This window comes from Vanellus vanellus, assembly GCF_965231255.1.
Source record: "Vanellus vanellus genome assembly, chromosome: 1".
In the NCBI taxonomy this organism is placed as follows: Eukaryota; Metazoa; Chordata; class Aves; order Charadriiformes; family Charadriidae; genus Vanellus; species Vanellus vanellus.
In genome coordinates this window covers 135,623,936-135,899,983 of record NC_138905.1, presented here as the reverse complement: position 1 = coordinate 135,899,983, position 276,048 = coordinate 135,623,936, and the positions used below count along the sequence as shown (strand labels likewise).

At 42.8% G+C, this 276,048-nt stretch overlaps 2 protein-coding genes across 2 annotated transcripts; one reads left to right on the top strand and one right to left on the bottom strand.

Moving 5' to 3' along the window:
* Positions 1 to 65,231: 65,231 nt before the first annotated feature.
* On the top strand, positions 65,232 to 111,674 carry RAI2 (retinoic acid induced 2). Its single transcript, XM_082480883.1, has 2 exons — positions 65,232 to 65,326; positions 109,448 to 111,674. The coding sequence occupies exon 2, from the start codon at positions 109,553 to 109,555 to the stop codon at positions 111,209 to 111,211; it is 1,659 nt and encodes a 552-aa protein (XP_082337009.1). The 5' UTR covers positions 65,232 to 65,326; positions 109,448 to 109,552; the 3' UTR covers positions 111,212 to 111,674.
* Positions 111,675 to 124,735: 13,061 nt separating this feature from the next.
* SCML2 (Scm polycomb group protein like 2) lies at positions 124,736 to 183,338 on the bottom strand. Its single transcript, XM_082498183.1, has 13 exons — positions 183,297 to 183,338; positions 170,530 to 170,600; positions 165,918 to 166,152; positions 161,769 to 161,857; positions 160,088 to 160,331; positions 147,559 to 147,809; positions 142,626 to 142,761; positions 140,508 to 140,711; positions 135,901 to 136,083; positions 134,680 to 134,793; positions 129,392 to 129,670; positions 128,516 to 128,679; positions 124,736 to 126,999 (listed from the first exon to the last, which is right to left on the bottom strand). The coding sequence occupies exons 1-13, from the start codon at positions 183,316 to 183,318 to the stop codon at positions 126,874 to 126,876; spliced, it is 2,118 nt and encodes a 705-aa protein (XP_082354309.1). The 5' UTR covers positions 183,319 to 183,338; the 3' UTR covers positions 124,736 to 126,873.
* Positions 183,339 to 276,048: the final 92,710 nt, after the last annotated feature.

Below are 276,048 nucleotides of genomic sequence, written 5' to 3'. Positions count from 1 at the left end.
GATCTCCCTTAGTGTGATATTTCTGGACTTAAGGCACTCTTTCCAAGGGAGGCTGTTATGGTATTAAAAAAACCCTTTGATTTTAGTAGTAAAGTTGTTACCCCCATCTCTCAATTCATTCTGAAGAGAGAATCTGCATTACTAACATTGATGTAACCAGACAGAAACAAACCTAGCAAAGGTAATAAGCATTCATTGGCAAGTAAGAGAAAATCCTACAAAAACGTTTTTTCCTTACATTAGTTTGCCATTTTTCAAAGGAAAAAATTGTAATACAGAAACATCCAGTAATACCCCCAAAGTGTTCTGTACGTGTCTCAGCTGTGCCCTCACTGTTCAAGTCTCCTTTGCCTGGCAGTTCACTCTCCCCTGACTCTCCCTCCCTTTTCTTCACACGGATGGAGGAGCCAGCAACATTTCCACATCCTTGACTATTCCACTTTTAGCAGCCATTTCCTCGTTTTTCTTCATAAGGCAGCACTTTTCTTGCTCTATACTTCCATTAAGAAAATGTACAAGCCTAATAGTTACTAAAAAGAAAGTCACTAAAGCTATCCTAATGTTTTTATGGACTCATTAAAGGTCTTATTAATTTTTCTCCATATTGGAAAAAATCTAATTTTTTACTTGTGACATCATCAGGAGCGGTACCCAGGTTTTCAGGGGTGAAGCGTTCACACGTTAACCTCCCCTTTGGCTTCGAGCAATCATTCCTGTGAACTTGCTGAACTACAAATCAAACCAGGGCTTTTAAAGCAGGCCCTTCTCCTCCCGATATCTCTTGTACTCTCCCTTTGCGCTTTGAAGCGTTTCTCTGTATAGCCGAGCTGGGACTAAGGTGACTTGTGAAGAAGCTCCAGGCTACTGGTGCTTTAGTCCCTCCATCCCTGGGCTCCCCATGTCCTGGGGCTCCCCTGTGCCATGATGGGGCTTTGCTATTGGGGCCATGTCTCCACTCGCTGGGGGTCTTAGGGGCCGTTTTCCAGCTGCTGCTTCTTTTTTGCTTGCTGCACTTTGCTTCCTGCTTGCTCTTGGTGGCAGGAGGTAGAAAGAGGCTCCGGGCTTTATTTGGGGCTGGGGGTAGCCCCAAGGACCCCACGTGCTAGCCTGGCACCTTGGTGGGAGAGCCACGGGAGAGGATGCTGTCGGCCCCACTGCTGGGATGGGGCCAGGAGATGGTCCCCACAGCTGGTCCCCATGGCCAGCCCCACCTTGCACCACTGGGGATGGAGAGGAGTGCCCACATGTTCCCTGCCTGGGGGTGATACGTGATAAGTAAACTTTTAATTGATTCGGTTAAAACAGCTAGTGGCTACAGTAAAGCAATAAAACTACAACAGCATAAAAGCGAGGACACAGCAAGTGATTTACAGCACACTGTATCTGCTCGCCACTTACTGGGGCTCCGGCGTGAGCGGGCGATATTGAGTGACGCGGCACTGGCGGTGCGAATGTTAAGCATGGTGTCTCACAACCCTCCCGACAGCCAGGCGTGAGTTATTTCAGAAACGTGTAGTGTGTCTGTCTGATCCCGACACATCTCTTAACAACGATACTTCATAAATCCCTGATTTATAAATTCACTGCCAACAGAGGAAAAAAGTGTCAGTCTATAATCTGTTGTCATGGAAATAGTTGGGAAGTTCGATGTGCAAAGGTACATAACTGGGACGGGAAAATACAAGTGGGCTCCTCTTGATTTTGCCTCTTGGAATTTTCTAATCTGGAAATAAAGGTTGAGGCTACAGCAAAGCCTAAGGGAAATGCATTTACTTTCTGGACAGATGCATCTCACTAACTGAGAAACCTACATCCAACCTAATCCCAGGCATCCCCGTGAACCTGCTGTAGCGCAGCACTGCATTTTCTTTTGGATATCATCTCTCACCTGCTGATCATTAAAGCCTTGTGCTTTCTGTCCTGGGAACAAAATACCTCTTATAAAAAAATCCCACACAAGATGAAAAGTGAGACAAGGACAACCAAAGATAAAATGAAGAATAAACATTAGAGGAGGTGAGTGCAGAGAAGCATATTCCACTTACACTATTATGGAGGTTTTAATTTCCTGAAAACATCTTATATGCCAGGCAGGAACATGACTGGATGGCAACCGTGTTATCAAGCCTCTTATCAACCTTGATTTTGCTCAGCCTTACCGGAATGGATTATTTTTTCAATAGTTCAGTAGCTAAATTAAAAAAAGAAAAAAAAAATCACACTTCGGTTCAGGATAATATATGATGTGCTGTTTCAGTATTTCTCAACTCAGGTGAATTTTAGAATAAAAACATCCTCTCAAAATAATGCATTGAAACAATTTATTCTGAAACTGTCAAAACAAAATATCAAGGAAATATCAAAAACTTCTCACTCCTCCATTTTTCTCCATTTATCCATTTAATCTAACTCCAGTCAGTGCGTAGTTCTCACTGGAAACTGAATTTTTCATTTGTTCTACTTACTATTCATCAAAACAAATCCTGTCTACTTCTATTGTAGTTATTTAATACTCACTGAGCTGCCGTTCTGCCGCTGCAGTGATAAATCTTTCATCCCCTTTTATGGTGGCTCCTTAGGGGCTAGAGAGATGCAAAAACATTTTTTTTTTTTTTTTTGAGGAGCAGTATGACGTGAATTTCTTGAGGGATGCCAAGACATGGAGGCTGAGGTCACTTAGGTGATGTTCACCTGGGAGCGCTGGTCAATAGCAATGACCTTGGCACGGTGTCACCGGGGGGACCAGCAGCATTGGCTGCCTGCCTCTCCTGGCACCCTGTAACGGTGGGGCTGGGGGACAGGATTTATAGGGCTGGGGATGGTTTTGCTGTGTGGGACATGTGGAGATGATGTCCCAAGCACTCTTCTGGCTGATGTATTGTCCCTAGGCCTGCTGGTGACAGCAGGGAGTTGGGAGGAACAGCCAGAGGGGACCTTGAGTCACAGCCATGGGAGCAGGGTTATGGGTGATCCTGGTTTGAGTGACTGCAAATCTGATGTGTAGATACAACCAGGCTTGATTTTCAGCAATGCTCAGGTCCAGTATCCTGCTTGCTATGGCACAGGGGGTACAGTCTGGCACTGAAAGGTTTCCCCTCAAAAATGGGGCTTTCAGCAGCTGTCAGGAGCGTTGAACTGCGGGGAAATGAGAGGCAGGCAGAGAGTTTGTGATGAAGAGTTCATTCTTGGAGGGCTTTGCACTGTCAGAGTGAGACTTTGTGGGACTGTTTTAGTGACCGTATCTAAAAACCAGAACCACTTCTGATAATGTTTTAGTCCTGCTGGAAGACGCCACTTTGTTTTTATTTTCAAGGAAATGGCTGGATCTGGACCATTGTCTCTGGGAAAGATTTCAGAGGCCCTGTATGATCCAACAGTGGGGCTGTGCAAGAACCTGGATTTCAGGTAAAGGGATAAAGATGCCGGGCCAAGGGTCACAGAGCTTCTGCTGGGCTGGGGACCAGTATGCAGCTGGATGCCCCTGCTACTGAAATGAAGAGGAATTTTTTGTTAGGTTCTTTTGGTTGCAGAATATTTTAAGAAATAAGGTCTGTGCTGGAACACTGACATTTCCTGCAATAGAGAAATCTCCGTTTTGGTAAGCATTGCAGCTGATCACTTAAATATCTGCATCCCTGGTAAAAGCAGCTGGAGACCCAAACCACAGCTTCAGGAGGCTTTGCCTTTTGGTTACTCTCTTCACTGGTGGGCTTTGGGCACAAGTCAGGGGGAGGAAAATGACATTTGGGCTCTTCCTTGAAAGGGGGAGAAAAAAATTCCTGCTGATTTCAAGTCAGCCTGGACTTCTGGACAGAGGAGCTCTCAGTTAGTCACACCAGCCGGGCTGGTTTTCATCCCTGCTGGGGCGATGCACGGGTGGCAGGTACCACCGGTCCCAAACACGGCACCGAAGCTACGTGGCCCTGCTAGATCAGACCACCTGGGAGGGGGGCAGCGAGACCCACACACCTTTGGCTCCCCTGGTCAGCCATCTCCCTGGGGAGGTTCGGCACTGATGCAGACCTGGGAGCACAGCTTCCTCTCCCAGGTTTCTGCTAAACACTTCAGCTTTCCCACGGAAAGCTTTTAAATCGTACTGAAATCCACCGGGTTTCTTTGCGGTCAGTACCTTTGTACAAGGCTTAAGTAATCAATATATAGTTTTCACCCACACTTCTTTTTCACACCCTTTTTTTTTTCCCTTGTCCAGTCATTGCTGTGCCATCATCAGCTAACAGCCTAACTGATTGCGTTCCCTCCCACCGTGATTTATGTCTAGGAGCAAACAAGGAAAGAGAACCGCACTTGAAAAGCTGTCCTTGAAGTCCTGGTCTACAATAGTTTTCCTTCTTTTTTTTTTTTTTTTTAAGTGAGGATCAGAAAAACATAAATTGCAGTATATCTTCAAAGTGTTCTGGGGGTTGTTTGCCACATGACTCATATTGACTTTAATGGGAGTCACATGCTAAACTCCCATGCAACACTTGGGAAGTTTTAAAGTGCCACCGCTTTGCGCAAGAGCCCCGAATGAAAAGCTACTTTTGTTTCCCTGCTCCACAGCACCCGCATTGTCCAAATCCCTGCCCTCCAGCGAGAACGTGCTAGGATCAGGGAAAAAAAGCCAGCTGAGGAGCTGGCGCTGCTGCCAGGCACCCCTGTGCCCTGTCTCCTGCTCTGCCCACCTGCAAGCACAGCAGGCAGGTGAAATCACTGCGGCATCAGTGCCGAGGAGGCCCCGCCAGAGCCCCCTGAAAAACAGGGGCAGGTTGAAGATAGGTCTGGCTCTGAGATATTTACACTGCCTCTCCTGTTACTAGTGCCTGCCAGTTACCTTCCCTCTGCTTTGCAGTTACATGTGTGTTCAGCGGCGTCTGTCTCTCCCCTGATAGTTCTCACTAAAGCTTGTTACGGAGCCTTAAAGTCATTGCCATTATCTTGGCATCTTAAAATATAGTTGCCATTGGGAAAGAACAGAGCAAATACAAAGCAAATTTCCCTGAAAAAAAAAAAAAAAACAAAAAAAAAACCAGCTCGCCAGTCAAGATGCAGACAGGGTTTTTCTGTTTTGAACAAGAAAAGAGCAAAATCTCCTGCCCTTCCCCACCCTCCGCCCCCGAAACAGGTCGTGTATTAGCCTGCTGTCAGGTCAAATGGCTGAGTGTGATTTAGAGGGATAAAAACCATGTTAAAGCAAACTAAGAGCAGATTGTTCCAAGCATGCACGTGGCTAATCCTTGCCTAGGACTAGGCAGCCTGGGCACTGCCGATATAAGAATCTCTCCGGGTTGCTTTGAAGTATGGGCAAGTATATTAAAGCAGGAGGAAAGCACCGACTCCTTCAGGTGGTGATTTGTGTTTATTGGCTGTGATTTTTATGAGTTGGGGAAAGAGGTAGAAACGCCGGCGTATGGTAATTGAAATGTACGGGGCTGGTGTAAGAGACCGTTTCACGATCAAGGGAAGGTGACAAAGCCCTTTCAGAGGAGTGTTTTTCAGCCTTTGCTAATGTTGCTGCATAAAGGGTCCCGGTGCTAATGCTACCTTTAATGGTGTGAGTGCGAAGCCGTGAATCATCCGCCCGATGATTATAAATAGCAATGAATCCTCGGCCACTCAGAGCCGGGACCCCGCAGCATTTTAAAATGCTTGCTTTAAAAAGCCTTTCAGGGCTGCTGGTGGGATAAGGGATCTGCCTGTTACAGCTTCCCCGGTTTGCTTTGTTACCTTGGGGTGTTGCTTCATCCTAATTAGGGAGGGATGCAGAAGCCCGGCCGAATAACAGCTGGCCGATAGCTGTTTTTTCTCTCTGCCCTTGTCAAGCCACATTCGCTAGTGACTTATGCATGCCTTGAGCCGGGAAAGAAAAAACACATGGGATGTAAATCCAGCAGTCGGGGACTCCAGTGAGGTTCCTCAATGGTTTTGACAAGCCATCTATGCAAGCAGGAGCTGCCGGAGTGAGTCCCGGCAATATCCCCTCAGCATGAAGGTGACAGCAGTACTGCAATGGCTTTCTGTGCATCTGGCTATTTTTCTGCTTGTAAACGTTGCATAGATAGGATTGAGGATTTGGGATATTTTTTTCGGCGGCCCAACTGGCATTATATCTCTGCCGGACATCCAGAAATGCTGGACAAAGGGCCACTGCCTGCAAATAAATCATCTCTGCGGTGCACGTGCAGTGAGCCCAGCGTGGCCGGGATGTTTATCACACAGGCACTCTCCTACCCTACAGATGGTCTGTACAGATGCCGTAAATCAGCCTCATCCTGACGTGCCCGATGCAGGCACATCTGGGCAGCGCATGCTGGGAAACCCAGCCCAGAAGCGCTCCCTCCCCTGGGGCTGCACACAGGCAGCCCCCCACGCGCTGCTGCCCTGGCTGGCCCCGTGTTTAGAGTCTCACCCCACAGGGAAGCCGAGAGGAGAATGGAAATATCTTCCTCAGTCTTATTTTCCAGCAAATGTTTCTTCATCCGCTTCCTCTCTCTTAACAAAGCGGGGAAGGCACCGAGGTGCTGCCGAAGGCTGGGAGCATCCCTGCGCTCAGCCCGGCCCCTGTGCCACATCCCCCCGGCAAGCGCTGCAGGACCACCCTTCCCCTTCCCTCCCCTGCTTTCCCATTCCTCACCCCCCTAAAGTTCAGAGAGAATCTCTTAAAATTAGGATTTTATTTCTGTGCCGGAAAGGGGAACCACTCACCGCCCCGTGTGGAAGGAGGGCTGGCACAAAAGCAGTCCCATCTCAAGGTGTAGGTCTCAAATTCAAGACTGGGGGGGGGGGGGGGGGCTTGCACCGCACCCGCTCTTTTATGCACTGTGCACTATGGCAAATGTCGGGGCATGAGCGATGCACCGGGGGACAAAGGCTGGAGGTGACATGGGTGCGTTGTTCCCCCGGGAGCTCCTCTGCACAGCGACCCTACATAAAATGGCACTAATTAGAGTAACCCCCTCAATTTTTTTCAGCGTATACCAGCAGGCCAGCAAGCCCTTTGCTGCACCAGAAGCCCAGTTGGGGTATAAGGATGTCTCTTCAGTCCTACGGCCAAACCTTATGAAGGTGCAGCTCAGCATGGGCAGCATTTGTTTGTACGCTTGGTTTTTTTTTTATTTCTTCCTTCGCAGACTTTGCTGGGAAAGTCTGCCTGACCTTGACAGCTGGCTGAAAAATTTGGTTGCATGGTTTCTTGGCATGACACGCAGATTTTGTCTCAAGCAGACTGTTTCATAGGAAACATTGACTATCGCCACCATGTTTTTTGACAGGGAAATGTTGAGATGTAGTATTTTGAAAAACTGTGACAGTTTGTGGTCAATTGTCTGTCCTTTTGCCATGCTAAAGCCTCCTCCTACATAATGATGATTTTTAATACTAAAATATGCAAAACATGTAGATAGTCAAAACAAAATCATCAGTGGTCCCTATGGAAAATGGTTTGAATATTTAAAAAAATTCTATAGGCTATTTACAATATTCATCTGTTTATTAGTTTTTAAAATTAAAAAGTTATGTCGAAATTGTGCTCGAATGAAAAACGTCAGCGCAACAGCACAGTGAGATCAAACAAGATCAGATGGGGACACAGGACTTCTCTTTGCCTATTTATGTTCTTCCCTGTAGTTTTATAGCACTTGGTTTCAAGGTATCCAGCGTATTACTGCATATGTGTGAGAAGAGCATGGGCATAGCTGTGTCTGTATGTTATCTCATCAGATATGTCACCAAATTTAGGAAATGAGAGTTTATGAAAGTGACCTCAGCTCACACAAGGGAAACACAGGCCCGCTGTATTGCTCATTTTGTTGAATAATTGGAAGAAATAAATGTATTGAGTAAGACAGTGAAAGTCAGTAACAGTCCCATCAGTAAACAGATCATCATGAATGGAGGACCTGCTTCGTGGCCAACCTGCTAAGGTCTTCTCCTTCTCAGAGGCGCCTAACCAATGAGTTAGGAAGTTCTTCATTTTCTGACTATTTATGTCACCAATGAAAAACAACTTTAGCAGAAAAGACTGAGCTTGTCCTGGAGCACTCCTGGGCCCTGTGATTGCATCGTGGTCCTAAGACCTGGGTTGAATCCTTTCAGACAGAAGGTGGATGTGAGGCTGAGTTTCTAATATGCATTGGCTGCTCCCTGAGCTGAGCTGGACTGGGCACAAGGAAAATTTGCAGTTAGTTTTGTGAATCTAGCCTTCATTCCCTTGGCTTTTATGATGTGAATAAATATGACCATGTTATATTTCAGGTTGTTTGACTGAAATTGAAAATTACCTTTTCTTGGTTTTACTTTGGTGAAGGAAAACAAGTAAACATTATTTTAGGTTGATCTGACCCTATGTTTAGATTTTTCTTCAGGTCCTCCGATGAACCAGAAGGCAGTTATTCATATAGTGCTACCCTAAGCCCAAAGTGGTTGGCAACATCCTTCGCTTTAAAGATGCTAACTGGTTTCTTCTCCCACTGGAAAGTCTGTATTTCTGTCCAGATACAAACAGGGAATCTATCACATCCAAGCCTACATTTTGATGACCAGTTATTTCATCAACCCTGAATAACTGGGGAAAAAAGTCATCACTCTTCTGTTGGTCGTGCCTAGTATCCTCCAAGGAGGTATTTACATGTGAGAGAAGAAGTTCATTGGCTTAGCTAGGATGTTTATTACTGTCCCTTGCATAATAAAGCCATCAGTCAGGGTGGAAAGGGGCGAGGGAGAAGGGAGAGCCAAATCACTGCAAGAGAATTTATGTGTAGATAGTTGTATATAGGTTTTCTTTTATTTTTAAATGTTGATTGGAGTATGAGGTCCAATAAGATATACAGCCCCGTAGCCGTACACATGTGCTGTTATAATGCAGCCATTCATTCAAAAAGGCTGGCAATGGTTAGGGTGGCAGATTTATTGTGTGTACCGCAGGTTAAGGATCATAGGTCATTTTGCAAATATCCTTTTCAGGTGTCTGTAAATTCCTCTAAAAACACACACAAAGTGCAAGAACACTCAGAAGAGTTATTTTTTTATTACCTTCCTGACTTAGAGCCCAAATGAAAACAAGATAAACGTGTCCTTACTGGGAACACTGGGAGTGAGCTAACCTCTCAAGGTGGGAGTCCTCTGCTAGCCTAGACGGCTGAGACACCTGAAGTTATCTCTTCCCTCCACTTAGGCCTCTATTTCATTTCACAAAATGCTGCAGCACACCATAAGCTTCCTCGCTGTTGAGCAAAGACTGCTTTTAACTCCTGCTCAGAATACGTACCTTCACTGAGGGGTGGCACAACCAGCCCAACCGCCTTTTAAAAGGCCGCCCTGACCCCGCTTCTCACATGTACAGTGCTTAATGGGAGGCTTAACTGTACCCAGCCTGAATTTTACATGATTTATTATCACTTACGCAGATGATCAGACAGTAGCAAAAGTGGGGTCGTGCATGCAGGACTGGCCGTGAGCATCATCCCACCAAGGGCTGCCAGCCCCTGTGCTGGAGGTTGTCCCCGCCTCCCCGGGGTGGCCTGGCTGTGGGGCAGCACCACCTGCCCTCTGGCTCCTGCAGGGTCCCCTCTCAGGGCTTCCCTGATGCTGTATGAAGCCACCCCACTGCCTTGCCAGCCCTGGCAATGTTGGGTGCTCATCACGGTGCCTGCCTACCCTCTGATTTCACCAACTCAGTACCAAAGGTGCTGCGATTAATCATATGCTACCCCCTTCCCTGAGGAGGCAAAGGCTCAGAGCCATGCTAACAAATTTTATAGGCTCCCCAGAGGTTCCTGAAGAAGGATTAAATCACGCAAGACCCTCAGCTTGCCATCCAGCCAACATGTCCCCCTGAGGGCCTCTCTCTCTCTACCTAATGGCCCTGGCTCACTGCAGGTGTGCTAGAGGAGACAGCACCGCACCGGCACAGCGAGAAGGAGAGAGGCACAGAAGGTGGGAGCACGCCAGCAAGAGGCAGCGAGGGGGGGTCCAGGAGGGATACAGTGGTGCACCCTTGTTGGCACGATGGACCAGCAGCTACAGCTGCTGTTCTGGCAGGGCCCCTGCAGTCCCACCGCAGCTGGGCAATTCCCACTGCAATTCACATAGCAATTCCCAGTGCAGTTCTCGCTGCAATTCCCCGTGCAATTCCCACTTTGATTCCCAATGCCATTTCCTTTGCAAATCCTGTTGCAATTCCTTTTGAAATTGCCAGTGCGAATTTCCACCGCGATTCCCTTTGCAATTCCCAGTGCTGTTCCCAATGCAATTCCCATTGCGATTCACTTTGCAGTTCCCAGTATAGCTCCCACTGTGATTCCCTTTGCAATTCCCACTGTGATCCCCAGCAGGACCTCAGGGCTGGCCCTGCCGGGCCCATCACCAAGCACAGGGTTTCTCCTAGCGCTGGCAGGGCCTGCGGCAGCAGCCAGTCCCGAGAGACGAAAGGGACCCAAATGACTTTTTTTTTTTTTTTTAAATGTAAGATTTGGCAGACAAGCTAGCCAGGGGCATTAGTGGCATAACATGAATAATAGTTTCTGACAGAAGGAGGTCACACAGCCCATTTCAGCCTGTCCACCTACGTGGAGGAAAGAAGCATGACGAGGCAGGAACACTAAGTTCTTGTCTGAGTTTTCTGACTGTTCACTGTGCTACTGTAGCTGCTTTGGCAGCCTTTTGAGCTTCATTGCATGTTAATCAGTGTAGCTGGTAAGATTATTTTTATTTTTTAACAAAAAAAAAAAAAGGAGAATTTTGCTGACAAGGTGCCTCAGCTCCCTTCCAATATAGATTTTGGCTGTAATTGTGGAAAGTCTCCTTTTTCTGTGAAAACAATGTCGTCTTAACAGTTTAGTTTACCTCAGTGGCATGTCTCTGCCTTCACCGGAAGCAATAGCTTTGGTCAATGAATTGCATTAACCATCAGCTTGATGAAATAATTCACGCACTGAAAAAAGTCAGGTCTTTTGAGCACTTCAGCACCAGGTGATGCATTCTGAAAATGACTGGGTTTTTGTTTCTTAGACACTCCTTGTAATTAGTCTATATGTTGGGTTTTTTTTCCCTGGATGTTCATATCTTAACTAGAGGTCCTCAAACTCCATGAAGAAACCTCACCTGGTCTGAGAAGGTCTCTCTTTTGTCCTGATGAAGACAATCCCAAGGTGCTGTCAGGTGGTCTTTGCACGCCATGGGCTGTGGACTTCTATGGGCTCACACTGGAGATTTGGAGAAGAACATTTTGCTTCGCAGAATCGATATTTTGGACAGGTCCCCAGACGTGTCCCTCCATCCTTGGTCCAGGACCCCGGTAGACACAGTGCAGCCAGGGCCAGCTCTGCCCCTCAGGAGGACTGTCCTGTCCCTGGGGTGGCTCTTGACCCGCTGCTGCAGCGCAGCCATTCTGCCCCCTCCCTGCTATGCCACACCTGGGGAAGAGACGCCTTTTCATGAAGGTCCGTGGGGGGCTTTCATCACTGCATTTATTGTTCGTGTTCGTTCATGCAACGTCCCCTTTTGTGAGCTTGTTTTGCTTTTGCTTCGATGTTATTTGGCTGCGTTAAATAACTCTACACCCTCCGGTTACATTATATTGGCTTGTCACTCTAATGGGGTTTTATCACAATCAGTAACACCACACAATACCCTATATTTTGTATGTGACTTATTTACATGCTTCCATTCTAAGGTGAAGAGCTGCAGGCACGACCTAGGGCTCATTATGCAGAGCATATATCAAGAAAGATGGTGATTTTTTGTGGGTATTTGTTTATAATTTCCACATAGTATTTTTTAAATAAGTTGCACCCCACCCCACATTCCCTCCCGCCTAGTTTGAAGAGGGTGGTGCAGGCATTTTTCATAAGACTTCATCTACCTTTAAAGGGTTAAAATCCAAGATAAAAGCCCTCCCTAACCTCTCAGGTCCTGTTGTTTGGGATGCAGGAAAGACTGTGCACATCTTTTAACCTCCTTCAGCCTTTTTCCCTGAGCACCCTGTGCCTGGGCAACCGAGGGCAGGGATGGGGGGGGGGGGGGGACGGCAGCAAAAGGCAGTTTTGTAGCATGCACGTGAGCAAGGGCACCCTTCCCTGTTGCCCTAAAACACAATCTTTTTCAAGTGCTGCAAAGTAAGTTTGGGGCTTTCTTGGTAGTATTGGGTCTTAATATTAATGGCAGCACAATATTCAGAAGGGTGGAAAAACATGTCGGTGGAGAGACCCACTTCAATATTCATCATGTAATACTTTATATTTCAGACTAGCCCTAAGTGTACTGGTAACGCTAATATTAGAGTTATTGCACTCCATTCAAAATGAATCTTTATTTTTAATGGAAAATCCGTGCTGAAGCCAAGATTTGAGTTGTCAAATTTTGTGGCTGTTCCCACTTCTACCCCAGTTGGAGGAACATATTACAACGAAGTTTTTGAAACGACCTGCAATGAGGTTAGGTTCCCGGAGCCTCTCTGCAATTCAAAATCTCCAGGCTCTTTTAGAAATCACCCTTTATTTGCTGCCCCACTTTCTTCACTCTAGCAAAAAATGTGTTTCATTCATCTCTTTGCAACTGCTCTTTATTTAATTTGGCAAAGAGGAAAGCGCGAGTTGGTTCCCCTCGTTCAAAAGTGATGCAGCAGTTTTTCAGCATTCGCGTTGAGCCGTGTCCTTGAATTCACTTTGTCTGATCAGCAGCCATTTTTCAGCCCAACTGTACTTTTGGCGCAGCCAAGTCAGGCTGGGAATGAGCAAAGCCAACGGAAGATCATGTCTCTATCGAGCAAAATGCCCGGTTCCCTAGCTACAAACAAGGATGTGCCAGAAACCCCGGCTTAAGTGAGAATTTTGTGCTAAGTGCTGAGGTCACCGTGACCTTCACAAAGATTACTTCATGCATTTTTATTTCAGTAGGTGTCAACAACCGTGCTGAGATGGCTCGGATTGTGCTGCAGCCCAAAAAGGGTAGGGGAAATCAGACACTTTCCGTTGGCTGGGATTTTAGATGGAGAAGTCCTGCTCTCTTTTTGTTTGCTCAGCCTAATACAAACCTGCTTTTGCTTTTATCTTATCATGACGTTCAAATTCAGGAGCAGAGCACAGGAGCTCAGGAGGGCACCGCTGATCGAGAGACCTCCATCTGCAACCTTTCGAGACTGCCCTTTCACTGCTACCTCTTGGTTTTTGTCTAATGCACACTGACCCCACCAAGGCAGGTGCACCAGCCTAATCAGACCACGGCTTCATCCCCGCGCTGGGTACCCCAGCCCAGCCTGGCTGGCCAAGCATCCTCCTCCCCACCACCCCTCCCGGCCATAGGAACCTGTACGTGGGCTCCCCAGCGCTGATCTGCATCCTTCACAGGGACAAAGTGGGCACGAAAATAAAATCCTGAATAGGAAGAATAAGATTTTATCAAAAGGGGGGGTTGGCAGAAGGCTCGGCTTCCCAAATCGCTCTGGACCACTGCTCACATCACCGAGACGCACTGCAAATACCTGCCTTTACCTGGCCCGCAGGTGCAACAACCCAAACAGGTACAAGGGCACCGTGACGGTTATGGGAGGCAAGCAAGCAGTATTTCTATCAAGCACAATAGCAATAAATGAACTTTAAGTAAAAGCATTAACTCTTTCCAGGGTATTTGTCTTTCCCTTATTGTCCTGCTTTCCAGAATTACCTGTCCTCAGTGCCTAAGCGTTACTGCACGGCAGTCACGCAGCATAACAGGGTGCAAACATAATCAAAATGTTTTAATGTGAAATGTTGTACATGCTGTGAAATGAATTTCTGGGAATAACACCATGAATGCTTCAGACCGAATCACAGAAATCATGGTTTCTTTTGTGTTTGCACTGTTGTCTATTCATACAGCAGGGTTTTTTTTGGCATGAACATTTGTGGAAACTGAATTTTAAAGGTGTGCCTGAGGAACAGTGAAAAATTAATCTTACATTCGGAGGAAGGATAATTCCCGCTGAAATATCAATGTGGCAGGAATCAGGGGATCAGAAACTGTGTCCTATGATCTCTGCCTAACCACGACCAGCTTGCAGCTTTCAAATATCGAACACCTGCAGAACAGTGTTTGGAATCAATCGAGCCTCTGAATTTAAGAGTTGCAATGTCATTCAGATAATCAAGTATATTTGAAGGAACTGCAGCCCACTCTCCCACTATCCACAGGTAGTAACGGGAGACTCAATCCATCAGACAAATTATTCATTGCCTGCCACCCACTCTTCTCAGCTCCGAAGGGTCTGTTTCGGCTGGAAGCGGCTCTCGCTGATTGCATTCTCTCCCAACGTGCAGCTGGATTTACCCTCTGCAGAATAATTTTCTTTGGCACTAAACACACCATCATTCCACCGTATCTCTTGACCAGCTTTTGGGACTAGAATTTCAATTAGGGGCATCATGCACAGACACTCCCAAAGCAAATTTGTACCCTCAGGTTTTAAAAAGAGAACGACAACCTAAATTGAAATCACATAATGTGCAGCAGAGAGATGGATCTGGACATCGAAGCTGTAATGTGGCATTTTCCAGCTCTGCCGTCCCTACCACAAATTCAACTTGCAGTTAGCGAAAACCATCTGCTCTATGAAACAGCTCCCTCCTATCAGCCCAATTTTTCATAGGTTATTGAGCTCAGTCCAAGCTTTAGTAAGGTGCAATCTGACTCCTTTCGAGGCAAGATTGTCTGGGCAATCAGTTCTGGGGGAGTTCAAAGGATCCATGTTTCTGGCCAGGGCTGGCAGAAAAATGTAAAGAATTTGGTATTTCCACTCATCTGGTAAGAAACCAGAAGGACTTTGGTCTACATAATCTATCTCGCAGTAATATTTTTTGAGACAAAATATACATAATCTTTTTCTCTCCTTCCTGTCTCCTTGTCAGCCTTAAATGAGCAAAATAAAGCTGCTGCTTTGCAAACCCGCATGCAGAGTATTGCCTGCAAGTACAGCATTGGGCACGGTGACCACCAGTCAGGGTGGAGGTTAGGGGAGCTTTAGGACATGTGCTGTGACCTGAGGACATCGAAATACATTTCTCTTCAGTTTTTCATGCTTATCTCTTATCCCAGCGGCTGCCTGCTGTATTTCCGATGTGAAGACTGCCTGTAACTCAACTGGGTTAACGTTACCCCTTACAGTACAGGTAGCTTGGATGATGTTCTGCAGGGGTACCAGGCCCATTCAGAAAGAAGGAAAAGGTCTATTTTATATTGTTTTTCTATCCCTCTCACCCCAGCTCTATAGCAGTTGGTGCACAAGACTGATGTGTACTCGAAAAAATTGCACTTCTGTCCAAGTATACCCTATTTTCCTTTCCATCTGAAATAAAATTAGGCTCCTTTTCCTAAAATTAATCCCAGTGAATCTTCCTCTTCACATGGACTTCCTGGTTCTTCTTACCTTTCTCCCAGTCTCCCCATTCATTTGTCCCATAGCTATTTCATCTCTTGGGCTGAGCTTCTTCATGAGCTTCTCACTAAAGGCGCATGCCTGGGCAGAAGTTGAGGCTCTGACCCTCTGTGTATTACTATTATTATTACTATGTAATAATAAAATGTAATAATACGATGAGCGAAGGCCACCTCTGCCTCTTGATGATGGGTCCAGAGCGTATTGCCCTCTGCTGTCTTGCTTTGTCTGGTCTTAACTCAGAAAGCTTCTGGTTTTGTTGGTCCTCACAATTTCTTAAGCTTTTGGCCAGGCTTTGTCATTGGCACATCTGCTGATGGCTCCTGCACCATCCCCGTGCCCCAGGGGAGGAGGGCAGGGAGAGGGGCCCTGCAGAGTGGGGCTTGGATCTCACAGCTGAAAAGGTCCAGGCTGCCCCATGCACCATATGGTGTTACAGGAAAACAAACTCTCTTCTGCCTGGCTAGAAGGCCGCTATGCAGCCTGTGCTCTTCCAGTCTCACCTCTTCCTGAAATGTCCGGTTTTGACAACACCTGGCCTGTCACCGGGCGCTAGCCAAGGAAAGCAGAGGAAACATAGGAGCTCTCCCTTGTGGTCTCTCTGTAGCCGTCAATGGCTGCTGTGTTCGTAGGGTCAGTCACACCTGGAGGTGTTGGAGGAAAAACACCCCACCTGAAGGGTCATTGGGCCTCCTTAAGACTCCTGGCGTGCTCCTCAGCTGGAGAAGGGGATGCCGTGCCTCTGTGCTCTCCAGCTGTATATTTTACGACCCCCAGTTCCTGACTCTGTTCGTTTCCCACCCATGGCCTGCCCATCTGAAGCACTGCTGATATGCTTGTAAGCTAATAGCAAGGCTTCTTCAGGCACATGAAGCAATAAATAATCTTCCAACTGGCTGACAGAGGCAGAGAGGAGGAAGGGGTGGGAGGCTCGGTGCTCTGTCAGGGAGTGAGAACAACCCACGGGAGGTCAGGTGAAGGGGGTATGGTTGGGTTGTTGCACATGCTGCTGTTCTCCCTTTGCACGTCCATCTGCCGGGGATGTACCTGCAGTGCAAGGATAATTTTTCAGAGCTCTGGACCCTCCTCCTGGGTCGTTAAGGTCTGCAGGGCTTCCTTTGGTCCCCTTGGGCTTTAAGGAACAGCTGGAAGGAAGCTCCCTGTTAGTAGTCTCTCTGGATGCTCAGCAGCCCCGGGGCTGCAGCAGGGTCCAAAGCTGTGACTCTTTCTTCTAGGATGTCCCCTAATGTCACAATCCAGAGCTCTTTCTAACCTCTAGGAAGAGATGGCCTAGGACAAACTGTGTCTGACCCCCATCGTCTCCCCCAGGCAGCTATGGAGGTCATCCTGTGCCTTACCCTGGTGCTAACATTTCCCTCCTGATATCACCTCTACTCATTTCAGATTTGTTTCCAGAGTGGGATATTGTGCCAGTTCCCATCCCTGGAGGCACTGGCCCACCTCCTCCCACCCGTCTCTATCTTCACCTACCTGCAGTCCACGTACCAGAGAGGGGGAACCTGTGAGTTGCACTGGGAGAAGCAGCACAGAAACTGCACGCTTTAGAACTCCAGGAACAGTGAAATGAATGAACACACGCACACAAAACCTGCCAACAAAGCACGGGGTGGTCCTTGCCACCTCCATCACCCCAAATGTTCCCCCTTGAAATTACACCCTCACTCCCTTCACCCGTTCACCCGGCAGCAGTCTGATTTCTACGACACTAGCACTGTATTGCTTTACATTCAGGACATTGAGGTCACAGAAAGTGCTTTGTACCATGAAGAAGTTATCTCCACCTGACTGAAAGCTTTCTGCAACTGCCTATTGCATCCAGTGTTTGTGGCTGCTGATCCATTATTTGTCATGGGGACAAATCCCATCCTTTGCTTTTTGGCTGGCTGAAGATGTAACCTCCCTTCACCAAAAGAAAACATGACAGTATGAAAGATTTCCAACCACTTTTTTTTTTTGTTATTGTTATTACTATCTTTCTTGTTGTTGTTATCCATCTGCTCTAGCTGTGACACGCAAAGCTTGTGCAGCTAACACCACTCGGTGTGACCAAGTTATTTTCACAGTGATGCTGCAGGAGGGTCCCTCTACCCTATTTCATTAAAAGGCAGAGAATTTTATGACTTCTCTGCTCCGGCCGCAAGGATACGGTGCCAGGTGCTGTAGCTTATTCCCCTCCCCTTCCTTTGCCTGCAGAAGCAAACCAGCTCAGATCCGTAGAACTTGCAGGTAGGATATTAATCAAAACCACAGCGGGGATCCAAAAGTAGTTCCTGGAGCAGGAAACTGTTGGAAGATCATTATTTTACCTTTGTGCTCAGTAAACCCACCTACAGACGAGAACTCAGGAAAGAGGAAAAGAGCATTATGTAATCAATCCGTAATGTTAATAGCGGTTTTCCATAAAAACATATGCTCACTGGGGTTCAGTTGCTATCCCTTTCATTGCAAAGGCTAGGTGCTAAATGAATGAAAAATAATCAGTTAATATTATATGCTAATGCATACATATGTGTACGTATGTGCATTTAAATGTGCTGTGTGTATGCCTGTACACAAAAGCAGAGATCTTTTACAAACATATCTTTCCTGAGACTACTAAATACCCTGGTGTGAGACGAAATATTTTCTTTAAATGATCATAAAAGGTGTCCCTAAAATGTCACCACTTATTTTATTTTCCCAGCTCGCCCCACAGTTCACTTTAGACTGAAACTAATTTAAATTACTTTGTAGCTCCCAGCAATAAAAGGAATTTAGTAATTTGCAGTTCATTTGCCCTTGCTATTCTTGGAAACGGTATTTGAGGTTGTCCAATCCTTTGCATTAAGAAATGTGCGGAGCGCAAGTAGCAGTCATGTCATGCCTGGCAGATTTTGCCAAGGAAACTATTGGGTTTTTGCAGCTTTGAAATTCTGGGGGTAATTGACGTGTGCTCCATTCCCACAGAATAGCTGCGATCCTCGTCACTGCCTGGCAGTGGATGACTTTAGCGAACATTGTATTTCCCGAGTGGTGGTTAAACTAACTTAATTAGGGAAGTGCCTTTATCCCAGCCCGGACAAAGGCTGCCCTTGGCGGAGCGCTGTTGAGAAAGCAGCTCTGAGGCGAAGGGCCTCTGAACTAGACGCACAGAGGTGTCTCCTCCCTGGCCCCAAGCTTCAGGCAGGGATGAAATCTTGGGGGGAAAAAAGGAGAAAAAAATAATAATAAAAGAATGACATTTCTAACCTTCCCAGCTGCTAACAAAACACAACCCAAGCGTAAGCAACATCTCTTCATTCAGGGGCAGCCTGAGAGGGGAGCCCAGGGTGACCCCCTTGGACCCCCATCTCTCCCAGCCTGCAGTCTGACAGGAGGCAGGTGAGGAGTCCCAACAGCCCCACCAGCATCCCTGAGACATGCCGAGACGTCCCCGCTCTCCCCTGTTGCATGGGGGAGGTTGAGGCTGCCATGGGGCCTTCCCATGCCTACGTCCCGCGGTGGCCCAGGATGAGTGTCTACAAACCAGCACACCCACCCGAGCAGATTTAGGTCGCCTCTGAGGCAGAAGCCGTTTTGTCTGGGGCACCATCAGCTCTGCTCAGCTCTGCATGGGACCTGCACCACCGCTGCTGGAGCCTCGTGCCTCTGCCGCCACATAAATCATTATTATTATTGGGCTTTGCAAGAATAACGATAGGGGAGAGTGCTTTCGCTTACAAATCCAGCTTCAGTGCTCATAAACGGGAGGAGATAAAACAGTGTCATACAAATGAGATCTTAATGCTAATGGCTGCAAACAAACAGCTGACGTTGTACATAAAACAGCATTTGAGAGAAAGCATCACTCTGGATATATTAGCTGCCTCTGCCTGTGCCGTAGGGTTCTTCCTGTCACCTCTCTTGACAGTTCAGTGTGAAAACATAGGGGAAAAATGTGTGTGTGAGGCAACACTATGATATTGGGGTTTGCTTTAAAAGCGAAGGTCTCTTACCCGGCCTGGCAAGAGCTTTGTACCCTCTGGATTCTGTAAATTTATCAGAAAATAAAAGCCTAGGTCTCACAGTCTCCATAAAACAAATAAATGCGTTTTTTCTCCTTTTGCCTTAAACATATTTCGGTATATTAGTTGCTGTCAAGCCTTAACTCTCAGCAAAGGCCTGAGCATGCTTGTCCCTCCTGCCTGTGCCAAGCGCAGGATTGAGGGGTTGAGGCCGCTGATGGCAGCGCTGCAGGACACTCTGGTTGCCTTGTCCATGCTGTTAGACTGATGGAGACCCCACAGCTCTGTCCACTCTCTTGTTATGAAGAGAAACCATTTCTTCCATGGGAATTTTGGTCTGTGCTTTCAATTTGATCCCTAACCTGACAGCTCTCTGTGCCCTACAGAATGATAATCTGCGCATTAGGGTTTTTGAGGGTGAGGCTTAGTCTTGTAGACTGAACGTTCTCCTATCGTGATAACCACAGCTGCAGAGAAAGGTTAGGAGTGGGAAGGAAGGAGCAAAAAAACCTATGGAATGAAGTTAACTGCCAGCTTGAAGATGTTTTTCTGGAGAAAGAGAAGATCTATGGTAAGGTACTGCATTGCAATTTTTGCTTTTAGCTGAATTTGGAATTAAGTGAAAACACTGTTCTTCCTGAATTTTTCTTCCTTGCTTCCATTTCCCTCTCAAGAACTCTCCCAGGGCTGGGAGTCTTTGTGCTGCCCATCAGCAGCAGTTCCTGAGTGTCTGGCATGTCACTCAAGTACCTTCCCATGATGTGATGGCAATTGGGGACCAAGACTTTAAGCAAACAAGAAATGGCATTAGAACAACTGTTGTAGATTGTTTTAATTTCATTTTCCCCCAAACAGCCAGCAGCAACATATGGCTGTCGGTGAGATCCTGCTATTATACAGTTTGGTAGCTGGGCTGACCGAGACACGAGAAGGTCGGGCACCTTGCAAAGGGCACAGTGCATCAGTGCATTGGACTCGGGGGGGAAAGCCAAACTTTGGGCCCAGTTCCCTCCCTGTATTGTTCTTGGCTCCCAGGACTTTCCCCTTGGGATGGATCCCAGCTACAGAAACTACAAACGAGATCATGCCACAGATAGAAGACAGCTTCAGACGCCAAAGCGAGTACATTTTATCAGCACTGCCATTTCCATAATAAGCAATAAATGTACCAGCTCTCGACGACCCTGTGACAAAGTTTTTGTGGGATGTTTTCCAACCGTGTGAGGTGTAAGTCTTGAAGGAACTGTTAAATCATCTGGTCTGTCTTCCTGCAGGTTGTCAGCTACTGCACCCCCAAAATTTACATCAAACCCAAAGATCCCAGTGAGGCCACAGAGCTCAGGCCTGAGGAGCCAAACCTGTGTCACTGGCAAAGGGCACCCAACACCCACTTGCCTCAAGTGTCCTGGGGACGTGGGGCTGCCTGGGCTCTGCACACCCCCAGTGATGCTCTAAGATGAACCACCCTCAGGCTCCAAGGTATGGCTGAGGGATTGGGTTTCATTTGGTCTGCTCCTCTAGTCTTTGTTTTATTCCTTCCATGTCCCCCAAAAATTTCTTCCCCGGCCTGTCGTGTTCTCCCCACTTGTTTACAAGTTTGGGTGCAGCCACGGTTACCTGAGCAAAGTCGATGCTCCGTCAGAAACCCAAGAGGAAAACCATTTTGGTAACATGCTCTGAATGTCACAGGAATTGTATCCCAGCTGAGAGGAAACATTTCTTTTATTATCTGACCCTGGCACTTTCACACAAGTGGAGCTGGTTAAACAAGTACCGTGTGGGGTCATCTGCTTAGATTACATGCTCAGCTTATCCTGGTAATGTGCCTTGGCAGATAAATATCTGATCTTCTTTAGCTGGACGGTTTCTAGTTGCATGGCAAAGTACCTTACCAAGTGTGTTTTACATGATCCTGACACATACTCCGCCAGTAAATTTGCTTTTTATTAGCGTTCCTCTTTGCTGCCCTGAGCGCATCTGGCTCACCGATTCCCCCCAGGAGTAAAAGGCTGTGCACCTGTTGAACAAAACAAAATCCGTGGTTCACAGAGATGCGAGGGCGATGCTGCGCAGAGGAGGTTGCATGAGCGAGGGGTCAGGGGCTGGTGGTGCCGAGCCACCTGAGATGCCTTCCTCCCTCTGACCCACCATGTGCAACTGCCTGGAAAAATCACTTAAAAGATGATTTTCCCTCTTAGGTAGATGGGGAGAGATGCAAGTGCTTTGGCCTCCTAAGACAGGTGCTGGCTGGTGCCTTCTCTTTATTTATGGTGACTTGCACGACACCTCACCTTGCACATCTCTGAGCTCTGTTCAGGTCAGGACAACAGGCACATGTGCTCTCATGCCTCCCTGCATTGCGTCTTAAAAAAATAAACACCCCACAGGGAACAGCATAGCGTGTTCTTTGGTGCTGAAGTGGGAGCTGTGTCGGGAAGAGTATCTGTTGCGTTAATTCAGTGCCATTGTAACAAAGGTGCCAAGGAGAGGAGGGTAAGATGGGATTCGCTTTCCGACTTAGATGCCCAGAAGTTGCTCACAGTTTGGGTGGCTATGGGTGACCCTGGAGTTTAAGCTCCTGTGGCAGTCAGCATACATCTGGTGAATACCACCAGCGATGTACTCAGCAGATAAAATGTAGGTGTTTCTGCACAAGCCTCTGGGGTCAGTGGTGGTCTGTTGCCTGTCCGCAGACACCTGGAGTGGTCGGAGCTGCAGCGGGATGTCCCACCAAGTCCTTGGAGGCACCGCTCTTCTCAGACACTGTGGCATAGCTGCCAGCCCAGCAGAGCCCACTGAGCATCCCCAGTGGGGCAGCCGCTCCTCTGCACACCCTGCATCCCACCGCTGCTGCCTCACCTCAGCCCTGCAAACGTTGCCTCAGCTGCCGTGCTTCGGTTTTAAGGAAGGAGTTTTCAAAAGGCTGTCAAGGTCCTGCTCAGAGACTGCCACCTGACCTCTATAAACAGTATTCCTGTGTTGGTGTGTTATAAGCTACACAAGAAAATATTCATGAAGTGCCTTTCCTGGCAAATGGTTTCCTTACTCAGCAATCTGCCTCGTAACTTGGAGATCGAGTATTGCCAAGCTGAGGCTTGCACTCGCACGTCGTGACTTCTCCTACATCGCTGATTGCAACATGATTTTTCTGGTGAATTGATAATAAAGTGCCACCACAGTAAAAGCAAATCTATTTGTCGTCTGGGTAATTTCTGCACTCACCTCAGCCTGGGCAGTAAGGACCGGTAAGAGCTGCTTGTTTTTCCTGCTCCAATTAACTTTCAGGTTTTAATGAGCTAGTGCTTGAGCTCAGACAGCGCAAGGTTGTGAGGATTAAAAGACTTACAAGACATTTGCGGTCTCAATTGTTGGTGCTGTTATTTTAAAGCGTGCTTTAATATCGCCTCAGATAAATGCTTGGGCTCTTTTTTAGGCTGAGGAAGGCTGGGGAAATTGTGCTGCTTTCAGATGTAGAGGCTGTCAGCTAGGCCTCTGGTGACATCCCCTTCCACTCTCGCTTTCTTGTGGTTTCCCCCCGCACGGTGCTGAAATACAGCGTTTTGTTACCTATTAAAGTGTCACTCTCAGCGATATTGTGAAGCTATTAAATTCTGCCGGATCATCCTTTGTGAACAAGAGGATGTTGACAGAGCCGCAGCCCCATCCTTCAGCTATTATCTGGTATTCAATGTCCTCCAATTAGTATGCACAATAAATCTAGTCCAAGACCCCCCACTGCTTTATGTCATTTCTGTATTAACCTCACTGCTTCCCAATGTGTTCCTATTATTAAGCCATTTAAAGACTTCCCTTCGTTCCCTTACCAGAATTATGTCTCATTTTCCTTCTTTCATCTATTTGCATACATTTCCAAAGGTTCACTTGACATGACTTCAGTTGTTGTTGGTTATTTTTTTAATTAAAGATTATTTCCAATATACTTTCTTTACTCCCTCCTCCTTAAGTGTGTTATCTTCCTTATCTCTATGAGATTATGACTGGGTTGAGAACAGATTGATTGGCATTTCATGTATTCAAAAAGCCAACCATTTAAGGCTGCCTTTGTAATTTCCAGGCTAAAATTGAGTTTTGAGATACTTTTGCTCAATGAAAAAAATAAAATTGTTGCATTATATGATCCCCTATGCATTTCTTGCCCCGTGGGATGTGGCAGGCAATAGAGTCAGGACTGTGCCCCCTCAAAGGCAGATGCTTCTTAGCTGGGTGGGAAAATTGGAGGTAGGGGGTACAGATCCAAAGATGGAGCATTGGATTTCAGGTCAAGGAAGGCTGAAATTTATTTGTTTGACTATACCTGCAGTTGTGACAGTTTAGAAAAACACTGATGGAGATACCAGAGGGCAACCATTTAGTTTCTGTAGATAGGTTGGATTTTATTTTTGCTGGTATTTTGCATCCCCGCATTGTTTTAAGGGAAGGCTGAGGGATTTGGGCTTGTTCAGCCTGGAGACGGCTTTAGGAGGACCCAACAGCTCCCCAGTGCCTACAGGAAGGTCATCAGGATGGAGGTGAGCTCTCTGTGGTGGTGCATGGCAGGAAGGCAAGAGTTGGAACAGGAGGGTCAGGCTGGGTGTTGCCCTGTGAGGTTGTGCCAGCTCTGTCCTTGGAGGTTTTGAAGACCAAGAACTGAGTAGCCTGGTGTGGCCCCACAAGTGGTCTGGCTTTTGGATGGAGACCTCTTGAGGTCTCTGCCAGCCTGAATAATTATTCCCCAGCCCTGTGAGAAATTAAACACTTGGTTTAACTGAGATGCAGACACCAGGCTGGCCACTTGCTGCAGTTTCAAAATGATAAGGGCAGCGAGCAGCCGGGTGACTCTTGTCTCTCAGCATCGATCTGGTCCCTGCCTCCATGTACCCCAAGCCGGGGATGGGGAGGCAGCAGTGTGTTACCGTGCACCAAAAGATGTCTGGAGGCAGGCTTGGATGGGGTGAGGACCTGCCGTGGTGCAGTGGGTGGCTGAGCCCAACCGCCACCTTTGCTGTTACGCCACCAAAAAAGACCTTCCTCAAGGAGGGCTGTGGAGGAAAAACAGGAGATAATGCTACCCTGACTCTCGTCTCTGTAAAGGCACAGAGCAGAGAAAGGAAAGGTGTTTCACCCCATAGTGGTAGCTTGTGGGTAAGAGGGAACGTCCTCTTGTCCCTTCCTTTCTCAACCACTTTTCTGCAAGGCTATGCACCCTTTCAATGTATTGTACATTAAAAAAACTGAAGAACCACAAAATGGGAGAAAATAATTGGAAAATAAACTCTGTGGCAAATTCCCCCCACATTCTGAGCACATTAATGCAAAAATGTTCAAAAATATTAAACTAAGGGAAACCCCAAGGAAAGGTATATAAAGGACAAATTATGTATCTGCTTCCATTTTTTATCATTTCTGGCAGAGGAACAAGCTGCCAGGCATATTTAGAAAATTCTCCACCTATTTCCTTGCAGGGCAGGTTGGGTGCTACACCATTGCTATGTATCCAGCACGTCAAACCCCTGCATTTTGCTGTCTGGAGCTCAAGAAATACCTTTTGTCTCCCTTATCAGTCAAAAAGCTGATTTGAGTACCAAATAAACTATTCCTAGGTTAGGGACCAAATGAAACAGCAGAAGAAAGCCTTTTATGTGGATTTATGCATCCTAATCTAAACTCTCACATCAGAGGTGATTTTGAACTCCTGTATCAGAAGTACAAAGGTGGAGAGTAGTGGGTCCGGCTTTCTTTGTGGTCCCAGTTTTCAAGCGAGCTACTGGTTTGTTTTAGATTTGAGATGTCTGGGGGGAGGGTTTCCTAAGGTTTGAATAGGAAATGAACATCTTTCCTCCACCCCAGCGATGCCCGGGGACCCTGAAGGCACCCCAGAGCACAGGACTTGGGAAGTGGTCCTGCCACCGCTCCCCTTCGCCGCCCTGACCAAAACACACCTCAGTGTGGGCTCTGCTTTCACAGCCTAGGTTGGAAACAGCTGCAGTAATACCAAAATGTGCCATTTCTCTTCCACCCCCTCCTTGTGCACAGCTCCACGCTCACTGCCCAGAGGGATCAAAGCGGCAGCCCCAAAACCGCCGTGATAGCATCAGCTTTGTTAGACCAGCCATCCCTCCGACCCACAAAAGGGAAATCAAATCAACCTTGATTTTCTGGTCACTTTTCTGGCCTGGTAATTGGAAAGGCGATGCGGAAGGTCCCTCATGTGTGTCTGTATTGCCCACTGGAACAAAAGTGACCTCAGCTTGTGGAGCCCAAGGAGGTACTCGACATTAACCAGCTGCTGGTGGAAATCATCTGCTTCTCCGGGCTGGCGTTACCCCGTCTCCTTCCCCCTCTGCCCGCCCGCAGCACCAGCAGTGGTGCTCTCTGCAGCTGTGGAAGGGCAATCCAGATGAGCATCAGTGGGCAACGTCTGACATGGCAGAGGAGAAAAAAGGAGGAAATAGGTGATTGTAAGGGGTATAAATAACTCTCCATTTGGAAATCTTTCTGCTTCCAAGCGGCTCTGACCACCCCTGGCTGACAGGGCAGCTGGTGCTGCAGCCTCATCCCTGCAGAGCAGATCTTGCTCCTCTGGGAAAGGCTGGCTGCCTTTTCCCAATCATCGGCCCTTCCAGGCATTTCTGCGCTCCACGCAGAGGAGGGGAAGAGCAACTATCTTCCCTTCCCTGGCAGCTCATGTTCCTTTTTTATTCTAGACGATTAAAATAAAATAGCATTTTCACCAGCTGTGGTAATCTGCTTGAGAAACAGATGTTTCTTAAAGGAGATGGAAGCAGCTTAAACATCTATGATGGGCTGATTCCTAATTCCCTGACCGAGAGCCGAAATTACCTTCGTGTAACTTTGAAAAGGACATGGTATTTGTCTTCCTGGGCTGGCAGCACTCTGCAATAAGCCCCTGAGCAGGACTGAGCCTTTGAAAGAATTTATATCCCCTGAGGGACAATGCTTCTGGTTTATCCACTTTTTAAAAAAAGTCATTTCACAGAATTAATTGATTATGGAAATTATTTAAAGTATTGAAGATACTGGTTTGGTGACCGATGGGAGCTTAGGGCAAATATTACAGGTCAACTTTCACGACCCACTTTTCTCCATTTTGCTGCTGGCTTCTGGTAGTATATGACCAATGTTGGGGTGTAACTGCAAATAAAAGTGATATGTTGCAATCTCATAACAATAAAAATACATGTCAAGCTAACACTTTAAAAAAAAAATCCTATCTGTATATGGAAGCTATAGCTATCTCAGAAAAATGTCTTTGGGATTTACATGTTACGAATTTATTGTCCTTTTGCAGAAGTTGTGTGTGTTACCTCCATCAAACACTGCCAGATTGTTCTCAGCATCGCTTTCTGGCAGTATAAATCCCTCTCTATGCCGACTGAATCCCTTTTGATCCATCTCCATCAGACACATGAAGTGGAATGATCTCTAGTTATGAAGCCAAACTTAAAATGAAAGAGCATTTGTTGTTTTGTAACCAACTTAAATACGCACATGCATAATGCAGCAAAAAAGGATCCTGTGAAAGAGGATGTATAACAGCCAGATGCAGCTGGATAATTTCTTTTCTTCCCATCTGGATTTATCCCAGTACTGTCTGCATTATCCTAGTGAAGGTGATGGAGTTGCCCTCCTGTGCCTCACTGATGGGGTTTGGCTTCCTGCATTTCAGGACAAGCACAACCGTTATTCATCCCTTTAAAGTAATTAGGAGAGTGCTCTTCCCCCAGGGAGCTCCGGCTGGGTGGCTGGCTGCGCTGCGGACCAAGTCACCGCTATTCCACTATATCTGAAAGCGTCTCAGGTGTGCACTGCATGATTAATAGCACCTAGAGATGGCTGACAATTTTGTAATTTGAAATGGAAAAAAATCCACCTTTACTGCCACTTTTCCTTTGTTTTGTTGGTGGGACTGCTGCTTTTGGACTGGCTAGCTGCTCCAGCCCTGGGCTCACTCGATAGTACATCTCTCTCCCCAGGATGCGCACCACGTCCCCCTGGGAGCACCCTGCCACGCTGCTTGCCGCACCCGGCCCATGTGTGCCCGGCCACAACCACGAGAAGCTGTCGGATTGTACCAGTGTGGGCAGCTCCTGGGCTCAGGGCTGGTCAGGCAAGGATGAAACGCAGGCAGGGGAAATGCAGGCAGGAGGCCAGGCAGCACCACAGGCTCATGGGAGCTGCTCTCCGGGTCACCCTGCAAGCACAGAGCCGTAGCAGTGCCCTTGACTTGCCTACCATGACATGGGGACCTCATCCCTGGGGATCCTACAGCAACCCCCAGTGTCTGCCTCCAGAAGAGGTGGTGGAAAGTAATTTTATTTCACACTGGTTTACACTGGGTTGGGTTTTTTTCTTCTTTTTTTCTCTCTGAGGGCCTACACTGTACATGGACCTTCCAGCTGGACACGGCAATGGGTTGCAGGAAGCTCTCTAGACAGAGAGGGCTGCAGCTCAGCATCACCCCAGAAACCAGGCTGCTGCAAACACATCAGGGTCTCTCCTCTGGCCTCTGGCCTGGTGTCCCAAAGACAAAACAGTCTCAAGGTCTTTGTACTAATCTCTAGTGCCTTGGCCCAGCATACCCAAAACATGACTGCAGAGGTGTGGGAAGGGCACCCGGTGGTGCTGGTCCCCTGATCTCCCCAAGCAGAGGATCTACTGCAGTGTGGTGCAGGAACCAGGGCTCAGCCACCGTCGCCTGCACCCCCTCTGCCACAGTGGCCGTGTGGCTGGGAGGCACTCCTGCCACCCATCATCTCAACCCATGCACAAAGCACCAAGATAAGGATGGCTGTCAAACATGATGCACTCCACAGAGCTGAGCGAGCTGTCTCCTCTAAACTCATTTGGGCAAGAGAGAGACTTTCCTCCATTCTTTTGTGTCTGAGGCTGCAGTACCAAATCCCACAGGGGACTAAGAAATCTTCTTTTCTTCATGCACACAGTGTATTACTTTGGCCTGAACTTTCCTCATCTGAACGCAGCCTGGTGTGTACATTTAAAGGGGAAAAAGAAAAAAAAAAAGCAGCCCGGTGCAAAATACTCTCCTGCACAAGTAGTTCTTCCCCAGAGAGTAGATGAGAGAAAGAGCAAACCACATGTGACAGATGTTAGTCACGTCGCCAAATGCACCGCTGGCAGGAGCCATGGGGAAAGGGCAGTCGGAGAACCCCTACAATACTGCTGCCTTAATAGTTTCAGGTTCCAGGCAAAGATGCTATTCCATACTCTTGGTGTATACACAACTTGCAATTGTTTTTTCTTCTGCTGTTAATGTCAAGAGAAATTGATTTTACAGATTATTAAGATACTATTTATTTGCAGAAAATCTATTTTTAAACAGCAGTTAGTCATTTTATTGAGCAATCTATGGCCATTTATATTTTGGTTGTTTACGCTGTGTGCCATACAGGGCTAGCAATTTCCTAACTTGCATGATATTCCGTGCAAGGGTGTATTTTGGTTTCTGCTGCTGTGTCAGGCTAATGCCACTGTTGCTATGGTAATGGCGATGTTTGAGTCTGCTTTGTCACCTTTGTCCTGCTATTTTTTTTAAACACAAATTCATGCTGCAGAGGCCTGAAAAGCAGGCGGAGGGTTTGCTACGGGAGCTCAGCCTCTTCAGTTGTTTATTTATTTATAATATATTATAAAGCAGTGTGGCAATTTCATAGATGAATAAAGTTTAAAGCCAGCAGAGCTCATCAGATCAGCTGAAGCCAACCTCCCATATAAATATCACCGAGTTATCCCTGCACAGCAGTCCGGACGTCCTGGTTGGGAAATATCGCAAGACATCTCTTCTTAAGTAGAAGATACCTGTAACTATCAGTCCATCATCGTCCTGTGCAGTTTCACCCAAGATTTTAGAAATTCTCCATGGTTTAGAAAATGAAAAAGCCTACCAAATTTTTATCAGCTCCACTGTGAACTCCAGTGCTTTTTCAAAGTCGCCGCGTTCCCTTGTGCCCAGGTATCACTCCCAGGAGTGTGCTTTTCCTTCCCATTTGGCTGCAGTAAAACATATTTTGCTTGTCTGGGTGCAGCTGGCCGTGTGATTCAGACAGCCTTTCAGCTTTGTTTACCCTCCCGTCTTTCTTTGGGTATTTTATCAGCAGTGATTTCGTATTTTTTTCCACTTCATTAACGAAGAAGCTGGGGAGCGGCTGTGTGTGGATCTCTAAGAAGCTCCAGCAGCAGCTCCTGCACCTGAGGATACGTCTGTTTTCTTTCCCCACCTTGTCTCTCTATGTGAGCATTTTCCCAGTGTGGCAAAGCGGATCAAACATGAAGCAAGGCACCGGGGCCTCAGCCAGCTCTTTTAGGATTGCTGAGTTTAAGCTATTTTAAAATGTGAATCTCTGGTGGAGTTACTGCACACTGTCCTTGACCGCCGATGGATGGACGCCGCTTACTCCATCACTCCCAGCTTGGACTTACCATATGTGTGAAGCAAATCAGGCCTGACCTCTTGTTTGATTTCTAGAGAAAAACAAGGAGAAACAGTGAAGGTCAGGTGGACAGCTCAGCTGCCCCAAGAGCTTGGAACACACACCTCCCTCCTCCGGGGCTGGGGCAGCACATGGGGTGAGGGAAGCAAACCAGACCTTGGCCTTTAAAGAAGGAATAAGGCATATCCACCCCAGGTCTTCCCAAAACCACCTGAGCCTGCGCTCTGAAAAATGATGAACCAGTCCCGTTTTGAGGGAAGGACAGACCCCGGTTCCCCTTGCAGGCAGGAGGAGGGTGGCTTTCGGCCGGGTGGCCGTGCCAGCCTGCAGCCACGCAGCTCCGGAGTGGCCGTGGGCTGCAATTAGCCTCCAGCAGCAGGAGGGTGAACAGCTCTACGGGAGCAATCAGCATCGCCCATGCTCTCCCTGAGCTGGGGTTAGGAAGTCAGGAAACTCTAATTCACTTTAAGCTTTGTTTTGTGCGAGGAGCTGCCAGTGTTTTCTTCTGAGCCATGTAGGCTTCCCGACCATGGGACCTTCCCACCAGCATCATTTCTTGCTCCGGCTCGCCGTGTCACGCTATCGGGGCAGGTAACAGCGAGGGCACGGCGCTAACACAAGGTGCCCTTGGGGCTGCAGCCCGCGGATGTGTATGTGCCTGCCTGTAATAGAGCTTCCTTCCCCGCACCGCGATTCCCTACCTCTGCGAATATGGGGGAGGGGGGGTGACTTTTTGGCAGAGGGTCAGGATCCGGGGTATCCCACTCATGCTACCTACCAGCAGTACCCAGCTCATTATGAAAGAGCGTTCATCATTCCTGAGCTGTTCGTTTGGGGCAAATCGAACAACATGGCAATTACCCTCAAGGTGTCCAGGGACCATCCGCTGTCTCGCGTGTGCACATGATATGATGAAACTGTTTGGGAAAGCGAAAGCAAAAAAAAAAAAGTATTTATGTCCCTCGCTATCTCTATTCCTCCTCGCTATCTCCAGGCAGCGCGGCTACAGAGATCTTTGATGTTTGCCACGTATGCAACAGCAGCATCGGCGGTACTTGCTTTTATAGCACCAATACAATAATAACTGCAGTAATTTAAGATAGCCTGTAAAGAAATCTGGCGCAACTGTTTAAGTCTAGAGATACGGTTACTGTTGCTGCCTGACACTTCGTCCTAATGGGATCAAGGCCATGGTCTGCAATCCTCCCTGCCTCTTCCTAAAATGTAGTTGGCAGTTTTTAAGCAGTGCTTGTTCCTCAAGTACCCATAAAATCACCTTTTAAGAATGGGAAAGACACAAATCATCATGAAGTTCTGGTTTCCAGTAGTTTCTTTATTTTCAAAGCCTTCCAAAAATCCTAAGAATCAAAGGAAAAGTAGGGTTTCAACAGAAGCGGCCCCTGATTTTTCAAGAATGTAGAAACCAGACAACGCTGAAAAATAAAAACCATCGCTCTAAACCATTACTTATATCACCCCACAATGCCAAATATATCAACTACATTTTGTCTTCTCTGTCATTTCTGGATAAATGCCAGAATCATGAATATCAGAGCTATTAACGCCCCTACAGCTTTGTTAGATGCAGGCCTGCCTGCATCTGAAAATGAACATCACCTTTAGGGGAAAAGAGAAAAAAAAAACCTTTTAAAATCTGCCAAAGAGGTTTTTCCCTGCCGTGGTTGCAGCTGCGCCCTGGTACAGGAGAATTAGTGGAGAACCTGATTTCTCTAGATGGTTTGCTGAGCGTACAGAGCACCATCATCCAGCAGAGCTCTGCAGCCGGCCGGGTGCATGGGCACCGCGCGGGGTGGGACAGGAGAAGGTGGCAGGGATGGCCGCGCTGAAGGATATTTCCACAGCTGGCGTTGTGGCTGGCTCCCCACAGCAAAGCTGGGAGCGTGTGGGTGCTGGCTGAGCATCACCAGGCCACCCACCCCTGGCAAGGTCCTCCTGGGCTACCTTTGCTGGAGGAGCCAGCCACGCTGCCTGCAAACCACACAGCCGTGCACCAGCATCCTCTTCTTCAGGCTGCCTTTGTGCTTGTTTTTTATATTCAGGAAGGAGTAAGTCACATTTATTATTTATTTCAGTTGTTCCTCCCTTACAAATCAAACAAAAAAAAGGTCAACAATGTTACTTCACCCTATTTGCTTCCTCAAGGCTGAAGTTGTCCCCTCCGCGGCTTTCCTGGCCCGCAATGATTGGCGGCGCGCAGAACAGCTACCTGACAGGTAGCCAAGATCTTTCTCCTGGAGGTTAGATGTGGTGTTGTCTGCTTCCCTCTGCTTTTTGTTTGTGGTATTTTTTTTTCTTTCTTTTTTTTTTTTCTTTTCAGAAAGGTGGGGGACTGTTTTGTTCCTTTCTCCTCTTCTCCTCCTCCAACGATGGGCTGAAACTTGACCTCCTGATTGTTCATCCAAGACGCTCTCAGGAAAGCTCTGAGTGGTAAATGAGGTTCCAAATGCAGGAAGAGATTACTGTATTTTTCTTTTCCTTTTTAAAACCTTGAATAGATGAAAATAGATGGTAATCAACAAACCTGTGGCTAGAGGAAAAATCCCTTTAACTCACATTTTACTTCAATTACATTCAGGACAAAGAAACACATTGCACCATGTGCATGAATGGATGCTTTATTATTCAAAACAAGCTTCAAAGAGCATTACGTCCCCTATAGAAAATATGCAATCAGTGTTTAATTCAATGGTAGGATGCAAATTTAAATTCCCATAAGGGGAAGACTGTTAATGCCATTTAAATTGGTTGTAAATTACAGATAATACGCTTGAGACCCGAATACAGATTAGCAGAGTGTTGCTTTATGAATCCAGCCCTACTTTGAACTTATTGTGTATGTATTTATGGACAATAAGACAATGCAGGCTTGTTTACACCTAGATTTGGTTATCATCTGACATAGTACACATGCAGAAAAAACCCAGTTTGTTTTTAAAATACGGAAGCTGTTGGCTCCAGTTTGATGGGAATTGGTTGTGTGGAGGTGCTCTTTGGTTGCAACCATGTCTCTTCTCCTCTCTCTCCTCTCCAGCATTAGGTGTTTCTACACCTTTCGAATTACACAGAAATTAGCCTGGAGGAATTTCCATTTCTCTATTTTATTAGCAGCAGAGGGAAAATCCTGGCTGCTTAGCGTAACCCATCAGTTGGCACGTGCTTGGGACGCCAGCCCCTTGCAGGGTCCTGGGGGCTGCGGCTGTCTTTGCCAGGGTCAGTACCTCGGTTGTTTCGTTACGGCGAGTCCGGTGTGTCCATCCCCATGGCCATGGCTGCCAAGCGAGGAGCCCGAGCTCTCGGCAAGGGTTTTTAGGGGATTTTTTTGTTTCCAGAGACAAGAAAGTTCTGTGGCTTCACCCTTTATGCACCAAAATAATCATTAAAAACAACCGATGCACTTTAAGACCAGGGTGTTTAAAATGAGCTGCGTGTCTCATGTGGCACCACGTCTGTTTGCTGTTACTTTCTGCAGCATATTTCTTGCCCATTCTTCTATTGCATTTGTATAAGACAATAACTTGTAGAACCAAGAATTTTTATTTTGTAAAAAGCAACTAACTAGTCATTCGAGAAGCAGCTCCACAAACCACTGATGGTATGAACGAGCCCTTCTGGTATGGATCCCATTAAGGCCCTATTAGCAACGTTTTGCTGGTCTGTGTCGTGAGAAATTTTGGAGCATGTTTCTTCGGGTCCAGAGGACATGTTGTACGTCCCCAGGTGTATTGGGGCACATAATGTGCATCAGCACATTGCAAACTGAGTAAACACCTTTTGTGTAGCAAAAGCACCACGCTTTTGTGGCGAATTTCTTTCAAGGCAGTACAGCTTACCTACTCAGAGTGATGGAAATGTGGCCATTGTTCTCAAACACTATTTTACAGAGTGGTTTTTACTTGGAATGTGTATGTGTGGGTGGACAGGAGGGTGGAGGGGCAGAACTCACCTCTTTTGATTATTTCCGAGCCTTTCAGCTCCATCATGGGAAACACCCATTTCAGAGTTACCTGGATTTTACACAACCACTTGCATATTCATCTTAAGACGGCTGTGAAGCAAAAAAACACTTATCCGCTTTACTTTCCTCCCCCTGTTTTCAGATCCATCCAATTCTCTAATAGAGATGAAGCACCAGAGCTCTTTGTGCTTTTCTGTCATCTTAAGGAGCTCACTACCATCATAAAGCTCTTCTTAAACAGGACGTAAAGGCTCTTATCCAGCCTTACCTTAAACTGCTCATGTGTACACTAACCAGCTTGCGCTGCTGCAGCCTGCACTGGAAAAGCACGTGGCTCCTTCCTGGACCGCTCCACCTCCTCCTGACCCCTGCTGAGGGCTGGACACCAGAAGTGGATGAAGTGTTATGGTAATGCTCTCACAAGAAAGATAATTTCATTGTATGCAGGGATGATACTATTTCTCTATCTCTACTTGTTCAAGTGGTCTTGAAACCTGCTTGTTCGTCTGGCTATATCGTTATACTGGAGCCTACATATTCCGTAATTTACCTCAAATAACTTCCAGGCCTGCTTTAGGGTCACCGGTTTCCAGAATGCAACCCACCACCTTACACTCCTGATTTACTCCATTTATTTCTAAATTCATAACTGCACCTACGCCTACATGAAAATGCATGTGGTTTACATCAGCCGTTGTCACCAGAGATGAGGGTCTTTGTGTCCAGGTTATGGAACCTGTATTAAATAGCATTAGATCAAGAGTAGGCTCCCATAGGACTCCACTACAACCACTCTGTACAGGATTACCCTTCCCTACTTCCAGTTTTTTCAGTCTCTCAGTTCACTAGTTTATCATTCTTTGAATGGGAGCTGCATTGGTTTCGTTTAGGGCTCTTTTTTCCCCAAACACAAAAATGTAGGTACTTGATGGCAATACCATCTACAGACTTGTGACTTTATTAAAAACATGCTATCAAGTACATTTGACAAAACCTGTTTTCCATAAAGTGATGCTGATTGGCATTACTTATGCTCTCATCTTTACATTTTTTTTATGGATTGTGTCCCCTATCAGCCTTTCCCTTGGCTATGCCTGGGATTGAGGCCAAGATAACTGGTTCAGTGTCTCTTGCGTCATTCCCTTGGCTTTCTAAAATATTGGCCCAACACTTGCTTTTAGGGCCCTCCTGGTCTTCTTCTCATTTGGTTTTTATTCCTTTCTCCCAATCCCATCTTTGGGGGATTTTCCAGGACTTAAAGGTTTAGTTCAGAGGAATTCTCTGCTGGTTTTTATGTTACTCTTGGGTGCAAGCTACTTAGGCCTATAGATTTTAAATAGTTACAGATTATGAATAACCACAGGCTTGGATTTCAGATCCATATATGCTATGTAGAGGGAAGGCATCCCTGCTGAAGTTCAGACACGGATCTAGGTTTCATTCTGGGCTCTTCCAACGCTTTTTTGGTGTGAACGAGCACAAAACATTTACATCCCTTGGGCCAGCTCAGCCTTTGCTTTATACTTTTCCTGGAGATTTGCACCAGTTCAACACGGGCATACACACATTACTGAACCAGCCTGACATTTATCACTGCACTTTCGGTTCCGCCATCTCGGACCTGACTCTGCTCTGATTGAAGCAATTTGGTTTTGAAATGGGCATCATTAGCATTACAAGTGGGCTCTGGATTTTAGGATGCAAGTTCTGAAGTTTCCTGCTGTCGTTAAGTGCTGGATTTCCTCTGCTCTTCCGTGGTATGAATAAGTTAAAAACTGTTTCATTAACGAGAAAGGGTTATGCATATTTTCGTTTCCATCTCCACACCAGGGTGAAAGGTGAATGTCACTGAAAGGAGGAAGACAGCAGGGTCTCGTCCAACTTAGATTTGACCTTAGCACACAACAGGCTTGATCCTGAGCTGTGAGTCTCATTGATTTCCATTGCAGGAGATACGCAGCGCGTTATAGCTTCGAGGTCCCAGAATCACCTTCCCCCAAATTTGAAAACTTAAATACCATAATTACTTAACTGTCTTATTTAATTAAAGCCACACAGAAGCAAGGCTGATAGACAGGTGTGCTGCTACTGTGTCACGGTAGGATTGCTCCCAGACGTGACAGAAATGAGTCTCCCTCTGTCCCTCACCCTGAACCCCTACCCCTCTCACCTCCTTTAATCATGCTCTTCTCAGTGTAATTAAACAAATTTCCTCCTTTGCCTTGTCGGCTGGAAATACCAATTTGCAACCTCAGTTTGACTCATGATTAACACATCTTCAGAGTGAAGCTCAGAGTATACTTCCAGCCTCCTGTGAGTGCTGCCACCCCCATCCTTCCCAGGTCATGCAGAAGGTGTGCCCAGCTCAGCCCCATCTCCTCCCTCACTTACGTACATCCATCACTTCAGAGCGGAGCATCCCTCGGTAAGGGCAGGTGCCAACACGTGTACCACGGATGCAACAGACTGGAGCAGTGTGGGTGGGAGAGGGGTTAAAGAAGAGCTTAAAGCCTCCCTGGATGCACCACCCCGTAGCCTGCTTCCCCGTGCACGGGGCTGTCTACTGTTTATGACTTTGAACAGAAAGCCAAGTTTGCTCTTCGGGTTTCTGTATTAAACAGTGTGATAACATATCAAGCGGCTAATGTCAAGAGACTTTGGGCTATATTCGTAAATGCTTCAGTGAATCGGTAAAGACACAATAAATTATTGCTTCAGAAGTTTCTTCATTCACCTGCTCCAGGCAAATGGGAAAAGGACAATCAATATTTCTTTTTGAAATGCCAGAAATCCTAAACATCGAAATTTCCTGACAGTCCCTGCGTTTGCACTGGGATTTTATGAGGTTGCATTAGTCGACCTTACCCCTTTCAGAGTTCAAGCAAGCTGAAAAAAAGGAATTGTAACAAATACAGCCACAGACAGATTTAAGCAAAATGCCACAAACCAAAGGACATTCAGTAATCCAGAAAATGGGCCGTATTCTAAAGGCAGTTCATCTGGATTTTCAGGGAAGGAATTGATAACGTTTCCCATTGAAATGGAAATGAAATGGAGTTCAGTGGGACAAAGTTCTGCTAGGTAAAAGCCTCTGATTCTGGGCCAGCGTCTTAACAAAGCATCTTAACAAAGCTTTACAGATGAGAGAACAGGAGGCTTTTGTTTGTTTATTTGTTTTCTATCGAGAGCCCAGATTTAAGGAAGAAGGAAGAAGGTGGTGGTACTGCCCTGACCACCACCCATGCGCTGGCCATCGCTCCTTCTCGATGCCGCAGCCAGGTGCGGCTCAGAGCAGACTGTGTGGCCATCCCTCATATGAAAGTATGGACTTTTGTCTTCAACATCTTTTAGCTTTTGAAGCTTCTTCCTTCTGCCTTCAGTCTGCCTTTTTCTCCTGGCGTGCCTGTTTCCCCCTCAGCCGCTTCCACACATCCCCCCCATGCATGGGAAAATCCCTCAGATTTCACGAAGCGCCCATTTTTCCCTTTTCTTTAAATTTCTCTTGAAAACATTCCTCAGCCACAATACCTACAAATCTCTCCCATCTGGGGCTGGTTAGGCAAATACGAGCTGTGACTTCTGGTTTTCTGCAAACCCTCTTCCTTTTATTGCTTCTCCACTTTCCCAACCCACCTATAAGCCGACTTTGCCCACCCCTTGCATCCTGCTAACGTGCAGATCTCGTGGCGAGGGGGCTCTCCTTCCCGTGACCCACCTGCAAGATGCCCAGCACAGAGCCTTAGCTATCAGATCCTCTTGGCTGGAGTTACCAAGAGGCATCCGACTGGGAATTTGCACGGCATTTCCCTCTCTCGCTCCAGTTACGGAACCAGAGTGGGCGACCCTGCTGTCCACGCATTGCCAGTGCCAGCGTGCTGTGCACCTTCCCCTCTTGCAGGCAAGCTCTCAGCAATCAAACAGTTAAATATCCGGCTTTTCCCAAAGTTTAGTCGCTCTTACGCTGCTCACAAACACTGCTTTGTGCTTTGATCGTTATTTGCACAACACTAAGTGCTTCATGGGAAAGCCAAAACTCGAGCGCTGACGGAAGCCCGAGCAGGCTGCCACGGGGCAGCCCATTTCAGGTGTCGTCCTCTGGTAGGCACAACTCCTGCCGCCTACCCCTATTTCAATTAAAATATACACTTTTAGGTGTCTCTGACAGAAATACTGTGTGCCAGTAAATAAATTATAGTTTATAATATAAACTGGCTCATCGGTATGAGGACCAGGGAAGCCATTTTCCCACATCCCTCTCCTTAAATACACACCACACACCACCACATATGTGGAGGGGAGACCTACGTGATAAATTGCAGAGCAATGTGTTAAATGATTTTGTATTGCACCCCCAACGGCTTCCCCTGCCCTCTGACTTTTATCCCATCTCTCAGGATTTACTCTAACATTCCTCTGAACAGTCACCATTTAGAAACAGAAAACTAACCCAGAAAGCCCACCATCACCAAAAATAAACCAAAAAAAACAACAAAAAAAAACCAACCAAAAACCAACCACCCCAACCCAGCCACCTACTAGGAGTTTTTTTTTTTCCTTCTTCCAGACACAAGAATTTCCACACAGTGCAACCTGGCCAGGGGATGAGATGAGCAAGATGTAGTCCTGGACCAGGGTAGCAGTTTCTTTATACATAACATGGCTGCGACCCCAAGGCTTTTATCCCGCCGCCATATGGAGCGATGCAAACGGGAAGCAAAGTCCTGCTGTTCGGACGTGGCGGCCTTTCACCACAAGCGTGGCACAAGATGGGAAAGTGGAGAATCAGACCGTGCAATGTTCAAATTTAATCTTTCGGAGAGAGAAATGAAAGGGCCGTGGCACTGGGAAAGAGAGCTTTCCTGTTTCCTAGTGACACTCTATTTAGATCTGGAAGAGCTCCCAGAAAGGACTTTAAGTATGAGAGACCTTTGTTTTTGAAAACACAATTTTGGCTCGTTTCAGAGGGGTTTTATGGTTTTCTGTGGGCATGGATAACTGGATTTGTGACAAGTCCTTTTGTATCTTTTACCAGCAAAAGGACACAGAAGCTGTCACAGTATTTTTAAAACTTTCCAAACCCACATTTGCTTGTTTTTCTCTAATATGTTTGATCTATGCAGCATCGCTATCATCTGGTTTATCCACATTTTGTTTACATTAATGTAGTACGGCCCATGTAATTTACTTGGATGAAGTCAAATTGATTCAATTTTGTACTTTTGATTCTCTTGATAAGAGCTAATTCTCTTTTACCTCCCGCATTAGAGTCCACTGCTCTCAGGATCAGAAAGTCTCAGAGGCCGTGGTGTACCATTTAGCAGTGACCATGAAGAATTAGGTAGAAGTGAGTTTGTAGCAATATATATAAGTATCACAGCATTTAAGCATGTACCGCTCTTAATCCCAAGAACCAGCAGTGAGCTCTAATGCAAATCATGGCATCGCAATGAACCTGTCGCAGCTGATGTCACCCCTTACTAGTGACTGTGCTCATAAGTTCTTGTCAATTATTTCTATCCACGTTGCACAGAAACATAGTCCAAAAGGGCTTTTGACCATCACAGGCAAGGGATGGAGAGTAATTCAACAGAGATGTTGATGAACTGCTCAGAGTCTGCTGAGCAGGAGCCCGGAGGCCTGTGGCAGTGTGACAATGGCCGTGACCTGAAGTCACGGAGCTTGGACTGGCACTGGGATGGGTATTTGGAGACGTCCTCACTGGTATGGACTGAAGAGGACTGGAGCCATGCTATTTCCTTAGTGCTGGGGACTTCTGTGTCCTTGGGGAAGGGGTGAGATTTACTTCAAACATCTTTAATAAAAGAAAATGATGATAAGCCATTCTCCAGGCAAGAGTTGTAAATACCACTGTGTATATTGGCTTTTAAAATAGAGACATTAGCCAGAATATCTCAGACTGTGTAATTTAGAGTCTTTTATCATTTCATCTTCCAGTTACAGTACCAAAAGAAGTGATGTCTGGAAGATAAATTTCACATGCAGAAGAAAATCCCTCACTTAAAATATATTTAATACTTGAATGGCGTAATAGAAAGGCCAGTTTTATTATTTTTCCAAAAATGGACTTAAAAACTCAGTACCTCCTGCAAAATGGATGAGTTCTTGAAAACCACCTAAGCTTTTACGAGTTTCAGATCTTTCCCTTCTTCAACATCATAGGGAGCAAAGTTATTGTAGTCTGAGAATCCCAGTATATTTTTCATGACATATTGATGTGCAGCAATGGGTTAAGCAGCGGGTTATTAAACATAGACTACAGCAATGCCTATTTCCCAGTAGAATGGAGGATGCAGACTTTACAAGTTTCTGAGGTTAAATTATAACAATGACTTTGACTGGTCTTCAAGCTCTTGTACTGAAGCAGATGTTCATACTTTACCTCCACGTGTGATATAGCTATTGAACAAAATTAAATGGCAGAGCAGATGCAGTCGATATGCGATGCATGCGATTCGGTGACCTTATAGAAGCAGGGAGGAAATCAGACTTCACAACTGTTCGTGGTCTGTCTTTTGTTTGCGGAAGGTTAAGACCAACAGGTGAAAAAGATTGGGAGGTTATATTGAAAACAGGGCAGTCTGAATGAAAGAAACATGTAGTCCCTGCCATGCAATCTTTAGGTAATGTGCAATTATCGAAACGGAAACCTGCTTTTCACATGGCGTGTAGGCAACAGACCGTCACAGAAAACAAGGAGCACAGCAGCTCTGTATTTGTATTTCACCTGAAGAAAAAACAGGATTAAGCCAGCCTTAGTAGAAAAGTCCTTGGCAAATTAGTCCTCTCTTAAAGACAAGAAAAATTGCCCCAGGGACTGACGATCTCAGCCATGTCTGTGTGTTCTGGAGGAGAACCAGACGGGCAGAGGCACAGCAGGTGAAGGTAAAGCCAACCGGCAGCACCCGGGAGGTACCATGGGCATCCTGCGTTTGGGAAGATTCGTAAGGGACATTGCTAAGGCACCAAAAAACCTTTTACCTTATGAAATACACTTCATGATCTGTGCGTGTGTAAATCATCCAAGGAGAATTGTGTCCCTTCAATCTGCCATGCAAATCATGGTGAAGTGGCAGGAGTGCAGGGTTCGCTTGGCTGCAGAGCATGAAGGGGACTGAGTCCTCCACACCTCCTGACACGGCGGGCCAGACCCCGTTTCCTTCCCACCATCCCGTCTGGTTAGATGCCAGCGCTGCGGGCAGCCACGTGCCTTTGCTGCCAGAAGCCAGCCTCCCTGCTCGCAGCGGGGCTACCTGTGTCCTGACCTATCCTGTGCTGGCATCCGCCCTCGCTCTTGACCTGTTCCGGTTGGCCCAACATGCCCCAGCAGCCTGACCAGTTGGTATCGGGTACCTGAACACAGGGAAGAAGTTTGAAAATCCGCTTGAAGATGTCCCTTGTCCATACAGTGCAAGTGGGCTGCGGTGCTTCAGTCCGTAGTCCCTGTTTGCCGCCTAGAGATGCCTTGAAGAGCTCACACGTGTGTGTGTACAGTGTAGGAGGGAAGAGAAGAGATTTGTGTGCTGCATGTTCTTGTCTAAAACATGTGGATTTCATAGGAGAAATCATGCAGAGATCATAGCCCAGAGATAAAAAAAACTACTCTCCTTATAGGTAGGTGTAAGCAGAACTATGTGTCGTTTCTGACCCAGGAGCCTCCAGCTTATGTCAGCAATACTTGTTCCATCCCTGAGGGCACGACCTGACATTCAATGCTATTGAATTTCTATTTCTCTGGTTTGCAATGTCACCCAGTTTTTCCTGGGTGGTCAAGGGCTGCACCCTAACCAGGGGCGCTCGTTTCTGCCAATGGGAGGGTATTTTTTGGAGGCTACTGCAAATGTTTGATTAACAGCATGCGTCAGGAAACGACACCAGTTCCCAATGTGTCTCTCCAAACCCACAGCATCACTTCTAGCCCACAGAGGAACCAACTCAGATTGCACTTCTGGAGCACAGGTTTACCCAAAAGGCAGTTTTCTGCCCAAAAAGGGTTCTCCTGCAACAGCATCCATGTGGAGCCAGGGAGCAGGCAGCGGAGACAGCAAGGGAAAACATCACCCTACGTCCAGTTGAGGTGAAATGGACATTGTAGGCTTCGGGAGGGTTTGTTTTTCACCATTATTTCCAAAATAATGTTGATGGATGGCTGACAGAGCATCTCCCCCGTCCCTCTGTACCCACATGTGCTGTGCATGGAGGTTGGGGTCCTTGCCCATGGCACCATTTCGGGGTCCACATGTGGGAATAAAAGTGTTTTGGTCAGCCACCCTCAGCACAGGTGTAAAAAATCCTGATTTAAGACTGATTATGGCAAAGTAATTATTTCTGAGCCATGATGGCAGGCAGTCCCAATTAGCTCTAAATAGGATATAAGTACGGGGGGGGGGGGGGGGAGAAAACCTTCTGTCGGGAGAATCTAAGCTAGAAGAGGCCGAGAAGAACCCAGACACAAGCAAAATAAATAGGAGTCTTTTCAAGCTGAGGATTAGGTCGTGTTATTGCTTCTCAGTTTCCAATAACCCCGAGTCCTGGAAAGAAAGCAGGCAGAAGGTTGGGCTGTCTCTGCTCTGCCACAGACGGGGAACGGCCTCGCAGTAGCCCCTGCCAAATAGAAAAAAAAAAAAAAAAATTACCTTTATCAGGGTAATTATCTGAAAGGTGGCTCTACCGTTGTTGCCAGCACCCATGTCCTGGTAGCCACATCCACAGCCTTTCGTGTTCAGCACGTTTCATGTGCTCGACAGAAGCCCATCAGAGAGTATTTCCTTCGGCCGGCCAAAGGAAATCCTGCTTGATTCCTCCCTGGTTTATTCTGGGCGCAGCCTTATGGTGAGCGTCTCATGCCTTTGGGCTTCCTCCCGATTAATAGACCCGGGCTGCCGGGCAGCTGCATTTTCAAGACCGACATGTAAAGATGTTCAAGAGTATTTCAGACTCATTAATAATGTTTTACAGTGTTATCTCAAAAAAATATTTGCTGCTTTCCTTAAACATTACAACTAACTTTCTGATTTTAATATACATTTGTCCCATGGGTTTTTCACCCATTAAGATAGATTAAGTGACTATTCTAATGTACAATAGCAGATTTTGCCCTGTGGTTTAGTGGCTGGCTGTGGTTGACTGATACCCGGCCCTCTGAATCCCTGCTGAGTATCTAAGCTCTATGAGCTGCAGTGAATGCATTTAATCTACATAAAAAGAACACAAATTGCATGTTAGCCTTTTTGAGCCCAGTAATCAGTTTTACAGTTTACTTGGTACGCTTCTCCACAGTCCTAGTGGCTCCAAGGAGGTTCCAAGGATTCTTCCTCTTTTTTTTTTTTCCCTACCCGTCTCACGTAGAAGAAAAGTGTTTGCATTTTGATTGTGCTCATTCCCTGACCCCTGTAATTTAACCATTGTTCATATTTAGTGCCGACTGGAGTCCTGCGGGGCAGCTGATAACAATAATTTGTAATAAAGCGTACGTGGGCTCCATTTTTTTTGTCCTTGTTTTCCCTAATAACGCAAAATTAAATTTGTTAATTAAAACAGATGAAATCAAAAAGGATTCTGGGGCTGCAAAAATACATGGATTATCCTGGCCTCACATTTGGGATGATTATAATATTCGGCACGTATATAGCACGTGGAAGCAGCATCGCGGTTAATCCTTACCCTACCGCCGCTCTGAAGTGTGTTGTTATTCCTCAATTTGCAGATGAGGATGCCTGAGCAAAGAGATTAACTCCAGAATTAGCCAAAGCCTGCAGAGGCACAAGTGGCTTGCTGCAAACCCCCCCAGAACTGCGGGTTTGGATGATCGGGAGATGGCCGGGGAAGCCTGTAGTTCCCCCCCGAGCTTTTGTGGGGCAGTGGATTTGGAGGTGACGTCCCGAAACGGGGCGTAGAGGCTGCAGGTTCAGGCGGAGCGCTCCGAGCCAGAGGCATGTGGAGCATCCTGCCGGTGCTGCCACAGTGGCATCGTGTGTAGACCAGGAGGTGCAAACTGAGTTGCTCATCTGCCAGCTGTTGGCCAGCGTGGCATGCAGATGAGAAGCTTGTCCCAAAATTATTATAATCCCAAACACATACATGCTGCTCTTTGGGACTTGGAAAAAAGAAAAACTAAACTAACGACTAGGGGAAAAAACATACAAAATATGCTTTAGACCAAACAGTACTCCGCCAAAATGCAGTTTCAGCTAAATATTTTGTAGAGTAATGTTGATGTCAGTGTTGGCGGATGAGAAAATATTTTAACCTTCCATCTCAACTCAGTTCCAGCTCAGGTCATTTTGATGTTTTTAGTGTTGCTGTTTTCATACACAAATACACTTTGGTGTGCAAGCGAAAACAAAAAGGAAATTAAACACACCAAAACACGATGTCTTGGCAGCTCTGCAATTTATTTTGGAGGAGAGCTGGATTTGCTGGGGCACTGCAGGACGTGGCGCTCCTCGCTAGGGCTCCGTGATGCTCCCTCCCGCTACGCTGCAAATTCCTGAACGGCAAAATCCTGGTTCCTGAGCAGCTCTGGTGGAGATAACGAGTGAGATGATGGGAGGGTGAACAAACTGGGGCAGAGGTTGGCCATGGCTCGTTTTCTCATTATGTCTCAGGGGTTATAAAAGTCCTCTGCAGCGCTGGGGGAGTGGAGTGGCAGCCTTTGGCTTCTCCTGTGGCACCAGGGCTGGGGTGGGAGAAACCTGCTGGGGTGGGAGAAACCTGCTGGGGTGGGAGAAACCTGCTGGGGTGAGCAACTGATCCCACCTAAAAGGCTCGGTTTTACCTTGTTATGGGGGAATAAAGGGTAACCCTGAAACCATGGCCCTGCAACGAGTCTGCCCCACCGCTCGAAGGGCTGGGAAGGAGACGGACACACAAGCTGATGGCAGGTGACAGGAGTCTCCCAGAGGGATCAGCCTGGGCATTCCTCACGCACTGCAGGCTGCCCAAAGGGGCGGAGAGATGCGGGGTATCCTTGCTGAAGGGGACGGTCATAAATCAGCCCATGACACGAGCTAATGAGGAATATGATGAGGGGTGAGAAGCTCAGGGTGACTGATGGCAGACGAAGCTGATGCCGCTGGGAACATCCCGTACGGCCGGGATAGCGGCTGGTAGCCTCTGTCGGCTGTAACAGACAAGGTTAAAAGAATCATCTCCATATTGTCCCCAAAAAATATCTACCTTCAGCGGACAGTATATTCTGGCAGCTTGGAAGGGTGAACGTTGCAGAAAGCTGTGAGGACGTCAAAAACAGATTACATCTTTTTTCCTTAGAGGAAATCTTCAGGACATCTGGAGGACAGCTATAAAATGTTCCTATTTTATGTTTTAATTACATTTTGAGATTGTTAGGCCAAGCATCCTGTGCTTTAAAAAGAGCAAACTTCATGCTCAAAGTATACAGAAAATTAAAAGATCTACCGAGAACTGTAGCTATGTTTTGGTTAGTTGTCACTTGTAACTCAGTGTATTATAAATAATAGAAGAGGGAACATTAAAACATGAGCTCCAACAATTTTCACCAAGAGTCCAACAAAGAAACAGACTATAGGTGTTGACAAGAATTGTTTGGTGGAGAATGATATTGCATATTGCAGAGCCTGTGAACATCAGCTTTACATAAACTTCTTCCATATGAGACGTTAATCAGGACGGAGAACTGAAGGATCTGAAAACAATCAGCATTTCTCCTTTCAAACCCCTAATGCTCAGCGTGAGGAGTTCGTGGTACCCCTGGGCGGTGGGAATGCAGGAGGATCTAGGGTAGCCGTGAGCTGACCGGAGGTGGGCGCATCTCCTGCGGCGTGTCAGGCAGGACCTGAGCTGAGCGCCCCGCGCCGGCCAGGCTGGGACAGCTGAAGGAAGGGGCTTGCTTGGGGTAGGGGTGCGGGACGCGGTGGAATGAGCTTCTCAACCAGGGTAAACCAGACCCGAATGAGCCTGGGACGGGTGTTTCAGCGGTAAAAATGAGTAAAAGGAGGAGTAGAAAGTGCCTGGGAGGTTTAGAAGAATAAATGCAAGGGGGAAGCCAGCAGCAAAGGAGACAGAGCTGCGGATGTACACAGGCAGCTTAGATAAACAGATGGATTATGACAGTTCCTGCAAAATAACTTTGCTGGTAAATGAGAGTATTCACAAAGTTAATGTAATAGCTATATGCAAAATATGAGTATATCTTCAGGTATACTCATATGAATATATTTTGTATGTATATGAGTATATGTGAAAACATATAAGCATGGTTTGCATATGTTTTAAACCAGAATTTAGGATGAGGGAGTAATTTTCAGAAAAGTAAACAATTGTATTTGACAGTTTCTAAGCAAGATTTCAGTTTTGCATTTTCAAATGACATTTTCATAAATGCAAAATGCATTTGAAAAAAAAAAAGGGGGGGGGGCAGTTGCCCCTATTTACCTTTGTATAAAGATCTAGTGGTGGAATACGGTTTGATTGCAAAATATATGCTGTTCCCAAGGGAACTGCTGCTTGAAAGGACTCGGTAACTGTGATTAGACTGATCAGATGATCATTTGCTCTCAGCCTAAGCTAGTATAAAGCCAGAGAAAGTCAATTGGCTTGAAGGAGCTGTGTTACAGTCACCTGGCAAGCTTTGCTTCCTTGGGTAAAAAGGACCAAAACAAAGTTGTTATTATGACCAGAGTATTGCTCTGAGCTCAGAGCAGCACCCCGGCTGAATTCAAGGACCAGATCTGCACATGCGGTTGATATCTCCTTGTGATGTGCTTGCACCGTGCCCATTTAAACCACCAGTGATTTCATCAGTTCGTGTTAAGGGCAAAACCAGCTTTAAACCATGGGGCACACCACACACCAAGTTCCTAACTATAATGACTCTTTTTTTTTTTTTTTGGTGCTAAACTGATTACGACTGCACCGCCCTAGGAAGGCTCAGGGGGCCATGCCCAGATCCCCTGCGCCCGCCGTCAGTATGACGCATCCATCATCTCTAGCTCCTACTGCAGAAGGCCACTGGGCCGCACGTGCCCCTGCTGCTCCCAGCACCTGGCGTAGGGATGCTCCAGAGGGTGGTGGGACCTCTCTCCCTTGCTTCCCCCCAGCCCTCCCCACTGGGGCTGGACCCACCCCCTGCACACAGCCGTGTTACAGTGGGTCACATCTTCAGCACGCACAACCTGGGAACGCACCGGTAAGAGCAATGCTACAAAAAATGCTCTGCATTTTTCATGTTCTTTTTTTTTTTTTTTTTTTTTTTGTCCCTCTAAATGCTCTTGGGAGATATTTGTGGGGTTTTCAATTATTTTTTCTTTCTGCAAAAAGAATCTGAAAGATTAATGCAAAGTCAAGCAATCTTCCTTTACTTAAACAAAGTCATTCACACATTTACTTTCACTCCCCACCTCTTGGGGAGTGAATATTTATACATTGAATTCTGCAGAAATAATTTAACTCCAGTGTGCCCACCGCCCGCCAGAAATGGCAGTGCTACACTCACTCTTTCAAGTAACGCGGTGTATTTGGGGCTTTAAGAGAGTGAAGCTAGAACAACCCCAAAACTGGAGTATTTAATCCCACAAGTAACTACACTGAACCAGGCGGGAATACCTTCAGAGCATTGCAAGTGTCTGTGCTCTGCAGGATGAGGCTCAGGATCAGAAAGAGGAGAGAAAATCTCTTGGTTGCGTGCCCCGCTTCCCTCTCCCACTCTCAGGGCTGTCACCACGTAATTCCAACCCATGGTCCTTCTCATCTTGCATGGCCACAGAGATGTGCCTCGGCCTCTGGTCTTGGTAACTGTGCGACATACCAGGTACTTTCTACCCCCAAAACTCTAAGCTAAGTTTTCCTTTCCTTGACCTTTGGCCAACGCTCGCTGTCCTACCATAAACAATTCCCCACCTTTGTTTAAACTGTTAAACTGAAGGTATTTATTGCTTGTCATCGTATTCCCCAGGATTTTCCTCTCTCTGCTAAACATACTGGTGATCTGTAGTCCCTCTTTGTAAGTCTTACCCTCCTGTCCGTCCGCCCTTCCGTCCATCCCTCCTGACCCAAGCCCACAGACAAGCAACGTGTTTTCAGCCAACCTACAGGGAAGACAAACTTGTCTCTGGAGGGATGGAGAAGGAAGGGCATGGTGGTGGAGCAGAGGGCAGCTTACAGAGCCCACCAGATCGTCACCATTTTCACTGGATGAGTAGTGACTGATCCCATGCAACCCTGCTCCCAAACAAGGCTATTATACCCAAGCTGCAGGACAGTCAAATTTCATTATCCCTTCTGCAAAACATATGGAGGAAACAAAATATTGGAGGATACTCCAGTGACAGCTAATGACATTACCAAAATTACTATAAATATCATCTTTAATCTAATCAAAAACAGTATATCAAAGGCATTAAAGCTGCAGATGCTTACTGTGCCAGGGGGGAACCAAATGAAGCCTTACAGATGTGTCATACTGTGAAGTTATATTTGCATAATAGAAAATGAATGCTGGTTGTATCTCAGATTTCTGCTGCTTTTTAAACCAGGGGGATCTGGACGTTACATTTAGTGAAGACCTTTTTAGGTAGCCTAAGGTTTGGGCAGACAAACAAAAATACAAATCAGCTGCAGGCCTGGCAAAAAAAATCCCAATGAATGGTCACTTTATCCCTTGCTAATTATTACCTGGGCTACTCTGTCATGTATTTAATTAGCATCATTTCTCTTGAAAGCACATTTTGCTGAACTGATGCTGACTGTGGGGTGAGAACCAAGAAAGTAACATCAATCAGTTAATTAACTGGTTAACACATTTCCTTCCTTCTTAATTTCTTCTTTTGATTTTCATTTAGCTGCTTTCAGGATCTGAATTTTCAGGAGGTTTGTTTCTGGGCAACCGGAGGTAGTGATGGGTGAGAGTGGCCCTGCCAACATGGCCTTTGCGATGTTATTTTGCTCTCATAGGGAGAGGATGCTTTTGTGCCCTCGTGGGGTCTCTAGCACCGTGGTGAGCCCTTCTGGGAAATAAAATAACAGGTGTACGTTTATTAAACACAGGCACAATCCCGCTTACTGCTGGAGAAATGAACAGAGACAGCACACCTCCCACCGCTGGGCTCAGGTTTCCCCTCTGGTGCACACAGAAGCAGGAGATGCTCCCGAACTTCGGCACAGCGTTGCTTCCTGAGCTGGAATATTTCCAAAAGGGCAGAGCTACAACTTTGGGCCTCTACGAGCACAGACCAAGGCACACTGACCGATCTGGGTGATGCACTGCTTCCCTCACAGTGTGCTCTCCCATGTCAACCAAGAACACTGCATTGCTGGGACTATGGAAATCTCATTAAAACAGAGAGAGTCTAGCAACATTTTCATTTGACCTCATTCCAGCAGAAGGTAAAGAGCTAAGAAAAGAAGAACCTGGTGGTTGGTTGGGTTTTTTTTTGCTTTAGGTTGTTGTCTGATCCTCTATTTGGTCACCCCGCTCAGCAATGCTGCCCTCTAAAGACTACTTAAACCTCAACTGTGTCCTCACCTGAGCCGTTCTGGTCTCTCTGCAGCCCTACCTCCAGCCACCCTGGCCTTGGTCATGCTCCAACTTCCCTCTTTGGTGGGATGAGAATAACACTTGTTTCTGGTAGAGCAATCCAGTTCTGTGTTACATACGGGTGATGCTGGTGTAAAGGATCAGCCAAGTGTTTCCCAGTCACCTTGTGCAGTTGAGCTACATGGAAGGAGGTGCAGGTCCAGCATCATCATGTTTTGTCTCCCTCCAGTTGCACTCTTTGGAAGGAGATTTTGGGGTTGTCCTAAATGGACCATCGCGGGAGTATGCATTATCAGGGCAGAAAAGGTTGATATGGTCCTGGTAATTCAGCATGAACATTGTGGAGGTCCATGGTCACCCCTGTGCTTGTAAACCCCAGTAGGAACATTGCACTGAGCAGGACAGCAGAGTTCTGTGTTCAGGGGGTGGCGGAGGATGGATTTCATGAGACTGCACACTAGATTTTACCTGGCACGGGGCCCACATGTGGTCTCTACTGGAAAAATGGATTTTGCCCTAAAAGATTATGTGCCTGGATTTATTTATGCAGCAATTTGCATGAAGATATTAATTTTAAAATTAGTCCCCCAAAAGCACCAGGGAAAGAGAGAGGCTGACTGGAAAAAGGATTTCTGTTCAGCCTTAATTTAAAGTGGAAAATAATGTTTGTACTGCTGCATGCCAAATATATTAGAAGGATTTGAGATTATAATATAGAGTAGGTTAATGGCAGTTTCGTAATCTAATCTGCTGTTGAATTCCGATTTTAGCAACCATCTTTCCTCCTCTGGCTTAGAAGGTCTTTGTGTTTCCGTGAACTCCAGCAGATTCAGAGTTCAGAGTTGAAAGCTCAGTGATTTAATTTCGCCGTGCTGCTGAGTGCTGAGGCTTAAGAGCAGTGAGTAACTGCAGCGTGGAGTCTGTTGTACACCAGGACTGCTCCAGCTCCCTGAGCCAGAGACCGAATCCATCCAGGGGATCTGCTCCCCAGGCCCCGCAGGCTGCTGCCCATGGGATGCCGTACGTTCCTGCCCCTTTGGCAAAGGTGCTCACCAGGTGTACCTGCACGCCCGCGCTCAGATAACTCCCCAGAGGCAGGACCCACCAGCAATTTTGCTCGTTTTAGCTATAATAGCTCATTTTCCCCACCTTCAGTGGACAAGGCTGTCCAAAGGCAAGCCCTAGAAATGCAGGCCACGTTGGACGGTGCTCCTGGGCAACCCCTTCTCTGGGGGCACATGGGCCGTGGGCAGCCAAATTCCTCTCGCTGCCCGTTTTCTCAGAGAAGACAGCGAGCAGAGAAGGAGATCTGCTGGTGTGGACCTCAGCGGGACCCTCAGTTCGTGAATCCGACCCAGCAGCACGGCCCGTGGGCTGGTTCTTCTGTGTGCTTTAAAGGGATGCCGAGTGCGTCGTTCTCCATTAGGAGCAGATCTGAGGTGCAGAAGCAACGCATTGTGTTGGGTTTTTCCAGCTGCCTGAGAGGACGTGAGCTGACTGTGCCTCTTAAATGATGCTTTTAACTCAGCTCGACTGAAAATGTTGACAGACACAACATGGATTTAGTACTTTGATACTTATGGGGAAAGACTGGGGAAGGAGGAGGGGGATGTCCGACTGTTTAGAAGGGGAATATTTAAGGAACATACAGAAGAAGAAGCAGTCGGCAACTGGTACGCCTAACCTACAAATGTCAGCTTTACAGAGTGAGTCAGTCTAAAAATAACCTCCAATTGTCTCCCAGCTATTCCAGCAGCACAGCGAAAGCGCAAGTGGTTGAGAAAAATCACCAGAGGGGGGAAGAAGGATTCTCTGTCTGGCTTTTTTTTTTTTTAAAAAGCCTATGCTTTTAGAAATTTCTGATTAAAAAATGAAGCAAATACCAGGCTCTCAGAAGCCTAGATACAACTCAACCTTGTTTTATTGTGTTCATTCTATTTATTTTACCTATGAAAGGCAGCATAGGCTGAATTCCAGATATTTCCCAGAACGCTGTAAATGTAAAACATGGGTATCTTTGCAGAATTGCATGAGAACATACCCCTCTTTCAGACTTTCTAGACTCAATATTTTAAATGAGAGTATTGAATATCTTTCCCTATAATTTGCATGCTTTCTTTTTTAGCAGTCTCCCTGTTCGTTTACGCCCTATAAGCTATTTGTTTCTCTTTTCGGTGATCATTGAAACACAGTCTGTCTATGGCAGCATTAAATTAATCCATGATAATATTTCAGAACCATTTTTAATGCATGATCCAAAATCTGTACATGCTTTCTTTTGTCTTTTTTTTCCCACTGTCTGAAGCTATTGCTTTACAAGTGCATACTGGCTTCAGATGTAGTAAGAGCCAGAATAATGCCAGCACTGATCTATCCCTGTGCACTACCGTTTGGTATAGCAAACTGACCAACCTAACAGGAAAGACCTGAGACGTGTGACGTTGTAAACAAACAAGCAAAAACGCTTTTGAAAGACATGAAAACTAAGTACCTCTCCAATGATGTATAGGACTGCTGCTTACCTGCAAATGTTCCTGAGATGGAACATACTGCGGGAGATTAGAGGAGCTATTTCTCCTATTAATGCTACATAATTCTCTGATTTAAGGTCCCTCTCCCAGCTGGAAATGAAGATGCCATGAGGCATCTCCACTCTGGAACAGTGCATTTTCCAGAAGCTGAGGTTTTAAACAGGTAAGCCTGGAAAGTACCATTTTTGGACTTTAGCATTCCTCATCTGCTCTGTTATATTCCCCTTTTCTACTCTGAGTGGAAAAAAAAACCAGTCAGGTTCCTGACATAAATTCCCAATGTCTTGTGGACCTCAATGGTATATGCATTGCCGTAGCAAGAACAGACCTAAAAGGGTCAAGCTTGCTACCAGTGATGCTGCTGTGAGGATGGGGGGGAACATGTGATGAAGGACATGAGGTAACAGGAGGGGGCATGCTGCACTGAAAATACGCTGTGCCCAGGGTGGGACAATTGCAGAGGCTGGTATTCCTTTAGGACCAGTTCCTCAGCTGGTGTGGAGTCACAAGTGCTGCTCCGTGATCGGTTTGCGCCAGTGGTGAGACGGGTCCCTCTCCTCCCAACACCACCCACCTGGGCAGGTCAGGTAATGAGAACATGAATGATGTCACATGAGTGTCTCTTCCTCATGGGGAAGCAGTGTTAGGTACCTTCATACGTTATCCTTTACCTGGACTGTGCAAAGCTTTAATGCCCCATGGCAGTGTGCTGAACGCATCAAAGCCCGGGAACGCAAGGACAATGCAGAACTGGTGGCGGTAAATCACACATATGGGCACACTGGAAAGAAGCAGCACAAAGCACTATAAGGCTGTTAATCGATTATTTGAATTTCCCCTGGATTCACTGGAATCAGCCCTGGAGATGGACTCACACCATAGAAATACAGCTAGACTTGGGCAGACCACCAAGTCTAGGCTTCGATCGTTCAACATTTCAATGTTGCAGGAGCTCCATATGTGGCTCAAACATGCCAGATGGCCTAAAACACACACTGTCCTAAATACTCCAACACTTCTCCCGCCCTGTAGAGCCACTGAACACCAGGCACATAGTAAAACCAGAACTGAATCCCCTCGGATGTGAGCTAGCGACAGCAAAATTGAGTACTCGGTTCAAAAGATCAGTTCTCCAGTTTGTGTGGCAAATTGATTTGTTTTACTCACTGATGCCCACTTCCCTAGTTCATTTAAACAACACCTCTCTGGGAGGGCTGATGGCAGGAGGCTTTGGTGACTGAAAGCCAGAGCTATTTATATTTACATCATTGGTCTGAATCCAACAGAGACTGATAGTGAAAGAAAATATTAGCCATCTGCCCAATGCTTGACAGCCTTGCTAGCAATAAAACCAAGAACTGATTGGATATGGAGGTTGTCTGAATCTCCCTTCCTAGGGTTGGCCTTCCAGGTTGGAGACGGGCTTCCTTGACAAAGCGGAGTTGTCGATCCTCTTGCCACACTTACCACCTGCTGTCAGACCAGCAGGTAACCCCAGCAGTCATAGAATGGTTTAGGTTGGAAGGGACCTTGAAGATCATCTAGTTCCAATCCCCCTGCAGGGACACCTTCCACTAGACCAGGCTGCTCAAAGCCCCATCCAGCCTGGCCTTGAACACCTCCACCAGAGACTCAGCTTTTATGAACACCAGCTTGTTACAAATATTGAAGGATAAATATTGAAGAGGAGAAAAATGGCTCTGTACAAGACATTGCTCTTTCTGGTGATGCACCGCACTGTTTATGAACTAACAGATGCCCCACAATGTCCAGTATTTATGGCAGTGCTTGCAAAGGCGCAGTTGGAAGGTAGACCTTGCCCATTGCTACATTACTGCAATGTTCTTGCCAAAACAGAGTCCTGTATTTTAATATTTCCTACTTGAAATTGCATTTTACCACATACTAAAATGCCTCAGCAGGAAAGATAGTACTTTATAGCCTTAGACCTGAGGTGTAGTTAGTTCCCATACTCGACCCGTCAGCACCACCAGCGGATGCATGGGAGGTGGAAGGTGGCTGCCTATGGCTTTGCTTCCCCTTTGCTGCTGCAGCTACAGCAGAGGAACTGTCTTCCCACGCAGGTCACTCCTCTGCCTAAAAGACAGTCTTGGGAACTGCTGTCAGTAATGAGAGATGAGTGGGGCCACATTTCACTAGTTAAAACCTTCCTTCGTGGTTTGACTAAGTAGATAAAATTTCTTAAACCTGATGCAGAGGGTGGGTACACCTGAGCATAAATGGCACTCTGGAAGCTGTTGGGCTTGTAGCAGAACCCAGGAGCAGGGACGGATAAGGAGAAGATGGTGATCCCACACCAAAGTGGACAACATGTCCCATCTCCCCTGGCTTGGGTAGGTACCACGCCGCTCACCCGGGAAGCAAAGGGAAGGGCAGTATGCCACGCTATGGCCTGGGGCTTTGGTCCCCCTTGTCCTCTGCTGTCCAGGCAGAGACCCCCAGTCCATGTGTGTGCGTGTGCGTGTCGGGAGGGCACACGTGTGCGCTGGGGTCGTGGGCACGGCCCTTTGCAACCTGCTGAGCAGAGCAGGCAAGAGGAGCTGCAAAACTGATTGCTCCTGGTGGCCACTGGATTCCCGCCGACGCAGAGCGCAGTGGGCAGCACCGTGCTTACAAGCAAAGCGTTTCCGCTGCAAGTGGTTGTTGGGTGCCCACGTAGTTGTCTCTGCTCGACTGGGCCAGTGCATTTCGGTAAATAATATCCCTTGCTTCTCACACAGCGTTCCTGTGGCAAAATGCTTGCACTGTCTTGCTTTTCTTGTGTGTCTCGGCCAGAAAGGTCCCTACCACAAATGATGGACTTACATCATACCGGCGGCACTTTGTCATGTAAGGCAGTAATAAATGCATGGAGAAGTGCCATGCCTCAGGACAACCTGGGCACTGTGCAAAGGTCACTCTCTTCAGATCCTAATTGCTCAGCAAAAGTGACATTTAAAATGCATATCATTAAAATCGTAACAAATTTATTTACCTCCTCCCTTATTGGGATCGTTTTTGCATACGTTACACAGTTGATATATTGCATGCTATGGAGGTCAGAGTGCGTTTGCATCATAAAATAATGTCTCGTGGAATCACAATGACACGGGGTGCCAGGCTCTCAATATTACTCACGCACTGGCTGCTCCTGTAGGAGCTGTCACAAAATCCCAACAGCTGGAGAGGGCCAATGCTCTCTGAGCTTTGTAGGAAGACCATATGGTGGCTGATTTAAGAAGAGCAGGTAGTATTGCAAACATAGTAGGCAAATAATATGGTGAACTCTTCTGGACAGTGAAAAGAAAGTTGTGGCAAGGAGCACATGTGAAAACGTGTGCATGTGCACCTCTGACTCAGTTCTGAACCATTTCTTCAGTGCCAGCATTGACATACATATGTGTATATCTCTATATCTTTCTTTCTGTCACATCTATATATGTGTATATCTCTATATCTTTCTGTCTCAGAAGACAGCATTCAAGCCAATATTTTTTAGGAACTGGATACACTGCTCATCTAACATGCGTAATAGGTGTTTTCTCTCTCGCTTGCCATTAGACTTCAAACACTGCATTTTAGCTTCATCAGCCTGAAAACCACATTCACCATGAGAGCTGTTATCGTAGCACCTCTATGTTCCTATTTGCTATAATATGCTTAGTTGAAGGCAGACAAGCTAAAAGCAAGTTCAAATAAGACAGAATTATTTCAGGTGGCCTCAGTATTCTCTATTTCACTTACGTGCATTCATTTCTTTTGTTCATGGAGTTATTTACTTACCTTCTAATGTACCTTGGGACACTTGGAGTTGTATAACATATAAGAGAAAAAAGGGTTTGTAACTATAATCATGACAGCCTGACGTCAGTGCCAGGGGCTGAAGGAGATCTAGCTTGCCATCTTAACTGAAGATGAAATAAAACTAACTAGGTAAATAAAACTAACTCCATGTGTTTCACTCCCTTCTTCTACGCAGAGCCTGTGGAGGACTGAGGACTTGTATGCTCTCCCAAAGCATGCAGCAAATGTTTATTTGCTGCTTTACAAGGCCTAAACCAAAGCCTACTGGACTCTTTCCAATCCATTGAATTTTGGTTGGTTTGTTTTTTGTGTGTGTTTTTTTTTTTTTTTAATTAAAGCTGGGAGAATGTTTTTGGCAAATAATGAATTTGTCAAAAAATGCAGTTTTGAAGAAGCAACTTGCAGGATTGAGTCCAACTTGGTAAAAAAGATTTAGCTGGGAAAGAAATAGAAAACATTTGTAAGAACATAATGGAGACTTTCCATGTTTTTCTTTGGAAATGATATATTTGTTCCACGTGTGACACTATTTAGAGGCTACAGAAAGGGGTCTAGGCTAGTCAAATCTCTGTAGTCAAACCTCTTCCTTTGGTTTTTCAGGCTGGCCACTGAACCTATGTGTCCTATGTGAGTTTCTTACTCTTTTCTCTCCCATCTTCTCTGATTTTATCACTTTTGCTTGTTTCTTACTGCCTGGCTTCATAATTTCCAATGCTCCTGCCCAGAATGGATTCAGCTGAACAGATTCTGTGTTACTAATATCGAAATTTACTGCAAGCAAAAGATGCCGCCATTGTCTGGCAGCAACCTCTTGCATCATAGCTTATGCAAAATATCACAAGCACTGGTGGCTTGCTGTGCTTTCCCGTGTTGATCTGAAAATACACTGTCAAGTAGACCAGAGGTAAAACCTGTAACCTGAGAGAGATTTGCCTGTGGGCCAACGTATTATTTCCTCTTCACTATGTATAGGGAACAGTGAGGAGCCAAAATGGACTAGTCTCTCACCCATAAAAGACCCTTCAAAGCGTAACCCTTCAACGCTGCTGCTGGCTAAACCTACAGGACAGTATCCCACACCTCTGTCAGGCCGAATTCCCTGTGATCAAAGCAAGTCATGTCAGCAAGAGCTGCTTTTTTCGTCGCTGAGTTGGCCTGTTGCTGATCCCTGCAGATGTGTGAAGAATATTTCAGCCTGAGACCGGGATCAGACCCCAAGTTCTTGGTTTCCCTGGACACCCCCTTTCTGCGGTCCCCAGTCCAGCACCCAGATAAGCCTTGCGGAGGGCTGGATGTGTGTGTGTGTGTGTGTGTGTGTGTGTGTGTGTGTGTGCATGTGCTGGGGGGAGGCAGGCAGCTTTTGCAGGCTGAAAGCCTGGCGCGCACACTGGCATCCTTCTCCCAATCCAGCTGCCGCACTCCTGGCAAGATCGCTTGGCGATGCCCAGCTTGCCGCTCCGGTGCCGCATGGAAGATGGGAGCGCAAGAGCGGCTCCCCATGGGGTGGTTTGGCTCGCGCCGCAAACCGGGAGCCAAGCTCTGGAGCTGGCTGCCCTGCTGGTTTTGATTGACTGCAGCTGGTTGTTTGCTCTCAGCGAGGTTGCTTCTGGAAAGCCCGTCTGTTTGACCTGTCTGCCTCCTTCCCGACGCTGAGCTTCTTCTCAGCTGCCTCATTTCCTCCCTGCGAGCGTAACAGAGGCAGCCCGAAATCTCTCTACCCATTGGGCTTACAAGTGACTTTCCATCTATTTAATCTGTCATTAAAACTTAATGCAAGGACTTCATTTCAGAAAAAAAAATAAAAATAAAAATCGAGGAACAGAGCATTCCTTTCCTTTTATGATGTTGCCTGATTTTTAGCAACTACGCCCAGATATTTGTTTGACAGCTATAAATCAGGAACTCAATCAAACGCCCATACCAACCACGTACAGGAGTTTCCCTGGGACATTGCTCTCTCTTTCTTTCCCTTTTTTTTCTTCCGCACAGCAGGAGTGAATGGCATAATAGTGGATATTGGAAATAAACTCTTGAGCAGTGGAAGGGCCATCATTAGTGCTGACAAAAGCAGCTTTTGAGGCTGAGCCAAGATCAAATAAATGAGAACTGGTAGGAGAAGCTGTCGTGTTTATGAACAGCTTATGAATGTGAGGTTCAAGTTATCACCTTTTTGGAATCAATTAACTTTTGTGAAACTCTGTATAGATGGGTCTAGGCTGAGGGTTTCCCTTTGATTTAAGCAGAGATACCTTTGTCCAGAATGGTTAATTATTTCTCCTCGGGAGGAACAAGAGGCTTGCCCTAATTTACTTCCAAGCTGTTTAACTCTAGTCATCGCTATCCTTTTCCTCCCCTCTTTCACAGCTCTCCCCCACCCAGACTTCCCCGCTGAAAGCACCTGACAGGCCACCCCAGAAGGACAAGGACACACTTATCATTTGAAAACACAAGAGGAAAGAGGTGGACTGCTCTTTTCAAAAGGGGATTTGTCATGATATCCCTGCCTCCACAGCCAAAATGTGCGCTGACCACAAGGACCGTACTTTCACCTTCATCCATGGAAGAATTTAATTAATCTTTCCATATTGGCAGGCGAACAACATTTCCTGAAGAGAAAAATAAATGTTAATTTCCAGAGGTAATTAACAGTCACTGAATGAGACTAAAGAGCTTTCATCAAAATTACCAATCAGCTCAAATTTGAAGAGATTCTCTCCTCCTCATTGCTTCTTCATCTCATTCAGCCAGTCCTGCTGAATTAGTGCCTAATAGAGTCTCAGACATATTCATATCCTGTCAAATTCCCATCCTCCCAAGGAACTGTCCCTTTCAAATGGTAATACAGAGGGCGTATGATGTGCACTCGTTGCTATTTCGGATTTAACAGCTGGCTGCGTTGTACCAAGGGTAGCTGTGGAAACTTAAATAAGGGATGTGCGTGCGTGCGCGTGTGTGTACGCGTGTCTGTGTAAACGCCTACTCTTTTGCAAATGATACCCTTTATCTTAAATAATGCTCTCTTAATAACTCCCCGCAAGGTAATTCTCTTTTTAGACCACCACGGCTGCCGATGGAGAGAGAGGTACAGCTGTACGGCAACCAAGAGCGTGGTCTCAACCCAGGACTCAGCTGTGCAAGTCCTTTCTCAAACAAGTTCTCGCTCAGGAGATGACTAGGGCCATCATCAGGACTAGGCCACTGGTGGCCCTTGTCAAGACTTAAGAAAGTTTAAGAAAATGTCTCTTCAGGCTGTCCTCCCCTTGGCCAACTGCAGGACAGCTCCAGGGGGTTACTCGTTATTACACGGCCTCAGATTTCTCAACGCAGATCAACACGCACACACACACACACGGGTGCCTGGGCGAAGGGACGGATGGTCTCAGGGCTGATCTCCACAGAGCAGTATGAGGACAGAAAGTAGGAGTCCTCCCAGGTCAGTGTAATATAAAAGGTTCCCTCCTCCTGCTTTGTAAAATATTTTGGGCCTGAGCCAAAGACCCGTGGTGTTCGCAGGGACATTTCCACCGACTCCAGCTGGATCTGGCCCTGTAGTCTGCAAATCATGGGGGATCCCATGGTGACAACCAACAAGGAGAATTTCTAGCAAAACCTTTCTGTGTGCTGTACTGGGGCACTTCTGGAGACAGCACGAGATGGGCACAGAGCATGACCTCCGTTAACAATATACACTACACGAAAGCTAATAATTCTGGCTAAAGCATATTCAAAATAGGATGCTTGAAGCAAAACTAATGCATTATTCACTGCTTGTTGGGAATACAAGAACACAGAGATAGACATCTGAGCCTTGGGCCTTTCTGAGATGTACTGTACACGGGCTCAGTGGGCTTATGGCAGTACAGTGACTCTCGCTGCCATAGACCTTTTATTACTAATAGTATTTAAAATCTTGCCCTGTGATCAAATAAAACCAAAACCATATGTCTATTTGCTTTCTGGCCATACACAGCGACAGGAGATGTTTCTAATGCTGTATTCATTTCCTTGGTGTAAAATATGCCCTTCCTCCACCTCTAAATTAAATCAGACAAGTATTTGGCCAAAGTCGCAGGGGGCAAAAGTACAGAAATTGCCAATTTCTCAGCAGGTAGCTGAGAACAATTCTGAAAAGAGGACCAACGTGATCAACTCCAACACAACATGCAGGCCTTGCTAACGTAATGGTTTGCAAAAATAAAGAACGTTAATGAAAGAGAAAAGTATGTTATTTTACATACTCATAACACCCATATACATAAAATCTTTGTAAAGCGCTTCAACAGCCATTATGAGAGCAGCACTGGAGAAAAACAGATTGGGATTCACCTAACTGCGTGTAAACAGCCTGCGGTATAGATACCTGCCGCTGAAGTAGTCACCTTCCGGTCCATTTGTGATCAACAGAGAAACACAGACACTTCAGGGAGTGATTTATCTCTTCCTAAAGTAGATGTCTAAGAAAGGTCAAATGAATTGCATCCTAAAAGTGCCTATTTCTCCCCGCTGACCATAAAGGTTGAAGAGTGACTAGTTGAGATGTAAATTAATACACCGTAGACATGGAGGCCTGCGGGTTGGGGGGGAGGTGGAGGATGCTGAAGTGCACCCCTATACCCCCATCTGCCACAGTGGAAAAGTCTGCAGAATAAAGACAGAGAACTCCTCCTCTTCCTTTTCCCTGGAGATGGGTTTCCAGGATTTCATCAGATGAGATATTTTTGGTTCAAGGTGTTTTGCCGTACATCAACTGAAATGGCATTGTATGCCCAGACCTGCCCCACAATATCATGTCAGATATAGATAAACTTCTTTTGCAGGTGCTGCTACAAAGAAGAATTTCACGCAGTTTTGGATCCCAGCAGTCCCAGCAAGCAAGCCTGATTTACGGCACCGGTGAAGCCTTCTTGGAGCCAGAAGCAGCTTGACTGGATCCCGGTTACCGTTTTACAAGGCATGTCTTGTCAAAATGGTTTTGAGGCCAACTTCTGATCCTAGCTGATCTTGAAGTGCGACTGCAAATTGGCTTCAGTAGCACATCTTTTATGTGGCAAATTCTCTTTAAGATCCTGTGGGGGACTGGCATGGGACCCACTTTTCCCCTGCTGGAAAACAGATTGAAATGTAAAAAGCAACAGATTTACATACTTTTGTCTAAAATTATCACTTCTCATTGGCTTCCCTATGGCTTATCCTTTTAAAACCCCACGTACTAATGTAGCTGGCTTATCTGTGATACCTTTGCTCTTCTCAATAACTGCTTTCAGGATAATCAAATCATGGTATGATTTCTAATGAACGCTCATACATTTAATTGAAAAGAGAAACAATTGTGAGAACGGCAATACCTGAAGCCACTGTGCTTGACGGCAATATCCTTGAGTTCATATTTTTCGTGTTTGATCCCAGAATCATTGCCTAAAAAAGCAGCATTTCAAGTTCAGATGACCTCAGAAAAGGGCAATTTTTAAATGTAAAAGAAAAGCCCAAATACATTCATATCCGTTACTATGTGCTCTTATTATAAAGTAATTTCAAAAACACAACTAGATCAGGCTGACAATCACTGCATCAAAAATCAGTAGGTACTATGGTCACGTTACAAGCAACAAAGCTGAGCTTGGTGATTTATGGTAATGTCACTAAAACCTCTTGATATATTTAGCAAGTGGTAATGGTAAAGGTTATAATTCCTTTGAGGGACAATAGTGATGAAATAAACCACGAGGGTCAAGTGGATTATGACCTCGTGAAAACTCAAATAATGGAGATGGAGCTTTATAAACTTCCCTATAATAGATAATGCCTTAAACAATTTTAAAGCTGCTTAGTACTCAATTCAGACTTGCCACGGGCTTCCTACTGCCTATCTTTTATTAGAGGAAAAACCGAAAATGACTTCTGTCACTACGAATCTTGCATCTGCTCAGAATCCCTGGTTTAGGTGCGACGAGCACTCTTGCCATGTTCTGAAAGTTCGCAACAGAGAGCGTTTGTGCAGATGCCGGTCAGTTCTCCCCGCCCGGCATTTGTAGTGTGGGTGCTTATACAGAATTTGTGATTCCTATTTAAAGCTTGCGATGCGTCCTGGACTGTTACACTAATAATCACACCCGGCAGCATTAATTTTGCTACTGTATAGTGTTGTTACAGGATCAAAGCGTTTCTACGAGATTAAGTAATAGCGCGAGATGAGTGATACTGCCGACTGTTTTACATGCTTCGCAAAAGCAAAGAGTAACAGCCCATTGGTATGCTTATCAGCACAGGCAATACATAAAGTTCATGCAAATCCTCTCTATACAGTTACCTTAGCCACCCGACTTCAGAACAAAGCTCATACGGGAGTTCACAAATGCCACACGCCCGAATTTATATTGAGATCCAGGTGGAAGTGGAGGAGCCTGACAGGCAAATGGTGACTATCCTCATCTACCTGACCACGTTTTTCTGCATGAACACCGTGAAAACCGTAAATGGGATCAGTCCCATAAAGAATTACATCCATGAGTCACTAAGGTCACTCACATATATATAGCTTGGGCTCCTTTGTTTGCATTCTTGCTGTAGTTTGCCTTCTGCGTGTCAACCCACCCCACCAGAGCAAGGTCTTCTCCCGGCGCTGTATCAAGGTACAAACTATTGAACAGGCAAATTCAAGAGAAACCGCATGGACAAAGCGGCCCTGCTGAGGCACACCTGTACAGCTTTATAAACTAATGCATAGAAACAATTCTTCTGTCAGAAACCCAGAGAAGCGTTTGTGGCCGTGCTTCCTCAGCTTCAAAGACATGGAGGAAGAGGGGGAGACAAGAAGACGATGTGATGCCTACCCGTTTGTGTAACAGCACTGACGATGGCAGGCCTGGGAGAGCATCAGTCTGAGATATGAACGGGGCAATCAGCTGCCATTGACAGAGGGTTTTTTGATTGATTTTAAATTAAGGTCACTGTCCCCAGGCCACAGCTAGATTTGATTATTTCTGTCACATTTTAGAAGGCTGAGAGAAACTTGTTTGCAACCAGTGATTCTCTCTCTTCAGTGACTCAATGCATGATGGTTTTTCCAGTGGCCTTTGACGCTTCCAACTTCCACGACATGCCATGTCTTGGTAAAGCATTGCCACTCTCCCACTGAAACAAGCAGACGTCTTCTTCAAGAACTGAATTTTGAATAACAGGGTTACACCCTTAAGAGCTTATGACATCAGCACCAACATCATCCTGTCTACTCCTTCCCAAGAGCCTAAAATGACAGGCTCATGATTTCATACCTGTGCATATTCCATTCCACGCGCAGTGTCACACAGTCCACACATGCCTTCATGAATGCATTTGACATCTTTTCCAGTTCTTGATGGAAAGGTGGTAACGTAATCCAAGCACTCGTGTGACAGCTGGCAGTCCTGAAACACTAGCTGCTCCATTCTTCCAAACTAGAACCTTTGTCCACTCTTAAATAAAACTCTTTTAAAGACGGTTTTGCTTTGCGCATTTGAGTGACCACCTCCTCCTCACGTTCCCGACCACCAGCCCAAGCCGCCCGCTTGGTTGCCAGAGTTCCCAGCTGTCTCTTTGCTTGCTTACAAGACTCCTCCACCTTACTGTCCTGATACCTTCCAGAAAGCCACTCATCCCTTTTAGTCCTCAATTCTACACAATACAGGCGTTAGGAAAGCTGTGGGCGCCACAAAATTAACCCAGATGTGACATTGAATCAGAGAGATGTATTCACTGCTGGCAGGTAAACAGTGGCTATCAATGGACAGCTGGGGGAGAGCGTCAGCATAGAGCAAGCCCAGCCATGAACCATTCGTGGTGGAGGGACTTTTCTGTGCCAGCTGTGATTTGACTGCCCTCTGGAGATTTCTCTTTTGTAAGTCCACCCATTCTCCCCTCCAAATGACATCAACTGCTCACTGTCAGATACGCAAATGGCAAGGGGCTCTGCGGTTGTGTTTGTGTGAAGAATCACCTCTGTACAGTCCGGCGAAGCCCTCGCCTGCTACCTTCATCTAACGGCCTCTGCTTCTCGTACTGGAAGTCATGGCTGGCAGTCCCTCCTCGCTCCATCCATGCTGCTCGTGAGTTGAGGAACCTCTGCCACTTCTCTTGTCACGCGCCCCTTGCCAGGCTGCATGTACCTAACTGGAAAGCCATTTCAAACCATGGATCATCACTGCCAGCCTCCTCCGAACCTTTTCCAGCCCTACCATGCCCTTTTTGAGAGGTACAGCAGTATTCAGGATGCAGGTGCACTGCGGATTTACAGATCGGTGTAAAATCTATTTTCTTCTTCATTGCTCTCCTAACAAGTCCTGACATTTGACTCACTCTTTTTGGCCACACTCAGCATGGAGCTGACATTTTCCTTGGGTTCTCAACCCAGGGAAAGTGATGGCCAAAATCTTTCCGTGCTGATGAGCAAGAAAGAAATGACCAACTGCAAGTGCACAATGCAGGAAAAAAACCACCTTGGAATAACAGTAGTGGATGTTAGATCCCGAGAGGCTACAAAATTCACTCTCAGGCAGCTTGACCTAAATTCCTATGGGCGATGAGGAAGCCACATATTTGGAGCTTTTGAAAGAAAACTAGACAAATGCACATAAATTATCCTATGGGGGACATTCCTACTCTCTTTTTGGAAGATGGATTAGGCAGATGACCTACAAAGTATTTTTTTTTCTTTCACTAATTCCTACGATGTCATGAGTGTGCGTGCCTTATTCTTTCTTAAATCATAATCTGTTTGATCCGGCACCAGTCAAAGGTTTTGAAACGCCCATTAAACCGCAAGAGGAAATCTCGAGCGGTTTGCTAATATCAACAGAAATCCAGATGGAATTACAATCATCTTCCGTGTACATTCGAGGGCATATTATGTAATACTAGCCACGGATTTAGTTTAATGCACCGCACCTTCCAATAAGCTGCTGGCGGCACTAATAGCGATTTGGAAACCTATGAAAAACTCTTTTGCCCCCGACAAAACCATTTGAAAGCCCAGAGTCAGAGTCTGCCTGTGGTCAAGGGGCTTGGGGTCTTTGGAGTCGTACGGGAAGATGGGGACGAGGGAGATCAAGGGTGGAAAAGAGAGAGGAAAAAATAGATTCTTAAAAAAAAAAAAAAAAAAGAGGGGAAGGGGGGGAATTAAAAAAATATACTAGGAAATTAGAATTTCAGTTCGAAAAGGGGGGAGGCAAGGTCAAAAATCCACAAAATTTATTAACGAACAGCATCCTCGGCACCGGGGTGGTTCTCGAAAAAGCTGGGGGGGTCCCGCTGCACCCCCCCGCTCCGCCGGGCGCCCCCCCCGGAGTCCCCGGGGGGTGGGGGGGGGGAGCGCCGGGCCGGCGGGAGGGCGGGGCGAGCGGCGGTGGGCGGGTCCCAGGTCGCGTAAGCCCCGCCCACCTCCCCTCGCCCCGCCCCGCCCCGCCCGGAGCGGGGGGGAGCGGGACGCGGTACCGGGCAGGGCAGGGCGGCGCGTCCCCGGCGGCGGCGGTCGGGGTTGACAGAGGCGGGCGGCGGCTGCTGCTGCTGCACCACCCACCCCTCCTTCTTCTCCCCCATGGAGCCCAGCTAGGGGCTGCCGCACCCTCCACCGGAGGTAGGTGACAGGTTGGCCGCGGCGGCGGCGTTTTGCGGGATTTCTTCCCTCCCTCCCCCCCCCTTCCTCCCCCCCCCGCCGCCGCCGCCATCCCCTGCCTTCCCACCCGCGGCCGGGCTCTGCGGTGCCGTGGGGAGGGCGGCGGCGGTTCCGCGGTCCCCCGCTTCGGCCCGTGACTATTGTTTCTGGTGGCGCCGAGCGGGCGCAGCGAGACCCCGGCGGCGGCGGCGGCGGCTTTGTGCGGGTTGTCCCGGCGGTGGGGCTGCGGCGGCGGTCGGGGGGGGGGGGGGACGCGGAGGACCGAGGCGGGGAGAGGCACTCACCCCCCCCCTCCTCCTCTTCCTCCTCCCCTTTCCTTCTCCTCCTCCTCCTGCCTGCGCAACTTCTCCAAAATCACGCCCGTGGGTGCGTGCCGCGGCGAGGCATCGCGCCCCCCCCCCCCCCCCCGCCTCCTTCTCCCCCGGTTCGTGGGTGCCGCTCTGCCCCACGCCAAACAAATCACGGCGGGTCCCAGCGCCCGGGTCCGCGCTGTGGAAGAAGGAGGTTAAAAATGCGGGGTGGGTTTCAAGATGGGCGGTAACGGGGTGATTTGGGGTCCCTCTCGTAGCCGGTAACCAGCCAGGAGCAGGAGGAGGAGGAGGAGGAAGGTTCAGCCTTCCCCAAGTTGGGGCAGAAAGCCCTCCCTCGGCGGAGGCCGGCGGGAGGCTGAGCTGTCACCTGCTGTCACCTGCCGTCCCCCGCCGTGGCTTCCCTTGGCTGAGGCTGTGGCGGGGCGGTGGGGGTCGCGCTCCGCCGCGCCGCGGCCGTGCGTGGCGGTGGGCGCCGCCGCCGAGTGTGGGGCTCCGCAAGTTCTGCATCCCTCGGGGCGGCGGGGAGGAAGGGATGGGGGGGGGATGCTGCGGGTCCTGCGGGGGGGGTGCAGGCGCCCGGTGCAGGACTTGGAAGGCAGTCGTTCGCTTTGCCTCGGGTTTTTCCCTCTTCTTTTATTTTATTTTTTTTTTTTTTAAGAGATGGGTTTGGCTGTGGTTTAGTCGCCGGTGTTGATGTTAGTTCTCCATGGGAAGTCTTTTTCTTTTAAAAATAACGCTTAAAATACAGAATTCAAAAATATATATATATATTGTGTAATGGGGGTGCGTTGTTAAAGAGGAAAGAGTATGTGGCTCCCCATGAATTCTTCCAGTATTTTCCATTTAAACTTGATGAGGGGATACTCTTAGTTTTTCTAAGTAACCTTTCATGTCATTTATCACTGGCAAATTGGCTTAACGTTTAAAGTAAAGATTTCCTCACAAATATGCTGCTGATCGGAGCGTTTCGGGCATAACACTAGTATAGGATGGAAAATCAGTGCACTTCTCTATTTTTTTTTTTTAATATGTAAATTTGTAAGAGCCTTTCCTTCCTTGTCATGTCCCTGTGAGTGGCCGTGGTTAATCAGATGTAACTACAGTAACTAGTCCGGGAGGCTGCTGGTAGCCTGCACGTTTTCCTGCACAGCCCTGCTAGAGCAGCCAGTTCAATTAACGCATTCTCACTATTTTGTCCTTGGTGTCTCTGATGAATTTTGTAGCATTTCTGTGAGAAGCTCCAGTGGGACCCTCATGGAGGCACTGAAATCTCTTTCACCTTGAGAGGTGATTGAAGCCAAATTTGAAGACGGGATAAGGGAGGTTGGAACTCAATGATCTTCAAGATCACTTCCAACCTAAACCATTCCATGATTCTATAACCGCTCCAATTAACCCAAGAGTGATGCTGAGTTTCCGTGTGTACATTAAATTCTGGAGGTGCTCCAGCAGCCAGAGCTGTACAGGTCAGACCGGGAATCACCCCGGTGATGGGTTTTGCAGCGTCCTGATCGCTTCCTACCCTGAAATGCGCGTGCTAAGGTTTTGCAAGGCGCGCGGGCTGCGTTGCAAGCGTGGGCTGGAGGAGGGAGCCAGGACGCCATGTAGCAGGCGTGACGCTTGCGATGAGCAGGTCGCGCGGAACACGCTACAACTTTAGGAAGCTGCAGCATTCGATGTGCAGAGCCTGCAGCGGTGTGAATTCCGGGGGAAAAAAAATAAAAACGCCTTTGCATGTAACAAAGGCGGCTGGTTCATCTCTCTGTGCGAGGAACTCTCTCTTTTTTTTTTTTTTTTTTTTTTTTTTTAAATTTTAAAGAAAATCTGGCTCCCGTTTCTGCTTCTGCCACAAATTGCTAGTGCAGCTTTGGGCAAATCACTTGATGTTTCCCTGCCTCTTGCTCTCCTCTTCTTCTCCGCCACGGGCTTGCCTGTATCGAGCTGTGGGTTGAGACCCTCACTCAGACCCCTTTACCGCCTTGCGCCCGGCAGTCTGCAGCCCGCGGTAGGTGGCACCTCGCCGCTCCGAGGGGATGCGGTTTGACATTCAGACGCTGCTGCCGGAGCCAATGACACAGACGTCGCAGCCTCGCAACGATTCATCAGTCTCTTGTAATCCCGTCCCTCTTCTAATCCAGTCATTCCCTGCTGCTAATTGAATCGCCCGGCATGGCTGGAGCGGGGTTTGGCTGCGCGCTCGCCCTCGCGTCGGCCAGCCTACGTCAAAGCAGGGGAGCGGTGGCGGCGAGGATGGGCTGAGTGTCACCAGCTCTTCAGGACAGAGAGCGTCTGTCACTTGAGGTTTGTCAAACCCGTGGCGCGAGAAAGGCCCGGTGCGATTTAGAAACACAAATCGTAGCTAGAGGGTAAATTGCTACAGCATCACAGGAAAAAAAAAAAAAAAAAAAAAGGCCAGAAAATGGCACCTCGGGCGTTCCTGCGCAGCCAGCTGTGTGCGCGTCAGGAGGGAACGGAGGTGGAAGGGTGCAGCTCCCTCGGCGTAACAACGGCATTCTTATTTTAGCATGGAAGACAGCCAAAGATAAGGAGTGGTTGTCATCCGCCTGGTTGGAGGATTAAAAAAAGAAAAAAAAAGAAAAAAAAAAAAAAAGAAAAGCTGTGTGGAAATAGAAATATTTTGATGTAGGTACTACAGGAAAAAAAAAAAAGCAGGTAACCTTGCAAGTGATGGACCAGCCACATAAAGCTGGCAGTACAAGATTTCTCCCATAAAATCCAGAATGATCCTAATTAAGCCCAGACCCTGTTAAATGACACATGGCTTTATTTATTTCAGATGTTTCTAGGTCCTAGAGATGGGGCCAAATGTGAGGAGTTTGATGTGGCAGATAGTTTAACCCCAATTACTTTTACATAAATCACGTGATTGTTACAGGAGCGGAGTACGTCTGATGGGTGCCCCAGCGCTCCTGATAAATATATATATATATTAAAAAAAAAAAAAATCTCCTGAAAAGTCTCTGGCGTTATGGGCGAGGGTTTGGGGGAGAGGGGTGGCCGTCCTCTCCGCAGGCAGGAGGATGGGGATGCAGGAGGCGTCGCGGCACAGCGCGCCCGCCGGTCTGTGTGCACCGGCAGCTGAAATGGTGGCTTTGTAGAGCAGGCAGCCGGAGAAAGGGAAGCAAAATGGGAGCTGACAAATATTCTCGTTATGAAACTGGGATGGATGAATGATTTATGGGGGTACTGGCTTTTTTTTTTTAATATTATTATTATTTTATTTTGAGCAGAAGGAGTCGGTTGGCGATCTGTGGTGCTAGCCACGAACGGCTTTGTTTTGAGATGAGGCGGCGCTGGGTCACGCCTCCAGAATCGGCATCTACAGAATAACAATACAGTAAAACCCTTTTCAGCGTTGCTTGGGTTTCACAGACTGTCTTCAGGAAGAAAAAGTTTTCCATATTTTTTGTTCAAAGCCCTAGGCCTAAATTCTCCCAGCGGACTCCAGATTTCAGAAAGGCGATGGCTGTACGAGAGGTCCTAGGCTGTGACGGATCATTATTAACCTGTCTCGGTTCTCCTCGGGAATTTCCATTCCTGGGTTTGCAATATTGCCCGTCCTTCCCGGGGCACCGAGCAACTCCGTAAATAAGCCACTCTGTGGAGGAGCTGCTCTGCTGAATGATTTAATGTTGCTTGTTAGAGCTGGCTTTCTCTTTTGTTGTTTTTTGGTTTTTTTTTTTTTTTTTTTTGTTGTTGTTTTTTTTTTTTTTCCCCAAACAGGTCTATCCACGCTATCCTTTAACGTGCAGAGCAGTGCTGTAACGTGGGTGGGTGAGTCTGTGGGATTTTGCCAGTCCCGTGGGTGGCCGGGTGTCCTGGGGGACCTCTGTGGCAGCTGCTGCTCCACACTCAAGTCCTGTCTTTGGGTGCGAGTGACTGGACCCTCTTGAGCTGGACCTGTTTCCAGTACACTTTTATTTTTGCTAGTTAATAGGGTATGTAGTCGTTTGGAAATACTTCTTCATGGCATCAGATGCGGGGCTAAATGTTCTCAAGAATTAACCCAAGAGCCTGGGACAGGTCTCCTGTGCCTTTCACCTTCCTTAGAAAAAAAGTGTCCTTCAGCTTAGTGGCTTCCAGGTCCCTGTATTGCTTGCATTACCCTTAAAGTGGCTCGAGAGCAGCCACTATAGCAGAGGAAAGGCGGCTGCCGTTGGCTTGAAGAGCAAGGTGGGCTTGGGTTTGGCTTCCCCCTCCACCTCCCCTGTGGCAGGCGCAAAGATCTCAGAACAAGCCCCAGGACTGACCACATCCATAAATGTCTTATTATCTTCTTAACTTTGAGTCGGTGATTGGGGGTGAGCTCTGACGGGCAAGGGAGGCGAAGGAAGTTCACTGGGACACCTCACTGAGCTTTGGTGGGGCTGCTGAGGGCAGGCGCCCCCCTGAACATCCTAGCCTGTAGCTCCAAATTCAGTTGGTCAGGCTACTTTAGAAGAGCAGTCTCCCCTCCGGTGTCTGCATGTGCTTCAACCTTTTAATTATTTCTCTGCTTTTATTGTGGCATGGAAACAAAGAGGTGGGAGAAGTGCGGTGGCCACTGGGAGGACCAAGAGGACAACGGCTCCAGCAGACAGTGTGGTCCTCGTGGCAAATCCAGGTTATTTGGAGAAGTGCAGGTCTTGCATTCCAGCAAAAAATAATTCGTTAATGGCCAGAGAATAATCACTTTACTCCAAAAAGCCTCTCCAGCTGCATTGCACCAACTGTTCTTTTTCAGCCTCTGAATCCTTAATGACAGTAGCAGCTAATTTCTCCTTCTGTGTTTTTGTAGCTGCAATGTCCCATTTTCTCTGAGTTTATTGAGAAAATAATAGAAGTCATTACAGAGCTACTTGTCACCTTTCAGAGAAGAAAACTCCTCCCTGGTTGAAGGGCCAAGTTAGTTACTTGGTGACTGACTCAGACAATAGCAACTTTTTGTAGCTCATCAGTTATTCATCTGTGCTTAGTGAATCAACTAATTAGCTAGAGGACTGTTACTTTACTAGTAGTCCATGCATATCAGAAGATGGTGAATAACACAGTCACAAACAGTATGACAATGGCGCATGTGCATTCTGTTGCATGCAAGCAGAAAAGCCAAAATAGAGGATCAGGAATGGCAAAGTGAGAAATGCGTGTTTATTGTATTTATTTTTTAAAAAATTTGGTTGCCTTTGAAAGTTTACCTGACGGTACTGCACGAAATGGTCCTTGGCTTAAAAAACAATTAGGTGGTCCTTTGGTTAGAGAAAAGATATTGAAAAGCATTGAACTAGATGATGCAGAAGGGCAATGAGACTGGAAGACGTGGAAAACAAAGTGTGAAGTATTTTTGTGTGTGTGTGGTACATATCTTTCTGGTTGTTGGTGATGGATTGCTTGCTGTAGAGCTGGATCCACATAAGGCCACTGCAAAGCAAGCAGGAAGGGCAGCACGTTGGTTTTTAATCAGGATTTTCCTAACCAAGCAGTCAGGCATCAGAATAATAGCTGCCCTCATCTCCAGCCCTGGTGACGGGGCTGGGATCAGGAGGCAGCTCTCAGCCAGAGAGCTCTTTGCCCTGCAGAAAGGTGGAGGAAGAGGACTGCTGTGCTGTGCCGAGTCAGGCCTCCCGTGGCTGAACGCTTCTGAACGGCTGTGGGATGCCTGGCCCCTGGGGAGAGTTTTCCCCAAGCTCCATGCCAAAGCAGTTGGATCAGAGGTCTCCACCCAGAAGGTCAGTGGAAGCATGGGTCTGCAGCCCTGGAGGTCTCCTGATGTGACAGCAAAGGGTCCCTTTGGCACAGGATACTCTTTTCTGGAGAGAGCGTATAGTGTGTAGATGTAAATAAATCACAGAATGGTGGGGGTTGGAAGAGACCTTCGAGGTCATCTAGTCCAACCCCTCTGCCAAAGCAGGTTCACCTACAGCAGGTTGGACAGGAACGCGTCCAGACAAATTTTGAGTATCTGCAGAGAAGGAGACTCCGCAACCTCTCTGGGCAGCCTGTTCCAGTGCTCTGCCACCCTCAAAGTAAAGAAGTTTTTCCTCATGTTGAGATGGAACTTCCTGTGTTCCAGCTTGTGCCCGTTGCCCCTTGTCCTGTTGCTGGGCACCACTGAAAAGAGTCTGGCCCCATCCTCTTGACAGCCACCCTTTAGATATTTATAAACATTGATGAGATGTCCTCTCAGTCTTCTCATCTCCAGGCTAAACAGACCCAGGTCTCTCAGCCCTTCCTCATGAGAGATGCTCTGTTCCCCTGATAATCTTTGTAGCACTTGGTTGGATTCTCTCCAGTAGTTCCCTGTCTTTCTTGAACTGGGGAGCCCAGAACTAGACACAGTACTCCAGATGTGACCTCACCAGGCCAGAATAGAGGGGCAGGATGACTCCCCTTGAGCTGCTGGCCATGTTCATTGTAATGCAGCCCAGGAGACCATTGGCCTTAGCCACAAGGGCACATTGCTGCCTTGTGGTCAACTTGTTGTCCATCAGGACTCCCTGGTTCCTCTCTGCAGAGCTGCTTTCCAGCAGGTCAAGCCCTAACCTGTACTGGTGTATGGGGTTATTCCCCCCCAGGTGCTGGACCTTACACTTGCCCTGCACTTGTGTTTGTGTGTATATATACATAGGCGCTGTGTGTGTGTATATATATATATATATAGGCAGAGGCAGATGCACACAAGCATACTTGCACAAGTGTATCCTAGAAGAAGGAACGCACAGAAGAGCCTTGCTCGTTGTAGCCGTGACATGCTGTTAATTCAGCATGGTCTCTAGGGTGTGGACAGTTACCTGTTTCACTATAGGAGGACTTCTGTATGGTTAGGGTGGATTCACGAGGCTTCCACGATGGAAGAAACTGGGCTTTGTGTTACGGCTCTTCTGTATTGTGCGTGCAGGATACGTGAAAGGGTCTTGTTCTGTCTTGGGGCTTGTGGTGCCAAGCTCGGTATCTCACATCTCCCCCCACCGTTGTACCTACTCAGGTGCTCGTTTTGCAGAAGACTGCTTGGCCACGCTCCAGCTGTGCTGGCACCGAAGTAATGTTGGTAGGTGGAAGAAAGCAGTTGCAAGAAATTCTGTTTTCTGACTCGTTGAAGGAATGCATCTGCCTTTGGTTTGGGTTTTCCATTTAGGTCTTTGGGTGATTTTTTTTTTTTTTTTTTGGGGCCGGGGGGGGGGGGATGCTCAGGTAGAAGCTGTAGGTCCTCCCCATACGTGTGTAGCCATGAAGCCCTCACTTGTCTTTTAGGATGCATTCTAGCTGTCACCATAGCTTTCTGTTTTCTAAAGAAGGTTATTAAATTGTTGGGACTGGCCCTGGATGCCATCAGGTATTACAGAAAAAGAGGTGAAAGCAGCGTATGGCTGTGTGCCATGGATCCCCACATTCATAGCATGTAACTGCAGAGCTGTGCGGTGACCGTCCCGGAGAGACCTCGTACAGCCTCCCACTTGAAATGGTTAAGTCAAAAGAATAGATGGATGCCATTGATCACAAACGGTCTCCAGACGTCTTAGATTTGCTTTGGTTACTGAAGAGGTTGGTCTACGGTCTGACTTCCTACTTGCTTTCTAGTGGAACTGAAGAGCTCTTTGCTTTGAAGCATGAAGGCCCAAATATTTTGGGAACTGGTGCTTCTGAAACTGCTCTTGTAGAGAAAAGGTGCCACTGCATTTCCAAGGAGCTGAAGTTCTCAAGCTAGCAGCCTTTTATTTCTAAAAAGGAAGGAGGTGTTTTTATTAGAGTTTCCTGTTTTGAACCCTTTGGTTAAAGGGTTTGAAGTGGTCAGAGGTGGGAGGGTTATCATTTAGGTCAGTGTTGTCTCTTTATATTTTCATATCTGTATACATAGCGCACATATATATGATTTTTTTTCATATTTATATTACATATTTTGATTTGTGCATTTTTTTCCCGGTTTTATTTAAGGCTGCTACTTTGAGGAAGACTAAATAAGGTATCCTGTCAGGAATGGTTTAGATACAGCTGGTCCTGCCCGAGGCAGAGGGATGGGTTAGGCGGCTTCTCAAGGTCCTTTTCGGGACCTTTTCTGTGGTTCTAGGCAGTTACCCAACAAAACAAATTCATAGTAGGTTGTGCTGGTTATGCTGATACGGTTTTGCTATAACATTTAAGGTGGATATTTGTTTGAAAAGGAAATAATAGCTAATTGTGGCATATTTAGTGCTGCTGCATCAGACAAACATTTCTTAAAATTAAAAAGGAAAACAACCGATGTTACATTTTTAGACTAGCATCGTGATACGGGTATGATTAATTTTTCCAGGAGCTTTGTGGTTTTTATATCTGCTTAAGTGTATTAACATTTTAAAAGGTCAAAGGTAAGCTTTAAAATGGATGCCAAATTAAGATGGATGGGAGGAAAATGACATTTACTTCTTGTTACTGCACATTGTTTGAATTTGACCAAAGGCAAAAACAAAACAAAGAACAACCCTCCCACCACCACCCCCCCCCCCCACACACACACACGTGTGCATGCACAGACAGACAGACACCTTCCCACCACCTGCCTTCCCTGCACACCTGGTTGGGGAAAACCTTATTCATCTAGGCAAATCATCATCCTAACAAAATCAGTAGTCCGATGTCTTCATTTCCAGACAGCTTAAATGTCCCTTTGCACAGTATCTCATTTAACTAGTGTGAGTGAACTTTGTAAATAAAAGTAGCTAAAATATTTATATTAGAAAAATACGGCTAATGCGAACCACAACCACGTTATCATTTCCTGCCCTTGCTGGGTTTGAGATGGTGATTTCATCAGGGAATGGACTGTACCCTCATCCTTATTCATACAATTCCTGGCACACCAAGTCCTTATGAGAGCAGAAAATAAAATGCAATGGGGATGATGCCTTTGCATCCAGTGGGAACGGTGACCGGTCCCAGCTGAAAGCAAGGCTTTAGAGGAGGCACTTGGGGCACAACTTTGGGTTTTGGAGAAAGCAGTGTAGCTTGAGGGAAGGACCAAATCTGATTCATGTCTATCATTTGCACTCTTGCCTTGAGATGATGATGGGGAGCTAGGCCAGCGATGCGCCCCGTGCCTCAGGAATCACCGCTGCTCTCCTTCAAGGGACCCAGAGCCTGTCTTTGTGGATGCAGTTTCACAAGACAAATTCGTTCCTGTCACTTCATGACATTTAATAATCCAAAGTTGCTTGGTTTTGTTTTTTTTTTTCTTAAAAAAAGACACACACGCACATCCCCCAAAATGTCTTCAAGTCTTTTTTCCCGCTGGTGGTTGTGGTTCATCAGTGAGGATTCGGGCTGTCTCCTGTATCAGTCTCCAGCTGATCTCGGCCCTGTGCTGTACCACAAAGCACATCCCGAACTTGTGTGGACCTGGGAAGAGCCACGCCATGCCAGGGACCATTCTGACTTCAGGTCATCTTCGTTTTTTTAATAGACAATTGTAAATTGTTTTGGCTGTGGAAGATTCAAGGCGGTTGCTTCATCCAGACCTGTGTGCTCAGTTCAGGGGTACCCTGTTCCTCAGGTCCATGGGCAGTTTCAGCCTTCTCCTTGAGGTGTGCATGCACCTCCCTCCCACCTGAAACCCAGCTGACGTGTTCCCTGAAGCATTGAGAAGGGAAGACGTTTCAGTGCGGGCAGCTGAACCCTCTCTCAAGAGGAGCATGCATCTTGCGGTGCTCCAGGGTACCGGGGTCACATCTCCCCTGAGTCCCCTGAGTCTTCCCCAACCCTTTTTTTCTTCTGCAGTCTAATTGCTGTGGATTTAGCTTCGGCCCGTACCAGTGAGGTTACTTAGATGTTCCCGTAGCCATGCCTGCCCGGCACGCTTCGGCAGGCAGCGTGGCAGCCCCATGCTCCAGGGGAGACTGGGAAGGTGGCGAGTGAGACAGTGGCACAGGTTGCCCAGGGAAGCTGTGGATGGCCCATCCCTGGAAGAGTTCAAGGCCAGGCTGGATGGGGCTTTGAGCAACCTGGTCTAGTGGGAGGTGTCCCTGCCCATGGCAGGGGGGTTGGAACTCGATGATCTTCAAGGTCCCTTCCAACTCTAACCATTCCGTGATTGATTCCATGAAAAAGATCCCCCTTGGGCTGCCCAAGCTGGTGGGCACAACGGTGGGGAAGCCAAGGGCTGCCCGTGGTGACAGCTGCAGTGCCGCTGCCCCAAGGGCTGACGTGTGCCTGAGGTTTGGGTAAAGGCTAGTCAAACCCTTTCCTTCCTCCCTCCCCCAGCAAGCAGTAAGCTTTTGTCCCTTTCTGGGTGCTGAACATACTTGTCTGACAAAATGAGAAGGGAAAAATGTCAAATGCTTTGTTCCAGTGTGAAAATGTATTTTTCATTTCAAACTGAATGGATTCTTTCAAGGCTTCGCTGCCCTCTGAGTTGGAACAAACAAAACAGTTTGTTTTTTTTTTTTCATATTACCAAAAAAGAAAAAAAGATTCTTAAATTGCACAACCCAAACATTTCTTTTTATTGTTTTTTTTTCCAGCCTGGCCACCATAGCAAACAATTCCATTATTTGCATAGCTCTAATTGCAGTGATTAAACAAACACAGCAAACGCCGACCCTTCACAGAACCTCATTGCAACCCCACAACCAACTTGGTCTGTATTTTGTCAGCAGAAAGGGAGATCGGAGCGGCTTTGTGCTAGACTGAAAAGAAATTATCGACTTTTTTTCTCTCTCCCCCCCCCCCAAACTGATACACTGTCAGTTTAGAGCAAGAATAATTTTACTCATTCTCTTGCTAGCAGGCTGAGGGATATCACCATATTGTGAACGTGATACAGTTTAAAAAGCATTTGGATTTTGAATGTCTTGTTCATGTGTTACTCTTAAGTCACAACCTCTGTTGCTGTTATTAGAATAACGTGTAGGGTTGATATTCTGTTAGTGATACCCATATTAACATAAAGGAATGAGAAACAAACATCCACGTCTCTATTTTTTTGTTGTTGTTGTGAAGATGGCAGGTACCCCGAGACAGGGTTAAGGAAAATTCTATCTGGCTGCAGTTCCATCAAATAGGAGCAAACAATTTTTTGGACATTTTTTAATGACATTTATTTATAGCAGGTAGCGCACAGGCGGCTGCTATTTCTCAGCGTGCTGGAAGAATGTTCTCCAGATGGTGCTTACTGTTTATGCTTTTATTCACTTCACTTGAACACAGCAGCACTCTACACAAAACATGGAAAATTATAAAATAAAAACAATTATGTTTTTACAAAGTGCCATGTGATTTGCTGAAATGTTGTAGTTGACTGATGGGTGATGCTTGGGGGCAGCGTGGGGGATGGTGCCTGTCACAGAAACCCTGCGCCCGAGTCCCCACATGGGCCATGGGCATCGCCCTGGCTTGAGAGGGACTGGCCCTTCCCTCCCCTCCCCAAAAAGGGGGGTTTGAGCAGGGCTGCTCGTCCTGTCCTTGTGTCTGCACCTCTTCTGCCTCCTTTTTCCCCTAGAGGCAAATGCGTGAACGTAGAAAAGAGGTTATAACGGCAATATTTTCGTTGGGTTTCTTGTGGCTGTGCGTGGTGGGAGAGATGCTATTCATAAGCGTCGCCTGTGCCGTCGTGTTCTTTCAGCTTCTAATCTCAGTGAAAGATAAAGTATTATGGCCTTTGGCTGTTCCAGCTGAAAGCAATAGCAAAAGTCAAGACTGGTATCCAAAAGGACCAGCGTGGTCCATGATTTCTTATTATTACAGTGGTGGAAATATATATCCAAATGGTGGCCGCGCTCTTGCAGGCTTTTGTTAGGCAGCTTCTGCAGGGCTACTCACATGAAATATTTTCAGACCGGAAGCTTTATTAAAAGACTTTGGGATCTAAAGATTTTTTTTTCATCAGAAATCTGTGGGAAAATTTTGAAAACAATTTAGTTCCTTCAATTTCATTTAAACAAAAAAAGGAAAACAAAAAAAAAGGCAATCATCAAAATGGTTATCAACAAGCAGGAATAAAAAAGTCTCTCTTATTTTTTTAATATATTTTTTAACATGCATATTATATATATATATAAAAGAATAAATATTTATGGCTTCTATTAAACAATCAGAACACGAGAACAGCAAGCCCACAGCACTTGAGGACAGTTTTTCAAATAGCAAAAACCGTATCAAGTTTAAACTTTCGAACAGGACACAATTATGATTTCTTTGTAAACAGGAGCCTTCAGACTCCTTTGAAATCTAGTTTAAAGCCAACGATACTTTTAGTGAAATTAAATTTCAAGAAATTAATGTGTAAACAGTTGTTCAACCGGTTTGGGGGATTTCTTCGCTCAATGGGCAGCGCTGCACGGCGCTTCGATTTCCCTCCCTTGCCCGTTACCCAAGAGACAGCCCCTTTTCCAAGCAGGATTCTTGCTACATCAGCTCCGTGCTGTTTATCTTTCGTTGCTCCCTTGGCAGTTATTATTTCTTAATGTGTTAATTGTAGTTCCTGGACCCTCGTGTGTGAGCGTGTGTAATGTTCACGGTAATGATGCCGACACGTTCTCTGGTTCTCGGAATCGCAGAGAGAAAAACTTACATATGATCTGGGCACGGGGACATCCAGTAAGAGAAACCAATTACAAGAATTCAAATAGCATAAAAAGAGTAAAGCGGGTAGTTGGGGAGAGTGGGAATTGGGTTGGGGTGGGGTTTTTTTTTTGCTTATTCGGTTATGATTCCTTCTACGGCTCTTGCTTTGCGTGATATATATTTTTTTTAATTAAAACTTGAATTATGTCATTTGCTTTCCACCTTTTAGCAGTATTTCACAGTAAATTCCTTCCTAATAGCAAGTAGTCAGGGGTAAGGAATGGCTTTGCTGAGCGATGGGGACGGTTAATTATTAAAAAGAAACCTATGGATTTAAAACAAATTAGACCTCATTAAGCCTAGGTCTGTTTCCACACAGACCAGCTGACATGAAAAAGCCCGTCTTCGATTATGGAAAATGGCACTTTTTAGCTGACACATCCCTCACAGAGATGCGCCTGGGCTGGCACGGGGTGCGTTCACCCTTTGGGTTCGCGTCAAAGATCCCCTGTCTCTGATCTCAGTTCTAAACCTCTGGCTTTCTTGCATCTTTCCCATTTTTCTTCCATCTCTCCTGTCACGCTTGGCCATCCCTGGTGACACCACCCGAGCCCACGTGCACGTGGGAGTCCCACCTCACTCCTGGAGGTGGCTGCTGGCCATAAGCAGCTGAGTCCACCGGGCTGGCTTGGGTGGGTGACGTAGCTCCTGGATGATCTGGGTGCTGAGCCCAGGTGAAAAGATTGGATGCTCCAGGCTTAGCGAAAGGGGAAACACAGGAAAACTCCTCTTCTCTTCCTTTCTTATGGAGGGGAGGGAGATCTTGGACTTCTGCCACGGGGCTCTTGCCATGGCCAGGCTGACAAACTATGTAGGGTAGATCTACGTATACTCATTTACAGAGGCGGGGTTTTTTTGTTTGTTGGGCTTTATTTTGTTACCCAAACATGGCCGTGACTCTTAAGTTGTTTGTACTTAGAGGTTTTCCGTGGGATTTTACAGAAAATCCAAAGGGCTGAAGTGATTGTTGGACACCATACGCTCAAACCTATGTAACTGTGGCATGCTTTAACCTGCTTTTCTGAAATTTTTTTGGAGGCAATGGGTGAGCGTGTCCCCAGGAGAATCCTAATAAGGAGAGTGAAAGGTGGCCTATAACGAGCATTTTAATTGTACGTTCTCAGGCATGCCATGTATGGGCTTTGCTGTCTTGCTGAGACATCCCCCAGATCTTCTCTGGCGTTGCAGGCAGTGACACACTCTTATCGGGAGAAGAACCGCCCATTCTGCTGGCTAGAAATCAGCAATAACATTTTGACATCTGTGCAACAGTTTAAAATGAATTATTCAGCACATAGATCGTGCTGTTTGAGCAGCCAGCACATCTCTGCCCATTTACTACTGTCAGTCCGTGGTGGAGATATCATTGGTGCCAGTGGGAACTGAGCACATGGACTGGGGGTAGGTTTTGGCCCATAGCCTGGAACAGCATTTGACAGCACCCCTGCAGAATATGATAGGAATAATCTGCTTTGCCACCAGCAGAAGACTGAAAGACAATGCCAGTCTGTTTCTTCTCTTACGGCGTTTTAAACACGTGTGGAAAAAAAGACCGTAAGAATTAAAGAACTCGTTAGTTGTTTGACTGTTTAAGTTGTGCTTTAAAGAGTGAAACTTGCATGTAATTTTGATGAAATCAATGTATGGCTCCAGGAGCCCCGAGCATCTATTATCTACTGGGAGTAGACCGAGTGCGCATACTGGCAGCAGGTCCAGGCCAGTCTCCAGCTTCTGCCAAGTCAGAGGGTTAAAGTGAAGCAGTCGCTAATTCCTATCAGCAAAGAAAATTCATGCGATTCATGAAGTCAGCAGCAGCTGATTTGGAAAAACAAGCCAAACTGCTGTAAGAACATGCTTTGGGGAACTGGGAGGACGCACAGATCAGCCAGACGCCAGCAAGACCAGGTCTGCTTAAGACAGGCTTTCAGGAGAGGTGGATGTTTCTCTTGTATTTAGCTTCCCAATTCAGCAAGGTTGTCTGAATTAAAGCAGCGTGTGTGCGGCGAGAGTCTGACATCTGTTATTTCACAGGATGCCTGTTCCCCCATAGCTGCATTTTAAATATAAAAAGCAGAACACAGAATGAAAAGCTTCTGTGCTATGGGTTATTGTCCTTTCCTCACCTGCCTTTAAGGACTATGTTGTAGCTGTCCACTGATGCTTATTTAGCAGGCAGAAATTCGGGAGCACTCAGGTAACATTGCAGTGTGCAGCAACATCACCTGCCCATCGTTGTCCGTGTTTCTCAGGTGGCTAACTAAAAATCCAGCCTGCCCCAATTTCTACCTGCTCTTCCGTTGACGTGTAACAGATAATACCCTGCAGTGGAAGCAGCCCGGTGCTGTACTTGGAAAGGCGAGACATACTATCCAGGTAACTATGAAGCAAATGGCTAGTATGTGTGGAAGTTCTTGTGCAGGAAAGCCTATCTGCTGAGAAAAGGCACTTAAGCGCATAATGAAGGTTAAGCAAATCCGTACGTCCCACTGAAGTCGGCAGAATTTAAGCGTACAGTTAAACCTTACGCGCATTAAGGGTATATGCACTGATACTAACACTACAGCTGTAAGATTTTTGAACCCCTGCGTGTGTGCGTGTATGGCTTTATTTTCAGAGTCCCCAAGAGCTTTGCAATTAGCAGAAAGACATGAAATGGTGATAAATGCCGTGCAGCCCCGGATACTCGGGTGCGGTGCTTCAGCAGGAGGTGGGACCCGGACTTGGCTTCCTCAGCCGGTCCGTGACGAGAGCCGTCCTGCGGCTGATGCTGCCGCAGCTGGCTGCGAGCTGGGGTCTGCATCCACAGCGCAGTCAGCATCCCCCGGGTGCGGGTACCCGGGGTGGCGGGGGGGGCATTTTCCTCGTAACTAGAAGTCTGTTCTCGCTCTTGTAGGGCTGCCGTCACCGAGGCGTCCGATCCTTCCTGCCGTCCTTGCTCCGCTCACCGTCACTGCTGCTCCCCTGGGGCAGGAGGATATTATCCCCCTTGGGCAGGGAGTAAGAAGAGGCAGAGAGAGATGGCAAGCCCGATTTGCAAAGTTATTTTTGTGTGTGCGTACGCGGAGACAACCGGGGGGGGGGGAGGGTAAAAGGGGTGGGGTGGGGTTCAAAACCTCCTGCCTGCGTAGTTTGGACCCTGCCTGCTGTTACAAACCTGGCTCGGAGTGGCTCACTCCGCCTTACAGGGAAGCTGGAATATACCTTGCTGGTGGAGGCGTGGGGTGGCAAGGGGAGGGGGTTGTGTGCAGAAGACCGAAAAAAAACCAGGACGAGGGTAAACAGCTGAAGTAATATATGTGTGAGGGTGAAGAAGACTACCTGGGTTTATTGCCACTTGATTGGAAGGATGTGTGTAGCCTGTGAGCATCCATTAATTAGTGATGCAGTTGCTCCGTGCTGGTATCAATAAAACCTTAATAGTACATGATGCCAGCCTGTGATTGCTTCCTTTTTTCCACATCCCCTCATGAGGATGTGTGTATGTCGGTGCAGCTGTGCACCGTATATGCAGCGTATACGTGCTGCGGCTGCTTACATAAGAAAGGGCCAGTAAAACCCTTAGCGGCTAGTTACCTCCCATGTGATTTTTCTGGGTGTTTATAAAAGGATCTTTGGTACGCAGCGCTCCCTCACGTGCACAAAATAACCGGCGTTGTTTTTCTTCCTTTTGCTGAGACACGTTAATTCTTAAAATGGCTCCTGAGCAGGCATTGCGAGGTACGTGTAGCCGCTGCAGCCTCATGGGTTAGCAGCAACAACAACAACAACAACAACAAGAAAGGCTCTCCTTCATTTCCTTTATATGCAGATCGCGCAGCTTTTCAAACAGCGCATCGCACACCGCCGGCTGGAAATTTCCAGGCCCATTTCCTGCCTGGTGCACGCTCATAAAGCAAGATTGTCTGTACGGTCCGTAGCTGCAGTACTGCAGAAAGTCAATAAAGAGCTGACCACCTCACCTCTATCAAAAGCGGTGGAGAAGCCCTGCCTCATCTGCCTTATTAAAACCACACTTGACTCCCGCAGAGAAACCTAGCTGGGAACCTTGAAGAGGAGGGATAAAAAAGGAGGCTGAAATTGCAGTGAGTATTCTGCATCTAGGTCTTGCAGGAAGGTTAAAGAGTGCCTATTGTAAAATAAACCTAAAAGGCAGCTTCATTAAAAAAGGGAAACTGCCTGCATTTAATGCGATGAACTTCTGACTCTCCCACGTACAGTACGGCACAGTGATAAGATGATTAGTTATTGCAGCAATGAGCAGATTTAAGTAGCTCCCTAATGGATTTGTATTTTGAATTTAAATATCTATATGCATATATGTGTGCATGTGTGTATACAGTTAATCTTTGCAAGAAAAGGCATGATGTAGAAATAGATGCAAGCGGTAGAATTTATACTGCAAAATGTATTTTAGAATGTGTTTGAAAGGATGCTTTTTTTTTTTTTCTTTCCCTTATATAAGAGTAATTGATTGAATGTTTGCCAAGCTTTCAGTAGTATCCATCGGGAATCCCCACCCCCACCTTCCCCGGGCCCGCCAGCTTTTTCTCACCTTAATATGAAAAAAGAACAAACTTTAACAGAAAGATCATTGCTTTAGCTTAATATAGTAAGATTTCAGAGATTGAATTTTCTGATAGTAATGAAATGAGCCCTGAGTTGTGCCATGAATTTGATTGCAGTTAATTTGATTTTTGAGACGCTCAACAAAGCTAGCCCATTAGCTTTAACCTCACATACTTTGGATTTGTACAAAGTGGTATTTTTATATATATGTGTGTGTGTGTGTATACATAATATGAACACCTCTATCTGGTAATGCAGTTGTTTGCAACAATTACTGTCAATGAGTAGTTACTAACTATAGCACAGTTGGAAGTAGTGGTACCCGGCGTGTTGCTGACCAGTAATCCCACTACGTTTATTGCTTTGGTGGCACAGGGTTAGTTTTCCTTTTCACAAGGAAAAATAGAGCTGAACGCCTCAGCCGGGAGACACATGCAAACCCCCTCCTGCAGCTTTTTCCAGTTCTCACTGATCTTAATGAGACCAGTCATATGAATAGGAGCGACTCCCATCAGAAAGGATTTTTTTTGGCTGAAATTCACGATTTCTGTTTATTTGATTTGCCTCTGCAGACTTCAGAGCGAAGTGCTCCTCTTGGTAGTATGTGCCAGGAGGCAACAACCGTGGGCTGGGGCATCCCCCAAGGTGGTCCCAGCGCCTGGCCTTTCCTCTTTATGTGGTTTACTTTTGTTCAGTGGTTAATAAGATGATGGAAGATGGCCTTTTATAAATATGTATATATAAATAAAACCAGCTTCAGATAAGAAAGTACTCAGTGATGTCAGAAAACTAATGGCACAAGGCTACAGATAACTGGCAACAGTGTTAAGAAGCTGATTGTGTGTGGAAAAATAGGAGAATTCTGCAACTGGGAGGAGATTGGTCACTATGGGAAAAAAGTAGGGAGGATGCGGTTTCCAGAACAGGGGAGAAATGGGACCAGGGAGGGAGGAGATGAACGGCAGGGGCACACAAGTTGGGAGTGATGCGGAAAGTTTTCCAGGCGATGGGCAAAGGTTGAGCTGCAAAGGAGATAACTGCCATGAGCTGCTCGTGGGAGGTCCTGTAAGCGGGGGAGTGCAAAATCTCAACAGAAGTCAGGGGATGACTTAGCGATGTGTGGGAGGGAAAGCGCCCATAGATGGGAAGAGGGTTGGACACATGGCTGGAGACAAGGCGTTTTGTCTGGATCTGTGCCACTGAAGTACGCGTCAGGCGCTTGCGGAGCTAGGAGCCCGGCTGCCTCCCTCCAGCTCCATCACCCCCAGCAAACCTGCCGGAGGGTCATCTCCCGGCCCCGTTGCTGAGGGGCCTGGGGCAGCCCTGCTCCTTGCTTGGGATGATTCTGCCTGTGTCCCGTGGAGGACTCCTGGAGGGCACGGCCAGCTGCCTACGGGCGTAAGACCAGGGCATGCACCGGTCCCCTCCTGTCTGCCCAAAGCATGCATGCATCTAGCTTGGGGTAGAGCTGGGCACTCGTGCCGGGAGTGATCCAACAGGTTCCCAGGGTGAGGAGTCAGGTGCCAGGGAGTACGGCAGCAGGGAGCTCCCCTCCTTCCAGAGGATGCTTGCATGCCCACGACTCTGTAGCATTTTCTCAGGGCCTGCTGAGCCAGAGTCCAGGTGTCTCCCTTGCTTCCTGCAGAACAAGGAGAGGTTTTGTTATTCCTAATTCGCTACTTTATAGGCTTTGGGTTGTCATTTTAATTCTTCTCTTTCCTTCATACTGCTTTTGGTGGCCCAGTCTGAAGGCAAGTTTCCCAGTTATTTTGGAAGGAATCAGGCAAACCCATTCAGCAGCAGAGGAAGAGGGGAAAAAACATGGAAGAGAAAGCACTGGCCTTCTCACCAGGGAGTCCCATAGTGCCAAATTTAGCACTGAAAATTGAGGGAGGGGACGGAAACCCGCCGTCTCTCTCTTCAGGGGGTGCTGAAACACAGTGCCCTGGAAATGCTCAGGCAACAGAGACCGTGAAAACACATTCCTGGCATGGGGCTGCCCTGTGATGCTGGCTGTTTTGCCCCATGGCAAACGGTGCTTGCTCTTCCGTGGGAATCTATATCCATAGGTTCCTCGCTGCCGGCCTGCACGTGGTGCAGAGGAGACGCGGGGTGAGCTGCCTTGCTGAAGGACCTGCTGCTCCTGCAGGAGCTGGGTCTGCCTTCGCGTGCTCCCCAGGGAGCTGCACCTTCCCCCATGGCCGAGGCTGGGACCGGCGTGAATCCTTGCCGGAAAGGATGGTACAGCTTCCATACTGCCGCGAAGTTGGACTAATTCAGAGGCAGCTCGTCTGACGTTTCTCAGCCAATGCTAGCTAGAAAGGAAACAATTTTACACATCAGCAATTTTTTATGATTAATAATATTATCCTGCCTTAATTGAAAAATGGGCTGGTGCCCTTAAGAAAAAATTAAGCTGCAGGAATTAGTATCTAACCTCTTTATGATGAATGTGTATTTTTACATGCTGCATATTACTGTCAGTGCTTTTAGAAATAATAGTGCCGTGTATTGTAATAAAAAATTGTCCCGTGTTGTTTGTAGTTGCGTGGCACCATTCTGTCTGGCAGACTTGGCTTTAAGAGCCTGAACGCTTGGGAAGAAGCAGCGTGAGGATGCCGAAATCCTTTTAAAGGGAATTTATGTACAAACAGGGGGATGATGTGTGGGCTCCGAGCTCTGCTATCAGTTGTTATTGCTGAGAGAGATTCGCGGGGAGTCGATGCCAGACGGAGCATTAGCAATTGCCGGCCTCGGTGCCTTCGTGGGAAGTCGGTCATAAAGTCGGCGAGGGCTCCTGTTTGTGGGATTTTTAAACACCAGTGAATCATTTTACGTAGTGAGGCAGTTATCGTTGGGGTGAGTTTGTGTAAAGGTCTTGGTGAACCATTTTCTCTACCCAAACAAAGCTTGGGAAGGAGAGGGAGAGGCGATGCCGAAGGACAGGGAGATTTGTTATGCCCGGCAGAGGGCCGGCAGCTGTGCTGTGCCGAGGTTTGCCAGGCAGCGCGGGAGCGGGGGGCTGTCGCCTGCCTCTGCCTGTCTGCCTGCGACCACCGGCAGTCCCGGAGACGGGGCAAGTCATGGCTTCAAGGCATCGTGCTCTTTCCGTGTCTGGTCCTGGGTCTTCGTCTCATGCACAGCAGCCCGAGGAAGCTGGGCGTAAAGACAGTGAGAAGGTCGGAACCCTTGGCATAGACAGCTGGGGACAAAATGAAGTCAATAAAATCCCTTTCAGCCATACTGCTGTCTTGGCATCATCCATCTCCTGCAGGCTCCTCAGAGGACTGTGGCTTCAGCAGCAGGCAGGGAGGGTATCTCCGGAGCAAAGTGAAGCCACGTACTTGTGAGGGATGTGAATGTGACGTAGTAAAGTACAAATGCCTCACTCCCATTCCCCAACCTAGAGTTCTTAAATGCTCTCATAAGCTTAAATATTGCTCGCCCAAACGTTTGAATGTTGTGAGTCAAATCTCCCTGGAGACATGCAGTGAAAAATGGACGCCTGTGGTGGGATCACTGGTGCTTTCCTCTGTTGCTGGCTGTCAGGGTGCGAGGAGCATCCCCTTCTCCTTCCTGGTCGAGCGAGAGGGTCCTGGTAGGGAAAGAAATGCTCTGGCAGTGCCATTTTCTTCAGAGGGCAATCTGCCTGTGGTTTGGGGCTGGGGGGAGAGGAGGAGGGGCTGGGGAAGGTGCCAGGAGCATCCTTAGATGGGGAGGCCACGCTGGCTGTGTGGGGGTGTGGGGGAGCATGGCGGGAGCAGCAGGGAGGAGGCTGTCCTTCCCGGTGCCTTCTCGGCCACAGCCCTCTGGTCTGCACCTACCCGTTCTCCGGCACCTCTAAATTTGTAGCGAAGGTTGTCTTAGCTACCTCTTCCTTTGTATTTCAGCCCGGGTCCCTATTAAAGCAGACAATGAGGAAGTCTGCATTAAAATGCTTCCTTCCATCCCTCTGTCCTTCCCCCCCTCCCACCCCCATCCTCCTCGTCCCTGGAGGAAATGCTCGTCTCTGCCAAGATCCTGCCTCGCAAAAGTAAACAATATGAAATTACAATAAAATGTTTTGATTCGCTGGGCCTGACATTCAGGAGCCGCACAACAGAGACTTATAAAAAGGATCTTCTACAGATAGCCAGTGTGAGAAAAAAACAATCTCTCATTTTGGGCGTGTTTCAGATCCAAGCGCCAGGGCAGCGTAGGCAGAGAACAGAGGATTTCTTCGCCAAACCTGAAGGTTCTTAGGAGGTTTATATTGCAGCATCTGTCAGCAGCTTTCCGCCTGGTATCTGCGGGTGACTGGCCTATTGCACAGTAAAGTCAATATTTGGGACTCTGTCTCTCCCTGTGTGCGTGTATATGTGCTGTGGTTGCTTGATGCTTTAAGACTGGGTAGTGTACTTAAAGCCCTGAGAAGGAAATAGATGAGCTGAAACTTGTTTCCTCCGGGGTTCTTCCAAATAATTCAGAGGAAGGCATACCTAAATGGGGTGTAATCCCTGGGAGATGAGCTTCCTTGGGCGCTTGCCAGTTTAGCAGGATGGGTAATCTGCACTGTCATCAAGATTTGCGGATTAGCTGTAGTGAAGCTAGTTGGCTTTGACATTTCATTAGGGAAGCTTTCCGTAGTTTTTCATCCTTGGTCTTTATGCTGTAAAATATGGCTCATGTAGCTTTGTTATCCTTACACCTTTTAACATCCCATCCGTGCAAGTTGATGCTGGGACCACAGACATCTCTTATCCGCGGAGGATTCTTTAAATCATTGCTTGTTTATGGAAGACTAGCTGGGTCAAAGGCTAATTTTGGAAAGGATCTGCTTTCCCCAATGCTAACCAATAAATTTTCATCTGGGTAACGTAAGTTACGGAACTGTTATCTCCCAAAGAAGGGATAAAGGCAAACACTATTTATCCTATAACCTGCAAATATTTTGAAAAAATGAACTGGAATATCAATAAAAGGTCTTATCATCAAGATCTCCAAAGAGCTCTAAAGGACATTTATTTAGAAATCAAAATGTTAAGTTTAGAGGCAAGAACTGTGCAGATGAGGAAGGGAGTATGTACGAGTGACAGCGTTGTAAATTGTCTCGGGGGTTCAAGGGACTGGGGAAGGACACTGTGTCCTGAAGTCACTCCTTCCCAGAAATGTCTCTGCTGATAAGAGCCGGTTGTTGTTCCTGGTGACAATGATCGAGGGGGATCACCCTGTGGACTCCTGCGGCGTTGTGCATAAATGGGGATGTGGCCTGGTTTATTTATCATGGCTAGACATGCCCTCAACTCTTCCACCAGCCGCAGAGAATGAGTGTGTGTCCTTGGAGCTTCTGTTGCCATCTCCATAATCCTCTCCTGACCCTTTTCAGGCATCCCCCCGGAGGCTTGCTGCCGCAAGGGCCAGGGCACACGGATTGTGCAAGCTGGCTGTGGAGGACGTGCAGCGGCATGGCTCGCAGGCCAGGCCGACGCCGAGTCTGTGCCACGGAGGAGTGCTGCTGGCTGCCCGGGCTGCAGCATCTGCTGGCTTTGTGGGTCTGCATGCCAGAGGGCTGTCCCCATTGCTCTCAGCACCCCCAGCACTGCAGAGTGTGTGAAACGCATGCTGTGGGACCTCGGCTCTCTTGGCCCCCTAAGGTGGCCATCCTGAAGTCTAACCTCAGTGCCAAAAGAAGCATGGCCAGTAGGTCGAGGGAGGTAATTCTGCCTCTCTACTCCGCTCTGGTGGCACCTCACCTGGAGTACCGCGTCCAGCTCTGGAGCCCTCAGCACAGGAAAGACGTGGACCTGTTGGAGCAGGTCCAGAGGAGGGCCACTAAAATAATCACAGGGCTGGAACACCTCTCCTGTGAGGACAGGCTGAGAGAGTTGGGGTTATTCAGCCTGGAGAAGAGAAAGCTCTGGGGAGACCTTATAGCAGCTTTCCAGTACTTAAAGGGGGCCTACAGGAAAGATGGGGACAAACTTTTTAGCAGAGCCTGTTGTGATAGGACAAGGGGTAATGGCTTTAACCTAAAAGAGGGAAGATTTAGATTAGATACAAGGAAGAAATTTTTTATGCTGAGGGTGGTGAAACACTGGCACAGGTTGCCGGAGAGGTGGTAGATGCCCCATCCCTGGAAACATTCCAGGTCAGGTTTGGACGGGGCTCTGAGCAGCCTGATCTAGTTGCAGATGTCCCTGCTCATTGCAGGGGGGTTGGACTAGATGACCTTTAAAGGTCCCTTCCAACCCAAACTATTCTATGATTCTATGTTATGGGGAAGAAGGGAAGAATGTCCAGGGCGGGCAGGACTTCTGGGGATGGCCAGGAGGGATGCATGACGCAAAGTGTGCAAGGGAAATTGGCAGGGACATCAGGCTCTACCTTGCAAAGGGGCATCCTTGTTCCTCTCTTCTCACTTCTGCTTCTTCCTCCTTTGCTGGTGCCATCTCGCATCCTTCGCTTCTCTGTTGGCCTCCTGCCCCGTGGATGCTGCAGGTAATAGCACGTGGGCTCTGGTTCCTGAGGTCTGCCCGAACATGCTGCTTTGTACTTTTGTTGCAAAACCATGAGTGAAAAGCAATGTTTAGTTAAAAAGTGATTTACCGTGCTCTACTCCAACTGAAAAATATAAATAGAGTTAACATAAGTGTTGGACTGCATGTTTTAGGGCTTCAGTGATTTATCCATCAATTATGTCATTGTAAACTGAAGGTGAAGTTATGTCTTCATGGACTTGGAATAATATATGGTTGAACTGAGCCTCTGTTGATACTTCTGCTTGAATTTATTTTAGTGAGAGAGAAGGATACAATTAGCAGAAATGTCCTATGTGAAGGGCTAGGCACCTTGCAACTGAGTAGGTCTTGGTTTGGGATAAAGCAGCAGTTCCTGTAGCACGTATTTCTGCGATCTGAATGATGGAGAAATATTAAGAATGTAAGTGTGTGTGCACACGTGGACATACACACACATACTGTTCCTGTAGAAGGTAAATATCAATTTTGATTATCTGAATATTGATGTAGCAATTTAGAAATAGCTTTCCAAGAGAAGGTGTCTGCACTGTTATATTTACCAGCATAATGAAATCAGACAACCTTTCAATCCATAAATCACAGTACAGTATTTGCCATTCCAATTTCTATGGTTGTACTGAGCAAGCAACACTATCCAAAGAATTTTATTAAATCAAAGTAATAAAATTGAAAATCTGTATTGACTCTTCTTTGGCTCTTTCAGGTTCTTTTACATTTTGGCCTGAGAGTATATTTCGTTTGTTTTTCAGACTCCATTTTATTTACTTTAGTTATTTTATTTCTCAGATTGGAGGTTGTCTGTTAAATTGAGGTAACGTTTTGTTGTAAAGCTTGGGACGTTCTCCTTAGTTTTTACTGGCCGCAGCGTAACACACTTTTTCTAATCATCTTTGCTATTGTGCTGATTTGAGACTTTGAACTGCAGAGTGGGTCTAAGGAGGCCACAGGAATTTGTGGCTTCAAGGCAATGATAAGAAATTTCTTAATGGCTTAGTAAATGACAACATGCATTTAAAGTTGGTTTTCAGTCATCTCAAGATATGTTATTGTTTAAGAATGGCTTCAGTGTAATATTCTTTCCTTCTAGAAGACAAAGTAAGAGGGGATTTGTACGTGGGAGTGACTGCAGACAGAAAGTAGAATATTTTTCTTCGATACCCTTAAACATATTCTTCAATATATTTTCACTCAGCACAAACTCAGCTCCTGCAATTTTAGCTGACAACAGTTTTGCAGACTCCTCTGTACCCAGAGGTGCCCTGGGAGTCCACTGCTGGGCAGCCACTTCCTTTGGGCTTCCAATCCAGGTCAGACCTTCCACGCAGATGGTGGGGAGCCCATGGAGGTCTGCAAACGAGAGCATGGGTTTGCCCAAGGAAACCTGTTTGCGTGACCTGGCTTTCTGTAGTATGATCAAGACATCCCAAGTTCTTCACCAGCTTTCAAAGTTATGGAAATAGATCACTTCCTTAGTTGTGGTCAATTTTTCATCCATCTTTGGCAACTATTTTAGAAAGACAGTAGACATCCTCAGTGAGTCTTATTTTTGCAAGCTAAGGGCACTGCTCAGCAGCTCTTTATTGCCACTGTTTTCTGCATCTCCCCTAACAAATTCAGTTTTCCACCCCCTCTACTTCAGGTGTTCTCTGCAGTTTTGTTCATCTGATCCCTTGTGTCAGCAGCTCTAGGTTTTTCTCCTTCATTTCCCTCCACATCTTCCCTACAGCAGTAGTGCTTTTTTTTTTCCTGATTTTTTTTTAAATGCCCAGAGCTCTCTGCATGTTGTACCCAGCACCATCTCCGCTTTTCCCAGCGGCACCATGTGTGTCCCCAAAACTGGATCCCCCAATCTCTCTGCCAGTGCCAGGTCTCCATGTGCTGCCACTTCCTTCCATTGCAGCTACTCCTGGGAATAAATCATGAATCGTGTCAACGTAGTGGCCTCTCTTGGGAGGATGTGCGAAGGATGAGATGAATGGTGGTGTTCTGCTAGAAGGCGTTTGGTGACTGCTATCAAGTGGTCCTTTGATCTGGAGACAACCCAGAGGTCCTTGCAGTTCTGTGATACAGATGTCAGGAGCTCTGCATCCTACCCTCCTTCCCTCTCTTTTTGCCCCTTTCTTCAGTTTTGGGGGCATGCTTCTTGTCTCCGCAGGACTGGTGTCCAAGTTGCTTGCAAAGGTATCTGCACTGCTGTTGTTGATCCAATACAGCTCTCTCAAGCTGTTGCACCAAAATCCCACCAAGTTGAATATAGGGTTTCACAGCCTGCAGGACCTAATAGTAGGGCTAAATGCATTTCTCCGTAAGGACCATCAGCAGACTTCCAAGGCGCCTGAGGAGAAAGCAGTTATGCCTACATGCACAAACCCCAAGCTCACATTTGATGACTTTTTATGGCCATATTTTTAAGGAAAGGGGTTTCAGTGATCTCAGATCATCTGAAAGATGACGTGGTAACCTGATCTTGTAAATATGCTGAACAACACTTGTGTTCAGACACTTGTGCTCACTCATCAGCATGGTGATTGTCTCTGGCTTAAAAATAGCTCATTTTTTCTTTATTTATCCCCCCAATTTACTTTCTGATGGAAACCGTGCCCATCACATGTTTAAAACAGATTTTCTTCACTGTGCGTATGGAGGAAGGTAAAGGAAGTGATAAATCTCTGAAAACAGTGTGATAAAATAAGCCCTCTCTAACTAAGGGGCCAGATACTGAACCTTTTACTCCTTTGGGGTCTTGATCTGTAGCTGGCCCTGCTGTCTGTGAGATGGCTTCTGCTGCAACAGGGCTGGCAGTGCCAGAAGCTGCCCTTTTGCAACCAAACGGGAACCCCAAGGACTGAAGCTGTAGATCACCGTATCCAGTGATACGCTGTTGTGCTGTCTGTCAGCAAGGAAAACATTGAGGGAACTGCAAAAAGCAAAAAGCAACCCCCCAAAAAACCCTGGAAAAAACCTGCCATGTTTGGAAAAGGTAAGTAAGAACTTCGGGGCTTTGGGAATTTATGACTTTCCTTTTCTCACCCCCAATAATCTGAAGAAAATCCATCATCCTTCCTCCCTCTTTCTGACACAGGAAATATTTTATAGTTAGTTATTTCCCTCTGTTAGCATCCAATCAATAACAGGATCAAACTACCGACTACACGCTGGTCCCTTTCCTCCCCGTGTTGCTGCTGTTTGGATCTGGGGAATAATTAACTGCAGACCACGGTGTCTGTAACCTGATGTTTCTGTCACGCTGATACCCTACTGACGGACGGGCAATCATTGAGCTTTCTGTCGTAGAGATCGTGAGGCACGTCGGGGCGGGCGCCGAGCACCTCATCCCGCTCCTCTGCGGCGTCAGGCCTCCTCTGGCTTGGCTGCAGTTCAGCAGCGGCAATGACAGCTATTTCCCTGCCTGCCCTCCTCCGTCGTCGACCAGAAGAAAGGGAACAGAGGAGGAAGGCTTTTGTTCCTGGGGGATGAACTGCTCCGGCACCAGCCGCAGGATGCAGAGCGGATGCTTTCTGCTTGCGGTCCTCCCCAGTCCACCGCAGATGGGCTTCAGCTAAAATAAACCAGTATTCCATGAACCTTTGAAGTCTTCTGAGTCACTTCCCTGTCACCCGACGAGCAGCGTGATGCTGAGGGATGTCGTTCTTACATCACACGGACATGCTCACACTTTTATCTCATGTTGTCCGTTTGGCCTCCCACATCATTTCCTGTGTGAGTGGCAGCTTCGCCTTTCCTGAACATCATCTTCCTTTCTTCTGGCACTTTCCAAGACAGTGGAAAGGCACAGAGACTATGTTAGGTGCCTCTCCTGGCTTCTGAATGTCCACCCTGCTTTCTTCTGTCTGCAGAGTATTTGTATCTTAGTGGAAGGACCTGGGATCAGTGCCATCAAAACAAGTTGCCGCCTTCCTCATCTTCTGTGATGGCCACTATACGGCAACAAAGTGTGGCCTCTTTGGGCAAGCTGGCACGCACACCGGCACTGCTCCATGTGTGTCAGATGAACCACCATCATCAGGAATCATGGTCTTCTGTCATTCGTGATTTTGCATCATACTATTTAAGAAAATGTCATCCTGATATTGTAATGCTCTCAGTTCTCTTTTCTGTACCTGAAATTGCCACTTACATGAAATAGTTTGTGATGAGCAAAAAAAAACCCACAAAACCCCAAGTGCCTGTTGAATGGAATTGCCCAGAGGTCTAGTTTCTTCTTGAATCAGTCCAAAGACTTTAATTTGATAATGCTGAGATTTTTACCCATGAAACAATATAATGCTTTTGGTTTTAATTAAAGATTCTTTTCCTTTGCACTAGACTGATGCTAAACTGGCTTCACTAAATCTTCTTACACTCTAAGTAGCAGCGACCCAGATAAACATGTTTAAAAATGCAACTACTGGAACTTCAGTATGTTGCCTTTGTAAGATGCAGCAAGAGAAAGACTAAAATAATTCTATACATTTACAAGGGTGACACGTAGCATCGCATCATTAAAAGCAGATTCATAGACTAATTTAATTTTTTTTAGGTTACACATACAAATCTGTGTGAAAAAGTGTTACTTATTTTGGAATCAGATGCTTGAAAGTTACAGAGACACCTATGTAAAAAAATACTTTTTCCTTTTGCGTCTGTCCTTTTGCAGCATAACAAGGCATTTTGAAAAAGAGGGGATAACTATGCACTTAAGAATGCATCGTAACACAGCCATGCAGTCGGAAGCATGTAAGCAGCCAGGAGAGGGTTGCATTTCTGTTCTTCTTGGTGCCTGAGTTTGCAGCTTTGGAGGCTTTTTAGTGTGAATACTGGCCTCTAGATCCAGCCAAGCCTACTCAGTGCCCATGACCCACCTAAAGCCAAGGTCTGGAGGAGACACCCATCTTCGACTGACTGTATAAGGATGTAGATGTTGCCAAAGGGCCTTGTTTAACTATATTTAGGTAAACACTTTCTAGGGCCCCAAAAATTGTGGTTAAGGGGATGCTGCCCATTTTTCCAGGTGCACATTTTGTGTGCCTTTGTGCATACAAGCAATACCTGGGATGCTCCATTAACAAGTTTACTCTGCTGTCCGAGTGCACTCGCTCCAGCTATCTCATTAAGCTCTGATTACACATAACTGCTGCTGCTCCAAGAGTGAGTGCTTTGGCCAGAACTTCTCTTCCTGGTAACTATTGCCCAAGTCACAACAGCATGGAAGAAACAGCTGGATTCAGCATTCGGCCCAGCATTGAGCAGCAGCAACCCATACCGGCAGCTGCTGGCCGGGGAGAGCTGGGCACTGGCAGGGTGGGCTGCGGGGCGTCCCTCGCACCCCATAACGCCTTCCAATCCGGGCCTTTCCACTCCTTTTGGGTTCGTGGGTTGTTTTTTTTTTTAGACGTCGGCTGTGTTTACACAAAGAAGAAATATACTCTATCAGGAACGATCGGATAATAAACAACCTTTAATTAGCACCGAAGATGCAAAGGGACCTAATCCCTCAGTGCCTGTTTAGACAGCTAAACCCAAACAGCCAGCCTTCGGCGCTCTGTTCTCTCCATCCAGCCCCTCGGCCTCTGCCAGCCTGCGCTGGTGGCTGGGTCCTGGCAAAAGCTTCATCCCGGAGCGGGGGCCGAGTCGTCCTTAATCACTGTAAAGACAGGGCAGGGTTTACCAGGCATTCATCGTACTGGTTGACTTTTGGAGACACCCCCCCCCCCCCCCCCCCCCCTTTAATTAATTTTTGGTAGCAGCGTGCTCTCCTACTTACTCTGGTTAGCATTAAGCTATAAAATTGCTAATGCCAGACAAAAAGTCAATGGAGTCTATTGATTTTTCATGCTTTTGCAACATGCTGCAGGAGCCTTTCCACTGGACATGGAGGACACCTGGGGGTGGCAAAATGGATGCGCCCCGAGGGCCTGCTCCCCGTAGCCGCGTACTCCATGAAGCCCAGCACAGACTTTACCAGCGGGGTCTAGCCAGGGGCCCTTGCCCGAACAGATGCAGGCGCTGCACCCAGCAGCCGGCATCTGGCTGCCATCCCTTGAGATTACTGGAGTTAACCTGCATGAAGCGTTCTCTGGGGAAGGCACCACATGGAGACAGCCCTGTTATTTGTAGGAGGCCGCTGAGGAAATGCAGCTTGGTGGTTGCAGCCCATCCTGTCCTCCCCATTGCAGAAATGGTGGATGCTGAGTTTTGGGGTGGCTCCAGCGCCCTCTCAGTGCAGAGCACGTCTTGGCAGAGAGCTCTGCTCTTGGTTTGTGGTCGCTCATGCCTGCCCTGGTGGCCACCCTTCCCGGTGCAGCCGTGGCCAGCAGCTGTCTGCTTGGTTTCTCAAACTACGGGTCACGACAGCTCTTTGGGGAAGATTTGGTTGGGGTCACAAAGGGAAGCAGGGGACAGCTGTCTCCTCTGGTTTGGTTTGTGCTGTTCAGATGTTTACCCAGCTTGGCCAACAGTTTGGTACATGATTGCGTCCACCAACATGTAGTAAAACCAGAGGTTTTCTTGGTTGCCAGCTTAGCCCTCTGGGCTTCTTTTGCAACCCCTGTTGCAGTGCGGCTTGTTCCTGCTGTGCCTCTCCTATTGCCAACTCCTCTGATTTCCCTCAGCCACCATCCTGAGCAAAGGGTGGCCAGCAGTGGTCCCCAGGAGCCCAGGGGCCTGGCACATACTGCTCTGGCACCTCGCAGACCTCCCATCCCTGCACGTGGGGTTCTTGGCCAGGACAGCGCAGCTGGTGCCGTGGTGTTTTTCAGGGTGGTATGGGGCAGACAGACAATTTGCACACAGCAGGAGCCAAAAGGTGCCGCAGCTCCTCTGGCCAGCAGCAGCTTCGCCCCCTGATGAGGGGGCAAGTGTGGAGACCTGATGCCGACTGCCCCACCGGAGGGATGGTGGAGAGCTTGTGCAGGAGGAAGGGGCTGCAGGCATCCGCCCTCCCACTTTGCCAACAGCAAGCTCTTAAATGAGCACGGTTGTTTTCTCTAACACCCCGCCAAGAAAATACTGAGTATTTTGTACTTCTTGGGTGCTCTTGTTTCTGTCTGCAGGAAAGGGTATCATTTTTGTAGCTGAGCTTGTCTACCAACATATGGATTTGCCTGAGGCAAGATGTGAGTGTGCCGTTTCTCGCAACTTATGCAGGGTATAGGCAGTTTTTACTCCCTGAAATTATTATGCGCTTAAAACTACTTCATCTTTGTTTTGCTAAGTTCCATTGTGCTTCCGTCTGGTTACCATGAGGTACTCGCTGCCACAGGAGGTGCAGTAGTTCAAGCCAATGGTCTCCATTCCTGCTCCTGTGGCCAAACCTGGTGTACCTGTACTGAGGCAGTGGGAGAGGGTCAGCCACCTTGGGGACAAGCGGCCTAGGGGCTGGCATGTGGGGACGGGGACGGGGAGGGCAGGACACGCACGGGCGGCACCCCAAGGCTGTCCCCATTTCAGGGGGAATGTCTGGTGGTTGCCCCATCCTCGTGGGAACAGGCATTGGTGTTGGTGCCCTCACGTTGGGTACCCAGGGGTAAGGGAGAAGGACCATGTGCATCGCCGTGGTGTTGGAGCAGACATGGGGTGGGGTGGGTGGTGAAAACCAGTGCCTAAGGGAAGAGAGGGCTCGAAACGGTTAAGCCTGGGAGCAGTGGTGCTGTGGCAGATCCCCACCCCCAGGACTGTACGAGGAAATGCTTAGCTACATGAACAGAGTGTCAGGAAAATATATCGTTGCCTGAAACAGAATATACACAAAGCAGGAGAGACAAAAGTGCCCTCGGACCCCCTCATTTGGAGCTGCCTCCCAAAAGGGCTTCGATGGGGCTGACCTTCCCCTCAGCCTGCTCTTACACTGCTCCTGTATTTGCATTAGCGCAGGAGATGAGGGGAGACAGCTTCAGGTCTGGTTCTCCTGTTATTACAAGGATAAGCTAGGACATGGTACAGCCATGGAGGTTTTTATTTGTGGGTTATTTGTTTGGCTTTCCTGAAGGAAGAGCCTGTGAGAAGCATGTTCTTCCCTAATAGAGCATCACCTTACATTTTCACGGCAGACAGTCTGCTCTGCCTGCAGACTGAGGTGGCTTGAAGAATCAAGATTGACAGCAAAAAAATTTACTTCAGAGCTGCACCGGCCTGCTGGAAGGTATTTTTTTTGCCTGCTAGGTTTATTCTTCTTTATTTTTTTTTCCTTTTCTTTGTTGTTGTCGGTAAAGGAACAAAGCTGCACAGTCAGCTTTCTTCCTTCACAGTCTATGATCTGTGTACCAAAATTTGGTTCTTTGAAGAACCGACTGCGTGAGGAATTAATGCCAGGTTGCAGCCCTGTGTGCCCTTCCACACTGGTGTAAAGGATCTCCTGCATCCAGAGCTTCATGGCCGTAGAGCAACATCACCTCCCTGGGAGAGCTCAGCCGTAGTCACACTGCGGAGGGTGTTGCTAAACTGCTTCCTAAGGCTGAGCTGAACAGCCAAATACAAAATCTCCCGGTCAGATTTATTGGATTGGCCTGGTGACGTTCCCCTGAGGACTTACGATCTATGGTGATGGATGATGCCGATCCATTAACGTAGTAGTCTCATCTGGGAAAGATGTAATTGTCGTTCTGCATCCTGCAGTTTCCCTAAGTTTTTCTGAACACGTAATAGCACACATCGCAGTGGAAATTGCTGGTGAAAAATGCTGCAGTAAATATGTCAGGGGCTCTATATCCTACGGCTGTGCACTCCTCTTCTTCAACCACGCAGCCGTCATTAAGGTAGGGGAGGTGATAATAACAAAATTTGGTATACTGTATTCATCATGATGTATGTGCTCTCCAAAGGTTTGACAGAAAAGTATGGGCAGGGCCGACCTTGTTTCCTCTCGCAATACACATCTGCGAAATATTTTCATGTTGACTGGTTCATAGTATCAGGAAAGTAATATTTACAGTAACCTGCAATAGCAGTGCTATTTTTACAGCGCTGGTTGCCCTGCCTGCAATTCCTGAAATACGGCCCTTTTTTTCTGAGTGGTCGGAGTCTGGATCCCTGATGACAAAAAGCATTATTACCTTTTTGTGTTCTCTGAGCATAGTTTGGAATAGTCTCACCTCCGTGCAGTGTGAGCAGTGTGTCGGTTGGAGCTGGGATACCCAGCTGGAGAAGATTCCTTTGAACTGGCTGGAAGGTATCTGTTCACATAGCATCAAATTAGTAAAATTCGGACATTAACATTCACACTTAGGCAGACTGTAAGTGTTCCGGCAGTAGAGAAACATGGTGGAGAGGGAGGAGAAGGCACACTAGATGAACACAACTGCAAATAGTAGTCAGCAGCTAGACTGAGAGGGAAGGCTGCCCCGTGCCACCTTGGTGAGTGCACGCGCGCGCGTGTGTGTGCCCACTCATCCTCATGAGTGATGGATGATCTGGATTGCAGCGGTAACTGTAATCCAAGATGAGGTCTGTGCTTTGTGCTAATCACGTGCCAAAACAATCGCTGCCCAGAAGACCTCATGGTCAAATAGATGAGGCAAAAGGCACTAGAGAAGAACTAATTGCATGTATGCGTTGCATGTGGGGCGTTTGTAGGTGTTACAGGTAACCTGGATGGGTTAACGGAACAGCAGTAACCTCAGTGGCACTGAGATGCGACAAGACATATTCTCAGTATTTTCTGTTGTTTACATATTATTTGTGGTCAGAGGTGTCTCTATTTCACAGTTCAGCATAGGGGGCACAGTTCAGCTTCTAGGAGGGCAAAATTGGTCTTTGTGGGTGGAAACACACTGAAAAGTTGTGAGGTCTTCTCATTACATCCATCAGTACTGTCATGCTGCATCTCACGTTGGTGTTCTCTTGAGTTCAATCAGAAGGCTGACATCTTGTGCATCATGGCATGACAGAGAGAAGAGGTCATTTCTCTGCCCCTCAAAGTCAGACCAGGCAACGCTTGGTACAGACGCTGTGATGAAAGCGAGTGTGTAAAAGGATGTGAAATTCAAAGAAAAAATGCTACATTTTTCGTCACGTCACAGGAGTCTTACATTTTTCTGGCTCCTTCAAATAAGAACCCTGCAGCTGCTTACAAATTTTGCAAGGATGAAAATAAGGGGCTATTTTTGCTTGAAATTTTTTTCCATCCACACATTTCTAGATAGGGTGCTGCAAGAGTAGGGCAAGCTTGAAATCTGACATGGGAGTACTTTCTGCTGAGGATTAGTGCTGTCATGTAGCTGATGAAATGTTGGCCTTGGTTTATCAAAGTGATGGGGTGGAAGAGAAGGAGAGTCAGTCTAATAAATCTGAAGCTATGAACATAAAACTTGATCTTGAAGTGGCAAGCTGAAGAAGCATTTGGTTACTTATGCCAGTGGGGAAGGATCAAGTATTAAATAACCACATTTTGCACCGAGGGAGGGAAGACTCCTCTACGCTTTTGCTCCCCAGGCAGCACCCTGATACTCCTGCGCCTTCGTATCTGCCTGTCCTCCCAAGTGAAACCCTGTTCCAAAAGAAAAGAGAAGCTGATGAGTCTGGTTTTGGTCCCCCGCTGTTTGGCTCATCCCTACATCTTGTCATGTGGGACGATACCTGTGCTACTGAGAGCCATCAGAGCTACAGGCAGGAGAAGGGGTTTGCCCTTTCGGCCCACTGTAGCAAGCTGGGTGGCATGTGGTTAATCAACTGCATGTCTTTACCTGTGGTCTTAGCTAGGAGCATTCGTACCTCACCTAAATGGATCTGCAAGCTGGAAGGTTCTGGTTTTAACTTGGTTTTGCTTGTCTTCTCATTATTTATTTATTTAAGCCAGACTATAAGGACGATGAGAGGTTATGTGAAAATTTGGCTTTCAGATGATTGAAGATGAGTTACTGTTGTGATTTGCTATTCTAGATCCCACGGCTTTAAAAGACATTCAGACTGGTTTCTGCTTCTTGTTTCTCTCTGTGTCAAGAAGGTCTAGAAGCAAGAAAAGTTTAAGGGCAGTCCCCTCAACGGTGCTGAGGTTAGCCCTATCCTGGCCTTGTCTGCACCAAGAAAAATTGGTTTTTAACTGGAGCTGACATGTTATAAGGAGAGGATGGAATAGGGTTTGCAGCATGTCTGAGGGGCTGAGGCTCTCGAGGCGTATGTGATAGTGGTGGCACCTCACTTTGTTTATGTTTTTTGAGCTGGTGAAGCTGGTTTACCCCTAGAGGGGTACTCTACTGTGCTTCGCTTATGTGGCTAGTCAGGAAACAGCCAAAGCAGTCAAAATCATGCTGGTGTAATGGGGCAAAGTCAGATGTTTTGCCTGCAAAAGTGCCGTAGCAGTTTAAAAACTGATTTTAACTTCACTTCAGTAACATGTCGGCTGAGACTTGGTAACTGGTCCATGAGGGGACCCCCATCCTTCGTAGCCAGGAGCAAGACAGATTCATGTAAGCAAGAAGAGACAGGCAAAGGACATCGGCCTTTGCCACACTGATACCAATTCTTATCTGGATATCGGAAAAGATCAAATGAATGTAGTAAAAATATCTGAGCCTGGGATCAGTGGAGAGGGTCAGGACAAAATAGCGAGCTGAGTGTCTCTGAGCGGAGAATGAACCTCGACTGGGGAACTAATGAGGCTTTGAAGTCGTTTCACTGACATCAAACTTGGAAATCCTTTGTAAGAACTGAGATGCTTTAAGGACTGTTTAATAAAGCACTTGACTGGGAAGGGAGCAAATATTTTATCAGGCTGACACTTGAGTGCTTTTTGTTTCGGGTTTTGGGGGAAGTGGGGCTGGCAATTATGTTTAATTGGTATCCTTTTCCCCTTGTTATCATTGGCGTATCGATTGCTGGGAAAACAAAATGCATGGGTTTTAAAATTTACTGTAAAGTAACAGCTCTCCTGTTTGTTTTGTTTAGCTCTGTGTTCTCAAAACAGCTCATTTTTCTTTGCTTTGCTGGCACATATAATGTTTTGATTGAAAATGATACTAAATAATCAGTTAAATGGGATATTTAATGACAGGAAAAATTGTTTAAAATATTTTTTTCCCATAGGAAAATCATGCACTTCTCGAGCCTAAGAAGTTTTTTAATGCTAGTGTGAGTCTGCATTCCTCCTATGATTTCACTCCAAAAGTAAACACGTGGGTGCACCGCGTGTGTGAAAACCATGAAGATAAAGGTATTGTAAGTCTCAGGAGCTGCAATGCAAGAGATATCCCTAGAGTAAGTCCAGTTTTTCCCTGATATCATTTTAATATAGACTTTCTTAGACTCTTACCCGCTGCTTGTTTGCCTTCTCATAGCAAGCAAGCCCAGTAGGTGAGGGAGAGCTGTGGATATTGTCTACCTGGACTTCAGGAAGGCCATTGACACTGTCTCCTGTAAGATCCTCATTGGCGACCTGTTGATGTATGGGCTGAATGAGCAGACAGTGAGTTGGATTGGAAACTGGGTGAATGGCTGTGCCCAGAACGTGGTGATCAGTGGCACAAAGTCCAGTTGGAGGCCAGTGATTAGTAGTGTACCCTAGAGGTCAATACTGGGCCCAGTCCTATTTAACATCTTCATTAATGATCTGGATGATGGGCAGAGTGTACCTTAGCAATTTTGCTTATGACACAAAACTGGCAGGAGTAGCTGATACACCAGAGGGTCGTGCTGTCATCCAGAGTGACCTTGACAGGTGGGAGAAATGAGCGGAGAGGAACCTCATGGAGTTCAACAGGGAGAAGTGCAGGGTTCTGCACCTGGGGAGGAACAACCCCAGGCACTTGTACATGCTGGGGGCTGTCTGTCTTTAAAGTAGCTTGGCAGAAAAAGACCTGGGGGTCCTGGTGGACAGCAAGTTGAACATGAGCCAGCCATGTACCCTTGCCACAAAGAAGGCTAATGGTGCCCTGGTCTGCATTAGGAGGAGTGTCACCAGCAGATTGAGGGAGGTGATCCTTTGTTCCCCCTCAGCATTGGTGAGGCCACACCTGGAGTGCTGTGTCCAGCTCTGGGCTCCCCAGTACAGCAGAGACATGGACATACTGAAGAGAGTCCAGCAAAGGGCCATGAAGTTGATGAAGAGACTGGAACATCTCCTATGAGGAAAGGCTGAGGCAGCTGGTACTGTTCAGCCTGGAGAAGAGAAGGCTCAGGGGGGATCTCAACAATGTATATGAATACCCAAAAGGAGGGTGCAAAGGGGACGTAGCCAGGCTTTTCTCAGCAGTGCCCAGTGACAGTACCAGAGGCAATGGGCACAAGCTGAAACACAGGAGGTTCCCCCTGAACATCAGGAAACACTTTTTCACTGTGAGGGTGACCAGGCACTTGCACAGGTTGCCCAGGGAGGTTGTGGAGTCTCCCTCCTTGGAGATATTCAGAAGCTGCTTGGACATGGTCCTGGGCAAGTGGCTGTAGGCGCTCGAGCGGGGGTGTTGGACCCGATGACATCCACAGGTCCCTTCCTACCGCAACCCATCTGTGATTCTTAGATTCTGAGCGAGCAGAGGCGCCTGATGGGGCTGAGAGGCAGGGAGGGGAGCACGGCAGGACTTTCCCAGGAGCGAGCAGCCCTACAGTTTGGCTTTTGGGAAGCTGCTGGTGAGAAGATGCTCCCCCCAGGGCCACCCAGGCAGCACCTCCCCACCGCAGGTGCTCAGGGCAGGGGTGGGGTTGCTGGGTCACTGGCGCACCCGTCCCACCACACTGCTGCAGCTGCCGACATCCCCATCCTGAGGGACTATGTCATGCTTTGGGAGGAGACACCTGCACACTGCTGGCAGCATCAAGGGAAAGCTGGTTTAAACACATACTTCTGCAGTTGCAAAAGCGGTAACTCATCTTCCCTGTTTGAACGGAAATTTGGAGCGCGAAAGCTGCACTGAGTCGGAAGAGGCTCCTGGGTCGAAGGGATGTCACCGAACTGGGCGGCGCGTGACTCAGCAGTAATTATGGCTGGCAAATTTATATTTGTCCTTCACATGTCAGGTTTAATGCATCAGATTTCCATGCACTGTCTCCACCTCAGAGTGCGTGTCCAGCTTACTGCAGGCTAAGGAAGCTGCTGCTGTTTAGGCATCTCTGTACTACGCTAAGGGAAAAAAATAAACCACCTTTTGGAAGGTTTTATATTTGGAAGCTTGCTGCGAGGTTCCTCCAAGCGTGACAGTTTAGAGTCCTCAGGAACTGGGGTGTGTTGTGGGTATAAAAAACTTGAGCATTTGGGAATAGCAAGATCAATCTCAAATAATTTGAAAGTAGCCCTGTTTTTATAGTGCTTGCTTATATGTAATACCATGTACTGCATGAGCAGCAGTCCTTTTCAAAGTAGGAGACCTTCAGTCAAGTATTGTATCCAGTTACCAGAATAGTTTGTGAACGGAGCAGAGGAAGGGAAAAGGCATCTGGCAGTACAGCGGCGTGTGCTGGCTCCCTTACGCTTGGGGTATGTCACAGTTTCCGCTGCAAATGTCAGGGGGGTTTGTGAGGCTTTCAAATCGGGTATAAAAATTCACTACAGGTTGAAATTTGTCAGGCAAATGCGCTATTCCTTCCACAGCATTTATCGTCTGTCTTGTATATATTGCCCTCGGGACTAAAGACACTGGTTTCAGGCCCGTGACAGGATTTTTTTTTTTTTCAATTGGTCTGATTTGTTTTTAAATGAGAAGAAAGTGAGTTCTCTCCTCCCCGGAATGGATTGCTAACTACAGGCTGTTGACAAGAGCAATATAGTTAGCAAATATATGACTTTAACGTGGCTCTTTGCAGGCGATTAGCCTGTGCAATAGGCAGACCACCGTGGTATTTCTCAGCTGAACTATTTAAAAGACCGAAGTACAATCAGCCAGTCAAGCCGCTTGCTTTTGAGAACGATTGTGCTTTGTGCGGAAGCTGTGTATACATATTGTCAATGTCCCATCTATAACATGCCATTTTGCGCTGCCGTAATGATTTCCTTTCCCTCTCGTTCCCCCAGGGCTTAACAGCCTGGATGGGAGCCTTGACACAAATAGGTTTGCCTCCTGGAAGGATCCATAATGCAGAAGTGGAAAATAAAAGAGTACCTGTTGCATGAGCCGTGTTGGGGCTTTGTTATTCCTCCAGCATCTTCTGAAGTTGTCTGACGTCTTCTGAAGCTGTCCTCCGCTCCACTGGCCCCATACCTTGGAGGGGGTCACCATCAGCCCTCCTGCGAGCAGAGAGGGGACAGTTCCCACCGACCCTCCTGGTGCCTCTGCACCCAGCCGAGGTTGGGGGGGGGGGGGGGGGGGGAGGGGGAGGCGGGTACCAAACACAGCACCACGAATGGTGAAACACGGGGCAAAAGGTTAGTTCACTGTCAGCTGTGACTTGGTTCCTTCTCCGCCCTTTGGTGCTTGAGGAATACCCTACTAAAACGGATGGCCAGCAGTGTCAGTCCCAGGCACCTGAATACGTGAATCAACGAGAAATGTGAGAGGCAAACAGTGCTGAAATCATCTGTGGTTTGCATGTATGGGAGAGCCAACCTGGATGTTATTTATGTACTAATAGCTCCAAATATTTGGCACATGGAAGCTCACTTTATTCAAATACATTTTTTCTATTCTAGCAACAAGACACCAATAACAATATGGTAAAGCCTTTATTAGTGTATGGCTCAAACTATACAGAGCAAAAACTGCAGGATGGAATTATTTATTGTTTGTTGGTGTGTGTCAGTGTATGTCCTCGTCACCCACTTGCATATTTACTACAGAAGGATGCAGAAAGATGGGTCAGGCTTCGGCCACTGAGACCTCTGAGGATGGGCAGGCCCAACCCTGAGGTCCTTCAGAAACCCATGTCTCAGTAGGGTACAGGTTGGGTGCCTGGTTTTCGTGGTGCATCGAGGGCGATGGGGCACGCTGCCATGTGGTGGCAGGATCAACCCGACGGGGACCGACATGTGCAGGACCTGGCGTGGTGCTCTGGTTGGGTGCTTGCCGCCAGAGGTTCTCCTGAAGGGTGGTGGGGCATCCTGTCAGGGATGCTCTCACCACAGCTCTTGTAATGGGCTTCTGCAGAGCAAAAAACAAACATGTTGCTTGTGGCAGGAGGATCAGTGAGAGCGAGCAGCGAGTTTTGGCAAAACACTGAAGTCCAAATCCATCCACAATTTTGCCCCCAAGCTGTTCCATTAAGTCAAGATTTCTAATTTTGTTTTGGTTTTGATACTGTGTTTATAATGAAAGAAAACCGAATTTTTCCAGGAGATACTGACCAGGGCATCCCACAAAGGGAGCACCTGAGACCCTTTCCACAGTGTGCACGGTATAATTTGAATTCTGTGTCGATAGCGAGGTACAAGCTGCGGTACGGACAAGCAAGCGGAGCAGGGGGATAGCTGCGTACGGCGCAGGCCTGCGGAACCACGGGAAGGCGGGAAGGCACGCAACAGCCCTGAGAAAAAAGTCTGTTGCACGGCCATCAGCAGGAGATAACTCGAGCTTATTTTTTTTTATCACCATCCCTTTCATGGCATTTCAGTATAGCTAACACACCATTTCCTGTACAGTTACACACATCATTGCATAGTGATGTGAACTTAACTCCATGAACTTAACTCTTATCAGCACCCCGGTGGGAAAGCCCGGGTTATTTACAATAGGGCTCTTTTCAGTGTTGCAAGCTTCTTTTCAATTAAAGCAAGCAGCAAATTAAATATTAAATAGATAAGTAGGGAAAGTGAAATTAATTGATTTTCCGGCACTGAGGTGTGGTAGACAGAGGAAGCTGAATTATATTACCTTCATTTGTGTGTATTAGGTACATGAAACTTGTTTTAAAAACTGGGTAACTCTGAATACTTTGTGTGCAGTGAAGCAGCAATCTTAAAAAAGAAAACAAAAACAAAACCCAAAAAACCCCAGCCCATACTTCACGTTGATTTTTATTAAAGGAGAAATATAATATAGCTATCATTGTTAATACCAACATTGAAAAATGTACTTTAGTTTAAGTCATCTCCGTGTTGGCTTACAATTTTGTACCGTGTACTCGGCGTACGTAGTATAAAAAAGGAGTCCAGGAACCACAAACCAGCTCTTTGGACAACTCCCAACTGTCTCTTGATCCCAGATCTTCAAACGTTTCCCCTTTTGAGGCTTAGGGACTTTGGAGCCTTTTCACTCAGTCTGCTCACTGACCTTGATAATAGGTGTTTAGCGTAATACGTGTTTAGCAGCCCTGGGATTGCCTCCTTGGGTGAAACCAAAAATTGCTTTACAGGGTGCAGTGGGCGGCTGTGCTGGGACTCCGCTGTGCCCGGCAGCCGGCTACTGCCAAGCTGCAGGCTGCGGGCAGGACTGTGAAATATTTTTACGTGCATATATATATTTCTTTTTTTTTCTGTAGCGATCACACGTTCAAGAAGCAGGTGCACTGGAAGTATGGAAAGGTATGCTTCCATATATGAAAGGTGGGGGGGGACACCTCACCCCAAGCCCATAAACCCACATCAAAGGCTTCACCTCACCTTTCTCTCCTTCTCCTTCCCCTCACGTGGTGGGGGCCCCCAGAGGCAACGTAGGACCACGAGCTCAACCACATATATTTATACAATCCCAGAAACATATAGGATTCAGCGTGGAAAATGTATTTGCCTGTGCCTTAAAAAAAAACCCAGCCAATCCCACAGGCATTTCTTCAAGGTGTCTGACGGTGATAGATGAGCTCTTGTTCTCCTCATCTGGACATTTCCTCTGCCTCCAACCCTGTCGCCTTTTAAAGCAGCAATGGGGGGATTTTATTATGTTTTATACTTTCATCTTTGGCAGTGATCTCTCTCTGTGGGTCCGTACAGCATGCTAATCCCTCAAGTCTCTTACGCAGCATAATTTTCATCGTAATTTTTCTATTTCCCAACGTTAAATGGGTTTGCCAGGGGAACAGGGGGTCATTTCCTGTCCCCGCCAGATCATTAATTCCCTATGAAAACACCGCGATCTCACGCTTCTCAAGCAAACAGAAACATCAGGAAGAGCCCGTGTCATGTGCAAAATACTCGGCTGTGCTGCAGCAGCTGGAGGAGCAAAGATGCTGGTGTACGCTGCAGAGACCACGAGGTTTTAAAATGGTCTTTTTAAAAAGAGGGAGGGAGAGATTATATAAGAGCAGTAGAAAATGGCTTTTTAATTCCTCAACAGAAACAACAACATCTATTTTTTTCCAGCTTGAATCTGCTGAGCGGTCTCCTCATTGTCTTTATTTTTAGAAACGATTGCTCTTCTGTTTGTGGTTTGTTTTGCTGTTGTTTTTTTTTTTTAAACAAGACTGGACCAATTATTTTGGTACCAATACTTGTCACTGTCTGCATAAGGGATTTGATTTTTGCTCCTGTTTTTTGGTGCTTGGGTACCTCTGTCTGCCTGTAATCTGTCACAGCCGAGGCTGGAAAAGGAAACAAACACAAAAAACCTTCAACCCTGTATTTGTGAATGTTTTCTGCAGAACATTTCATGAGATGAAAAAAACCCAGAATTATTCTCCTTAAGCCAGCAGCAGGAGGGGAAAAGAAATGACTCATCTGTTTACTTTTAAAAATCCTTTTTAAGAACTCGAACGCGCCTGATAAATTATTAGCATTTTACCCAACCAGCCTCCACTATTAACTCCCAACATTTCTGTAGTCTTGCATACGCCGTGGCATCTTGCTGCCAAACCCAAGAATTTACAAGTCTCAGGAGACACTGGAGATTTCCCGCCTCCCTGCCTTGGCCATTTTTTAGCCTTTGTTCGTGGGGTTTGCTGTTTTTCCCCCCTTTTCCCTGTCCCCTCTTAGTTTGCAGGTTTGTCACTCCTACAAAAGTCTATGCGAGCGAATAATTTCTGTAGGCACCAGAGCCGGTGGTGCTCTTCCCATGCTCTCAGACGCATCCCCAGGCTGGGACTCCTCACCCATCTGATTTTGGAGTGGTGCTGCCTTCCCTATCATCCCAACGCCAGTGTGCCTGCGGGATGCAATGAAGCGCCTCGCTCCCACCAGCCCGGCCAGCCGGTGGTGACGACACATGTTTCGCTCGTAGGGAGCAGGCTTCAGCCGCGTGCAGGTGAAAAATGTAAATTTGGGGTGGGCCAGTGCTTTCCCATGGTAACGGAGTTGAAACCGGACAAGTTTCCATGGTGATTATTACTACGGCAGGATGCGCTGCGCACTTCGGGAGAGGCACGGGCGGCATCAGGCAAGAGTAGCCAGCCCCCAGCCAAAGTCTGCTGGCGGCAGCTCACGGGGCGCAAATTATTTATCCACCTAAATAAATGGATGCACAGCGCCGCTAATTTGCTGTTTTTTTTTTTTTCAGGGGGAGGGGGGTATTATTCTTCTTAGGAAACAGGCTGCAAATTTCATCGCGATCATGAATGGGAACCGTCTCTGCCCTTTTTTTAATTGCCGTTTGCTTGGTTAATTCAAAGGGTTGGGCTGTCAAAATTAATTTGAAGTTACTTTGATTTTTTTTTTATTATTTTTTCTTTATTCTTCATGTCTTTTATGACTCAGGTGCCTGGTTCACATTACTCTCTCTATCTAGCTCTGTGGCAGGGTGAACGTCGGGGTTCGGTTTGGGTTCGCTCCTTTCTCGCCTGCTCACTTTTAGTAAATCCCACTGGGACAAAAAAAGCATGAATATTTTAGGGGAAGCAAGGACCCTTCACCCACAGCGGAAAATTTCTTAGCCACGTTATTTTTAGAAATGTTTGTTTTGGGGGCTTTTGTTGAGTTAAAACAGTGCACTGTCACTTGGCTCTGCCGTGCACTTTCATTACGTGAAGCTTTGTTTAAAAACGTGGAACGGGCGGCGCGAGTCCTTGTTTCAGGCTGCGCACTGGGGTGGGGGGGGTTGGGGGGGAAGGTTGGCTGCAGGCAGCCCTCGAGGCCTTTTAAATTATCTGTGTTTATGGCTAAATATGAGTTCCTCAAAACTCTTCGTACAACACTCATGGATGTATGTATATCTAGCATCTCTGTATATATACTACGTGGTATTATGGAGCCGTTAGCCTGAAGCATGGAAACGTTTAACGGCTTTTCTTTGGCGATAGGGTCTTTAAAGGCAATTGCAAATATTATTTTAAGGAGGAGATTTATGCGGTGCCTAAAATATGTTTCTGGCTTGCAGGCCAAATTATGTCGGTGCCGATGCTCCTGGCAGCCCGGAGCCGCCACGGGTCCCGCTGACGGCGATGTAGAGGCGGCGCCGGCAGAGCCCCAGAAGCCCTGAGACATGGAGGAGCTGTACAAGGACGCCCCGAACCTGCCCATGGACGTCACCAGCTCGCCCTCGGCAATGGCCAACAACAAGCTGGAGAACGGGGTGGCCCAGCTGATCACGGCGGAGGCCTGGAACATCAACTCAGCTGACCTGATGAAGAAGGCCCTGTCCCCACTGGTGACCGTCCCCGCTCCTTCCATCCTGACGCCGCCGGCTGAGTCGCAGAGCGGGGTGGCCCTGAAGGTGGCAGCCACCGTGCTGCAGCCCATCTGCCTGGGGGACAGCCCCGTCGTCCTGCCCATCCACCTGCAGGTCGCCGGCAGCGCTGCCCCACAGATGCCGACCACCAACACCACCACCCCCTATGTCATGACCACCCAGGGCCCCGTCCCGCTGCCCGTCCTCCTGGAGCAGCATGTCTTCCAGCACCTGAACTCGCCCCTGGTGCTGCCCCCAGGGGCAACCTGCCCCGCCAGCCCCCTGCATGCTGGCCTCTTCCCCCCCGCCGCCACCCCCGTCGGGCAGCCCCAGCTCCTGGACCCCAAGCCCTCCGGCCAAGCCCAGGAGCCCGTCCTGCCCCCGGTCTTTCAGACACCGGGGTTCGCTGCCGTCCTTCAGGACCTGTTTCCCTCACAGGGCGCCCTGGGCTCTGCCCCCTGCCAGCCTCCCCCTGACTACGCCACCCTCCCACCCCAGGCCTTCAGCTCGCCCCTCTCCCCGCTGGTGCCCCCCGCCACGCTGTTGGTGCCCTACCCTGTCATCGTGCCCCTGCCTGTCCCTGTCCCCATCCCCATCCCCGTCCCCATCCCCGTGCCCCACGGTGCCGAGGCCAAGGCAGCCCCCGACCTGCCCAAGCCACCGCTCTTCACCCCCCACTCCTGCAAGGGCACCCAGACCCCCCTGGAGAAGGAGGAGACGAAGCCCTTCGACCTCCTCCACCCGCGGGAGTTTCCCCAGCTGAGCCGCCACACCGTCATCAAGATGGGCGGCGAGAACGAGGCGCTGGACCTCTCCATGAAAGGGCCGCCCATACCCCGGTCTGGCGAGGCTGCCCCGCCGCTGCCACCGCCGCCCCCCGAGGACGGCGCCCTGGACCTGTCCCTCGCCTCCTGCCGCAAGCCGGGGGGGCCCCACGGGGAGGTGGCCGGCGCCGGCCCCACCACTGCCGAGGTCGGTGTTCACTCCACGCCGGACAAGCTCCCCGGCCCGGCCGCCCCCTTTGCCCCCTGCAAGCCCCAGGAGGCGTCGGGCAAGGGGCCGGGCGTCGGGCCGGCTGAGGTGCTGCGGCAGCCGCAGAAGTGGCTGGTGGAGCAGGCGGGCAGGGCGGGCTGTGAGCCCAAGGCCGGCAACAACATCGAGATCGTCAGCACCTCGCAGACAGCCAAAGTCATCGTCTCCGTCAAGGATGCCGTGCCCACCATCTTCTGCGGCAAGATCAAGGGCCTGTCGGGGGTCTCCACCAAAAACTTTTCCTTCAAAAGGGACCTGCCCCAGGACTCGGTGCTGCAGTGCTACGACGTGAAGAGCCCGCCCGAGCCCCGGGACAGCGCCGAGGCCCTCAGGAAACCTGTCAAAAACAGGAGCGTAAAGCTAAAGAAAATGAACTCGCCGGAGATACATATTCTTCCAATCAAGAAGCAACGGCTCGCTGCCTTTTTTCCAAGAAAGTAAATTATGGGTTTTTAGAATTTTAAGATTATTATGAGAAGAAGAAGAAGAAGAAAAAAAAAATAATAAAAAAGATGCACTTGGTTTTAAACTCATTTAAAACTTTAAACTATCTTTGTAAGTTATTTTTGGGGGAAAGGGGAGAGGATTGGATGTAGAGTCCCTATAAGCTGGGTTGGTTTTGGTTTTGTTTTGTTTTTTTTTTTTTTTTCCTTTTTTTTGTTATCGAATTTTGACTTTTCATGGGAAACTGAATAAAAAGCAACCTATTTTTCAAGCAGATTGCACATTTTGCAGCTTTAATGGAGTAATGGATGAGTCAGAGGGGTAAGAGCTATTTTCACTGCCATAAAGTGCTTTGATGATGTAATTCTTCATAACGGTCGGAATGGAAATTTCAAAATAAATGTTTGTACGTGCTAATTGGTTGCGGCATTTTTTGTCATTTCTGAATTGCTTTCAGTGTATGAAGAAGGTTTGGCAAAAAAAATCCATAAACTGTAAAACGCCACAGCTGATGAGCCTAAAATGTTAAGAAAAAAATAACAGGCTATGAAAAATTATACTGTCCCGCAGCACTGTCAGAGAGCACGTCACAACAGCCGCTAACGATGCGCCCAAACAAGCTTCTGGAGGAACGAGAGCGAGCGAGCAGCACAACCCAGTGTGAACCCAACACCAGCTTCATTGTCAGAGACCCATAGGAAACCGTCTTAAAACATTCAGCAATATTGGCAGTCATTTAAAAGAGAAAAGCCTAAAAGTCAGGGGAATTCGGTTGCTGGGGGGTGCGGGAGGGGAAGGAAAAGTCACATAATTTTTCCCAGCCTGACTACACACGTATGGAAAAGTTGTTCATTGTTAGTTTTCCACGTTTCTTTGATGGCTGAAATCAGTGCACGTGAAAGAGCAGAACTGTGTAACTTTATCACTCGGCAGCGTGCAAGCCGCCCATTTCAATGGAGAAATGTCAATGTACAATTAAAATAAAAGTTCTGGTAGGTTACGGTTTTGCACTTGTGTATGGAAATGAGCTGGAAATGCATTACTCTATGTCAGCTTTTAAGTTCACATGGCTCGCATGTAAAAACCCATCCCAGCGGAAGGACAACCGTGAGTGCAGGTGAACAATTTTCAGTGGGCGCTGCCTTTTTTGTGGCTACACCTGTTTACATAGAAAAACTTTTTTGTGTTATTATTTCAAATGACATGTTCCCAGCACTGCACCAGCACTGTCTAAATAAAAAGAGCCATTGTAAACCCATCAGCTGGATGCCGTCGCAGACTAACTCTGCCTTCCTTTACCTAACCGCAGCCAAGCTACTTCCAAGACTCCTCTTGGACAGTTTTGGAAAGGTTTTTGCAGTTGTTCCTGTGATGGGAACTTGCCCAAAGAAGCGGCTTCAGGGTTAGAAGTCTAATCACAGCCGTAGGCACCGGTGCAATGCCGAAATCTGTTGAAACTTCTGATGCCAGCAGACACCAATTCACTGTTCAGAAAACGCACCTGGATGAGGAGGTTAGGGAAGGCATTGCTGTTTCTCTTCCCCTGGGCTGAACCATCACTGCCCCCTTGCTTAATATGAAAATGGAGGACTTTCACATAAGCATAGCATCAAATTCTGTCAAACTCTTGCTTTTTAAGGATTTTGAAAGCCTTTTCTTTTTCCCAAAGCTGGCACAACTGACAATGTTCAAAAGAGCGTAAAGTGTTGATGGATTCATTAATGTTTAGTCATCTGACTTTATTTTTTTTTTTAATATTTTTTTTCTTCATTGAAAATACGCTGCTACTTTGTTTTGCTCCTTCCAAGAAACTGTGCTGAAATGTGTCATCTTCTGGTTATTGCAGTACAAAGGCTCAGGATTTCGACATCCCTCGGGATGGTCATCCCAGTTGTCACTGCCCCACTCTGTTTCAGCTGGGCCCATTCCAGAGTGTCAAAAACCTTCTGAAAAATGTAGTTTTCCGCTGGGCTACACCAGATTATTTAAAAAGAAGGAGGTGACAGCATTAGCTGCTGTCATTTTTATTTCACAGTTGACAGAAGCCAATTCAAAAGAAGTTTCTGGGAATTTTTTTTTTTATTATTTTTTTTTAAAGCGTGTGCATGTGTCACACTGGTGATTACATCTGCTCCACCGACCGCCCTGATCCCCACCATCCTTGTGCAAGTGAGTCTCATCCCCCACAGCAGCCTCAGCAGGCGGAGGGAGGGCGTCCAGCTGATGCCACCCCTCCTGCTGGCCACGGGGCACCTGCAACAGGCAGAGCAGTGCCTGTTGGCGACCCTGGCTGCAGGTCTTGAGGTTCTCCCTCATCTCCTCCACAGGCCTTTACTGGGAGCTGGTGGTGCTGCCAGGTGAAGTTCAGTGCCTGGGCTACCTCTGCACATAGTGCTCTCCCCCTTAACTGAATTTCGACCACATGCCCCAGAAACCCTGACAACAAATTAGGCTAAATCAGCTTTTATGCCATTATAAACCCACACAAACGCTGTCAAAACACCCCATGCCTACGGGCAACTAATTTAGTTTAAAGCCAACTAGTACCGGCTGTGAAAGCAGACCAGACCAGCAGGCACGTAGCTGCATCTTTCCCCAGACCATTACAAGAGTAACTGCAACCTCCCTCTCTCTGAAACAGAGCTTAGGAAAACCAGAGCAGGCTCCAACCGTTCTAGCATCCCCCTCTGCGCCCCCAGGACCAGCCTCTCCGGCTCTACGGGGCCATCTCCAGAAGGGCCGAGTTCCCTGCCACAGCTGGTCACCACCAACGTCCCCATTGCCCCAAGGCGACACAGGCTGGAGACACCCCACTAGACATGGATGAGCAGAGCAGACCAGGCTCACCCACCCCACCGCCTGGCTTTTCCATTGCTCAGCCTGCAATGACAGGGGGAATATTCTGAACCGCATCTTTCTGGGAAGGCTTAGGGCAGCTCCTGCTCCCTCCCCTGTGACACTTTCACACCACCCCAGCCTCCAAGACTGTGCCACGGGGAGAGAAGCCACGCACCGGCACCTCCTGCTACTTAACTCTGTTGGGCAAACGACTCTAAGTAGGGACCATTTGCCTCTTACCATCCCTCGTGTGTGAAGCGTGGGGGAGAAGCGGCCACAGAACAAGGTACTTAATTACACCAAGATTGAGCACTTCCACCTCCTCCTCCTCCTCGCCTCTAGCAGCAATTACAGATTTTGTATATTGGGCCATTAATTTTCTACAGGGCTACATTTTAACTGCTTCTGAAACTTCTGTACAAGGAGAAGGACGCAGAGCTGCACTTGTGATATATGGAGCTTCCATTTCTGGTGGCTGTTAATGGAGACATTAATACCTCTGGTGAAGTTGAAGGGAAAGTCATTAAGCCGTAATGGTAGGAGGAAGATGTTTTACAGTGATGGGTATATGCAAGGTAGAGAGAGAGAGAGAGAGAGAGAGAGAGAGAGAGAGAGAGAGAGAGGAGCAGTGCAGACCCTCAAGGGCACCTCTTGTTGGCTCCAAGCTTCCTTTGACTTGGACTTTGGGTGTGGGGTTTTATTAGTGGGTGGGTGGGTAAGGGGGTTACAGGGGTTACTGCTGTCTTCCCCCCGTCAGGAAGGGGCTTCGCAGGCAGCCAGACACGGAATCCAAGGAGGGGAGCAGGGCTGGGTGTCTCAGATGAAGGCCACAGTACATGGCAGCTTCAGGGGTGGGAGAGCTCAGGTGGACCAGCCTGGAGCTTTCCTCCACTGCCCCTCCGCTGCCCAAGGCACGGCCCCGGCACCAGGGGAGGATGGCTAAGGCTTCGGCACCTGGAGTTAGCTGTGAGCAACAGAAAGGAATCCAAAAGCAGAATGAGCAGCTTCTCAGCCAGAGAACTTGCCTGACTGGGCGTTTTTTAGGCTGAGAGACCAGACAAGTAATCAGGTAAGAGGCAGTTATGAGTGCAAGGAAAAGGTGGAGAACGGTGAGATGAAAGCAGCCAGCAGAGCCACCTCCAGGCCTGTGGGCATCTCACCTTCTTTGAAGTGAGCAAGCAGCCAGCCAGAGAACCAAAGGCAGAAGCAAAGCTGCGGCCCTTGGTCACAAGCGGATTATGAGAGACAGAGAAAAGGAAGGTGTCAGCGTCAAAGACAAGGCTCCAGGGCCACTCAGCTCAGCAAGAGCGGGAAGGAAGGTGAGCACAGAGCGCCGGGAGGGCGATGCTCCCTTGGGCTGAAGGCTGCCGAGAAGCGAGGGCGGGGGGAGACCCTGTGTCACATCACACGCATGGCAGAGCCCCCACGGCAGCGTGGCCTTCCCACCCCTGCCCTGGCACAGCAGGTGACGGGGAAGAACAGCGGCAAACCCGGCCCGGCAGGAAGGGAAACGGCAAAGGCATCCGTTCCTGCCTATCGCAGGCCTGAAGTAACGTGTGTGACTGAGGCTCTCCTGCCACCCATGCTCCTAGCCACCATAATACTGACATACCAATACGTCTCCCAATCAGTGCCAACTTTTTCTTTTTAACCACTTCTACCCCATTTTCTGCTCAGCACCGCCCCCCCCCCCGCCCTTGCCCCAGAGCACTGAGATACATTACACCGCCTCACACAGCCCGGCAGAGGTCTGACCCACTGGGACTTAAGGAGCAGCTTCAGGCACTTCTCGCACGCGAAAGCTTTCAGGGGAAACTGGCTGGCACAGAAGTGGCCGCTGAAGGCCGAAGGGAGCAATTCGGAGAAGACCGTGCCCCTTCACTGGCACAGAGGCAGCTCAGGACAGCAACTGGACAACAATAAGCCACTCGTTAACAGTCCTCATGAAGAATCTTAGACAATGAAAATAGCATAAAACAACATTGCATAATATCCTGGTGCCAGATGTTTTAGTTTCTTTTTGTGCTCAAGTTTATAAAAACATGCTGAAGGGCTCAGTCAAAGCCCTTGATTTCCTCTGGCTGGGATGGGTTCCCGCCCTCCCGAACGCAGCCAGCCTGCCACTGTGACAGGAATGACGTTAATTTGTGCAATTTGCTTTTTTTTTTTTTTCACTCACCTTTCACTTTTTTCCCAAATGCTTCCCCCTCTTATTTAAAGTTGCATTTCTCTTAGACTATACCACATACTCTTCATGCTGAAGTTTGCAATTCAGAGTACTCTGGGGCAGTCCTACCCACACAAGCAAATCCCCTAATTTTAATGCGGAAAACATATTTTCCACAGTTGTTAAAATCCTGGTATCGCAGCCCTGCTAGGAAAATCCATTCTGTTGTTGAACCATCTGAAGCATTTCTTCATGTTTGGGGAGAAAAATTAGTAATCGCTAAAATATTTAGCACTGCTTTGTGCCCATATACCCCAAGCTCTCCTAGAATAATAGCATAATATCACGCTACTGAAATTACTTGGATACTTTCAAACTAAGAGGGGAAAATTAAAAGAGCAAACAGCAGGGTATAATCTAAGCAAATATCTGGAAGGGAGCACTATTTTCCAGGTAAGACATCAGTTTTCACTGTTAAGTGCATGTTTCCAGTGAAGCACTGGTAACAGGCACATCACACCCCCACCTCAGCCTGTGCCCAGCCCCCCCTCGCTCCTGGGATTACTAATGCTCCTTAGTCCACAGCTGTCTCAAAATGGCCACATTTTCTGCATTGTTTCAATATCATCCTTCTCACCGCATCCTCATCGTTGGAGTTCCCATCCTTTCTTTGCTTAAGAACTGAAGATAGGCAACGTTTTGTCCTGGTCTGGCATCTTGCAGACCAAGGGTGCGTCACTGTGACACAAAACAAGGAGGTCCTTCTTTCTGGAGCTTACGTACTGCAAGAAAACCCCTAAAAGTCCCATCAGTAAGTATGGGAAAGCTATTAATTTTTGAGGTTTCTGATACACAGGTCATTTCTTGTTTATCAAGAAAAAAACAACCTCTACCTTTTTAACTGTGAATGCAGGTATCAAGTCGATTTTTCATTGTTTAAACAAATGTTTCAAAATAAGTACCTTGAAAGCTTGGTCCACAGAGCACGGTCCAGCACAAGACAGCACGTGCCTGCCCTTCAGAGACCCTCCACAGCTCAACCATGATGGCACAAAGCCACCACACTCGATCTTAAAGCCTGACGATGCATGTGCCACACTCACCTAGCACCGCCCGTGTTTGTGTACAGGGGGGTTGGAGTGAGGTTAAAAAAGACCAACGGAACACTTAAATGCTTGTTGTCCACCTTTTGCCACTTTCAACAAGAGATATGTGACAGTGCTCTGACTGCGTAGCAACGAAGATCTAAGAAAGCAGAAATATTCTCTCTGGATAGAGTTTTTTGGCTAGATATTCTGAACATCGGGACTTTTGAGCAAGACCCTTCGTGTGGTAGACCATGGGATCTGGCCAGCGTTTCTTGGTTAGTACAACATGCACTTCAACACTTCCTTCTGAACGCCAACTAGGTCTTTCAGTGAAGGACAAGTAAGGGGATTATTCCATCTTACTTGCAGCAAACAGCACTTTAGGTGAGGACTTAGCTCAAATGCTAAAGTTAAGCGAGATGGGTATTGAGATGATACTGGAAATGATTGATACTGGAAATCTAGTCAATAAAACCAATGGAGTCAAGTGAGCTATTCTTCTCTTTGTAAAGTAGATGTTGGTATCTGGTCAGGTCACTCATATCCTCAACTCAGTGAGCTAGACCTCCATGGACTACAATGAGAGAGAGTCTAGACAACTATGATATAAAGACATGAAGTTATATGAAATTAAACCCAATCCTGTATTCCTAGGTTTTGGCTCCTCAACTGGTCTGGCTTTAAAAGAAATCACATCAAGAGGGAGTTGGTAGCAGCAGCTCATTCAATTGGGAAGAAACAATTTAAGGACAGAGAAAGGATGCCCCAAGAATTGGGTAGGGAATGACAAGGATTCAGCCAATGTTTTCAGATAAAATCATGTCAAGATAAAATACTTCACATCACCCAACATGGTTCAAAATGTAAATTTTTGATTTTCTTCTTTAAAATCACAGCTCAACACAAACAGTCAAAGACAGTAGTCATGACTCAAAGTCAGTGCATCCAAATCTGAAACAGCTTAGGTTAGAATATCCACCTGGTTTTCTCCTTTCCGATTTTCCATTACTTCATTCTTCATATGTTTTCCTTCCCATATTTATTGCACGCAAACTCTATCGCTCATCCCAGGCTTCCATTTCTGTTTTCTTTCAAAACATTCAAGCTTTTCCCAACCTGTTGATTTCCCGTAGCCAAACACCACTCAGGCAAAGACAGTTTACAATTAATACACTATGGTGAATGCAAAGATGTATGAAAGTAATATGTTCCCCTTGGCTAAGCTGGTCCCTTGGAAATATACAAACAGCTGACAGCATTCAGTTAAAAAAAACCCACAGAACAACAACAAAAAAATACAACAAACCAACAAGCCCTCCAAAACTAACACCAACCAACCAATAAACACCCCAAGCCCTCACTACTGCCCATTAAGCCTAATAAGCCATACGTCCCAAGAACATTACAATGGCCTATCTAGTACCTCACCCCTAAAGCACAAACCAAGGGTAGACTAAAACTGAGCATTTAGTTATTAATTTCTCCCTCCCCCCTGTTTTGTTCATGTGAGATGAACAAAGAGAGAGACAGACTGACAGACAGAAAAGCACTTTGTAGACCACACCCTGAGTAACATCACCCAGGTGAGAGGCATCTCTTCATATCAGAGTACCACCAACGTTCCCAGGCAAGGACTGCAATCAGTAGCTATAGTCAGTAAATACATCGGAGACAAAGCAAGCAAGCAAGCTGCAGTCTTCTTTTCTTATGTTTCAAAACACACAGGAATAAGCAGCACGTGCAAAGATCCTTCCCTCAAAAGGGCCTCCAGTGGGAAGAAGATCTGTTTGGCAGCACTGGTTTGGAGAGACGGAAGTTGAGGGGAAAAAGTGTTCAGAGCTGTTTGAAAACCCCACTCTTGGGGACCTTTGACAGCATTAGCACAATTGCTTGGGGGAACAGCAAGCCTCCATGACTACTGAAAAAACCTCATTATGAGAAAAGGAGAAATCTACTAAAATTACAGCCTCTTACATTTGAACACCGGACTTTCTAAGGTGCGCCACCATTCATTAAGATTTTCCCAGTGCCTTGCCGATCTGCCTCTGCCTCCACCTGGGAGGGTAGATGAGTCTTTGCCTTTCCAGTTCCTGACCTCAGCGCTGAGGCTGCCGAGGCAGGGTAATGGCAATTATCATGGTGGTTTTGTGGTGTATTCATTTCCTTCCAGCTGTCAGAACTAGAAAGGAACCATTGGCAGAGAGGGTTTCTGCCAGCTTCAAGCCGTACATCTGTTCGCATTTGTCTGTTCACACAACATGGGATGTGATCTCCCTTTCCTCTTATGCTGGCATCTGTTTGCTTGTACTGTTTGTCCTGGAAGGGCTTTTGATTCCAGAGGCTGAAAAGCGAATCTTGCTGGATGAAAGTGTCTTAATGTATTTTTAAAAGAAAAGAAGTAGAGGTGTGCAGCCTTCGCTATCAGCACTAAACAGTTCCCTTGCAGATAATGAAAGCTGAAATAAAACTAGCAGTGGTCCATAAACCTACAAGGAAAAGCAGCTCATGCAGGACTCCTCAGCTCGTACAGCAGGACCGGGAGATTCTGGAGCTGATAGAAGCCAATTCTGATTCAAATGGGACAAATTACAGCTAATCAAAATGATCTGCTAGGACAGGGATGGATGATTCATGTAAGTGAGGGATTTAAAAGCCTATTGGACCACTGTAATGGCATATTTTAAGTACATATAGGACTCCTGTCATCTACGCAGCCACAATAGTGAGAATTTATTTAGGACAAACCATCAGAGGACAAAGTTTTAAAATAGATATATTTTGCTATTTAAAAAAAAAAAAATCTCTGAGGGTCTCACTGTACAAAAAATAATTATAAAAAGATATAAAATGTCTCATAGTTGCTGACTCAAAACACTGAGTTTACAACAGACTGTTCAGATTTTAAGCTAAAGTCTCAAAACAGCTCTGCGTGACCTTTGAACCAACAGGATCACTGACAGTTGGGGTGCATGATCACAGGATTATGGGCTAGTTAGTAAGCTTCACAGAACAAAAGATTATCATCAAGGCTGGAGAAAAAAAGCAGCAACCATTTCACCACAGAAATGGATGTGAAATCAGCTTTTGCCTCCCCGCATCACTCTCAGGCAGTTCCAAATGAGCACTTTTTACTCACTCCAATAGTTTTACATGTAATAAAAAAAAAAGAGAGGAGGAATATATGACCTTTGAAATTGATCTCGAGAGGGTCTTTTTTTCCCCCCCTTTTTTTTTTATCTCTCATTAAACCAAGCCAGCCTAACTCTATGTAGCTTCAACTCAGCAGAAAAAGCAGAAAGATGAAGATGCTCATAACTTTTAGAACAGTTTCACACATCTAATGTTGGAATTAAATGCTTATTTTACTCTATTACGTAACAAGCTAACCAATCAAAGAAAAAAATACTGCTGTCCACTTTTAAAATGTGTTTTGTCACATGATACTGCATTAAAATAGACTACGCTCTATATAGGTCACAAAAGGAAGACTGGGGAAAAATGTGGGCACACTGCTGAATGAGATGGGGGATCTCATTACATAGGACTTGGAAAAGACTGAAGTACTGAATGTCTGCTTCACCTCGGTCTTTACCAGCAAGACCCACCTTCAGGAATCCCAGGTCCAAGAACAATGGACTCTTGGTGGAAAAGGATTAGGTCAGGGAATATTTAAGCAAACTGGAAACACGTAAGTCTAAGGGGACTGATGGGATGGCACCCGTAAGTCCTGAGGGAGCTGGCTGATGTCATTGCTAGGCCACTCTCCATAATTTTTGATCGATCATAGTGAATGGGAGAAGTGCCTGAAGACTGGGGGAAAGTAGGTGTCACTCTTATCTTGAAGAAGGGCAAGGAGGAGGACCCAGGGAACTACAGCCACTCACCCACACCTCAACTGCTGGGAAGGTGATGGAACAGTTAATGCTGGAAACCATTTCCAGGCACATGAACAAGATGATGATCATCAGGAGTAGTCAGCATCGCTTCACCAAGAGGAAGTCATGCTTGACCAACCTGATAAACTTCCATGATGAAATGACTGGCCTGGTAGACAAGAGGAGAGCAGTGGATATTGTCTACCTGGACTTCAGGAAGGCCTTTGACACCGCCTCCCAAAAGATCCTCACAGACAAGCTGTTGAAGTACGGGCTGGATGAGCAGTGAGATGGGATTGAAAACTGGCTGAACAGCTGGGCCCAGAGGATGATGATCAGTGGCACGAAGTCTAATTGGGGGCCAGTGATTAGTGGTGTACCCCAAGTGTCAATACTGGGTCCAATCCTGTTTAACATCTTCATTAATGATCTGGATGATGGGGCACAGCATACCCTCATTAAATTTGCTTATGACACCAGACCGGCAGGAATGGCTGATACATCAGAGGGTCATGCTGCCATCTAGAGCAACCTCAACAGGTGGGAGAAATGGGTAGACAGGAACCTCATGAAGTTCAACAAGGGGAAGTGCAAAGCCATGTACCTGGGGACAACTCCAGTCACCAGTATGTGCCTGGGGCCACCCAGCTGGAAAGAAGCTTGGCAGAAAAGGAGCCAGGATCTCCTGGTGGACACCAAGTTCACCATATGCCAGCAACGTGCCCTTGCCACAAAGAAGGCTAATGGTACCCTGGGCTGCATGAGTAGGAGTGTTGCCAGCAGGTCGAGGGAGGTGATCCTTCTCCTCTCCTCAGCCCTGGTGAAGCCACACCTGGAGCCAGCTCTGGGCTCCCCAGTATGAGAGTGCCACAGACATACTGGAGAGAATCCAATGAATGGCCACAAAAATGATGAATGGATAGGAGCATCTCTCCTGTGAAGAAAGGCAGAGAAAGCTGGGACTGCTCAGTCCAGAGAAGGCTCAAGGAGGTTCTCACCAATGGACAGTAATATCTGAAGGGAGAGTGAAAAAAGCATGGAGCCTGGCTCTTTTCAGAGGTTCCCAGTCACAGGACCAGAGGCAATGGGCACAAACTGAAACACAGGAGGCTCCATCTGAACATCAGGAAACACTTTTTCACTGTGAGGGTGACTGAGCCCTGGCACAGGCTTTCCAGGGAGGCTGTGGAGTCTCCAACCTTGGAGGTATTCACAAGCCATCTGGCCATAGGCCTGCGCAACTGGCTGTAGGTGACCCAGCGTGAGCAGCGGGGTTTGAGCAGATGACCTCCAGAGATCCCTTTTAACATCAACAAATTCTGTGATACACTCCTTAACTCTTCGAACGGGGCAGATACAAGACAAACTTAGAAACACAAAAAGCTGTAGATATAAAACCTACCATACTTAATTTGAAAACCCTCAGGTCTATGCTCAGCAGTATTTTTTGTTTTCTCTGTAGCATTGCTTTCTATACAACTTTCTATACAATCTTTACTTTCAGTTACTATTTTAAGTCTATTATAGAAAAAGCTTTAAAAAATTATATAGGTTCAGGGTATTTGATATAGAGAACCATGCACAAAAGTTTCCTCAGTGGTCTAGACAAAAACACCAAGCAGGCTTGAGTTAATCTTTGATAACACAGAGCAGAAAAAAACCTGGTCAGCTCAAACTGGAAAAGGCATAGATAAACAGCATAACACAAATTATCTTAAAACAGTGATTACCAGCCTCTGCTTCAAGTTGGCTGGACACAGGCTGGTAGGACTCCTTGGTTCTGGATGTCAGGCCATTTAAATTAAAAATTATTTGTATTATAGATTCACAGATACATATATGAATATGAATAGACTTTCATTAGGTATTCATATTTACAGGAAAACATGATCCAAAGGAATAATACACTAATAGGAAAAGGTGACTTGAGCTCTCTGAATTAAGTAGGAAGATAACTATTAATTCAACAGTGTCCCCATGTTTCAGTTTTCTGAATCTTGCCTCCAATTAAAGGGAAGACAAGCACAAAGAACCACGGTGTTCCATCTGAGCAGGTTCAAATTTTAGCCATCCTTATTCTGGGCTTCATTTTTCCCCTACAGGAATACTTCAGATATTCAAAGGTAGAAGTTTTGTATCACGTTCAGGGTATACACAATCATCTCCACAGACTCACATAAACCTGTCATCAGAGTTACAGAGAAGGTTAACATTGCTTTTGAGCAAATTATATCCCTGAGTGACTGGAAAGGAAGAAGAGTTTCTACAAATACCATGAGTATTCAGATGAATCTCTTTGCCCCTGTGTCTACCAACTGAAGTAAAAAATGCTGTGCCTTTAATAAAAGCAACAAAAAAGAGGAAGATGCTCCATCCTTTGAGCCAACACTGATAACATGACGTTGCTGTCTTTCACTGTCATTCCTGAAAGAGCCCTACAATATGTATACAGCCACAAACTTGTTAGAAGTGCAGTCATGTCAACTGAAACATGCAATCACCCTGCCATACACTAGTCTCCAATTTCAATACTGCACAGGTCTTCTGCAACAAGAATTCTGAGAGCTGCTAGTCCTTCCAGGCAGCAGCATTTTAATTTCAAATAGATCTTAAGATGTACTGAGGAGTTATGGCACTGTATTGTAAGACGACTGAAAGATACAGAACCAGATAAGCAGATGAATCCCGGATGACAGAAGAGCAACTCAGAGAAACAAAGAGAATAAATCATGTTGTCTTCCATATCAAATACACACCGAAAAGATATTCAGTATCTTTTGAGAGAGATCGGATGCAAAATGCCTCTGGACTGTTGTTACTACCAACTTCCAAGTTCCATAAGTAGCCTGCAAAGGATCTGAGGTTACCACTTACCCAATTTAAGTTACTTCTCAAGCACAGGCTGATCACTGCAAACAGCCACTGGAACAACAGACTTCTGTATCATAGAAATAAGAAAGCATGAAGTATAAGAAGTTCAAATCTATTGCCACTAACTGCTTTGATTTAAAATATTTCAGGTCTTCATCTGAACACAGGACAAACGGTTTATAGCAGTGGTTATATGAAAATTCTTTAAGTGGTAAGTGGCAAAATGCTATATGAAAAACCAAATAGTTCAATATATTCCTAAATTGTTATTTTGAAAGCATAGACCAACCCAAGTTCAAACATTAATTGCTTCAGATAAACAATGTTGGAATGATTTTACCCTTCTGATTAAAACTTCCTTACATCAGATGTTTACATGAACTGTCAAGAACTGCCGAATGCCAGATAAGATAGCTACCCTTGCCTACGCAAACAGTGCTCGCACATATACACAACGTCAAACCAAATGGACAGTTACAACAGTGAACAAACTATTTTATTTTTGTTGATAGATAAGAACATCCCATTGAAAATAAAGAATAAAAAATATATTCTGCTACAAGACTTGGAACGCTTGAATCTCACGCTATAGTACACGGTGAAATTCTGGTACTGCAACACCACAGTAATCCCTGTGCACACGGGTGCACAGAAAGCTTTGAACAAATATTTATACCCATTATAGTGCCATGTACAAAAATGTTATTCCATAAAGGCCAAACAGAAAATTTAAACACCTTTGTTTTTCTTATGCCAATGGCAATGTAAAAAATGAAAACTGTTTTCAGTCAATTACTTCCACTTGAATCACATGAGATCTTTTTACAATAAAGAACTCTGAAATTCAGCATAATAAAGCGTGGATCAAGTAAGGTATAAACAATATACTGAGCATGCGGGGCATGATGCTTTCCTCAATATATAACTAACTTTCATACAGTTACACCAACAATCAAGTCAGTATTTTCCTAATACAAAGAGAAAATATTCTGTTCCTCCGATCAATGCTCTGACCTTTTCTTACTATAAAGAGTATGCTTTTTCCTCTAAGCATACATGCACCACAAAAGATAGGCAAAACAAATCGATATGGATAACCTTCAGTGTCAAATGTCTAATGATGTAATAATAACAACAATTTTCAAAGTCCAAATGACTTGCTAAATTAAAATTGCATTGCAGTCACTTAAACTAACAAAATACTTGGACACTTGTGAGTCACAAAATTTATTATTTTGCAGCAGTATCTCTGCTGAAACCTGAGGAATATCAGACTATTGGCAAAGCAAGGCATTTTCAGAAAAGGAATTTGTAAAAAATACATTTATACTATATGCTTTCATATAAAAAGGCAGTAAGAAATACAATAAAACCTACCATTTTAGGACTACACCTCCCCTAGCAAATAGCTTTTATCACTTGCACTATTACATACAGTACATTCAGTTTCCTACACACAAAGTATATTTTCCTGTCCCTGATGTATATTACAATTGGCAGCGACAATAAACTGCTTTATTATCACCACTCATTCTTGCAGCTTATACAAACAGCACCAATTTTACCCAAAAAAGGCTTATCAGTTACATAGTAGCACTTCCTTATAGGAAATATAAGCCCAAAACATCGGAACCAAATGTGTCTTTCCAGAAATACACCAGAATAAATGGTTCAGAGTTAAGGGATGAATAACCAAGACTATTGCATAGTACAGGGATCTCGCCTGTATGAATAAAGCCACCCTTTGATTGTTTGTCACCTTCCGACTCCAAGAATGGACAACAAATTAAATGGGTGCTAATGAATATGAAGATAGTACACAACTAAATTTACTGGAAAAAAAAAACAAGAAATTGTACAGTTCTCTCTGGCACAGTGCAAAGTACACATTAAAAAACTGAATACATATGTACAGTGTGTACGTATATTTTTATATATCTATAGCATGTATTTCCCCAACACATACACGTGTATATATAAAAAGCATGAACACATATATCCATGCCAAACTTAGCAAAAAGACGGAACGTTTAAAATGTGGATGCGTTGTTCCAGTTAAATCAGTCTGTCCTAGAAATGGCTGTTTATACAGCCAATATGCCCTTCCATGAAACAGAAATATTTATTGCCTGCATAAATTGACAATATATGGTACAGTTGTCCTCATAACTTACCAAAGGACCGATAATCACACTTTATAAAAGCTTATATTTGTACTAAGCCCTCTCCTCCATAACCCCTCCTTCCCCACACCTCCATCCCCCATGACCAATTCATATGGCTATTCCCTTTATGGAAATCTAGGAAGAATAATCTAGAATATTATACTAGAGTATTACCGTGCCGGAGGACTAGACACAGTATTCACTACAGCGATGAGATCTTCCATTTTAAATTTTTCTTGCAATATAAAAGTTTACAGCCACCCCTGTAAAAATTAACACCTGCTGCTGGTTTGCTTTATTATTTTCCTTTGGGATTCAGCTGTTTTGGTTCTGAATATGAACACGTTGGCTGAAGTCTGTAACAGAGAACACACTTTTCAGGATTCGGAGAGCACTGTTACCTGACCTGCCTGCCCCCACTATGATCAACTGTCCTTCCCTGCAAACTTTCTGAAATAGTTTGCAAAATACCAGAATATAATACATATTTTCCCCCTCTCTTCATCCTGAATGTTTGGGTTTTTTTACATTTTGAGAGCACTTTCAAAAAATAAAGATGATTTATATCAGCAAAATAGTTTCAAATAAAGGCGATGGCTGTGAACCTGAGAGCTTAGTGCGACACAGACACACGTATTTGTGGTATCCCCACTGACTAGTACTTTCCTTGTTTAAGTCTTTCAATGTGGTAGCACAACTTTAGGGCAGGCCCCAGCTTCAGTCCCATATATTTCATTATCATATCACTCCTCAGTAAGAGTAGTGCCTTCCCATCAATTTCCTGCAGAAGGAAGAGAATAAACACAACATATGACTACTTTAACAAACTGCATAGTAAAACTGGAAAGTACATTATACTTGTTTATACTGCAGTAAAAATTTATCTACTATATATAAAACAGTAACTTAGTATAATTAGATATTTACAGATGGCCACTGAAATTGAATTTATTTTAGTTTTTTAATGTATCATTAAGGTATTTAAGATGCTAAAGAAACTTATAGTAAGTAAAAGAGACTGATGAAACAGCCCTCAAAATTAGGTACCAGCTAGGAAAAACAGTGAATGGGTCAAGGGAAAAAAGAGAAGCTGCAAAGGAAGGTCTGTGCGGTTAGCGACTAAATGATCCAAGCACTGAGGCCTTGCACTGAACCTTGAACACAGCTGTGGGAGGATTCTGGCATGCGCATGCAAACAGTCACACGGAGGAAGGGGTTACAGACCATCTAAATCTGTGAAATAAGACAGATCTATGTCCTGGTTAAACCAGACAGATTGTTAGGATCAAGACCAAGGACAACTTAGTCAGATTTCAACTGCCTGGTTGAGAAGCTGCTGAAATGTGACAGTCCTAAGCTCTCAGTAGCATTATATACTGTAGACAGGCAATTAGTTCCTTAAAACACTATAAAGAATACCACTTTGTCTTATTTTTTTTTAAACATAAACCTGACAAAACAAGTGACAATTAGTCTTGTTATACAACTAAGAAAAAAACGTAAGACAGGAGGCTCCATTAAACGTTATTTTGAGTTTTCCTTCCAATCCAGCTTACTCCGAGATTTAACTGTTAGCAGGAGCTGGTGCAGAAGGGTGAAATACTACTAAAGAGAAAGCCAAACTCTTTTTGGAGGGTCATATATACAATGAAATAAGAAAGCAGCTCTCTGCTGAGCAACCTGCCATGGAAAAGCACAGTGAGAAGGAAGAGGGAAGACCAAAACCAGAGAAACTGACACAGTTTCTCTCTCTAAACACAACATCCAGTTAGATCTTATGAAACCCTAAATATTGTTTTTCAAAACAGATGAATTCAACATTTAAATTGATTCTCTGAATTTTAGTATTAATGACCAAGTGTAAAAATAACGAGGCATAAAAGCATCTCTACTTTGGAGTAATCAGTCTCCAAAACAGATTCTCTTAGAGAGGTGTTGACTATGTAGGCCAAATGCCCCGTACTGTACATGAGAACTCTATCTTCTCTAAAAGCGACAGGGATGACCGGGGGTACCATGGATGTTGGCCATTAGAACTTGGATACTTCCAGTAATGGCATTATTCCATAGAAGCTGTAAAGCTGTGGGTATTTACTTTAGTCTAACAAGACTGGAACACAGACAAAATATACTGCAGAAGGAGTTTTGGGTGCAAAAATAATTTTCGGCCTCCCTGTAATATATGAGTAGAGCCTATTCTACCTTCAATTGCAAATGGAGTGATAGACATGAAAGCTGTATTTTAAGAGATTAACATGACACACAATCTACTAGAACAGAATGGATATGCATCATACATGTCTCCTAAAGAGTTCTGCATGTGGAGCTAGTGCCTGTGGATCAGCTTCTTTCACAAAACGCATTACTTCCTCTATTGACCACGTAGAAGGATCCTTATTCGATATTCTTGAAGGTTCCCTTTTTAGTGAATTCAGATCCGGTCCAGTTGTGGAACTTGCAGCTTTTAGTATAAAAATATTGTGAAAGGAAGAAATATCACTAGTCTATACAGGGATAACATTTAATTTTACATAAGACATTCTTAATATTAACATGCGGCTATTATTATGCATTCTTTGCAATATATTAAATGAAAGATGTTTTCTTTTCCTCCAGATAATATGAACTGTTCCATTTGTCTTTAAATGCCTTCTGTAATTGCAAGTATTTACAGCAGCATAAACATTAGCACTATGACATACCTAGAGGGATTAGTTCAACTTGTACTTGGCTCTCGGGTCCCAAGACACCATTAACTGGGAATATGGCAAAGGCCAGCTAAGCTGTGCGGAGGGAGGGAGGGAGGGACAAGAGGAAACCCTATTCCTAGCAACACAGTAATAGTTGGCAAGATGCTCAGGAAGAGAACTGCATATAACTAGCCCTCCTTGGTCTGGGCTGCCGCAGGTTCTGTAACAGCAGTTAGAGGAAGGTGCAGCAGACAAGACCTCCCCCGCCACACCCCCCCCTGGCTTGCACCGTAATATTAGTTCTAACAGGCTTCAGTTCTGCATTTGCAGTTACGTTAGCAAGCCTGACATGCTTGGCGACGGCACATTTCACTCCATATGCAAGCTTTTCCATAGCAAAGAACTTCTTTATTCATAATTCTCGGACTTTGTAGGTTAATAAAACCATTTCTATACTTCGGAAAGTTTAGTTATATAGCCTACCTTCAATCCGCCTCTGTATTCGATTCCTACTAACTTCATAGTAACCACTGCTCCCAGCAGAGCTCAGGGGCAGCCTGCGCAGGATTTGGGCTGATTTTGAGGTAGCAGTCACTGGCTGAAGGGAATTTCTGTAATATGCTGCACTCCCTGAAGTACGGTATTCTGTGGAATTTCGACGGGTCGGGCTTGAAGGATTTACGGAATTAAGTGCAGAATCCATAGAGTCCTCAGAAAATCGGTGTTCTTTGGAAGTGCTGTTTTCCTCTATAGGTAATGTTTCTGCTACACAAAAAGCAAGTATCAAAATGTTCAAAGTGATAGACATTACACCTTTGTTATTTAACTCCTTGCTATGTTCTCCTGAAGATACTGAGAGATTGTAAGCCTGTTAACAAATCTCCTGTGATGCGGTCACTGCTGCTGAATGTTTGCCCCTTTTCCTCAAGTAATCATCGGTGTCTTACTGTATTTTTAAAACATTTTTTTGTAATATGTCAAGTTTCAGATAGTCTTCCAAAAATCATTTCAGTTGTATTTGTTAAATACTATGAACAGGGAAGTACCAGAGGAAATTTTTTGGGGGTAAAATTGTCTGACGTTAATATTGATACATCAAACAATCTTAGTCAAGCATTTTCATTATCTTATTTTAAACATACTCTCAAAAATCTAACCATTAAGAGCATGTTATGTTTATCTTGCAAAAAAATGTTAATATAAATAAAAACTCTCATGTTAACTAACAATTGTTTAATTTGTTCTAAACAGCAGAGGGAGTCACTAAATTCATAAACAAAACAAGTGGACAATTATCATCTATAGATCACAATACGTTCAGACATAAAGCTCGTCATTAAGAATTGAACAGGTTACAGGCAAAACCACAGAAGGCTTTGAGTGCCAGGTACGGCACACTACTGTAACACATTTTGACCACAATGCTGTATCTACATACAGTTCTTGGCACAGGGCAGGGTGTATGAGCACAGACTCTGGAAAGTTAAAGATACTTGTAAATTACTCAGCCCACTGAGCCAGTTAAAAAAAATAAAATCAAATCAGGTCTTGGGAAGGGAGTATAACAACATTACCGCTTTCAGTTCTTATCACATATCAGCTAATTTCTCCTCTGCAAAACACAAACAATGCCCACTTAGAAGACTCATGAATTTTTAGAGCCTGCCAATACTGTTTCTAAGCCAGATGAGCAGAGTTCAGTAGGTCCTTTTCCCTGTGCCACGAAACAGGAACCAGGTTTGCTTGATTACTGAAAATTCCACTCTCAGTCAACTGAATTCAGGTCTGATGGGGAAAAATATGCTACATGAGGAGAAAAAAAAAAAACTCAAAAAACTAACAAATCAATGGGAACACCACTCCATTTTCTAGCAATCATACGTATTCCTCTGCACCAGGCCAGTATCTAGCCCAAGAAGGAAGTTGGAAGCATGATGTACAAATCTGTATGAAACAAATGCTGCTTTGGCAGAAGAGTTAAGAGCTGGAAAATATAGCTAACAGGTTCACAGAAGTGTAAACCCCAAACCAGCATCTTGAAAATTACTCTAGTGAAGTTATAAAACATATGTTAGTGAAGCAGCATATTCTTTGGGATAAGAACTGGTATGTTCTGCAAAACAAGTTCCTGAAATAAAGTTTTTACTACCCCTCTTATATGACAACTTTCAAGAATTTCTTGGGCGAATACCCAATTAAAACTAAAGGAAGAGTATTCTCCTAAAAAACCCAGTGAGCTTCTCAAGCATGTTTTCGATTTGCTTCATGAGGTCTTAGGTTCTCTGCTGAAACCTGTTTAAAAGTGGAGTGCAGTGAAGAACTGTTGAGCGTATTTTGGTCTTCAGACACACAATCCTGAAAGGGAACAAAAGCACTCAGAGAGCCAGCTCCCTACTTACTGAATTCAGTAAGGCAAGACCTGCAAGACGATGTAACATCTTTCGCTAAACTTGACAGTCGTGGAATAAAGCAGCTTTCATGGACCCAAGCCCTTCTCTTTCACATATACAACCCTCAAAACAACCACTGAAAAACTTTCTAGTTTGTTAGATTTGAATCACGAAAGCAAAGAAGCGACTACTGAGATTTTCAAAGAAAACAATCAAACAAGAAAACTGACTGCTTTACATTTGTCAGCTTGAAGTAGTTGCAGCAACTTACCAAAATGAAAAACAAAAGCCATCATTTTATAGGATTTCAGAGAGACTTTAAGAGATGTAGTCAATGATACACACTATGAAATTAAAGGGTAGCCAACCAGGGGAAAATTAGAATTGTAGAGAATGAAATCACTAACAGAAATCTCAACCCAAGACCAAAAGGCAGAGGTAGTACCTTATAGTTACAGCAAAGCTATATGTAGGAGCCCCAGGTTTAACTGACTGAACCTGTAGATTCAGATTTCGGAAGTCTTGAAAGGTAGGATGAAACAATGGAGACAATACTCCCCAGCAGAAAGTTTCCACTACGGTATCAGAATTAAGCACGTATCAGCCAACTCTATGTAACGTCTTCAGACAATCCCTTTTTGCAGCTATAGTAAACAAGCAGAGGTCCCAAATACAGGGATTTTTAAAAATAATTGTTTTACGTAATCCTTGTCAAGATTCCTAAAGACACAAAGATTTTTAAAGTTGACTGTATTACAAAATAATTTAATTGTATTTATTCCAATTATATCCCAGATTTCTCTCTCATGTTATACATCCTAAAGTAAACAATAGTAAATAGGGCTGGCCCCCACGAGAGCAGCATCTGAATTTATCTTACTGTAAATTCTCAATTCACATACACAAGGTGGAAAAGCAGGCATCTTTCCCAGGGCCACCATCTTTCAGAGAAGGCGTTTCTGTTCAGCAAGTATAGTGTCCAATCCACTTCCCCTTCCATGCATCTAGCTTCTCTACAAACAAAACGCAGCTGCTTTGTTGAAAAAGTGGTCAACTGGTATGACAGCTGATTCAAAATCGGCGTCTAGCAAATGGAGCTTTGCAATCCACGGAGCAACAAATGACACGCTTTTTCTACCTCAACATTTTGAGCAGTTGTGAATGGTGGTATGGAAAGAGATGGGAGGTTCCACTGCAGAAAGTCTGATCTCTGGGTAGATTAATAAAAGACCAATAAAAGGCCTTATGTTTCAAATGTAAGGATGACAGACCGTTTAAACACTGAAGGCTTTAGCAGGAATTGGACGTTTTGTTTTCTTGAAGCTCCTCTGGGAATTAAAAGCCAGTTGTTCTGCCTCGTACATAACAGGAATGATGTAATTGGCCGCAATAGTAAGAACACTCTGTTTTCAGGGGGAGGGAGACTGAGCTATTCCCTACCCCCCAACCCCCCTTATCTTTCATAACTTTAAGACGAAACTGTTAGTGAGCAGGAAAGACAGCAAAATCTGCAAAACATATCCCTGAGCAGATCAGAAGGAAAATGAGCTGTTTGAAAGACCCCTTCCCACAATTATTCCATTTTGCCTTCAAATGATATTTCAAAACAACTATTTCAAGACAACTATGTCTCAATGGAACCAGAACTTTTTGGGGGCAGGATCTTTCTTGCTAACCAACCCATGACTGACCGCTATAAAATTACCTCCAGATTTTCAGCAGAGGACATTGCTCTAATGGGAAACACACAACAGTAAAGAACACTTCGGCTCTTGAAATGCACAGAGTACAAATCCAAACCTCTGAAACCAAGGCAAAACACTTATTTTAATTATTTTTACCCAAGTAACTGCACTTTATAACGAACTATTGATCTTAAAATGTATTTTAAGGAGTACACTGACTTCATCTGTAAGAAGGATCCATTAGCAAACAAGGATTAAAAAGCAGTATGTGCATGCATGTTTACTTTGAGGAAGATTTCTCACAAGATAATGCAGATCTACTCAAACTTTTGTTTTGCTCCAACTGAAACAACTTCATTTGTGTATAATTAAGTGCTCTACACTTATTAAGTTACCTACCAGAAATATCTGACTTAGGTGTACAATATATCTGTGGAATTAAGCCAGTACTTCTTTTGCAAAGACACAGAAGTCAATAATCAATGCAGAACTGTATTTCCTGCTGTTGTTATTATATACAAAGAAGTGAATATGATACATATATATAAAATAATAACATGTATCATTTTAAGTAAGCTATCATTTTGAACATTTTAATTTGATATCCTTTTCTCCTTTAACTGTAGTCCTATGACTTTTTAACCTGCACAGAAAAAGAGATCATTCTGCCCCCACTGACACTAGTAAGCACAAAATGACCCCAGGATTGACGAAAAGAAGAAAAAAAAAAAATAATACGAAGGAAGAAATAACTAATCCCCATCATATTTTGAAAAAGCCTTTGGAAATGCTGTGTAAATATCTTGCAGCAAGAGAAAGTACGAATCAGATGGGATGAGTCAACATCAACAAGCTACCATGACTTAACCAGTTAAGCAGCAAATGCAGAGTAAAAAAAAACCCACATTTTCATAAGTCTCTCTCACTGAGGTTTAAACCTACATGCTTTACTTTACATCTGAGGCAGACTAAGACTAGACATGTGCTCAGTTACCGCAGCTGAGCTGCAGTGCAGGAAAAGGTGCTATTCATCAGTGAGCTGAATCAACCTAATGGTCAGCTGCCACAGGGAGGCTGCGCTGCTCCCACGGCCATGGCTGCTTTTTATTCAACCCTTCCCTGTGCTCATCCGAGTCCACAGTGAGTCAGTCCAGAGGAGTAAACTGCACACGACTCTTCGCTTCACCAAAATGTTTTCTGTGCTTTTGCTCACTGGTTCAGCTCACCACCCAGCTGGGGGACCTGGAACCCACTGCAAGGACAAGGAGGCAAGGGAAAGCAGGAGCAGCACAACTTTCACTGGCAGCTAGCCATAAACTCAGCTGAATCGTATCATCAAGCTACACCCTTACTCACTTAATGGCCCCAGCCCAATTTATCTCCTGATCCATTTCAAGGCAATTGGTTTTCTGCTAAATATCCATAAATGAGGCAGGAAGCTTCATCTGTCACCGATTTGCCTGAGCCCTTTCCCAAAAAAAGGCTAGCAGGTTTAAGAGAAGGACTTCTGGAACGTGCAAGTAGATCTTCCCTAAGTGCAAAATCTGTGCCAGTGATCAATAATTAACATACTTTCACCCTGACCTGTCAAAGGCTAGAGACAAACCAGACACATACGCTGAACTCGATCCTTTTTGACTGGAAATACTGAAACCATAAATAATCCTCATATATAATCCCGACATAATGTAATTACCTTCAGATGGATGAGCATCATTTCTGGGAAGCTTAGGGGAAAGAGGAGCGGTATATGGTGGAGAGTCCTGAGAGTATCGTTTAGCAGTCCTGTTTTCAGGTATTTCTTCTTTTGCTGTGAAGGGGAAAGTCACCATCTATTATTCTCGCATAAAGCTGCTCGTGGGGAAAGTCCAGGGACAAAAGCAAAGACATACATCAGCCATTCACCAAGTTACAGTTCAGTTTCTTGTGTCACACAGACTCAGTCATTTAAATACAAACTTTCAAAGCTGAAGTACAGCTTAATTTATATTGTCATCACGCAAACTACCCTAACCCTGGCTACTTTTTTGAAAAGACTTAAAACTAATGACTTTCATACGACAGACAAAATTATGAACATAATTTCTCCATTGGAAGGGGGGGGAAGAGAAAAAAGAATATTTTATTTTCTAAAGCAGTACCCAGAAGACAGACTCAGGTATCAGACAGCTGCAAGGAAGCTTCGCACTCAATATGAATCTGCTGAAATTCCCCTGACATCAAGGTTTTCTCAGCTATGGCTTCTGGTAACTCTTGGGCTGGGACTGGTAAAACCAGGCCCTGCAAACAACCTGATGGGAGATCTTGCACAAGTCATTTCGTTTCCCCCTCACCCTACACTCCCAGTGCAGCAGACAAAGATACTGGCCTCAGATGAAATATGTATGATAAGCAGCCACCTGCAAACCCCATCTTTTCTACTAGAAGACCGGACTGTACATAGCAGAATGTAAAATTTTTGGAGCCACCACTGCGTAAGGTGAATGAAGAGGGGAAAAAAGGACCTTTTACTGACGTGGGAAGGGCTAGACTGAATTCCCTTTCAGGGCAAATCCCTTCCTGTAAGGCAGTAAGTATCTTTTTGTAAGTTTATTTTATGATCCGAACATAAATTTAACAAGTGAAATGTGAAGCTTTGAGCTTGTCCTTTTGGAATTATCACAGTGGTACAATACATATGTTTCCCGACTTGGCTACAAAGAGGAGTTTGCCGAACAAAATGATTTCTGCACATGTGGTATGAGCTATCCCATCCCGTCATAGCACTACCGCACTGGAACCAATTCACTAAGAACTGAAGCGTATTCATTTCCATCAATTCACATCATAGAAAGGCAGATTAAAAAGGTACATTTCATTATGTCGCCACACTTCTCAAAAATATCATCACTTGAAAATATCAGTTGTTTAACAGTACCTGGTTTGTTCCTATCATACTCGGTAGGACTATGTGCGCATCCCATGTAAGGGCTGAAAGGCTGGCTACTAAAGAGATTATCACACTGCAGGCTGTGGCAGAGTTTCTCCAAGAAGCGTAGGACAAACGACGCGCTGTTTACAGAAGGAAGATTGATGGCGTGCTTCTCCCCATCAAAGGAAGCTGTGAATAAGAAGATGATTTCAAACATCCCCCAAGCATCATGAAGCATAGTAAAACATCATCATTAACTTAAAGGAGAAGACATCCAGATTTGATTTAAACCACACAAGAAATGAGAGCAGTAAACAATCATTCTGGTAGGTTAACAAATTTACATCCAAAGGACTAATTTTACCTTCCATCGGATCCATGCCAGTTTAAATTTGCTCTGTGAGAACTTACTTTAATAAAACAATTTTGGATTCACACCAGCATAAAAAAAAAACCCAAACCTTGCAACTATTCCCTCATCACCAAAACCTGACATATAATTTCTGTTGTTTGCTTATAAAACAGCAACCTCTCCACCACCTATTTACAGGAGATAATGCAGAAAAGACCCTTTACAGTACTTGCTAAAAAAAATTAAACATTAAAGAAAAATTTTAAGATTTTTTTTCTGTTTCTAACTGAACTGAGCATATTTGTGGTAATGTGCTAGCACCCACTGCCACTGAAATTCTGACTACAGAAACTGTTTTGCCATTTACTATTTTACCACTAAAGAAATCCATCCTGCTGTCAACACTACAGTGGTCAAGCTCCCATTTATTTCAACAGGAGCTAGGTGGCAGAGATACCACAACAGCCACAAACGGATCTGGTGTCTTTTAAACTGAGTGATTACAAAGACATGTGCCTATGTCTTTTACTTGTTGACCTCTGTCCTTGCCCCCCAAACAGTGTTGCAGCTGATGGTATTTTCCTTTTTTGTGAAAACCAGTAAGATTTTGAAGAGGCTCAATAGTACCAATGTGTGGATAAATAATTACCATTACATTAGTTGAAACTTTTAGTTACATCTGACTAGAAAGAGATTACAAAAAAAGCAGGAAAAAACTTGTAACTTAAACTTAGGGCTAGAAAGAAGTGGCATAAACACCAGGTTTATGCATCAATTTGTCTTCTTAGTTTTCAGCCTGTCATTCAGCTTTCTGTTCTTAACATAAGTTTCCAAATGATAAGCAGAGCTTTAAAGGATCACATTTTGTTGGTAGCAGATGTATTTAAAAAAAAAAAAAAAACAACACCAAAAAAACAGAAATTACAAGAAAGCCTTTATTCACAGATCTGAATTAAGGAACATTTCCATATTGTGTTACAAAAGACACAGATAATATACACAAAACCAAAGAAAACGCCCAAGTTTAGCATATTTTAGGCTTCCTTAGGAAATCAGAAGTGTCAATTACTTACACTGTAGATGTAAAGAAGCTTCTGATTACAGTTAATGGAAGTTAACCAGCTAGCATCAACAACAACGTGCTACCTCTCCCATCTGCTTTCATGACAGACTGACCCAATGCAAATGCTTAAAGTTTAAGAGTCAGTACTACAGGGAAAAACTCCCAGACCCACGTGTTTCCACGGCCCATTCACTTTTTTCCAGGCTCCAATGTTCAAATGGAATGCTAATGATTCACAGTCCTATGTGTGGCTCAGACACAAGGTCCTCTACCTCCTATTTGGGGAAAGGGTCTCTGAAGGCAAATTTTTGCTTGGAACTCAACCAGTTCAGGAGAGCAAATGGGCTGTGAGACCTAGCACACCCCGATCTCCTGACAAATTTACTGCAAGGTAGTAGTCAGCTACAGCAAAAATGTAAAATGCTTTATAATAGCCTTACGGGTCTTCTTATATGACTTTGGGGAAATCACTTATTCTCCACACCTTAATTTCTCATTTTGAAAAGAAGCATTGAAAAAGAACAATATTATCTTAGAGTTGTCAGGAGGGTAAAGCAAGAAACAGCTGAGGCAGTGTGACTGCCCCAGCAAGACATACCACGGGGAAAAATCCACAAACAAAGACTCAGTGCAAACACGGCTCCCTTGTACCCTGAACACCTGAGGGCAACCATACGAACTCCAACCGAGGGTGTGGGATGCAGATCCATAGGCTCAACTGTCTGCTCTGCTTGGGGACAACATAAGCCTCTTACTTCCCAGATAAATGCTAGGTGGAAAAATAAAAAGAGTACTTCTGAGGCGCAATAACCTCAACCTTTAATGACAAATAAACAGGGATTGGAGCTTGTGTGTGCAATCCCAGCCCCCAGGATGAAGAGTTGTTCTCATTTGCTTCACCTTCCATTGTGTAAGTATGTTTTAAGTAACAATTCAAGCCAGGAGAAAGGCTGAGCCCTAAACTATCAGAGAAATGTGTTTGTCTGATAGTGAAGAAACTCACCCAATAGTGATTTTAATACTCTGTTTGATAAGGTTTATCTGAGCGTCAGTCTATTTCATCCCACCAAATGCCATAGTCCCTGCACTACAAGGAGACAAAAAGGGGCTGACACCACCACCATCAGCAAGCTTGCTAATCAAGCCTTTAATTTCCCTTCAGTTGTATTTGCCTGAATTGAAACCTTATGCATCAAGCAAAAAATAAAATGGTTTGTGCTTTTGTTTGAATAAAAGATGGAAAAATCCTAAATTCAATTCCATTCAAAACAATTATTTTGCTTGGCAGCTGAACCAAAAGAACCTGATAATTAGTCACATGTATTCCAGCAAGATTACTTTATCCACGTCCTCAACAGCATGCAGTTTCCTCCTACAGCAGGTATAATACTTGTCATGAAAGTTTATTAGTCCACAAAGGATTTAGATTTCTTTGCTATTCTCTGCTGCAACATTTTTTTCCTTGCCAGTCTAAAAAAAAAAGAACACCCAAGCAACAAACCACACTCCAAAACCACTTTCAAACAAAAACTCTACAAGAAAACACTCTCACAATTTCATTCTGTAATTCTTCATTTTATTCGACTGTAGCTTTCCTCTTCTTCCTTACTGTTCACAATGCACAGCTGGTTGGAATGTGCTACATTAACCTAACCCACACTTTGTGCTCCTCAAAATACACCACACAAATTTTTGATAAAACGGCAGGGAGCATTTGCTCACCCGCTTCTCAGTAACCTGTTCGACAAGCTGATGAGAAGGCAAGAGCTCAAGAACACCCGAAACCCAATGCGGTCTTGCGGCTCACTATCACCTGGACCAGGACTCTGCTTCAGGAGCGGTCCACATTGCCAAGTTCCTCAAATCCAGGGCTACAGAGCTGGCTTCTCTGAATCCAGGCCTTAGGGTGAAGCAAGGTGCAGAACAGTAGTTCCTTTTCATACAGAATTTTTGAATGTAAACAAGCCAAAACCACATAGAGATTTCGAAATTTCTCTCTCCTCTGTGAAATAATTAATTTTCAACTTCTCAGTCACAGCTCAGATATGCCACTAGCCTACGATTTAGTCCTTTGTGATAAACAATCATGAACAGAATACTGGCAATGCCCATCTCAGTGAATTTTCTTCAAGCAAAATTGACTTGTCTGAATTAGGTACAGCAAGGCATTAATAACATTATAAACTTTCATATATCTTGAAAAAATAAAGCAATACGGGTTTCAAAACCACACATATACAATGCCATTAAACTTGCCGCACAGCAGAGAAGCAGCATCCACTTTGTGAACAAACTCATGGCAATGCATAAGCAAGGCTTACTGAAGTTCTGCTATACACAAGTCGGGGTGCTGCTTTTTAAATAGTTAGGCAGCAACATTTTTATGAGGATTTAATTGAACTTGTATTCCACTAATCATCTTTCACATCTGGTGTTAATGTAAGGAGATTAAAGTAATGCAAAGTCTTTTTATTGCCAGTGATGGAATTATGAATTGACGTGCTAACTGCTATATAGAATATTTCCTAGCCTAGAAGGAAAAAAATGTCAAGCAGCAGCTACTCCATTTGAGATATAGAGATAATTTATCTGTAGACCTGCCATTAATATGTAGCAGAAATAAACCTATTCCATAATAGGGGACATAGGTGGATGAACACTGACCTAAGATACTGCTACAATTCTGGGGAATGGGGGAAGGGAAGAAGCAGCAACTTCAACATGTGGAATCACTTGCCTGGAAGCTAAACAGATTAGTTTGAAACTTTTCACCCACTTGGTTAATGCATTAAGAACACAAACACTATGTATGAGTAAGATTATGCAAATGACTTGAATAATAAAACTGATATTTCACTTGTACTGAGTTTATCTGACAAATGTTTGGCTACAGCTGCTAAATGAGGTGCACAAGCTCCACTTACTATAAGACTCTAACTGTACTGTGTATATGTAATTTAACACTGCTATTGCTAAATTCTAATTTAAAGAATTGTTCAAATCATCCTGGACCCAGAGTGAGATAAATCCCACACCCCCAATACTCTCTTTGTAAAGGAGTTCACAAGTATATGGGCTTGACCGTGCTTAAGAGTTACAAAAGCAATATGAACTCATTGCAACTATTTCATTTCTGCTGCTGTACCTCAAGGTTGCAACCAAGTGAAGAAAAGGAAGAAACAAAGCATCTTCACATACCAGTTATCATTTCCCCTCCATGATGGCCAGATTTCAGAAATCCAAAGACTGTTTTAGATTGATAGGCACAATCCACACAAGCCTGTACAGCCTGCTGAAGTACCACATTGACAGGACCTGGTCCAAAGTGATCTGGAAGCTGCTGAACCTTCTTCTTATCCAGATGAGGCCCAGAATTTCCGTGCTTGTTGACATAAACACACACTGAAAAAGAACAAGCCACATTTACTGCCAAGGAACTAAGACGTGTTTCCAAGTTAGAACGGCAAACCTTTATTTTTTAGTTTTAATCTTGAGGAAACGATGTACTGGTCAACTCAAGAAGCTGAACATACATACATACATACTTTCAAAGCATGCAAAAAGTGCCCTCTCTGTTTTCTGTCATAGTTCTCCTGCCTGAGTCCCAAATCCACTTCTTTCTGGTCTCTAAAGCCCTCCTCTACCCCACTAACCTAACAAAGCTGTCATAATCTGTGCTTATCTTTTATTTTGACTAATGTCTGTTCATATACTAGTTCCAATAAAGTAAGAATTACTGACAGGTACTCTGAACTACCAAGAGGTGATTCTAAAAAGCTGACCTTACCAAGTTACTACCCTAATTTTTCTCCTATTTGAGAAGCAGCAACGAAGACAATGCTATGGTGTATACTTACCATTGATGCTCATTCAGAAGCACCCATATAGCATTAACCATGTATAATGGTCCTGTGTGCATCTATAACGGCCACTGAAGGACATCTGTACCTTCAGAAGCCCCAAACCACTCATGTAGGATTTCAACACTGCAACTTGGCCTACTCTGCTAAATAAAATGAACATACTTCTCTAGAAACAGTGTAAGGTAGTTTAAAACCTAGCACAAAACAATCAAATAGGACCTCTGATATTACTTTTTATAGACTATGCAAAACTGTTTTTCAAAAGGAACGGCGAGGCAGAAACACATGAGAAAGCCATAAGTGAAGATTTTTTTTCTTGGCTATCACATGACCAGGAATGCACCCAGGGTATTATTACAGCTTAATGAAAAAACATGCCTCTATGGTGATTCAGCAGACAATCTAAGCATTCTGTTATACAGAAGACTGCCATATTTTCTGAGCTGTAGTATTGTTTGGGCTTACTTAAAAACCTGGGGTTTTAAAAATGAAGTATTTCTAGAAGTGTCTTAATGATCTTAATGTCTTCGTGCATATCTGCTCACTCTCCAATATCTGCAAATTGGAGGAAACCTATTTGTACAAATAACCAAAGACACAAATCAGCAAAAAAAGTCTTCATGGCATCTTCTGTCTGGGCCCAACAACAACTGCCTCCTGAAAGGTTTACTTTGCTAGGACATACTTACATATTTTCCCCTCATCCGTCACTGAAGCTGGGAGTGAGAAGAGCCCGACAACTTCTATTGTAAAAACAGTTTTTTAAATGTAAAAAAGCACCCCAAACAAAATTATCACAATTTTTGAAGTTTTTAGAAAGTTCTGAGATTTCAGTAAACAACATACAAATTGTTTCACTACAGGGTTACAAATTCCTCAATGAGTTAGTTCATTAAATAGCTTATTTCTCTTTTGCCAACCCTTTTCAAGATACATTTCATTATATTTCAAAAAAAAGCAAACGTAAGAGGAAGGAGGAATGCATTTCCTCTGACTGCCTTTACTTGGTTTAAACAGTCTGAGTTGTTTCTTTTAATGTAAGGCTTTACAGAGATAAAATCTCCATTTTATTATATTACAGTACAGCCTGCATGATATCAGAACATCATATCGGTTTTCAGCTACATCTATTCCCATTTCATACATTAAGGAGTGGGACAGACATGAAAGAACTGTACAGTTTCCTTCCTCAGACAGGAACAAACTGCCAGGTCTAGCAAATCTATCAAAAGCCCCTGTGCTCCAACACCTCTTGCTATAATGCAGGCATCAAAATACTAGTTCTGCAAAGTAACACTGCCACCTACAAATATCTTTAAAAAATAAGGTAGCTGGATAATGATTTACCATAGTAAGTTTGCAGTATATTTGCCATAAAATGACACTACTTGTTTGCTTGAAATTAAAGCCATTTCACGCTAAAAATGTCTTTTTTTTTTTCTTTGTCTTTTACCTGTGGATATAACTGCTGCAGTTGCACCAGACAAATTAATTCCATCTTTAAGTATCTGTGTAGTGCCACTGTCTCCCTCCAGAGAAGAATGAGGAGAAGGTGATGCAGGAGTCAGTTGTTCCGGCAAGATTTTTTTCTGTTTAGAGAAAAACCCCAAAGTCAAAATGTTTTTTAAGGAGTATGTAAAAACTTTCTGCTATCAGTTACCATCTCACCAAATGTGTGTGGTTCCTTATTACAAAAGTACTACACAGAACAGAAAAGATAAAGTCCAGGAAAGGAAGACCAGGAACTGCCAGTTTGCATTTACAGCTACTTAAGTAAGGCAGTGGAAGCCAAATGACTTAAAGAAGGAACCCACCTCTATCTGAAAAGTAGGAAAAGAATGAGCTTTAGAAACTAATTCATAACGCTTCTAAATCTTAGGAAGCACAGAAGAGGTGTTTTGGATTATTTTCCTGTCCATGTCCTTCCAATCATCTGGTTTTATCGCAATTCAAATCGGTTAGTTGGGCTGTGTATATATACCCATATAAAATTTAAGTTACAATTAGGTGCCAATCTTTACAGTGCACCTAGATTTTCCCTCAGCTTGTTTCAAAGGGGCTGAAAATCTCAATTAATCACTTTCAGGAATTGGTGCTTTACACAAGGTATCAAATAAACCAGTAGTTACAATCCAGTCATGTAGGTTGCCAAAACCTTCTCCTTTCCCAAGCCAAACTTATTTGCAGCTTATCATATGACAGACAACCAGAGTTCACAGCACAAAGATTTAAAAATTGGTCAGCATGCAATACCTTCCACCTGAGGTAAGGAGGATTTTGTTGTAATTTGGTTTGGACTGGGGTTTAGAAAACAGACATGCACAAGGAAGGCATTTCTAATGTGCTTTGACATGGTGTGAAAATACATGGAAATAAAAAAAAAATAATGATTTGGAGAAAAGTTCATAACCTCTCCCTTCACCATTTATTCTTACATGAGAACAGATTATGTTCTCATTGTCTTACCTACCAAAAATGTTAGGAATATAAGAGATTACCCAAGGTCTTGACAATGCTGAAGGCAGCAGAGACCTGGCTACTCACGTGGTAAGGATTTACCGCTAAAATTGATCTATAGTGGACTGAAAATTCAGTCAAGTTGCTAAGGGAGGGTACGCTCTCTTACATTTAGCAGTATTCATCCTTTGCACTTTTAGAAGCAGCATATTTTCCAAATAATATATTAAAAATCATGTAGAAAGCAATCAAAATATACACCTTCCTAACAGCAGCAGTGCTTAACTTCTTCACAACACTTATAAAGAATAAATTAACTTTCTTCTGATATCCAGGGCATGTTCAGGAAAAATTCCTTGCCCCCTACAGTTCAGAGAAGATAGGTTTGGCTGGAGAAACTACTTGACAATACGGCACTGGGTGGAATCACCATGAACATAAGGAACGAACTGCCAAGGTTTGGCATTGCATTGTGAATGAGACAAGGTGGCTCAGGTCAGACACCGAACCAAGCACTGATGTATTACTTGTCAGAAATTGCCTATGTATCTGAACACTGGTTGACAGAAAGGTCTCTCTCCACCCTTACTACAGAGAAGAAAAATGCCCTTGGGAAGTCTGAGCTTTTGATCTGAAGTCTGACATTCCTGAAGGCTTCTCTGGAGCAGGGACTCTTTGGGGGCCCAGTTGTCTGTCACCACGCTGCAAAATATGGGTGGTCGAGTCGAGGGCAAAGAGGAGGAAATGGGAGAAATGTAGGCATGAAAACAAAATACAAACACTAAACTGTAAGACGGAGGAACCATCTGCCCTCCACACTAACAGGTAAGAGTGGCGAGGCTAGCCAGCCATTTCCTACCTTCTCCTTCAGAAGAAGGAAAGAGCATGTGTTTTGGAAATACAGAACGTTACGCTCGCTCAGCTGAGGTTCTCATTTTGCAACCCCCAACTGACAAGCAGCAAACCACGATCCCAAAGCCATGTCGTTTCACGAGGCAGGCCACATTCCCAGCAGGGCTCAGCACATTTGCTTGGTCGGGGTGTCACTGGCTGGCCCCTGCCAGCTGTGAGGGCAACGCCAGCTCCCTTTGCCTGCAGAGAGCTCTGCTCAGTCTGGCACCACACGGCCAACTTCACAGGCTCTACCCTGACGCTTAAAAATTCTTATCTTGTGGGGTCAAATGTGTGATCCACACTCAGACCAAGGCACTTCCTCAAGAAATTTTGGAAGGAATTCTTTGCATTGCTATGCGAAGTATACTTTAAAAAATAATGGAAGACATTTAAGAGATGTGAAGGTATTTCTTTGTTATGACAGAGTAAAACCATACACTGCAAACTGAGGGAGACAAACCAAAACCAAAACCCAACGTGCATCTCATGCATGACACAGCAGCTCAACATTCCTAGCTGTATAATAAAAGTTAATACCTGCACAATGATAAACATTGCAGCATAACAAACGTAAAAGGGCAAAGTTAGTTAAACTCTACAGTATACCAGGCATAGACCAATCTCCCCAAATGCACAGGCTGTCTGTGAACTACCACATAGCCAGCTCACACTTGAAGCACAATTACTTAGCCTGAAAAGCTGGAGGGTTTTTTTGGATCGATCTTAAAATTAAGAAGAAAATTAAAAAAGCACTTTCAAATCTCTAAGCACATACCACCTGCATTATATTTGCCTAGGTATCATGAGGTATACGGGCTGTATGGCACTCCATGTCAGATACACCCAGTCTGTGCAGAACTCCCACAAAGCCACTTCCTCTCTTCACCCTTGTGCTAACAGGCGTAACAGTCCAAAGAAGAGCTTGCACATATGTATAACATCTTGGCAATTTAACCACATACCGAAGCAGTAACAACTTTCCATGGATTCTCAAAAGGAGCTCATTTTTAAAGTTTTTAATGTAAAAGTTAATGTAGTAAAACTCTCAAGATAGGTATCAAACTTAGAATCTGCAAAACCTAACTCTTAGTTGCCTGGTCCCACAGAGGAAATCAGGAGTGTGTAGAGGTATCTCAGATTCACTGTCTCAAGACAGGGAGTGTCAGCAGTAACCCCTGTTTCACAAGCAAATCCCCTCAAGTACCTAACACAGACCAGGTGCCAAATGCAGTGCTCCACGCAGACACTTTCAGACACCCGGCGTTTAGAGCCCAGAAGCCTCCTCTATGGGTGAGATGCCTCCAACTATTCTTTCAAAGGATACACAAAGCCTCTTGATTTCTTTTTCATGAGACTCAGAGGACAAAGTTCTTACATGAATGTGTGCATCCTGCCATACCTGAATACGACCCTAAGATATGAAAGTCCTCTGTTCAATGGTCTCCTTTAACCCACCCCAGACTTAGGGAGAACACCCCATCGACCAGTTGAGTCTGGGTGGGAGCACCTTTCTGCTTCTTAATCTGTGCCCCTGTGCACTTTTATACACCAAGCTAGAGATAAAGCTGGAGACCACTTGCATTGGTAGCCCATCAGTTTGGATGCCCAACTGAAAGGGGCAGGCAGCAGAGGAGACAGCGTTTGCTTTCAATTTCCAGTCCCCAGAATCATTTCTTGCCTTGCAGTCATCATTTCAACAAAGTGCCTGCTTCCAGTTTTGTGCTAGAGCCTTCTAGGTATGCTCTAATAATGTTACTTCACTAGCACTCTACACTGATCAGCACTACCACTGAAGGGAGATGTTCCACCTCTGCCATTACTCCACCCCTTCCCACACATCCCTAGCAATAGATCCCATAGTCCACAGTGATCCAGACTGGAGGAGAAAACCCCCCAAACTTCAACTTTTTGAAACTTGGGGGCAGGGGAGGGGGAAAAAAAACCCACAACAAACAAAACACCCCAATGCCCCCCACTCCCCCATTGGGGCTAATGCACAGGAGGGAGGAGCACAGGGACAAACACAAATTGTCTGGGGAAAGAGATGGCAGGATTGCTGCTCCTCTTTGACAGCCTTCAGTGGGTGAATAAGCCTCAGAAAACAGATTGTGCTTCCATGCCAATTCAAGACTTGCCTAAACCTGCCCTGCTGTGATCCTATTCTTCCTTGCAGCAGCAGCAGCGTTTGTGCCTTTTTTGTGGGGGAGCAAAGGTGGCAGTAAGAGGGAGGGATGCTGGGTTAGTTGTCTACCATTTTAGCTCCCTGAATTAGCTCATTCTGGGATTGTTTACCCACCAGTGTTGGTGTCAGTGGGAGCGGTAAGGGGGGAGTTTCAGCAGTGCCGGTTTGTATCTGGTCAAACAACTCCAGAGGAGCTGAAGCTGAAGGCAGCTGCCAACTGCCCAGGTCTGACTCAGCTTGGAAGGAAGAAAGGCAGACGGACACTGCATCTTTCAGATCAGGGCAGAATAAGGCCCACACCTGGAGAAATGTATCGCCTGGAAAGAAGCTTCCTGCTTCACACTACTATGTCCAAGATTAAGAGGTATCTGAGATCCATTTTGCAAATCCAGCTGTGGGCTTAAAATGCCTAAATTCTGCACCAAAACCTTCACTGTTCCTAACCCTTTGTTTCTAAACATAAGGCAAAACCCCAATAATAACAATCATAAAAAAAAAAAAATTAAGCAAACTATGTATATGGTTCAGTAACAAAATAACCCAGACTAAAAACCCCGAAGGCTACCCTGGCTCTTGGAATTTTACTGGAAATGGCTATTCCAGAACTGTATTTTTCAACACCAACAACTCACCCATAAAGAAATTTGTAATCTTGTTCTGGAATAAAATATTCCACAGAAGTTTATACTGAAATATTCCAGAATAGCTATTCTAGACTTTTTCTTCAATTGCTGAAAACATTAAAGCCCTGAAGGCTGAAGAGAAGACAGAAAATTAAATAATAATAATAATAATAAAAAAATCTCACTACAAAATTTTTCAATACAAAGTAAAGTAGTAGATAAGGACTAACCTTTTTTCCAGGTTTTAAACTTTTTTTCCTTGTTTTAAGATTTTCAGTATGAGAGGTGCTTTTTGTCAAGGGAATATTTTTAGGAGACCTGCCCTTCTTGGGAACTGCAGACTGTCCAGGGGGTTTGCCCCGACCTGGTTTCCTGCCCCGCTGCGCTGGTGCTGGAGCAGATTTCTGTGGAGACTGCATTGAACGCCGGGTCACTTTGGAAGGGGAAGATTGGATTTTTGCACTGCTCTTTGTAATGGAAACTGAGGAAAAACAAAAACAAAAGGGGAGGGGAGGAAAACCTCAAAATGAACGATGGAAAGCAACTTTTCTAACAAAGGATTAAAAAAAATAAAAATGTAGTGCACACTTTATATTGTCAAATAAATATATTTGGATATTTTGAACTTAAGTGGTTGCCATAAAACTATACAACCTCATTGAAGCCTACGAGAGAACTCTGTATACCCACTATTTTAGGGGGACTTCCCTAAGAGAAAAACATTCAAATAAAAATAAAAAAGAATTAATCCACTCACCTTATAAATGCTTCCCATAATTTTCTTTATGGTAAGATATTTGTAAAGTGCCATTCATCAAGAAGGCCTTCCAAATACTTCACAAATTATACAGCCCATAAAACATCCATTCTCCTCTAAGGGCAGTTACCACGATTACAAGACATGCCAACTACTTCTAGGGAGCTAGAAACCTTTTGAACAGTGAAGAAAATAATCCCACTAAAGAAGAGAAACCGATGATAGGCAAAGCATCATTAATGAGCATTTGTCTGAGATGCCAGTTTAGAAAGTTAAGTTCACGTAACTACATCCAGTTTTTTCTACCTGGAGCCACACAGGCTTAAAATTTTATTTAGAAGAAGGACTTCCAAAAATCAAAATATCGCTTTTATTCATTCTTAACACTAAACTGGTTCTCTGTTGAATCTCCCACTCCCAACCCAGTACAAAACTGACCCAATATGTGTATGATGTGACTATATTATAATCTGATGTGAAGCTATAAGACATAATCAGATTCCACTGAACTTCCTAGTTTGCGACCTTTTCCACCCAACTCACTCTCCTCTGAAGTAATGATGATGATTTAACAATTCCTTTCACAATGGACTTATAACACCAGAAGGATGCCAAATAGAACCCATGGATAAGGACATATTCTCAATGAAAAGACATACCGCACCATGCTACAGCAGTACTTGTGGCCAACACAAAGCAATTACTAAGTCCAAAAGACCAACAAATATTCTCTTTTATTGGCCTGATGGATGACAGACAGATGCAGAAGCTGTGAAAGAGGTAAGTAGAAGATGAAAATAGGAAATTTTTGTGACACCAAACCAGCCTTGTTGCAAGGTGTGGGAAAGGAACACACAACGTAGTTGAAATAATTTGAAGTCTTTGCACTAAAATTAGATGGCTTTCTAGTATCACACTGCCTTTACCACAGCGTTTTGCATCTTGCCGATGATGAAACTTCATGGTTCACCCTAACGTTAAAATGCTATGAACTTAATGTGACACCACTTAGAAATATTGCAAGTTATGGTTCAAGCAGGCTTTGACTGTGTCAGTCACCAGTGCCTGATCCAAAGTGCTACTGCAGACTGAAAGTGGAGCATAGGGGGCTGCTAAATAGTTAATTTCCTGGATTTTCATGAATTTGGGATATTTATTCTTCTAAAACATTAGTACATTGAGGCTTTCTGGTGAGCAAACAAAACATGAAATAAAACTAAAAAATACATTTGAAATGAGATCTTGAGAAAAGAAAATACTTAAAGACTGAGTAATAGTTTTAATGTCTGGTTCTACTAGTGATATTAACCTTAACAGTCCAGCACCTAGCTTTACAACTGTAACTTTAACTCTGAATTTTTATTCAGGAGTTAACTATCAAAAAGTATTTGCAATAGAAAATGTCACTGTAAGATGAAATACACACTGCAAACAGACTTCTTACAAAATACAAGTATTACTGACACACATTTTTAAAGCTGTAGGAGCATTTACATACATTGCTATTTGTCTGATTTGGTTACTAATCTAATATTCCTAAGTGGCAGTTCAGAAGAAACCTTTTTACTATGTCTGGCTGCAATCCTAATACATGAAATACAAACATGATATCCCTAGGTATCTGAGAAGGACCACCTTCTGGATATGCAAAGTGATCACCTTCTTTTTATTTATGTATGCCAAACTTATGTTCATATGCAATGACAGTTTAAAATAAGATTAATAGAATTTTAAGCAAATGCTGGCATAGCATTACTCTAATGTCTCTGAATTGCTGAATGACAACTCGCATTAAGCTGTATGTCTGGAAAGCAGAACAATATCAAGCGTATGCTGTACAATACAGTACTACATATCGTATCCTGCATTATGCTTGCACCCATGTAAAATGCAGCTGTTTTTATTTATTTGTGCCACACAGCTTTGCACTTAACAAAACAATCGTGAACTTGTGAAGAGATGTCGGTTCACAAATTCTCTGTGCCTCTGCCTACACTGAAATCTACCAAATGCATTTCTATTCTCGCACAGTAAAGACAGAGCTACAGTTAAATACACAGCTACTTGCAATGTCAACAGGTTCTAGGAGCACAGGTATGAGCTTTGGGGCACTGGGCAATCCCTACTCCCTTCCAGAAGGACATTTACTGGACAAAGAGTAACAACGCAAACAGCTCCAACCACTTCAGGCCGCCCTCTTGAAACACACACACCACATACCCTCATCTCAGCATCTTCCTACCTGTATATGCCAGAGGACCAAATATTAGCAGCATTAACCATTAAAGGGGGGGGGGGTCAGGTCCCATTTGGTATTCTTCCTTCCACCTAGGGCTGAAGCCGCTTTTTTCAATAGGCAGGACTGCAACAAAGCCCACGCTGCCCAGGCAGCCTCCCGGAGATAGCAGCAAATGAGGAGGCTACTATTTGCATTTGTTGATTTAAGAGAGGCTGGGGGGAGCGCAAGGGAGTGGGAGACTGCTAAAGTAATTCCCATATTGTCTGCAGGCTGTATTGACAGTGATCATCAGTCACCTGCTCGTACTTCCCTCACCCCGGCCTTCAGAGGGGGACCAAAGGTTATGCTGGGTCACAGGATCTGGAGGGAAATGAAAAGACATGCAAAAATCGAGCTGCCAACCCGCTGCATCTGTAGACAGAGTTATCCCCACTGGGCCACATGTTCCAAAAACTAAGACGGTTTAATAGTCTCACGAGAACTTGTTAAAATATAACGACGAAGAGAATAGAGAGGAAAAATGCCAAGCTCTGCTTGCAATTACTTGCAGTATTTAGCTGGGATATTTACAACCAAAAAAGCACATTTGCCTTTTCAGGATGCTGCTTTGCATCACAAAGGCCTTCTCATTTGCACAAACAAAATCAAGCATTTGTTTCATGTTGCTCTTCTACACAGATATCCACTGCTCCAGTTTCAGGAGTGGGATGCATTGCATGGCGTTCTTTTCCAAGTCTCTCATTTACACCCAAAAACTGCACTGGCGTCCTCAATAACTGAAGAGCAGAGAACAGGCTACACAAACGCACTTTACCATAATAATGTTAGCAACTAAATGGTGTTTTCAAAGCTCACAGAGCTCTAGTCACACTGTCACGTTAGTGAGGTGACTTCCTTCATGCAACACACAAGCAGCTTTCATGCTTTCAATTACTGCTCATTCAAAATATTCTCATTTTTTCCCCAGAACCACTCTGCGAGAATCCAACACCTATAAACTTTGGATCAAACGTATGTAAGAGAAACACCAAATCCCGTATCTTGGAGCTCACAGCCTGAAGAGGCATTGCCACAACTCAGCCCTCGCACAGGCAGATCCACTGGAGTCAACTGAGCTCATTTGCATGAGAAGGACATGAAAGATTAGACTTTAGATGAGGGCCAAATTCTGCTTGTAGAAGCAGAAAAACTGCCCAGACACATGCAGGACTGCAAAATTTGACCCCGTTATGTATCCCCGAGATCTTTTGCCAGAAAAAGTCAAATATTTATGACAACTGTGAAATCTGAAGCTACTTGAAACCTCTAGCGCTTGGGAAGCGGATGGGACAGATGACAGCTCAGAAGGCTGAACTCTCATGCAATTCTAATTAGTAAAATTCCCTCAGATAATCCACAGCGATGGTTTCACTCTATGTTTTTATCGAAAGTGAGGGGAAAATAGGTTAAGATTTGTAATATTTAAACATTAGAAATCTACCATTCAGTTAGTGTCACAGAGCAGCAATTACAAGACAGACTTGCAAAAGCTGAAGTAAAATTACATGAAGCAAAGTAGTGGCCTATTTTGCTGCACATTCTGTGAACACAGCATTGATACCTTAGGTGAAAGTGCCAATTGGGACAGTAAAAACAGTAATTCAGTGTTTAAACCAGCATTTCTCTCAAGACAGAAACTAATCTATTTGTACCACAGTATTGTTCCTATGCCTCCACTGAAACACAAGCCAAATGCTCTTCTCAGAATATAAAAACCTGGTCCTTTTCTCACCTACAGATTAAAAAAACAAAATAATAAGGCAAAGAGATTTAGCAATTTACCCTAAATCCATGTGAACATTTCACATTGGACGTAATAGAAACATACCTCCTGAGTTCTAGACCAGGATTTTAACCATAAAATTAACCTTCCTTAATACAGTAAGTTATTATCATGATGGTTTTGACAACTGGGAAAGGAGGTGGAAAAGATTAGCAATTTTTCAAAACAGCTTACTGCCAAGGATTATAAAAATTTATGTCCTTATGTCTCAATTGAACAAGAGAGCCATACAAAAGCATAAGTATGTGTAACGCATGCCACCTCCTTCTATCTGTGTTTGAATTACTTTGGTTAAGAGGTAGCTGCGAGATACTAACTGACATGTTGCTATGATACAAAATCAGTTATAAGTCATCATTTTGCTATCTAAAAAGCAACACTGCACTTGGAAACTTCAATATCTACCTTGGCAAGACATGGACATCATGGCTTGCAATTTTCTTCTTTCTAGATTTTAGTTTCTGCTACCAGTATAACAAAAGAAACAAACAAACAAAAGTATTTTGTTGATAAGCTGAGAAGGAAGATAGCAAGTAAATACCCAATAAACTATCAAAGCAGCACAAACTTGAGTTACCTGAAGATAGTTTAGGTGTTTTGACAATTAATTTGTCAGTAAGCCTGGCAAAACCTAGCTCTACACAACAGAATCACAGAATCACAGAACTTTCAAAGTTGGAAGGGACCTCTAGAGATCATCTAGTCCAACTCCCCTGCTAAAGCAGGACTGCCCAGAGCACATTACTCAGGACTGCATCCAGGCGGGTCTTGAAAATCTCCAGAGGAGGGGACTCCACAACCTCCCTGGGCAGCCTGTGCCAGTGCTCTGTCACCCTCACCGTAAAGAAGTTTTTCCGTGTATTTGAACGGAACTTCCTGTGTTCTAACTTGTGCTCATTACCCCTTGTCCTGTCACTGGGAACCACTGAAAAGAGCCTGGCTCCATCCTCCTTCAACCCACCCTTTAGATACTTGTACGCCATAATAAGGTCTCCCCTCAGCCTTCTCCAGGCTAAAGAGTCCCAGCTCTCTCAGCCTTTCCTCATAAGGGAGATGCTCCAACGGGTAAGAGTTTTAACATCATTACTGATTCTGCCCCAGTTTTGCCATTATTCTTCCCCGAATAGCATCAGCAGGATGAAAGGTGGGCCCAAAATGAAACAATAAAATGCAATAAGCTTCAGGGGAAGAAAAAATAAAAGCACAGCATGGTTAGTGCAATGCCACAATTTGTTTTGTCTCAACATCTGAATGACAGCACTGATATTCTTAACATAGCTTATATGTACTAACACAGATTTGGAAAAATCTGCTCAGTTCCATCCACTAGTTGGGCAACACAACCACTGTTCACATTAGTATCCACAAGACCTGAACAAGAGCAAATAAAAAAAATATTTTCCATGTAACAGTAAAAAATACATGTGTTGGAGTACTTCCAATTTAAAAGAAAATTACAACTATCTTACAAATAAACATGGTAAGATGGTGAGGAAACCGGACTTACAATAAGGTCATGGCTTTGGGAAAAGCAAAACCTTTCTTTTTTAAGTGATTACCGTCCTGCCCTGTAGCAGCACCATCCAGGCCATGCTGCAAGATGCCAAGCAACATTAATACCAAATAAAAAAAGCTTAACATGTGAGAGAATGTGGCAAATCAGATTTTAGCCTGAAGCACTGAGGAGTTTTTCATGTAGGACTCTGAAGACAGCATAAATCTGCTTACTGTATGCGCCTGATTTAACTACTGTGACCTGCTCGTGAAAAGAAGCTGGCTGCACTGAGAAAAAAATGAAACCTCCAGCAGTATGAAATTGTACCATTTCAATATTTGTTTCTTTTTTTAATGAAACTTAAGAATTACCATGCTTATCTGATTTTTTTGGCTACTTTAAACAACACAGAGTCTTTTCACAGATCTAATTGTAGCTCTGTCAAAAGTTTCCACACTTCTTTCATTTCATCTGCAAACATTATAGGGTAGTACTTAAGTTTATACTGATGTTGCACATTTTGGAACAACTCAGCTATTTGTGAAAATACAGAACAGCTATTTTGGCATAATTTCATTATCAATAACAGAGAAGTGCATCTCCAGTAGCTAACTTGGAAAAATCTGCACAAAGTAAGCTTTGAGAACATGTCTGAAAAGTAAATAAAACTAAACTAAGAAATCATAAAACAGGCAAATAAAATACTTCTTAATCTCTGCTTAAGCCTGCACTACTCTTATTGCTGCAGACAGCTTTTGAAGGAGACCTTTAACATCACAGGCTGATTAGCGTAATGAAAGAAGATTGCTCTCACTGACAATAAATGGACGGAACTGGGAGAAAAGCAATGAGGTGACACACGATGTGGATGCGGCGGGGTGAGATGAACAGAGAGAAGGAAGGGGACTAAGGATAAAAGCTACAGTGTATTACTGGTTTTATTTAGATTACTACATCACCTTCCTTTGGTCACCCAAATTCTCTCTTGTAGAGAACAAAGAGCAGTTCCTCCTTCGTGAGTTCTTGCATCTCCTTTATCTGTCAAAGATCCCGCTTCATAAGACTGTGAGGATCAGGGATATATAGAAACTGATCCCTATCCAGATGCTGTTCACATCTGAATGATAGATAATACTTTATGCTGAAATCAATCTTTGCAGGTGAAACCACTTATCATTTCCCACATGGCTTGTCCCCAGTTGTTCTTTTGTTTTCTCGCTTTTATGGAAAAAGGTTTTACTTCTATTATAAATAAAAAGGTGGCTTGCCTAAGTAACTGCCATTTACATGTAATGACTAAACAGTAAAACGAATTTATATAGAAACAGCAAACCAAAATTGCTCTGACAGTCTCAAGTCATCTCACATCTACTTCAATCATAAGCCTCAGATACAACTAGCTACAGTGCAATACAAGAATATTCTTAGGCATAGTAACAGCTTTCTAGTATCCAATTGAGTAAAACAAAAACTATAATCTATGGTGGTTAAATAGAAAAGCATAGTATGTGTGGCCTAGAAAAAGAATTAACAGAAAAACATTCAAAAGATGTCAAACTTAAAAAGGCTTTTTAAAGCATATCAAAAGCAGAAGTTACATGGACCCAACAGATGAACAAATTTCAGAATGTGGAAACACAGAAGGTAATAATAAAGCAACAAGACTGAATTTTTTTTGCATTCATACTCATTCCAAGGAAGCTCATCACATCAGTTCCCATATCAGAACCCCTCTTTACAGGGATTTGAAACAAGTTCCCTGACACAAAATACCAGTAGTAGAGGTCAGGAAATGTAGACAAAACAAACAGTAGAGAGTTGGCAGGACATACAGCACTTAAGAGTTTTAAGGAAACAAAAGATGAAATGTCCAACCTACTGATAGTACTGTACAAGCTGGCCCATAAAATTGCCTCAAGTTCAGAGTCTTAAAGGTGGTTAATGTGATGCCACCACTCTAGTCAGCAGGGTATGGACAAGGCACCTGGTGTTTGTACTGGCCAAGTTGCTGAAAACTCCTGTACAGAACATAGGCACTGAACCCAAAGACAAATACGATGTGTTGGGAGAGAACCAAATCATAGCTTTTGTAGAGAAAAGTCACATCTCACAAACCTATTCTTAATTTTTATTTTTTTTTTAAGGAGTCAGTATGCAAGTAGGCAATGGAAAGTCAATTGATGTAGTCTGTGGATTTGCGTTTGACAAGATCTCACACACCAGTCTCTTAAAAAAATCCTTAGCTGGCAATGGATAGGAGGAAAGATCCCCGTGATCCTTCTAAAGAATTTCTTGGAAAATACCAAAGAGTAGCCAGGAATAAATACACATTTTTCAACAGTTAGAGAGGACTCTATAGAAATCCTGACGAGATCTCTGCTTGGGCTTGTGCCATTTGATTCGTATTTGATCAAGGACAAGAGTAAAGCATGAGATGGCAACAACTGCTGAACAATTATTTGAGTCAGTAAAGATGTACAAAAAGACCTTGTAAAGCTAAGCAGTTGCTCAGCAGAGGAAGTAACATGAAATTCATTGTCAAGCAATTCAAAATAATCCAGCTTCTGTGATCAACGATGGGCTATTAGCTGACATATTCAAAAACGACATCTTAGAATTAAAATAAGTATTTCTATGACAGTATTAATTCATTGCTCGGTGGTAGTCCAAAAATCCCAAACATCAATTCATTAGTAATTACAGAAGGAACAGAAAAAAACCCCACCCAGAAACCATCACAATGCCACCAAGTCTTAAATACCTTGTGCACTTCTGGTTCCAGTGGCTCAAAAATGACATAGCTGAAACAGAAACAGTAGGGAAGAACAACAGTGATCAGAGGAATTAAACTGATCCCATAACAAGGAAAAATGAAACAGAACAGGATTTGACAAGTTTGGAATACAGAGAGCTGAGGAAAGCCAAAATACATGTCTACAAAATTGTGATGGATATGAAGAAGGCAATTAGGGAACGACTATTTATTGTGTCTTCCTGTACCAGTACTGGAAGTACAAAAAGCTATTTCAGTACAAGAAGATAAGGACAACAAATGAAAAAAAAAAAAAAAAAAAATCTTCTTTTCCACAGAACATATACTCAAGTACAGAAGTCCTTACTACAGGATGTTGTAGGTGCTAAAAGTTCAGATGTCACAAAAATATAACTGACCAAAATAGATCAAGGTCCTCCAGGAGGTACTCAGTATAAAAGCATTACTCTGGTCTTGGAAGGTGCTGGGTTGTAGACAGCCAGATATTAGGAATACTTCTGCAAACCTCTCTCCTAGGTGCTTATGCTTTTCCTCAGACGTCTGCTTTCAGCCACTGCTGGAGAAAGTCTGCTAGAGTAGATGGTCCTTCAGATTGATCTATCATGGACACACTATCTTGCCAACTTCTTTCACCAGCTATAGTTCACACCCATGTTCCTGAGTGACAAATCATCTCTAAAAGCACTCAAGTGATCCAGAGACACAGAGAAAACAATGTACTGCATCCTTAAAATATTAACCTTGGACCAGCAGGCCAAGCCTACATCAAGCACTGTTATCAAACCATACATAACATAAGTTACTACTATCAGAGATATTTCTAAGGAAAGAAACTAAAATATTAGCTAAGCACAGATTCTGCTAGTATAAATATTGAACACTGCATTTCATACCACTGTACCCACACCCTGAAAGCCAGCCAGGTCCACCTAAGTCACATCTTTTCATACGGACCAAAGACAAAACATCAACATGAAGATTAAGGCCTGCATGTTAAAGACAGTTGGTCCAAAACAACTTTTCACCTACCATCTCCATTTCATCTTCTATTAATTGTGTCTTAGTTCCCACAAGCTTATGTTTCTAAAATCAATGCAAGTTACAGAAGATAAGGCTATAAAGACTAAATATACCACATAATCTGTTCTGAATAAATTCAACCATACTAAGAAGCCTCTGTTTAAACTGTTCTTAAAAACCTCCCATGACAGAGGTCCTACATTCTCTCTGGGCATCCTAAATGGCTAAGACAGTAAACAGCCAAAAAAAAAAATCTTCCCTAATTGTCATATTGTCTCTCCTACTGCATTTCATCTCTTTTGAAGGGTTAAATTAGACCCTAAAAATATAAGTCTCATGGCAGGAAACTGTTGTCCTAGGTATGGACGAAATTTAAAGCATCCTTTATTGCTTTCATACTTAGATTGTAGGATATTGATTTTGCTTGTTCACTAAAATCTGGGGGGGGGGGGGGTGGCGTTCAGTCCTTTAACTAGCGATTTAACACATTTAAATGCTTTCAGAAAAAAGTAGTTAAAAACCCCAAAATACTTCACATTCTATTCACTCTGAAATCGCAGCCACAATCAGTTAATTATTTTCACTTTCTATAGCGGTAATTCAAGGCAGAAATACTAAACTAACCTGCAAGAAAAAGGTCCAGGCCAGGATAATATAACGTTACAAGTGAATCCCTACAATATAGTAGCTGTCATACTTTCTTCCTTAACAGGAGCAGTCAATGTTAATGTGACTTAATGAAGAATCCTGACAACATTATCATATTTCTGAAGTGAAATTACTTGATTATACTCTCCTTGAAGCTATTATTTACATCTTAATAAAGGACTATCATTACAGTTCTTTAATGGCTCAAAAGCGATCAAATAACAGTGAAAAACACAACCTGGGAGCAAAAAATATTTCATATAGCTATGTAAATTTGACAACTGCATATAACATGCACAAACAGCAGATAAAAAACAAGCACATGAAGCAAAATTGAAAGATCAAATTCTTTATGCTCAGAATGGGGAAAAAAAGGAGCGCACAACTTCAATGAAACTGCAGTTAACTTGGGCTCACTTTTAGAATTAAAAATAACGAAATCTACAGGCCAGTCAGTCTCACCTCTGTGCCTGGCAAGATCATGGAGCAGATCCTCCTGGAAACTCTGCTGAGGCAGAGGTGTTCAAGGCCAGGCTGGACGTGGCCTTGGGCAACCTGGTCTAGTGGGAGGTGTCCCTGTCTATGGCAGGGGAGTTGGAACTCGATGATCTTCAAGGTCCTTTCCAACCTAAACCATTGTATGATTCTCTGAACTTACCATAATAGCATATTTCATTCATGATTTCTCAAGACAAGGTCAACCTTCTGAAGAAGCTGAGAAAGATGCTTTACAGATTGGGAGCGCAGAAACATAAAGGCTGCAGTCAGCTTGGTACCTATTAGATGACTTCTGATCAAATACAGATTGTCCTCACCTGACTTCCCCCTGCCTTCTCACTGCAGGTTTGTACTAGCAGATCATCCTGGATCTGTCAGTACAGCTATGCACGTTGTTGCTCCTGTGCTGAAATCCACCAAAGCAGACTAAACTAGATTACAGGTATGTATGTATGTACGTATGCATGTATGACCATTGGCAGGTGAGGGCAAGGATGCAGAGGTACCCTTAACTAATTTCACTTAGATTTTCCATATTGTTCTTGACCTGCTGGCAAAAGACTGAGAAAAACAATGGGGATGGAGAGAGCAGGACACATGACTGATTTCTTGCCTTCTGTCCCTTTGTAGTTCCAGTGAGAGTTCTGTGACACCAGTATACTCATTCCTTACTCATCTAAAACAAGCTATGAAAATGGTCACCGTCAGAACAAATTATTCTGGTCAACAATATTAAGTTAGTTAATTAAAATATGGTTCCCCTATTTAAAAACCTCTCTTTCTGTCAAATTTGAAGGGAGTGAGGATAGAAGAGCCCAAAGAGTTTGACAGAAAAGCCTTACACTACAGAAACATGACAAGAGGTCCCCAGAGTAGCAGAGGAATTACATTCAGGGATATCCCGCTTTATTCCATTTCCTTTCTTTCTATCTATAAAGCACAGCGGCTATTAGCTAAAGGGATTCTATAACCCTATGTGCAAACATCATTAAAGGTATGAGGACAATAAAGCATTCAGAATAGGCAGCTTCAAGACAGAATTTTGTGAGTATGAAGGAAGAAACGCTAAATATATAGTTTAAACCTTCAGTCATCACAGAAGCAAAGACTGCTTTACTTTCTTAGCAGTTAGCTTAATATAAAGTGCTGCTGCAGCAAATATATTAGTATCATTTAACACAAGCATTTAACTATCTGTAATACAAACAGCAAATCTAGTTTAAGTCCAAGATTCTTCACAAGCACACAAAAATTAAAGATTATCAAAAGCCCTTCTAACAGTATTAAATAAAACATGTTCCCAGAGTTACTACGAACAGACAAAAATCGTTTCCGAGAAACTACCCCATTAGCTCTAAACTACATAAAGAAAATTTAACAACATTTCATCCTCATCAGCTACTCACAAATCAAATCTTCAGTCTTATCTGCATACAGCCAGCTGGTTTTTAAAATTCTGCTGTAATTGAGGGGAAAAATAATTAAGCAATATTATTAGTCATCTTACCATTGTTCCCTGGTGGTTGTAATGCATCTCCTGTCAAGCTACACCATCCGACTGGGAAAATATCTCGAGAATCACATCTGCACCAATAGTCAAATGCTCCTCTCCAGCCATCAAATGTAACAAAAACTTCGTCTCCTTTAACATCTCCAATGGTTGCTGGGCAAATCAAGTATGGGTTCTTTCTATCTATAGCTTCAAGCTTCATTCCAACTTTAAAGCAGTTTGGCACAGGTTTTGGTGGTTCCTACAAAAGTAAGAGTGGTGTAAGATTTGTATTTCTATGGCCTCTTAATAAAAAAAGAGAAAACCCTCTGTTTTTTTTTCAACGTCCTTACTTCTTACACTCACTACTCTCAACAAGTTATAGCAGACATTCAAGGAAGCTTACTCATATTTCAAATTTGCTTTTGCTCTCCTGTATTACAAAAATCTAGATTCTGTTCCCACAAACACAGCTGGGATAATTAGCTAGCAAAATTCTCCATGACAGAAAGACCCTACTAAAAATATTTACGTAAGCAATAGGTTGCACCCAATACATTACGTCTGGGGAGGAAGAGAGTGAAGACACTAAAATGAAATTATTACATGCTAATAAAGAAGAGGAGGTTTGCAGGGAATGGATATTTCTGGGGACTGATAACTGTCTAGTAAAAGCTTCACCTCTCAATTAATCCATGAAAAATTCATTAGCATTGGACATTATTTATAGGCCTCCATTAACTCAGCTGGCCTTAGTCCAATTCAAGTGGACAAAGAAAAACAAAAATCAAGTCAATGGGACCAGTGTAAGAGGACCCCCATAGCAGGAGTTGTGATCTGCTGTAACCTGAATTATCACCTCAGCCTCAGGAACCTTGTTATCCAAAAGCCATCTCAGACATGCTGGTAGGCTAGCACACAGAAGCATGGCTTATGAAGGCTCAGGAAATTGATATAATTTTATCTAAAATTTTATATAATTATATAAAGTTATCATGCAAGCAATTTGATTCAGGGTCTGAACCCAAGTGTTTGATTTGCTGACATACTTGTAAATATCACTCTCAGTATCAAAAATGAAGTCATTCAATGTGACAGCAGGGTTTTACCACCTCGACAAAAAATTGAACCAAGAAGTCATTTTAATATTACTGTTGTTTTTATATAATTTTTCATGTTTCACAGTAATTTATTCGAGTCATATTTAAAAAACCGAACGGCTTTTTCTGCTATTTTCAACTACCTTCTCACTACATTTTAAATTATGAGTCTGTGCCCAACAAATACATTTAACAAAACATTTCCAAGCACCACTGTATTCCAATGGCTCTTATTCTCCACTAAAATTTTTTTACTCCTGTGCACACTCACATGAATATGGCGCTATTAAGAAATGTGAGATGCATCATATCTTAAATCCACGAGACACAAAAAAAATGACCTAACACTATTTTTCTAAATAACACACTGTACTTTAAAGTCTCAGCTCAGGAAAAGAGATGCCTATCGAACGGACTACAAGCAGATTGCCTCCTGTCTAGCTTTGTAGCTTGCCAATTGAGTTCAAAGTAATTTTAAATAACAGTCTTGCCTTCCCCTGCCGCAGACAACGGGGTAATACCTTGGCATCCTCATTAAAAAAATGTAACCATGGTTCAATCGATAGAAAGTTGCTTACTAGCAGTCCCTTTCTCCTTACCTTCTTAAAGAACGCTGCAGGTGCCATTTCAGCTCCATTGAGAGTTCTTAAGAGAAACATTGGCCAAGAAGATGCATTCATCTGGAACCCTGAGTAACAAATAAGTTTTTTGTATACAATAGCCCTTTCAGGTCATAAAATAAAACATGAGGAGAAGGATATAAAGTCTGCTTTACTAATGCCTCATTCCCTCAATTTTGGAATTGGCCAAAATAATAGTAGCCAAGAAGGAACAGACAGGGTCACTGTTGGTGCAGAAAGCTGTGCAATGCCTTTCCATTCTGAGTGACTTGCCTGCAGAATCACTCATCATAATTTGTGACTTTACAGATAAATGTCTAGGACTTAATGACGTTCTAGTACAGATCATCCAGCTGTCCCACACAGTCCCTGGTCTAGCGGAACTTTGCCAGCACAAGCGCCTAACTTACTTTTCAGGGCTGCTTTTTGCTCTCATTCTAAAACTACATCCTCTGCTTCAGCTTCTCTCATTTACTGAGGAGATACCTTTTTATTTTCAAGACTCTTGTAATTCTTTCACCAGACCACAGCCAAGAAAAAAAGAACAATCATTTTCTTCTCCCTTCTCTATTAAAATAGCTAACTAACTAAAATAAATAGCCTTAAAAACCAACCAACACATAACAGGGAAGAACAAAAATACAATTATTTTAATAAATGCATGTATCATATTGGAAAACATAAACTGGAAGATATTCTACTTTAACATTCTTCATTAACAAGTGAATAAAAAGCACAAACCATAATCAAATTTGTTTAGATGAACTACCTTATTCAAGCAGAACAAAGGTCTGGCTGGAAACATTCTCATTCCAGATAATCTTCCCTCAGAATCAACTACTTTCCAGTTAAAAAAAAAAAACAAAACAAAAATCCCTTTTGCTTTCTGTGCTTTCCAAATGGATGTTTCAAAGTAATGAGCAAGATAACAGACATAGTCAACATTTTTTCTGCATCTTTAGCAGCTATACGTCTGGCACAGTTCTACAGAAAAACAGACATAATAGAGCAAATTGGAAGGTTTTCCACAAAGCAAATAGTACCAGAATCTGCCAGGAACTGATGAGTTCCCTCATAACTGAGCCTCAACGATTCTCTTAAAAAAACGTAACTACAAAGATGTAACACATTTGCAATTCTTAATCAGTTAAATGATTAAGTCATCTAAAATTGGATTATATGGAATAACGGTTCTTCAACTTGGAGAAGCTATCTTCAGTTGAATAAACAGTTTCCAAGTTGGAACTACCTATGCAAAACCATATGAAAACAAAGCTCACGTCTGAGAAACAGTGACATAACTTGCAGACTGCTGAGCCGATTATCAGTCCTGGTTTGATACCAGAGCCTTTACACAATCTAAACATGTTTGGCTACTGAAACACAGTATTCCTAACCAGCCAGCCCAGAGAAGACATATATGCAAGACAGAGGAATGATAACTAAATAACAGTTTCAATTAACTTCATTTGGCCTTTAAGTCATCCTGGTAGAACCAGAGAAAATGTTATCCTCAACACAATTTGTTGAGAACACTAAGCTCTCAACAACAAAAAAGCTCACCTATGAAAAACAGAGGCTGGAACAGGAACCCTTTGCTCCATTAATCACTTTCTCAAAACCCTTATGTAACGTGCACAATTAAACCTATGTAAAAATCAGGTAGGAGGGACTATTTTAGCTTGTTATTATGAAAGAAGGAGACATTAGTATCCAGAAGGTTCCCTACCACTCAGGAAAAAAAAAATAATCAGTTGCTTAAATGTCTAACAGGAGGTAATTATACACCCAATTAGCTCCCAGCTTTGCCCAGGAACAGGATGCTGTAAAACTGCCAAAAAGGCTTTTTCAAAAATTTATCTAGGTACGCCAGAATTTTTGAGTGTTGGAGTTTAGCCTATCTCTAGAAAAATCTAGGGCAGGAGGGACAAAATAATGGCAGTCACATTCTTTTCTGAATAACCAGCAATTGTTCAGAGGGCAGGTAAACTTACATGTCTGGGTGCAGGGAAAGAGCTGCTTGTTAGGTGCTGCACCACAAGCAGCCTGGCCAAAGAGGAGTAAGAAACAGTATCCGAAGAGAAGCCATCAACCTTTCTATGACGAACTGGAAAGTTTCTCTTCTTAGCAGATCGACTGCCCCCATTATACATAATCAGAGTTGTTTTATTCATCAGACTGGTTTAGAAACATGCCTAGAAACGCACTATGCTCCTGAACTGAAGCCATGCCTTTAACAGTGTACATAGGTGTATCTGAAGGAATAGGTATACTCTTCTCTATTACAACCCTCTCTCATACTGGTATCACCGCATTCATTCTACAAGGCTGTACCAAGAACTTCAGAGAGGTTAAACTGAGTAACTTCTCAAAGAAAAAATATATTTAGAATCTTTTCCGCCAGGTGTCAAGAATTTCCAGTGTTTTCATTCAGAACCTCTATAGATCCATTGGAAAGAAGGAAAAATGCCCTTCCGGGCTCAAATTGTATCTATCTATCCCAAATAATATTATTCTACACTGGCACCCTGGTTGCATTGCTTTTCTTGTGTTTCTAAAGCAGCACAACAGCACAAAAATCTACCCGTATAATCTATGTGAAGTGTCTTAATAGTTATGCGAATTGCTCCTGTGTCTGTTTGACCATCTAGAAGCAAATCAAGTTTCATACTGTAATGAAATGATACTTTTCACTTCATCTTTCAACAAAAGAACAGAAAGTTGTTAACAAGTTGGGATGACAAGTTTTTTGAGGGTCTACTAAGAGAAAGCATACCTATCTTCACTAAACCTCTGATGAGAAATCTGTAAGAATTACTGGTGACGCCAAACCAGAAGTAGGTTTATAATAAGATGGGAAACCAGCAGGAACCAATTTCTGCTTACAGTTCATTTCTTGTATTAAAAATGTTATTTCTTGCATCTTCTAAAAATTGCAGAAGACAACAGGTTAACAGGGGAGAGAGTGTTACTGTTGTGAGGGGTTGGGGGGGGGGTTAAGATAAATTTTGGGCATTATTTTTCCTCATTTTTCAAAGCAGAACTATTTTCAGACCAATCTTTAAAGACTTCCACACCTAGATGTTTAAGCTATAACAAATATGGTACAAGAATGCAGACCTAAATATACAGGTTAATCACACCAAAGAAAGGTATTATCACACTTTATTACCCCCAGTAGTTAGTCAAAGTTACCTCTGACTATTCATCATATAGCAAGGAATTCCTTTGTACAGTTCTCCATTTAATACACTTCCTCAAGAAGACTACACCCAAGCACTATTTCTCAATTTGGGGAAACACATGTTGTCACCCACGTTGCTCATGGAAGACAAAAGAAATCCTGCAGACTATTTCTAAGCATAGGAAAGCTACACCGTGTTTACAAGCATTCATCATGGTCACAAACTAGTCATGACAAACTGATCCAACGTCCCCCAACATGTTATGATAATCACATGCAATATATTGCAGTTTGCTAAAACTCTGGAGTGCTATTTTTCCTGCCTCTGCTGTAATACCGTCGTTAAGCCCCCCTATGCTGCCTCTCCCAGAGCACAACCCATTTTGTCAGTGCCCTGGAAAACATTCAGGCTGTCCTGAGCTGCTGCCCCTCCTGCAGCCCAGCTGAGCATTGCACAGGTCGGTTAACAGCGAGCGCCTTCTAGTGGGCTTCTCCGATTTACTGAAAAGGAAAAAGGCAAGTCAGCTTTCCCCAGTTCTTATGAAAGTCCACTAAAAGCAGCATGCACAGCACCAAGCAAGATGTTGCATCCATACACCCTCATAAGACAGGGTGTGTACCAGCGAACATTTTTAGAATGGGCACATGACAGTTTATCTCATCATTAAGAAAGCTGTCAGACACTCCCATTTAATACTAAGGGACTAATAAAAAAAATAAAAGAACTCAAATTAATTATTCTGCTTATTCTTATGTCAAAAGAATCCAAAAGGAAGAAAAAGCCACAATTCTCTTACCCTGAATCAGTTTGGTTACCTCTTTTTTCAATTAAATAATGGTTTGGTGAAATGTTAGTACCATTGAATTTGCCAAGACAAGAAGGTAAAATTGACTTAATGAAAGCAATACTCCACACACATTAGTTCAGAAGCTTTGTTTCTTACCAAGTGGAGGCTGGAGCATGCCTCCTTTCTTTTCACAGGTCCCAATGGGCTGTATGTCCGAAGAATCCACGAGCCTCCAAAAATCATTTTTGTTGTCACTTCCATCCAGCCGCAGCCTTAGCCTGGCACCAGTGATCCCAATTACTGTAGCTATACAAACCGAGGTAACATTGCGAGGATCATGGGCTTCCAGTTTCATACCAACTTTGAAATCATTCGTAGGTGGAATTCTAGACTACAGTAAAAGGTAAAAAGACTTTTTCTTATTGTTGTTAGTATTGTTAAATTTACCAGCTGGTTCAATATACAGCTTTCATTCAGCCAAACGTATCATATGAACAGCAAATATAAGGAAGCCTTTGAACTTCGAGTGTTTAGCAGCAAGTCAGAAAAGGCAGCTCAATAACCTACCAACAGCTATTTCAGATACTTGTTGTTCCTACTGCGTAAACATGACTGATTTCTGAAAAGATAAGCACTACTAAGAAGTGTAACAAGGGAATCCTGATGAAGATATGAACATATCAGATAGGGGAGCAGTGATTAATACTCGAAGTGAAGGCAAAACAAGGACATCAGGAAATATGACATTCAACTCAAAAAAAACCAAATCAACCCATGAAAAAAAAAACAAACAATGAACAACTCAAACCAAAAAACAACACCCACAAGATTTATTAGCTTTCAATTAAAAAGAAATAGTTACTCTTATTATAGTAGTATCTTGGAAATTTAAACAAAATTTGGACCCTACTGCACAAGGCACTACAAAAGTTCACAGCAAGAAAGAGTTTCTACATCAAAAAAAAAAGCTTACAATACAAAGAAAGAAAAGAGAAAAAGGAGGTAGCATTAAGTGCATTTTACAGAAAGAAAAAAAGACAGTCCTAAAATCACATAAAACTTCTGCGCTAAGACAAATATTGCAGCTTGTGCTTATTCATAGAGAACTGAATACATTCATACACATACAATGAAAAGTCAATTTAATTAGCAGACATTAGATTTTTTGAGAAAGACTGGCACAAGGAAAAGAAACATGACAAATGCAACTTGGGTCTTTGAGCAGAATTTTTTGTCACAAGCTGAAAATGAACAGGAGAGAAGAAGAATAATTTTTACTCATATATCAACCCACTACTGGCAGAGATCAACTGGATCGCAGTCTGATTACTTGCCTACTGCAGCACTGCAGGCAATAACATCATCTAATGACACATAATGACTTCGTATTAACATCAACTGGGACTGAATGCCTCACCTAGCTGTGTAGAAAGATTATTCCAGAAACTCACTATTCACTTTAGATGTCTCCACATTTCCAGCCTAAATTTATTCATGGAAATTTTTGCCAACACTATCATTTAACTTAAATTCTTTTTGTACCTCTGCAAAGAATAACAAAATCTACAGTGTATTTACAGAGTATTTACTGTATTTACAGTGTATTTACCCGACCCTTTCTTGGTACTCTTTCAACAAGTTAAATAAGCCAAGCACTGAAGTTTCTTTTAGTAGGGGATGACTATTCTCTTATGACCCTGAAAGCCCTTTTCTTCAACTCTTCCAGTACAAAGCTGCTCTTGAACACAGACGCTGAGAATTGTAGGCAGCCTTCCCCATGACATTTAAACCCAGTAGCTATCCTATACAGACCAAAACAATCTGAATCCTAATATATGAGGCATATAGAAAAAAAAGCCCGAACCATGGACTTTCACGCTCACAAGATTCCTATGTCCCTTCTCCCTCCTGCCTGACCAGGTCAGGTGGGGATCCCATAGAAAGCAGATAAGGGTGCATTTATCTGAGTGGGTACACAGGGAAAGGCTGTAGAAATCTGCTGCTGCAACAAGTGCTAGTGATATTTTGCCTCCACCATATTTCATTTTTTAATATACGCTTTGCTCTACATGCTATGGTGTGCAGGTTCCCTAGTTGCAACACACCCTATATCAACAGCAGGAGCCTTGGAGGAGCCTAAGCCCAAAAAACAAAGAGGCGACCAATATTCAGTGAACACTGATTGTAGCATCTGCCAATGCTGTATTTAGACAGCAGGCTGTCTGAAAGGGGAGCCTGAGCATATTAAATTTAAAGGGCAATTCAATTTCAAGATATTGCTTGTCAAGCTGTTATTTTCTACAACCACGGAAGGCAACTGAAATTGAGGAGTTGGTTTATTTGTTAGTAGAAAAGGTGAGCTTGTTTAAATACCAACAACTCAAGGCATTCTACTAAAAAGGTAACTTCTCCATGCCAGTCCATCCTTCAGCAAAATAACAAAACTCACTAACAGCCACCTTCTAAGCTTTCTTCAAACCACAATGAACTGAGCTTTTTTATTTAAAATTTTAAACTGCTTGAAAAAATGTTTCAGGGTGAGAGAAAGGGATGCCGAATGCATCAAAATTTTAAGTAGTAATTAAAAACAACTCAGAGCAACAGATAAAATACCTTCTAAATTAAAATAAATACTTTAATCAATTTCCATTAGTTGTCTGTGCCTGTATCTTAATTTATGGTAGAGGCTTTAATTTATTGCTCCCCAGGTAATTTTTAATTACTGCAAAATTTAAACTTTGTAGAATTCCCACAGGTCACAAATTCTGGATATAATTTTCAAATTATGCTTCTCTCTGCTATTTGTTTTCCAGCTGGCCGCAGCAGTGTATTTCTTTGCATTACACAGAGTGATAATGACACACATAATTCATGTGTAACCCAATAAAAGTCAAATTAGTCCTACACAAACCTCAAGTACTTCAGTTTCTAAAATCTGCAAACATTATGTAGTGAAAGGAGCTAGCTCTGCACTAATTAACATTGCATATCACCTTCTACTTAAAGGTCAACTCCTAAAAAAAATGGAAGTCTGCATATATAAATTGCTTTGAAATTTGCTATGCATGGAAATTAAAGCTCTTCTTTCAACCCACACTCTCCTTAAGCAATCCAGGTCATCTGGATTGATCTATCTCAGTCAATGAGTGTCACTTAAGTGCCTTTAAGGTGTTACTTGGTTGTTCAATTTGGACCTCTTGAGCATTAGGAGGAAAGAGGAAGATGCGAGAAAGGCACAAGGAAAGGCTTCTGAGCAGCTTTGTGCAGTAGCTACATCTTTTGGGAGCATACACTCTGGTCATGGTGCTCTATGGTCTACGAGTATGGCATTAACCTCAGAAAAACGAAGGGATACACTACTGCCCTCAGCCTCTACCCAAGCAGAATGTGGGGTCTCTTCCTTGAGCTGGTATCCACTATGAAAAAGACATACTGTGGAATTAATTTCTGAAGCTCCACCCAAACAGAGGTATGGACACTGCTACGCTTAGCCATCTCTCATTGAAAGCAGCATGCGAGGGGCTCTTTGTCCTTTATCCTCATCTCTGAAGAGCAAGCTGAGATTCAAGATCTAGTATAAGGAAATGCTACCACCTGCATTTCTCTCCCCCTATTCTCTGTTCCTGCAACCACTTCAGATCCACTGAGTGACTCTTCCTCTCCGCCTCAGACTATTCTGTTCATGTTGCTTTTTCTTTGGTCCCCACTGGAGGCCAGTACCATTTACAGTACCATCAGACTACCAACAAACGCTAGAAAATACATTTCTGAACATGTCCAATCCACTAGACGTGCACCGCTTGTCACACCTATAATAGTTCTATCAACCTGAACTACCCAATTCCTTCAGCATCTATCTTCCTAATGCACTGAAGGCGTACAGACCAAAACTCATCCTATGTATCTTTATACAGCTAAGATACTCCTCATCCTGGGAAAATACCGGCCCCCAGCTCCCCCTATGGAGAGAAAGATGCCTGCAGAAGTCGACTCAGTCTCCAGGGGGCCGAATAACTGGAGGTTATTAACTCACATAAGACGGTAGATTTAAATTGCATCTGCAAATACATACCAAACAATCAGGCAGGTGGGAAATCAAACTTGTAGGGCACAAAGTAAAACATAAAATAGTACATTGAACACCCTTTGTTATAAATCCAGTATTTCCTTTGTATTCCCATTACATTCCCCTTGATTTGTTTTTTGGTTTTTGTTTTTTTTTAAAACTTTAATATCTTTACTCCTTAGGAAAAACTCATCCTGCTCAGAAAGAGACAAAATTCAACATGTTTGAGAGATCCAGAAAAGAAGTGGTGAATAAACTCTACTACACACACACACACACATCTTACAGCTAGACAGAACTGAAAGGCCTTTCAGAAACAGGGCAGGAGAAAGGCTCCTCTGACAATCAGCCAAATTTTAATTCTCACTAAAACCATGATACCTCTAAGATCACTGAAAAAAGTAGAAAATATTTTTGAACTCTGATAAGACTATCTGTTTTCATTAACTAGTCTTTTTTTTAAAGGAAAACAGAGTCCAAAGCTACAATTTTAATGAAACCTTCAAAGTTTGGCTTGAGGAAGAAACCAAGAATGAAAAACTTCAGTAGCTAACATCTGACAAAACTGTAAGATACTGATAACTAGAGATCAAAAGGAGTCAAGTGGGAAGTTTGCATTCAGTCTAAACATAAAAGTTGCTCTAGGATCACCCTGTAACATGCATACATACACACATGCATGCAAAATAGTATCCGGCATACCTGTCTGAAACAATGTAGAGGGGCAGCTACTGATTCAGTCTCTTTCAGATAATCATCCCAATTAAACTGTTCTGGAAGACATAAAATAAAAAGAGACCATATGGACAGTTTTTAAGGGGAATTCAAGTTAAAAGGGGGGGGTTGGGGAAAGAAAGAGACAGAAAAACCCAAGTATCTTGTAGAATACTTCTTTTTTCCCCCAAGAACAGGATTACTCTCAAATGGAAACTCCACCTTTGAAAAACATACAACCCCTGAAGTAGCTTTAAGAGTACCATTAATTCACAGGGGCAATCACACAATAGGCAAAACCAATATAAACCTCCCCCAAATGCTTTTTTTTATTATTATTATTGTGGTCCACATACAAAGATACAAGTCAGGATATCTACATTCAATTCACTGCATAATGACCTCCCAAGCATCCTTGTACAAATCACATTAGCCTTTCTGTATCTTAGTTCCCCTAACAGCAGGACTGATATGATAACCTCATAGGAGTACTGAAATGATATATGTTGGAAGACAGAGACACACAGATTCTGTTGAAATGTATGTTGAAAATACTATCCCTGGTCCACTAGAAAGCAAAAGAATTAGCACAGCCTTCCAACTGCATCTTTGTCTCTTTTCATCTGAAGTCTGATAAAGGTTTCCCTTTGTAGGATAAATATTATGGCAGTGTTCAGCAACAGAATCTTGGTATTTTTTCCAGTGTTAACATTGGCATTGTTTATGTGCATGGATGAGTGTATTCTGTATTTGATTTAATCAGTGTTATCAGTTTTGCATGAATGGAACAGTATGAAGTACTAACATCAAAGATGTAAGCAAGCATTACTTGAATTAATACAAAGCACAAGAGAAAAACTACAATGGCACAGCTAATGTTTTTCTTCCTAAATTGTCTAGAGTGAGCTCTTTTGCTTATTTTTCTTGTTTGGGCAGCTGGCATCATTCTGACGTTTCTGAAGAGTAAATCACCCATGAACCCCAAAACGATGCAGTGATGCCACCCAGCGGCTCAGCAGCGGCCATTCACATGGCAAAATCCTTGGTGACGATGGAAAGACCGCACCGGGTCTATCAGTAATCCTTCCAAAAATGCCACTGGGCACAGTTAAACACATTTCTGCAATTTTCAGGAGAGAGGAGAAGCAAAGAAACAATCAGAAGATGGCAGCGTTTTCCAGCACTTGCACAGGGTTTCTCTGACGGATGCATGGTGGCTCGAACTGCTCCAATGCAGCATTTAGGTGAAAATACAGTGCTTCAAGCAGAAGAGAACTGCCCCCCTGGCCTGCTGAGATCCTCTTTTTTTTGGCATAAAAGAGTCGAAAGGGTATGAATGACTTGTCCTTGGCACTGCAGAGGGCATGTGGTTGTTAGCTATGTAACAAGTCAGTAAAATCCCAGAAGCTATTAATTTGGTGGTCTGGTCTGTATGTAGGCTGGTAACAAAGACGTTTCCATACAACACCATGGAAGTCCGCCTATTTTGGAATGAAAATTTTATTCACACATTTATACAATCACATTGATTTTTTATTACTCACAAAAGGCAGGGTATATTAACTTAAGCATATGCTAGATATTTGTATTTTAGGAAGGCATGCTCGGGAAATGGCTCTTCAGAGCTTTCTCTAGAAAGTAGCATCCAGATCCATTGCTCTTTTCATTGACAGGCCAAGGAGGCTGCAAAAATTAAATATGATGACCTGCCAGCAAAGTTTCATCTTATAAAAATTCTTCTTTGAGTCTAATAAAAAAATTGCCACTTCAGGTTGACCTCTGATTTAAAAATAAAAAAAAAATCTTGTTTTTTAATTAGAACTTACCTTAGTAAACTTTAAAGTACCCAATTCAATAAAATAAAATCTAGGAAAAAGAAAATGTTAGCTACATTCCAGCTGTCTCAGATCTAACATGATGTAAAAGGTGTAATTGTGAATCAGAGCATCTCTGTGTTAAGGACCATATAATGCAGATACTTCGGAGATAGCACCTTTTACCAGGAGAAATCCCCATTCACCCCCTCCGACAAAATTATCTCCATATACTAGCATTTCTCAAATGATCCCAATTGTTATAACAGGACTGTAAATTTTGTGGGATGACCCAAAAGTACAGAGGGAAAGAAAACAAACAGGGGTTTTTATCCAGGGAGTATGTACTAGTAAGACACATAAGATAACACAAGCAGCCAGCTGCAGATAAAGCCAAGAAGAAAAAAAACATAGCCTGGCTCTTCACTTTAAATCCTGGCTATCAAAACCTCTTTCATCAGACAGAAATGACCTGAAGTTTAAATTAGAACCTCTCTACTTACAAAGATATGCTGTATTAAATTAATGCCAAGCTCTCAGAGATGGTGCTAATTATAATTTAATTACTGCAGTCATAGAACTAGGAGATGAATATATGTTTGCAATATGTAAGATGCATGTCTAGGAAGATAATCACATTGAAAAAAAATTTCTATACAAAAAGCTTCTTTGTATTGTCAGTGTGCACAGGTAAAGAAGCAGTTGTTTTATATATATTTCTAATTCTAAAGCCGCTGTAAATATGCAACTTCTGAGAAATAGCAATTCTTAAGAAAATTAGCTTGCACTAAATGATTTAACATGCATTTCTCTTCCCACTCAAACCTGCAGGCTGAATTAAACAGCTTAAGAAAACCCATTACACAACAAGCGCAACTTGACAACCTGCCAGCAAAGTGAAAACTAGAAAGAGAAAGGAATTTTTACGGCATACACTGGAAAAAGGAAAAAAAATCCACAACAGAAGTAACTAGGACCTTCTGTAAAAAAAATTAAATAATTTGTAACCAACAAAGGCGTGAGACTCTAAATGAGTGATCAAAGACAATCAGCATCGGCAAACAGCCTAATTTAAAAATGGAGGAAATAAGTTTTTGCCATAGTTGCTTGTATTACTGGCAATGACACATGGGTCAACAACCCTTGATGTTTTCTGCAATGCTGTATCACTTCTTGTCAAACCTGCCAATCACAAAGTAACTCAAGCTAAAAAGGACACCAGGAGGTCTCCAGTTCAGCCTCCTGCTCCTCCAGCATTCCATCACCCTCAATGTGAAGATTTTTTTCGTTCCATCAAGCAGGAATTTCTCAGGCTCCAGACAGTATTTGTTGCTTCTCATCCTTCCACTGCGCCTCTGAGAGGCACCTGGCTCTGTCCTCTCTACAGCCGCCTGTCAGGTAATCAAAGACAACAAGACTAAGCTCTCCTTCCCATAAGCTCTCTTCTTTCGGTTGAAGAAACCATTTTTCTGCTTTCAGTACCAGTTTTCTGCTTACATCTTGCATTCCGGCTCCTTCATTTTTTCTGGTGGACTGCCAGCCGGCTTGCTCCAGCACAGCACTGTCTTTCTCGTACTGGGGAGCTCAAAACTGAACAAGGTACTCCAGACACGGTCTCACAAATACCCAAAACAAGCAAATCCCTTCTCTCGGCCTGCTGCCTCTGGTTTTCCTGATATGTCTCGGTATGCAGTTGACGTCTTTCGCCGCAAGAGCACACTGCTGGCCCACGCTCAGCTCACTGCCTGCCAGGACTCCGGGGCCTTTCTGCAGAACTGCTTTGCAGGCAGCCAGCTTCCTGCCTGGGATGCTGCAGGGCTCCAGGCTGACCCTCCATTTGCCTTTGAATCTTACTGGGTTCCTGTCAGCCCGTTTCTCTAGCATGGGGAGGTCCCATCTGAAGAGCAGCCCTGCCTTCCAGCCTACCGGCTACTTCTCCCAGGGCGTTGTTGCCCACAAACCAGCTGACAGTGCATTCTGTCCAGTCGTCCCTGTCTCAGTAAGGCATAAAATAGCATCAGCCCCAATATTAACCTCTGAGAAATGCCGCTAGCTACCAGCTGCCAGGTGGACTTTGTAACTGCTCATCAAAAACCTTTGTGTCTGGCAGTCCAGTCAATTTTCCATCCACCTATCCCAACCGCATCTCACCAGTATGGCTGAAAGGACACTACAGAAGCCGTACAGAGTGCCTTGCTAAAGTCAAGATAAACAACATTCACCGCTCTCCCCTTGTTTACAGAATCAGTCATCACAAAAGGCAATCAGTCACACATGGCTCAAACTTGGCAATCTATCTCAGCTGCTTCTAACTGCATCTTTGTCCTTTATTTGCTTGGACATGGCTTCTAGGAAGATTTTCTCCGCAGTCTTCCTGAAAATTGAGGTCAGGCAGTCCAGCCTTTAATTCCTCCAGTGCTCCCTTCTTGTCCTTCTTGACCCTGGGCATACTGTTTGCCCTTTTCCAGTAATCATGAAACTTCCCCAATCACTATGACCTCTCCGAAATGAGAGAGAAGCCTCACAGTGACATCAGTCAACTACCTCAGCACCCTTGGAGGCAACCCATCTGCTCCCATCAGTACGTGCACATCCAGTTTGCTGAAGCGCTTGCTGTTGTCCTCTACTGTACATCATGCTTCAGTTTAAATTTTGTAAAACTTTGACTTAAACCAAACTGAAGATTTAAACTATGAGTTAAGTGCCACTTGTAGATAGGTAGAATTTAAGGTCCTGGTTTATTCAGGTTAGTTTAATACATAATCTAAACACCATTTAAGCACCTCATGTCTTCTCTTCTCATCCCTAAGTTCCCTTAGTGTGCATCTCAGACTTCTGACAGAGAGATTTATCTTTTCTACTCTTCATCCCACAATCTCTCTTTGTCAAAGATGAGGTTTCTGTTTAATTACGGTTTACACGCTCTTGCAAATGTAGTAGTTTAAGTATAAGGTATTTCATACGCTGCTTTATACTTTGTACCTCCTTCTATATGTTGTAATCATTCTATTAGAATTTTTCTCCTCCTCCTGTCTTTCTCTACATATTTTAGTCTATTTTTACACCTTTTTGTCTCACATCTCTATATCTGCCCTCCTCTTCAGCTTTTCCGACCACACATCCCCCTGAAAACTCTGGAGATTTCCTGGATGCTAGCCCATAGCATTGTAAGGCATCCTTCCTCATCCAGCATCAAGAGGCTCCTTCTTCCTTGCCACCAACCAGCAACAACACAGGATAAAAATTATAATCTCATCTACAGAAAACCAGATATCTTGCATGATCTTCAACAAGACACTCCTGTCTAAGTGTCTGTGTCTGAGAGATGCTGAGTCTAGATTTCTTGAGTAAATTCAGTGCTCAGACACTAGACTGACAGTGTAGTCCCGAGTGAAAGAACACAGATGACAGAATAAGGCCTGCCTGCTTAGCACTGCTTCTCCACAATGCTTTTTCAACACCTTGGTCTCTACTGAAGGAGGAGGCAGGGACAATTTCCAGTGACTCATGAAATATGGTTATCTTATCCACACATGAAAAGCACTTTGCTGGTGGGGGAGCGTCTTATGGGGCTCCATCTGTCATGTCAGACAACATTATTTTAAACCACTGACATGCTATCTGAGTCCAGTTTGACTGGAGCTCCTCCTACACTGCAGAAGAGGGAAAACAAGACACAAATACACTTCCTTTCCTGTCTCAAAGTAACATGGAAGAAAACAAAGATGACTGCTAGGATCCCAAGAAATGGAAGAATTAAGTCTGGCAAACATAACAGTAGAAAGCTGTACTATGACTGGTGGGAACAGGGTATCGTATCTTTTATCCAAAGTTATCCCCTCAACTACCCACCTACCATGTTAGTATCTCAGCACGTTTGTTCAGTGACTACACTACTTAAGGAACTCCTCTGCTGGTACCCACAAAAAGCTCTGAACCAGACCATCTATTAGGAGTCAGAGGGCATGGAAATGTAAGCAGAGTGAGAGTTTGAGTAATCCGGTGATATTTTATCAAGAATTAACTAACAACAACTGAAGACATTTTCTACTTCGGTCAACAGTACTCATGACATTTCTTACTGCCCCAAATTCAAGCAACTGACATGAACATACGAAGGGTATATAAGGATGCTGCTGCCCTCTCGCTGCAGCCCACAAAAACTAAACTGCCAGCAATCCCATGTATATGCTGCATTATGGCACCTGTTGAGGATAGCAGAGGCTATCTAAGTTCGATAAGAAGCTGGATCATTTCGGGCAAGTGTGTAGTTTCCTCAGTTTATCATAAAAACACAGTTTACTTGAAAACAGAATTTCTTTAAAATAAAATTAGAATCCCAGGCAATTTAATCCAGTTAGTAATCAAAAAAAACTCAGGCTATTAAACTGAAAATCCTTTCTTTGGCATCAGCAAAAACATTAAGGAAAGAGAAGATAACTGTGGCACAAAAGGCATGAAACAAGGAAATCCATGATGAGAAGAACAGACAAATCAGTTATGATCTAAAAAAATTAATGTTTACACAGCATCTTTGATTACATATACAAAGAGTACTTGTCTTGGCTAGTAAAACTATCAAGCTCAAGTCAAGCAGTTTCAACCATCGTTTTCTATACCAAAACATACTTTCTTAACAGAATTAGACAAAAGCAATGGTATCTTTTTAACTACCCACTAGTAATAGCCAAAGAGATTGAAAAAAAAAAAAAAAAAAGGCTCAGGAGACAGTATAATCCAAATATACACTTTTTCTTTTAGGGTACCTTAACTAGTAACCTGACAGCTGCAATACCTACCACTTTTTAAAGACGGGTTGTTTGCCTGCTGATTCTTTCCATCTTTCTCTTTTTTAATATTCTTTGAATCTAAAAGACAAGATTCCATTACATAATAAATGTAATATTCACATCATAATGATGTCCAGCATAACACAGAATGCTTTCAAACAATACAGAATGTCTTGTTCCAAATACTGACTTTCTTTTATTCATTTCCATGCATAATCAAAAAGGTATTTGTACTATAAATTTAATCACGGCACTATTTTTTTCTTTCAAAATATATTGAGAAGTACAGCATGAAAAAGCAGAGCTTTTGACTACTTTATATTACATTATCAGAATAAATCTAGTTGCAGAAAATGTAGTATTAGGTCCACAAAGAGTAACCCTGTCCTAATTTTCAACAGCTTTACTCAACCTACATGCAATTTGAGATTCTCAAGATCACTGGATATCTTTTTAAATCTTGTCTAGACCACTATAAACTGAGAAACAAGAAAAAAAAAAAACAAACCCACCCTAAAAGCGCATTTCTTAGTTAACGATTCCATTCTATATTTAAATTCTCAAATACAAGCAACTACCTCAGTGCACACGTCAGTTATTTTAAAAAAATTATTCAGAAGAATCTGCCTACTCTATCATTCATCTCTACATACATACAGAAAGGAATCTGTCATATTTCATTTTTTTTCTGGATTTCAGCATGTATGAGACACACACAGGTGGACTGGGAGGCTAGAATAGAAAAGACTAAGGCAGTCCGTCCCACTTGTTCCTTTTAGTCTTTAAAGTATGTTGGTTTGGTGACCTGCTTTTGACACTCATGGACTCAAACACAATTCAAATATGACACTGAGTTGGCAACCAAAATGCAACTACATTTTCATATTTAAAAAGGTGATGAAGCTCTGCGTGGCAGAACAACTCTCTGCTTGCAAACTCCTCAGCACCAGGAATGGGGCAGCTCCTCTGGGAAGTCGCCTGCCTCTGCTCACGCCTTGGGTCATCCTAGTTAGCCTGAACTGTGACAGGTAAAGGGATGGCTCACTTGTACCAAAAGACTGTGTTGGTAGCCGATTCCTGTATTTGCTTGCACATAAGCCTTTATCTATTCATTGGGTCACACTTGAAATAAAAACACTCGTAATCTAGAAGAAGCAGCAGCTGGTGACCAGAAACACTTGAGATACGATGGGTTGTTCTGCAGCACAGATTAAGCCCTAACAGTCTTTCTCTTTTGTGTTTTCTGTAAGTATGGCTTTTCTTGAAACAGAGAGTATTGACATGTGACATTCATCGTTTCCATCCCACTTCTTTCGTTATTTATTGAGGAATTGCCATGTACAGCAAGAGCTGAATCATGACAATCTTCTGTCATCAATCCCACAATTCTCCCCATCGGTCAGTGAGGAGAGGATAAGCCATCTCCATGGCTCTGTGCTGTGTAGGATGTGGTGCTCCTTTGGCCAGGGCCCCTCAGGGGCAGCTAGGCAGGGCCTCACCAGCCAGGGCCACCCCACCACCCCAGCCAGGAGCTACCCGGGTGGGGTAGGCACTGATGGCAGCCCTAGCACTGGGCACCCTCCCTGGGGACAGGTCGAGACTGGGACAAGACATGGGCCCACAGGTGGGCGCAGCTTGATGGGGCCCACGGCTGCACAGGGCAGGATTGTAGGGAGCTGGAGAGCGGCCCTGTTCTGGCATTGCTGGGGCAGGGGCTGATGGCTGGGGAGGGTGACATGGGGTCCCGGTCAGAGCAGGGAGAGGGCCCAGGTGAAGTTGGTCAGGGCCATTAAAGCCTACTAGTGTACTCAGGGCCAAGACACCTTCCAAGAATAACCCAGACTCCACAGTCCTAGAAAATATATCTACAGCTATATATATGATCAAAACATGCTGCAAAAATATCACCTGTTTCTCCTAAAGCACATATGGGGAGTACCGCAGATCCTTTGAAAAGGAAAGAAAATGTTATGTTCACTCCTTGACTTAGTCTTCTTTCTTGACATATATGCTCTTTCTTTTGGAAAAAGTTTGCTTTGAAACATTTTCTATTGATAGGTTCCCAAAGAAAAATACTTATGGAGGCTAACTTCCGATGAACGTGCTGAAATGCTTCTGGATGGTGCCCACAGAGCTCTAACCACAGTACTTCCTCAGGAGTAGAGCTTTAACCCACGCAAGTGGACACCCTAGGTCCTTACAACAGCTATCAGAGGGAATCTGAGACGGGACAGTGTTAAAACTAGTTTGGTAACAATGACGAGATACATGGCTAACATTCACCTTCTCTCTCCTACAGATCAAAATATATTCCATCCAGCCTCTTTGGGACTGAACTGAATCCAGCTAGTTTTCTACTGGGCAGTGGCAATCACCAGTAGAGCCTTTTGCCATGTTCTACAAGCTCAGACAGGGTTTCCCCAAAGCAGTCATGAGACTGCTGCAGACATCAGGCTGCCAGCTTACAGAATAGATAACTTCCCAATCCATTTATTTCTGAAGAGGAAATCCAATGGAGTCCCACATAAGAGACTTATTGAAGAAGAGAACTAATAACTGCTTCCTGCGAACACCCAAAGCTTGAAAGGATGGAGTGATGAAAGAGTATCTATCCAACAGTGCCAGATTTCAAACAAGATGACAGCCTTTCATGATGAGAGACATCAAGAACAGGTGAAGGAATGTGAAAAACCGCAGCCTGGACACCAGATGAGTTCTCGTTGACAACCACCACCCAAATTACTTATTTCCTGTACCAGTTAGGTTTAGTGCCTATCTCACAAATATTACAGCAAATACGAACGCTGAAATAGAACACTCTCAGCAACACATTTTTCGTATCATCAGCCATTAGAAAACTATGAGAACAAGAAGAGATGACGTTAATGAGAAGAAATCGATTCCTCAATAGCAGTTTAAACATCTATTTCACTTGAGAGGGAGGCATCTTCATTCACAATAAACCCAAAGCACCATCACTATCACTTGGTTTTGATGGCCAGAAATTTACTCTTGAAAACGCTCGAGTAAAGCTCACCCAGCACATGCAGAAGCATCCAAAAATAAGTCCAAATGCACCCAAGATTATTTTCAAAGACCCCCCTTGCTTTTATGCCTTCCAACCTTAAATATTGGGAAGACCATTACAAAGCTGGAGTGTTTTGGCTAAGCAGATGTAAAGTTACTAGCAGCAAGAATTACTAACCTGTTGTCATATGAGATAACCCTGTATCTACTACCACCTCAGAAAACCTCCCCCCAGTCTATACTTCACAGCTGCTATGATGCCTTGGTCTGATGTGCCTCTTCCAATGTCAGTAGTTAGAGTAAATAAGAATTTATGGTTTATTTTCAAAAGCAGCATTAAAGAAAATAAGATTTTATTAAAACCAAATTTTATAAATATGAAATACATACTATTTTTTTCTTTCTTTTATTTTTTAAATGCATGCCAATCTACATTTGAAATTTCAATATCAATATCCTAAATTCTAGGAAATTTATTTTCAAAAGATCACTGAAAACAAAAATAAGACATGGAAGACCATTATAAAATCACTGGGCTGAGGAAGGTGGGTCCCTCAGCATATGACCCTCAGCTTGGTCAAACTTCGATGTCAATCCTTGAAAATGAGGTTATGAAAGAGGGAAATACTTCTGCAGGTACAAAGAGTATTTTCTTTTCATCTCCTTCACCTAGCCATGTTCAATGACTAATTCTTTGAAACCTGAAAAGTGGACTTGAAAATGGGAATTTTATTCATATATTAGAGACAGAAGAGACTTACTAGGTTCTAGAGTCTTGAAGATCATGGTGACAAAAAAAGTAGGTCAGTTTAATTAATTACCTGTCTTTCTCTACTCATAAACCCCATTTTTAAAGAAACAAGTTTCAGTCTACTTTCCAATGTAAAACAGAGTATGTTCCAGATCATTCTGTCAAAACATGAATGAAAGTGAAATGCTGCTAGTTTGGACTTAATCACATGCTACGCAGCTCTCTTTAAAAAAAAAAAAACACAACAAAGAACGGGATACCATTTTCCAAGAAAGTTTTAAAAATACAGTAATACATAAGTATGTAGAATTTATGTATTCACTATGTAAATATATATACCTTTAGCCTATAATACGTACAGGCTAAATACTTATTTTCAAAACCCCATGAAAGATTGTTTTCTTCTAGGTAGCAAGATTAGAATACAGCATATACTAAAATTACAAAAGCAGCATATTCTATTGTTCACTAACTGTGCTTCTACAGTGCACTTCATAAACTAAAGCTGTAGATACAAAACAAGATTAGAATAAGATTATTTAACATAGTGCTTTCTGCTTACCAATTCAAAAGTCCATGTGTTTACATTACTCCCACCCTATCTGTAACCACAGAATTCTTCTGCTGATAAGATTACTCAACAGAAGACAGGCAAGAGCAACCACATCTAACATGCAAGAAATTAGAGAAAAGGAAGAAAAAAGACAAAGCTATATTGACTGACTTGTGAATGCCAAAAAAAAAAAAAAAAAAAAAAAAAGTAAACCAGTCAGAAAAGGCACCTTTAGAATATAAGGTCTGTTAAAGATAATCCTGGTGACCAATGTATAGGTCCTCTTATAGACTCCCATGTTGAACTCCAGCTTCTTGTCTGAGATGCTTTAAAAATCCACAATACTTCTTTATGGCAAGAGCTAACCTTTCAACAAACAAGATGATTGCTTCGTCTGCGTGCTGGCAAGCATCACGGTTTTTGATAGTATTAGTTTTTACCACAAAACGGTGTCCTATGTGAGGAGGCATGTACGTGTTATCTTCTAAGACTTGGTTTTGCTTGCTGTCCAATGAGGGGAAAAAGCAATTCACACTCATGCTTTCGAGACTTCTGCAGCTATTTCTTAGCCACCTTAAAGTGTTCAACTCTGATTGGTTTTCAAAACATTGCAGGAGACCGCTTTTCTCAAAGAAAGCCTTGTCTCTTGCTGATGTACACGAAATACCTTTGGGTGTTTGCTCGTCCCATGCCATGCAGTTATTCACCTTCAGGTGAAGTTTACTAAGACAAGCCCAAGACTTACCATTGCTTGGGAAGGGGCCTTCTTCACTCCCTACCACACAGGGTTGTGAGCACCTTTTAGCTACCCCTCACCAAGCCTCAGTGCACACAGTTGAGGGTATCAAGGCAGAGTATGAAATGTCTCCTTTCCGTTCTTTTTGTGCTTCCCTAGTGGGATTCTTATCTTATCTGCCTGGAACAGCGTGTCTCTTTCAGTATACTTAAAAACAGCCACGCAGAAAACCTACAAGAGAAGGGGACAGACTTCCTCCATAAACTCTTGGTGCAACAATTAAACAGATGACTCCTGCTATTACAGAAAATCCATTACAGCAAAAGACAATTATTTACCAAAGGAGCGCATAAGCACATAAAGCAGCTTAGGCTGAAGGTAGAAAGCTCACGAAAACTACAAAAGTGTTAGCAGCCTTTTATGGGGGAAGACTACCTGTCTGAAAGCTTTGAAAAGCAGCAGCAACCTGGTTTCAGACAGTGGGTCTTTCTTCACCTTCTCTTTGTTTCACCAACCCAAACAGCCCTGCTTCTTCTTAAGTCTTACTCTTTATTTTAGCACTTAACTCACAACTCACAGTTAACTTCTGCAGACCTGACACAGCAGAAATCACATCTTCATGGCACACTGTGCATTTGTGGCTTAATTTCTTTAAAAACGTTAATTTTATCTTCAAGAGACAGCTGCTAATGCTAATGCCATCCATTGTGATAGAATTTGCACCCTTGTACTACTCGGTTATTGTCCTGATAAATTATATGCAGTTTACAGAATAAAACACTACATTTTATTTAATATCACACCTAGACGCATTTTCAATTTTAGAGTAGTATAATGGCTTCAGGCTGTCACAGGACAGAATTGCTTTGGTTGAACTTGTAGAACTCCAGGATAAGCCAAATTTAGCATAGTTACTCTAAAACAATGTGAAGTTTGAACCTACCTGTATCCAACATGTATCATAAACTGTCTTCTTTAATCTAACAATAGAGTAATTGTCAAGTAATACCCCACCACCTTCAAAAAGAGAGGTTAGCAGGTTCCCTATTTTCTTTCCTCTTGGATAAAAGCTACCAGGCCTTACCTTTAGCTGCTGTTCTCCCCATGGTAACACTTCTGTGATCTCCCCTCTCACAATAAAAAGGCTGAAGTTGAAAGACCAGTTAATTCTTCCTTTCAGCACAACAGTTTCCTGTGGAGTAGTAATACAACAAGTTAGGGGGGAGGCTGTTGTTGGGGTTTGGGTTTTCTTTTTTTTGGAAAGGGGGATTTTTTTTTTGTATCAGTGTATAATTACCTTGCTGGTTTTAAGTTGCAAACTTTTAAGAAACTATGTGTAGAACAGCATGTAAACAACGGGTATATCAAAGCAGCAAGGGTACAGAACCCAAACTTTTATTTCATTGTTTCAGACAGTTCATTGTATAATTACTTGCATTTTCTGCAGATTTCTAATACAAACAAAGATATAAAACATGCTTTATTCCTTTTTTCCCCAAACATTACTGAAAAATGGAAGAAAGACTTTTATACATAACCCACTCATCCTGCCTCACTTGCACAGAGTTAAACAATCATCAATTTAAACATCTTTGGGTAAAACACGCTATCCTGCACAACAACAGTGAAAGGGGGAACAAAACACTGATGTAAGAAACCTACACAAAGGCCCAAGGGCTCAATGATACCCCTGCCCACTACGACTTGTAAGAGAGCACAGAGAACCTGTTAGGGAAATGCTAACTGCAGATAAAAGCAGGAAGCCACATTCTTGTAGGGTTTAGAAATTAGAAGGGCCAAATTAGTTAAATTACTGTAAAACAGCTAAATCAAACTTTGTGTGTGTGTGTGTGTGTTACTGTGATTTTCTACTCCAGCATCTAGTTTTTTGAACTTTGACTGTGTTCAATTCAAGTCAAACTCATTTGAAGCTTTTTAGCCTCAAAGCAACAAAGCCAGCAAGTTTATTATCCTTTTCCATTAACTGTTCAAGCAATAATGGGTAAAACTACATTCAAATTTCTGAACTATCTTCTTTGATCATTTCCTTTCAAGGAACTCCCCTGAGATTAAAGCTGATACCATCAAAAGTTCAACATTTTTTTAAAAATGTAAATATGTGCGTACTTTTTCCAAGATTAATTTTGCTAAAGGTAACATTTTTAGAAGCTATGCCTTTCCAGGCATTGTTACATAAAAAGAACAATAGTTGAAATTCCAAGTTATCTGCTTGGAATTTCTTGAACCTTATATTTGTGTGCTAAAAAAAAAAATTACACATACATATCGCATATAACAAGAGAGGCGTTATACAGCTGAGTATTTTCCTGAAACTGTGACATTTCAGTGAAACTTTGGGGAACTTGCACAAAATGGTGATGGATGGCACAGTGAAAACTTTATACAGTGCAAGTCCCATGGCTAAAACTAATTAAGTATGGTTTTAAAAATGCCAGTGACTGAAGAATTCGTTTGGGGTGTGCGCGCGCTGTGTGTGAACATGCTGGACAGTTATTACAAAATCTCTCAAGATTGAGACTTGAAAGCAGTTATAAATAAAACTGAATACTACCATAAAATAAGCAGGTTTTGCTACACATTAGCATTCATAGCATAAGTGATCATCAGGATTAAGAACAGAAATCCTTTTAAGCCATCAAATAAATTTTAAATACTTGATACTTTCGCAGACTCCCCCAAAAATTCAAAGCTTTTCCGCTGCAAGTAATAAATCGTGAAAGGTGATGCAGAGTCAAAGTAACTGTTTTTACAGATTACTTTAAAACAGTGCATGGTTTTTATCTTTTTGTTCCAAGTACCAGATTGCACTTGGTGCAGTAATAAAGATTCCAACCCCGCAGTGATAGTCATCAAGTTTAGCACAACCGGAGCGTCTGTCAGAACATAAAAAGGATTCCAGCTTTTCATTAGCTTGTGTTGTACCAGATAGGCTATTTTACAGCATGCCCACCAGCCTGTTAAAAATATAAGACAAACTGAAAGTTCTGAAAGCGCTGTTTGAAATGAGACAAACCCAACTGCAGGAATACAATATATTACTGTTTCTAAGAGGTGCTACTTAAAATTCAGTTACACCTAAGTATTGAATTCAGAGCCGCTTATTAAATTAGCTTGCAGATCATGCTGTTTGTCACAGAAAACATTCAAGAACGGTATTTCTGAGCCTCTAACAACCGCTACATGCTGCTGAATTATGGCAAATCGAAAACCAGTTACCTCCAAAGCAAAACAGGGTCAGTCTGAAACAAAGTGTATCTTCTTTTGCAGGGGCAGACCTAGGAACAGCTTTCCATCGCCTCAAGTCACTAAGCAGCAAACCGTAAGCAAGGCAGTTATGTCCTTTGCTAACCAAGACTGCGTCCTCTTACATTGCACTCACCACCACCAGCCCGGCTCAACCCACAGCACACCCGCCACAGAAGAGAAGAAAATCGCCAGCAAATACAGGGGAGAAACCTCCAGGGACGTTTTGGTGAAACTAGGTAGAAAGGAGAGAGCTCAAGGCATTCTTGCGTGTGAACCTCGGCAAGCAAGTCGAGTGAATGATACAGAAAGCTGGGGTTAAGAAATTAATCTAGCAGCTTCTAGAAATAAAGGGAAAAATGAAACCAAAGTCAGGAACATACGAGCAAGCAAAGAAATGCAATGGCAAGGCTGAAGCGTAATGACATCAGGGTACACAAAGCAGCAGAATGAAAACCAAAGTTACAAAGACCAAGCTAAGCATAGTGATTGTCAGTCATGGACAGAAAACGGCCAAAATGCACTGATTTAGGGAATGGCAGTACAGAATCCATATCGGACACCAGTGAGAAACTGTTTGCTATAAATTACAGAAACTGAAAAAGCTGAGAAAAAAAAAAAAAAAAATCTATGAACCTAGGATAACATTGGATTCATCATCAAAATATCTTCAATTTAAAGAGCTGTGGAGGATCTCCACACTCATGAAGTGTATTATTTACATCACTGACATCTCAATTAATCCTGTAAATTTTATTCCTTCTCTGACTAGCATCCTTACATCAGTTACTTTTTTAAAAATCAGATGGAAAGCATTCATCTGCCTTAAACTCCTTGCTGAAGTTTTTATTGTTAATCTCCAAATCACTTCTACTAGCCACCTCCCACTGCGTGAGCCCTTTGTCAGAAAGCAGTATATTAGTCGACAAGCCTAAGTCTTCACCCTCTCTGCACTGCTACTGCATAATACTAGGTGTCAGAAAAGAGGATGGAAAACATTTTCCCTGTTTAACTTTGCTCTCTCATTTTGAAAGAATTTCTCGAAGGACACGTATTGCTGCATTTCCAAGAAGCTAGTATTCTACAGAAAATGTCTAAATCATTCTCTGTTTTGCCTGCTACACATCTCCATTATCTTTCTCACTGTAAGCCAGGCACCCAAGTAAGCCGAATGTTCTGAAAAGTCATGCATATTTAGGGCTTCCCAGTGCAAGTTCATCTTGACAGCACGCCCACTCATAAAAATACAAAGCACAGAATTACAGAGATAAATATAACATTTAAAATAAGCCTAAGCAACCAGTAGATTGTGGGTTTAGTCCTCACCAAAGAGATTAAGGTTTTTCTGTCAATGACTCTGCATCTCATTCTCAGAGGTAAGACTGAGATACCAATTTCAGAGCCAGTTAGCTTTTTGACCCCAGCGCTGGTGTAAATGCAGTAACTCTGACCTCACTGCTGCCGTCCCCAGGGGAGGAAGGGACAGTCATCAATGGGCAGTCTCTGCTGGATAAGGACCGAGGTTGTTCTTTCATACAGATACACAGCATAAAAGATTAATCTAACAAAACATCCACTTTGAAGCATCAATTAAGTTCTTCTTAATTTTAGCTTGAAATACAGGCAGACATTTTTCAGGCTCAATCTGAACAAGGAGTTACACTTGCCCCTCTCTCTCTTCATTCTTTTTCTTCTACAAATGCTTCCAGATCAAATTTTCATACACGAGGGGGGAAAAGAATTATGCATAGTTTGAACAGACAGAGAATAGGTGCAATGTAAGCCAAGAAATATCCTCCCCCAATTCTTTCGTATGTACAAGTTCTACATTTGTTTTCACCACCAGCGTTCACATGCTGTTAGCTTTAGAAACGTAAGAGACACCAGCTACAATCGGTGGGCAGTAACACTCCCATCGCTGTTACTGCTCTTAGCCTCCTCCTTGCTGTTTCTTATGGCCAACATTGCAGAGAGCCTGTCAAGAAAAGGACCTGCACAGCCTTCTCCATGGACCACCACACAGTCCGGCAGCCGCAGTTCCCAGTCCAGCTTCCACACAGGAGTAACAGGTACCTACAGGCACCAGTCGTTTCCTCAAATGCAACTTAACTGCATTCCTTCAAAGTTATCCTTCATGAATCTGGAATACCTTTTCTTTAAACCTAATCATCTATTTATCTGTTATGTCTTAAACAAAACCCCTACTTTCTACCAGTTTCATAAGCCTTTAAAGGTCTGAAAAGAGGCAAATAAAGACAGTAAGACTTAAAAGGAGTGTTTCTATAAAATGCAATACTTCCAAATTTCCAATACTTGAAATTTATTTTCCGGCACATTACCCAGTGTGTAGACTCATTTAGTATACTTCAAAACACAAGAGCATAAGCTTCCTTATTTCTGTAACAATCAGTTTACACCTTTTACAGCATACTGTGGCATCATTATAGAAAAGTAAGATCTCAAAGACAAAGAGAAAAAAAACTTGTACAAATGGATCAGGAGTTTATAAAATACAACTACAAAGCTTGTGTTACAAAAATCAGCATTACTTAGCATTACACATATATGATTTCAAAATAGAACATAAAAGATCAGGTCTTCTTTCATTTATGCACACGAATATATAATCAGCCAGCGTTCTGACAAGAAATTTGATCCAAGTTCGAATCCCTTTAACTTAAAGAACTTAAACGTTCTTTGTTTAAAAAAAAAAGAAAAAGTGAGATTCTTTCAAGGAAAGGAAATTAAACTTCCATGTTTTCATACAGAAGAACTTCCAACGAGCTGATACATCTGAATACCTTCTCTTCCAGTTAATAAAAACAGAGCTAGGAGAGATAGGCTTTTGTCAAATTTATGGGCTTTCAAAAGAGCATATATTAGCTAGCCATATGTATTATTACAACTAAGTTTGAATATTTCTTAAGTTGTTAAAGGAAGAGTAGGTTCTTAGTACTTTATAAATGTCATTTTGCAATGTCATTCACCTTAACATCAAGAAGAAATTTTCTGCACTTGGAAAATTCCTCAGAAAGTCACCAACAGCGTACTGCTCACTATTTATGAAGTGATTAGCATAAACAAACTTTTAAGCTGTCAGCAGTAAAATACTGCCTGTAAACGTTCTGCCCTCTCTCCAGGTAAGTTTACGATCTGCTTTAGAATATGAGCAACTGTAATTACAGAATGTCATACATTTCAAGACTACAAAAATTTCTCTAAACTCTCAAACCATTCTAAGTGTATTATTCAGTACAGAGCAAGGCATTGTGTACTTTCAAAAGCAACACTAACAAGGTTTAGACTAAAGATTTGTCCCAAAAATTCCTGAAACAAGAAATAAATACTTATAAATGAGAAGAGCAGATAAGTAAGGTTTCCAAATTAAATGGCACAGCTTGTATCAAAACACAACAGAAACAACTTATAGTCATGTAGATTGAACATTTACTAATTTGAAAGTGATTTGAAAAAGTTAAGAGCTGCTCTATGGCTACCAGTGGAAAATAAAAATAGCTTTTCTCCTCTTCCCTCCCTCCCCATCCTGCTTTAAAAGTCAGAAGATGTGGGGTTGTAAAAACCTGAAAAAGGAAATGGTATGTGTGAAGTCAGCAGTTCAGCAAAGCGGCTGACTGGCCATTAACAGCTTTAAATATTCTTAAAACGCCAGCCTTCCCACATGAAAGGGTATTTTAATGTTATATTCAAATAAATCAAAAATACAGCTTACAGCACTTATATTACATATCTTGAGTAAAACTGCCGGTTTTAGTAGTTTACTAGTACATATTTACAGTAGCACAAGAGTTCGACAAATTGTTTAAATGTTTTGGTGAATTCAGTTCACTGAACCTCTGTGCTGTTTTCCACTTCCCCCTTCGAGCCTGGAATACTCTTCCTGAAAACATTCATCATCATTATTCAAGCTGGCTTTATTCAAATGCCTAACTTAAATTTCTTTCATAAAGCAAACTAATTAAATTATGTGCAAAAAAAAACGCAACAATTTTGTATGATTAGCACTGGCTAAGAGCTACATACCTGCATGAAATTCTCTCTACACTCAGATACATCTCTTCTGCCTTCAGCTCAGCCTCCCTCGACACAGAAGAGCTCTCGAACTATTTGTTCTGTGAGGCACCGAGCATACTTTTAGCACAGTGTAAATACAGCAGGTAAGGGAGAAAAGAAATTGCTGTTGCAAACACAGTAAGAGATGCTCAGATGCTATAGATCCCTACAGAGCTTTTCTGCACTTGTCTTTGGCAGACAAGCAGCGATACCACCGGCTTTAAAAGCAGCAGTCAGAGTACGTGTACACAAGTGAACAAGGGAGAGAAAGACAAGCAGAGGAGGGATGGTGGAAAAGGGATTTTACAACCTCTTAGGCAACTTTGGCTTCCTCCCATTTACATTGCCTCCAAACTTGAAAAGGACTGTGGGAGCTCAGTTCAGATATGATCTAACAGAGCTCTATCCACATACTTCGTAGCTGGCAAATCCATCCCTGTGGTCCAGATTTTTTGTTCATCCAACAGAGTATCCAGAGAAACACAAACACCTTTAGTATGATGCAGAAATTTATGAAAGTCAAATAGAGTGCACAATTTATATTTTTTTTTTTTTTCCACTGAAAGCATGGAGAACAGTCTTGGGACATTTCTGCATAGGATCAGTCTGCTGCCAGCACCCCAGGTGGAGTTAGCCTGGTTCAGAGCAATACACTTGCCTCCCCTTGTTTGTACTCAATGCCAGCAACAACATACTTCTGCCACCATCCTCTTCCACTGCTTAAAGTATCTGTTTCTCTCTCCTCACTTGAGGATCCAACCAGCATAATGCTGGCTGGGACTCCCTGCCACTGTATATTAAAAAAGACAGGACTTGACTCACCACATCTATCTGCTGCTGCAATACTCCACAGTGTACTCTGGCTTATACGATGGGACAACGACATTGGTCCCACATACCGGTGTCTAATCAGGGCACAAAACCAAACCAACCAGAACTAAATAAACCCTTAAGCAATTTCCTGATAGCTTCCCTCTTCCAGAGGATTTTTCTGAAGGGATAAAACCCCAGAGAGCTGCTTGCAGTCTTCAGGCTCACCCACATTCCCGCACTGGGCTCACCTGTGCTGCTGGTACTGATGGCTGTGCTGTTTCCCCAATTTCTTATTTCTCTAATTAAAAAGGAAAATCCTCCTTTAATCCCCTTACACAAGGGAGGGAAATCATCCTCCACACAGATGCCGCCAAAAATATTTGTCCATCTATTTGGACAAACATTCATAAGCACCACCCAGTGTTGCTAGACATTTCTGCGGCTAACTAAGTGCCGACAGGTCAGAAAGGACAAGACAACTCCTAAGTGCTCAAACAACTAGACAGCTGTAAATACTCAGCAGTAGTATTTGCTGCACTCTTAAAAAATGGAAGACGATAAAAGACCCAAAGCAGCAGGAACATCCCCAGCAAACCCATATCTCTCTTTCTCACTTCCCGGGACAACTTGTCAATTATAAAAAAACACAGGTGAAGCAGGCTGTAACAGGGCAACCTCCTCCAGCCCTTCCTCAGCACGGCTGCATAGCTGTCACTGGTTGTGTGCAGCTCCAGCCCAGGACAGAGGCAAAGCATCCCCCTTTCTGGAGGTGATCCCCCCTCCCTCCTCCACACAGTGCTTACACCACTGAGCACTGAAGAATATTCAGATAAGGACCTAGGTAGCATTTTCCTACCACAAGCTGAAAAAAAAAATTACACACCACATGCAAAGTTTTCCAGCTAATAATAACACTGTTTATTTTGTGATTAAATCCAGCACATATCTTCTGACCTTTCCAGAAAACCACTGTCTGCTTTTTTAGAGCACTGCAGTGCAGGGTACACATAAGAGAGATTTGGTATGAGAAGTGCCATCAAACATGCTACAGCCCTTTTAATCTCTGAGCCCCTGACAGACGATAGTGACAATAAGAAGGTCCACCAAATTTAGCAGCTCTGATACCCTTCCACATTCCTCCATGCACAAGACTCACATTTAGAAACTGTGTTGTTTAAATGGGCTTTTAAAAGTGCCCCAAGAATTGCACTCCTTCCACTGAACCTTCCTGCATTAATCTCTGATAGATTCCACACAGTACATAAATAATGGTACGTGCTTCATTTTAGGTATGCACCTCATTAAAATGGTGCTACCCTCTTAGAGGTTTTATAAACTTCATACGCTCCCTGAACTAATGCGCGCTAGAGATGATGAAAGGCTCAACCTCGTCTTTGCCCTACGCTAAAAGGGATATCATATTACCTTGAGAAGACAACAGACTTGGATTTCCATCAAAGAAGTTCACCCCTTTTATGAAAAGCCTGAATTCCCTAGGTATCTTAAATAGAATTTGACCTGATTTGTGAAGCTGAAGGGCTACAGTCAAATTATTTAACCAGGACATCTACCTTTAACGTAACGTCTTGCTTGGTTTTAGATGACAACATACAAATGGGGAGCTGCACAGAAAATATACCACTTATGGGTAAAAAAAAAACAGTCCAAAACACTGTTAACAATTAAGCTGCATATAGCATTATTCTAACAAATCAAAAAAAGAAAAAGTACTTTAGGATTAGTTTGGACATAAGATACGTAGACAGCACCTTCTCTGTGGAACACAAAGGCTACCCCCCTGCTAAAACAAATGGAGGAGCACTAAAATTCTGTTAAAGGTTTTAGTATTTCAGAAAGACTTTGATATTACACTCTGCAAGTAATTCAGAAAGGCAGGGAGAGCACGTGGAAGAACCACAATAGGCACACACTTACTATTGTACCAAACTGGATCCAAAATGATCAACCACTATCCATAATGCAGGCGTCTGCTAAAGTCCAGAACTATGAATCAGTCTTGAATCTACACTGCTGAAATGAGAAAGACATGTAACTTGCCATCACAAAGGAAAAGTGATCAATTCATTTAGATCTAAGAAAAGAAAATACTGGATTTTTGGTCCTATTCCAAGGACATAGAAATTAAAGCTGTTACTTTTTGTGACAGGGATTTTGGGAGGAGACTTGCTAAGGGCAGGAGACAGTATATTCCCTCTACTACAAATCTTTGTATACACCTGTGCCCAGTGTCCACTGTATACAAGAGAAAGTATCAGAGCAAGCCCAAATAAGAGGCAAGGCGGCTTGTAAAGGCAGTTGCTGCTTTCTGAATGGCTGTGATGCAGTTCCTGACTTTCCTCCAGATCTATGTCCTTGTTGACCAAGCAGAAAGACTAGCAAGGAAGAGATTTGAGTACCTCCATGGGCCATCATCACCATTTATGCGTCACTTACTCTTTGTCTATACACCTGCTACAGGTAAAAGGGGACCCTGCGCACTGTTGGCTCAGATACCTGAAGCCACCCCCCCACTCCTGCAAGCCCCCTTGCCCATCCCAAAAGACAAAAGGTAGATATACTTGAAGAGATCACTGATATGGAATACAACTTTTAGGCGATGTGAGGAGTTTACACACACATGCACAGGCGGACTGAGCTGGTCACTCACCGAATCACCTCTTCCTGCTCCCAGGAGCAAGGGGCAGCATTGCTGCTCCATGGCCAGCACCACAGCAGGAACAAGGGGTGGCAGGAGCTGGGTACACATTGCCCACGCAGGTCAAGTCAGCTAGCAGGTGCATGAAGGTACAAAAATTATATTCACACAGAAATACACTCTTAAAATCAACTACAACTCACTTAGGGACTTAACTGTTTCACTTTTTAGAGGCTTTACCTCAAGCAAATGAATTGTCTCTCCACTTAGACATCGTAAGTAAAGCTGTTCACACACCCACATGTACCTCGCCACTATCAGTTATTGCTACAGCGCAAAAATAAAACCTGCATATAACTAATATTAAAGCTTCCTACCACTACATCAAGATTCCACCAAATTACAGAACACTTGGACCTTAAAAGAAGTCTTCAAAGAAGCCGTACAAACTGTATTAGTGAAAACACTCTCATATACCAAAACACAAACCACAGCAAAAAATAATCATTCACCAAATCATATCAGAATGTTGACAAATATTCTGGGACTTCAAATTATATTGAGCCAAACTGCAAATCAGAAGTACCTGCAAAAATACCAGGACTACTACATGTCATGAAAACACCTGTAACATTCAAGCACAAATACTTTTCCATTTAACATTTCCATTGCTTCATATTTACAAACTGCTCTATTAAGCCTCAACAACTTTATACAGGATTTTCTGGCTTTTCCCACAGGCTAGAAAAACCTCGGAGTGCTGGGACACTTACGTTGCATGTCCTACATTTTAGAGAACACAAAAGGCATAGTCCTTTACATTTAAGATTTTAATCTCTGGAAGAAGCAATCAGCACTAAGGCTGAGTGCCTAAGGCTATTTCTTTCAAATTGGAATAAACAGAACTTTAAATGCCTGGAGGTCATGAAGTTGGTTAACAACCTCCCTTGTGTAGACAAAGCAGTGTCCTGGTCTCTACCTGTAATTTGGTTTATATTTACACTTAGAAAGCATTACAGTAGACTGTAAACTAGTATTTTCAAAGATTATCTTAAAACATGCAAGAATAACTGTGTTTCACCCATCCTTGTTTGAGGCAGGTGTATCCAGACAAGCAAGAAAGCCAGCTGCAGTGTCCTGGAGAGTTAACAACAAATGTCGTTTCCTGTTAGTGATGCTATTTAATATCATGGGATAATTACTGCAGACCTCATTTCTCCCTGTACATCTATTCCATTATGGATCAACTGCAACAGTAAAGGGACTAAACATGGCTCACTCACAGCTCACAATCCAACTGGAATAGTAAGAAAACAAGGAGACAAAATCATGAGAAAAAGACACCCACATGCAACGGGCAGAAGGAGCTATCTAAATTTGCTTCAGGCTTTTTCACAATCCCTCTTCTTAAGTAAAGTTGTGTCATTGTTTTATACAGTCAACTTTTAGACAGATATTGGAATTAATATTTTCTCAGTACTACAAATTTCACTCTAGCAAAAACAAAATTACACTTGGTTTTGTAAAGGAAACACTACTCTTCAATGCCTCTTTTGAACTGAAGGAGCTATTCCAGAAAACAATGCATTTGCCTTACGAGAGCACAGTAGCTGGACGCAGCAAGGACAGCTGCAGCAAAGAAATAAAAAAAAAAAGGCATCTGTACATTCAAAGTAGGAATATACAAAGTCTGAGAAAATGTATTTTAGAGGACTGTCATTGCTTCTTCCCTGAACCCACCTACTTCAAGATTAAAGCTTAACATAGGACCAAATTTTAAGAACCACCAAATTAAAGACAGTCACACCTGTGTATCTACACAGCTTCTAATTAGTGTGAAAGTAGTTTATACTTGCAGCTATAACACGTAATCAAAAGCTAGTATTTATTTTTTCCAAATCTGAACATTACTGTGAAAATATATAATACCAAGCAACCTGATATTCCACAAATATTACTACACTATTATACAAATATTACTACATATTTACACCAAGTAGAAAACTAGAGCATCAGCTCCATCAGCTGAGTCTCCAACAAAATCAGTAAACATTACTTTTGTATTCAAAACCAGACTATGTTGAAGTTAAAAGCCATACAAGTACTTCCAGGTCTCAACTTCAGTTTTACCATATACTCTTCTCTGTTGCCTCCAGCTTGCATTACTGTGAAACTTCCATAAATAAAGTAGCAACAGAAGCGTCTTCAACGTACTTTTTCTTTACATCAATTCAAGTCATATCATCCTTCAATAGCACTTAAGTTTTATGACACCCTAAGGGAGAAAACCAGCTCCCCCTGCCCCCCAAGCACGCAGCCTGGTTGTACAAGTAATTTCCCCAGACGCGCTACCAGCGAGCCCACTCACGTGGGCTGTGGGTTGCCGCGGTCTGAGCAGTGCTTGATGGTGGCCCGCGGAGAATTGGTATGCCACAACGCGTTCGCTCCCCTACTTATTACCCGATGTTAATATGAGAACTTCAAATATAACTGTAACACAGAGAATGCCTTCCCGCGTGTTACTGACCCCGAGTGACTGCCTCACTGACTGCTTTTCTGTGCCGCTTCCAAAGGGTACGGTGCAGTATGAAAGCTTTAAAAATCCAAGGGGTTAAGACTGCTATTCTGAATAATAAAAGACTCATAACCAGTCAAACTTGAAGAGCTGTTTACAAGTCAGACACAGGACACTCTGTAAAGCCACTGTCAAATCTAGAAAGTCTATGCTTTTTAAGTTTTAATCACCAAGCCTACATCAGTTAGAATACACATGAGTCACAAGTGAGGTTTACATCGTTATAACTCACTAAGATATCAGTATTTCACCTCTTCATTAAACCTTTTAGGCTTCAGGATTATTTTGGGCTATCTCCTATATCCTAATTAATCAGTGAGAAACAGAAAAATAACTGTAGGGAAAGGCATCAACTTCAAATCGCAGTAAGTAGCCACTTAGAAATTTTTTTTAAAACACATGAAGCGCCTATTGCTGAGGAACAACTGAGCATAAAATTCAACTTGAACATTAATTTAATTGCTGCAGCATTGCAATCTGCTTTGCAGTTTGTCCCGGTGGCAACAGACAGCGACAACGACCGCTACCACCAACTGCAAGGACAGAACTTTCCATACCGCGCTCAGCTACTTTCTTCGGACCATCACCCATCTGCGGAGCCGACGACTCACCGGGCAAGATGCCCCCTCTACGTTGCCAACCGATGGATGCCATAACCACAGTTTAACCGCGAAGAGAAGTCGGCAACTGCCGCCCCCCGCCCCCTCCCCCCCTCCCGCCCCCTTACCCAACGCGAGGGACGCGCTCCGAATCACTCCATTTTTTAACGCGGATCCATTTTTTTTCAGGTTAACGATCGTGTCGCCCAGGACCTCGCCAGCCACGGCGGTAGCCCAGGCGCGGCGGCAGCAGCCCCGCCGGACAGCCCCGCCGCCCCGGGCGGTCGGGGAGCCGAGGGAGGCAGCGGGACCGCCCCGGCCGGGGGAGGCGTGTCCTCCCCGCGCTCCTGTCAAACGCGGCCGGCAGCGAGCGGGGCCTCGCCCCCCCCGGGCCGTTCGAGGACCTCCCCGTGCCGCCCTTGGTCACCGGGGTTCCCTCTGCCCGGGAGCCGCCGCCGCCCCAGAGAGGAGCTTTGTTGGTGGCGGGAGGCAGAGCTGCCCCGCTGCTCTCTCGCCCGCCCGCCCGCCCGCCCGCCGCGCTGCGAGGCCGGCCCGCCGAGGAGGGGAGCGGGCAGCTCCCACAGACCGGGACGCGGCGCCTTGAGCCCGGGGCAGCTCCGGCCAGACCCGCTGCCGCCTACCAGTGCGGCGGGGTCGGCAGCAGCCGGAGGCACCCCGGAAAAGAAGGGGAAGGGGACGGGGACAAGGGGACGGGGCCGCCGCCGCCGCCGACTCCCCTTCCCCTGCGGCGCCCGGCGGGCGGAGGTCGCGGTTGGAGCCCGGGGAGGGGGCGCGACCCCCGCGTCGCCTCCTTTTCTGTCCCCGCTCCTCCCTTCCTCTGCCCGCCGCTGCGGGGAGCGCCACCGACCGCAGCCGCCACTCACCAGGCGGGAGGGAAGCGGGTCCCCAGCGTACCGCGCCGGCTCCCGCGCCTGTCAAGCGGCTCCTGCCCGTCGCCCGCCTCACGCCGCCGCCATGTTCCGGGGGCACCGCGCATGCCCGGCAGCGGCACCGGGGGCGCGAGCCTCCCCCCCTACCGCCCCCCTTCCGCTCCGCTAAGGGGGGAAGCGGCGGTGGAGGCGCGGCACGGGGGTCCGGAGCTTCTTGGTGGGGGTAGCACACACCGCGGGGGTTCGGGGCGGCCGGCCTCCCCGCACCTCGCCCCTACCTGCGGGGGGCAGCCCCGTTAGGAGGCGAGCCGCCCCGACCGGGGAAGGCGGGTTGTTAGGCGGCCCCGAGCGCAGCCCGGCCGGCGTCGGCCCGGCCGTTCCCCTCCGCTGCCTCCCCGCTGTCCTCCGGCGTTCAAACCTGGCGCCATCCCTTCGCCGAGGGGGGGTGGTGGTGAAGGGCGCCTCTCTCCGCCGGAGCCATCTTGCGGCGGGGCAGGCGGCTGCCCTGGGCCGGTGCTGGAGGGGGTTCGGTGGGAATTGCGGTGACACCGGCAACACGTCCGTCTCCGTTCCCGTCCCCTTGCTGCGGCGGGAAGGGCGCCGGCAGCTGGGGAGGGTGCGGGTCGGCGGGGGGTCTGCGCCCTGGGAGCCGGGCCCCCTTTTGGGGGGGGAGGGGGGGAGGAGAGACGGCTACCCCGTGGCAGGTGTTATATATATAAATATTTACTCATAAATACTTCAAATAGCTGAAAAGTCCTTCATGCGCTTTCTAGGAGAGTGCGCTCCCGCTGTGTAAGCTCCGGGTATGGTATTTCAGAGCCCCAGAGGTGTGTGGCCATGAGGAGACATCGTCTCTTCAGTACCGCCGAGGATCGGGGCTTTCCGTGGCCGAGCTTCATCTTCGCTATTCACATGACTTGAAAGTGAAATTTCAAATTCGAAACTAAATTAAGGTCGTGAGGAGGTTTGGTTGGTTGTTTTGTTTTGTTTTGTTTTTTTTAATGAAAAAAAAAAAAAAAAAGGAAATCCACATATATACCCTGAACTCTTCTATAGGAAAGGGAAATTCATACAGTCCACTGTAGTATCCTGCGTATATTGCAAGTTACTAATAACAATTTATTTTAAGCACTTTCATAAGCATTAGTCGTTTCTTCAGAAACAAGGAAAATGAGTCCTTGCCATAAATTATAAATATTTAATATTTAGGCAACATGAGAGAAACGAGTAAAAATATGCTTGTCTGGGTGATTACAAATATACAGGAGGAAGACAAAGAAATACTGAAATATGCTTAGAGAAAATTTTTATAGCCAAGTGTGGTATACTCATAGCCAGTGCAGACTGATGCTGCTTAATTTGAAATATTTTCCCCTTTCTGTCATATTAAACTTTTGCAGGAAAACAAGAGACCATTTGCATTAGAGAGGTGGATATAGAAACATGCTAAGTGTCATAGAGTAAATCCTTGGGAGACATGGGGGGAAAGAAAACATATTTTTAGGATATCCTTTAAACCAAAGCCAGTGCTAGATATAACATCCAAATATTTAATTCCCCAAGAGCCAGTGGGACACCATACCACTGGTTTCTACAGCTGTTGTTGCAGAGCCTGCTGAAAGTGAACTGGTGCAGACCTCTACCTGCTCGTAATTTTCCCAGGAGGCTGAAATCAGGAAGCCCTGCCAGCATTAATCCTGCTTCTTAGACCTCTGATGTGGTGAAACTGAGAATAAACAATAGACATCAGAATAAGTGTCCCCCACAGTCACAGATACATCACCAGTAAAAAGAGTAGAATAGAAAAAGGCTTTTAACACTCTCTTCTAATCCAGGAGCCAAATGGGTCCACAATGCCTTCACGTGTGTCCTTCACCTATGAGCTATAGCTGATGTAAAACAAACAATTTATGTACGGGATTATTAAAAAAGGAATAAGGAGTCTTTTATGCTTCTGTTTTCCAGCAGACTGATGAGCTTGTTTTCTGGTGACTCACCCATCATCCTTCATTTCTTTTTATAGGTATTAAACTGAATTATTTGGGTCAGAAAGGCCAGGCAATTTTTAAGTTCTGAGTGTTCTTCACAGAGAAAGATGTGTGTATACATATATGTCTATAGGTGTGTATACATATACGTAGCTTCACAGTTTTTGTTTGCAGGGAGATTTGTGCTTTTAGGAAGAAGTGACAACATCAAAATAAAACCTAGATGTTTCATGGAGGTAGGCTCCAATGAACTCATACAACTGGTAAATACGATGTTCTGGGAGGTTGATGTAGATAAAAAAGATGTTTAAGAGAGATGACAGTTCCTCAAAGAAATAACATCCAGAGTGTAAGAAAGAGAACTAGCCATGCAGAAGAGGTAAGGGGCACAGTAAAAGATCAGCCTGGCTGTCACAAGCTCTTCCTGAACCTCAGATGGGACTGAAGCATCCAGAAAAGAGAACCTGGGTCAGGTTACTTGGGAGAGCTACAAAAATGTGGCCCGATCATGCAGGGATGAAATCAGAAAATGAAGGCAGCAACTAGCAAGGGATATCAGGAGTAACATGAAATCATTTTAAGTACATTACCAGAAATGGAAAAGAATCAAGCAAATGATGACTCCAGTATCAGGCAGCACTGGAAAGTTTTTGACAGACAACACTGAGAAAGCCAAGCTTTTTAATAATTTTGCACCTAATTTCCTTTTTTTTAAAAAAAAAGTATCAGGCATTATTGATACTTGGAAAAACAGATGGATTTTAGGCTTGACTATTAAAGGACCAGGTGAGAAATTATTCAGACAAAATTTGCTGCTTTCACATCACCTGGACTTAAAGGACTGGCTGATGAAATCTCAGTTACTACTGGTTATCTTTGAGAATTTGCAGTGGAGAGATATTATAGGACAGAAAGGGGCAAACAGTATTGTTGAAAGCAAAGAAGGAAATAGGAAGTTATGTACCAATCTATTTAATTCCAGTGCCCAGAAAAGATACTGGAGCAAGTAAACAAGCTATTTTTAAGCATTTACAACATGACAAGTAACAGCCAACACGGCTTTGTCAAGAACAAAAGATGTCAAATCTAGTCCCTCTTGCAACAAAATAAGAGGAATTGTCAGTGGAGGCGAAGCATTGGATGGCATGTTGGATGTCACTTTGGTAAGATTTTTGACATGGCTTCGTATGATATTCTTTAAGTAAACAAGGGAAACAATGTAGATGAAGATACTTAGGGAGCTGGTACAAGCAGCTCATTGTTAGAAAGATGTTAATGAACTCAACGATGGTTCGCAAAACGTGTTTACGTAACTGCAGATTATACCAAACTGGGAGGCTTTAGCATGCTGGAGGACAGATGCAGGATTTAGAAGGATTTTCACACGCTGGAGATTGGGTCTGAAAAAAGGAGAGTACTATTCACTGGAGATAAGTGCACACTACTGGGCTGAGGCAGATATGATCAGCTGTCCAAATAGGAAAGGGGGAACTACTGGGTGTTCTGCAGGAAAAAAAGCTGCAATTATGTGAAAAAGAAAAAAGAAAGTCTGGTGTTATGTGAATCACAGTCTCTACAAAGGGGACAATGTCAGAGAGCTGCAGTGAGAAAGTCAAACCGCATAAAACAATAAAGAAAGAGAGCACAGACTCTTTGTGAAACAGCCTGATTTAAATGGCCCTAGAAGAGCGCAGTAGCCATGCTCTGGCTGGCTTCAGTAATACATAGCCCAGGAAGAGAGCAGAAAAGAACCATTTGAATGATCAGATATCTGTAAAATATGCTTTATAGGGAAACTCTAAAAAAAACCCCAAAGAGATTTACATTGAAGGAGGGAAAGTGAAAAGAGAAAATAACATACATAGATACACAATACAGATATGAATGTATATCAAATATGTGAAAGACTGCTGTAAAGAGAAGGTCAAGAGAGAACAGGTTTAAAATGCAGCAAGAAAGATTGGAAAGTAAAAATGATAAGGATAGAGGATAAGCTTGGCTGGGTGGTTGTGCAGCCCCCGACCTCAGACTCTGCAAGAAGGACTGGGTACCATCGCTCAGAGCTGGCACAGGTGGACTGGCCCTCAGGTGGACGGTGGACTCAAATCACCTTCCATGGTCCCTGCCAGCAACGCGGTTCAATGACTGTCAGCTTTCTGTAAGGGCATTGGAAAGTATCAGCTTCCTCAGGGAAAGGATTTTATTGTTTCTGCAGTGAGCATGCTGCTAGCTTCCAAAAATAAATCGTTTCAATAAAAATTTTAAACTGCCTTCCTATTTTCTGGGTCTTCCTTCATTCAAGCTGTCACAATATGACTGTCCTCTGTAACTAAGTGTATTATAGATACACAAGAGGATGCACAGTTTCACTACCTGAACAGAGCCATAATTTACACATAAATAGGTCTGCCTTCTACTCTCAGTTATGTGAATTCAACAGAAATTGTAGATTTTTGTCTGACAGCAAGTTAACATTTTGTTCTTTCCTAAGAATTAAGTTTACCTTTTTTAGGAGAGCCTCAGAAGTATTTCAAGGCCTGAAGTGTGACAATGACATATTCTTTTAATAACATTTTTTGTTTCGGTTTTGATTTTTTTTTCTATTTTGGTTGCTTGTAGGAATTGCCATCACCTCTTCACAATTTTTAAACTGTGTAGATTAAGAACAGGAATTACAGATGACAAGTGTAAAGAATACTCCCTGTGACTATATTAAATAAAAATATTCAGACATTCTAAAGCAGTTTCATTTAATGCTATAACGTTACAGTATATACATAAGGTGTATATGCACGTCAGAGCTGGTAATGCTTAAAGAAAAAGAGTACTGTTATTTTCATTTCAGTGGCTGCAAACCTGAAAATAACTTCTCTGAGGTACAGGAAGCTCACAGAAATAAGTGGGAACAGAATATTGGCCACAGAACTTGTTAAAATATTTTGCTGTATTAGTTAGAAATTGATTTGTAGAGGAAAAGCAGTGAGGAACCAATTTCAGGTAAGAGAGACTTTAGCTATGGGAGCTATGGGTAGTTTTTTGCCATTGGATGGATGGTCTTTAAAATTGCCCCAGCAAGGGAAAACAGATTTGTTTTACTTAGTTTTATATTACCTAAAGTGAGTGCTTCCTGCACAGTGACAAGCAAAAAGAAGAAAAAAATGCTTACTCCCAAAATGTTGGGGTTAACAACCTGCAATAGATTTGTAATGCCAAAAAAGATAAAATTTGGAGTGATGACAGGGCTCTTTTCCTGACATCTATCAAGTTCTCTGGAGTTTAAGGCTGCCTCTTGGTTGGATAAATAATATGCAGCGCTGGACGGAAAATTGTTTTTCCTTCCCTATGAATTTTCCATTTCTGTGGTATTTTTTCCATAGCTGAACTATCAAAATCCTGAACATGTTCATAAGCTGACCGAGTAAAACCGTTTCAGTAATGGAAATGGTTTATTTCTGAGTTTCCAAATACCCCGTTTTGACCCTTTCTTTGTTTTCACATAAATTGCATTGTACTTGCATTGAAATGTTGTGAATCAAATGCTTTCAGAACTTTTAGTTCTAAATATCCTACTTTGAGAGTTAAAATATCCAACGTTAGTTTGTTTTGGGGTTTTTTGTTTGGAACTAGGAACGGTAGAAAAATCATCCCTTTACTGGAGATAATTTCAGTGAAGCAGAACTACTTGTGTAAATGTAGTAGGAAGCTTTCCAACTAGTCTAAAACACATGAATAAAATGGGAAAAAAACATTTTATGGAATGGATATAAACATGGGATTTGAAATAAAGCAGCAGCACCGGGCAACAAAACTTCTGGGTCGTAATAATCTGGATCAGTGCTTTGTATTAGGGGGCCAAATGCAAAAGCTGTAATACACATTCTGAGTCACCGATCCTGATGCATCAACAAATATTTTAGCAATGCACTTGACCCAAATTCCGATTAATTTTGCAACAGTTAAAATTCATGATTAATTATTCTCATTCAGTTGAAGCGCTCCACAAAAAAATATGGAAGGTGGCATAACTTCCCCTGTTTACTCTTAATGCAATTGGTTTCTTTGTGTGTTTAGGTAAGAATTAATCTCTTCAAGGGGTACCGCAAGTGTCCTCCAACAGGAGGGTATTGAATGGTTGAGCTCTTTAGTTATCGCAGAGGCAACTAGTCTGGCCCCGGGTTCACATTTTGGCAGACAAAAGCAAAGTCTCCTTTTCTTTAATATACTAACATTTCTCCTTTGGATGCTCTTTAAAAAGAAAAAGGAAATTCAAGTAAAACAGAGCACCCTCTTCCCTAAGAGCGAGAGCAAACAAGATGCAGTGCTGACAATCCCTGCCTTTGAATTCAGCGGTTGGCTCTGATGCTGCCACGGTCCTGCCGCTGGGGCTTATCCAGCTCTCCAGGGGGATCCCTGCCCAGCTCAGTCCCAGGCATGCGGTGGCGAGGTCCGTCTGGCAAGGTTTGACGGCTCTCTGGGGGGGTTAACAAAAAATAAAAATCCAGCTCCTCCGGCTGTGGGAAGGCTTTGAGAAAATGATCAAACTTAAGCAAATGCACTGTCACCTCCCAGTATTTTTAGGCAATCTGGCACGGTCATAGAGGTATGTGTGACGGGGTGAATTTCTCTCATACACAGCCTTTGGACCTCGTGATCCCACAGCTTCCAAATCCAGTATGTTCTTTGTGATGCCACCGAATTATAGCTCCCTGACATTTTCTTTTGTCCCCTTGCCCCGCCGGCGCCTGCCGGCAGCTGCCCGTGACTCCTCCGCTCTGCTGGCACGGGGGGAGGCAGAAGGGGGCCAAGACGCCCGGCGAGGGAGCGAGGGGAAGCCCAGCTGGTGAGCGGGGAGGGGGAGCGAGCCAGAAGGACAAGCTGGCCACTGCCTGGGCCGCCTTTCGGGGCCGGGTGGCAGCTGTGAGCAGGGGGAGCCAGGGAAGGGAGCCGCTCCGGCTGGCAACGGGATCCCGAATTTGCCCTCAAATGAATCAGACCTCTGAATTAGCACAGTGTAAGTCCTGCTCATGCTGTAGCCCTCGGTGAACGTGCCCCGGATGAAATGCAGGTGATAGGGAGTGCCATGGGTGGGCGAGGGCCTAACTGCTAAATAAATGTGCTCCGTAAGAATAAACCCGAAATTGCGCTTTTCTTGAAGCCGTGAGTATCAGGGTGTTTGAGCCGGGTTGCTATCTGTTTCAATTAGTACCCCAAGACCAAAAGAATTAACTGATAATAATACCATTGAAGCACTCTTGAAAGTTTAGTTTCACGTCGTACATTGTTTGGCAAGATGTGACCGACCACGTACACCCTGAGAGGCCACCGCAAGCCTGAATAATATGACAAATGCCATTCTTCGTGTGAACAGTGCTTATTTCCATTTCAGTGCAATGAAACCTGAGATGCCAAAGTGGTTAATCCTGTTTAGTGCTACCGTCAAGTTAGAGATCTGTCAGCGTTGTGGTTTCAAATGATGACAGGGGCAGTTGGCTTGCAGCTCTCGGCTTGCAAGCTCACAAACACCATTGACTTCTGCTTTCCTTAAAAGACTGTGCTTTGTAAACAGAATAGCTTGGTTTAAATAGAATACATAAGGTGCCGTTTCCTTTATCCAGCTTCTCAATCATTCGCTTATTCATTTATTTATAGTTTAGTTTACTCAGCTTTATTAGGAATAGATGCTTCTGCCCACAAGGGTGCTTGACACCCATCTCTGGAGCGACGCGGGCGCCGGTGGCGTGCGGGGGTCTCAGCCTTCCTCACTTTTCTGGGGACGGAGCCCCACCAGGTGCAGAAGGCCCCAGGGTGTAGCCTCGCTGGTGGAGAGGAAAGGGCAGATTTTCTCCTGGGAGGGAGAGCGAAAGGGCAGGTGGCTGGGGAAAGGGGGGTGGGATAGGGTCCAGGAGCCCCAGTAGCGGCTGCCGGCACCTCTGTCTTTCCCTTTCTGCGAGGCAAGAGTGGTCACCTCCTGCCACCCATCCCTGTCCTCCTCCAGGGCTGCGCCTCATCGGCGCAGCGACGAGACTGTGCGAGGGAGGGACAGCTGTGGAGCAGAATAAGAGTGCCAAATGGAGCCGCCTTATCAATATTCATAAGTAAGGATTATTTTTCCCAAGGCAACTGTTTGAATTCGTAAGAGACAACCCCGAATGGGCAGTACGTAGAGGTAATGAGGTTTTCTTTTCTCCGTGCCAAAACATTACTGTTAAATACTTCAAACAAATATGTAGTTTAGTTTGTTAGCATAAGAAATGAAGTTCTGGCAGTTGAAGTATTTCTTACAAAGATACAAAAATAACGTGCTTTACCGTTCTCATATATATCCCACCTTACCTTCAGCTTTCAGCATTTGGGTGAAGAAAATTTTATAATTTAAATATTTAAATATTTTAGCTAGCTTTCAATTTTAACAACATTTTTCCTCGTGTTACATATTTTTTTTTAAAAGCTTGTGTAAATGTTCTTTGTTTAAAATATGAGACTATGAGGAAAGTTTAGGTGTCAAGGAGGGTAGAAACAGTAAGAAAATGTCAGAATAGCCCTCCATCATTTCTGTTCTACCTCCAGGTAATAAAGGTGAAGATTGAAGAATCAGAGGGAGAGGTGTTGAAACAGCAGAATGAAGTGAAGGACAAGTCCTCAGGGTTAAATGGTACATTCAAAGAGTTTTGAAATAGATGGTGGAACTGCTAAAATAATACACACTCTTAGGCCAAACAAAGAGATACTTCTCAGGAACTTGTTAGCAAAATGTTTCTCTGCCTAAGGTGGTTTTTTTTCAAACTTTTCCCAACAAAGGGTCAAAGATGCCAATGGTCCCTAAGGCAAATCCTGCTACACTTTGGAAGTGTCTACATGAAAGAATCATTATCAAGAAAGGCCTATAATCACCATCGAAAATAACACTGACAATATACAAGCATTATATAAATCAGAGGTATATTTTCTGTTGTGTTTAGTTTTATTCTCTCCATCGCAAAACAATGCAAATAAAACTATTTCAAAAATGGGTAATGAAACAAATGAAAAATTCTCTCAAGACTTTTATACAAGGAGAGACCATATACATGGAGCTGTTTAATGTAGAGATGAATGAGGGGAAATAAATAAATAAATAATTTTTAAAAGGGGAAAAATACAAAGAATCTCAACTCATGTAGTCCTTTATTCCAATAATAAGAACATACACTGAACCTGAATATCAGGAAATGTGAAGAGTTAAAATGGAACAATCCATAAAATCCCTCACCACAATATAACACTGCTATCAAGATGTAAGAGGGTATCACAAAGGAATAGACCAGTAGAGGTTAAAATAGGCCTGGTCATCTTATGATGATAAAAATAGAGATAATTTTTAACAGGGAGCACCCCTTCAGATTTTTCTTTTGCAGCTGGCAGCTGCTAAGGGTAAGAAATAAAATTCTTTTTTTGTCTGTAACAATTGCTTGTATTTTTTTGCAATGAGTTGGGTTATCATTGTCAGAGGAAAGTCATGGGACTGCATGAACCTCTGATCTTATAAAGTACAAAAATTCCTTTGTTCTTAAAGATGAAAAACTGAAATACCAGCTGAACAGGAGGCAGGGAAGGAGAGTCATATTTCTAATGGAAACACCAGGGATGTAAAGAAAATGAGTTACGTAAGAAGCAAGATATCAAATGTCTGAATTATCAGAACATAGTGTTTCTCTTTCTAGTAGTTCTTTTTCATGAGCGTAAGTTCTTACATGCTTGGCATTAACAGTTTTTTCTTTATTCTTTCACTGTCTACGCCTTTATTCTTGTGCTATGTCTTTATTCTTAGTTGCTTGTGAAATTATTCCCAAAATAACTTCACAAAATAAGCTCTGATGGAAAAATTCTCATTCATTCAAGGTAAAGGAGGATATGAGCACAGAGACTGAGCCTAAACCTTTTCAAATGAAGCCCTCTGCCCTTGCAACCGGTTGTTGGTGCAGGTTGATGTTCCCATCACAGGTGGAGTGTTTCTATACATGCAGTAAGGATCCTTGAGCTCTGCTACCATCATATGTGCTTGGTTGGAGAATTCTTTACAACAGGATCCAGCTGCTGCCTGCGACAGCAGCAGTGCTATATAGATATGTACATATCAGATATATATATACACAGTATAATACATATATTATTTTATATCATAGAATCATAGAATGGTTTAGGTTGGAAAGGACCTTGAAGATCATCGAGCTCCAACCCCCCTGCCATAGGCAGGGACACCTCCCACTAGACCAGGCTGCCCAAGGCCACGTCCAGCCTGGCCTTGAACAGCTCCAGGGATGGGGCCTCAATAACCTCTCTGGGCAACCTGTTCAATTTTATATATGTTAAATATATGCAATATATGCAATATATATGCAATTTTATATATGTAAAATATATACAAAATTGGAGGGAGCTGGGAGAGATTGGAATTGGGAATGGCTGGAAGGTAAAATGGAAACTGAGGAATGAAGAAAGCGTGGCATGAGTATACCATACAATAGAGTAAGTTGACGTGAAATAATATGCAGTAAGGTTCTGCAGTACTAAATCTGTGTTCGGCTCCTGGTGGCGTCACCTGGTGTGTGCAGCCTGTTGGAGGCCGGTAGCCACCTTTGCCTGTTACGGCAATTGGTATGAGCTGTATGAGTAGTCAAAGTACCCCTAAATTGTAACTACCTACTGGTCAGCGCTCTCCTCTCCAGATGTGAGCTCCAGCTGGGATTTGGGCCCACTGATCTGGCAGTTTTTTGTGTATATGAGTTTTGCCCCTTACCTGTTTAAAGGACCCCAACCTCTTAGAAGGAATGTGAAGTATTAGCCCCTTGGCCGCAAACTGGTCAGAAACACATCAGTCTCATCAGTCTTGCCAGCCATCTGCATGAAACTGTCTTAGTAGGAGCTGAGCGTGTCTGAACACAGTTTGGACATTTTTGTACTAGGAATTGGCTAATCCAGTCAAGAGGCAGCACACTGAAGGGGTTCCCGCTATGTGAAGTGGCAGGTGTGATCCTATACCTGATACAGGTCTTCTCCTACCTCTGTGGAACACACAGAGTTAATTTCTGGAAGTCGTCTTCCTCAGATTAAAGATGTCAGTAGCTAAGGAAAGAAAAACGATTTACCTTCAAATAGTTCAGCTGACCTTGCTCATTTATCACTTTACAGGATTTCATTTTTCAATGGAGTCTATTGTTTCAACACCATTACCTCCACTTTTAGCAAAGACAATTACAGGGCATTTATTTATACACCAGAGACTCATTGCTTAGACTTTTACATTCTTTTCACCTGAAATAGTTCTGTCACAAAACAGTTGTTTGTCTCAAGCAAATATTTTTTTCTCTCAGAGTTGTACTTAGAAGTACTCAAATGTCTTTTTATTTGCACAAAACAAATACTTTTTTACTCACTGTGACAAGTGAAGAACAAGTTGGGGTAATACACTGACAAGACGTGGATTACTTAGATAATGTCATACCATTGCATGGATGGACTTTGTTTGAGGCGTTTTTTTTTCTCTTTTAGTTGGGCTAAACTTATCTTTCTACCAGACTGCTCTTGCAAACAAATAGCAAATTACTAAGGTCCTCCTTACAACTACTTTGTCGAAACGAAAAATGTATTTATTTTGGATTTCCAAAGGATTTCACAAAACTCTACTCCTCCCCAGTCTTCTACCACCAGCCCTGTGGTAACTAATCAATGTGTATGATCACCTAAATCATCTGAATATAAAAAGAAACCACTTTTTTTGTTTGTTTTTCATTTAGAAACTGGCACGTTCCCATATGTGGAACAGGGCCTTCTATCGCCCTGACTTGTATTCACAGCGAACCATTGCAGTTCATGGCACCATGGCAGTATTTGCGCCATCTACCACTCTTTTGGCCATGGCCAGCTAGCTGTGGTCATGCTCTGGTCAGACACACCCCAGCAGCAGTGGGGTTATTTACAGTACCCTTTTAATTCATAATGTTTGGCTGAAAACTGTCACTTAAATACATGTATAAAAACCCACACATAATAGAAGCGTACCAGGACAATAGCCCATAGAAATTACAGGGACTGTGATCAATTTTTCTCACTGACCTGAGCCCACATTTTGGGGTGTTTTATGCTTCCAGCTGAAAAGAGACCACCATGGCATAGCATATAGCTGTGATTTATCTGGTTGACTTTTCTCATCTGAGCCAATGTAGATACCTAAAAGAGGGATGTTGAAGGACAAAGAGAGCGCTGTAATGCCCAAGCAGTGCTGTTGAGATCATGGGATGGGAAAACAGTAATGCCACTGCACTGACCCCATCCATATGGACTACTCCATCCAGTCCTGGTCACAAGAAACTCCTTTTGAAGGTAGAAATTTTCACTACTGAAAAGACTGTAAGCTCAGTTTATTTTAATATACAAAGTCAGGAACCTTTATGTTTCTTGGTGTTAACTCAGTAATAAAACATCCTTTGCAAAATGGTGTCCTAGAATTCTTTGTTGAGCCAAGTTGAATAAATTGATGTGCTAAGATACCCGAGGCGTTTGGACAAATGACTACTGCACAGAGATGACACAAAGAAGGGATGGTTTCTCTTCTTTTAGTTATAATTAAATGCATGTACTGCACTTTAATTAAATATGCCCTTTTGTGCACATTTTCAATGCTTCAGTAGCTTTAGGAAACAATGATCTAAGGAAAATATAACAGTAGGATATAAAACTGCCTTACTCCAAAAAGTCAATGTAGTTATGCAGGGAATGGGGAGGTAAACACTAAGGCTTGAGAATGGGCTACAAGCTCTTGTGAGATGGTGTATGTTCCAGCAGAAGGAAGAAGCAGCAGACTGAACAGAATCAAGAGGAACTGCTGGTTTGGTTTTGCAATTTTGGAAAGCCACCACTTTAGCTTAGCACATGTTAAAAAAAAAAAAAAAAAAAAAGAGGTAAACTAGGACTGCATTGAAAATCAGATACTGAATTTGATCAAAAGGGGGCATATATTCCAACAAGATACAGGGAGAATAATGGGATGGAGCCCAAAGTAATTTTCGCTGTCCTGTGAGTCAGGGCTATGGTAACATGGCCTCAAATAGCACTAAATCTGAATCACATTGCTCTGAACAACTCCCACGTAATACCAGCCCTGACAAGCATGACATTACAGGTCCTAGTGACCTCACCTTCAGTCTACCCTCACCTCAGTCTGAGTGTAAGCAAACCCATGAAAAAGATAGATTTCTACATGGGTGGGTTTTTTTTCCTTTAGCTGCATTTGAAGCTTATGTGCCAGAGCAGATTTTCATATATATCAAAATTTTTATTAACTTTATCAAGACACTTTATGGTGTCCTTAGATATTCTATGTAAAACAATGTGCTGCACTCATTTTTGGGGTTGAAAAATTATTATACTGTCCCTTAAATCACAGAGCTAACCAGTATTTGGGTCTTTATTGGGTATTTCCACTAGGAAGAAAGCTAATTACATCAGTCATTGATTACATGAGTATTTCTTTGATGCTATCTTTGGTGTGGTTTACAGAGCCTCTTCATACATCCTTGTTTCCCTGAACACAGGAGGAGTCAAACAGGAGGAAACTGGTCTCCTCCACAGTTCCAAACCTGCTTCTCCCAAAAGTGACCCGATAAAGCCTCCTGGCTCTATCATGTACCACTGTTTCTTTTCCTGTCCCCTAATAAGCTTTTCAGCTGCCATCACCACAGTCTCAGAAGAAGACGGTACCTTATGTTTGGCTCTGTCTTTCAGTGCTGGCTTCATTTCTGAAGCTACTGTTAAACAAATGGGCTTCTTGCAACTCAGAGCCTCCTACCCAGCATACTGAAATCAATCTGCAAGCCCCAAAGACATACCAGTTCAGAGATATTAATGTCATATATAATCCAGAATTTTTAAAAATTACTTTAAATCCAGCATTGTGCAGATTAAGCAGAACATTTATTACTACAGGCCAACTGACTCCTACATGTTCATCACCTCCTGCATGTTTTCTTCCCTCTGTTCACAAAGCAATATATTACAGACTAAAAATGCTTAATATTTTAGCATATGCCTGATTTGGCTACTTTAGTTCTCCCAGGGATCAAAAATTAGAAAATGCTTCAAAAATGAACTAAAAAAATTGTATTTTGGACAATCTTTCTCTAACATCTTTTAGACTATTTTTCTACATCACTGCAAAATCCTGCTGAAGTACAGGAAGCTAATGTGAAATGAGTGTTTCACTGAAGGTGCAGTTAAAACTAGTAGAAGTAAGGCATGAAAGACAGCATCAAAAACATCAATCAGGGTAAGATATTGAAGTCAAATGGAAAGAATTCATCCTGTTACAATGCTGGAAAAAATGGCAGATATAAAATGAAAATTTCTCTGCAGTGGCTGTGCTGAAGAGAAAAGAAAGCTCTAGAACTGTAATAATAATACCACCACCACCACCAGTGAAAATAACAACAGTAGAGACTTAAGGTGCTGAAAAGGGCTAAGCAAAGATGCATCATTATCTAGAAACATTCCAGCCTCATCGAAATTACCAGAAGCAAAGATTGTAATTCAATCATAATGCAACTGTGGTGGTAATTTTTAATTTTTTAGGGAAATAGCTGGGAGAATCAAGTAAGCCATATTTCAGAGGCTAGTTCCGCATAAAGGATTCACCATGGCACAAATTTCAATAGCCACCGCCTTTAGGCATAAATGCAAAAGTCCAAAATAGAAGACAACATATAGTACAGAATCCTGTTGAGCAACTGGTCAAGACGGAGGTTTCAGATATGACTTGGGCCAAACCTTTCACAGCTGTATACACTAAGGCAGACTGAAGCTGTGCCTTCCAGGAAATGAGCATGCGATATATGGAATGTGAATCAGGCTGGCTGTGTTCACAAGGGTACTAAGCATTTTCCATGTGCTGTATGCAGTGAATCAGCAAAACAATGGAAACCCAGAAAACCCAGGAATCACAGAGTCACAGAATGGTCAGGGTTGGAAGGGACCTCTGGAGATCATCTAAAGTGACTCTTGAGATTTTTGACCCAGTATTTAACATGACTCCATATGAAGAAAAGCAAAACAAAGAGAGGATAGCCTTATAAAAAATATCCTGATCCAACAACATTCCTGTTTTCCTGCAGTCAAGGACAAGATGGCTCAGAAACATTCATCTACCAGCATCACTCTGGCATTCCTCCCAGAACTTTCAGGGTCCGCTTGGCTGAAAATATGTGGCTGAGTAATTTTAGTGTACTCAACATCTCTTATCCCATGCTTCACAATCATCTTCCCGGAAGCTCTACTTAAGCTTAAGGTGTGTAACCATCAGCAACATCTGTATTTCACCTTCTTCAGTGATGAGAAGGATATAGCCTCTGGGGCTATTGCTTTATGCTGCAGGCTAAGCTAAGTGTCAGATAGCCTGAACCAGGCATGTGTGGGTGCAAAGAGGAAGGGACACACGTGCGTCAGACCAGAGGCAGCAACCCTGATCAATTGGCATTGATAATCAGTTCTAGAGAGGGTTATGATCAATACAAGCACTAGCAAGACTGCAGAGACCTCCTGCACTCGAAATAACAGGTCATGATCGGTATGAATTGCAAAGTCCATCATACCCAAATGAATTTACTGATCTTAGAGCAACACACAGCCAGTACTCAGGACCAGCATGATCTCGGTTCTGTTGCAATGCCAGAACTGAGCTTGAAATATACCCCAACTGTAGATGAGGTCAGCGTTGCTTCAGGAGTGAAGGAGCCCTCCCCTCCCCAGTCCTTCTGAAAATGAGCATGTGGAGAGGGAAAGACAGTTGGTGAGGACCCTGCACTCAAGGTCATCACCTTTTTTCAGAAAAGGTGGCATTTTTCCTTCCTTGAGCGAGGCACGACAGCAGGTGCCAGCTTTGGCACTACTGCCTTGTCTTACCGGCACAGTGGTAACAGGCCAGGGTTGGAATTAGGAAAGCCTGAATATCCGAAACATCTTCGTCAGAGACCAAATTAAACACAGGAAAAGGAAGAGGTCTGTTGTGAGTTTTAGCTTCTCATAATAACCAGGTAAATTAGTCCATGCTTTATATTCCCTCAGTCTCTGCTGTTTGATCTCTCTGTGACATTGATTGAGATTTAGACCCTTTTTGTGATGCTCGTTTGCGTGATTTTCTGTTTTCTCTCCCTCGCACAAAATCTCTTCCTTGAATGTTCTTCTCCTGAGAGGATATCCTCACCCTGTTCACGCTGAAAGGGAACCCTCGCTCGAGCTTGGGTGGTGTGCTTTCCCCACCATGGGATTAGGTCCCACACATGCAGAGATCTGGATTGGGATCCTCCTCAGGATCAGGAGTGTTGGATCAGGCCTTACCTCCCCGCACACCTCAGCCAAGGTTTATAAAATGGCATTTCAGCAGCTTCTACTTCTCTGAATATTAATTTCTTCACCTTTCTGTATAGCCTGCTGAGGCGATAAGTTAACATATTTAACCTGTGCAATTTAGAAAGTCTCCTTTCTCAAAATTAAGGGTAACCGTAGCACAGAAAGTCCTTATGTGACTCCTGGGCCGTGTGTCAGACAATCATATCATGGCCAGTACCTTGGGCGCATCCAGACTATCTCCAGAACTGGCCTACAAGAAAGTCAAGTGGCTGCTTTATCAGACGATGTCCATATGCTAGCTGGAGTAAATTTTAAACTGAGTTTACTACCACTGTGCTCTTCTCCGTGATTAAAGAATATAATTTTAAAAAGTAAGATAGTGGTCACAAAGAGAAAATACAGAGTTTGGGAAAGAGGAAACTGGGCAAAGAGGAACCTACAGCAAATCTTCTAATAAAGTCAATGGCTTCCATATAGACGATGCTTAAACAACAGTTTCAAAGACGAAAAAAACCTTTGCAGACCTCAACACTAGGCAAATAACATGGCAGTGCTTCTCTTTTTCATAATAGTTTGGAAGGTCTAATTGTCAGTAGAAGGACAACAGTATTGTGCTATTGTTTAACATACACACATTATTTGAAGAGCTGGTGGATCATTACATATTGAGTGCAATCTGCAAGCCACAGGCCAGTCACGGTTAATTCATATGACAAGGTTTATTTCCACATTTCACTGTTCAGACTGTTACAGAAAGTTTGCATGTTTTTATTTCTCTCCGCACCTTTCCACCTCCTCACTGCCAATTTAGGAGCTGTTAGTCTCAGTTCATAGTAATTGTAAGAAAATAAAATTCCATCTGTTTCTGTCAGCAAAAGGAAAGATAGGAAAGGGAATGAGAGAATCAACAGAAAAATTCACTTGCTAGACATCATTTGCTGCTAGTTATTACTTTTCTAAGGGATGCCTTGCTCAGTTGTATTGCACAAAGTACCTAGCACTTAGCATATGCACAATATTTTAATTTTCTATATGTCCTTAAATTCAGCACTTCCAAGAATATTGCGCCAAGCACTATTCTTCCACTGTTCATCTAGATCCATAAATATGACTCCCATGTACAGATAGTGTCATACAGAACTATTTAACTAATAAGCAGCCCGAAACCCGTTTTTCCCTCACTGGGTTTTCAGCTCCATACATATTTTTAATAGGAATGTGTAGGAACTCATGCCAGAGTTGTTGAGCATAATAGCAAAATTCAGGCTTCTGTCTTTGCAATCTGTCTTTCCAATAGCTTTGGAACAGCTTAAAGGTGAACGAATAATGAGGGAGAGAGACGGGGCAGGGGGGGAAGGGAGACACTCTCAGACAGAAGCAGAGATAGATTTAGGCTAAAAAGCCATTAAGAGTTAAATGATCTGCAAAGAGGAAAGCCTTGAAATTAAATTTCACTCGATACCAAATAGGAGATTTAAGAGTGATACGTTAGAAGAGCCTCCTTTCATGAAAATGCAAATAGCAGCAAGCTGTTTTAATTATAGGCTCTAAGTGTTGCATGCCGGGAGACTAGAAAGAATGCAGAAGAGAGCAGAACCATAAAACCTTCTCATCGGTATTTTCAGGTCTTTTTCAAACAACAGTAATCTCAATCGAGCAACATTTTGCAGCTCCATTATGCTTTTTTTCTAGCTCATTGATAGTTTGGCACATGCATAAACTCATGGGATTTCTTCTGCTTGGAGGCATCCCTTCAAGGAGGGTCTTGCAACTAAAAGGATAAGATGCTATCTGCTTCAGAAGGGCGGAGGTGCAGATGTGAATCCCACTTTCCTCCTGATCCAGAGGCCTGCAACCACTGCTGCCAGTGGTAGGAAGACTAGATCCCATAATCCAGTCCCCTGAAAGAGATGGAAGTATCCAGGTGGGGCAGCTACAGACCACAAACCTTCACCAGCAAACAAGGCTGATCTTCCCTACTGTACTAACAGAAGTCAGTAGTCAATAAAAACGGGTTCGGTTTCATTTCCAGTATAAAACAGTGCTTGCTGGCAAGAGGAGAGCATAAAGAAAACACATCATCAAAAACGCCCTACCTAAATGTAATACAAATACAAGCAGTTCATCTTAATAGCAGAAGTGACAATTCTCCTTGTGCTTTCCACCTCTTCCCACCTGCTGAGGCACACAGGTCACAGCCAGCTCTGTCTGAACACCTTGTATACTTGCCAGACCCCTAAATTCTAATCTCTCCCCTCCTTCGGCGAGATAAAATTCCTTCACTTCCATTTTCAAATGCAGAATGAACTAAAACTAAACCACCATCTTTTGGGAATTAAATATTTGCATACGAAACAAGTTGCAGAATACATTAGTTAGGTACGTGTTTGTTTAAAGTCTGGAGACATTGTGATGATGGTGCTGAGTAACAATGAGATAATAATAGCGCTGAAATATTCAAAGGGAAAAATATGACCCCCCTCAGTTTGATGACTGCGTTATGTTTAAGAGAGGCCAACGATGCTTTCCTAAGGTTTTTTGTACTTTCCTTCAGTAGATGTCACTGCAGTACAGGACAACTAGTTCCAACACAGTTTTGGGGAAAGGATAATAATAGTTTCACCAGGGAGTGGTCCACAATGGAGAACTGAAGCCTTATGCTTTTGCATTTTCAGCAGCACTGAGTATCAGTCCTCACTTCCAAATTTTTTTCTTATGGTTTTGTTTCTTGGTTGGGACCAAACACAAGAAACCTTTCACTGTTTCAGCTGAAATCACATCAGGGAGCTAGTCTGGGACAACCATCATTCTGAACCAAAACCAGCTTCCATGCACTTCATTCATTTTGCTTCTGAGGACGTAAATCACAACCTTCTTTCTGATGCAGCCTCCAATCAAGTTCTTAATCCCATGGTTGCATTATTCTGGTCAAGATTAGACCTCTTCTCTCTGCATTTCTTGCTATAACTTGAACGCAAAATGTCTACCAGATTAGTTTTTCATTTTTCTGATTTAATGTATTTCTCTTTTGAGATGGTTTGGCTGCTCGTACAGTAAAACAAAATGTTGTTTTTAACCGGGATCAAGGAGTTTTACTTGAAACAAGAAATCTTCAGCCATTAGCCAACAATGAAAATAGTTGAAAGTAATATGTTTACTAAGTTGAAAAAAATCCATTTAAAAATATTCCTGGAAATGCCTGTACATCAAACACGCCAGGATTGAAGCTAAAAAGGGAAAACAACAGGATGTGTGTGAGAAGCAACATCAGAAATTGAGGAGGGTTTTATAAGATTAAAAACATACTTTCAGCAAGCTCATGTACAGTTAAAGAAATGTGGTTGCTAACAAAGTCATCAGAATTTAGTCAGACTGTACAAACTCCTCCTCTCTTAGTCATTCCTAGAAAACAAACCAGAACCGCAGTCTGCCACGGCTCCCCGAGCCTATCAACCAAATCCCTTTTCAAAAACAGGAAGGAGAAAGCTTATCTTGGAAACAGGCTTCGTAGCTTCAGGCTCTTTTGTAGACATAATGACTGAAAGAATAATGCTGGTTGAGAGCACCTTGTTGAGCACACAAGATATGATATCAACAGAACTTTCCCTGGGATAGGAGAGCACAGAACCCCTTCACCTGAAGAACCCCAGTTGCTGAGTTATTAAAAGGAGTGAGCGCTGTATTCAAGCGAGATGGATCCTGTCCCGAAGCTTCGCAGTGCATGTAAGAACACACACTTTGAATTTCACAGGAGCCAAGGCTGCCCGCTGGGAACATTAGGAGGAACTCGCTCAGCCAGTGGGCGTTCTGCACTCACGTGGGGAAGCTCCTTTTTGATCTCTGGGCATACTTTTATGGAGTGCTGTCTGCAGAAACCCAAACTCCAGGTGACAGAAGCACAGAGAAGTGGCAAGGCCCACATCCAGGAAAAGAAGGTACGGTCATGGTTTGACAAACCCATAACAATTTGTTGTCATTTAGACAATCATTCTATCACCGGATGACCCCTCCCCACCTGGTAAACGGAATTGGAAAAAAACAAGGAAACCTGGAAGTTGAAGTATAAACAGATTTAATACAGTAAGATAATTAACATTAATAACACTAAAGAAGCCATATTGATCCTGACACCAATACAGAATATGAACAGATTACACTCAGCCAATTCTATCAGTAGGCAGCTGTGCACTCCCAGAAGTGGACAGCAAATGTCCGACACTGTGAGCGCCGTGTCTTCGGGTGGAAGGGAAGGCTTCAGGGGTTCGGCACCAGGGAAGACGTTCTCAGGATGGCAGCTATCAAGGGAGAGAGAGACTTCACAGCAAACTTTCTAATTTATAGTGAATGTGACATTGATGGTATGAAATAATCCTGTTGGCCAGCTTGGGTCAAGTGGCCTGGTCTTGCTCCTCCTCATCCCTGCACCTGGTGAGCTCAAAAACACTGGCACCTTGAAACCCAGACACCACAGCTGGCTGCAAAGTAAATATTTTCACAAATTGAGACACTAGAGTCTTCTAAAAGTGAAGTCTTCCCAAGTATTAGAAATTAGTCCTGTGTTGCTCAAACCAGGACAGGTATCCACTTCCAACCAAAGCTCACGCTGGAAGAATCTTTCATGGCTGCTGCTAATTTGCAGAAGCAGCTGGAGAAACAGGGAAGTCCCTAAGATAGAAACGAACAGCATTATCAAGCAGCAGAGCCCCCCAGTACAGACTGCTAAAATAAACCTGGTGTCAGTCATTTAGGTTGCATTCAAGCTCAAGTCCATATTAAGCATTAGTACTGACATCATCCAACCAGATCTGCCAAATGTGATGAAACAGAAAGATCTAAAATTGTTTAGGACTTGTTTAGGACTGATGCTGTTAATGTCTATGCCTTCTCTCAGCTAAATCAATCACTTGCTACTTTATTAAATATGGTTTCTATCAGCTTTTCCACCAGCCTACTGAATACATTGAACAGGAGGGAGTAGGAATCAGTAGTTCATTTCCCTCTGCCCTCCCCAGTGGAAAGCCCACACATCTGAGCAACTATTTGCAGGTGATCTCTGGAAAGAAAAGAGAAAAATGTTTTAAGGGACTATGCTTCAAAGCCACTTTCTACTGAGATGGCTAAACAGAAGTTAGGACCATTATTTTTACCATCCAAGCTTGAAAATTTTGTCTTGCCTTACTCTACATCTTCCTTTCTTGCTGCTTCTACCTGTCTTGTTTCACAGCTTCAAATTTTACACCCACACCCTTCTTTCCTCCCACTCTATTTGTCTCTCTAAAAAACCCCTGTCATCCATGACTTCTTCATATGTCACTCCCTTCAGCCTCACCAAGTCCTGGATCCTTTTGTTTCTCTTCCCTCTCTTTCAGAGGTTTCTATCTTCCAAGCATTTTCCCCCCCAGCTTCATTTTATGGTAGTCACACTGCGCTTCTGCTCTCTCCCTGCCTATGCTTCTCCCTGGCTACATCCATTATACTCTTTCTCAATTTTTAACAGCATTAAATACGACCATTCTCCACTCCCCCCTAACATTTTCTTGCTGTCTGCTCTCCGTGCAGCAGTTCTCTTCAGCCTTGTTCTTTGATTTCAACTCAAGGCATTCTTTTATTTTCATGGTATCCCATGTAAGTCTTTGCTGTTCCATCCAATCCCTTTGCTGGAGTCCCACGTCTCCCTTCTGTGTTCAGTCAGCATTCCTCCTTCAGCTCACCCTATACCAAAGCTCACTATCTTGCATTGATTTTCATCAGCCATATTCTCAGATCTCTGGTGCTGTGTTCTTCCCTTTTAAACACTGATCAAGTATGTTTCAGCTTTGTACTTAAGGTCATCTTCTCTCTCTTGCTTTGTCACTCAGTCTTTCCACAACTTCCAGGTCATCAGTATTTATCAGTATTTGTCTCCCCTCTCTTTTCCCATGTTTTTTGTTTCTTTTCTCCTTCTATCTCAAGTATTGTTCATTTTCTGCCTACTTCACTCTTCACCTTTTTCTTTTGCCTCTCTCCTACTCCAAAACAGCTAGCTCTGAGTCAAGCTGTCTTTCCCAGCTACAAGTTTGTTTTGTCCATGTTGAGATCTTCCAGTTTCCCAGTTAAGTAATTCTCCATTCTCCAGTTGGAGAACATCTGTCATCTCAACTAGGCTTTTTGCTATCCTGAATCATCCTCCCTCTTACCCTGCTCCTGCATCTCCTTTGCTCTCCACATTGGGATCTCACCAATGTCTTCTACATGAAGACATCTGCTTTCCATCACTTCCCTTTCTGTAACTCCTTTCCTTCTTCCATGTCACATACTAAGAATTTCGCTTTTCCAACTCCTCCGTTTGCCTCAGTTTTTCCATCCTGAGCAAACTGTTGTTCACTCCTCCTTCAGTTCTCACGCTCCCACCAAAACCATGCTTTTTCTGATCCCCTTTTCTCACCAGCTACAGACTGCTCTGTTCCTCTTTCCCGTCTCCAAGCTCATTAAACATCTTTTGTCCAGTTTCATCCTAGATCCTCCATAAACTAGCCTTCTCCCCTTAGAAACACCATATTCTGCTCTTACCTATGTCTCTCATTGGTTTTGAACTGAACCAAAGTTAAGAAATAATAATCCGTCATTTCCAAGTTTCTGTGACTGTCTTTTTTTGGTTTGTTTTGTTTTTCCTCTGAATCTGTCCCTTACCAATTCATGCCATTTGGAGTTTTTTCAAGACCCACCTCCAGCATTTATGATGATATAACCCTTTGATGGTTAATTATTATTTTGAATATTCATCTCTTCTCTCCAGATCTGCCTGTTTTTATTCAAATGAAAGTCTCAAAAAATCTGGCTCAGATTTGTTCTTCAGGGACATGACCCCAAGAACAGTATGTTTAAAACAACAATTCTAGTTGCATCTCCGTTGCAGTCACCGTGACAAATCATATCTAGCCTGCCACTTATCTGCACTTTCCACCTCCATCTTTTTTCTCATAGCCAAATTATGCTGCAATCCTAACAAGACTTTCTTCTAACATTTCTAGTATAAGGCTTCTTGCATTCATCTGCATACTAAAAACTCATCCGAATTTTCATTATGCCACAGATTGATTGCTGCAACATCTGTTTCCTTACCCTTGCCATGCATTACCTTAATAATTCGTCATCATTCAGGGAGATGGTAAGTTCTAAATCTTCCTGTCTTACAGTCCTTTCTTTGTTCTCCCCATCTTTACAGCACCAGTGAACGCTGTCTTCATTTTCAAATCCATTTGCAATCTACCCCCACCATACCTTCTCTCAAGCTCTTACTTCCAGCCTACCCAGGATGGTAGTTATCGTCTGCTTGCTGAAATTCCAGGTATGCACATCCACAGTATCTCCCACACTGCTCCCACGTGCTCTTGCTGAGTTTCTCATAAACATCAACAAAGCCACTTCAGTATTTTCCTTAAAAAATCTCTATTTGAAATTCACCTCTGCCATGATGCTACAGATTTGGTTAAGTCTAGCCAACAGTCTGTCATGCTGTGTGAACTACCTCACCCTTTCTCAATGCTCTCTCACCTGTTACCTCTTGAATTATAAGGTTTTTGGGGCTGGGATCATCTTATTTTGTGTTTGTATGACACCTGATCCACCTAAATAAGAATTATGTCCAAGAGTAGGACTCTTAAGTACAATAGTGATGATAATACATGTTACAATAGGTAGAAATTGTAACATCTCAACCATGTTGACATTGTTGTACGACCACTCTCTCTGTACTATATTTAAATTCATATTTTTTAACATATTCTTCTGTATGTCAGACTACAAAAAACATACACATCTTTTCCCTTGTTAAAAATACATTAAAACCACGTTGTATCTTTGATTTAATTGAAGATTACGTTTAGTGAGACACTGCCAGTCTAGATGGAGTATTTCATATATTACTGTTCCATATATAAAGTTTTGGGATTCTGTATAAAGATGCTAAATGTAGTGGACATGGGCTTGGCTTAGTAAGACAGTTAATAAATTCTTCTTTTTCTAGAGAGGAACGGTGATTTTTCTTTCCTATGGAAACCTATTATCTTAGTAAATAGGTCAAAAGAGCCCTAAGTTGGGAATACTGCTGGTATAGGTGAAAACAATTCACTGACACTAGTAAAATAGTAACTAAGTAAAGTTTAAATGCAACCAAGACAGAAAAGAGAATGAGGGAGAAGTAAAACAGAGGAGGAAATAGAGTATTTAAATATAACAAGAGGAAACTGTTTATGGAAAGTTACAAATGCTCTGAAAACAAAACTGATTTTAAGAAAATAATCACCGGAAAATATGTGAGCTATCCTGTCTGCTATGTTTTCATTCTGACATCATCGCTAGGGACACCAGAACTCCATAGGGGGAAAAAAGGGGTGGAAGATGATGTGATCTGTGAGACTATAATGATATGTGTCAGTACCATTATTCTGAGGACTGCAGCGTTGATGGGTCTAGACATACAGGAATTGCCCTCAGAGCTTAAAACAGAGTACTGTAACAGAAAGCCACCCTGCAATCATGTCATCTTACCCCCTGTCTTGTTTCAACCAAATGCTGACATAAAACTATGAATTATGCTCAAGGATGAAATACCTCATGGGCAAAGCTACCTACATGCACACTGAAGGTGACTATTACGCACAGTAAGACATATTAGGATGAATGAAATCCATTAACCATAACTGGTCATTATTATTGAAATAAAGATGTATAGTTCTTTGAAATGTCAGATTGTCTGAATTACCATAGTCTGGAAAGAAATATTATTTAACTTTATCCTGTGTACTATTTTCTTGTCATGGAGAAGTTATAAAAACACAATGACTTTTGAATCATAAAAGAACAACAAAAGTGTTTTTATGTTTTTCTTTGCTATAAGACAATTTACTTCATCGGAAAAGACAATGCTAGTGATGGCCTGCACACATAGGTCGTTTTCATCGGGTATCAGCACTGTTGTAAACACAACAAATTACAGTAAAAAGCGGATGGAATCCAGCATATCTAAACAAATTAAATGTCAACAACTAAATTATTCATCTTTGCTTCTGCAAGTCAAAACAGTCACATCCTGATCTTGCAGGTTATAATTAGGCTGAGTTCTGGCTCTGCAAAAGCAAAATGTGTATCTTGCGATCTACCCACATATGTTTAGGAAGCCAGAAGAAAGGGCAGTGGTAATGCATAAGAGGAGAACACAGCAGGTGGCTAAGCAGCACAGAAAACCTATTTTTAAACTTAGAGGCAGAGAGTAGGTAAGCTCTAGATCACTGGTACTTTTCGTAGCCTAAACAAGTCTTGTTAAATAAGACAGTAAAACTATTTTTTACAGACCAAGCACTGTTTCTTCTGTTACTTCCCCTCCCACCCCCCCTGGAAGGGCTCTGTTTGGCTTAGCAGTGCTGGGCAGAGCATCTAGCAATGCTGCTGGGGGGATGTGCAGAAAACCCTCATCCCTGTTGAATCCCCACAAACACCCATACCAGGCAAACCTTATGGAGTGAACCACTTGCCATTTCAGTGAAGGATGGTTGCAGCACCCACCAAATCGAGCAGGAAAAAATTGGTTTGTAGCCCTTGCACGGAAATGATTGCACAGGGAGGAATAAAGCCATAACTCTTTGATCATGTGCCCAGTGTTCAAAATGAAACAATCCCATTCAAGAGCAATACTTGCAAATTACACATTTTACAATACACATTTTAAGAAAGCTTTGTAAAAGAATGTCAGTGCGGTTATAGCAAACTCTACCACCTGAGAATTGTGACTGTCGGCCTTTATTGCACATATTAAATATGCAACACTGTATAGGAAATTCATGATAAAATTCTTTTTAAATTACTGCTTGCTCAATTGAGAGCTTGGTTCCTGGGAAAGCGACAGCCAGTTTGTACAGAATAATAATAAAACCAGCATCACTCCCTTCTGTTGCATTGTTTTCTCTCAAGACCCTAGGAAAGAAACAATATCTATTCACTTCCTCATGGTTTTTGTTTCTTCTGTATGTAATGAAATGTCACTGCAAGAAAGAATAAATTAATAATCTGCTCCTATCCATGTGCCAGTTTCTGCACTTTTCAGCTAGGCAAAAATCCCATTGATTTTTGTCTTTTTAAAGGCTCTTCCAAAATGCTCTGATAGTATCTTGCTCCATGTATTTACGTTTCTACCCGTCTAAACCATGTGGATAATTCTACTTACTCAGTATCCTCTTGCCATCCACTTCCATTGATGCTTACATCAAATTTATTCCTACTTGGCTCTCAGTGCCAGTGGCTTGATATGGATGCAGTGGGTAAGCAGCTTTTTCCTACCGAGACTGTATTACATTGGTTAGCCATCAAACCAGTAGCTGCCCGTACGCCTAGCTGGTACAATGACTCATAGGCACTCCTAGAGAAGACACGTGTAGGACTTGGCACTTCACGCCATTTCCAGCAGAACAGATCAGACTGCTCTGATCTGCACTGGAGGGCCAGCCTGACAGCAAGCCAGCTAGTCTGTGGGACCAGAAAAGGAAGCCAAAACAATCTTGCTGCTGTCTTCAAGTGTCTGTCTCTGGCCTGGATCATTCCAGAACCCCCTTAGGAGTCCCTGGAAAAACCCCTTAAGTGGCCCAAACTTGGGTGTTTCCCCTCTTTTTTAAGGGAACAATGTCTAAAAAATGTTATCTTGTTGTGAATAAGACCTGCTGCTTTGCATTCAGTCATATGTGCTTGATCTACCTGGTAAATATTTTTTCCTATATTTATTTTAGTGACTTGGTGGAGCCTAGTCTAGCTTTTCGAAACAAAACCTCTATTATAGACCATGATATGTGTGTGAGAAAAAAAGAGCTTGGATTCCACATCCATGCCTGATTTGCAAGGATTCACATTAGAAAATTCCATCTTTTTAGTTGAGTGAAATTAGCCTTAAACTTTTGGATGCAGTAAACAAAAATCTGTTGTACTCTAACATTTCTGTCACAACCACAAGATGAGGGAGAAAAATATGATGATGAATACTGAAGAAACCCAGAAGACAAGTGAGCTATGATGTTTGATTTCAGGCATGTAAAATTATGGACTGCTGTCCTTATTGAAGCAAAGCTCAAGATTAAAGATTATTATAAAGTGTTGTATCTTCTCTATCCCGTACAATATTATGAGAAACATCCAAAAGAAGGCAGATGTCAGTAAAAAGATTAACTACATCATGTTAGTAAGTGAAACTGGTTCCTTGTGAGAAACACTGTAGAAAAAGGAAATTGATTTTGTGCAGATTATAAGAGTCCACACTTCTCTGCTCAGATTTTGCCACAGCAGTGGTTCTGTCCATGCCTCCTTACAAAAACTCTGCACATACTACATGACTTACAATCTGGCCTCATATTAAAATGACAAGATACGCTGATAGAAAAAAATTGTTTTAATTGCTAGCATATGTTACCAGAAATTCATTCAGTTATTTTTAAGCATTAAAGCATTACCCAGTCATTTATCTTAATTTTTAACTTGTAGCACCACTGCCTTGTATCCTGGAATCAGTTACAGGCATAGGGGGATAATTAAGGACCACAAAAGCCATTGACAATCTGGAGTAGTAACATCGGTAGCACATTTTCTACCCTTTAGATAGGAGCATCACATCTTGAACTTTGGTTCCAGTTATTGTTATAGCTATGGAAGATTTGATGTACTCCTGACACAACAATATGGGAAGATCCATACACAAAATGGGAGTTTTGGCAGACTTTTAAGCATCAAAGTTTCAGAAGATCAGTTTGACTGCCTGCCGTGAACCTTGAATCCGGTCTTTCAGATGTTACATTGGAAATCCTCTGGGACCTAACTTCTGAACTACAAAGCTCCGAGTCTTTGACTACACTGGCAAGCACCAAGGCCTAACAGAAGACCTGTAGATTGCAACAGTTGGTGCTGAGGGCCTGATCTCCAAGCTATACACATTTCAGGCATTCCTAATATTCAGCTAGTTCAGTCTGAGTCTCACTGAGAGCTCATTTGTGGCTGGAATGCAATAGGCGCAATCCTGGAGCACCTCTGCCAGTTTAGCTTCATCCAAAAGGGATCTAGTTCATGCACTCCAACACCATTCCACACTGTGAATCAAAGCACTGTAAGCAGAGATGATGACAGCATTTACTTCAAAAGTGCATCCCTGATCCAAACTAAGACACTTAAGTGCCCCAAGGCTCATGAAGCAGTCTGTGTGGAACGACAAATGAAAATGAGGAGTCTGATTTTTATGCACTGCAATGCCTTAAGTTCTGTTATCTGTCTGCGCAGATTTTTTTAAGGTTCATATCCTTACAAAAGAAATATACTTTTGGTTAGTGTTACATTAGCAGTACTCAAGTATTGCTGAGTCCTATGGCATGTTATGTCCAGTGGGCTTCATAACATTTTTCTAATTTAAATTACCATTGAAGCATACCAAGAAAATGGGAGCTGAGTTCAAGCAACCATAACTTGCAGAACTGCATTTTGCCATGATGCATCTGATATTCGATGCTTGCCTGAAAGCAGCTTTAGTTTTTAACGGGTTTTTAATGTGTGAGCAAAGCTGGAAAGTGCAAGCCTTACAGGCACCAGCAACAGAATCCGCAAGCCGAGATTATGGTTTTGTAAAGGCTGGAGAAATGCTTGAGTGCTGGAGACATTTTCACTGTTTCAGGAGCTGATCTAAGGAAAAATGAGATACTGATTTTTAACATCCCCACTGCCTTTCTCTCCATCCATCCACTCATCCAGCAAAAGCAGCAGCAGTTCCTATGGCCCGCCCCCCCTCCCCGCCCCGTTCCGCACGCGGGTGACTAACGGCTCTTCGTGCCGGGGGCGTCGACCAGTTTCTATGCCAAAAAAAAAAAAAAAAAAAAAAAAAAAAAAGCGCCTATCTCTTAGGCGAAATCCCCCTCAAATGAGAAGCCGGCGGCCCCCCCTCCCCTTCCAGGGCTGGCCAAGTGCCTCACGGCCCGGCCCGGCCCTGCCCTGCTGCCGGCGGCGGACCCCCCGCACCTCCACCTGCCTGCGCTGCCAGCAGCGGAGGTGTCACGCATAACTATTGCCGCCTCTCCTGGCGGGCGGACCTCCCCTCAGCCGTCGACCCCCCAGGCCGCCGCCGCCTCTCCCCCGACACGACTCCCCCCAGGGCCCTGGCCCCACCGCCGCCCGCATCCCCGCGCCCGTTGCTCGGCAGCTGCGGGTCAACCGAACCTGCCGCCAAGGGCGGGCGGTGCCGAAGCGGGGGGCGGTGCTAGTGGAGGGACAGAGGGTGAAGGCTCATGGCTAGCTTCTATTGGCCGAGGAGGGCGTGGGCGTGGCCTGAAGCCAGTTTGCTCCTCTGCTACTGGTGAGAGGAGGTGTCAGTGGAGGCTTGGGGGCGGGTCCGGATGGCTAGTGGTGTCGGTTGAGCGCCGCGCTAGGGAGGGACCGTGACGGGCGGGGGAGCGGAGTGAGGGGGCGGCAGCGGGCGGGCGAGCGAGCGAGCCAGCGAGCGCGCGCCGCCGGGTGTAACGCGAGCAGCGGCAGTGGCAGCGCTGGAGCGGAGGTAGGAGAGCCGCGCGGGGCCGGGCGAGCGCCCGGGAGGTCTCCCCTCGCCCTCCGCCGCCCTCACCTGTCACCTCCTGGCTGCCGGGCTCTTGGCTGCTGCGGCGCGGCAGCCCCGCGCCTCACCCCTTTCCCTCGGCTCCGTCCCTTTACCCCCGCCACCGGCCAGCCGCGCGACACCCTCCCGCCACTCGCGCTCCCGCCGCCGTTGAGCGGCCGCCGCCCACCCTTCCCCCGCCATCCCGCCGGGAGCCGTTTCCTGGCGCTGCCGCGGCGGGCGCGGGGCCGGTGGGTGTCTCCGCCGGCGGGCAGCGCCGCACCCCGCTCCGCACCGCAGCCCAGGTGCCGCCGGCCCGGGGTCTGTGTGTATGGGGGGTGCGGTGGTGTCCGCTCGCCGCCCCACTCCGGAGGGGGCAGAGCCCGCGGACGCGGCCCCTCGGCCCCGCTGGTCGGGGTTTGACTGAGGTGCCCCGGGAAGAGGGGGGTGGGGGGGTGGCGGCGGCGGCCGCCTGTGGGATTCCGGCTGCGTGCCTTGTCTGGCTCTCCCCTCTTCCTCCCCTCAGGGCTCTTCCGTCTGGCTGGAGGGGCTTTTTCTAAAAAAGATAGTCCTTCGGTTATTACGATTTGGGGGAAGGGACTGTTTAACTGGAAGGTTTTTGTGTTGTGTTTGTGTTTTTTTTCTTTTTCCTTTTTTTTTTTTTCCCAAATCAGTCGCGCTGTTGCTGGGCTTGTGCATTTCTGTGCCGGCTATGAGAAGATATACTGGTCGTTATGAGGTGGGTGGGTGGTGATGGAGAGCGTCAGAGGGGACAACACCCAGGAGAGAAGGCTGTTCCTCAGTTTGAGCCACTGGGAAGAAGAGGGATGCCGGGATTCCCATTGCTGGGCTATTCCTTGATTCTGCTCTCAGGTTTCATCTTTTATTTCGGTCCATGAGCAGGGAAAACCCGGTTGCTATCCTTGGACTTGAGCGTATGGAAGGGAAAACGATCTTTTTTTCAAGCAGGGTTTTGTGTGTTTGCAGCAATGCCCCTCCTGGGCTGGGGGAGCAAGAAGCTCTGTTCCTATTCCATTTTCTTTGGTGTATGTGAGGGCTCTGCGTGCTGTTGCTGAACTACTCCAGCCTCCTTCCTAGAGATCCTCCTTCTGTCTGCATCGTTCACTGCCTGCCATTGCTGCGGCAGGTAGCTGTCTGAAACAGCAACAGCGTGAAACTGCCATAGTGAAATTAGTAATGATCATGCAAATTCCTCTGTGCTGTGCCTTGGGTGAGGGAAGCAATTACCTGACTTCTACTCAGTAGACTTGTCAAGGTGGTAATATATTAGTCTACAGTCATATCTGGAAGGGTTCTTATTTATTGCAAATACATATTTATTTAGCAAGGCTTTGGAACATCTCAAACAGGCTGTGAGAGAATATAAAATAAAGGAGGGCTAGGAAGATCCATTGGCATACTGATAGATGCAGATCATGAATGGCCTTCAGGTTCTGCAGTATTGCTGGAGAGAAGTTTTAAATTGTTCTGTTAGTTTCTTTTGTTGTCCTCAAGCTTCTGCTGTTTTTCAGGCAGATGTTGAGCACCGCAGGCTTCCAGTATAATAAGTGATCAAGTTGCATATTGCCACTTGATATACTTTTTTTACTATATATACATTAGTATATATATTTTTTTACTATATTTTTTTTTTACTACTAGCTTTTACTATATATAAATTTTACTATCTATGAGGACACTTAACTTTTTTTTTTTCCAGATCTCAGTGTAAGGGTGTCAAATCTAAGATTTCGTGTAGTCTGTTGGGTTTGCCTAAAACAACATGATCTTTAAGATCTTTGTTTTCTTGGTGCATGTGTGCTAAATTAACAGCAGAGATCTGCAGTTAAAAAAAAAAAAAACAACAAGCTTTTTATAAAATATACCTGCCTGTGGTAGAAACATGAAGCGCCATTTTAAGAGGTGGATTGAATAATAGAAATACTGGCTTTTTCTATTGTACAGACTTAAATACTACCTCTAGTTGTGTGGGTGTTTAAGATTTCTGTCATTTTGCTCATTTGGCAATAGGAAGGAAAATCTCCCCCTTTGCACTTCTGGCAAGATATTGTGCAAAGAGAGAGCTCTCTGCCTAAAGAAGCCTCCACATTGAATAACTCTGAGGAGTATGGCCTGGTTTGTGACAGTATTTACCTAAAACTGTAGTATTGGGGGTTTTAAATAAAAATTGTGTAAAATTCTTTGTCAGCACCCTTAGATTTTGCTGGCATGCAGAAAAACTGCATACATTACAATGGGTAAAAGACCATAGTTTATAGGAAAGAGGAGAAATCTAAAGCTGTATCAATCAAATGCTGCAAGGAACAAGTGCTATACCATATTTTGGAACTAATTTTAGAATTAATTTCAGCCAGTGCTTATACCTGCAGTTGAAAGCAGTTACCATTATTCAAAAACACACATGTAAAAATACTTGCATTACACCTGATTTTTAACTTTAATTGAATGTTGACAATTGTAATGAATCTGATCTATAATCTATTGTTGGTTTATGTTAAAGATCTTTTTTAATGTTTTAGATTTGAACTTTAGGGAAGCTGAAACTAGAAATATGTTTTGATTCTTTTTGTCTGACTTTAAAATGAGAGTTGTAGCAAACCTGTCAGTGTTGTAGCTGATCTTCTCTGGCTTAGTTTTAAAAACTTCAAGTGTTGAAACAAAGAAATTGCAGATCCATTTTAATGTTCTCATAGATCCTTTTGGTTTAGTTTAATAATGATGAGGAAAAAATACACTTTGAGATTCAGATACTAAAATGCTTGCTGTGGCTCTGTGTTTCTAACAAAACCCTTAAGAATGTCACTTTTATAAGCCTTTTTAAGTAGTGAAATAGCTACAGGAAAATGTAAAAAATTGTATGGTCAGTATAGACAGAACTTTAAGAGGTTTGGGCTAGTCTGTTGGAAACTGTTATTGGAGCACTGGTATAGTTAACTATCGTGCCAGCGTGGTTTGACACTAGCAGTGGCTATTTCTGTTGTTGTATAGAGCAGGACTATGTGAGTAGGAGGAGAGCTAAGACTGCAAGTACAAGGTAGAATAAGAGAATAATTTCTGTATGCAGAAAACACCCTCTCTCTATATATAATGAAAAGCCAGTTCAGTGCTGTTATAAAAATAGCTATTTATAATACTGACTATATATGGATGCTCTTGAAAACTGTTCACATATAAGCATTAGCTTTCTCTCTCTTGAACACACAACACTCGGCAGTAGAAATCTGGAAAGAAAAAAACAACCAGTGGTTTTCCCCAGCTATTATTTAAGCTCTGGGTAAGATATGAATTCTTATTTATGTGAATTTTCTTGAGCTTGTATGCTTTCTCTGAGCAGAGCATGAATATGCGTCATGAAACAGTAACGAGAGGGAACTACCCTGAAAATGTGTTGACATGGAGGATAAAATGAAGTCATTGTGACCTGTGTTCTTGTCATGTAAAAGGAACAAGAATGGGTTACATTTGTCATAACTTCTCTTTGAGAATTTTAAAGAATTTTAGCACTACTCATGAACTAAACCTAGCAACTCTAGATATTTATCTTGATTTTTTTTCACATCAGGACATGAGAATGATCAGTGACTTGCTGTCACTAAAGAGTGTATGTAATATAATGAGCAACAGAGTTTATTTCCTGGTTCCAAATTCTGTATTCGAACTATAGTACTTTAATATCTAGATGGAGATTTTTTTGTGAATGGTAATGTCAGCTTTCTGCATCAGAAGCAGTAAGAATTAATTTCATTATATAAATTAAAGTGAGCATTAAACCAGTATGTATGTAAACTGAGGAAATCACTGTTACAACATCAGTCCTGTTGCTGAGTCTGTGCAGTTTCATGATATTAAATATGGATGAAGGAAAAATGTTAAACTTCTGAATGTTCACAACACTAATGTATTCAGCTTTTAAAAATAAGCTTTTTTGTTTAGAATGTGATAATATATTTCTTTGTCACTGTGTTAAATTTTATATTTTAGCTTAGCAGAAATAATTGTGTTAAATATCTTGATGAAATCACAATGAAAGAACAAAGTAAATTTGAAAGGTTCTGCATACGTTAGATTCTGTTGCTATAGAAATACTGCATTTTTTTTTCTCCCTTCTCTGAGGCAATCATGAGAATTTCATAGGAATAGGCTAGCTTTTGGAGAACTTCCATGTCTGTTTCCTTTAGGCAAAATAAGTTTCAGAAATTAATGTATGGGCTCTCAAGTTAGAGTTGTGTTCTGTTTCTCTGTTCATATGAAGATTGATAACTAAGTTAGGTTTAGTTACTGTGGAGTCAAGATAATCTATTGCTGTGTCTTAAAATGAGGAAAATGAGAATGGAATAAATAGATGCTGTAGTTAAATATTATAAAAAATCATCAGATATTATCTGTGATACTGAAGTGTGTAGGTCTCCAGAAGCTTTTAATTCTAGCTTTAGTGCAAATAAAATTATTTTTCTAACATTAGTTCAGAAGAGGTGTTAGTGTGTTCCGGTTTGGCTTCAAGTTTGTAGTCTGAATCTAAGCTGATTAAACCTTCTAGTGTTGGAATTGCCCATTAATGTCTTGAAAATTAATCCTTTAGTTGATATATTTTTAACAATCGGATAACTTAACATTAACACTTATTTTGGAAAGAGACAATCTTGCTGTGGGTGGCATTCACGAGGAATACTTGCTTGGCAATATTTAAAAAAAAAAAGGGAGGGGGGAAGCCCTCAAACAAAAGAAAAACCTTCTCAAAAAAACCCGCAAAATATGAATCAGTTCTTAACTGAATCCTCATTATGCCAGCCACATAGAGCTCCATTACTTTGGTGAATTGTATCAGTGTCTCCGTTAACCTTTTCTTACAGATGACTGTAGAAGTACAGATGTTAATGCTACCATGCTGCTTCATTCAACTGAAGGAAAGGGAGGATGTGGCTGTAAGGTTCAGTAGAATCAAATGTTTATTCAACTATTAATTATTGTAGCTTGAATATGAAAACAAAATGATTTTTACTCCCTCTTTCACTTTTCTTCATAATTAGGTGTCAGCATTTAAAAGTCATCATTATTGTGGGAACTCTACATTTCTTAATGAATTCAGAGAAATGGTTAACACTTACAATGACTTATTTGTAGGGAAGAATTCTTATTTAGCTTAGTTCCTTAGAACTATATTTTCGTTGATCTCATTATCTTACAAATAATTGTGAAACCCTTGTGTTTCTGGGGAAACCCTTAGTTTTCAAACTTGTAGAAGTTGTTGTTGTGGTCTTGAAATGTTTGTTGGTTTTTTTTTTTTTTTTTTTAAGTTCCCATTGAATTGATAATTATTTGGAGTAACTCTCTGGCATAGAATCACTCAGGAGTTCCTCAATACATTTGGTTTACTTTGAGTGAGCCTAGTGCTTATGAAGTGAGCAACTACTCTGCTGTAAAGTCGCACTTAAATATGATGTAACTGAAGAGCTACTTGAATGCACATCAGTTCAGTGCTTTACAGTCTCATCCCTTTCTGACCTTGATAAGGTAGATCTTTCTGCTTGACCTGTGTGTGATAGGCTGGGTGACATTTTAACTTGTTAGAACAATCTGATTTCGTGGCCACAAAAGTAACTGCCAGCTGGTATGTTTTTTAAGCTTTGTATCAGCAAGTGGGACTTTGTACTTAAATATTTATCTTTAAAGCATAGAAACTTTTGAATTAAATGGGAGAGCACAGTAAATTTGTGTTTATAAGCTTCCTACTTGTTGCTAGATTTCCTAATCTTATGAAGATCATATTTATTTTTTGTCATTCACGTCTCAAACTCCCTGTGTTTGCCTATGTATACATCAGCACAATGCTGGCATTGGTAGAGCAGAAGGTCCGGTGTGCCCTGAATGTTGCAGACTCATGATGCTTGGTGGTGTGCAGTGCTCTTTTTCTCTCCTCTCCCTTTTCATCTGGACAACACTTCTAGATGATGGTGAAGAGGAAAATGTGTTCTGATTGAAGTCCTGTAGTAGATAAGCTTCAAAAGCTTGCTGGAAGGATTTGGATATTACTGTATGCTGGCTCTTACAACAAATTTCAGTATGTCTGGTAAGAGTATCTTGCATGCTGCATCTTATCATGCTGGTTGCTGGTTCATCAGAGCTGTTTTCCATGAGTAAATGTAATGTAGTTTGGTTGTTTTGTATCTTCCAACATGCTGGGGTGGGTTTTTTTTTGTTTGTTTGTTTGTTTTTAGATTGCATTTTTGGCTGTTATCTGAAATAGCAATAGTAAAACTGAAGTGCATGGAAGGTGGCATATGTCATAGTCAGCTCTTCATAAAGCTCCTGTTGTTAGAGCTATTACACTTGTTCTAAGTTCCTGTTAATCTGTGGTGTTCAGTAAAAACTTTACAGTAGCTGAAAACAAATTGCAGGAAAAGCTTCCTCTTCTGTTTTTTATTTTGAACACTTGGCAGCATTTTGTTTATTCCCTGGAGTCACTTAAGCCCTCTCTACAAATATTTGTGCACGTGTAATAAGTTAAACATATGTTCAACTTCAGTTGTATTGCTTATGGAGAAGTATATGCAGGATGGGGGCACATCTGACTTTAGTTTTTGTGTGACCCCCTTCAGAGGTGAAGAAATCTTAAAACTGTCAAAACATACAGCACCTTGTATAGTATATGAAACTGTTTTTAATCTCACATCTTAATTGATATTTCAAATTCATGTTGTTCAAAATAGTTGGCAGACATACGGGCAGCTTGTGTTTTCTGTGTTGTTAGAATATGCTTTGGGGATGAAAAATAGGGAATGGGCATAGATTTATGATAACTTAGAACAAGTTTGCTTTTTGTTATGTACCATTTGAGAAATTTGCTTGCAGGTTGCTTATGTATAGAACTACTAATCCAAAATGTAAAGGTGTTTATTAGTCAAAAAGTAGACAGTTGTCATAGCAATATGACAATAGATGTTAATATTTTTCAGTTGTGAACCTCAGAGCATACACTTTTAAAAAATGATATGGATGCTCACTGAAGTGAGGCTGAATCTATTAATGAATATAGAATTCCTCCTCTCCAACTTTCTGCTGCTGTTTTTAATAGAATTGCTTAGGGTATTTTAAAGTGATAATTGACATCAGGGGTGGAAGAGCGACCTCAGGAGGTTTTCTAGTTAGACCTTCTGCTCAAAAGCAGTATTTCCTAAAAATATACTTATTCCTAAAATGTCACGGGGAAGAAGTTGTGTGAATTATTCTTCTCTTTCCAGGCCACCATTTCACTCCCCCCCCCCGGCGCTCAACTCATTTTAATGGCGCTGCTGCATTATCTTATTTTGAGCAATTGAAAAGAGAATTCCAGCTAAAAGGAAGCAAAGGCCTTTGGTGCAAGCAGTGTTTTTTTTGCTCCTTTTGACTCTGATTTCCCCCCCTTTTTTGTGCATGTGGCAGATTGAGAGTAGAAACAATGTTGCCATCTGGTTGTATGCTTAACCTCTGCAAAAATACTTCCAGTGTTCCTTGCTTTGTTTGTCAGACAAGGATGGAGTTGCAGTATCCCCAAATTCAACACTCCGGACATGTATGTGTAGTATGCTGTTATCTACTTACATCTGTAAGTTTAAAAAAAAAAAAACCCAACCAACCAAAAAAAAAAACACCAAAAGAAACCCCCCAAATCCCTCACCTTAACTTATCCTTCTATGAAAACACCTACAGTGGGTCCTATGCTTGCTTCAGAAGTTTCATGCTTTAAAAACTTGAGTCTACCTTATGGACCTCTTCACACTTTCCTTATCCATCTGTTCATCTAGCACAGCTTCTTCTCTATCCCTTCACACAGTCTTAGGCTGTTGAAATGCAAGACGCCTTTGCAGATCCTTGAATTGGTAGTAGTCTTTATTTTTACTTCACTACATATTTTTGTATTTCTTAAAAAAAAAAAAAAAAAAAAAAAACAAACAAACAAACCCCCAAAAAACCTCACCCCAAAATCTTTTCTCCTTTTTTTGTTGACATTATTAGGAAGGATGTTTTAAATTACATGCCATTATAGTGTTTTTATGCAACCATTATTTTTCTACTTAACTGTGAAGTCTTGTTTGGGTACAGCTTGTTAAAGACAGTTATTTATGGAGCACTGTAGCTGTACATCATGATGTACAGTCAGTAGTGTGTTGATCTGGTAAGTCTATAGACTAAAGCTACTATTTTATGCAGGATAGCCTATTACAAAACAGAAAACCTTGGAAGTGAGGAGTGGCTAGTGCTGGTGAAATGCTTTGTGGAACAGGTGGGACTTCAAAGTTTTATTTTGGTTTGAGGGAAGGTTGCTTATGCAATTGTTCCATCTGTCCATCCATCTGTCCGTTAGCCTGTCCTCCCACCCTGCCAGTAACTTCTCAATCACTTGCTCAGTTCCTACTCAACTTTAGCAGAGGGGCAGTGTTCTCCAGCTCTGTTGCAGACATACAGGTCTTGCGGAAACAGGCAGATGGTTAGAGAAGAGACTGGGCAAGAAACAGGGGGAACTCCATTCTGTGTCTCTGTGGTCAGCCTGCAGTAATACATGATCGTGGCATTTGCTGCCTTTTGCCAAGCCGGTGTGCAAAGTAAGTGTGGTATGGAAAGTGGGAGAGGCATGAAGCCGATGTGATAGGTTATTGCTGTGTGCATAATGGGGGGGATGTCGCGGGGGCAATAATTTGGGGATGTTATTCTAGGAGGGAAGTAAGGGTACCCTCATGGGTGTATGTGGGACCCAGAGTTATTGTGGGAGACCTGTTTGACATTGCCTGATGCAGGTTATGCAGAAATTTAAAGAATTTGCCATCTTTAAAGGAAATGGGGGGAGAGATGCTCAGTTAAAATATATCATAAAGAGCAAGGAAAAGGAGAGAATTGTAGGTGGAATAGAAAACATGTCATCTGACGTACGTGGGTAAGAGGTTGTACATATCCTACAAAATGAGTGACAGAAATACGAACTTGATGCAGAAAGAAGAGTGGCAGCCAACTGGGAGAAACTTCAAACATAGAACCTCATATATAGAACAGAGGGGGATTAGAGAGAAAAGAGGTGCCGTAGCACAGCAAAACAAATCAAAATCACTGAAATATTTCTTCAAAAACTTGGAGGGATGAAACATTCAGTTTAGGATTTCAGGAATTCTGCAATTTCAGCAAAACAAATGGGTTGCTTGACTTTCTTTAAAAACTATACTACTGCTATGAATGAAAACAGATTTCAGTATGAAGGTGACAGTGTGGGATGTCCGCAGTAATAGCAACAAAACAGTATTTTCAGAAAGTGAACCTTGACTTTGCTTTTCCTAAGCAAATAGCTTTTCCTGTCATTTGGAGATCATTAAATCTGTTTCAGTAAATTCTATACATATTGACATTTTAGTTGCCTAAAGCTCTGTGAGTGAACAGCATATTTGAAAAAGTCACGGCCTTACTTCTGTTAACCTAGTTGTTTTTCAGTTGCTTCTGCTGACTCAAATTATGTGATGTAACTCACAGAAAAAAATCCATGTATATTTTTAGTTAATTTATTTGAAACTTAAAATTGTTTTAATTGTGTTTGGGGACTGGGAGAAGTTTTCTAGTTTTTTTGGGGGTGTTGTGTTTTTGTTTTTTTTTTGTTTGTTTGTTTGTTTTTTTTCCTTTGTGGGGTAAATCTAATTTGTTTATACAAGTCACCATAAAATACAGTGACTAAAATTGTGTTGCGAAGAATATGTATGGATGAGGGGAGATAGGAAGGTATTTGTATTAAGGCCAAAGTCTGCTTAGGTGTGATCATACAAAGTACTGAACAGTCCTGGGAGGCCAGGAGGCCTGTCCTGTATTTTTCCATACCAGTAAAATGGGTGACCTTTTGTTTGACTGTTCCAGTTATATTCACATAAAAATAACATTTGAGCTATTGTTGGCTACTTTGCTGAAAATGGAATGGCAGATCAAGCTTGTTAACTTCCTCTTTGTTAATTTCTTTGGAGAAGAGCAAGTATACTGTCCTTTTAAATAATTAGACTACATAAAGCTTCAATGCTAGTGTAAAAGGATTGTTCAGTTATTGAAAATATGAATAAACAGTTTTACTGTAGTAAATTTGCTTTCCCACTCTAAAATCAATAGCTATGTATTTTTTTAAATGCTAGTTCTTTTTTAATAGCTCAGACTTCTAAGGAATTTATTAACAATAGTTGTAATTTTCATTTTGTGACTATCAAACTTTTCTGGATTTTTCTTACGTTACTTAGGCTTTAATATAACTTCTTGCTCACTTCCTGATTTTGATCATTAGTTTTATTTTGTTCTCTTTTTACTGTGTGAAATCATAGAATCATAGAATTAGTGAGGTTGGAAGGGACCTTTAAGATCATCAAGTCCAACCGTTAACCTACCCTGATAAAAACACCACCACTTCTAAACCATGTCCCTAAGCACCTCATCTACCCTTTTCTTAAACACCTCCGGGGATGGTGAATCCACCACCTCTCTGGGCAGCCTATTCCAATGTTTAATAACCCTTTCAGTGAAAAAATGCTTCCTAATATCCAATCTAAACTCTGCCCTGACATAACTTGAACCCGTTTCCTCTTGTCCTATCACTTGTCACCAGGGAGAAGAGGTCAGCTCCCATCTCTCTAAAACCTCCTTTCAGGTAGTTGTAGAGGGTGATAAGGTCTCCCCTCAGCCTCCTCTTCTCCAGGCTAAACAACCCCAGATCCCTCAGTCGTTCCTCATAAGGTTTGTCCTCCAGACCCTTCACCAGCTTTGTAGCCCTTCTCTGGACACGCTCCAGCACCTCAATGTCCTTCTTGTAGTGAGGGGCCCAAAACTGAACACAGTACTCGAGGTGAGGCCTCACCAGTGCCGAGTACAGGGGGATGATTACTTCCCTAGTCCGGCTCACCACACTATTCCTGATGCAGGCCAGGATGCTGTTGGCCTTCTTGGCTGCCTGGGCACACTGCTGGCTCATGCTCAGCCGGTTGTCCACCAACACCCCCAGGTCCTTTTCTGCCAGGCAGCTTTCGAGCCACTCCGCCCCCAGTCTGTAGCGCTGCATGGGGTTGTTGTGACCCAAGTGCAGGACCCGACACTTGGCCTTGTTGAACCTCATACCATTGGCCTCAGCCCATCTGTCCAGCCTGTCCAGATCCCTCTGCAGAGCCAATCTACCCACAAGCAGATCAACACGCCGATCAAATACAGCAATAGTTACAACAAAACACTCCCCACCACAATGCCAGGGCCCAAGCACCTTTACTAACAAACATACATACCCCCAAATTTGTGAAATGACTTGTAGTATAAAATGTACAGGGGTGATGGTGTAGGGCATGTAATGCATGAAAATAAGATTGTGTTTTTATACTGTCGAATCTGGAGCGTAGGGGCTGTATGATGGGGCCCCCATTCTACTTTGTGCTTATGGAAGTTACGGCATAGATAAATGACCGCGTCCAGTTTCTTCCACCTGTTGTGAATATTACCATATTTTCCTTTCTAAGTATTAGTATCTTTCCTATCCTTAAAGCTGGTTTTGCATACAGTGCTGAGAATTAAATAATGAAAGCTGGGTTGCAGTAGTGTCTTGGAACCAGGGATGAAAATGAGATTATTTCATTGAGCATATCTACAGATTTTTTTCCTCTGCTGTGGAACACTGACATGGGAGACCTGTGCACTGGGTCTTACGGAAAACTGTGTGCCTTATGTGGGGCCATGTGATCGAGGAGGGTCTGGCACAAGGCTCTGGTGTGAGCCTGCCCCTGTGGATAATGTTCCCACTAGCCTTGAGCATTCCTGCTCAAGGTGAAACATTGCCTGGGCAAGCTGTACTGCCTGAGTATGGTATTATTCAGTGCATAGTAGTCCTTGTGCTGCGTGGCTAATATTTTAATGCTAAAGGTTTAAACTGGGGAGGTGCAGATTCATTTTAATGTTCAAAGTGTGGGATTTGACAGCTCTGTATGTAGCATATATATTGTGCAATGTTAATTTGTGGAGGTTTTTTTGTCATTTCATGGCTCATTCATATCTCTCGAGATTAAAATCTAGTCCACCTGTGAAGTTGAAATAATTGGATTTTATTTCAGGTGCAATGATAGATGAAGATTAAAATGGGCCTCTAGAATCAATTGCTTTTGTGAGATGGATGGTGTATTTTCCCTAACTTCCTTTTCCTTGTCTGGTAGACTTTACGGGTAATTTTATTGAGGAACTATGGGACAGATTAAAAGAAATTGTAGGCTTTCACATTCATTACATATAGCAGACTGTGGTGGTAAAGTTCCTCTGCTGAAAACCAGAAATAAATTTGAATGTGATGTGAATTGTTTGATGTTTGCCAATGCCTGGTAGTTATATGGAACAGATATGCGTCATGATACCACAGCAAAAGTGGCATTATAGTATGCTTTTACTTGGAGTTGGAGTCTAGAAGTAAAATATCAAAAGATGAGATTGTTTTTAACATGTAATAACACTTGCATGAAAATGCTTTTGTCTAGCTGCATTTTGCAAGCAAAAGCACAAGTATATTACTGTAGCGTAGTATGTGCTCATGTTTAGGTTCTATAGCGCTATTTGTAGAACAGCAAATGGTGCTGGGCACGTAAGTATGTGTAAGCTAGAGAATTTCCTTTGATGCTTTCTTTAAGATTGACTTGAAGAGTACAGAAATCTATGAAATATACCGTTAATGCTCTACAGCTTTATTATAAATCAAACTGTTAAAATATAATTTTGTAACAAATACTTTAAATTACAAAAGCCGTATTTCATACTGTACTTAATCTGGTTTGGCTAAAAAGTAGCTATTAGGGATGTCTTGCTGCTGTTTCCAGTATTACTGCATGCCACCGATTCTCATATGGACCACTTCTGTAGTCATTTATGATCCTTTATGTGGGACTGCCAATGGTGATGTATTGATATTGGGAAAATACTAGATTTTTTTTAAAATTTAATACAAGAAATACACCTTTTGTGCCTTTGTGGAATATTTAAGAAACAGAGAAAATGCTACCATATTAACAGCTTATTTTCTCCTGATAGATTTGTTAAAAAAGAAAAAAAAACCAAAAAACAACCTGAAGGCACTTGTACAAAGGCCACAAATTACATTGAAATTTTTGTCCTTTAAATATGCCTTTGAAATACATGACCTGGAGAGAAATTATCCAAAAGGTATGAAGGGAAGTGTACTTACATAATTTTCAAGGAAGTCTTCTGCTGGGATATGTGCATACCATATTTTTTTTACTAACTTCTTCAGTTTTATAAGTATTTTTCCATTTTCTCTGATTAAGTGAAGACAAGTGGATGTTCTCTTTCAAATGTTGTTCCTTAACAATATAGAATAAAGTCATGTATATTCTGCTTGTCAGTTTTATAGTAGTTATAACTCATTAAGATGCTTTCTAATAATTCCACCTTAGGAAAATAACACTGCCATTGAATTAATAGCAAAACCAAATCATTGGAGGAGGAAAACCATAGTTCAGACTAATCTAAGAGAAGATAAAGCAAGTGTCAAGCAATTGCATTGCAGTACCTAAGAGAAATGTAATCCTCTTGAAGGAGAAACATACAAAATAAGTTTCCAAATTGACTTCAAGTTAAGATGTCGGTTAGAATGAGAGAATACTGTGTGTGTGCCAGTGCAAGCTATATATGGTACAGCTATGATTGGAGTACTAAAAAAAAAGTGGAATATAAGTCAAGGTAACTACCGGACTAAATTCCAGATGAGTAAGGGTTCTAGTGTGCAGCCATCATCTAGCACTTTTTTGGGGTTCAAGTTACTGTGTTTCAAAAATATTGTGAACGTGTCATACCTGAATTAAAATCTGAACACTATTAAACATAGGTCCCTGTGACTCTTTCGGAACAGAAGGATTAGGTGAAAACAGGACTTGGTCCTTGGGTAGTGTGAACAGTTTAGTTAAATCGCCAGATAATTAAGAATTATTTACCTGCATTTGTTATATGTTGAATGCTGTATCTCTTCTGTCAGCACTTTTGGGAATCAGTTTTTGCAAGCAAGTAGTCTGAGCTTTTTGTTTAAAATTCTACCAAAATTATGGGACATCAAGCAAGCATAGTATATCTGCTTTTAAATTGCCCTCACGCCTTCAAGGAGTTTAGGTAATAAAGCATTGTGTACTATGGCTTAAACCAATTGCTATATATATAAATATGTGTGTATATATATATAAATATGATGACTTTAACCAATTGTTCAGAGATCTTAGATGAAGTAAATATATTAAATTTGGGAAGAGTGGCAAAATAGACATGGTTTTAAAAATCGATGCTGTACAAGGAGTTGTGCTGAGCATGACCTGAAACAATAATTTGAGTTCCATGAATGGGCCTATTTAATTGTCTTGGTTTGCATGTCTTGTTTTAAGAGGTTTGTGGAACAAGTTGGAGAAATATAGATTTGTTTTCTCAATTTTTGCTCCAATTTGTAGCATGCTTATGTTTTTTGGTAGAAACTGGGAACGTCCTGGGCTGTAGATGAACTTTCTATGTGGTTTTCACCTTTGCTTGGCTGTGTTCAGGGTGGTGCCTTTGTTCTTTCACGCACCACTATTCATGTGATGCTGTTTATACAGTTTTAAGGTAGAAAAGTGGTCGGTGTTTTCTTTGATACAGTATTTGTAATGATTCTTTTAGTTAAATAGTATCATCATCAAGTAGCTCTCTTGTAAAATAACAAACATGATTTCCCCACCTCTAAATCTATGGCAATACTATAAGCTATTCCTGTATTGTGTTCCTTGCTGTTGAGGCACAGCTTAATTGAATCAGAGCTGGAGGATGCAAACAGCAAAAGTTTTCATCTATTCTACTTAAGAAACCTAAAGGTTGATTTTAAGTTGAAATGAGTTTCGTTGGTGGATATACCGAGAAGGCATTTTAGGTAGATTTCGTAGCTTTGTCAATGACATGAGGTGGGGTGTTCTGAGGAGATTTCAGAGCGTCACTGCTCCTGGTTCCATATATAGGAAGTTGTTTGGAACTTCTTAATTTTCTTCTTTTGAATTATAGGGATTATAGAGTTCTTGGCACATCATTTGAGATTACTGAATAGGAACCAAAACAAAAAAGTCTCCCTAGCTTGTAGCCAGCTTTTAAGATAGAATACTGAAGTATGCTGAGCTCTTTTATTTGGTGATCATTACCATTATTCCAGTAATATGTCCTTTACTGTTTTATCCATTTGATTTAAAGAGAAGAAAGGCTAGGATGGTGCTTCAGGGGTTTTGCTTGTGTATGTTTTAAGTTGCTTAGGTTTTTTTTGGTTGTGGTTCTTTTTTTTTTTTTTTTTTTTTTTTTTTTGTTCTCTGTTGCAATTTCATGGAATCTTGCAGGCTGCCCTTTCTTGTTGGGAAATACTGCTCAAATTATGAATGGCTAACTGCTTAGTGATGTATTTTAATGAAGATTAGTATTTTACGCTGTGGTTTGCTTTGAATGAATTTGTTTATTTCTAGGACCTTGGTGAGTCTTCTAGGGAACCTCTAGAAGGTATGATAAAGATCAGTGATGGAAACACTGCTTTTATGTGTCGTGGTTCTATTTTAGGATTGCTGCCATGGAGGGCAGATGAATAGGGTAAGTTTAGGAAGTGAATGGGGATTGTTTTAGCTATTAAAATTTATTTTAATGTGAGAATGAGGGTGTTACTTGCCACATTTTTCTGGTTTTGTTCATTATGTCTTTTTATGTGCTTTTCAGTAGCTTAATCGTTTACTTCTAGAAATGATGAAGACTATATGATGAATTACTGTTGAAGGGAATTTGTGGATGGTAGTCCTTTTTCTAGAGAATAAGCAGATCTTATAGGATCTGGGTAAGATTTTTTGGTAAGGCTTTGTCCTTGATATTGTAATATATATTTACTGAATATTAACCACAGAACTTTGAGTTCTTTTCTAACAACTGTGTTTTCAGTGGATGTTTAATAAGTAAATGTAGCAAACGTTAAGAATTGGATCTCTTCTGTACCCAAATTCTTTGTGCAGAAAGATATTGAGATTTATTACCTAACTTCTCCTGGTTTGCAAAATTGTATAACAACCCCAGCACCCTAATGAAATAAAGTTGTAGTCCTGAATCTATACAGTGTTCAAATATTTTGTTTATTGTAACCTAACCTCCAGATAATCTTGTCTTCTGAAAAGGTAAAGCATTTCTTTTGTGATTCTTGTTTAGTAACATAGTTGCTTAACATGGTTTCCTGTGAGAAGCAAGGTTGTGGGCTATTTTGAGTACTTAGAAATCTGAGCTGTCTTTTATATAATTTGTTCAAGTGGAGGAGAAAAAGAAGTCGCTTATTTAGTATAAGCTGTTCAGCTGCATAATGCATTTTTTTGGTCATAAATGTAACAGTTTTGTTCTTTTAATTAAGACACTAAAGCCCTCTATGATCTTGATAATATTTTTATCTTGAAGGCTAAAGGCCTGGTAGTAATTAAGTCATAATTACATAACTTTACATTTCTAGCATTGCAGTTCAGTTGTACTCTTGTATATGAGAAAATAAATCAAATGAAGTTAAAGAGTATCTCTTCTTTATAAAATATGCAGGTAATGTATATTTGGGTTTAAGCAATAATTAACAAATGAAATGATAGAATGTGGAAGTACCAAGAGAGGAAGGATTGCTTGTGAGATCAGGGGAGGATTTTATTATTTTATTTTAGCAATAAAATTTAAGAACTTCATGTTTAGATGCCAGTTGTGTGCTATGTCAAGTTGAAATAGAAAAAAATGTCAGTCTGCACTGTGCATATATTCATTTTCACTAGAGCAAAAAATACACATGTTAACTTGATGCAATCCATTTCTGTTTCTCTGAAGTTTGAAGTTCTTTGTCACTCTGAAGTGAAGCCTACCTCTATTTTCTTTTTAACTCTTAAATAAAATTGCATTGAATTTTGTAATACCTGGTATCAAATTAGATTCTGTGATTGCATTCTTACAAATAGTCCACTTGTATGATACAGAAATACTATGTGTATGGTTTATAAATGCAAGATGATCTCCTTAAGGAAAGGAGTCTTTTGTATGGAATGTGGGTTTTTAGTCTTGTTGGTTTTGTCTTACCTTGCCTACTTCTCTTTCTTAAGCTTGGTTTTGAAGCTCTTCAATTGTAACATTAAGAAAGTCTTTTGAAAATTATGGTGAACTATTTTTTTATCAATTTAATAAAAAAAGACTGAAACTGGTTAGCTAATTGTCTTTTATTCCTGCTGCTTTTTTGATAGTTTTAGTTTGTTACAATACACAGTCAATCTTTTTTACTATTTTTGTTAAATCTGTGGCTATGATAGCCTATTCATAATGGTTACAGTAATAAAGTGAAATACTGAACTAGAACAAGTCCCCAAAGTCTTATTTGCTGTCAGATATCCCAGAAAACACAGAATGATGCAAGTGTTTTAATAGTGAATCATATTTTGTGCATAGGAAATCTATCCCAAATTAACTGGAAAAGCTGATGCTCGTTTTCTTGTTTCAGATGAGACAATAATGCATTGGTCAGGTACTTCGAAAGGAGTCACGTGCAAGAATTCATTCACCTCTAGAAGACTGATACGTATACGTAAAATTGATGCTACTTAATAGGCTCTGCTAGTGGGTATTAGGTGTAGCAAGTTCTACTTTATTAGTGAGCTTCTACATATGGACACTCTACTGTTGCTCTGCTGCACTTCCCAGTGGCTAACATCTTAATACATAGTGGTATTATGAGATTGCTATCATCAGCCTTTAAAATTTTTAATTCTGATTTTTATCAAGGTGTATTTCATAGCTGGATCATACATGTATGCACTCTTACTTTCTATTACTTGCTTGAGAATAAAAATTCACTATTACTGCCTGCAGGGTTTGCTTTACAGCCTGAGATCATGTGTCAGCGTCTTCAATATTGCTGTTTTACCAGTGTTTTTATTCTATTGGGTCTGTATAATACTTGGTCCCTCTGCATATTTAAGGCAGATACAAGATACAGAAAAGAAAATGTGTGTATCGTTTAGGGTCTACTCTTTCTACAAGGCATAGATAGTTTACTTGGTGGTGAGTATAGGATTCTGTTGTTAATGTCACGTGTTTGTCTGCTAATCAGTGGAAATACATTGAAAGAGATCAGAAAATACTAAGAGTGGTAACTCAATATTGTTCTATGTTTTTGTATCAGTTAAACAAAGAGTAGCTTTTAATCCAGAAAGTATAAGCATCTCTCCTTTTCAGGAATACTTTCATATGTTTTGCTTATAATTTCTAAGTATAAAACACTATTTCTAAAAGTCAAAATTAAAGCAATTTATTACAACTCTTAAGGAGTGTTGAGATGAATGAATCAAGTGATCTAAACTTCTTGAAGTACTGAAAACACACCCTATTCAATTTCTGTTCTAATTCCATTTAAACTAATAAACTAAATGGAGAGGCAAAGAACAACAAATAGGACAGCTGTTGTGTACTAATGTGATGTTAGTGGTAAGGGTTCCTTACTTAAATGGGATATTACACTTAATAGCTGTCAGATCAGTATAATAATAGTGTATTTCAAAGGAGAAAGGTCAAAAGATAGTCACTGTTTGGATATTACAAATCTGCAAAAAACGAAGGGACATAGGAATTCTTTGAAGGCATAAGCAGATAAGGGATATTCTGTTTCTCTTAGTAAACTTAAATGAGAATTTCACAATATTGAAATCCATTGAATTTTGGCACAATTGAGAGGAAGAAAGGGAATTCTTTTGACTTGAAACACAGTTCTACAAAAGTGAACAGTAAGTGTGCTATTTTCCCTTCTCTCCCTGCTCTGTTCAGCTCCTTTTTTGGAGTGGAAGTTCTAATTCATCAATATAGCTGAATTGCTACACTTAACGGTACGGCCTGGTAAAATGATAAAATGAGAATAATCACTCCTGACTAGGTGCAGTCATAAGAACACAGATAAACTGTGACTACAGCTATAACTTAATAATTTTTGAAATTTCTAGGTTCCTGTGTTCTTTCAGACAGATACCACTTAGCACTATATTCAAATCAGCAATCTGAAAGATGTGGTAGAATTGGAGTGCTCCGATTGTTCTGTGCTTCATGTGAGCTATTATAGGTGAAGCAGCCCATTGTTAGTTTCCCTGGGTTCCTAACCTTTTTTGTTGGCATTTGGGTGTAACTCGGTTAGGTTCTTCAGACAAGCTACATGCTCTGTGGCCTTTTAATAATGAATGTGACATTTTTAGAAAAAATAATTTGAACATATGGATGCATTATTACTCAGTCTACTTGGATTAACTGTTGTGATTCTCGGTTAGCTAGGGCAGTTTGGGTTTTAGCTTGTTCTGTTCCTTAGAGCTATGATTCTTTTTACTGCAGAGAAAGGCTAATAGGTTTTAAGTCCTGGAGTAACTGCTGTAATCAACTGCCTTAGTCTGCTACAAACCAGTTTCTAAAACTCAATCCGGTAATTTGTGTGTAAGGATGATAATGTCAAGTTTGAGCTGAACTAGTATTTACTTGCTAATCCATATTTGGTAAATTATTCTTGTATTAAATTACTTGTCTTGTTACAGCTATGCTATTGTCACTATGGCATCAAATGATGCCCTTTTTAGCTTTGGGGCTGTGTTTTTAAATAGGTGTTTTGTCAAATTGCACAGAACAGGGCTCTACTAAAGACTAAATCTGAGGAAAAGATTATCTGACTTGGACACAATGAGGACAACAGGATGTTTGGGGGGTGTCTGTATGGGGCAGGGTCTTTGAGATAATATTGAGGGTTGTCTTTACGTGCTCGTAGCATTCTTATGCTATACTCTGCATTCCCTTTTGGCTGTTATCAGAAACCAGATGCTGGATTTGGTAGACCTGTAGTGAAACAAGTGTAACTGTTTTAATGTTCTTGGAAGATTGGATCTTAGTAATGATCAATTTTTTAGGTGGATGACAATACTTCACATACTCGTACTATGTCATCAGTTCCACAGATCTTTGAATTATCTATGGTCTGCAAGTCTTACCTAGTGTTAATGATCTACTTTTGGTTTAAAAAAAGATAAACTGTAGGAGCATCTAAAGATATTTACAGAAGTTTCAGTAGGTTCCACCCCTTCTTTTAAAGGCATGTATCCTATGCTTGTGAAAAATGCGGAACAATTTTTGAAGACACTGCCTGTAGTCTTTCTTGACTGGGAAGGTTGGGGAGGGGTTTTTAAAAGATAGTGAAAATTTGGTGACCCAGATGTACTGATTGGATCTTGGGTCTCTAGTCTGATTCTGTATTTAACAAGTTCTTTTTTAGTGTTACAAAGAGGATTTTTACCTTCTTCATTTAAATTGTGACTTGGTAGCTTTGAGGAAACCTTTTGAGTTGTGTAAAAGAAAAGGCAAATAGAGGAGGAAAAACTAACAATATCCTTCCCTACTCATTAACTGGAAAGTGGGCAATAAATAGGCATTTTATTTTATTTTTTTCATTAAGATATTTGGAAGTACCAATCTTATTCTTTGCTTAAGTTGCAAGTCTTATGCCTGGCTATTCACTGTATGAATTACTGGTTTTATGACAGTTTTGTTTTAAATGTGAAGGTCCAGGTATTTGTGCTTATCTCTTTCAAATATTTGAATGATTGAGTGTTATAGTGAGATATTTTCCATTTTCTAATGGTGAGAAGTAGTATATCTGCCTTCAAAAAATTCCTCAAGCAATTCTGTATAAGGAATTCACTAACTGAAGTTGTTTAGCTCTTAAATAAGGGTGTTTTCTTTTCATACTGCATAAACTTCATTTATAACTTGGAATAAAACCATGTATTTTGAACAGATTAAGAAATTGTGGGCAGATGATCGTGTGAGGAGGTTTTTATTGGTGCCTCTGTCTGCTCTTGCATGATTTTGTATTGTGTTGGGACCAGGGTGCACTAAAATAATTTCTCTAACAGTGCCCTGTCTGACAGCATTTAGAGAATGTCATCAGTAGATCGCATTTTATTGTGAACAGGATGGAGGAATTTGAGGCTACTGAAAACTTCAGGAACTCTGAGAAAGGGAGATAATTTTTTAATCCGTTATGATAGATTAAATCATTGTGATGAAAGAGCCTTAAACAGGTCAGAAGTGATGGTTTCAATACCAGTTATATTCAAACTGTGTACCTGGGACAAGGACCACAAATAGTGTCTCTCTCCTGTTTTATATTGTTTTATTTGATGTAATATTAAATGTTGCAGTAGGCACATGATGCCTATGAATGGACGTGCTTACTTGGGCTTTTTCCTCCCCTCGTGCCCCATTGTGGGCAGGCAATGTTGAGTGGTTCTTTGATATGTGGATGTGATTTGGTAGCCTTTGAATTATGCCTTGGCAGTCTAATTGTAAAAGGCAAATAGAGCAAGCATCACTTTCAAAACAGAGTTAAGAAATTTAAAATTTCTTTTCGTAGAGCTGTGTCTCTTACTGAGTGCCAGGCTGTCTGTCCCCCTATGCTGAAATGGGAGAGGAATAGTAGAGAAAAGGGACCTTGTATGCTAAGAGTTTTCTCTAGATTCCCAGCTTGCTCAGTGTGGTCAGTAGGAGAGAGAATAAAAGCCAATCATCCCTCCTTGATTGCAGGATGCTTTTTCTAATTTGAACAACCATTGCCTAGTCAGTGCTGGTACACTCCAGAGAAATCATAAGTATGCTTAGAGTTAAGCAAGCAATGGAAAGGCAAAAACCTGTTGTTCTTATGGGATTAAAAACACACAGAATGGCCCTTTAAGTAACTTTTTACTGTAACCTTTTCTCTTCGTTGTTCCAAGTAGTAAACTTTTCCCTGTCATTCTCCATCTCCACAGCAAATTAAAAAGACTAAAATCCTAAGGAGAAACTGAGATGGTGATGCATTTTTTTACATACTTGGTTCATGGTTTGATCAGTGTCCTGCTTATAGGTCTGAAGTTTTATAGCATTATATCTTATATTCTCTGAGTTACACTCCACAGTTTTCTGTCACAGCTTTTTAGACTTGACAGTCTTTGTAATACAAAGTAGAGAATTTAAGCAGCTAATAAGTCATTTGCTATACAAATAAAATCACAAAGAGGGGATAATCCACTGGTGAAGCAAACACTGGTAACGTAGAATGTCTTGAACAGTTATTTCAGGCTGTGTGCAGCATCTTCAAGGGAAGTTAAAGTTCGTCTTGTATCTCTGTTTTATTTTATGGTCCCGAAGGAAGATGGCACGGCTCCTATTGCTTCTTCCAGTATAGGAAGTTAGCCCAGTGAAATCATTCCGTTCTTGGGGGCCTCTGATAGGGATTGTAAGTAAATAACCCGTTGCCTTAGTTTTATTAGCTTTTTGGTGATGGATCACTGAAAGTATTTCAAAACAAAAGTTGCAATTGCTGAACCATCCCTGAAATTCATGGGCATTTGTGAATTTCTGTTTGCTAAAGTAACTGTTTGTGTTCTGGTATGTACAGCAGTATCAACTGCCCTCTACTACACAATATAACATACTGGTTTATTTAATGTAGAAGGTATGGGGAATACAGAAGCAAAGCTGTTTCTCTCTTTTCTTTTTTTCTTTTAATAGGATGTCTATAAAGACATCATCTGAAAATTCAAGAGATGCTTTATTTTGCATTGAAAGAACAGGCAATTCACCTTTGGCAGAATGGGCATCTGAGACAAGGTTAGCAATAGAAAGTTTAAGAACTGTCTTAATTTAGGCACATCTGAAGGGACTGTGGATAGCAGATTTCTAAACATTATGTTAGCTGCCTTGAAGTGTCGGCAGGAGCAAAGGAATATCTCAGGGCCAAGGGAGGACTAAGGCAAATTAAAATGTAGGAGTTAACCACAGACCAGGACACTGTAGAAAAAGAAAGAGATAACATGAAGTTTTGCACTCCTCCTGTTGAATTTGGGAAATACCTTCCTGTTGTCATGTAATACCCTCAGATGTATCACGTACTATATATTTTGAGATAACTTCAAAAGTTTCAAAGAATCACAGAGTAGTTAAGTTTGGAAGGCATCTCTGGAAATCCAAACCCTCTTCTCAAGCCATATCACCTGGAGGGGGTTGTCCAAGGACCATGTCCAGTCATGTTTTGAATATCTCCAACATAGAGACTCTGCAACCTTTCGAAGCAGCCCTCCTCACTGTTACAGTATTTTCTTATGCTCAGACAGAACTTCCTTTGTGTCAGTTCATGCTGCTTGTCATTTCAGGGACACCTCCAAGAAGAATCTCGCTTCATCTTCTTTACACATTCCCATCAGGCACTTAAATATTGATAAGATCCCCCTCTGGTCACCTGTCCAAAGTCCTTGGCACCCTAGCGTAGCGTATGGAGAGTAGCAATGGCTGTTGACTCATAAAACCACGCTGAAGGCTCAAGCGTTCCTGGAGTTTCTGTTGCACCATCTGAAGTTGAGGGCTTGTGTAGTTGCAATTGATACTGCCCCTTAAGTTTTTGATTCAAAACTTTGACTTTTTTGATTGAGCAATTTTTTTTAATAATATATTATAAACATTATTGTGTTTATGGATCTTTACTAAGAAGAGGTATTTTCAAAAGTGAAATGTCAGGATTTATTTAATAATATTTATGAAAATAGCATATGAATACTTCACAAAATGCTGTAAGTCTCTCCAAATGAGCTTGAAAAGTTATCTGCATCTATGTCACTGAACTGGTTGCTATGCTTCATTTGGTTTGCAAATTTAAAGGAAAAAAGGTTTCTGTTCTCTAACTTGTGAGATGAACCCTGCTAATTTTGCATGTATTCTGAAAGTGCTTTGAATGACTGAGCAGAATGTCTGAGCATTTTTTTCTTTTCTCTCAGCTGTAAGTAAGGTTCACAGATGTTCCTTGTGCAGTTGTAAACAATGTTGCTCAGCAGCTTGTAATCTGATCACAAAACATTACCATATCCTTTTCAGTCTCACCAATACATGTTCAACCTGCAGCTAGTTAATTATCCCTTAAGCAGTTCCTCTCTAATTCACTGGTAAACTCTGCTTATTTTCTGTTTCTGTGGATTAAGCTTCTGAATTAACAAAATGACAAGAGGAACATCACAATCTTACTGATACGATCATGATGATGATAGCAAATGGGTTATTCTGTGGCAGCATGCTTTTCATGCTGATTTTTCATCTTGGAATTGCTAAAGATTCTGGTCATGAACAAGCAATGTTATTTTTGGTGAGATTGCCATGGTGATCAGGTAGGTTGTGGAGCACAGTGAAGAAATATCTTTTCTCAATTTATGAGCTTAAGGGGAATTTGGGAACCTCCATTAATCTGAAGCTGTCAGGATTTTTCGTGTCTTGCCAGTACCATTCTCCTGTTAAAACTGCAAGGGGCAGAGCACAGTAGCCCTAGTGTTACACTGCCAGTGTGAAACTGGCTAACTAATGCTTGCTAGCGTTTGAGCTTAGGGAGTATCCCTGGTTTACAGGTGCTGGTGGTGCATGTCTGAGTAACTAAGAAACGTCAGTAGCCTTCTGCAAGTGTCTTGTCTTTTATCACAGGACATTCCAGCCATTGCTGGAATTATGAGGTTTCTAAGTCAGTCTTTTTTTTTTTTTTTTTTTTTACCAGTTGACCTTCTCAGCCATTTCTAGTGTACCTCCTAAATGCACACAAACCAAGTGGCATGAATGTAGCATGAGAAAAATTCTTCACACTCAGTTAAATGTTTTTTAATGATCTCCTATGGCTACAGCAGTTCGTCCAAGAACTTTTATGCTGTTATTACAATTTGTTTGTTATTACTCAGGCTGACTTGCAAGGCACTACGTTTGTCTCTACAAACCACAGTGTAGTTGCAATGATTGCTGTTATTGTGGGATAGTATAGATTAAACCAATACTCCATTTATTGGTTGTTGCTGTTGGTGCGGAAAGAAGTAGCTCCTAGTATTTAGATTGCAGTGGTGCATTATGAATCTGTTCAGATGTACATTTATTCTTGCAATGTTCTGCTGTGTAATCCCTAAAGTAGGGGTTAAAGATGAGTGGAACTGGATCATGTGGAAGGGGATTTAATACAGCAGAAGCGCCTAATGCATATAGAAGCAATGAATTAGACTTAAGTGAGGCTGTGCTAGAGTTGCTGCAGGGAATAATATTATATAAATTATAAAGTCTGTTGTTATTGCTCTGTATAGACAAGCTCAGCACCTGTGCTAGAGATATAAGCCTTTTAGCAGTGGTTTGGTTTCTTATAATGAACAATAGCCAAGTTAATGAGATCTTAGTGTCTTCTCTCAGAAGTTTATCGTTTGGCCTGTAAAATGAGTATGTACAGTACTGTGAAATCAACAAGGTGATTGACTATTCTTATATACTGAGTTTTAAAGGTGAACATCATGCCAGAGCGGAACAATTCGTAGTTATTTTGAAGAACATAAGTGACTATTGGGAATCCCTCAGATTTGGGGTTTTTTTCAGGGTAAAGCAGTGTAGAGAAAAATATGAATGCTGAAGGATCTTCTATAAAAAGTAATAACTGGATGGAATGCAGGCTTGGTGCCTTTCTCCTTGTGTGCTCTGATGCAAACTGATTTGCCTACCAAATTGTAGTAGTCCAAGGAAATAGGAACTAAAAGAGGTACCACTGCAGTATAGTTTGAGATACAAATAAAACTCGGGATTTTGTCAAAATTTGGGTTTGCAGAGAACAGTATTGCCAGTAATTAACTGGTGGATATGATCAAATATCTCTTGCTTTTCTCCAAGGCTTCCATTTCTAGTTGCAGTTTAACTAAGCTGCAAAACAGGTTCCATGATCTATATTTAAACAATATTTAACTGTTGAGGACGCTGGTCCCAAATACCAATCTTTAAGTGGTTGTGTAACATTTCCCTTTTCACAGGAACACAACAGTAGTTCCAAAATTGAATCTGATAACTTCAAGGTTTATAATTACAAGCAGAAGTTCTAAACTGTATTAGGAAAATGTGTTGTCACAATTAAACATTTCTTTGTAACTTGTTTGTTTACTGTAGTGATACTCTTATGTGGTGCCTACTGACCACATGGACACAGTGAGTGATGCTAAGCCTTAAGAGAGATAAGTATTGTGAATGAACATTGAATCACATTTTTTTGGCAGATATATAAATCCAATTATCAATATTAATCTGCAGTGTTAATCCAAGAAGCAGAATTTGTTAATGCTTTTTATGGTAGTGGAATGACAACACAGCATCACCCAGAAATCAGTTTTGAAGGCTCTGGTGAGAGTATGCTGAGTCTCTACTTAATATAAAACAATATTAAACACTTTATGTTTCTTCTCAAGCTGCAGAGTTTTATTTTTCTTGTTGTGACAGAAAAAAACCATTCATGTAAAACATTTTAGAAATCCAGGTAATAAGAAGCTGTGATAAAAATGGATATAAAAGGCTGGGGTTTTAGGGGTTTTATACCAGTTACCATTCTAGAAAATGCTGGTTTTACTAATGAAGCTTCTGCTCCCTTCAGGTAGTCCTGAAAATATCCTACTGAGTCAGCAACTGGCAATCTTCAACTTAAATTACATTCACATCTGTTTTAAGTCTCTTTCAGTTTGCTGACCTAAGTTTTGTGGTAAAGAAATTATACCCATGCAATATCTAATGAATTGCAGTACTTCAGAATGGAGTGGTTCCCCTACCTCATATATATGATTTGAGGCACTTTCCTTGGGTAATTGCCTTTTATTTTGTAGCCTATTATCTTTCCCTTTTTTCTGTTGTATTGAGCTTTTGGTTTGTTACAGTTCTACTTTATTTCAGTCTTTCTGTTTTCACGAGCAGCAACTCATCTGTTCTTGATTGCAGGTCTCTCCCCTTTATTAAATCTAGCAGTAGTCTAGTGTATCCATGATTTTGCATGTGCTGCTCTTTTGATTTAACCCCTGGTTTGTATCATTTCACTAAGTGAAATTTCTGAAGAAGCAGTATTATGCAGGAAATAAATGCTTGGGTAACTGGTATGGGCTCCTTGATATGGTCTTAAACTTACAGCAGAACAGAAGACAGTTTAAGGAATTAAAAAAAAACAACAACAAAAACCCAAACAAAACCCCCATATCCTAGTTCAGTGTTTGTGCAAAGGTGTGGGGTTTTTTAGTTCTTTGTTTTTTTGATACCACTGGCTGCTTTGTTTATGAATTGCAATCCTTAGGCTCATTTTAAGAACTTTTTTATTTTAAAGATCAATTCATATACATTTAAAGCAGTCTTTTGTTTATCTTGCAGTGTCAGTTTTATTTGTCACTAAGAGGGAGGGAACCACCCATTCCACACTATATAAATCTTACTGAGTCCATCCCTTTCTCTTTGTCTCACATCTCTGCTCTAAATGGAACAAAGCCTTCATCAATATCATGGTTGTCAGCCTGAAATTAGATAGAGTACTATAACAGTACTTATATCCTGTGATATATACAGATTTGGAGATAAAATTTGAGATCTATGAGTTTAGAATAAATGCTGATTTATATGGGAGTTTCTAAGATTATTAAAAAAAAAAAAAAAAATGTTTCTTTACCAAATGCATAAAAAGAAGAAATTGAAATATCTAGTCTCACTAGGGGGTTTGGGGATTTTTTTGGTGTTGTTTTTTTACTGGACAGGTCTGGAACTACTGTCAGTAATTAAGGTTCCCAAAGCTTCCCCTTTAAGACCCAGCTTTTAAATTGCTTATGAGTTTTGCCAAATATGTCTGGGCTGACTAATTTTTTTTTTCCCTTCTCTTCACCCTCCCTATACTGGATGACTGCCTCAGCCTGATTATTTTATGGATTTGCATGTGGTTTGGTTCTGACTCTCTTATTTAATTCAAGCCAAAAGATTTAATTGTTGAGAAAGAAGCTACTTCAGAAGAAGAAAATTAAAAGGTTTCTTTTAAACACTTTCAATGCTGTTATAATATTTAATAAGGAATAGAAATGTCACCTTTTCATGTTTATGCATTTGGTCAAGTTTTCACAAATAATGGCAAAATCCTGGCCATGTTTCATACACATATATATGTGTATATATATAACCCCACGTTCTTTATTTATATAAAAAAATCCTATTTGAATGTGCGTCTTGCTGCTTGGAATTTAGCAGTTACCATGATCAAAAGATGAAAAGCAGAGTAGAAAATTGATCTAACTAGATACGGAGACAGGAATTAAGGTGTCGGTTAACTGTTACGTATAGGACTTTTTGTAGATGGTTTTCAGGAAAGTTGGTTCTTCCATAATAGCTTGCCTGTATTAGGGTAATTTTGGTTGTTTGTTGTTGGTTTGTTTTTTTTTTTTTTCACTGAATGGGTGGGGGTCCCAGTACAGATTTAAATAACTTGCCGTAAAAGAAGAACAGATAAACTTGCGCTTTTTGGAATGATGTAGGGTTTTTAAGAAAACAAAATGTATCTGTTTTCTCAGGATGATTCATAATGTTTCGGTGTATTTATATCTTCCTACGGGTCTTCAATATTGAACTTAACATAAGAATATTCTACCTCAAGTACTAGAATAACGGTATCCCTTATACTGGGAAGGGAGGGATGGGTACTGCATCTTCATGACAGTTACCTTGTAGACGTCTGTTCTTGTATAGATTCATGGGGATGCTGATCAATTGTTATGCTTTCTTTTTACTTGCTACAGTTCCTTCATCGCTGTACCTTAATGATCTATGTTTAGTATCTGTAGGCATTGAATTAAACAGTACGGGGTAATAATATACCCAGATTTAAGTATGTGACATGACAAACACGTTTGTTGCTGTTAAAACTAAGTGCATTTACTGCTTTTTTTAAAAGTCCTTCTGTTGTTCGTCAGTCTTTGTTCAAGCTAATCAGTGTTGCATTGGAACACAAATATCCATTTTAAAAAAAAAAAAGATATTTTTATCATTGCAATTGTTTTGCTACTAAATTTTGATGCTACTGATTTGTTAATACTACAGTGAAGACTTAGTCACTTCTGTTAGATACAGAGTTAGAAGACAATCTCAAATGAATTTGCAATGTTGAAATACTAAATGTTAACCTAGGCTGGGTTAAGAGGAGGTGTGTGAGAATCCATGTATTCTAGGTAGCTTGATCTGTGAATTGTCTTTGGTGATATGAGGCTGGGCTTTTCATTTAGCAAGAGAAAACAGTGGCAGGATTCTGTAAAAGCTTTGGTCTCTGCTTGGAGTCGTTGTATGAAAGAGCATTATTAATCTGGCAATGCTCCAGATGGCAAAGCTATTCCCAAGTGTCCCCTTGAGCCAGCTGTGATTGTGTGAGAGCAAAACTTTTTTTTGGGAAAAAAAAAAAAAATCTGCTATCTTCATTGTGTAAAAGCCTCTGGACTAGAAAAGAAAGAAAAAATGTAGTAAACTTATTGCAAAGGTTTTTGGAAATAGTATCTAATTTCAAAGAAGAAAGCCTAATAAGTATGTGGGTTTTTTAAAAAAAGTAATTATATATATATAAAAACAAATAAAATCAGTGTAAAAAACTATAGTAGAAGAACTGCACTTTGAGCCTGCAGTGGTAGAGGTGGTAGAAATAAGGATTTGCGATCAACCTCGGATACTTGGATTTGCTGACAATTTTATATGGATCAGTAGCAGCTAGAATTCAGTATCTGATAGCATCCTGAAACATTTTACTGTTGTCTTGCAAATATTTGTGGATACTTTTATTTTTATTAGTTTTGGTTTCAATTCTATGACCTTCTATAAGCTCAAACAAAAAAGCCTAGTGTACTGTACAGGCTTCTATAACGCTTACCTAAGGAAAAAAAAATCTGTGCTCAAACGCCATAAAATAATAATATGGCATTTTACTCTTTCAGACAGGTGCTGGGCTTACCATGGTAGAGACTATTTTGATGATGAAGCCTTGCCCAACTTCTGTTATCTAGTCTGAGCAGACTGATCCCTGCAAGTACTGCTTTTACAAACCAACAAAGTCAGTTTTCTGTGTCTGCAAGGTTCATAAATTTGTGTTAGATTTTCTTCTTTGAATCAGAATGAGGGCTTTTTAGGTGAGGATTTTTTTTTTCCTTTAAGGAATAGGTAATGTAGTCCTATGGATTATTTTTGATGCTACATGGAAGTTTTCATACAGTAGAGCCCTGAAGTACTTTAATTGGAAAATATATTAGGGAAAGGGGAGGGGCAATAACAAAGGTGAAGACATGAAAATAAATTATACCAAATCGACGTAGACCATACTTCACCTGAAGAATCTATGTTAATTAACCGAGAGTTAATACTAATTAATTCTAATAAATAAACTTGGAAATATCCTTGAAACGACTGGAAGAGTAATGTGTAGATTTGAATTAAAACTTGCATAAACTGAAAACTGAGGGGAGTAATCGGTAGCGGATATACTCCCTCATGTGTTTTCTCATTTAAAAAGTTGGTATATAAAAATTTGTAAGGTCTTGGAACACTTTTTGCTTAAATGAATTCAACAAGGATATATTGAAGTCCAGATGGAATCTGTTGCTGATATTATTTTACACTTTTTTGCCTGCGATGTACTGGCCTGACAGTCGTTACAGCAATCCAAAGCCAGTTATCTGTTTCATGTGTAACGAGATTTTGGGGAGATTTCATTGAAAAGATAATCAATGCTCAAAAATGGTATGCGTTTGCATCTGGTGTTTTTTTTACCCTTCTGTGTTTGAATTCAGTATTGCTTTTTTTTGAAGACTTTTTCTTTTTTAAAAGGTACACTGCATACCTGCGTGTATACTGAATACTTCTTTCCATGTACAGTTTGTTAATGGTTTGAAAAATACAGTCAAACCTTTTGTAACAGCAAAAATCAATGTTAAGCTGTGCAAAACTAATATCAGCAAAGCACCTCAACATGAAATGCTGTGCTGTTTTCAAGAAAAATAAAATCTGTAGTATTATTGTATGACTAAGGTCTAAAAATAAATACCATATGTCTTGCAAAATATCATCTGGTCTCTTGAAAAGAAACTTTGTCAATGTCTTTTGCTTACTGTGGCTGTTTAATTTAGTTGACTGTAGTCTCTTATTACAGTCATTGTTCTGGCTACAGATGAAGTTATTTTAAAACACAATTCTTAAGTTCTTTTAAGTAGACAAAAATATTACCTTAAAAATGTTACTTTTTTTTTAATTGAGCAACATGAAAATACTAAAGGCAAAGTATTTTTCTTGGGCCTGGAGAAAGTACACGCTTTATAAAATCTTGCATGTGGAATTTCCAGTGATCCATTTCTGTTGCGGTTTATTCAGATGGATTGAGCTGTGGGTTCTGTGGAAAACTTGCTAGCAATGGGGGAACACACCTGAGAAAGTACCCCACAATCTCAGTTCATCTTGGTTGATTATTCAACTCATCTGGCCCCTAGGTTTTCCTTCTGGAACATGTTAGTTGTGTACTGAACTCATTTAAACAGGAGAAAGCAATTAAGCACAGGGCTTTTCAGAATGGTAATTTTGGGGACTGACAAGCACCTTTCCTCTCTTCATCTTGATTTGCAGGCTTGGAGGGGTTCCCAGACGACTACTGAGGTCTTACCTGAGTCCAAAAAAGAAGCTAATCGGCCAGAATGACACTAAAGAAAATAGATGAGATTCCATTTCAGTCACTGTGGAGAAGAAAAACTTGATTTTCTTTTAGAGATTTTTCAAGAGTAACTGGATGCCATTAGAGGAGCCTTTAATAGGAGGAGATGGAATGAAATTTAGAAGTACTTCGTAGACTTCAGTTTTCTTAGCATAGGTATATTGTTATAGGTTGGTGTGATATTGGTATATAGTGCCAACAATTAAAAACTAGCAAGTAACAAAAACCCAACAAACTTTGGGCAGTTGAATGAGCTTTTTGTTAAATGTAAATGTGTGAATACAAGAATGTTCAGTACAGAAGCTCCCTTGAGACTGTTGAATCTGTCCATCCTTGCACTCTGAAATTGGTTGATTTGGTTTGGGTTTTGTGTGGGTTGTTTTCTTGTTGTTACTGATTTGGCTGTAAACGTGGTATAGGTTTTGGTGGGGTTATTTTGCTTCAGATACTACAGGCAAAGCACTTCTGCGGTCATGTTGTTCTAGCTTGTCTTGTTAGAAATGCTCTGCAATCCTAATAAAGATTATAGACTAAGTCCTGAGCAACCTGACTGAATGCCTTTGTCCTCCTTTGAGCAAGAGCAGCCCAGGCATCTCCTCTGGTCCCTTCCAGCCATAATTATTCTGTGATTCTAATCTGGTGCACCTCCTTCGGAGCTCTGCTGCTCACTTCTGGAAACCAGTTTTTTTTCCCAGGCTGGGTGTGGTTATTGGTGTGCCATCCAGACAGTCTTACAGACAAATGGTTCTTGACAGTTTCTCTCCTATTATTTTTCCTTATAACTATGTATACCATATAGTGTGTATATATTTTTATAAATATATATGTGTGTATATAAAAATATATACTGTATATATATGACAAGTGGTGCGTTTCTGGCTGCTAACATTTGGTTGATGTATCTAGAGCTTCTTGCATCTTTGCTTCTGCTGTCTGACAAGTTATGTGGTGTCAAATGTTTATTATATGAAAGCTGATACTTGCAGCTTCAATTATAGGTGTTAGAAGCTGGTGAGTAAATTAGTGCTTTCCAGTGAATTAAATTACATGTTATAAAGGTGAGCATTTTTAATTAAGGTAGTAGGTTTGACTGTGGCTGGTTTACACACTCATGCCAAATAACCTGTGATTGTTGAAAGGCACACTGATCTAAATTACTTGTTGAAAGAGAAGCTTAGTGTTGGTGTAGCTTTTCTGGAAGCCAAGCCTTTAGCAAATGCTGATTCCTTCCTTCCAGCTGTAAAAACTCTTATCTTAGTTTTCTACTTTTTTTCAGATCAGGTGAGCTGTTGAAGCTCAGTATTTTGGTTACAAGTGTGAGCATAGATGCTTGTTTTACTGCAAATGAAGATGTCCTTGGCAGATTGACATTTCTCTGGTGTGGTCTCACTGCTGTTTTTCCATTTCTTGTATCTGCATGTGCGCAGAACTAGAATGACTTTCCTGGTTTGCTGTGGGGAAAATGTGTGTGGCTGTATTACTGAAATGATGGATTGTTATCTTTTGTGGCCTAATGATATAAGATTAGATTGGAGGGTATCTCTAAAGGTGCTGTAAAACTCTGCTGCTGTTGTACTCCCACTGCCCAAAACCTCTGTTTATATTGCACTTTTAAAGTAACTTACTTGGGGGAGTGTTAAGACTGTATGGCTCCTCTGAGCTAGGTTTCTGAAGTTGGTTTTTACTGCAGCATATCTTTTTGATAAGGAGGTTAGAGCCTTAGTAGGAGGTTGGGACTGAGACCCCGGGTGTCTAGCGAGGAAGGTGATGGAAAGGACTAGAGAAGTCTTGTGCTCTGATTTCCTGTTGTTTTGATTTGTTATGTGAAAGTTAGTTGGTAGGTGTTAACTGAAGGCTTGTCAAGGTTTTGACTTCATTTCTGTGTGGAATAATAGACATTAGAGCCTCCAGTGACACAGCTGTGCTTTGCTCTTCATTCTCAGTGGTCTTTTGCTGAGTTATGTGCAGAGTTGGTGTAACACTCTCTGAGAAGACTTTTGAGGTGATAACTTTTTCATCCTCAAAAACTGACTTGGATTAGATCTACAAGAAAAACTGAAGTAATCTTGGAGTTTGTTTTTTTTTCATTTGTACTTGAAGCTCTGTGAGGGAGGAGAAATGGTGTCTTGAGATCAACGAGGTTTTGTACTTTGCAGGGCGTAGGTGCTGGGGTCCTTAGTCTTGTCAATAGGTATCTTGTTAGTGAGGATGGTGAATGCTATAGTTCTACGCTGTGAACGAACTGGAACACACCACCAGTGGCGGCTGCTTTAAATTGTGGTCGCCTTGGTTTGTAGGCTTTTCCCAAGGGAAATGAAAATACTCTTTAGAGTAAGATTAATACTGGACAGATTTGACTTCTAATAACAGTAGGTTTTCTGTAGCATAATCTTGATATCTTTATATTGTATAAATGTTATTGGGGAAAATCTTTATTTCAGTTTAGTGTAAATCTACCATCACAAAACTTATTTTTAACTTATTAGGTTAGGAATGAAAATAAATCAGGCTTTATGTATTAAAAGCGTGTTTTCCTTGCCAAATTCAAGCTGGCACATTCTGTGTCCAAACAGTTTTATGTAAACTAAGCTGGATAAATTTAAATTGGGCAGAGAATTGCTAAAAGGACATCAGTTACATTAGATCTGGGGTTTTCTATGAATTCCATTTGCCTAATGGGCACTTGAGAATACCTCTGTTACAACGAAGTGTTGTATTATGCCTAAACTTATAGTCTCTTAAAGTCTTGAGCTTTGAAAGTTTATTAGTTTGCCACTTTAATTGGATGCTTAAAACAGGGTTAAATACTATTTCTCCTTTTTATTTTTACTAAATATTCATTCCAGCATGTTTGCTGAGGAAGTAAACACAGGTTTACGAACAACTTGGAAGAGAGCTTGCTTCTGTAGAGTATGTCTGGGGAGGGGGATTTCCCTTTTCTCCTACAAAAGAAGAGGATGCAAGCTATTTTTGATGGCATGGTGCATTTAAAAAGTGGGTGAAGATAAGAAATCTTTTGCTTCTACTTTTGGAATCGAGTATTGCAAAATCTCATCACTTCAGTTTTTTGGGTGCAAATATATTTGTCTTCCTAATAATGACATTTGACATTCCCTTTTTTAATTATTGATAAAACTATATACTGAACACAAATTAACTTTATTTAGAAAAAGTCCATCAGCACTTCTTTCAGCAGACTTAAAATAGTTGTTTTTGTTTGCAGTATAAATGTTTGTGAATCTTGGATTAAAGATTTTGCTAAACTTTCTTGTGTGATTGATGTATATGTTAACGCGTACTCCAGAATGCCTGAAGTTAACCACATTACATGTTCTATTTCTAGTGTCACTTAGCTGCTACTGCTGCTTACAAGATGAATTAGAAGTAAGATCATTGCATTTCACTACCACTGGAGCTAGGGTACAAAATTACTGAAGTTCTCAGTTGGCCAAGTTCTCAGCTTGCCAAGAAATAAGTCTTAGTTGGAAAATGTGCTGATGGATTCTTCCCTCCCTACCCCCAATTAATTGAACTTCAAGAGCTAGAATATATTTCTGAAGTGAATTGAGAGCTTATTATTGGAGCAGATTCAAGTACTATAAGGAGAAGTTCTTCTAAGGGAAGAAAAAACAGGAGAAGGTTTGCTTTTACATAAGTAAAAGAAAAGGGCTGATACCTCCTCCTCACACCCCCAAACAAGATGAGAATGGTATTAGATTTTGCATCTCTGTTTTTAATTGCAAATTAATAAAAATGGCAGTATAATCTGCTTTCATATCTCAGGGCAATAATGACAGACTTCGTATTTTGAGAAATTGCCTCTTTTAGTGTTGGAGACAGTTGACGTTTTCCTTACAGTTGTCTTCATTAAAGTGAATATTGTTCTCCAATATACTGGGCAAATCTCTTACCTGCTACTCAGATTTTAGCAGATTGTGGTGTGATCCGCATTATCTGTTATAGCCTCATGCAGGTGCCGTTCCTTTGTTAATTCATAAGATGCTATCTTTAGAGGTTTGTAAATGTATTGTTTCTTCAGTCTGAAGTGTTGCTTTATTTTACAATTGTTTTCTATGTACAGCTTTCAGAAAGCGGTTGTCTCTATCAGTCTTCCAGTCCACGGGTGTGTGTGGGATCTGGTTTTCTCTTGGTTTTCTTGGTGCTTTTTGTGTACCGAAAAAGTGTCATTTATCACTGTAATGGCTTAGCCTTTTATAGCAGATCTTCCAACCATGGAGGAATATATCCATCAGACCCTTTCTTCATTATTGTAGAATTCAACTTGTGAACTTACATAACTTATTTCATATTTTTAGTATCTTTCTTGCTTGGGCAACTTGGGATCTGTGTAAAAGAGCTAAAAAGAGTAAGCTTTGATTTGGAGGAAGCTTTTGGCTTATGTGTGATTCATTTGTAGAAGGTGGAGGGAGTAGAAGAGGTAATCCAATTTATTCACATTCATCTTCAATAAAGAAAAGAAAGGCGATAGTTTAGCTGAAGTTCTAAGAAAATAAATTTACTGGAAGGAGGAATTTATCCTGTCATTAGAAGTAGGTGGCATATACATTTTTCTGTGTGTTTATATACATGTAGAGATAAAAAAAAAAACAACCAAAAACAAACAAACAAAAAAACAACATTAACTTTGTATGTCTGTATAGCTACTTGTGGGTGTATTTGTGAGCAGTTTTGGCCGTTGGTTTGCATGAGAACCAGTTACAAAACTTGCCAGTCATATTTCTAGGAACAAATTGGCCAAACCCTCATTTTGTCAAGCTGAGTGAAGTGTAATCCTGTTTTCAATCAAAAAAACATAAATGCCCCAACGTAAGTATAATGTACTAATCTAGAGAGGTGGGGGGTTTGGGGGATTATAAACGAGGGGAAAAGCAAATGAAATAAAAGCATATTTAGATTGGACTGTTGTTTGGACTAAAAGACGTGACAGCAAGAGATGTCACATTATAAGCTTTTCTTGTTGAATTTCTTGAAAAAGGCAAAGCTATTCCATACTCCCCCCCAATGACAGCAGTGACAGTCTTCAAAAGTTAATGTATAAACCAGTTGATAATTTTTATTCGTGCTTTTTTTTTCCTCCCTTGAATTAGCATGTTGGCCTGTTTTATCCTCCTCCTTGTGAAGTTAACTTTTAGTTTTCTTCCAGATGAAGTAATTTAAAGGTATTGGTGTAAATTCTCCCGCAAGCAGGGTAAAGGAGAAGAATAACACTAATCAGGTAACACTTGACTAAAATTTTGAACTATTCCTAAATATGAAACTGTCATTACTCTTGATATTTTTTTTTATACTGGCTTTCTGAAAAAAAAAAAAAAGTACATATCCATAAGGTAACAATAATGTCCATTTTACATTACCGGCAGCTAATTAGATTTATTCTTTTAAAACAATAAGAAAGCATGCAGGGAATATAGACTTTTTTTTACCATTATTCAGTATTAACAATGGAGAAGAGAAGGTGGCTTCTAAAGTTGGGTACTTAATGCAAATTCATTCTCTTGCATAAGCTACAGAGCAATAGAACATAACACTGTCATTAAAACTGACTCATAGCATTCAAGAGAAGGTGTGTTACAATCTTTAAAAGTGCTCAGAGAATTACTGCAGTCTAGTAAATACCTTGCAGTGGGAAAAAACACTTTAGCTGTGATTTGTTGCAAAATGCTGTTGTGCAAACTGTCTTGAAAGTATTTTGCTTTTTAAAAAAATCTGAGCATGCAAGCAGAGAAATGGAATTATTCAAAATACTCAGGAGTTTAGATTGGTTGAAAAATAGATGCAAAGGAACTATGAAATGCATTTAACATCAATGTTTGAAATTCCAGCTCAGGATAGAGACTTGCATTACTTGATTCTGATCGTTGAGGGTGGGAGGGATGTCTCCTATACATTACAAAAATCTCTCTCTAGCAGTAGGTATTCAGCTCTGTAAATGAGTGTTTTGGTGCTTTGAGTTTGGTTTGAGATTTCTGAGATATGAGCAGATAGGAATAGGAAATGCGTATCTAGCATCACAAGAGGCATAAGTGTTAAACTTTCATTTAAATTGGCTTAGTACGCAGTCTCAGCAGCAAATAAAGTAATATAATCCAAAGATTACAAGAATTATTTCTGACTTTTCATTTGAGTAAGTAGTGTATCCCCATTCTACCTGGGTTACAAAGAAAACTGCAGATTACTCTTCTCATGTTAGAAAGGCACAAAGAGAATGTTAGTGAAAAGAAATAATATGGTGCAGTTAAAATTGTCATGGTACATGTTGACGCCTTACCTGTTGGGCAGTGGCTTCTTCAGTTACGTGTGCTGGGTTAGGCACAGGGTCAGCGTGCTGCTGCTTTGTGATTACTGCCTGTGGAGGATGATGAAATGTCTCGATATGCACCTATTCAGTTCTAGTTTCTTGATGACTAATATTTAGGCCTGTCATTATACATATATCGTTTTGTACAACTTGCTTACTGCAAACAAGAGTCAGCTGTTTCGTCTTTTTGAAGAGTCTTTTCACCTTGGAAGCTCCCTACCAGCCTCCGTCACTAGATATAACTGAACTTTGGGAAGTTCTTTTTAATCCTCTGAGACGTGGTATGCCCTGTACTGTTGCCAGACCTTATTTTCTTAGTTTTTTTTTACTTTTCTTTTATAGGAAATAAATAATAATGATTTGCTGAGAGTAGACTTTTGTGTTCAGATCACCCAAATTACTTCTGTTTCCCTTAATGTTACAAGGCTATTTGTACAAAAAGTAACTAGATATATTAGAAACAGGAAAGTCAGTTATGCAAATACTGACTTTTGGGTGCTCTAAATCAGTATTTTTTGTAAGGTAATATAAATATCAAATCTCACAATGAATGCATTGCTCATGCCTGAAGCATCTTCTTAGATTTTTGTTTTCCTCTTTTCTTTCATTTCAGAACTTCCCGATATGCCAGCCTTTCGCTGTCTTCTTCCCTGACTCCCTGGAGTAGCTTCCCTTCCCTTCTTCCCTCACCCACCCTTTGTGCCCTTTGCCAGGGGCATTGCCTTCCCTCTTTTTTTTTTTTTTTTTTTTCCCTTCTCCTCCTGCCACCCTCTCTGCTTTATAATTAAACTTAGAAGGCTCAAAGGCTAGAGGAACACATGAAGGATGAAAATCAGGATTATGAGCTTTTTTATTACCTTTCCTTTGGTAGGCCTGCCAACATTGTTTACTGTTTAGATGCATCTCCCTTTTCTCAAGACCTGTTTTTCAGGTCCTCTTTTGGGTCACTTACATATCCAGACATGCTTTTATGGCCATGGGAATCTCCCATGCAAGAAGCCGTCAGCGTACCAGAGAGGAGCTCTATGGGCACTTGTGAAACAGTCTGCCTGGGAGAAAGGCAATGCACCTGACATTTCCTATTTACGTTTAAATATTTTGCTATTGATACATAACCTTCTAGTCTGGATGATTCTTCACTTCAGAGTATAGTGACTAACTTGTAAATACTAGTCTTTCGCTTCTCTCCTTTTTTTATTTTTTTTTTTTTTTTTTTTAGCTCATGCCTTTCAGTGGAAAGCTCTTTTATTTAGTTTAGAGATGTTTTTGCCAGAATGATGATGGTGACTAGGGCTATGGCATTCTTTCATTGGGCTTTTATTTTAAATACTAAACTTTTTGACAAAAATACTAGTTAAGCATGGTTGGTTGGATATTAATGTTTTGGCAGTATATTGATGGTGGTGGATGAAGATATAGAACAACTACAGGCTGCATTTGTGTTAAGGAAGTTTGTCTGAACATTTGTACTTCAGTTATGGGGATAGTTTTTGAGTTATGTGAGATTTAATATATCTTTTCTTTTAACTATTAAATGAAAACCACTAGGTTGAAATAGCAAGAGAAGCTATTACTTGATTTTATTTTTTAAAGTCATTATGGGGGCTGGCATTGAAACAGCACTGTTTATTATTTAAAAAAAATAAATTACCACATCCTGTTTCTAGAGGTGAATCAAATTGCCTTCTAATGTTTTTGAAGTGTTTTCCTGAGTCATCTGGTGAGACTTTAATTTACCTCAAGACTCATATTTTACCACAGCAATTCTGTTCATGCAAAGAAGTGGTACTGTAGCATAGTTTCAAACATTATGTCTTTATAACTTACTTTATAACAACATCCAGAGGCTTCAACATAGCAAGAAAGTTTCCTTATCGAAGAGCTTAATATCTAGTTAAAGACAAGTCCCAAGAATGCATCTAGCAGTTGAAATAAGCAGGAGAGGAAAGGTGAACTTAATAAGCGATTAAAAGTCTCTGCAATTAAATTTCATAATAGGGGGTTTGGAGTCCTTTAAGTTTTAGAAATAAAGTAATAATTAGAATCTCATGTGTTCTAATACAGAATTTGAGAGACCAAGTTTAGAAATGGCGAACAATTTTTCCACTATAGCTTAAGCTCATCGTGTAAGGGGAAAGGATACATAGGGGGAAGTAATCTATGATTTCAGTAGTCTTCTCAAACTGTAAGTGTTCCAAGCCTTGTTGTGGGGTTCACATTCAGCCTTGCTGTGATCCGCCTCAATCCTTGGATGGTATGTGCAGGGTGGCAAACTGTTAGCCTTTATAATTATGTCACTATATTCTCCGTTTCCTTGCACCTTTGTTGAAGGTAGTTCTTCCACTGGTTTCCTTGTAGCAGATCTGCCCCCTGCATTGTGACATACTAATACAAGTACGTGTCTTCCATCCTGGAGTTCACTTGCAGCTTTGCAATTTGAAGCACAACTGTGGCTCACTTGTTTCTTTCGGGGGGGGGGGTGGGGGGTGGGAAGTTGTTCTAAAGCCACAGCCACTAGACTTTTTAATTTTTAAGCTGCCAGGCTCTGAACTGTCCTGATCGTAGTAGTTTTATTTCATGCCATATGAGATGAAAGTGGATCTTTTGATCAGTAATTTTTTTGAGTACAAATACTCAAAACCAGATAAAAATCACAACAGCCTGTTTTTCCCACCACCACCCAGTTTCACTATAATTTCAATAGAACTTAAATTTTGTGTTTAGGTAAAACAAATGGTACATGAATTAATATGAATAAGTGTTGTTACCAGCATATTTTTTTCTTGTGTACAGATGAACTCTTCATTAGTATCCATTCTCTGATGCAGTTAGTGGTGGAGATAAGCACATGATCTTGTGCAAAAGATAGTGTTCTCGTCTTTGTTGCTTCTGCCTGATTCTATTTTCAAGTTGATTTTTTGCTGCTTTTAGATGAGATCAGTAAATTAAATTTGTGAGTGTGTTTCTGGTTTTTGTTTGTTTGGGGTTTTTTTCCCATAGAATCCAGGAATAGTTTGGGTTGGGACTTTTAAAGGTCATCTAGTCAAACACCTCACCCAACCCCCTGCAATGAGCAGGGACAGACTGAACCAGATCAGGCTGCTCAGAGCCCCGTCCAACCTGACCTTGAATGTTTCCAGGGACGTGGCATGTACCACCTCTCTGGGCAACCTGTTCCAGTGTTTCCTCACCCTCAGCATAAAAATTTTCATTATATCTAGTCTAAATCTTCCCTCTTTTAGTTTTATCTCCACTGGAAAGCTGTTTGCATGTTTTGCAAATTGACTTGGTCACCTTAATGTATCTTACGAATATGTTTGCAGTAATTTGCGTAGCAGATTGAAGTTCCCCTACCTGAAGGTATTTTAGGTGGCTCAGCATGAGGGCATCTGTCACAACAGCACATGTTGATTTCTCTGTTGCTGTACTTTCTCTGCAGTGGATTTACACTGAACACAAAGTTTATTTCAGGGTTTTCAGTTTAATGTTCAGAGTCCTCCTAGAATTGCCCTTGGTACCTGATACATTGTTGCTGCTGCTTCTGTGGCACTGCATTCCTGAAGACTCATCCTCTGTTTCAAGGAAGCTTACGGTAATTAAGAGGAATTTGTGGGGTTCCCCCCCCCTTTTTTTCTTTGTCTGGAATGTGAATCTTTTTTCTGTTGAACTTCAGCTTATTATAACAGTCAAAGTCTTAAAGCAGCCTGGGCCACTTTGGAGATTAGTCTTCTTGACTTGGGTTTCACTTAATTTATTCACCTGTATAAGTTTAACAGGTTTTTTCAACTACAAAAACTACTGGCAAAACTCACCTTTTATTTAAACATGGTTAGTGTCTGTTATCAGAGTCACTGAACATCATAATTAAAAAAAAAACCCTATGAAGTATTAAAATAAACACATTCAAATATTTTCAGTATTAAATGTATGCTTTGTCACCTCTGAAATCTGTAAAACTGGAGCAAATGTCTTTTATTAGACTTTCACACATTGAAATTGTAGCAATATCTTCAAATTCAGATAAAACTTTGTATGGAGAGATGTTTCTGTAAGCTTCCATTTCTTTGTTTTTTGTTTGTGTTTTTTTTTTTTTTTTTTAAGCAAGCTGCTTTGAGGTTGGTGGATTTAGTGTCTTTTTTTTTTTCTTTAATTAGAAAAAAAGCACAAACACAAAAAACCTCAACCAAACACTCCCCCCAAAAACCTCCAGTGTACACTGTTTGCCCTCCATGTGGTTTAATGTAATGAGTTTTGTGAAAGAAGAACCAATAATGAAAAGCCTTTGAGTTGCTCCTTTAAATATGTTTCCTGCACATTTGCTTGGATACTAATGTGAATTTATTCTTGAAGTGACCTGTCTTGGGGTGTTAGGACAGTTAGTAATTGAGTGGCTTCTTTTTTTCCTTTACTGAAAACTTTTGATGGTGTTCTTTTCAAGGTTAACTTTGTAAAAGATGGATTGGTATTATTTAAATAAAATGCCTCTGCCTGGAAAATGCATCAAGAAGAAATTATTAATAAATTGATCCAATTCTAGTTGGAATAGCATAGAAGCATAGAATGGTTTAGGTTGAAAGAGACCTTGAAGATCATCTAGTTCCAACCCTCCTGCCATGGGTAGGGACACCTCCCACTAGACCAGGTTGTTTAAAGCCCCATCCAGCCTGGTCTTGAATTCTGTTAATAATAATTACCAATAGTAATTATGTTCATTTGCATCTATTGTATTTTCTTTTTAATTTAGTATTAAATTTTGGAGGGGCTCTCCTCTTATATTTTTAGTTTTGTTCCATATCTTTGGTATGTCATTTTAAAGGAAAAACTGATTTCTTGAGTGTGTTTTTTTTTTTACTTCAGATAGTGAGCCAGTAATCTGTATTTAGTGATATCTTTGAAGAGTACAAGGAAGAGTAGTCATTGTGGTTATTTTGATCTGCATTAGAATGCCCACAGAAAGTAGTTTCAGCATTCATTTGCTATTTATAAATACTTTATTCACCTTTACTTTTCTGTTCTCTTGTGAGAAACCTCCATCCCAGCCGAAGTCAGTGCGGACAGGAATATCTGACTTGTGAATGTGAATGGGAGTTATTTTTAGAGCAATGAACAATGAAGACAAAACTGGGTTGGTAGGAGGGAGAAAGTTTGTCAGATTAGAAGAATTTCTGTCTTTTCTTTGTTAGGAGACAGTCTTTTTAAATCACCAGTATGCTTTGTGTGTGCACGTATGAAAGATGTGGTGGCTGATCCAGTTAGGGATGCATCAGAGGATTTTTTTTCCTGAGTGGCTGGGTCTTCTGCATCTGCTATTTTGTCTGCTGGCAGCATGGTGGCAAAGGATTGGGGTTGCACAGTTAGTGGTTGCGGCCATTGTGGAGAGGCACCTAGCAGTGCACTTTTTGACAGTAGGATGCCAGAGAATAGAGGAACCAGAAAGCATGATGGAAGAACTCAAGAGACCCTTTCTTTCCACAGGTACCCTGCTGAGCTCAGACTTTAGAGCAGTCCTTCAGTTGACTGGCTGCTCAGTGCTTCTAACGTGTTCCCTTAAAGATAATATATTGTACTTTTCTTGGACAGGAACTCACTCCCTCTGCTCAAGACTTTGAATGTATTCTTTTTTTTTTTTTTGATGGTAAAGGAGGAAGACTTTTATGCTGAACACCTTTTTCGTCTCAGCACTTTTTTTGTCTTTTTGGTTTGTGTGTTTTTTTTTTTTTTTTTTTTTTTTTTTCTTCTAAGCATGAATCTTCAAACACAAATTCGGGAATTGAGTCACAAAGCGAGTCCTAATGTGTAACTCTTAAAAAATAGTAGCTTTTTTGGTAATTATTAAAAATGAAAAACCTATGCCCGTAATCTTCTTTTATACCCTAGGGATTTAAAGTCCATGGCAACTTGTCAAAGATAATATGGGACTCCATAGTAAGCAGCATGGCAAATGAATATAACATATTACTGGAGACTGGTGTTCTGAGAAGAGAGAAGGAAAGATTAAAATGAAAGAACCAATTTCAGAGACCACTACAAATATTGTGTCAGATAAAGAAATATTAGCTTCTTCCACTGGAAGATACTCTTATGAAATAAGATCTTCTATCTAAAAAACAATATTTTTTTTTCTTTCTTGGCCCCCCTTTGCCTAGCAGTATTTTGGTAAGCAGAAGTGTGCTTTTATTTCAAATTCAAATGTTGGGTACTTCTTTTTTGATAGAAGTGAATGCGTAAGAGCCAAGCTCCTCTTGCCAGATGAAACTGCAAAGGCTTTGGATTTAACCGGTTGCTGTTGAGAGTGTTATCCTCTGAACACTGGTTGTTATTCTTCAGAGCTGTTACAGGTATGGTGAAGACCGCCCAGCATGTGTAAGGGCCATCATAAACTGCGTAAGAAGCTGTCACACCCACAATAGACATATTTGTTAAGGGTCTTATCAGAGAGAAAGATTAAAATGGAAGCAAAATTGTCTTTCCTGTCCTTCTGTTATGACTCATGGGAGCTGCTTTTGTGCTCAATGCTTTGATAATCAGGCTATTTATTTGTCACTATGGTCTTAGAAGCATCCTGCTAAGCACCCACTCTTTTTGAGTTAGCCACAGCTGTTAGAGAAGCTCATAAATCCTGCATTTTAACTCTGAGAAGTGAATTTGGTTCATATATCCAGGATGAGCTGAATTTGTTTTTGAATCTTTACTTGCCTACAAAAGGAAGAGCGCTCACAGAACAAGATAAAACAAACCAAATCAAATCGTTAATGGTGCCCTGGTCTTCAAGCTGTTTTCCTTTAGGAATTTAACCAAATAAGTATATTTAATAGTTGGGAGTTGATTCAACCCTTTTCCTAGTTGTGTTCTTGCTGTGGGATGGGAACTTGTTCAGGTTCTTCCCACACACACCCCTGGCCCTGCTGCCATGGAGGCATGCTGCCTTTTAGGCCAGTGTTGTGACCAGGACAGTTATGTGGCGATAACTTCCCTTGGTGTATAACTCATTCAGATAAGTTTCCAGGTTTCAGTATATCAAAAGCTATGGAGGGGAAAAAAAAAAAGTCAAAAAACTCCACTAAAAACCAACAACAGTGAAGTCAAGTTCCAATGACGATATTAGCATTGTCAATAGAAGCTTGCTGGAGATGAATTTTAAAACCTGTAAGCTTGTGGAAGCAACCTTGGTGTTTTGCCTTTATGTCATTTGTTCAGGTTTGACAGTTTTCTAAATTTTGTATTTATTTTTACCAGCAGTTCTTTTCATTGCTATTTTTTTGTTTTTATGAGCAGAGGAGGATAGATTGAAGCCTAGAGTATGAAAAATGGCTTGCTTAATTGCAAGTTCTTGTTGGTTTTTATCTCTTCTTCAGCTTTTTCTTTTTTCAACTTCCCCATTGTGGGTTTCTTCATGTTTTGTAAACTTGATGTCTGTTCCTCCAGAACCTTGTTCCATTAGAAGGTCTACTGTCTCTCCATAAAACAAACCCAGCAAGTCATAGCTTTTTTCCAAATGCGAGAGCAAGACTTTCAAAACTTCTCTAGCCATATGGTTGTATTTTCTTTCCTCTCTGTTTTTAAAGTCAGAGTATTACTACTAGCTGCTGCTTCACAGCTTTTCAAATACTGAATTTGTTCTTCCTAATCTGTAATTCCTCATAATACTCCTGGTGCATTCTTCTGGATCAATAAATCCAGAAGAATTTCTCCATCTAATATGTCTTAACCCTGTCAGTTGTATATTCTGCTATAACACTGAATCAGGCGCTTGTAACTTTAGCTAGGGTTTTCCTGGAATAGAACTACACTTATGAAGGGGAGGAGAAGGAAAGGTGAGGTAGTAGTGATACATCATGACTAATAGAGGTGGTTAATGCTTCCTTTCATGTGTGTATCTTGTACGACAGAAGACGTGCTAGGGTTTGGATTAGTGTGTAATCATCAAAGACATACTTGTACAGTATAAATTCTTACATCTGTTTACTGACCCGCTGTTTTGTTAGTGAACAGATGAAAATGTACCCAGTCTCTAGGAATTCTTAGTTGTAGCTTCTTGGTAAGTGAAAACAATAAATAAATAAAAAAATTAAGTTTACTTCTTGTTTTAGGAGAGCCAGAGGGGTGTGTTACCTACTGGCAGGAAGCTTGTTTAACAGCTAATAGGTGACTTTGAACTCAATTAGAAGTTTGTAACTGACTTCAGCAGGGTGCGAATTGCATTCTGTCTGTCTTGATATATTAAATGAACTGTACTCTTGATGTACAATATACGGATATACAGATCTAACTATATTTCTAGAACAGTTTTATTTCTCAAAATTTTGTAAAGACAAATGTCTACCTCAGTTTTTTTATAATTCTAAAATTATATAAAAAAAAGTGTCTACTAAAATCTAACTATGTAAAACTTGCTTTCCCGCCTCCCCAGCCCAGCTATTGATGACTATGAAATAATGAATAGCATTTTTATTTAGGATTGAGGCCTTGGAGTGAGTTGTTAAGCTGGATGCTTTTGGGTGATGCATTCTAGAATGACAATTCTAGAGAATTCTTAACGGTCATGAAGGGAAAAGGAGTTGGGAAAGAGCTAGAGGTTTTCTCCATTGTTTTGATTTAAATGCAAATCATCAGGTACCATAATGTTGTATTAGTCTGCATGTTCCTTCCCAGAATGCTTATACTGGTTTAGTTTTTACATAAAAGCCTTACATGCTAGTACAAAGCAACTACATTTGTATTAAAATCTCACACTGTTGTAATTCTGGATTAAGTAAAACTGACTTGTTCTTGTTCATGAGGTTTCATTTTGCTGAATTGGCCCTGCGTTTTGTAGAACACCATGGTAACATTGAGACCATCTCAGAGATTTGTTGGTTTAATTCAAAAGTTGTTGATGTGCTGTGAATCTGGCTGCCTTAGAAAGGGATGTTAGGAGAATCAATGCTATTTCCCTACTGAGAACCTTTGAGAGGTAAAGAATGGCCTTATTTCTCCTTCTGCAAGGGTTATCATTCTAGCCAGCAGGCAACTTATTGAAAAAGACCGATATGGTGCTCAGGGCAAAGAACAAAATTGTGGTTGCTATTAATAAGGTTTTCTTGCTTTTTCTGGTGTTCAGCTGGAAAGAATCCAGCTTGTCTTCACTAAAATGCAGAATAATGCAATTCTTGCTATGGATAACTTCCTTGAAATTACCTTTTTGGTTAAAATTTCTAAGGTGTTTTCCCCTTATTTTTATTATTACAATTACTCACTCTGCTATTGACAAGACTGTCATTGAGTTAAATGCCTGCCAGATTACCTGCAAGAATCAGTAATTTTCGAAAAACAGTCTTAACAAGGCCAGTGCCTTTTGGAAAGCAGAAAAATCTGGAAAGTTCAGTCGGTGCTGCCACTGAGCAAGTGTTTTCATCAGTTTCTTTACAATCTCTCAGGAGCTTTGGAAGGCAAAGTTCTCAAATAAGTACATACATCTTGTCTAGGGATTAGATGGGTCTAGCAAATCTTGAGTTCACTAACGTTGCAGGAGAGAACTAGTTTGAATTACTGCCCTGCTTGAGGAGATACGGCAAAAGAACTGGGGCAAAAAGTGTTTGTGTATGAATCCATACTACTGCTGCGTGCCACTTGTCGTCTTTTAGCTCTCCTTTTCATTTCATGAGTAGATTCTCATAAAGTGCTCTCAGCATAGTTGTGCACGAAGATGACTCCGGAGCTAATGCAGAGGAGATGATTCACTCAAGTGCAGTTTTCTTTTGGGAGTCCCCTTGTATGTGCATCTATATTACCTTTGCTGTCAGTCATGATGCACTTCGGGGAGAATTTGAGAAGCTGATTTATGTGTTTCTTTGGGCCAGTTTAAGTGTATCACTGATGGTGAATGAACATCGATAAGTGAGTTGACAGGCTTTTACCTTTCGGGAATTACATGTGAATGCTGCTGGAGGTGCCATGCATCGAGGAGCACCAGTGTAATGAGAGGATCAGCTTTCTAAGACTCTTACTTTTAATGAAGTGAAAAGGGAAACTGCATGATTAGTGGGGAGAGGAAGATGTGTAGTACTGAATTTCGGAAAGGAAGATTAGCTGCTTGCAAATCTAACTTTTATTTCCCAATTAAAAAATAGGATACGTACTGAATACACTTGCAGAAGTCTTAAAAATAGAAAAATAAAAATAGTGGATCACAAGCTGCAGGGCTGTATAGCTTTAAGAATATGACAAATTTAGAAATTATGAATGAGGAAAAGAGGAAACTGCACGTAAAATTCTTGTTACTGCATCTAAATTTCTTGTTGAGTTTTTGATACATCATCTCATAAGCTTCTTCACTGTTTTGTCATAGATTTAAAAATTGTGTGCACTGTAAGGCAGAAGGACGATGCATGGTAATAACAGCAGATAAGTAATGAATGTTCTCACAAACTAATTTCTAGAAACACTTGTCAATGAATAATGTTGGGAACCGAAGTAGATGATTTGGCGATGTCATTGAATAGTGCTAATAGAAAACAGAAGATATGTTTTCTGACTGTTACTCTCTTTCCTGCAACGATTTTTGCTCTTCTGAATGCGGCTGACCTGTTTTCTTGTGTCTTGTTGACGTTATGGCGTTAACGGTTCTTTCAAGTTCTGTGTAGCGGGATTCGTGTCGCTCAGCTGCAGCGTGGGGACAGCCAGCTGCGCCTTGGTGCCTGGCGCCCGCCTGCTTCAGTAGACAGCCGAAGCAGCTCAGTGCGGGCTCTCTTCTCATGCTGATGGTGCAATTACTTTTCCGGGAGCCCATTTGGTTCCTTGGTTACTGTAAGGAGGAAGCCTGGACGAACAACACAATGGCTTTTGGGAGGAGGAGATGCCAAATGAGATAGGAGGAGAGCATGTGGAAGGGGAAGGGAAGGGTATTTTATACAATTCACAAGTGAAGAAAAAGATAATTAATTAAAACAGTAAATTAAACCACTGAAATAATCCATTAAGGAGTAGGTAACTTTTTTAAAAAACACCAAGAAAACCCCTAATCAAAAAACCCCTAATGATCCCTTTATTCGGAAGTCACTGCTTCGTTTGCAAAGTTTGTTTTCAAAATACTGTGGTTGATTA

Excerpts from the sequence above, each read along its gene's own strand:
- RAI2 (XM_082480883.1), top strand. The coding sequence starts at position 109,553 with ATGGAGGAGCTGTACAAGGACGCCCCGAACCTGCCCATGGACGTCACC.
- SCML2 (XM_082498183.1), bottom strand. The coding sequence starts at position 183,318 with ATGGGGAGAACAGCAGCTAAAG. Across the intron at positions 147,810-160,087 it reads ACAACCACCAGGGAACAATG|TTTCCATTACAAAGAGCAGT; the intron begins GTAAGATGACTA and ends GTTTTTCCTCAG. Across the intron at positions 134,794-135,900 it reads GTATGATAGGAACAAACCAG|CAAAAGAAGAAATACCTGAA; the intron begins GTACTGTTAAAC and ends TCCCCTTCACAG.